The 288,358-nt window shown below is 39.6% G+C and overlaps 12 protein-coding genes and 1 long non-coding RNA gene across 20 annotated transcripts; 9 read left to right on the top strand and 4 right to left on the bottom strand.

Annotated features, from left to right (window-relative positions):
- Positions 1 to 23,819: 23,819 nt before the first annotated feature.
- On the bottom strand, positions 23,820 to 52,983 carry myom2b (myomesin 2b). Its single transcript, XM_060871841.1, has 36 exons — positions 52,894 to 52,983; positions 51,831 to 51,940; positions 51,312 to 51,369; positions 50,979 to 51,133; positions 50,607 to 50,693; positions 49,143 to 49,231; positions 48,145 to 48,195; positions 47,761 to 47,925; positions 47,179 to 47,340; positions 46,075 to 46,216; positions 45,330 to 45,529; positions 45,182 to 45,235; positions 43,769 to 43,896; positions 43,117 to 43,300; positions 41,981 to 42,155; positions 41,201 to 41,322; positions 39,206 to 39,393; positions 38,976 to 39,102; positions 38,223 to 38,401; positions 37,458 to 37,572; positions 36,735 to 36,897; positions 36,510 to 36,616; positions 35,088 to 35,132; positions 34,706 to 34,842; positions 34,302 to 34,446; positions 34,158 to 34,220; positions 33,568 to 33,635; positions 32,239 to 32,352; positions 30,710 to 30,797; positions 30,572 to 30,610; positions 29,277 to 29,382; positions 28,493 to 28,656; positions 27,184 to 27,220; positions 27,003 to 27,025; positions 26,846 to 26,901; positions 23,820 to 24,376 (listed from the first exon to the last, which is right to left on the bottom strand). Exons 2-36 carry the CDS (start codon positions 51,914 to 51,916, stop codon positions 23,951 to 23,953), a joined length of 4,248 nt encoding a protein of 1,415 aa, XP_060727824.1. The 5' UTR covers positions 51,917 to 51,940; positions 52,894 to 52,983; the 3' UTR covers positions 23,820 to 23,950.
- A 5,557-nt stretch (positions 52,984 to 58,540) lies between these two features.
- Positions 58,541 to 63,306, top strand: rnaset2 (ribonuclease T2). The gene is made up of 10 exons (XM_060871840.1): positions 58,541 to 58,776; positions 59,932 to 60,027; positions 60,145 to 60,199; positions 60,739 to 60,788; positions 60,884 to 60,941; positions 61,297 to 61,361; positions 61,451 to 61,564; positions 61,679 to 61,724; positions 62,168 to 62,242; positions 62,330 to 63,306. Exons 2-10 carry the CDS (start codon positions 59,960 to 59,962, stop codon positions 62,546 to 62,548), a joined length of 750 nt encoding a protein of 249 aa, XP_060727823.1. The 5' UTR covers positions 58,541 to 58,776; positions 59,932 to 59,959; the 3' UTR covers positions 62,549 to 63,306.
- Positions 63,307 to 67,489: 4,183 nt separating this feature from the next.
- On the top strand, positions 67,490 to 95,480 carry rps6ka2 (ribosomal protein S6 kinase, polypeptide 2). 4 transcript variants are annotated; one of them, XR_009648581.1, is made up of 22 exons: positions 67,490 to 68,015; positions 71,646 to 71,762; positions 72,067 to 72,148; positions 74,806 to 74,886; positions 75,096 to 75,175; positions 78,422 to 78,528; positions 80,166 to 80,203; positions 80,889 to 81,031; positions 82,614 to 82,684; positions 83,061 to 83,149; positions 85,743 to 85,807; positions 86,495 to 86,597; positions 87,017 to 87,147; positions 88,309 to 88,434; positions 88,654 to 88,743; positions 88,997 to 89,155; positions 89,298 to 89,459; positions 91,293 to 91,369; positions 92,439 to 92,556; positions 92,935 to 93,072; positions 93,154 to 93,231; positions 93,314 to 93,408. XR_009648581.1 is itself a non-coding variant. In XM_060871838.1 (21 exons), the coding sequence occupies exons 1-21, from the start codon at positions 67,917 to 67,919 to the stop codon at positions 93,172 to 93,174; spliced, it is 2,097 nt and encodes a 698-aa protein (XP_060727821.1). In that variant the 5' UTR covers positions 67,490 to 67,916; the 3' UTR covers positions 93,175 to 95,480. The 4 variants fall into 4 exon arrangements, 2 of the variants coding, with proteins under 2 accessions (XP_060727821.1, XP_060727820.1); XR_009648580.1 differs by having other exon boundaries at positions 92,935 to 93,231; XM_060871838.1 differs by having other exon boundaries at positions 93,154 to 95,480.
- On the bottom strand, positions 91,620 to 98,112 carry LOC132846991 (uncharacterized). The gene is made up of 3 exons (XR_009648582.1): positions 97,996 to 98,112; positions 92,874 to 93,005; positions 91,620 to 92,088 (listed from the first exon to the last, which is right to left on the bottom strand). It is a non-coding gene; the product is annotated as an uncharacterized LOC132846991 (long non-coding RNA).
- A 99-nt stretch (positions 98,113 to 98,211) lies between these two features.
- Positions 98,212 to 110,395, top strand: sft2d1 (SFT2 domain containing 1). The gene is made up of 8 exons (XM_060871836.1): positions 98,212 to 98,382; positions 100,178 to 100,264; positions 101,683 to 101,765; positions 104,310 to 104,391; positions 105,106 to 105,141; positions 105,276 to 105,334; positions 107,480 to 107,509; positions 109,904 to 110,395. The coding sequence occupies exons 1-8, from the start codon at positions 98,317 to 98,319 to the stop codon at positions 109,941 to 109,943; spliced, it is 483 nt and encodes a 160-aa protein (XP_060727819.1). The 5' UTR covers positions 98,212 to 98,316; the 3' UTR covers positions 109,944 to 110,395.
- A 1,239-nt stretch (positions 110,396 to 111,634) lies between these two features.
- On the top strand, positions 111,635 to 113,299 carry prr18 (proline rich 18). The gene has a single exon (XM_060871327.1). It carries the CDS (start codon positions 111,919 to 111,921, stop codon positions 112,714 to 112,716), a length of 798 nt encoding a protein of 265 aa, XP_060727310.1. The 5' UTR covers positions 111,635 to 111,918; the 3' UTR covers positions 112,717 to 113,299.
- A 450-nt stretch (positions 113,300 to 113,749) lies between these two features.
- On the top strand, positions 113,750 to 126,764 carry si:ch211-130h14.4 (uncharacterized). The gene is made up of 14 exons (XM_060871486.1): positions 113,750 to 114,407; positions 114,697 to 114,794; positions 117,554 to 117,664; positions 118,949 to 119,104; positions 121,190 to 121,285; positions 121,463 to 121,589; positions 121,944 to 122,059; positions 123,965 to 124,069; positions 125,679 to 125,765; positions 125,921 to 126,024; positions 126,133 to 126,193; positions 126,313 to 126,461; positions 126,540 to 126,639; positions 126,723 to 126,764. Exons 2-14 carry the CDS (start codon positions 114,708 to 114,710, stop codon positions 126,762 to 126,764), a joined length of 1,341 nt encoding a protein of 446 aa, XP_060727469.1. The 5' UTR covers positions 113,750 to 114,407; positions 114,697 to 114,707.
- A 658-nt stretch (positions 126,765 to 127,422) lies between these two features.
- tbxtb (T-box transcription factor Tb) lies at positions 127,423 to 131,192 on the top strand. The gene is made up of 8 exons (XM_060871326.1): positions 127,423 to 127,755; positions 128,408 to 128,672; positions 129,099 to 129,233; positions 129,335 to 129,396; positions 129,521 to 129,582; positions 129,787 to 129,963; positions 130,254 to 130,386; positions 130,918 to 131,192. The coding sequence occupies exons 1-8, from the start codon at positions 127,550 to 127,552 to the stop codon at positions 131,186 to 131,188; spliced, it is 1,311 nt and encodes a 436-aa protein (XP_060727309.1). The 5' UTR covers positions 127,423 to 127,549; the 3' UTR covers positions 131,189 to 131,192.
- Positions 131,193 to 159,109: 27,917 nt separating this feature from the next.
- On the top strand, positions 159,110 to 212,392 carry pde10a (phosphodiesterase 10A). Of its 3 annotated transcripts, none has more exons than XM_060871835.1 (22): positions 159,110 to 159,968; positions 182,481 to 182,612; positions 192,305 to 192,333; positions 193,004 to 193,127; positions 194,793 to 194,842; positions 195,456 to 195,596; positions 197,075 to 197,230; positions 198,033 to 198,083; positions 198,477 to 198,535; positions 198,979 to 199,030; positions 200,398 to 200,540; positions 200,930 to 201,022; positions 201,341 to 201,527; positions 202,658 to 202,800; positions 203,472 to 203,555; positions 203,908 to 204,058; positions 204,155 to 204,311; positions 205,252 to 205,420; positions 205,527 to 205,638; positions 205,762 to 205,842; positions 205,994 to 206,082; positions 209,722 to 212,392. In XM_060871835.1, exons 1-22 carry the CDS (start codon positions 159,905 to 159,907, stop codon positions 209,840 to 209,842), a joined length of 2,388 nt encoding a protein of 795 aa, XP_060727818.1. In that variant the 5' UTR covers positions 159,110 to 159,904; the 3' UTR covers positions 209,843 to 212,392. The 3 variants fall into 3 exon arrangements, with proteins under 3 accessions (XP_060727818.1, XP_060727817.1, XP_060727816.1); XM_060871834.1 differs by having other exon boundaries at positions 159,112 to 159,968; positions 193,007 to 193,127; positions 204,155 to 204,310; positions 205,248 to 205,420; XM_060871833.1 differs by having other exon boundaries at positions 159,112 to 159,968; positions 204,155 to 204,310; positions 205,248 to 205,420.
- A 6,284-nt stretch (positions 212,393 to 218,676) lies between these two features.
- On the top strand, positions 218,677 to 222,816 carry LOC132846632 (uncharacterized protein C6orf118-like). 2 transcript variants are annotated; one of them, XM_060871324.1, is made up of 9 exons: positions 218,677 to 218,696; positions 218,811 to 219,421; positions 220,166 to 220,288; positions 220,543 to 220,602; positions 221,085 to 221,197; positions 221,300 to 221,346; positions 221,671 to 221,879; positions 221,966 to 222,019; positions 222,131 to 222,816. In XM_060871324.1, the coding sequence occupies exons 2-9, from the start codon at positions 218,819 to 218,821 to the stop codon at positions 222,338 to 222,340; spliced, it is 1,419 nt and encodes a 472-aa protein (XP_060727307.1). In that variant the 5' UTR covers positions 218,677 to 218,696; positions 218,811 to 218,818; the 3' UTR covers positions 222,341 to 222,816. The 2 variants fall into 2 exon arrangements, with proteins under 2 accessions (XP_060727307.1, XP_060727308.1); XM_060871325.1 differs by having other exon boundaries at positions 218,683 to 219,421; positions 222,131 to 222,192; positions 222,295 to 222,816.
- Positions 222,817 to 223,845: 1,029 nt separating this feature from the next.
- Positions 223,846 to 226,746, top strand: pla2g12b (phospholipase A2, group XIIB). 2 transcript variants are annotated; one of them, XM_060871830.1, is made up of 4 exons: positions 223,846 to 224,248; positions 224,893 to 224,969; positions 225,775 to 225,940; positions 226,245 to 226,746. In XM_060871830.1, the coding sequence occupies exons 1-4, from the start codon at positions 223,861 to 223,863 to the stop codon at positions 226,361 to 226,363; spliced, it is 750 nt and encodes a 249-aa protein (XP_060727813.1). In that variant the 5' UTR covers positions 223,846 to 223,860; the 3' UTR covers positions 226,364 to 226,746. The 2 variants fall into 2 exon arrangements, with proteins under 2 accessions (XP_060727813.1, XP_060727812.1); XM_060871829.1 differs by having other exon boundaries at positions 224,893 to 224,981.
- An 826-nt stretch (positions 226,747 to 227,572) lies between these two features.
- oit3 (oncoprotein induced transcript 3) lies at positions 227,573 to 234,558 on the bottom strand. Its single transcript, XM_060871825.1, has 9 exons — positions 234,402 to 234,558; positions 232,469 to 232,843; positions 232,255 to 232,368; positions 231,547 to 231,669; positions 231,344 to 231,466; positions 230,819 to 230,979; positions 229,963 to 230,375; positions 229,241 to 229,340; positions 227,573 to 228,276 (listed from the first exon to the last, which is right to left on the bottom strand). Exons 1-9 carry the CDS (start codon positions 234,475 to 234,477, stop codon positions 228,118 to 228,120), a joined length of 1,644 nt encoding a protein of 547 aa, XP_060727808.1. The 5' UTR covers positions 234,478 to 234,558; the 3' UTR covers positions 227,573 to 228,117.
- A 784-nt stretch (positions 234,559 to 235,342) lies between these two features.
- Positions 235,343 to 280,588, bottom strand: mcu (mitochondrial calcium uniporter). The gene is made up of 9 exons (XM_060871824.1): positions 280,384 to 280,588; positions 260,257 to 260,394; positions 244,881 to 244,944; positions 241,437 to 241,607; positions 240,731 to 240,835; positions 240,489 to 240,649; positions 240,002 to 240,205; positions 239,089 to 239,205; positions 235,343 to 238,920 (listed from the first exon to the last, which is right to left on the bottom strand). The coding sequence occupies exons 1-9, from the start codon at positions 280,492 to 280,494 to the stop codon at positions 238,840 to 238,842; spliced, it is 1,152 nt and encodes a 383-aa protein (XP_060727807.1). The 5' UTR covers positions 280,495 to 280,588; the 3' UTR covers positions 235,343 to 238,839.
- Positions 280,589 to 288,358: the final 7,770 nt, after the last annotated feature.

Here is a 288,358-nt window from a genome sequence, read left to right as displayed (position 1 = left end):
GCATAATTTTAAAATAGCACCAACGAAAATCATTATTCCCCACACAACCAGACAACCACACATCAAGCAATAAAATTAAGTGGGATTGCCATAGGGAAAATGCTTAGCTGCATGCTGCCACACTGGGTGTTTAAATCCTTCAGAGTTATTAATAGATGCTGCGCTCACTGTCGAGTTATGTCGAGAACTGATCTTTATATGGAATTCCAGGTGACACCATCGTCGCCTGGAAATCATCAGGATTCTGAAATCGCTGTTTGAAATCGTTTTACGAAAACGATTACATTCATAAGTAGTCAGACATTTAATTCCAGCTAATGAGATAACTAGAGTGAAGCTAGGCCCACGCATGCTGCCACTCTGAAAATCTGTAAAATTAATTTGTCACTAATTTGATACATTTAAAGCCTAATTCACTGTCAAATACAGTGAACTCAGAAGTGCTGCAGAGGCCAATTTGTCTGAAGAGTGTGGAATCTGATGTAAGGACACCAGTGGCTTTTCTGCCTGGACCATAATTCTCCCAGTTCATTTGATATTGATATTTAGATATTTATTAATATATATTAATTTGGTGATGAGCTTCTTCCTGACAGATGCATTGATTTACTTGCTCTCGTCTTTTTTAACCTCTTAGTAGAAAGCGGCTATTTATCCAAAGCTTGTCACTAGGGACACAGGGAAGTAATTGATAGCTTAAACGGCTTGACAGACTGGTTATGTCGAGTTTTGTGTGCATTCCTCCTCTTGGTCAATCCACTTGACTCACGGTGAGGCCTAATTTTCGGTACATGCCTTCCAGACTCTAAAACAATGACCCAAAGAATATCAAATAATCCGAGCACTTGCATGAACCTAGCATCTACATCTTGAATGCTTCTTGTTTGGCTTCATTAAACTTGATGTTTTCCAGGCACTGAGCTGACATTGAACATTGATCCCTATTTTTTTTTTTTACCCCTAGTTTTTATTGAAATGTCATTTGTATATAGACTTTTCATTAACTTAACTCTGGCTAAAAAGGTTAGTACTGAAATGCGTCTTGACAAGTGTTGAGTTTAAAAGGTCTAATTAAAGGTTGATGTTTTGAGGTGCTTAGTTAAATCCAGAATTTGCCTGCTCCTTCCACCAGTGTTAGGCTAGTTATGACTAGCAAAATTCTTGGCTGCCCACGTTGTAATTATATTCTGCTGAAGAGGTCTTTGTGAGCAAAAAAGCACAGGGAAACATTTTGGCAAGTATACCACAGCAGTGAGAAAGGACTCCCTATTGCTTCCTATCTACAGTACCTCTGAGGCATTCACTGTTTTTTTTTTAAATTGGAGTGTTTGAGAAGAAGTGCTCTGAATTTAAGTAAGTGGAAACTGAGACTGCCTTCTCTGTCCAGGTGAGCCATCATGATCTTTCTTTAAGAACAGCAAAAGGCACGGCACGAAGCCCTCTGAGAAAAGCACTGCTGTATACTATTGGACCACTGGAAGAGATAAACACAGCAGAAACAGAATGCACTTTCCTTGTTTGCAGGGGCTCAAGTCAGTGAGACAGAGAAAAAATAAATAAAAGGGTTGTCGGGACCCCTGTGGGCTAAAGTGGACATTAGTCAAGAAAAAGCTTTTATTTTGTATCCATGTATAATGTATACATTACAGCAGAGTGAAATTCTTTCTTTGCATATCCCATGTTTTTTGGAGATTTGTGTCAGAGCAGAGTTTAAGTAATAATGCAGTGCCCTTGCATGTTCTCCCTGTGCCTCCGGGGTTTCCTCCGGGTACTCCGGTTTCCTCGCCTAGTCCAAAGACATGCATGGTAGGTTGATTGGCATATCTGGAAAAATTGTCCGTAGTGTGTGATTGCGTGAGTGAATGAGAGTGTGTGTGTGCCCTGCGATGGGTTGGCACTCCGTCCAGGGTGTATCCTGTATATCCAGATGACCTGTATTCTCAAAGACAGTTTGCGGATTCGGTGTGTTATACAACCTGCTGTCATGAAATTAGAAAACATCACTTCTTCTTTCAGGCAACAGTTTTTCTTTAAACAAAAAGAAAAAAAAACCTTAAAACAAAATCGAACAAATTATGTAGGTCATTATTCAAAATCTGATCTAGGGTCCAGGATCGTCTGTGAATAATAAAGTCATGATTAGTGCAGCTTGCACAGCGTTTGTATAGTAATGACACTTATAATAATGAGAATAAACTCAAATAAACTTTTTATGTGATGTGAACTAGGTTGTTTATGCAGCTGGTCCAGCACTGACTGTGCTTCTGTTTCAGTATTAGTATTAAGAAATGAGCAGCAAACTATATTTGGCCCACAGGCTTTGTGTTTCACAGCTGTGATCTAGCACATTCACAAGGAGAAATGTAGGCTATTGGGCCAGACTAACTGAATAAAGTCCAGGTTAACAGAATGAGCCAAATGGGTTAGTACTAACAATATGACCTGGGGTTCTTACCTCGTTAGCTCATGCATCAGAGTCAGTGGTGCTGAGCTTGAGAAGTCCACACAGTGGAATCAGTGGCTGTTTCCTCAAAAGTACAGGCTTCAAAAGTACATTCCCCATCATGGCTACTGAGCTTATTAACAGGATATCCAGATGCATAGCCAAGCTAATCAGAGGGTTCTAAGATCAAACTGTCCATCCTACACACCATCTGTCTGGGACTACCCCGGACTGCCCACACCAGAGAGCTGGTACTGATACTGGCAAGAATATATTGTATATGTGGGAGCTATAAGAGAGTCGATGCAGCTCGTCCAAAATGCAGTCCCCATCCAACTATCTGAACAATCAATAAAAAGGGTTTCAAACATCTGTAAATCAATCTCTTTTATAAATAGCCAGCATTCATGTTTATGATGCTGTTTTGTATATAACAGGACACTAAAAACACAAAATTAAAAACAGTGATAAACACAACAGTAAAACCAAAAACGTGTTAACCAGAACATAACAGTATTAAAGGTGGGGTCTCCGTTGTTTGAAAGCCAATGTTGACATTTGAAATCACAAACACGCCCCTAACCCAAATGGGTCCCACCCCTGTTTTGATAGCTTCGCCCCACACATACACCAGACAAGTAAAACCCAAGTATAACCCAGACAAGTATTATGGCGGAACCTGTTGGGGAAGCTGACCAAGGGTATATTTTTATCAATAAATGAACTCAATGAGTAATACTATGGTAATACAAATGTGTTTTTGTAGTACTGTGTGTTGTACCGTGAAAGGTTTAAGACTTGCAGTAATGCAAGTAAGTGTATTGATTGATTTAATATTCTGAACTTTAATTGATAGAAAGCCGTATTCTGTTAGTCCTACTTCTTGCCTTATCGTGAGCCTTTCTTTGCTTTTCTTTCTTTGTTTTTTTATGTCAGTGTTAAAACCGCTTTCTGCTAATGTCATACATGCGCACTGAACACTCTCTCCGCCCATATTGACAAGACACGCCCCTTTCTGCTCAGTGGCTACACGTTTGTTTTGTTTTTGTTTTGTTTGGTGGCCCAACGCAGTTTTCTAAAGCATTTCTCAAACAACGGAGACCCCACCTTTAACTGCATAAATACATAAACAAAGTGAAGGTTAAGTGGTTAAAGCCTGCTGCTGATTGGCTACAGAGTCTGCCAGTCTGAGAGACTGTAGAGAATGAAAAGCATTCTTATGATGTTGTATTAGATTTGTCGTCAACTTGGAAAATTAAGCCGGGTTGTTCAGTAGAAAGAACTTTGCGTGAAATTGTTTTTGTTAGGCTTATTATTAACTTGATAATATACCAAAAATACAGTGTTTTTTTTTTCTTGTGACAGTCATACTCTGCATCCAACAAGCATGTAATGTTTAGTATGTTCCATTTAAGGTCAAGCTTTTGGGTTTGCTGTTATATTTCTGAATTTGCTGTTGTGTTTTTAGTTTGTTTAACTGTTTTGCCCTTTCAGGCCTAAGTACAAACGTGGTCTCTGGATATGTACACCACAGCACAGTGGCTGGTCTGTATGCAGCTGTTGCACAAATCAGATTTGTACGATTAACAATACTGTATTCCGTGAGGGCTGGTGGATTTGGTTGATTTGACATTGAGTCTGACATTAGAAGCCGAGTGAAATGCCCCCTACTAGATGAAACTCTTGGCAGAATCCTATGTTTTCTAATTTTTGAGGCATCATTTGGGACCATCCCCTCATGCTGGGAAAATTTATACGAGCGTGTAGTAAAAGGTCTTGCACTAATCTGATTTTCTTTTATATTCGTTCTGTGATTCGGGCTTTCATGGTGACCAAAATGGCAGAAAGACTATAAGGAGTTGCCATAACAACTGGCTTTGCTGGGCTAGGTGGGAAAGAGACTGTTGGAGCAGTCATCATTAGAACATAAAATACCTCCTCAGGTACCAAACTAAGGACTACAAGCTGTTGACGCTGTTTTCTCGGCCTGATAATGACCACTTTCAAATCTGCCCACCAATTTCAAGGCCAATTCACTGTCAACCATACAGCCCTCTATCCATCCATCCATCCATCCATCCATCCATCACAGATATGGATTCATTTTCTATTTTTAAGGCCACACCAACTATGTAAGATTTGCAATTGCAGCACAAAAGATGTGTATGGTATTTACAATGATTAGGCCATTCAATTATAATAATTCTACTGTTATATAGAATTTATAATAGTAGGCTATAATAGTAGGCTGTAAATATATAAATAAATATAATATTTGTTCGGTGCCATGATATTCTGACATTAGACCTGGCCAAACTTTGACTGACCATGTAGTGTATCTGGTAAAATAGGAGTAGTCTGGTGTATTAGAGTTTTAATATCCAAATTCCATGTAAAAATTTGGTAATTCAGTCATGTATTTGCAATTGCATTTCCCCATTGGCTGTGCATTATATCACTTTCAAATCCATATTGCGATATTCATATTTGCTTTTTGTGCATTCTGTGTGCTCATCATTCTACAAATGCAAATGCAATATTGATTTTACATTTCCCTTTTAATAACTAGAAGGTTCTACCATCTTGGAAAAGTAACAATAAATTCATCCATTTGCTATTGCACATTCTTTTCCTCATGTTCAATCTCAGCCAATAATGAACCAGCTTTCCTATCTGCATTTTATCTGTCAACCATTTGATCCAGTGGGTTTGTGAGACTGTAGGTGAGATCTCTTAGATATATCACTTTACAGTTAAATTTACTATTTCAGAATGTAAAACACGCTATCATAGCTATCATCTAAGTAAATGAACGTGTGTCTATTCATTAATATCTCTTCCTGTATAAGTAGTAGTAGACTTTAATCTATGACACAAAGCACTATAACTTAGGTTATATGCTAGCTAGCTATGTTAACATTGCTAAAATGATTTTGAACAATATAGCTACAAACCGAGAGACAGACATCTTCTTTCTTCCTTCCTTCCTTCCTTCCTTCCTTCTTTGTCTGTAATAGCTGTCTTATAGTGTGTTTTATTGTCTATGTCTTTTGTCTTGAACTGTTTGCACAAGGTTGCACACATGTACTTTATGTGGATAGGTAAATTTGACATTTTAGTCCTTAGTTCTGTGTTGTAACTCTGTGTCTTAAGATAACCCCAAGGTCCAAGAGGATTATTGTTTCATTTTGCTATGTACTACATCAGCTACATATTGACAGACTGCTCCATTTTTGACAACACCCACCACCCTCCGCACAGCATATTCACCGGGCAAAAGAGTGTGTTCACTGGTAGACTGCTGTCTTTATCATGCTCCACTACAAGACTGAGGAACTCCTTTTTACCCCTGGCTATTAGACTGTATAATATCTCTCAGGTATGGCAGGATGGGAACATACAAACTCAGGATGACTTAGTACAGTTTTTCATCTGTATTTACTTTATTTGGCTGAGAATTCTGGTACTGGACATTTCTTTTTTAAATATGTAATATAAAAATGTACAGTGAGTGAGTGAGTGAGTATGTATGTATGTATGTATGTGTGTACAGTATGTATCGATCTACAGTCAAAATAACAACAAAAGCTTCTTGAATTGACTTTACTTGAACACACACCAATAATGTAGGCTGGCAAATGCCTCTATTTCGTAGGATATCTGAGCAAGGCCTGCATGTGAACCACAATTCTGAAGAGATTTTATAGGTTGCATCATAGAAGCAACAATCACACGGTGTATGGCATCCTGGTACTAGATGTTCACAAAACACAGGAGCATAAAGCACAGCAGAAATGGTAAAAATGCCTGTGAGGATCATAGGCACTCAGTTCCCAGCTGTGCAGGCCTTTTAGACCACACGCTGCTTTACAAAGGCAGGATGCATCATGCAGGACTTCAGTCAACCCGCACACACCTCCCTTTTGGTAAGCAGCTTAGGTCCATCAGCAGACACACACACACACACACACACACACACACACACACACATCCAGGTTCAGGGACAGCTTCTGTCACTAAGACTCTTAGGGCTAACTGCACTCTGACTGTCACACTCTGGCAATGCTGCAGACTCTGACACTTAATGACTTAACCCTCTTCATTTACATACTGTGGCTGTACAAACTGCATAAATTAGAATATGGACATTATATATACAACCTACATGCTATTAACTATTACATAATGTACTGTGCACACTATACCGAAAGGATTTACTATATCATTTTTGACACTGAGCACTTTGTAGCTTTCCATGCAGCTGCACTTCAGTACACTCTCTACACTTTAAACCACTTGAATGAATGATACCATCCAACACCCAGATATAACCTGTAGCTGGTCAATTTGTCTCACTACTGTGCCACTCACCACATGTGTACAGCCTATCTTAAATCTGTCTGTGCAATTCATCTAATACTGTAGCATAATCATGATGTATGTTGCATCTTTTGGTGTGATGTTTTTGTGGCAAAAAAGGAAAGTAAGAATTTCGATGCATCTCTTACACTAGACTGGAAGTCTTTTTCATTTCAACCCCAATCTAGAGTTCTTCCTATGTAGAAGGAACTGATTTAAAATTTTTAATTGTGTAAAATTCCCTGCATCGCTGTCTTTTAATTCCTGCTGTCTTCTTGCATTAACGTGTGCCGTTGATCTGTTTGGGTAATCCACGTGCTTTGACATGTCTCTCTAACTGGTTCTGTAGAAGAAACACTGATAAACTTACTGCACCTCCTGTTGTTGGCAGTGTATCAAATAGTATGGAAAAATTTAGCACTGCCGTAAAGTTCATCTAAGATCGCTACAACATGTAATATCACTTGTCTGACATTCACATGATAGAACTAAGCTTGAAAGTTGTGTTTGTTGTGTTAACTTTAGCTGCATTACATTGCATTATATTATATACAGTATAACAGGCAATACTTAGTGCATTATAATGCATGCAGGAAGAAAAATGACAGGGCATAAATAACTAATTGAAGTAAAAAGAACAGAACAGGTGAACACAAAGATAGTCAACAGCAATAAATCAAAACAAACATGGCAAATCAAGGAGAATGCTGATGCTTACCTACAAAGGCAAAAAAACCTGAAGGGTTGACTGGACCCATCATCCTCAAAGGTAAAAGGAAGGTATGCATCATATAAGTCTACTCCATGCTGACACCAAGGTGATCTAACAGACCTCCCCTGTCTGTCCAAACAGCTATCACTTGCTCCCTTTTAACGAAGACACAAGACACCTCTTTACCAAGTACCTGAATTAGCGCTAATTAAATTTATTTTCAAAAATCCATTGACTTGTGTGAGGCTTTTCTTTCAAACTGTACTAGTTTCTCTCTAACAATGTTTAATCTCAATTATATTTTTTTCTTCTAGTCCCTGACCTCACGCTCAAGCTTTTTTTGCTAAAAAGTATAACGCACTTACTTACATCGCTCTTGATAAACGAGTCTGCTAAATTCTGTAAATGTAAACGAGTCCAGATGTATCAGTGTACTGGCCAGAGCATTGAAAGGCAGCTGAAATTTGAAAAAACAAACCATTCAACCATAAAACAGGGGGTAATGAATGTGTTGAGCCTGCCAGCCATAAGGCTCCAGGGTTGCATGAGTGGATAATGCAGTTATTAACCTGCCGACATTGATGAATATTAACAATGCCAATGCCGGAAATTAGTAAAACTCTTTCCATAAGTAAGCCTGTGTTTTACACTAAAGGAAGTAGCACTCTGATGTGTGTGTTACTCACGGAGAACAACAAAACACATGTTAGACGCCAGGATAGGGACAGTCAACGTCCCAAGGAATTGCAGCTCAAGCCGACGGTGGCGTCTCCATGTCAAAATCATCCGACGGATGCTCAGTACCGCAAAACCAAGTGCTCCAGAGGTTAATGTAGTTTCTAAGCTGGTGTTGTTTTTGTTTTTCACCTCGCCGTCACAATCCAGCCGGGACATATCAGTGAAGAGGAAGATAATGATGTTCAGTCATAACAGCTCAAATAGAAATTACAGTGCAGACACTGAACTCTCACAAGGCAATGTTTCACTGATCTAAAACATTGGAAGCGTTTGCTCCCTTGTTGTTTTCAATTAAGTACGGACTATCTGCCACGCTTGGAGTATATCATAATAATGAGGACATGTTAGAGCGGGAGCAGCGGATGTGTTTAAGAAAGTAGTTAGAAGTCAACAAATGTCAACAGTTGTTTTCACCTTGGCTGCAAATGTGCGTGATGCTAAATTAAAAAAATAAAAAAAAAGGCAGACCGTGTCATGCATTTTTCTCGTTGAAGCAATGGAGGAAAGTTGGAATACAAATGACAGGAAAAGCCACCAGAGATGGCCAGACTCTCAGAGGGTCAGACATACAAAGAGGTATGTGCCTGTTTATATGCATAATTAGGCAGCATTTTACATGAAGAAACAACATTCAAATGCAGCATTTGTGTGCACATGGCGACAAGCGCTTCTCCAACTCACTCATATATTTTTGAGGGATAAATCATGATTTTTGTATTGATGACATATTTCATCAAATATACTAAACTTTGCATGATTTGCACCTCTTTTTTTTTGCATTATTTTGTCCAAACATGTTACTGAGTCTTGTCAGGTGTAGGGAGTTTTTCAATGCATTTGAACTGCCAATGCAAGCTGACAGTTGTTGTCATTCAGATGCTTGTGCCTTCACAAGCTATTTGCTCAAAAGAAATCACACAAAAACATTTAGAGAAAATAAATGCTGAACCTAGTTAAATGGTCACTGGTTGGACATTAATATGCATGAAAAGACAGGGACAAATTTAGGTAGAAACTGTTGATACATTCTTAACTAGAAACCTTAAGCTAAATCTTCATTAAACATAAAAATAGATGAAAATGTTCAGCGCTTATCCTACAATGTGTGGAACCTATAGTATAATTAATGGGAAACAGGATTACAATACAATACAACACAGAAGACATTCTGGATAGGGTGCAGGATACAATCCCACATACACATTATGGACAATAGGCTGGTTGGAGATGCCAACCAGCCTACAGCGCATGTTTTTGGACTAGATTAAGTAAACCTAGAGGAATACCTTAAGGAAACCCCTGAAGCACATGGAGGACATGCAAATTTCACACACACGGCAAAGGAAGCAATTGAACCATGACCCTGGAGGTGTGAGTCAAACATGACTGATCAATATTCTGGTCATGAGAGTGAACTAAATAACATTTGGTGTCATTCGTCAGCTTGCGAATGAGTGGAAATCCAGTTAGTTTCAGTAATAATGGCTTGTTTTCATACCATTCAGGATGGAGACCTCTAAAACGTTTGTTTGTTGGGGTTTTTTTGCCTCAACTGCAGGAGTTTTGACTCAGTCGGTCTGCATTTTGGCTGCAGAGCTAAAAAGAGAACAATTAACGATGTCTTCCATGAATGGCATTTTAAATAAATGTGGCTTGTTACCTGAAAGCCTGCTGCTCGTGATCCTCAGTGCAAATCAATAACTTTCAGTGCTGTCTTCCAATAATGTGCTTTCAAGGAAACTATTTAACCTCTGTTTACTCCTGGGATCCAGCTGTAGGACAAACGTTGAGCACTAATCTTCGTCTCTGTCAATATGTAGAAGGTGAGACTCTAAATTCCCATAAGACATTAAGCTTAAAGAATTAGCCTAAACATACCGGCACAGAATGACATTGTTCAACCTACTAATCCGAGGGCCGGCTAGTGTTTATTTTAAAGTTAATTATGTCATTTAACATAGTAGATGTAATAAAGAGAGAAAGCCTCAGCACCACAGGGAGAATAAATACAGTACATCATTATAGTCATGGTTTACTATAAATAATTCAAATGATAACATTTACTCTGCTACATTCTGCACACTGTTTTGAGATCCTAACATCTGATTCAATTATTTATATAATAATTACCTTCATATATGATCACTAGCTCACTTCCAAATGAAAGGAATGTCTCGATGTCTCCTGATGTCTCAACTCAATATCCTATGGGGAAGTGAGTGGGAGAATAGAGTGTTTTTTTTTAAATCTTTTTTAGAACACAGGATCTGTTCATTGTGAATAACATGGCTGTATTTTGTATTGTTTTTTAAGCACTAATAAGTACACTGGCTATTACTACAGATCTACAGTATATTCCTTCCTGTTTGTCATTCATCTGATACAAATCTGCCGGTTCAGTTTTCCAGCTAAATAGGTATAGCGCTGCTGGTTGCAAACAATCCAACACCACAGTGACACAATGACACAGTTTGTCTGCTAGACTAGGTTTTTCTCGTGCTCAGTGCCGAGCCTGTGAGCCGCTGTTACTGAATTAGGCACCCTGTCAGCTGGAAGCATGTCAGTCAGTTTGACAGGCAAAAATCAATGATCAACTTCAGATAAAATGGTTTTCTCACCAGCAGCTTGGTCTGATGCCAAACTGAAGATTCAGATTCACATTTCAGAGAAGTGCTTTGACGTGGATCAAGCGCTTCGTATTGCCGCAGTCTGACTGACACTGGAAACACAAACGTGTAAAGTGCGTTAGCTGCACTGTTTAAACACAGATTATTAAAGCTTAATAAATATTCACAAATGACTGATTGCAGATGACATGACTTAAGATTTTTTTTCTTTTCCCTCAACTTTCTGCAATAACATTACACAGATTGTTTAAGCTATAATTTAATAAGCTAGTATCATTCCTACCTTCCTAGGACAAGAAGACAGACTGTTCATTAGCTGTAACACATGGCCAGAGGTGGCTGTTTGGAGTGGAATTTGGAGTCATAGGATCATGTTTTTTTTTACCTCCAGAAGACAAGATGCAAAGTAATTTTCTCTAGGAGCAGGATCTCTTCTGTTCTTCTTGTAGATTACTTTTTCACTTGTATATACAAAAAATAACTCAAATCTGTAATGCTGATACATCTAAAATTGTATGTGAATGCTCAAAGATTGGAAAGTATGCATTTGTGGCCAAAGTGAAAACATTCATTCACCATTTCCTCATCGACGATTTTACGTGTTAGGTGTCTTTCTCTTCGCAACAACACAGGTAAAAGTCATAAACCCGATGATAATTGGTAGTGTTACCCAGAGATTAAACAGGCAGGTCCTTGAGTAGAAGGATTGTCTATGTTGAACTGCTTTTAGATTAAATAATGAAACATAGCGCTCACTTTGCAGACATAATACCATTAGTTCTGCGAGCTGAAGCCACTTTGTTTTACGCCAGCGCTATCATGTGAGATGAAATCTGCACTTGCAGCTTAACCACCATTAGTTCTTCTGGGGATTTTAATTTTGCTGCACTGAAATACAGCAGAGCTGAACAGCGCAGATGGTAGCATGAGCACCTCGACTAGTCGATTAGTAAAAAAATAATTTGCAGTCGTGCTCCGCAACCCCTACTCCGGACCAGAATTAAAGGGGTTATTCATTACACTGTAATTTTAAGTGGGTGCATACTTATTTTTCACATTAACAAAGCAAATCCTTGAACTAATAGAATGGATTTGAGTGATTTTTTTTTGTTCGAGAGCAAAATAAATCTGTTCGAGCAGAAGGAATCCTGCTCGTGGATTAAACTGCGTTCTCGACTTTTGGCAGTAAAATAAGAGCAGATTACAGTGCCAGAAAAGACTGAAACTCCCTTGAAGGCACTGATGATTTGTTTGTTCCTAGTTGTGGACGATTCTATTTACCCCAGCACCCGGAAGCCAAAGCAACAGAGGCACAGTGATAAACATGGATTAAAACTCATTCACTTTTCTCTTGCTGCAATCAAGTATGGTTCTGCAGACTCTGCATTGTCACAGCCAAGGAATAATGGTGGTGTCATGTGGTTGGCCTAGTGGACTAGATTAAAAAGTAAAATTAAAAAGCTTATCGATTATAGCTTTATACATGCCCATTATACCACTCGGTTAATGCTGCATCAACAACTCATTACCCAGTCGCTTCACTGTATACGAAGTGATGTCAAAACGACATGGCCACCCACATTGTATGCGTTTGCAAGATTTCTACACTAGAAATGAGTCTATAGTACTATTTGTTTTAGATCACCTAACATGCTTGGCTAAATCTACAATGTTGGTCATGATAATTGATGGAGCTACGCTAATTCCTCTTCACTTGCTACTATTTTTGCTAGCTCCAGTTGTGTTCTGTTTTCTGAATTTTTCAGACCTTCGGTGAGAAGAGGCCAACCATTTGAGGATTCTGAGGCATCTAGAGACGCACCATCTCCATTCAAAGAGGATATGGCAACTCCATGTGGTCTTAAAGACAGCAACCTCCTAATTATTACACAATTGTCAGACTGTATCTGACTGTAGAAAGGACATTATTCATAATAACACTCTCCTGTGTTTATAACAGTTTATAATCACACCCTCCAGTGTCCCCCAAATGAGGATGAGGTTTTTTCCTCTTCCATCTAAGGGAATTTTTCCTCACCACAGTCACCTTAGTCACCTCAGACTTGTTCGAGATAAATACAAACACATTTAAATAGAAGTCTACTATTGAACTTTTGTATAATATTCAATTTTGTGTTATAAACCATTTGTATTATATTTCTTATGTTGTGCAAATTATCAATTGTTAAAAGCGCTATACAAATAAAATTGAATTGAATTGAATTAAATAATAATCGCTTAATAATCACATTTCTTGCTGCAATTTTTGTCCGAAATGCGACATGAATGTTTGCAGTTCGCTATAGTAAAACACAAGCAATAACCAGTCCAGCTTAACTGTAAAAGTCTGATTAAAGTAGCTTTTCATGAGATTTGTGTCCTTACATACAACTTACCACTTCAAAACACACCACAAATGCAGCATTAAGCAGAACACACTGTACAGTAGTTACGGTACTTGGCTGATTATGTATATTCTACATGACAGACATTATCACTTAGACTCATAATGGTGTCATTTGCTGAAGCTTATAAAATGATTTGGCACGATACACACACAACATCTTGGTCGCATACTGAATGCAGATGTTGAAATGTAAAAAGTTATTACAACAGGACGGAAAAATGTTCTCGCTATATACGCTGAAAGCATATGGCCAATTAACTACAAATGCAAATCTGTTTTACAGTCCGAATCCAGCTTTATTTTTATGGGCCTTCTGATTGTTCAGATGAGAACAATACTGCTAGATTTACACAAATCTCTAGAAATATAAAGCATATTATGCTCTCAATGAGCCCTCCCTGATGAATAAACAGATTAGAATCTCAGCTGTAAACCTGAAAGATTGGGTCCACTGGATGGCCCCAAATGGGTGTGTAGTTCTAAATGACGATCTAGCATCCTCTGACTGATATTAGGCGTTTTCTACAAGCTAAACAGTATATTAAAATGCTTACTTATTACACTGCATTCAGTAACATAATAAAAACATTCAAAAAACAAAATTCGACTGGGTGATAATAAGAACTAACATTTCTTGTGGAGAAATCCATCCATCCATCCATCCATCCATTTTCTGTAGCGCTTATCCAACATTGGGTCAATTGGAACCTTGGGAATTCCCAGAGGACTCTGGGCACAACCTGGCTCTCACATACACACTCCAGGCAATTTAGTGATGCCAGTAAGCCTATCACACATGTCTTTGGACTGAAAGACAAAACCCAGAGGAAACCTCTAAAGCACAGGGAGAACATGCCAGTGAGAAGACAGGAGTCAAAACCCCAACCCCGGAGGAGGCGAAGCAAATGTGCTATCCACTAAACCACAGTAGAGTTTCTACAAAATGGCATGTATCTATAAACCGCAAAAAATACACAAAGATATCATTCACTAATAAATGAAAAGGATTTTGTACATATTTGTTCCCCTATCAGCATAAGAATTTGTATGATATGATACCAGGTTGGATTATTTACAAAGTGCTGTATTCCTCTTATTACACAGTGATGTGCTATATGTTGTGGAAGTTAGTTCATGTTACTTGTCATTATGTTACAGCAGCTGGTTATTATGAATCAGATCCTGAACCAGAAAGCTGTAAGTCCTCTGTCTCGATGCCTTTCCTGATTTGGAGAAAGTATTCTTCTTTACATAGCACTGACACTTAAATTTTAAGTGCATGAGTCCATAAATTTAACTTAACTTAAATGTTCTTAAATATCTACAGGTTTTTTAAATCTATTTTTCTTAGACTAAGATTATGTGTAGCACCTGCTGTCCGAGTCCCGAGGAATTAACTGTTGCTTGAGAAAATAATTACAGAAGAAGTGCATTATGATAACAGTATTATTTAAATAAGAGCAGACTACGATCTGCTGTTCTAGAAAAATGAATCCACATCTTCAGCTTCAAGAGTTCAGCATCACATCCAATGTTGTAATACAGCCAAGATGAAACAGCATGTAGTGCATGCAGAACACTTCAGCAGACAAATTAGTGCACAAACAACAATAATGTTTAACACTGCAACAAAAACACTGGATGGGGTCAAATATTTTTTGAAATAAGGCAGAACTGCTCATGATTTTACCAGTGTGTCACCCGTAAGCCAAAATGAGTAAACACATCACTCGCTGTGAAGAAATACAAAATGTGCACGTCGGTGTTTTATGTATGAACCTCGAGATTCTGGAGTAATTTAAACTGCAGCATGTTTTACTCTAAGTGTATCACAAATCCATGGAGTAGCAACTATGCCACTTAAAGCACCGAGTGTCAGTATTCTTTCCTTCTTTATGGTCATGTTTTATGTAGACAATAAGAATCATATACATAAATACAGTGCTCAAAAATGTCACAGAACAACTACAGACTACGAACCGTTGTAGAAAGGACATTATTTACTCACTCATTCACTCATTTTCTACCGCTTATCCGAACTATCTCGGGTCACGGGGAGCCTATGCCCATCTCAGGCGTCATCGGGCATCAAGGCAGGATACACCCTTGACGGAGTACCAACCCATTGCAGGGCACACACACACTCTCATTCACTCACGCAATCACACACTACGGACAATTTTCCAGAGATGCCAATCAACCTACCATGCATGTCTTTGGACCGGGGGAGGAAACCGGAGCACCCGGAGGAAACCCCCGAGGCACGGGGAGAACATGCACACTCCACACATACAACACACCGACATTATTTACTGTACTTTTAGATTATTTATCCAGTGTCACCCAAATGAGGATGGGTTCCAGTCTGTTCCTGGTTCCTCTCAAGGTTCTCAAGTTTTTCCTTTCCACATCACCTCAGGCTTGCTCAGTGGAATAAATGTTAGAGATGAATAGTAATTTATTACTATTAATGTACTTCTTTTAAGCTGCTTTGAGACCATGCACATTGTTAAAGAGCTATACAAATAAATGTCAATAAAACTTTCAGGGATTCAGTTTGTCCAGTTAAACTAGAGAGGTAACATCAAGGCAACAACCCCCAAAAAGGAATGGTTTGCAGGTTGTGGCCACAGACAATTGCTCTCTCCTTATCCTTTCTGAATGATTTGTTTCTAGTTTTGTGTTTTGTTAGGGTCCTGTTCCTCCAGAATGTCACATCTGGAAGTGCCATCACAAGGAGGTTTGCTGTGTCTCCCAGCACAGTTTAAAAAGCAGATGTGAGATGCAGGAGATTGGCAGCAACCTGGCAGCAGGACCAGTATCTGTTCCTTTGTACAAAGAGGAACAGGAAGAAAATTGCAATAGAACTACTGTACAAAATGACCCGTTGGCTACTGGTGTGTAGGTTTCTGAAAAAACTAGGACCTGTGCTCACAGCCCAGCAACGTTCAGCTTGACTGGCATTTGCCAGAGAACACCTGAATTGTCAGGGTCGCCACAGGCACCCCATCCACTTATTCACAGATAAGGGCAGGTTCACACTGAGCATATGTTACAGACCTGAAAGAGTCTGGAGATGCCATGGGAAATGCTCTGCTGCCTGCAACATCATCCAGCATGATTGGTTTGGAGTTGGGTCAGTAATGTTCTGTAGAGTAATATCTACTGGAGAGATGCACTGACCTCCATGCTCTAGCCAACAATTCTTTTATTGCTGTTAGGTACTGGGATAAAATCAGAGTCATCGTAAGACCTTACACTGGTGCAGTGTGTCCTGGGTTCCTCCTGGTGCTTGAAAATGCTCGACCTCATGTGACCAGATGGTGCGGGCAGTTTCTGTATGACGACAAAGGCATTGATGCCAATGACCGCCCCTCACATTTCCCAGACCTGAATCCAATTGAGAAATTCTGGGATGTTATGTATCTGAACCCGCCAAGTAGCACCACAGAGCTCACTGATGCCCTGATCCAGGTCTGGGAAGAAATCCACCAGGAGACCCTATGCCATCTCATCAGACAAATGCCCAGACACTGCTATAATACAGTAATGTTTAGGCCATACACACTACTGACTTAAATTTAGAGTTGCCATACTGAAATTCATGCAAGTTAGATAAGCCTGTAATTGAAATATTTTCCTTTGATTTTTAAGCCAGCTCTCAGTGGGTTGACGATTTTGGTTTCCATTGACCAGTGTCAAAAAGATTTGTTCACAAAAGGTTATACACTATGTGATTTAAGTGTTTCCTAATTTTTTCTGAGCAGAGTATGTATTTAATAATTAAAGCCTTATTAGCATTTACATTTATACACAAGAAAATTATGTAATTGCACCCACATTAAAAATACATTTGCACCTGAGTTGTTAAAGAGAGGCAGTTTTCAGACATTTCTGCCTTTCTTTACTTATTTAAAACCTCCATGATGGCGTTTAGTGACAAAAAACACTTTGTGTGTACTGAGTGGTTCTTTTTTTGTCCATACAAATTGGCAATTAGCCGAGACAAAATAAAATAAACAGCTGATAAGTAACTGTGCACCGTGCTGCAAATGTAGAAATGCACTAAAGCTAAAACATGGTTTCCTAAAACAGAAATGTACATTTTTACCTGATTTTACCTGATAATAAAAAAATGTTACATTTATTTTCATAGCATGGTTTCAGCGGTTGTTAAAACCATCATATTCAATGAAATAACTCATAAATCATGTTTGTTCTACACTTTGTTTCTCCCTCATAAATTTTCTGCCCTACTTAATGTTGCATGTAGTTGCTGAGTAACAACCTTAGCGTCAAATGTATTTTTTGATCAAGTCTAATATACGGTTCCCATCTTATCTGGATGATTGTATACACTTTCTGTCTGCAGTGCAGCACAGTGAGAGATTCAAGATGAGTATCAGACGAACTGCAGTTAAATAAAATAAAATGGCAGAATGTCTGACTGGTGTGGATTACCACAGTGTCCACCCATTGTTATTCCGGCTGAAATCGTTCTCTGAAACAGCAATTCAATTTGCACCATAGCTTTCAGGACAGTCAGAGCCGTGCCACTGGCACTTGATTTCTGGCATATTTTCAGTTTCATTCATGGATGAAATCTGTTGGAATGCATCAGGTGTGTGTGTGTGTGTGTGTGTGTGTGTGTGTGTGTGTGGTACCATTGGACCACTGTTGATTCATTTAAATTGGTTCGAAATTCATTTAAATTGGTTTGAAAGCTACTTGTGCTGCAAACCCAGAATAAATTCATAGGTAGGACATAAACAGAGAGAATGTGTAAGAGACTCTAACACGGCCCGTGGTGAGTTTATTGTAGTCGAGGTGTGACTGCATATCTGTACGACTCTGTTAAGGAAATCTAAAGGGGAAAAAAGCACAGTGGTGAAAAGTGTACAAAACATACTGACTTAATTTAAATGAGTGCTTTCTGTTGTAATTATTCACAAAGTGATCAAGAAAATTCCTAAGGTAAGTCCATACAATATTTACATTATAAACTACTTTTTAATATGTCAACAATTGACCAGAAAATTTTCTATTTTCTCAAGTTAACTTAACAATTGGAGCTCAGCTGAAGTGCAAACCACTAGTATATTAAAAAAGGTAACTTTTTCCTGCTTAAGCAAACTTAGCTTAATGCTGTTAGCAGCTTGCTAGATTTGTTAGCGCATGTAAATTCATAGGTTTTTATGCTACATAATTAGCTTTCTAGCAAAGTCTCCTCGTACACGTTATCCTGACAGGAGCAGGCTATAACAGACAATCGCTACAGAACGTCATACTGACATTTTAGATTTTAATACAGAGGGTTCATACTGTAAAACAGCAAACGATTTGGCTAGCTAGTCTAGCTCTCTCAGCTAGCTTATGACTTACTTGTAATGCATGATGTTAAGCTGTGTGTTGAAGTGCATATATGTCCATTATTTGCAGAGAATTATCATGCTGTATCTTCTGAAGCATGTAAAACAAAAGATAAGTGATAAATTGGATCAGAGATAAAATGCTAAACGATCATTTGTTAATAAACAACGCCACAAAACGAATACAAAAAACATGACAGTATTTATGAGAATAAAGGCTTGACGTTTTAATAATTCATTACATATTAACAATAGGTTACATGCAGAGATTATTAAAAAATTAAGTCGTTATCATGACGAAACAAGAAAGAAAAAATATAATAATGCATGGCCTCTTAGGACTTCCGTAAATAATTAATGTAACAATAATAGGTAAATATAATAAATAATAGCATTACAGTGAAATGTACTCGAGTGCTGGAATGAGAATATATGTAGTTTGTTATACAGTTTAAACACTGAGGTCACTCAAAAAAGCATTATTCAAGGTGCAGAGTTTTAAGACAGGTTAAATTGCTTTTTAAAGAACAAACCCATTAGAGGCAGATGAAAAATGAAATTGTATTTCTACACCATTTTTGGTGATGCAAAGCAGTGTTATTTTTCTTTTAACGTCGTCGTCTTCAGCTGTAAGATTTTTCATTATGCTCCAGCCCTAATTTCTGCCAAGTTAGTGTCTTTGCAACAGTACAAGTTTGCAAGTCTCTTTACTATAATTGTCTATGAGCTTAACATACCCATAGGGCTAGCGTACTTTAGTCTGCCACATCATATTGATGAAAATATTTCTACATTATCCACGCTTCCATATTCTAATCATGTTCTCCTCATTTCCTAATTTTCCTCAATGGCAGAAATAGCTTGGAGCAAGGTTGGCTTTTGAAAGTGCTCCTCTTTATGCAGTTCAGAAGAAAAAGCCTATAATTCCGGGACTCCAGACAAAGTTCATAGTAATAAGCATAGTGTGAGAGTCAAATGAATGATGTGACTATTATATGTCGCAGAATTATACTGGATGCTACATAAAGGATCTTTAGTATGTATTATGTTTTGTTTTTATTTGATTAGTGCATTGGTGTATATGAACATGTACATGTAACGTACACATCATTTGTATGGAATTATTTTATTTTAATTTATTTATTTATTTATTTATTTATATTTTGTTGGCTAATGTCCAGAGTTATTCAGATAATCATACTTTTATATCCAACACCATTCTAGAAAAGGATTGTGAGTGTTTTGGAAGAGCCCCACTATGGCCAAAGATTTCTGCCTTGAAGTGTGATGGGTTTTCATCTCACAGCTTCTCTGATTCCACAACTTTGATGATGCCTGTATTGCAGCACTCTGACCAGCCCTGCCAGGAAAGTTCTTGATGTACTTTCAAAGTTCCTCCTCTCTTTGTAGATGTGGGGAAGTAAACCGGCAGAGCAGGGATAATATCAGGTTTTATCACAATTAATAATTTTTACCAAATATTGGGTTGCATGGTGGTGTAACAGGTAACATTGCCACCTCACAGCACCAGGATCAGTGGGTTCCTGCCAGCGTCCAAATATCCAGCACACCTCTGACAAGGATAAAGCTGTTAGCAGCTAGCTTTTTTTAATTCTTTGTTTTGTAACACACACACAAACACAGACACACACATTCAGTTGACTGTGATTCTTTTTAGCATCTTCATACATTAAGGAGTCTTTCTGTAGAGAGCTAAAACAAATCTGTATTGTATCAGCAATAAAACGTTCCCTTCTTATGGATGAAAACGTGAAGATCCTGTTTAACTTAAACACTGTTTTAACCAGTAGCCAAAAACCTGCCATTCTTCATCTGTTTCAGTGGCTATCAGCTCATGCAAGCTTGTCATGATTACACACTGATGAATTATCTGGCATGTGCCAAATCCTTGAAAAAATGTGTTAAATACGAGCAAAAATTATACAGTGTCCTATAATGGAAACATCATTGTAGCTAGGATTCTGACATGCTGCTGAAACAACAGTGTAAGGAATGGATTACTGGATAACATTCTGTAAATGTACATACTCTATACGTGACATTTGTAGATGACCAGAAGTGTTTTTAATCTATGTGAATATGAAATGTCTAGTTACTTCAGGAAATGTGTTGAGTAAACACGTTATATATTATAACTTACTGACTGTCACAAAGCACTGACTCTGGAGACTCCTTCCATTAAAAAAAAAAAATCTTCCCCTATCAGTAACCATAACTTTTTCTGTATTAAGCAATAGTACGCTTCATCAATCCATATTTTAGTAGCCTTAGATTGTGTAGAGCATTTGCCATAGATGTTGCTGTGTATGAGCTGTTACTATAGCAACAGTAATGTATTAGAATGAGTGCATTAATATAAACCATATCAATCATTTCTGTTACAGCTGGAACCACTGGGTGCACTTTCTAATTAGAGAATTTAAGAGCGTTGTAATGTCACACTAACATAAATATATCTTTAATTTTTCTGACTGACAGAAATATCCAGAAGTTTTCAATTCTTCATAAAAAGATATATTTATAAATGCATAGCTCAGTAAAAAAAAAAACTCATAAAATATTTGGAGCTCAGAGATAATATAGTGAATCATAGCCATGATTAAGTTTAGAAGAAAGACAGCAGGCAATCCAGAGGCATAAGCTGGCTCTGCATGGTTCATTCAAAACCAACACGGCTTCAGATGCACAAATTGCTCAGGCTGTCTGAACAAGCAGATGGGACAAGGAATGGTTGTTAAACTGCTCTTGACTATACACAAGTACTATAATACACTTTGTGCTTCTGGATGTTTCTGTTCTGTACTTTGTGGTGAAAACTGGCAGATCCTCAAAGCACTTATGGCCATTGAGGGATTAACTGCGAGTGGAAATGTCTGGTGCACTCAGCAGTGGGACCATTAGTGGACGTTTTGGCCCACCCCATCAAATGCCAAGCAGTCACTCTGCTGTTCCTTTCAGGTTGGCTCTAATACTCTAATGAATTTCCCCCATTTGCTCATGATTTCTGGTTACTGTCTGCACAGAGCTGTTCCAATTCTTTCCATGTCTTCTTGGGTTTCATCCTAATGCCAGTAGGTGAGATTCAGTGCCAAATTGAAGACAGTTACAACCTGTTTGATCACGGTGCACAGAGACGGTCGAACGTCACATCCTGGCTGTATGTCCACCTCACGCCCACTTTATAGACACAAGATCCACCACTACCCTGACCAAGCTTAAGCAGTTACTGTGGATGAATGAATGAAATGAATGAATGAATGAATGAATGAATGAGTTAGCACATATGAAATTATTCTGTGACCAAGAGCAGTGTTGAGCCAATCATAATTAACCATTCAGAATGGTCTGAAACTGTTGATGTATTTAGTCAGTTTTAGCAACCACTTTGTCTTGATTAGGGTCTTCATGGATTCAGAGCTTCTCTAAGGAACAGGTGTGAAAACAGTCCATTGTTATTTGTTTTGTATGTTTTAAGTTAAAACTACTTATTGTACATCATGAGCATAAACACGGATACCAATTTTAAGGATTAGCCTTTATTAAAATACACACTATCATACACACACTTTAGTTTGTCCAAAGTTTTGACTAGTGGTTTATTTTCCTAAGAATACATTTTTTATTTTTTTTTAAACTTTCATAGAATTTGTGTGGAAAAAGCCGAGGCTGTGTAGGTTATATTTCATGCTGTCACGCTTGCTGGAACACTTGGACAGAGCATGGTTTCGACAGAAGATTTTTTTTGACTCATCAGGTGACTTAGTGTATTTGGTGTGGTATTTTGCCCACATCTCCCAGTTCTGTGATTCACCTTCCCACAGCAAATCAATGTGTAAAAATTGAGCCCCATAATTTGGTGTCAGAGTGGTTTCTCCCAATGGTGACGCATGTGATGCACCACTGCCACCATGTGGTAGCCTATTTTTCAGGGTTCTACTACGCTGTTTCACAGTCCTACAAGCAACAATAGTTTTGAGTGCTGCAATCTGTTACAGACCGTAGGATCTCGCCCAAGTACGTGTGCAAACACAATCAATATTTTTCCATAGGGTGAAATGATACATCATGAGGTGACATCTTGTAAACATGCTGTTTAGGGGGGGTTAAAGTAAAGTGTAGGATTTATGGATTGCCTGAGTTTCCATAGAAACATGACTTCCAAGCGAATAATTCCCAGTGATTAAATATGCACAATTTAATTAAAAGTCAAATTCAAAATCTAAACAACCTCAATTTTCACTACATTTTAATTATTTTAATCAAATCCCCATTGAATGCAATGACTGCATGAGCAGTTTAATCATCAAAAGGAGAAGGTTAGAGAAGACACTATTTTTACTGCATGTCCTATCTGAAATGGTTAATCATCCTATGGAGGCAGAGAAGAAGGATAATGAAAAGCAAAATGTGAGCAAGACATAAACCAAAGTGCTCCCTGCTAAAGAGATCCATGACAGTAAGACTCCGCTAACCTTATTCTACTTTCCTAAAAATATGAACCTGGAACGAGGCTCTGGTTCACGCAAGACATGCCATACACATGAAGTGTGTGGAACATCTTGTGAGTGGGGACACAGACGTGATGAAAGATGCTGATGGAATTCATAAAGGCTTGAATGAGTTTATCACTTTTGTGCATTCATGGAGTGAACGTGTGTGTGTGTGTGTGTCTGTGTGGGTGTCATAAGTAACTCAAGCACAACACCGTGAAAATGATTACTACATCTTGTTTAATAACAAACGCAGGCAGAAGGTCATGAAGAGGAAGAAAGGAGAGGACATGAGAAGAGAAGAGGTTTATCTGAAGTGCTGTAGCAGAAGCCCAGCACTCTGTGGACTATCTATCCAAATGCCTCAAGATTCCACCACCTGACTGAAAGTGCAGCTTTTAAAAAATAGAGATAAATAGAATAAACATCAAAACACTGGCCATTTTTCACCAAGGGACCTCCAGGCAGAGGCAGCCAAATCCATTAGAAACCCACACCGCCGAAGTAAGCCATATGCCAAACACTTTAGCACTTCATTTTGTAGGCGGTGGGAAAGGAATCTAATATAACTTGACACTCCCAAAACCCCCCCCCCCCCCCCCCCCCAAAAAAAAAAAAAACACAATCCCATACCCCTACCCCTCCCACCCACTGTGCATTTTAGTTCTCTATTTACTTTACTCAATTCAATAGATCCCATAAATCCAAACAATGTCAATGATGAAAAATGGCATCTTTTTAATGTTACTTTTCTGCTGCTTCTTTTTGTCCAAAATAGGACAGCTTACTTCCTCCGAGAAGGAGTAGGAGACTTCATGCCAGCTGATTTGGCACTTGAGGATGGAGCTGTGGTCTTGGCAGGGGCAGGAGCAGGGGTGGGGCTAGTTGCCTTGGGGGTAGGGAGTACAATGGGTTGAGTCGGAGGCAGTATTTTCTTGGGTGCAGGTGAAGGCTTGATGTCTGGCATTTTGTCACCATGCTTGTAGACACTGACAATGACATCCACTGACTCTCCACCATATCTGTTCTGCACGCACATGGTAAACTTGCCTGAGTCATCTAGGGTCACACCCTTGATGGTGAGGCTGGCAAACTTGCCCGAGTCCAGCGAGATCACATACTGGTCACCTGGCTCCACCTCCTGGTCATTCTTGAACCAGGTGATCTGTGGTTTAGGGTCACCACACACTGTGCAGGTCAGACTCAGGGTCTGCAGAGAACCAAGCACACACAGGAGATGATAAATGATTCATAAACAAAGGGAATTCTTCCATCTAAAATGATCTAGAGTGCATAGAAAAGCATTTCCATGGGGATCTTGTGGAAATGTAGAGTTCTTAGCATACTAAAGAGGATGTTTTAAACCATCTACGACAGGGAAACACTCAGGGTTGTTGTCTACAATTTTCATTATTCTAATCTAATTCCCACTATGGTACATTAATTGTAGGTTGAGAGGGGTTTAATAAGAAAAAGTGAAATCTTAAGAGCTGCATTTCTAATGTTTGGAGCACTATTTAGAGACGATTCAACAAAAAAAAAGCTGCAATCCTTGGATGGGCTATACTGTTTCAGGAGATCAGCGAAATACACAGGAACTAAACAATTTTGTGCTTTATTCAGCATAAATCAGAACTTCAATATGGAACTTGCTTAAATAATGTGTATAATGTGGCCTGTCACATTTCAGCTAGTTCAGACTGAGACTCAGAAAGCTCTTTCTGGTTCAGTCACAGTCTACTGTGAACTAAGTGAAATTTGATTAAAGTGCCAGCAGGGCAGCGAGCCAGCACTGCCATAGACACAAAGCATGCTCTAATACCAAACCCAGTGTACCTATAAATCTAGGGGCAGTTTGACTCTGTATAATCACCAGTCTGGCACTGAGAGTCTGCTTGGATCCACAGTCTGGGATAGAAAGAAATCAGCCCCAGCATTATTTTTTCGTGTCATTCTGTCTGTTTGTAAATAATAGTAAATAATCTGACGTGAATGTCACATTTTCCCAAAGCTGTACTTTTAGCACGTTTATGGTAAATAGGCTCTTTAAGAAATTTTCCAGAAACATTTTCTAGTAAACATTCTGCTACAAAATATAACTAATACTCAACTTGTGCTCACACTAACAGGTATAAACAAGGGTGCTTGTTTGGACTCATAATGCTCCTGTGGCTATAATAATGGCCCTGCTTCAGCAAGACCTTGGGATCTCTTTAACAATGAGCATCTTACCCACTCTCTAGCTTTAAGGAAGCTCTCATTAGAGCACTGTCCATTATAGGAGACCTGCTAATGTCCTACATGGTACTTGCTTGCCTTTTAATGGGATGTAACAGCTAAGGACCTAGTATTTGCTCGCTGTTAAAGAAATAGAAAGAAAGGGAGAGAGAAAGAGACAGTGAGAGAGAGGGTGCTTGACATTTCCACTGTTGTCTATTCAGATGGATCCAATGAATAGACAACATTCCTTGAAGCTTCCTCAACAGTGGATTACAAGTCCGGAGACAATGAAGGAGTATCATCCACCCCCCCAAGCACATGCTATCCGTAATGAAGAGAGCAGATGATCCTCTGGCTTGTTCACACACCACCACACACCATTCGAGATCACTACAAAACTGCCCTGTGGTGCCTAGGATCACTAATGCAATTGCATCATTACCACAGGGGCCAAATTAATGGTCTGCAAAATGCAGAACAAAATTCACCATAACCCATTGTGAGCCGTGCTGATTCTTTCAGTGCTGTTTTCCTCCAAATTGAAACCATTTTAACACCCAAACAAATGTGTGTATGTCTTTTAGTAATGCACAGAGGCAGGTAGGACACAGTGGATAGCTGATATTTAACAAACATTAATCTTCATAAAGTTCACAACTCAATGCCTTTTAAATGACATCAGAAATATTAATAACCTCTTTTTGAGGACCATCAATGTAAATAAAATGCTAATGGACAGATAGAAACTAATGTTCTGTTCCTGGCCTTTCTAGATGTTGTGTAACTGCTCTGATTGCCGCATTTACACGTTTTTTTTTCCACCAATGGACAAAATGGAATGTGCAGCAAGAGCTAAAAGAGGTCCACTGGGTAAAGAATCTGGTGCTCTGTGAACACTTTCAGTGCAGGAGGGACAAAGGACAGGACTCTTAATGACAGGGTTGCCAGGGTTGTGATATTTATGTGAAATTGAAGTGCTTTAGAATTTTGTAACACATTTCTGCAAAGCAAGACAGTGTATGTGCGGACAGTGTGTCTGTGCTGTACAGAACAATTTCTGTAGTATGATATGCTGCAAATTTTGGATTAGAAAAAAAGGGATTATGGAGTGAGTAATATACTGTATATGAGAAATACATACGCAGAACATTGACTTGCTAGTTTTAGGTCTTCTGGGTGGTTTTTGTAATTAAGCAGCAAATCGTGCTCCAACCTGGCAACCCTGGTTAATGACATTACCTCTCCTTGACACTTGTGATTATAGGAAGCACACCTGCTAGACCAAACCCAGCTGTGAGCTCTCATTTAAGGGATTACTCTAAAAAGTGTGATAGCCTCTCAACTTTTTGGGGCACAATGTCTGTAGTCCTGCCTATGGCCACAATTCTATGGCCACAAACCCCAGCTGATGTCTTTAGTGTTTATATTATGGTACACCAATGCTGAAATGATGCCAAACCTTCTTTTCCATAATGGTTGCAACATCAGGCAGACCGCCAACGACTTTGCCTCGATCTGAAAATATAAACGCCGCACAGCCAGTCAGACTGAAGTATGCAATTATATCAATAAAAGAAGCTGTGACAAGCGCAGAGGACTTGAATGAGTGTACTCACTCTTTTCAGCATATGCTTCCGCTCTGAAAAGCAACAGAAGAATGGCGTTGTTAGCAGGCTCATTAGCACACGCGCTAATATTTTATCCACACACTGACATGCGCCACACATGCTCTGCATTTCTAAACATTGAAGGGACGACAAGAGAAGCAAGCAGCCTCCCAAGCGGTGATTATCTTACTTGAGTCTCTGGAACTCTGCATACGCATTATCATAGACTGGAGGGGTGGATAAAAGACAGAAAGAAAAGCACAGCCCAAATGATACAATAGAAAGAGAAAAACGATTTAACATTAGAACCCTCTAGGGGACAGCATAGGAAAACAAAATGATATCATCTCATTATTTTAATGGCCATGTTTTGGTGCATTGTAGAGTTCTGCTTTTTTTTTTTCTTAATTAATTACTGTCTTTGCTCGACTGATTGGAAGTGCTCTCGGGCAGCACACTCGACAGTTTGCGGACTAACGGCTGCCAAAGCCAGAATCTGCACCTTTGATATATTGTTACTAGTACCTCACGACTGGAATTACCCAGTTAGATCACAGGTGTTTACTGCCCTGGCACTGGCCTTTTGGACACCGTTTTGTAGAAACCGGGCAAGGAATTTAGGAGATTTTTGGCTATTGAGTTTAGAAGTGCTGCCAGATCCTCGGGCAAACTTCTCCTGAACACCAGTTCACTCTAAACTGGCCAATTTCCATTAATGTTGTGTCTGGTACCCCATTTGTGGGGTTAACCATTCGTTAAAACTTCAAGACTCTCTAAGGACCTTTTTACACCTGGTCACTTCATGTGTTTTCTCTGATCCAATAGCTATCTGATTTGTTAAAACTGTTCCATTTACATTAGGCCACATAAATGCGTCTTGGCGAATCGGATATGAATCCGATCTTTTTACTCCCACCTAAAATGCAAATATATTTTACCTCATTTCCGGGGTAATTGAAATGGAACACGCTTTGGTGTATGCGGTTGCTACAAAAAACAGCATTTACTGTTTGCTGCATTTTCGCTGGCGGCAGCAGTGCATTTTAAGACCAAACGACACACCTGGGTGAAAGATCGGAGCCAGCACTGGTGGGAAAACATATTTGTTTCTGGCACGATGCACGATTCGCGAGTCACCTGCGAGTGACGTACTTCCGTTTGGGAGGAGTAAAGCGCTGACGTATGTGGCTTGAACAACCACATTCATTTACACCTGTCCAGTTTCATCTGAAATGCGTCCCAGACCACTTCCTGAAGTGGTTTGAACGATCGGATTTATATCCGTCTTGAAAACGTTTCGGAGAGCATTTAGACCTGGTCTTTGTACGATCAGATAGCTATCGGGTCACAGAAAACGCATGAAGTGACCAGGTGTAAAAACCCCCTAAAGACCTTTGCCTTTGCTTACAAGACCACCACTGAACTGAACAGAGAATGCTATAAAAAAAATATGAAACGTTTATTTTTTAAGGATGAAGGAGTCAGTCAACTTTTCTTACCTTGTCCAGACAATTCAAGAATGCGTGTGTACGTCTTCTCACTGTCTGTCAGCACAAAGGAATATACTCCTTTGTCCTTATCAATGGGTTCAACTATCTCCAGACTGGCCATAGCTGAAGTGCCACCAACACGCATCCTTTCAGAGGCAGTGATTTTAGATTCCCTGTTAAATACAAATATTAAAATAAATATAAAATAATGCATTACATTCTACACAGAGTGTATTGGTGAGCAGTTTGCATTTCCAATTGTTTCCTAACAGAAATCTGTTATCATTTTAGATATTCCGTGATCTGTGGGAAGGTAAATCTTTATGGTACTGCAAGAAATGCTCTCAGTGCCGTCTCAGTACACCTCGTTCCAGAAATGATGAGAAACTTTCGCAGTAGTTTAGAACATTTAGTCAAATTGGTCATACAGGTACAAGAATGGCCATGTTTACAAGAAGAGCTCAGGATGTGTTAGTATGCCACATGCTTCCAGTTTGTACCTCAGGGCTAAAGCTTTAGGTAACTGTTAATCTAATAGATTTGATTTGTATTGACAGACACACAGGTTTCTTGTCACTTGGCCCTGCTATTTTTTCAATAATCATTTTCTCACGCCGAAGACTAAAGCAATACAATTATAGACAAAAATCTCTAAATGGTGTTTACATGCAGGGCCGACCGTCATGCTCGGAGGTCTGAGCGAGCACGCAGATCACATTTCCATGGTCATTTCCATCACTCTATTCAGAAACTTCCCTTCTCGAGAGGGAACGGAAGGAGAGAATAACCGTACTTGTGCAGCCAGTGGATCTTCATTTCCTCTGTGTAATATTTCATGTGGCACTGCAGCATGATGCCCTCAGCAGTGCACTGGATCACCAACTCGGATGCGCTGGACCCTGTTCACGTCAAAAAGAAAGAAGAGACACCTTCTCAAACAAAAGTTAGACTGTGGGGTTTTTCTATTACGGAACACATGAGTTTCGAGTTGAGGCGCTCTGTGGGGTTTTGGAGGAGAGTAACTGCTGATTGGTTTGGGAAAAGGGGATTAGTGCAGGGGTGTGCAAAGACAGGCACTACACCTACAAGGCAGAAATATGGCTAATAAGTGGCTCAAGGTGATTCAGCCAAAATGCTAGCCCACTATTTCTAACAAATTAGTTCAAATCGATAACGCATAATACATATATGTGGTTTCTGTTTATTTTACAGTCTATTCTGTGTATTCTGTTCTCCAGCTTGTCAACACACCTGATTGAAATACAAAAACACAGTGTGACACCACAACACCTTGCACTAGACACTTTTTGGCTGACAAGGTAAATAAAAGTATAGTCTGAATTTCTTTCTTTTGATTCTTATCAGCATAAAGTAAACATATCACCTGTTTGTTTTTGTCATGCCTTTTGGTTTTTTCCTTTGTATCTTTTTTAACACTCTCACACCTTTACACTTTCTCTCCTCCAATTGGTTTCCGCCTTTGGCCACATAGTTAAACTTCTTTTTTTGTACCTGACGTGAGGGAACTATGGCTTGTGACGCATCTGATCTGCCAAATGATGTATTCATGCTAATCTTCCACTGATTCTAAACCCAGACCCCTGACAAAACACTGAATGCCAATTACAATTACAGGACAATCATCAGCATGACTCACAGACGCTCAGGAACATCATTTATTCCCAAACTTGGTTTAAATAATCATGTTTTTCTTTTAACTTTCAGCAAAAAAAAAGAAAACAATTGGTTGGGAACATAGAGACAATGTCATCTACTGTATGTATATTTCTGTCATTGTGAACAGTGTGATAGTACAGACTGAAAGCATCATCCTTTACACATGTACTCCTGTTCTGAGGCTTGACATTTAGCTGGACTGTGTAAGCAGAAAGGGTTTCTGTATATCCGGCTGCTCTTCATTATGACTCAGCAGTCATCCTACATCCATGCTAAAGAAAGCTTCATTGTAGCTCTGTTTATTTTAAGACCTCAGTATCTCCTGAGTGATCTATCTTTGGTTACGTACTGACTAGATACTGACTAGATTCCCAGACCACAGATATGCTGTAATGCTAATGTGATACATACCAGCAATACGTGAGAGCTCGCTGATGATGTTGTCAAAGGCTGCAGATAAAAAAAAATAGGTAAGTAAGAAAGGAGATGGGCTTTTTAGTGGAGAAATGTTTGTTAAACTGCAACAATCTGAGGTGAGTACACTATTACCTTTCCCAGAAATATCAACCTGAGACTCGTCTTGTCCTCGGTCATCGCTAATAGTTGCTTTGTACACAGCCACGTCCTTCTTGGAGAACTGAGGGCAGAAATTCAAACAGTGTTTGCTGAGACAGGCCACTCGAGCATGTTTTCTGTGGGCTGCTCATTCGACGCAGCTCGCTTATGTACTATTATACGCTCCCATTCCTGGGACTTCCAAATGAAATGTTAGGTAGCGGTAGCTGGGTGTGCCAAGGTTAAAAACACCCACTGCTGGTACACTACAAAAAGCCTTTTAATTATTGCTTAAACACAAACCTCCTTTGAATGTCTGCTCTGAGCCCATGGCTTTGTACAGGAAGTCATCATAATTAGCTTTGAATACTGTGTCCTACTCCCTGTTGTTGTATAATTATGTAATTGACCACAATGTCTATGATCTAGTTTAAGTTCCCATAAGGACATTTAGGTTTGATTACTCGTCAAGTCACTTGTTTTAAATGCCTTAATTAACATTTTGCTGTATTTTACAGTGTTAAGAAAAATCATGATAACTATGTCAGTCTGTGCATGTTGTTGGATCTTCTAGTAACTGGAGACAAGTAGGGAATTTTTAAATGTCATATGAGAAAAGTGAACCTTTACAGTGATGCCAGTGGCACAAAATCTAAATAATCTGTGGTTAAGAACAAGATGACAATATAGTTTGGTACATTGATGCACCAATGGTGGGATGAAATAATGGATACTTAGAACAAACAGGTGATATGTTCTGTACAAATACTACTACAGTTATAAATAGGAGGCACGGCTTCATGTTTTTTAGGGACAAAGACCTCAAAACAAAAAAGTTACACAAGTGGGAAGTTTTCGCTGTGAAGGCTGAGTGTGAACAAGCTGTGAGATATAAAGCTTGCAAGACAAAGAAAGAGCATATTTATTATTAAGAAGGTGAGGTGCTGCAAAATGCACTTCCAGGCACTTTCATTCGTTCTTAGTTCATGTATTAGGTTCATTTAGGCCACACCCACTTCAGGTTTAAATCTCATAGCTACTCATCTAAGCTAAACATTATTTCTTCAGCATGAAATCCTATGTGCTTGGCTCACCAGCTCTTTTTATGTTCAATTTAAATTCTCATGTTCATCCTAATTTCTCCTGAGAGTAAAAAAAAAAAAAGAGTTTAATCATGAAATTAGAAAGAGCGTTATTACTACAATCATCTGAAACTTTGTCTTTCCCATTAACCGACATCAGAGCTTTGAATGTGATCTGCTGAGAAACAATCGACATGTTCATTATTAGAAAAACAAAAGACTGCAAAAAATTTGATTAACCTCTGCAAACAATGGGAACATAAAACTTATAAAGGAAAATAATAATTCAGCAGGAATAAATAAATCGTGCAATTATTCCATAAAGATAACAATGTTGTGCACTTGAACGACATCTGTTGCTGCTCCATCAGATTTGTTTGGTTTTATTGGCTAAGCTCAGTAACTGCATTGCTATTTTCTTTCAGGAATCCAAGCTCTCACCAGATACAGTGGGAGTTTGCAGACTCCAGAACTCAGGTCAGCAGGCACATCAGGTATCACCTCCACATCGTTTTTATACCAGTGGAATGCAGACTCTTTCTTCAGATTTGCTACCTGAGGAGAGCAGAGGAGAGGAGAGGAGAGGAGAGGAGAGGAAGGGAGGGGAGAGGAGAGGAGAGGAGAGGAGAGGAGAGGAGAGGAGAGGAGAGGAGAGGAGAGGAGGGGAGAGGAGAGGAGAGGAGAGGAGAGGAGAGAAGAGGGGAGAGGAGGGGAGAGGAGAGAGGAGAGGAGAGGAGAGAGGAGGGGAGGGGAGGGGAGAGGAGAGAGGAGGGGAGGGGAGGGGAGAGGAGAGAGGAGGGGAGGGGAGGGGACAGGAGAGGAGGGGAGAGGAGGGGAGGGGAGGGGAGAGGAGAGGAGAGGAGAGAAGAGGGGAGGGGAGGGAAGGAGAGGAGGGGGATAGGAGGAGAGGAGAGGAGGGGTAGGAGGGGATGAAAAGACAGGATAGGAGGGGAGGAGGAGAGGAGAGGAGGGGGTAGGAGGAGAGGAGAATTAGAGAAGGGGAATGGGGTAGGAGTAGAGGAGAGGAGGGGGGTAGGAGGACAGTAGATCAGGGGAGCGGAGATCAAAGCAGAGCAAAGAGGAGTGGAGGGGAGAAGAGAGGAGGGGAGAGGAGGGGAGAGGAGAGAAGGAGGAGAGGAGAGGCGAGGAGAGGAGAGAAGGAGGGGAGGGGGATAGGAGGAGAGGAGAGGAGGGGGTAGGAGGGGATGAAAAGACAGGAGAGGAGGGGAGGAGGAGAGGAGAATTAGAGAAGGGGAAGGGGTAGGAGGAGAGGAGAGGAGGGGGTAGGAGGAGAGGAGAATTAGAGAAGGGGAATGGGGTAGGAGAGGAGAGGAGGGGGTAGGAGGTGAGGAGAGGAGAGGAGAGGAGGGGGGTAGGAGGAGAGGAGGTGGGTAGGAGGAGAGGAGAGGAGGGGGGTAGGAGGAGAGGAGAGGAGGGGGGTAGGAGGAGAGGAGAGGAGGGGAGGAGAGGAGAGGAGAGGAGGGGAGGGGAGGAGAGGAGAGGAGAGGAGGGGAGGGGAGGGGGGTAGGAGGAGAGGAGAGGAGGGGGGTAGGAGGAGAGGAGAGGACACACATTAGGCATCAGACAGTGATGATCAAGCCAGCCTGAAATATGGTTGTTCACTGCGCCTCTAAACAACAAACCACCACAATGATATCTTTATAAATGAGACGAACAAAGCCTGACACATTAGTCATTCTGACTGGCACTGACAATAAACGCAGGCCATTTGTCTGAGGTGTGTTGAGGCACAAATGTGGGTTCACTCGCCTTACAGATGAGGCTGACGCTGGCATCTTCCCCAACATGAACAGACAGGAACTGGCTAAAATGAGGTCCTAGCAAAAGGGAGATTATTGGCAGCTGATGAAGCAATTCACAGCAGCAATGAAAAGTGTGCAGATTTACGTCTGAAGGATGATAAGTGTATCCACCTTGCTTTTGCATTTTGGCTTGTATTATATCCTTATAAGTATTACTATATTTTCTTCTTTCTTTATCACGACATAACAAAAGTTGTTTACTTGTTTTTTATCCATGTCTACAAATACTTCCTGTACTTGAGACCCAATAACTATAATTCACACCATTTCAGCTTCATTGCTTTACTATTACTTACGACTACTGCGAGAAATGGTAGGCTTACATTTGTTATAGAAGAGTAACAAATAGAAATACATTAAAAATAAGAAGTGTTCTAAACAAATACAAAACACAGATACGAATATGAGGCACACTATTCTTTTTCCCTTAAACAAAAAACCCTTAGTCACTTAGTAACTACTTGGCCAAGGGTCTGTATTAATAGTAGAGGATGTGTATTAATACGGCACAGATTAATATTTCTCTGTGATTTATACCCTCTTTCACACGGATATACTCCCTCCTCTGATATTCTGCCTCAGCCAGAGCTGCCTTGAAAGCTAGAGGGGAAAAAAAGGAAGCTAGGGTTAAGGATCCGTCAAATTATAATGGGATATATATGATTTTATATATCTCCTCACCATTTCCGATTAGCACCAGAGAGGACTGTGCCTTTCCTGTTCCGTCCTGAATCTGCACGGCGAATGTCCCCTCGTTGTCCTCAGTGAAATGATCCAGCACCATCTCAATAACGCCCGTGGCTACATCATGTGTCATTTTAGTTTGCTGGAGCAAAAAACAGGATGAAAGTAATACAAAGATGGAAGCAAATTGTTCTCATTGGTGCCTCTACTAGCTTTGTAAGCAATTTATTCGGATCTTTTATTACGTTTTCTTGGAGGCATTCTGGGTGAGACGGTGCACGGTGCAGTGCATGCTAGGGTCAACTTAATATAAAACCTAAAGCAGTTCTCACCAAGCACTCGAAGATTTACGCAAGTGTCACAAGCTGTCTGTGTCGCTTTGCATGAGGCTCGTTGCTTACCTCGCAGTTGACAAGCTCTTTGTTATTGGCAAAGAATTTGTAGGTCACAGCAGAGGAGATGTTCTCAGCTTGCAGCCAAAAGCGCACACGACCTCTCTCCAAAATCTTGTACGCAAGCTCGGTCTTCAGAGGAATAACTGTGATGAACACAGAAGTGGCAGAAGTGAAATTTGTGTGCTCTCATGCTTTACATATGTGACCTTGAAAATGGCATAGATACACAAATCCTCATAGGCTCTGAGAACCATAGTAGAACATTGGTCAAGAAGGTACTGGTCAAAGCTCAAAGCAAACATTCTCAGTCTTAACTCAGCTCCTCCGATAGTCATGGAATGAGTCAGCTTGGAAATAGCAGGACAGAAATAGTTCCTTGGTTACTTACTTGGATGGCGGATGTCATGGCTGAGTGCCAGCATTTTCGTAAGCTCTGAAATAAAGAGAAATACATCAAATTCCACCAAATATCTGTGAGCACTGTGCAAGAAAAATCATCCTATGAAATGATGCATATGGTGCACATGGTGCATGGCTCTAGACAACCTGAGATTGCTTTCCAAATGAAAGTGATTTTAAGACATGATTAGATTCCAGTGGACAAAGCCGGAAAAATCCATAATGAAGCTTTTGTGCTTTTCATGTGACATCACGTCGTATAATTGCTGCTCTTTTGAGAATCGAATAAAGCACAAGCTGCATCAATGTTATTGTCAGGGCTTCATCAAGAAGATTCATTTTCGTTTATACTAAGAATCGACTGTCCTAATACACTTGACAATATGCAATACATCTTCAACAAGCAGCAATGCAGCGGATCTGCCTACAGACTCAATGAAACTGAGCAGCTAATGATTGGAAATAGTTTACATTTTTTTTTTGCAGACTGTTTGTGTCATATCTTTCTGTTCATGGCTGAAAACACTGGAACTTTTCTGGTTGTAGTTTGGCATGTGTTCTGAGATGCTTTTCTGCTCACCACGGTTGTAAAGTGTGGATATTACTATAGAGTTATGAAGAAGAAGGAAAAGAAGAAGAAGTCTTTATTTTGTCACATATACTTTACAGCGCAGTGAATTTCTTACTTTACATATCCCAACTTTTGGAGGTTGGCGTCAGAGCACATGGTCAGCCATGATACAGCACCCCTAGAGCAGTGAGGGTTAAGGGCCTTGATCAGTATCCCAACAGTGGCAGCTTGGCAGTGCTTAAACCCTGATCCTCCAATCAACAACCCAGAGCCTTAACTGCTTCAGGCACCACTGCCCCTGTACGCATGCCCTTCCTGTCAGTTTGAACCTGTCTGGCCACTCTGCTCTGACCTCTCTGGTCAACATGGTGTTTCCTTCCATAGACCTACCGCACACTGGATGTTTTTCACAATGAGCAGATGTGTACACATGTTTTCTACTAAAGGAATCCACAGTTCAGGGGGCAGCACATAAGGCTCACAGTCAATTTCACCGGCTTTGTTGAAGTGTCGTTTATTCTTTTCTGAAGTAAGGTGAGTAATCTTTTGCCTTTAGGTGTGTTTGTATTGTGCAGCAAAGCTAAAGATTTAGTCCCCAATAAGAAAATCACAACAGAAACAATCACATGACTGAAGCACTAGGATATAAAATGACAGGTTTGCCATATCTTTGGCTATTTAGATTATAATTTTAATAATGCAACATCTAAACATCTATGCATATTAATTCGGTTACTGATATTCAAACTACATTTATATTTAAGGAATAATACATGACATCAGAATAAAAAAATCTGATGCATAATTCATTATCCTTCCTCCATAATTAGCATCTCGCACCTTCTGATGAGATCGAGTAACTGGCTGAAGCTCCATCAGTGTTGGTGACAGAAACGGAGTAAGTGCCTACATCCTCTTTGTCTGGGTTCTTGAACAACAAAGTCGAGCTTTGACAAGCACAGACACACGGGGTTAGCATACAGATGAGGTTTAAATATGTACAAAATGTTTTAATATACTTATACGTGATTCTTTAATTAACAGTGAGCCGTGTATGCTGTTTACCGACTTCCTGACGTTTTAATTGCAATTCCTTTGGAGAAGTCCGTGATTTCTTGATAGGACTTTTTCCACAAAAACTGGGATTTCTCTGTTATTTGACAGCTCTCGAAAGACAGGTAAATATCTCCGGTCTCTTTGTCCACGCCACACTTGATTTCCTGAGCGCCTTCGAAAAAACACATAAGAAAACGAGCGTGTAGATATAAATCATCCTAATTCAGAAATGTGTAAGGGATATGGGGTAGCCATGTTGGATTTATGGTATGGATACAGTGGGATTATGGGGCACAATCACCTCCAACTCATCTGTCCTTCATTGTCCTGTGGTGTTCTATCCTCCCATTATCACACATACACAAAGACACACACACAGACACACACACACACAGACACAAAAGTCCACAGTGCACTCTGCTGGTCGAAGCAAGTGCCTTCTTTTCTCAAGTATGAATTTTTTAAGGCAATTCAAGATGAATCATTTCGACTGCTTTTTTTTCTTATCTGCAGCCGGGCAGACATCTGCCTCCTGCACCACTTTGCAGTGCAGTCTCCCTCTCTCTTTCGATTTCTCTCCCTTTCTTTAACCTGACCTCTCACACTGCAAGCTGTTTACCTTGTTTCTGCTTCTTCAGCCTGATGCATCCTGATATAGCTGAGATGGTTGGCAGTCCCCAGTAGTAGTGGGTGTGTGGGTTGCTTATATCTGCGTGTTCATGTGTGTGTTACCTGGAAGTGCCTTGGCACACACTGGGTCAGAGGATATCGCAGCATTTCCGATGCCATGGGCGTTCTCTGCACGCACACGGAACACATAGGAAGAGCCCATCTCCAAGTCTTTCACCTAAGCATAACACGTTACGTTATTATTATTTTTGTATTATTAAGACCAGCTCATTTATTTATGCAGATTAGGCAGCAGCATGCAGGTACATGCAGATAGAGGTCAAGAGCTTCAGTTAATGTTCACATCAAACTTGGGTGGAAAAGCTTCGTTGCTAAGAAAGATCATAGGAAAATAAGCCAGATTGGATCGAGCTACCAGGAAGGACATAGTACTTCAATTTTTCACTTTTTACGATGTTACTGAGCACAAAAACCATCTCAAAATTCACAAAAAATCAAACCCAACGTAGTCTTCTGCTGTTGTAGCTCATCCAAGGTTTGATGGTGTGTGAATGCTGAGTTACTATATCCTTCCAGCACCAAAAACCAAGATCAGTCACTGAGATAAAATTTTTTTCTTCATTCTGAAGTCTAATGGGAACATTAGCCAAAGCTCTTGACCTGTAACTGCTTAATTTTATGCTTTGTGCTGCTGCCACGTGATTGGCTGATTGGATACATGCCTAAATTAGTAGTTTACAGGTGTTCCTATTAAAGTGGAAGGTGAGAGTAGATTATATGTGTTTTATATATGCACTACATATGTGTCTTACATACAGCCTGGTAAAATACATTTACAAATTTATACACTGTTATCAGAGACCATACCTTCAGGTAGCAGTGGCTCACAGCACTGGCATTAGTGGTGGTCCAGATATTAGTCCCTGTCTTGCACATGTCCACATAGTAACCGGTGATGGCACTGGCACCGCTATAAACAGGAGCCTTCCACTCCACCACCAGAGAGTCGTCTCTGATTTCAGTGACGCTCAGGTCATAGGCTGGACCTGGGCGAAAAAAGTCAAAAGTCTGAGTCGACTATCAAGCATTGTTTTCAGTTTAAACTAATATTGTTCTGGGTATTTTTCTGGACATGGGTTTCATAGTGTTTATAGTGCTTCTAGTAACTTTCCATTTAGGCCACATCCACATTGGGTTTAAAACCATATTCAGATATTAGCAAACTAAACAAACAAATAGTGGTATTGTATTACACTGCTGGTCCACATTATAACACTAGATAGAACTTACGCCTTCACCTGATGGTGTCTGAGGTTTGCATTTGTGTAAAGATAATGTAGCTAATTGATGGACTGATGGAGGCCTAGGTTCCATAAAAACTGTATATACTGTATAAAAACCTTTTTTTTTAATCTCATTTTTCATTTATATCAGACAAAAGGCCTAGTCCACAGGGTCATCATAAAAATATATTATCACTGGTATCACTTCAAGCTTTCTGGTACAAATATGAGGAATTCCAAATACACTACCGTGCTTCTATTATTACACCAAAAATGAATCGCCTTGCCTGAGAACGTGATTCTTTAAAATGTACTCCACATGTGTGGTGTTTGTTACCTGGCTCAGGCATGTTCCATGCCTCACATGCGAATGGAGCACTAACAGCAGATGCATCACCCAAACCGATTAGATTAGCACCATAAACCCTGAACTGATACATTGAACCAGGAGTCAAGTTTGGAACCTGCAGACAAAGAGAAAATCACACTCATACTACAAACTCTTCTCATGTGGAACTGTAACATAAAGCGTGGCAAACGGAACGTAGGAGGTAAATTTGTAGAAACCTTGTATAGCCTCTCCTTAATGGGTGAGACGTTGACCTCGTGCCACTGTTGCTTGGCCAGGTTGAACTTGTCGATGTAATAGTCGGTGACCTCAGCACCCCCGCAGTGGACAGGACGCTTCCAGTTGAGCACCATGGATTGGCCATCGCAATGGAGGAGCGCAATGTCATAGGGAGCCGAGGGGAGCTCTGCACACAAGATAAATGACTCATGTTTTACGTGCCTATTACTCAATGTCCATGGCAGCACGCTGTACTCCAGCTATCTCTGGCTTTTAATAAAGTCGATTCGAGGCCATTTATTGTCTGCTGTGACTTATAATGCAGGAATGATTTATGGCGGATGCGACGCATTACGACTGGTGTTTGTTGCAAATTATGAATACGAGTCTGACCTAAAAGTGGTTGTTTAAATCAACATTCAGAAAGTTTTCCATGCGAAGATACAGAATAGCCGCTGTTCAGTAAATCCTGCAGTAATAATGCCACATACTGATTTATGAAGCAATTCTATTTACATCAGCATTATTGTGGATGTAACGGATATGATTGAGAGAGGACAAAATACTGATTGTTCGGTATATTTTATCTGAAAAGAACATTTGAAACGTTGCGTAATGTTTATTTGCTCAGTCACCATATTTGAGTAACTAATTTATCCTGGTTACTTTGTTCTTATTCATTTCTATTTCAATGTTTCTCATTAGTTTCAGTACACCGAATAAAACAGAGTGTTCCAGAGTGTTGATTAGGTGTGAGACTAGATTAACACCAGCTCTTAATTCTTAAAGACTTTTGTTTAAACCAAAAAAGATGTCTGCTGTCAGGTGCGGTCTTTCACACCCGGTAGCTCTGGAAATATGCAGCAGTTGTTGTTTTAAGGTCACGGTCAGAGCTGCTGAAAAAGTTACATGAATATATAAGTAGTGAAAGTTATGTGTATTCAGAGACAGATCATGAATGTTTGGCTTTCTGTGCTTTCCCTTCATATTATGCACCTGCCTTTAGTGTAGGTTGCCAGATTGTGCTAGAGTGTCTGTAATTTCAAAAGCAGCCTGACCACCATCTTTTTTAAGCACCAAATAAATGGTGGGATAGAAACTACAGACATTTTTTGTTGTTTAATGTGATCTAAGGTATATTATAATAATGAGATCATTTAAAAAAAATACAAATAGAAATGACTTATGACTGACATGATGAAGAGGACGACAAGCATTGAAATACACATCTAAAAGGAGTCTATTGCTGCATAAAATTTGTTAGTTGTGATCATATTATTCAGTGCAAATTAGGATGAATTTTAGAATCTGGTTTCTAACCTGATTCTGAAATTTACAAAATAGCACTTGTTTTGTTTTGTTGAATTGTGAAAATTGTTGAGTGTTTTTTAGTCTCTTTGTAACACTGTATTTAAAATGTAGTATGCTCAAAAAAAAAGTCTCTCTTTTTTATATTGTAAAGATAATTAAAATAATGCCAATTCATGCGGGAAAGTGTACCCACAGATTAAAGGATAAGCTGGCCAAGTTCTCGCTTTTGTGAGTTCATTTACAAAAGCATGAATTTCAGTGCAAAATTAAAAGACACGACTATCCAGCTAGCGGTTAAACCTGTTGTAATATCGGAGTATTTCTTCACTTCTGTACAAAGACTTTTGGGATCAGGGTTTTTTTTTTTTTTTGGTGCTTGCTATTATACTTTTTAGTCCCTTCCTGTCAGAGAAATGGCAAAGTGGACACATTAATTCTACCCTTTTTTCATTAATTCTGCATGGACTCACCTCTGCTGCACATGCACTCTGTTATTATTCGTTTGACATGCTGCGGTATACATAAAGTCAGAGTATTTCCACCACTTTTTTAGGTTAGTGAAACTTTGTGCTGGCAAAGACAAATATTCTCATTAGAAACAGTGAAAAATAGGACTTTGTGTCCAAGCTTGATAGAGAAGTGGGTTCGGATCTGCGGCGTGTCTGAAAGCTGGTCATACGTACTGAGGGCAGCTCTGACAGACAGCGGTGCTGATTCCTGTGACTCCTCACTGAGGCCCAGCTCGTTGATGGCCTGCACACGAAACACGTACGATTCACCAGTTTTAAGGCCATGAACGACAAACCTGAAACACAAGCAGAACGGGTTGCGGTGCGAAAAGTTTCCAACATGTATGTCCTACATTTAAAAACTTTCAATCTGCTACAGTTCCAAACACTACATCACTACAGTTCCCTGTAATCATATACAAGTCATAAGTCATAAGGTTACAATTGTGCATCAAGCCACTAATAAGCTAACAAATCGTAATTTTATCAAAAGTAACAGCAAAAACAAGACCTGATACCTTGAGATCCGTTTAATCACACTGTTGCTACTTAGACGTTACATATTGTATCAAAGAAGTTTGTGACCGCTAGTTATTAGCATGTCAATTTCATGCTAGCTAAAAGAGAATTAGATACCTGGTTAGATATTTTAGCTAATGTTTTCTACATTCTTTGAATCTGAATTTTGAGTAAAATCAGTGTGTGATGAGAAACGGGTGTCTTTCTGTTTTGTGAATATTTCTTCTCCTTTTTTTTTTTCGTATTTCTTTGAGAGTACACATTTCGACTTTACCTGTTTATCTTAGCGATTCGTGACATCCAAACAAAGAAGTCTACCATGTGCTATGCATTTCAAAATGCTGTACAGTTAGTACAACTGTATACCAGTAAAGTATTACACTAAGACCAAAAATCCTCAGCAAAATGCACTCCACTGCTTAAATTAGAACATACTCTGTCTTCTTGTGTGGCTTGTGGTTGGCAGAGGTCCAGTCCTTTGATCCTTTAACACACAGGTCAATATAATAGCCAATAAGGTTATTGGGTTCCTTTGGAGGAGCCCACTGGATCAGAACAGATGTATCGGTTTCTCTTGTGGCCACAACCTGTCCAGGAGCCGAAGGAACACCTGGAGAAACAGAAAACCTCATTACAATGATCATCCGCTGCTGATTAAACTTCCAGATGACTTTCAGAGCATGCGTTCGTTACGGTTTATAGCACCACTGGCAATTTAATTACTGTTCTCCTGATCTCGCCTTGAATCAACCTGCACTTCAGGCAGAGGCGTATCTGTCTGGGAAAGTGTTTCAGGTTAGTTCCTGATGCTTATTTGTTGCTTATTAGCATACAAATATACCACACGACATTGTTTTGACCTACATATCAAAAGATTGCGTGCTTATATTTGTTTATTCGCATTTTATTGGTTGCATTTGTGAGAAACAGGATTAACCAATCAGAATCATACATTCTTCCTGTTTTTGTTTGTTCTGGCAACATTCTGAGCACAGGGATACTGTGTGGATGAATTGCTGGAGGGTTTTCCATTGACACCACCACACTTTTCCTGCTATTTTATTGCAATCATTTTCTCCGAAACTCAGAGAAAGCCATTTTATGGCAGCATTATTAATATAGAACGATTGGGTATGTTTAATGATTAAATAAAATATATTTGTGCTCATAATGCATGATCACATCACACTTAGCAATATAATTTTTTACAGCTCACAGGGTGGCTTTATTTTGTACATAATCTTAAAATGTATTCTTGGCTTGCTGACTTAGATTTTAGATTTTAATGCAAATGTAAAATAGATTAATTTTATATAGATATCCTCCTAATTATTGGCAATATAATGACAAAAAAACACCACATGCATACATGACCATCCTCTTGGTGGCAGGTATGAGGATTGTAACAACATTTGAAAGACATTTAAGAGAAAAAACAATTGTAATAGGACCATTGACCATTGCTTGATATTCAATAGAACAATAATTTAATGTTATTTTGGTCTGAACATAACATTACAGTGAAGTAAATATATTCTGAATTGGAAAATAAACCATTTTTAAGTTCTCACCACGCAGTTCTTGGGTTTTGATGGGTGCGGTGGGCTTGGAGGGCTCACTGGTGCCGTACAGGTTGGCTGAGATTATGCGGAACAGATACTCCTTCCCTTCAGCCAGGTTGAAGACGGCGTAGCGCGGTGAACGCACTGGCACTTGAGTGTTCACCCTCTGCCAGGAGTTACTGCCAGCCAGAGTCTAAGCCGTTGAAAAGCACTCCATTACTTCACCCAGCTGTGTCAGCTGACAATCAAACAACTTTTACAGTAATTCGAGTTTCTCAATTCACAAATTTAAAAAGCACGGTTAATTACAACTGTCCTTAAAGCGTTAACATCAGCAGTGAAAGTGATTTGAAAGTGAGGGAAGGAAGGAAGAAAGGGGGGGTTTCTGAGCTTCATAGAGTAGAGAGTGCGATTAAAATTGAGTATGTGTTTTTATCGCTCTTTGCCAGCAACATCTTCCATCCAGAGATTAAAGCAATCCATCAAAAAGCACTCCATGACTTCACATAGTAATGCCAGCTAGCAATCGAGAAATGCTTACACTAAACCAAGCCTCTTTGTTTATGTGTATAAACGGATGCTTAATTATAAATAAGAGTAAAGCGATATGGAGGAAGTGAGCTTCAAACAGGTGATCTGTTAGACGCTGAGGTGTACCAACCTTCTCTATGTAGTACCACATAGGGGCTTTGTCGTGGTACTCCGGGGGGGTCCAGCTGAGCACGATATATGTTCGATCAGTCTCAGAGGCGTAGACTTTGGATGGAGCTCCAGGAGCTACTCCCTCAGCTACAGGCAAATCACATCAAACAGAATTACTGTGTGCGCCAAAACAGCATGATTCACATTCAATCCTTTTCTCACACCCAGACACACACACGCATAAACACCTCTCAGGAAACATCACCGTGTCATCGGTTTTGCATTCAAAAGATAGGATTGCACCATTAAAATGAGCTCAGTGTCTGCAATATTGGTGGAAACACCCACGCGAACACACACATGCTCCTGACACCAGTTGATGAGTTAATTCCAGTTTGAAAAAGCACCACAGATGGTCAGACACTCCTTTCATGATAGAATTCTCATCAAAAAGTAATCAGCACCTCTCGAACGGGAGCCAATTTTGACCCGCGTAATTAGTGTAATTTGCAACAACAACAAAAAAACAACATAAAACCAGAAGAGAACTAGCGAAAATGAAGAAAAAGGTGACCGAGCAAAAAGTTTAATTGTACATGCAGTTTAATTGGAATCCAAAACAAAGAAAATAAGATGAAAGACATGTAGATTTATGAAACATTCGAATATTTGTAACTCTGTTTTTTCTGTATTTTAAACATTGCTACAATATTTAAATAACTAAATTAAATGACTCGGTTACTGACCTGTATTCATTATAGGTTATTATTGCTTCCTTTAACGTATATTATTGAACATTTGTTGACTTGTTTAAATAAAACATGGAGTAAACAATGTCAGGATATAAAATTTGTATCTATATTCTTTCGCCACTTCATTAGGAACAGCTGCTCATTCATGTAAGATTGGTAAAACATAAAGTTTGTGAGTTCATGAGTTTGTGCCCACTGTGACATCAGGGTCTTGTTTTTGATTGACATCAGTAGAATATGATGTCATCCACTTCAACATTTATATTGTGCATCCTACCCATCAGTGCAAACCAGTCTGCTCATCCTCCTCTGCTCTCGCTAAATAATGTGTTTCTTGTTTTTTTCTTCTTTTCTGCACAATTCTTTATAAACTATAAACACTGTTGTGTGTGAAAGTCCCAGGATATCAGTTTCTGAAATATTCAACCCAACTCATCGGGTATTAACGACCATGTTAAGGTAAGTCACAATGTCAGTGCAAAGATTCTCCTCATTCTGTGAACGTTAACTGAAGGTCACTTCCTGTATCTGCATGATTTCATGCAATGTGCTAATGTCATGTAATTAGTTGGTAAGAGAACTGCATAGAAGTGCAGCTGGTACAGCTGTTCCTAATAAAGAGGTCAGTCCGTGTAGAGCTGTATATCAAAGAATTGAAGGAATATGTGAATCCAGACTACCTTCAAGGTCATCATGATAGGTAACAACGGCAAGTTTTCCACCGAGCCTTGTAGCTGTTCAAACACAAAATGAGAATAAATACAAACTGAGACACGACGATGAATGATATTATTTATAATTAATGGACGTAGCTGATTTTTTTTTTACCATGAAGTCTCTCAAACTCAGTCGGATCCACTGCAGCGATGGGTTCGGACATTCTAGAAGGTCTGCTGATGCCACGTGCATTAACAGCACGCACACGGAAGTAATAGGAGTGACTCTCGAACAGCCCAGACACGGGGTATTTACAGATCTTAATGGGAGATTCATTACACTGTACCCAGTCCTCCGTGCCGACCTCACATCTGTCACGGAGTTCAAGCAGAGACAAGAAATGATTTTTCTAAAAGCATCTATTATCTCGCCATACAATTAAAAAATCTAATACTTACAGCCTATTATTAAAATGTGTAAGTGCTTAAGACAAATAGAGCTTGTTCCCTTTACTGCCTTCAGAAAAAAGAATCCATTATGATATTATACTTCCGATTTTACGATCACGATGACTGTATAAAATCAAGATTTCTAGCCAAACAAAGTATATACTAAGGAAAACTCTAAATGTTTCTATGTCTAGGCCTCATTCTGATAGATAGATAGATAGATAGATAGATAGATAGATAGATAGATAGATAGATAGATAGATAGATAGATAGATAGATATGGCAAATAATAGCTACAAGCAATGTGTAGGACATTTTAAGGGCATTGAAAAACTTAGGAATCCCCAATCAACTAATATCATTTTATATGTGAATAATGAGATCTCCTCAATGCCCTCCTACACAACAGCGTTTAGTTCAGTTAGTTAGTCCTGAGAGTAATCGGACATGTCAGCCCGTTCAGTCACCTATCAACGAAGTATCCAATGATGGGGCCCTCAGTGGTCGTATTGGGTGGCTTCCAGGACACAATGACGTAATCTCTGTTTGCATCATGGATCTTAATGTCCATGGGGGCTCCAGGGGCCTGAGGAACTGGAGGGGGACCATCTGTAAAAGAATCACGACTTTATGGAATGCTCTATAACACCAGCTCTTGTTACTGTGTTTCCATTAATATAGCCAGCTGAATAATCATGTCACTATTTAACATAGCATTAAAACACTCCAGAACAGGGCATTTTTGACAAAAAAGTCTATTAGATAAGTTAAGATTACAGATGCAAATAAGATTGACAACCCCTGATTATGCAGAACATCAGCTTTTCCCGTTATGGGTCACCACAGCAAATCGACTGTTTCCACATTTAACTCTATCATCGGCATCCTCTAATCTTGCACCAATTACCTTCATGTCCTCTTTTAACACATCCATACTGTATATCTCCTCTTTGGCTTTCCTCTTGACCTCTTACCTGGTAGCTCCATCTCCCACATCCTTCTACCAATATAACCATCTCCCTTCTCTGTACATGTCCAAACCATCTCAATCTCTTCTCTCTGACCTTGTCCCCATAAATAGTCAACCTGAGCTGTCCCTCTGATGTGCTCGTTCCTAATCCTGCCCGTCCTGGTCACTCCTAAAGAGAACCTCAACATCCTCATCTCTGCTACCTCCATCTCCAAAGTATGGTACAAAGCATGCATCATTGATGATAGCACCTGTATTGATAAGTAAAAAGTACAGCTTGGTATATACCTCAGAGGATGGATGTAATTTCAGGCCCAAATTTTAAAAGTGTATTTTTTATTGTTGTTTATCACAGTGATTACTCAGATTCTCAGAAATGCTTCCTTTCATCCTTTTTATCTCATTCATTCATCCTTTTATCAAGGCATCTTCGCTTCACAGAATTTCTTCAAGACCTTTTCAGAGTGCTGTGTATAAATACTAATGAATAGCAAGACCTTTGTGTCAGCTTTAAGGTTAAAAAGGTTTACTTTCCTACTAACGAAAGATTGAAGGAATTAATTGTCCCCTTTTGTTGAGTTCAGAGATTTTATTTTTTTACCTTTCACATAGACGTAAGCCCTGTGCACTGCATCACCTCCTTTGGTCACCATGCGCAGGGTATAAAGACCCTCATCATCTTTGGCAAGGTGAGTCAGAGTGAGCTTAGCGACGCCTCCGCCAGACTCCATTTTCACCCACTTCGACTCCTTCAGGCGGTCCTCTGTACGTTGTAAAAGACACAGTTCAGAATGGTAGCTGTTGTGTTCGCTCCAGTGTAAATGAAAAAGTCTTCCTATAGAATATGCATGCAATGTGCAGCGAAAATGTAATTGAATCATGTTTTTGAGAACAAGCAGGTGAGGAAGTGATACTGTGGGTCACAAAATGGAGAAATATCTCAAGGTCTGTGCCACATATGTGTCATTAAAAAGAACTACACATTAATATACGCATGTTAAAGATTGTAGACACCTTTAACCTCTTAAATGTACATCATATTAGTCACCTATTTATCTCAAAGCATATTATTAAGCAGATACAGTAAGTTGAATGTATTTAAGGAGTTAATGATATTCTACATTTCTAAATGTGTGTGAACTGTGTGGAAAGCAGTATGTTGTATGATTTATGTCTCATGTACCATCTCTGTACCACTGGGCTTCAGGCTGTAAGTTGGCAAGATAGGGGCTTATAGTCATCTTACAGGACAGAGTCACACAGTCTTCCTCTTTACCGAACACCACATCAAACGTCTCCAAAAAGGTGATGTTGATCTTTGTATATTTAATCTCAGGTAAAATTGCATCTGAAGGAAAACAAGAGAAAGCTTTTTTACATGAATCACAATAATAATGTAGAATAAGAATAGTGGTAATATTCCAGGATCATATAAAAGTGCCCATACTGGGACAATACTGGTTGAACAACGTTAGTATATCTATAAAAAAGAATACGGACAATAAATGCTTACTGTGGATCGACAAAATCATAAAATGTTATTTAAAAAAAAAGCTTTTACACTTACATTCATAAGGCATCCAAGAAAAAGGGCAGATTTTCTCTTCATCTTTGCTCCCTATACAATGTGCACAACAAAGTATTCCCAATTACTGAGATAATGTAAATCAGAATTAATACAGAAATTGTATTTAAATTAAACAACTGATTATATCAGTACAGTATGTGCACTAATCAGTTTCATCTAATCAGATTTGGCTACCACTGTTTTGCCATTTAATAAACACTCTAATATAGAGTTTGTACATGATCTATCCAGGACCTCTCCTCTCCAGACCACCAGAGGGCGCCATCCACCAAATAATAACCCCATTTCCTTTCTGTGATTTCTTATTTCCTGTTGTCTTCCAGTTTAGAATAATTAGTGAGGAATAACTCTGTCTTTAGCCTTGCTTTGTCTTCTCTTGTTTCGTCTAAATTTTGTCTTGTTCTTTTACCTTTTGATCATTTTGCTGTTTTCTGAACCCCTGACTTTAAACTTTGTGCCCCTGTCCCAATCCTTTCTCTCCTTACGTCTGGCATAAACTCCTACAACTAGCTGGATGACCTGGGTACTGACCATTCGCTGCTTCATTCATGAGCATTTAAAATGTAGTTTGAGAACAAATTGAGAAGTGCATAGAATCTACAAAAAACAAAAGCCCTCAAAAACAGCTACGGATGTATAACACAGCCCTTCAATTACACCTCCATGTTAGCAAAGGTCCCCCTGAATACCAAGGACTATTTTTTTTCTTAAACTATTCTGTGTTCTCCAAACTCTCTTTTTGCGAAGTCTTGCCAATTCCCCATGAGCCCTGTTATTTCTCTAACTGCTTTGACCTTTTGGATTATTCTTTAAATTATTCTTTAGTGTGTTTTTATTTTATCCTTAACAGTTTTAACTGAACTGAAGTAGTTGTACATGTTTGATGGAGGTGAAGCAGCTGTGGGAATAAAAGACTTGATTGTTCCTACTGTATTGGCTCTATGTTATTCTGATAGCTTGTTTAAGGACGTACTCACTCTTGACAATCACTGCAGCCTGAGATGAGGCCTGGCCGTGAGTGTTAACGGCGACGGCCGTGTACTGAGCAGTGTCGTCAATCGAACACCTGCACAAATAACACACACACACACACACGCATTCACTGCTGAATACTGTCCATCTTCCTGAAGGAATCACCCCAAACTCAGATCAATATACAGAATCAATACTATCTTCAATCTCATTCGACTTGTTAATCAAACAATAAAAGCTGCCAGTGCTGCACAATGTCTGCTTTCATCAGATTTCCACCATGGTAATTTCCTAATTGACAATTGGACAAAGTGGAAAATTCTCTCTAGTCTATAATAAACACAGTATGCTTCCTCTGATCTAGAAGGAAATCAGCACGTTAAGCTTCATGCTATGAAGTGCTGCTTACGAGCAAGATTAAGAACAGATAACATTTTTACATGCTGCTTAAGTATTTAATATAGATCTATAGATACAATCAGCCAGGACAAAAGAGAAAATAACAGAAACAGAATGATCTGAATGGCAGGGACCTGGTCAGCAGTGTGGCATAAATGGTACTAAGGAACGATTCACGGTAATGTGACCTTCACCTCAATGCTGCTATTTTAATGTCCTCTCATCTTCCTTGCAGCAGCAATACGAATGCTTCTCTTAATGGAACATGAAAAGGTTTTTGGAAAAATGTGGACTGCTGATGTCGTTAATAAGGAATGTTACTCCTTATATATAGTACCTGTGTAAGAACAGGGCTTTGAGATAGCAGTAACCTTGTCCTCATTTTTGATTGGCCGATATTTTGGGGAAAATAAACAAATAAATAAATAAATAAATAGATAGATAAAATAAAATAAAATCTAAGCAAAAAGTGATTTTGAAGTAAGGACCTGTGTAGACGTTATAGTGATACTGATTAGGGACAGAGAACGTGATCCTGAACACTTTAAGGTGCTGGAAGGTCGCATGACGCTGAGCTCAGCACTTGGGTATGAACAGCTGAGGGGAGCTCAAGACATGTTAGGGCTAAATTGGGATAAACGTTCTCTCTCTCACACACACACACACACACACACACACACACCACCACCACCACCAGCACCACCATCTTCCTTTTGTGGAGCAGGGGGGAGCAGTGTGCAATCAAAATGGCTCATATTCGCTATAATATGATGAAAAACTGATCAACTGGTCCTACTACTTTAACCTGATAAAGAATTCTCTGAGGATCTGATCCTTAAAAAAAATCTTAATCTGAGGCATCTGAGACTTTTGAGAAATGTAATTCCTGGATAATGTTAAACTATAGAATGTAATGTGATGTAATGTGAGTCAAAGAGACTGATTAAGGAGTAAATCTCTTACTAGAGATATCAGAAACACTGCTCATTATTCAAGGAATATCTATAACACCGCTTCTTTACGATTTAACATTGAATCTGTGACAAAATCAACACTAATGCCTTAATTACTTGATGATGTTCAGGCAGTGAATTCCAGCGCTGGTTTCCACAAAGTATTTTCCGGAAGAAATGTCGATCAGGGCATCATCCTTGAACCTGATAAAACCAGAACAAAGATTAAAAAAACAAGATGATTGATGACTTTAATGGAGTCGTTCTAGATGCTTTCATGCTAATTTCAGCCTAATTGTGCTAATTGTGACTGCTTTTCACTTGAAGTTGGTCATTCTGAGGTCGCTATAAAACACCATGTCAGGTGCACCATTGATTTCTGGTATCTTGCTGAAAATTCAATCCAGGTTAAAAGATTATTATTATTTTTCAATTTTAGTAAATGATTACAAAGAATAAAATGTGTTTGAATCTTTAAAAGGGACTAACCATTTAACCTGTGGGCTGGGGTAGCCTTCCACGGTGCAGAACAGCTTCACGGGAGTGTTTTCAAACACGGTGTGTGATCTGAGCCTCACCAGGAACTTTGGGCCCCTGATCATGGATGATTCACGGATGTACTTTTCTGGAATCTTCCTCTGCACCTGTCAGAAAGACAAAAGACTGTTTCATGAGCTTGTTGCACACACACCTCATTTCAAGCCTAAGATTATGGTTTCATTACACATTCCACAAGATCTTGGGAAATAAATACTTCCAAGCCAACGTTAACCTGTTAAACTCAGATTAATTTTTTGCTGTTTAATGATAAATGGACCTCACCACATTTTGGATATTCTTCCCCGTTTTGTATTCATATCTCACTTCTTCGACTTCAGAGCTGAAACATACAGACGTTCATATCCTTTACAAATGACACACACTCGTACACACTTACATCCATCTGCTAATGAATATACAAAGAGAAATATATTCTATTGTGAACTGTAAGATTGAAATACACTTGTTTTCTATTGATTCAAAGCCTTCACTGTCTGATGCTGTCTGATGTCTATGCTAACGCTTCAGTTAATGACTAAGCCATGCCTTTCAGCCCAGAAGTGAACTTAATTCTAATTTTCTGCCCATAACTTTCTGCCACTCACTTGAGAAAATCAGCTGAAAATGAAAACCAGAATGATAAATATAACTCCTAGATGGTAAAACTGTATTACGTGCATGTGAGTGTGTTTCCAATAACTTATTAGATCCGTCTGAAGTTTTGGCGGCTGACAGGTACGATGAGGGTGGAGACCTGTTGTTGTGAAGTTTATACAAAGTCCACGATGCACAGAATCTTACCTGGAGTATTCCTTGACCACATATCTGGACTGCTTACTGTGATAGTCATGAGTGAAGTGCTTGTGTCTGGCGATGGCTGTAGCCATGTTCAACTATACCGGAAAAGGGACCTATGTAGTAATGAAGAAATACAAAAACACAAACACAGTAGATTGAGTAATTTAGTCGTCCACTAGATGTGAACAAAACTAACTGAAAATCAATGTGGGATATTACAGAGAGTGAGAAAAGGACTCCCATGTTCATTAAAGCCTTTTTAAAGGTTGCTGTGTGTTGAAAACACATGAAGTTATTTTTATGGCTTATGATATTACTGATGCTAATTGTGTGTTTAACTTATACACATATTTGGTAAACAGCTTCAGGGAACCATTCAGAGACAGTAGACACCGTTTCATATGTATGATATTAGAATAATCAGAATCAGAGCCTGTCAAATGTGTAATATAATTCCAAGCCTCAAAAATGATAAAATTATTGCCATTCCTCTTGAGCCTGAAATATTAAGCATGCCGTTTTCATTTGTAGAATATTTTATATATGCAGCAGGAAAGCACTCGTCAAAGTGACACACCCAATGTGAATGTCAAATCCTTCACACTTGACCTGCTTACATGCTTGAGGAACCGAATCTCGAACAGAGACTTTAAAACTGCACGAAACACAGGATAGGTTTATACACAGAAAGATTATACAATTCTGCAAATTCCTTGTACTTCTTGCACTTCCTAAGCTGCCAGCTCATGCACCGCTTCCCTTTTTTACATGACACGTATGAATAATAATTGTATCGTGATCCATCAGCTGCAAAGCTAAAAATATAAAACCAGCTTAATAGGTCCAATCAGGCTATCCTATTCCATCACCATCATCATCATTATTATAATGATCAACATCATTATAATAATGATCATCAGTGTCATTAACGTTCATTTAGGCACCCAAGCACAGAAAGCATTTCCAAGATGCAGTTTCAGAACACAGCCTCGTGCATTAATCAAGTGTTTTCTAGTGTAAATAAAATGTAGAAACGTTCAGTGAAGGGCACACTTTACACACTTACCCAGGCAGAGTGCAGAGCAGCGCTTAACACACACACACACATCAGACTCAACTCGCCTGGGAGTCAGTGGCTGATGAAAACAAAACTCATCATGCCCCCACATGGAGCTCGCAACCTTCCTGTACACCATTTATGGACACGCAACAAGATTATATATAGCATTTAAACTCACATCCCACCATCATTTCTGAAAGAGAGAGGCTTATGTCTTAAAGGACAGTGTATTGTAATGTTAAGTGTTTCCCAGTGTGTAAGGATGGATGTGGATTAGTAATGTGTTGTTCGATGGAGTTTAGGCCTGGACTGAGCATTCAGGAATCTGACTAGATATAGAACAATTCAATAATAATTAAAGGATCTAATATTTGTTGTTTAATATTTATTATAGCTTATTTTACCTCCAGTTTTTTTTGTTTTTTTTTTAAATAGTTCCTTTAACATTGCAGTCTTACACTGGTTTCTGAGACGTCTGAGACGGCCATGTAAAGACCGTGATACAGCCGAGCTCTATTTTTAACAGCAGATTAAGTTTACAGTCAGGACAACACAGTTTACAGTGAGGATGATGGATCTGGAGGGAAACACTGTACTACAGAAACACTGTACTACACAGTTTAGCTGGAAGATCAGGAGCTTAAGGCTTAAGGCCATACAGTCAGTTCCAGGTTCATGGGCATCCATGGTAAATATGATAGTAAATGATTCTGTGGTTGTGGAACCACTTTGGGTGGATTTGGATGTGTTTTGGATGCGTTTCATTCTCATACTGGAAGAAACCCTACATGCCAGATTTCTTTTATTATTTTAAATCTCCTGGTACTACATGGAGTACCAGTATCCTAATGGCTCCACATCATAGATCATATTCATACTGTACAAGAGGGATTAGATTCTCTCTGTGTGTGTGTGTGTGTGTGTGTGAGAGAGAGAGAGAGAGTGTGTGAGTGAGAGAGAGAGAGAGAGAGTGTGTGTGTGTGTGTGTGTGAGAGAGAGAGAGAGAGAGTGAGTGAGTGAGTGAGAGTGAGAGAGAGAGAGAGAGAGAGAGAGAGAGAGAGAGAGAGAGAGGGAGAGTGTGTGTGAGTGTGAGAGAGAGAGAGAGAGAGAGTTCTTCTTCTTATTACTTTTTATGGCGGATGGCAAACCAACTTTAGGTGCATTTACCGCCACCAACTGGACTGGAGTGTGAAGCACTAGTAGGCATATGACACGCAGCAAAAAAAAAAATAAATTTAAGGGAAATTAAATTCTATCAAATATTCCGATTTCTTTAATGGATTCTATTATAGAACCATAGATGATACTTTGCTTTTCTTGTTCTTTCAACCAATTTCAATTGTTTCACTTTCAATCATATCACACTGAATGATTCAACACCTAAATTTTTAACTTCATCAATTAGTTTTAACCTTTCTCTTTCATATTTTTTACATTTTATTAAAACATGTTCTATGGTTTCTGGCTGATTACAATAAACACATTATCCCGATTCATGTTTTCCTATTTTAAACAGAGAATGATTTAATCCAGTATGTCCTATTCGTATACGTGAAATAATACGTGAAATCTTCTTTTCTGTCCCTGACAACATATCTTCCATTTCCTACTTGCTGTTGAATATTATACATAAACCTGCCCTTGCTATCACCATTCCATGCCTCTTGCCATTTGTTATTTATGAATTCTTTAATTTTCCCTTTAACTTCATTTTTGCTTAGAGACACTTGAATATCTGAGTGTTTAAGAGCTTCCTTAGCTAGTTTATCTACCACTTCGTTTGCCTCCACTCCCACATGAGCAGGAACCCACAAAAAAGTTACCAAGCTTACTTTGCTGACTCTTAATAAACTTGCAAGTATCTCATATATAATGTCTTGTCTTGATGATTTTAGTCCACTTGCAAGACTCGATAATGCTGCGTAAGAATCAGAACAGATTACAACTAAGCTTGGTTTTACTTCCTCTATCCCAGGGGTCGGCAAACTTAAACACTCAAAGAGCCATTTGGCCCCGTTTCCCACAGAAAAACAAACACAGGGAGCCACAAAACCCTTTTGACATCTAAAATGAAGAGAACACTGCATATATCGTTTTTTATCTTTATGGAAAGTATAGAAAAAACTGTAGTGTGTTGCATTTATGAAATCAATGACCTGCTACCGAGTAAACGAAATTTTATTTCTGCAAGCAAACAAAAATATTTTGAACAGTTTGAACTAATCTTAACAAAAAGACGCTGGGTTGAAGGTTACTTTTAAATACACTGTTCAATGTCTAATTGAGTCCTCTTCGTATTCATGACATCAAAATTTTAACACTTAAGTAAAGTTGGCCACATATTCACAGATTGGAGTTTCCCGAGTCAATAACTCCTGAGCTAAACGCTGTTATTACACAAATAACACCTCTTTTCTATCGTAGTAATGTAGAGACGCAGCTACAACCGTGTTTTCCTCAAAATCATCTTTCCTCCTTGGTGGACAAAATACACAAGTCTCTATGTGCAAACGTCTGAGAGACAGATTCAGTACAGTGTATTACAGTGAAGCTATTGATTTTTTAATATTATAAAAAATAAACAAAAACACTTTTCTCCCAAATAAATGTTGTAGTACATCTATCAGGACATCAGTAATGTGTGTTATGAGTTTGGTGACAGTACAGTGTATTACAGTGAAGCTATTGACTGTTTTTTGTTTTCGCTTTTCGGGTTTTGCACTTTGCAGACGGTCCCTTGGAATCTGTCTCTTAGGTGTTCGCACATAGAGAATTATGTATTTTGTCCAACGCGGAGGAAAGCTGATATTGAGGAAACTTGGGTTGAAGCTGTGTTGTAGCTGCCTCTCTACATTACTACGATAAAAAAGAGGTGTTATTTGTGTAATAAGAGTGTTTAGGTCAGGAGCTATTGGCTCGGGAAATTCGAATCTGTGAATATGGAGCCAACTTTACTTAAGTTTCCAAGGGACCATCTGCAAAGTGCAAAAACTAAAAAAACAGTCAATAACTTCACTGTAATACACTGTACTGTGAAGTTATTATTTTTTTATTATGAAAAATCATAAAAATTAAACAAAAAGACATTTCCCCCAAATAACTGTTGTAGTATAACTATCAGGACATTAGTGATGTGTGAGCTGGTGACAGTACAGTGTATTACAGCTGTCTCTCTACATCTCTATAAAAAAAAAAAAAAAAGATGTGTTATTTGTGTAGTAACAGCGTTTAGCTCAGGAGATACTGACTCGGGAAACTCCAATCTGTGAATATGAGGCCAACTTTACTTAAATAATTTTAACTTGCCCGCTGCAGCAAACCAAAAATGCGTCTGCTTCAGTGTGTCGGATTTCACAAGTCGGCAGTTATGACGCATATTTTGAGCGACAAAAAAAAAAATAAACATGGTTTATTTTAATGTTACAAGAGCATCATAATCTTAGAATTTTTTTTTTTAAACTAACTAACTAAAATAAGATCAATTTAAATTAAATATTTATTTTCCAAATCTACAGGGAGCCGCAGCAGAGGGATGAAAGAGCCACTTGCGGCTCCGGAGCCGCGGGTTGCCGACCCCTACTCTATCCACTGGAGAGCTACCACCATAGCAATTAATTCTGTTGCGTAGACAGATACATGATCAGTTATTCTTTTTTTAATACTAGTTTGAAATTGTGGAATATATACTGCAGCAGCAGTCCTACCAGAGATGTGTATATATGCAACCATGATGAATAACTCTGGTCTACATACTGTTGCGCAATGGGGGGTATCTTAGGGGTATCTTCCTCATTCTTCATTTTAACTAGTATTTGAAAATCTGCATTAGGCATTGGAAAAAAAACATGGTGGGATTTTGGATACTATCACAGTTGGACTTACATCGCAGTCAGCAATACCTACTACTTCTGCTTCTCTTTTTGCAATCCATCCAAAGCTTTTCATATTTTTATTTCCATGCTCCCAGCATTCTTCAGTCACCCCCTTTACTGGATGAGACTCTTTATGTCCTTTCAAATTCACCCAATAGTTCATTCTCATTTTATACCTACGAAGATGTAAAGGAGCTTCCCCTACCTCTACCTGCATAGCTGCAATGGGAGATGTTTTAAAAGCCCCACAACATATCAGGGTTCTCGCTCTTTTTCAGAGATCATTTTCCAGGACTTTTCCAGGACATTTCAAATTTAGCAAAAAAAGACAAGGCTCACAGATTTACGGCCTAAAGTAATATGTTCTTCTCTCCAGAAGTCTTAAAAACAACGTACACTTTATGGCTATTACTTAACTATACTTTTAAAGACAATTTGTCATTTGAAATTTCAACCTTTATAAAATAAAAAGACCGCACATATTAATACCCTTTCCTTTCTCAGGCCAATGTCGTCATGCATGCTTTAGTTTGCTGTGCATTCCCCTTGCACATGATATTCAAGATTAACAAGGTTAATATAACCTGCTTACCCGTCACCATTTGCTGAAAACATTCGAGCACTTAAACCATTCCTAGCACCTGAAACCGCCGACACAAGACAGCGTCATCCGTCACAGCGAGATTAAACAGCATAACAAAAAACCCGTCAAAACTCGGCGTCCCTGAACAGAGCGCTTTCTGTTACTAACGTTAATTGTTTCGACCAGTTTTAAACTGTTCTTTAAATGATCAAGAACATTTAAAAATAATAATTTTCCAGGACAACAAGATTTTTTCCAGGACAATTTATGTTTTCTCTCATTTTCCATGTGTTTTCCAGGACTGGAACATTGGTCATTAATTTTTCAGGATTTCCAGGTTTTCCAGGACGCGTGGGAACCCTGAATATTCTTAAAGCTTGATTCTGCATTGTTTCAATCTTTTTCAGAATAGATTCAGATGCGAATCCAAAAATAATACTTCCATAATCTAAATTTGGTCTGATTAATGAACAGTAAATTCTTTTCAAGGATAAGAGAGAGAGAGAGAGAGAGAGAGAGTGTGTGTGTGTGTCCTTAAATTTGTACCCTAGTGAATCATGACGTCAACAGTGACTGTTTAATGGTTCCTGAACCCTCAGGGGAACTTAGATACAAAAGTTACACTATAAACAGAAACACGCACAAGATCACAAAACAAATGTAAAAAACCGTAAAACTGCAGTTGCACTTGCTTGTGAGTCATTCTTACCCCCGCTAATAGCGACTAACACGGTGGTTATAAATGTGACGATTCAGCATATCACGTGGTCGGCGGTACACTACAATGTTGCCAGATTGGGGTATAACCTGTCATTTAAATTAAAATAATTCAGCTAATTTGTTACTGTTTTATAGACATCCTTACATACACACACACATATATATATATATATATATATATATATATATATATATATATATATATATATATATATATATATATATATATATATATATATATTACCATCTTAGCATATTACTCTAATATATTGTTTAAAAAAGGAATAAAAGACACATTTTTAAGAAATCTTTAATAACCGTATTTCATAATACCTTTTAAATCTCATAGCCTAAATGTATAAAAATTGTATTAATAAAGTTCTGGTATATATAGTAAGAAAATATAAAGTAACCCGGTTTTTAGTCGACCTGGCAGTATGTCTTGATTACATAGTTTATTTCCATCTGGCAACCCAAACGCTGTACACCACTCGACGTAAACATGTTTCGAATCGAAGCTTATCTACAAACATGACCCATTATTGCGTTTGGAGAGGTTAAGTAGTGTTTACTCGCTATTTTTTGGTTGTTTGTTTGTTTGTTTTATGTTTATTGCTCGCTTATTAAAAGCTGTCGAGGAAGCACTTTTACAAACGCGACATTTACCTCAGAACAAAGTCACACCGGTTATCTCGTTATTACACGGAGAAACGGGTAAGTTTGTCTTTGTTCTCACTTCCTTTAGGCGTTTATTTCTATTAATCGTTATTATTTTCACTATTTTTCATTTCGTTTAGTTTTATATGATCACTTGTGTCGTATTGACAGCTAGGCTCCAACAAGAAGCGATTGGTAAAAGAATCGGTTCTTTTTTAACTATCCGTTTTATGGGATTTAAGAGATTCGATCCTTAATCAATAACAGCTAGGTGTTCAGGTTACTACCCCAAAGTTTACTTTCCTGTACTAGCACATTTAAGCCACAATTAACCACTAATTATTTTTTTTTTGTTGCTTCTTGTCATTATGGACCATGTCATGTTTTTTATCTGTTTATAATTACATTTAATGTTGTATCCCAACAATTATTCCTTTTGTTTCTTTATCTCTTCCTTTGGGTTTTAAGAAAAAATATATGATGTTATCGTCTTTGGATTTAAGTCTAACTACAAGTCAAAAAAGCAGGTTTTATTCTTATTGTGTTTACACACATGCACTGTTTTATCACTTGACATGAAGCCATTTGTCATTTCAGTCATGTAACATTTGTTCTTGGACCAAGATCAACTGTAAAAGTCTTCTGTGCCGAATAATGATGGATAAATGAACACACATAGCACGATAAATCATCCTCGGTACAAACCCCAGCTATAAAATGCAGTCAGATATACTGAAGTATACTTAAAACGTACAATTTGGTCAATACAGATGACAAAACTTTAGGTTCTGGTTGACAGTGCAGCTTGCTTGATGTCAAGAACCAACCAGAAAGTTAACAAAGGAATCAAATGAATCATGTGATTCATAATGACTCGTCTATGTTGTCACTATTTGGTTTAAGTCTCTGGGGAAATATTAATATTTGTAAGGCATTATTACATCCACAGCCTGTTTGCTTGTTCGAGAAGCATTTGAAAAGAAAGAAAGAAAAAACACTTCAGAGAGGGGTGATAACTTATTGTTTATTACTTTGTGTGTATTTTCCTACTTTTATCAAAAGAAAAAGAAAAAAAGGAGGAAAAAACGTTCAGTTTGAGGAACCTCAGCAACAAGAGCCTCGTTCTTTTAACTGTAGCTCCTTGTGGAAGCTCCGCAATCATCACTTTAACTCGTTAAAGACTGCGTCCTTGTCTTTGTCTTTGTCTTTCAGACCAGCCTGGGCTAATCGCTGAAGAAGGATGAAGTCACATGTCATCATCCTGTGTCTTGGATTTGTCTTCATGACATCAGTCCATAGCACTCCTAGGTAAGCTTATACCTCATAATCAAGCTTAAAAAGTAGTTTTTTTTTTTTTTTTTTTAAAGACTTCATCAAGTGAATCAATGTTTAGTAAAGTTTTTAATTGGTTTGTGCTTATTTTAGGAAAGAATGGACCAAACTCATCCTGACTCAACACTGGCCAAAAACATTTTGCATCGTAAGAAACTGAATCAGTTCTACATCTGTATGTTTACTCATTCTGTTCTACTGTTTATGATGAAGATGATCATCATTAATATTAGACTCTCACTTCATCTAACTCTCTTATAAATGCCACATACTCTCTCCATCCATATCTCTCTCTCACTCTCACTATTTCTTCCTATCAATCTTCCTCTCACTCATTCTGACTTTCTACTTGTGTTGCTCTATTTCTCATCCATCTATCTCCCATCTGTTTGTCCATCCTACATCAGTTTGTCACGCTCTGTCCGGTATATGTGCCGAGATCCTCTCTTATAACACTGCTCATAATCATTTAATATCACAGCTAGTCTTCTGAGCTTCTGTGTCATTTAATTCAGACCTGTCCTGAGATGCACAGCCTTGTGTATTTCATCCATTATGTGGAAGCTCGTACAAGACAAGTTAGTGTTCCTGCTGTTGTTGGCATTGTAGCTGCTGTAAACAGTCATTCTCGTTAGTTTAGTTTCTTTTCATATATCATGCTGTAATAGAATGCGTCTGTGTTTATAGATGGAAAAATGCACTGCCAATTTTAGTTACTGGACCCTGCATGGATTATGGTACGTTCAGCATCCTGCCATTAAAATGCCCAGATTTTATTTTATTTTTTTAAGATATCCGAACTGTTCAGATGAATAAAATGTCTTGTGCACAGGCCTAACACCGGCGCTGAATGTAACGCATCCTGGCATTTTAATGCAAGCTTGATTGAGGTAAGGATGTGGAAAAGTGTGTGTCAGGGTGAATGTATATATAAATATATTTGTGTGTGTGTATGTGAGGTGAATCACAGAATTTAATTGCATAGTGCATACTTATAGCTTTGGGTGGAAATGTGATATTGGAAATAGAAAATTGATGTATATGATTTGGTGCATAACTAGAGTTATGTAATCTGGGCCGTTGCTGACGGGATCTGTATATCATTATAAATCTGGCACAGAAATTATATTTACAGCACCTGTTCACTGTGGAGGCTTTTCAACTTAGTTGTAGGCCATTTTTGCCGTTTATATACTTGTTCACCTTCATACAGCCCAGCACTGCTTACCTACATTTGCTTTTCAGGACCTGCTACCAGAAATGAAGACATATTGGCCAGATCTTCTTAAACCTCAATCTACAACATTCTGGTACAATCTGTGCCCTTTTATATATATATAAATGAAATTATTTGACTGTTCTGCCTTTACTTTAATGGACTTTCTGTCTGGTCTTTTAGGAAGCATGAATGGACAAAGCATGGGACGTGTGCTGCACAAGAGGAAGCCATGGACTCTCAGCACAAATACTTCAACAAAGCCCTGGAACTTTACCACAAGCTGGACCTTGATGGGTGAGAGAAAGTTTGTAGACTTCAAATACATGGATTTATTAATTAGTTTAAGTGATTGTGTGCATACATGCATATATTGCTTAATTCATCATTTCCTTTTCTTTTTTGCTTTAGTGTTTTAAAGAAGAGCAATATTGTTCCCTCTGAAAACTACTACAAGGTAAATTGCCATGACTTGTGTTAATAAAGTGAATGTTGAAGTGTTATTTATTTTATGATATAGCTGCTTTGACTGTAGAAATTGACTAAGTTTATTAAATTCATTAATGTTTTGTCAGATGAGCTGAAGACTCCATTCATAGCTCAGTGATCTGCTTAGATAAATGACTTGGGTGCATTTTAATTATACAACAGCAGCCTATAATTCAGTTCCTAGAATTCAACGAGTAAGTGCCGTGACCGCAGTACATTTCCCTTCCAGTGTTTTGTTCTTTGTATGAATTTTAATGTGCATACTGCGTAAAAAAAGTCTCGCACATGAGGAACTGCTGACTCGTTGGTCTCGGTAGTCAGATGACCATGTCATGCCATTGTAATGATCAGCTGTGGTTTTTAATCACGCGTGACACCGTATAACACTTACTTTTCTGACCTTTTAATTAGTTCACAGATGTGGAAGGAAGCATCAACAGTGCATTTGGAGTACACACAAAAATTCAGTGCGTTTCCCACGAAAAGGTAGGAATCAGAATGGATTTAATCTGGGATTACTCTGTATTCTTTACTGATCCGTACAGTACTGTATAAATTATTTATTTATTTAAGGAAAGCGAGTTCCAGATCCTGGGCCAGATAGAGATCTGTTTTGACAAGCAGTTTCAGCTTGTCGACTGTGAAAAGAGCACGGAGGAGCTTCAGAGCAGAGACGAAGGCGAGATCATCTTTAACAACAACAACAACACAGGATACATTGTGTGCGACGCCTCCTTGCCGGTCTACTATCCTCCTCTCGGAAGCACGCTGCAGACGCCACGCTTTCTTTAAGTTGTTGAGGTTTGCAGAAGTCGATGTGGTGCAATCAGATATGCTGTAATCTTTATTCACGCTTGTACTGTTTGTGCCTGTTGAATTTGATCCTTTTGAAAGAACAGGTTGTACTTGACATCCTTTTTAAATGTTTTCATATAAGACCGACCTCACAATATACTTGTGACCACTTGTGTCCTCGAGACACAGCCTATTGAGGTAATTCCTGTGCATTCACCTTTAGGCCACTGGAGGGCACCACCTGCACTGTCCATAACTCAAACTAGCAGAAACGTGATTATGATTCTATGTAATCATTATGTAAAAAATTTGATATGTACTCATTTCACTGAGGTACTATGAAGGTGTGGGGCTTTGAATGAGTGGGTCATACTGATTATTTTTCTTTCCAGATTAAGGACTGTATACATGAATGATTTATAGCTGCATCGTTATATCCAATGTTAACAACGACAAACACTTTAAAAACCAGTCCATTGAACGCATATGAAGTGGTTCATTTTATACAAGAACACAATCTTTAAGGGAACATTAACATATCAGCTACAGTGATTTCCTTTATCTGGTAAAGCTGTTGAGCCTTACAGGCAATCATTAAGCTCAGAACGTAAAACCCTTAACCCACTGAAGTTTAATATGATCCGCCTTATTGTGGATAATTGATTGGAATATTATGTTTGTTTGTTTTTTGGATGTTTATGCGCTCAATTTTATCCAGGGTAGTGGACTTTACTTCAAATAAATAAAAAAAGATGAACATGTCGAGTGAGTCATTATTTCTGTTTATCAGGTCGTGTTATTACATTATTTTTGTGTGAAGAGGGTTGTTTAACAGCCGTGCTGAGCAGAGAAACATAATATCAGGGCAGCAGGGGAACAAAAACAGGACTTGTAAGTGGGGAGAGAAAAAAGATTCCTTTCTTTGAAATAAGTAATAAATCATCCTGCTCAAAGTGTCCGATAGATCACTGTTCACATGGCAGCACTCTAATCTTAAGGGGAAAAAAATGGGTTCTGGCTTTTCTTTCTCTCTGTCTGTCTTTCTTTCCCTCCGGCTCTTCTCTCTGCTCTCTCCCTCCCCCCTTTCCTTCCTTGGCTTTACACACAGGTTTAAGTTTTAGTAACATGTAACATGCTTTGAGGGAACTGATCAGCCATGTTGTGTTTTTAGAGAATATATTTCTAAGATCTTTGAAAGATTTAGATGTTTCATGACTAACTGTTTTACTTTGAAAACCATAAAACCTGCAATATACTGCAAATCCTGGTAACTTTGACTAAATCCCCTGCCATTAACCCAGTAACAATAAGACAATCCTTTGCGGATTTTCTGACTAATCTTTTAGTGAACTAGAAAATAGTATAAAAGCATCCAAACATCCCTGCATGTAAGGAAACGGACTATCAGTCCATCCTGGATGCCCCCTGCTTTCTTTACTGAATAGCAATTATCAGGAAATTGCTAGCCTAAAAAATATGAACGTCTTTTACTTGAAGATGAGCAATTTGAATCTGACCATGTCATTAGACATAATTTGTCCTTGATTATACCTGCATGCAGTCAGAGCTGCTTTTGAGTGTCTGTTGTCCAAGTGTCTCTGTGTGACAGAAAGTGCTAGTGACAGAGAGAAGGGAGTAAAAGGAGAGAAAAAAAAGATCCATAGTCTGCGGCAGACAGATTGAATTAAGCAGCAGGATTCCTGACACTTCCTGAAATGTCTGATGGATTACTGTCAATATGGCCAGAAGCAGAGCTGCGACTATGTAGAGGAACAGTTCATATAGTCTACGGAGTGACGGAGAACCCTGTGTCGTCCATATCACCTCTGCCACGCACTTAGAATTTACTCAACTTACATAAAAGCTAATATTAGTAAATATACTAACATTATAAGAAAGGAATCAGGCAAGACTCTTCTCTGTTCTGTCACTGAAGTGGTGGAATGAACTTCCCCCAAATGTCCAAAAGCTACGTCACTAGCTGTCTTCAAACTGCTACCATTTTCCCTGTTTGTAACAGAGATTTTAGGTTGATGGTATCTTAAGTCTGTAACCTGGTGGACTCAGTGTTAATGTATTAATATTACATGATCTGATATTGCACCATTTTATCAAGGTTTCATAGCATGACCAGGCCAGTCCGAATATCTGGATAGCATGGGGCTGTTTCTTTGTGTTCTTTATCAAAGAAAATGGCACCGTGTTCCTATTGTTTCTGTAAAAAACTAAAATTTTATACAGTCTCAAAACGGTGGGTTATTTTTACAACTCAGTTGTTGGGTTTAGCTGTTGTTGGGTCAGGTATGAGGGTTAATGTGACCTAAATTGGGTTGATAATAGGCAACTCGACATGCTGGAAACAGGCACGTATTGTCAAGATTAATTTTCTGGAATATTCCACTGTTGAGTGGGAAGCAGAAAAAGTCTGAGCTAAAAGAAATCAACTTCAGCTGCAAGTATCAAAGGTTTATGTAGACATTTGACATTTTATTCTTTTAAAAATAGATTCTGTAGACGTTATGAAGGCTGTAACATGTAGTTTGGCTTGATCTTGATATCCAGGGTTGGTCTGTTGACAAAAAAGTATGCTAACTAGCATCATTTGAAAGAAAATGTTAGCTTCCTGAAATCAATACAAACAACAGTTAATAGACTGGATTCAATCGGTACATAATTATTTCGCACTATCTATTAACATCACTTCTAGTCTGTTGCTAAACTGTATTTCTTTGGAGATATGTTTCTGTACCTGATTCTTTTCTACAACTAAAATCCACGTGTTCATCCATGTTAAGATGATGTGTTAAGTGTATTTCGTAGCTCACACTGACATATCAGGACTCAGAGTCTGACATGACACTTCCTCATCAGTTTTCTTGTACTTACTGCCATTAAACCCAAAAAGTGTGTGAAATGAAGTTGCAGCCTAGCACTTGCTGCTAACGCTTTGTCATCAGTCTCGGCAGTAGCATTTCCTTAACACGCTACTTTTAATTCACACTTTGTATGGTGTTAGATGGCTGAGTGGTGCATCCTGCAAAAAAAGTCTCTCTTCATGTATATCATGTTCTTTGAAACGGTTACATTTAAAACTAAGATAATGTTTTGGGACACAATTCCTTAATAATAGGTTTCTTCTTAAGCAGTAGCACATTAACGCTAACATGTTAGAAGGCCCCGGATACTTATTCAGTGTCAAGTGTTAAGTTCAATTTGATTCGATTCAAATTTATTTTTGTAGCTCTTTTAACAAAGGACATTGTGTCATCTTTACAGAACATAAGAAACATAATACAAAAGGTTATTATTAATATTAAAAATCATCTTCTTTGTTTTTGAATGAAGTTAGTTTTTTTTATGTTTGTGAAAAACACACCCCAGTTCTGAGCCGGTGTTTCTGTTCCTGTAGGTAGTCTCTGGTTCCGATGAAACAGATGCCTGTCACCTCTAACATCACCCCCACAATATTTCAGTACATTAAATATTGTCACTTTTATCCAAAAATGTAATCTCTACATATGTGTTTTTTCTCATACAATTGAAGATTTTTTTTTTAGCTTTTTGCAACATTTTAAAAGTATTTTATTTCACAACAGCATTCTTGATTAAAGTGACTTCACTAACATCGCTCTGCACTGACCTACTTAAAACCCTAAACCAGTTTGATAGAAGAAGCAGGTTCCCAGTGCCGGTACTGGAGAATCTGTCTTGGACATGTTGCTGTTTACCTGACTCATGCTAAATTGTCTACACCACCTGGACTTTTGTTTGGAATCCACCCAGGTGGAAGGGGCTGGAATAACTCTGACCCCTGGAATTATGAATCAAGTCTGCACAGGCAGATGAGCTAGATCAGGTCCTGCATTTAGTCTGACTCCAACCCCTGGATTTTTAGTTTGATTAAACGTTGATGTAGGTCAAAGGAGCTAAATCAGGTACCTGCTCTATTTTTGATCTTCGGTCATTAGTTCACCTGGTGATTTGATTAGACTCTGTCCAGAAAGAGCAGCTGGATCAGGTCCAATTCCATGCCTTGGGTTTTTATTATTTTTTTATTTGAGTCTACTCATTTAGATTTGGCTGGATCAGGTATGATGCCGGGGGCACAGTGGCTTACTGGTTAGCACGTTTGCCTCACACCTCCAGGGTTGGGGGTTCGATTCCTGCCTCCGCCTTGTGTGTGTGGCGTTTGCATGTTCTCCCCGTGCCTTGGGAGTTTCCTCCGGGTACTCCGGTTTCCTCCTCCGGTCCAAAGACATGCATGGTAGGTTGATTGGCATCTCTGGAAAATTGTCCCTAGTGTGTGATTGCGTGAGTGAATGAGTGTGTGTGCCCTGCGATGGGTTGGCACTCCGTCCAGGGTGTATCCTGCCTTGATGCCCGATGACGCCTGAGATAGGCACAGGCTCCCCGTGACCAGAGGTAGTTTGGATAAGCGGTAGAAAATGAATGAATGAATGAAAAGTATGATGCCACCTTCTGACCTTTAGCTTCAAGTCCCAGATACGAGGAGTTGACATAGACCAGACACCACCCTCTTGACTTCTGGTTCTTGTTTGTCCAGTTAAGACCAGATCAGATCTGACTTCTCTGAACTTTTGGTCCTGCAGTTAGAGCTACATTTTTGATGAGCAAGACTAATGCATACATTTTTAATGTTTTCATAATACAGATATTACAAAACCATTCCTGTCCTGAGTGCCATAAGTCCTAAATGAATTCAATTCCTTCTATCACAGTTTATTTTTGTTGTTTATTTATTTATTTATTGTTCTCCCAGTGCACTACCCGAGGTATCACTGCTGTCCCCATTCCCGAGGAGCTCTGTTCCTACCGCAAGGTGAGCAGCTGTTTGGACGCACAGCACAGATTTCCCACGCGTTTTCCGACCAACTTGGCGTCCTGCGCTATGATTGGTTAGTTGTTAATCAATCAGAAACAGTCCTCCAATTAGACACTGGCTGATGCGTGTAAATCTGATGCACGGAGGCGGGTCTCATCAGAAAACGGGTAGGACCCAGTGCAGCTTTGCTCAGTACTGAAGCGCCCCGGGACTTGGAGGAGGAAGAGCTCTGGCATTGGCTGCATAAAGGGAGTGAGCCGAAGGTAGAGAGCTGCACAGGTCACACTGACGCCACACAGGAGAAAAGAAGAAGAAGAAGAAGAAGAAGAAGGATGCTGCTATAAGACACAGAGCTGTGTCACATCCCCATGCAGTAAACCGGGGCGTTGCGCCGTCTCTCGTCCAGTTTAAAGCAATCTCCACGTTATGGATTAGAGAGAAAGGTCGAGAAGAGAAGTCAGAGTAAATCCCCACTGTGTGTTATCCGGATTTACAGCGCAGGATAAGGTGAAATTGGCGAACATGGAAGCGAACATGCGGAAATTCACAGTACGGAGATGGTTCTCGATTTACCTGCGCAAAAAGTCGCGGTCCAAAAGCGCCAGCTTGTGCAAACTCGAGGTGAGTCTCTCTCTCTCTCTCTCTCTCTCTCTCTCTCTCTCTCTCTCGTCTAAAGTTGTGAGGTTTGCTGCTGTAATCACTGCTCTGTTGCTATGTGAAAGTTATCCTGCTGCAGATTCCGGCATGGACGCGTCCTCCCCAAAGCGCATTGCGTGTGTTGAACTGAAACATCACCTCCACACTGACACAGCGGCGTCCTGAGCCATGATTTCACCATGACAACATAGGAAGTGACCAATAATAAATGGCATAATAGGCTGCAAAAATAAAACCACAACTGGCATTTAGCATGACGTCGTTCTCCAGAAATGTCTTATAGTGTCTTCCTTAAAAAAAAACACCCTAAGGTTAGATCAGGGTGCAAAGGAAGGACACTATCATGAGTAATGAGTATTTCGGAGATGTTACTGAGCACACAGGGTGAGACAGAAGTCCAGTAATGTCCAAGTTTATATTATTTACAGGATTGCTTGAGATGTGATGTAAAACTCATTCAGAACATGTGACCATTAAAAACTTCAGTCTATACAGTAGATATAAAACTTTTAATCAATATTACTTTTAAGAACATCTGGTCTACACAGCTGTTTTCTTATTACGGCACCAAAACACACAGTATTTACTTTCCTTTTCATAGGCTATATCAAAATAAATTCTGGAGTTAAATTCTAGAAACAATTAAGAAAAATGAATGTTGTAATTATCATATTTATTTGTTGTTTATGCTGTTTGTTTGTTTGTTTAGTCCCACTGAATTTTATACAAATGTTTTTGTGTATGAAATTCCATTGAGCTGCTTTCCAGTGCTCCAACAAAAATGTTGAACTGCCTGGACAACACTGTCTCACACTATTATAAGTTAAGCTGTCAAAGTGTCTGTGTACCTGTGATTAATATAGTTAGCTGATGACACATTAAATGTGGCATTTATGTTACGCAGCAAAAATGGTGTTGAGCAAAGAATAGCCAGAGTAGGATGAGCCTTTGTTCATTTGTGTATAGATGGATTTAAATAAAACCAGCAGATGTCAATTAACTTCACTTTTAAACTTAATTAAAGGCTTAACTTTCTTTTTTACTTGGATTTTTTTTTTTTATGTAGAACCTTCTGAGCCCTGTTGTTTCCTGGCACGCATATATTTAGGCGCTTTTTTACATTTACTCATTTGCATGGTGCATTTATCTAAAACAACAGGATACAACTGGGCAGTTGAAGGTTAAGGGCCGTGCTCCATGACTCACAATTGTGTATTTTATTAGTTGTGCTCAAACCAGAGTGGATTCACGATGTATATATAAAAAAAAGCCTGTTTTTAATATGACGCTTATTGTCTGATTGAACAAATAGTTTCCCTGAAAATGAAATGCAAAGGCCTGAATAATGCGTTTTGCTCCGAGGGAAATTGCATTTAGTCCATCTTTCAATTACTACATTGTCCCTCATCTGTATTCCTTTGCTCCGTACGAATGGAGAACGGATATAATGTAATCAGGTTACTATGTGAATAGCTAATATTACTCAGGAGTAAAGAACACTAATGTAAGATTGTGATGGCTTTTGAAATTATGCTTCTTATTAATCCCAATATTAAGAGCATTAGAAGTATGTTATTAACCACACTTTTGTTTGCATGTATTTCAACGTTTTCTAAAAATCCTCAAGTTTTCAATTTGTAATGATCATCACTACCTTAATGTACATTTCATACAGATTGCTGATGAAATGCATGAAGATTCATTCCTAGTATGAGCATTCATGGTGGTTGTTAGTTCAGAGCAAGCCTTTAGGCCCAAAGACGTGAATCTCATTCACTCTTTGTTACACTACCAACGATAGAACGTCTTGCATGGGCGCTTTTCTCAATTTGCCTGCTGCCTCCTGGTTATTTCTGCACGTACACATAGTACACATAAAGATTCTGAAGCTAGCTGAAGAAGAGAAGCACATGAAAAACAAGTCTATACATTTTAATAATAAGAGATTGTAATTGGTTTACAGCTGTCGGCAGTTCTAAATTGAATTATTTTTAATTTTGCGGATCTAGCTCATGTTAAGATGAAAATTTTATAATTAACTTAAAGTGAAGGCTTACATACGCAGCTGTTTATTTATTTATCAATTTATAGATTTATCCAGGAAGTTGAGTATACAACCAATTAAACAATATAAACAATTTGAATCATCAGGTTATGATTCCGAAACGATTCAGTTTAATTGATATATAAATGAAAATCAGATAGAAAAAAGGGCTAATTAGTTAATTGTGTTTATTTATTATGCGGGACACAATGTAGTATATCCAGTGTGGACAGCACGCTACAGCATTAGAGCCTTGTGTCCTTATTATGTTGTAAGGACACCATGGATTTAATACGCCATATTATATTGGCACCGGGTAGCAGGTCCTGGAGCAGAAACAGTGTCTAGCAGTGCAGGTCTGTGCCAGTTAAAGAAAAATGCCTGAAACGTATTTAAGAGGTTGGTGTATTTTATGTCATATGCGTAAAAACAAAAATACAAAGGAGAACGGAAAGAGGAGAGGAGGTGGACGTGTGCTTTTTGAGAACAACAGATGGTGCAACCCGGGACACATAACTGTTAAAGCTGAAGTTTTTGGCTGTCAGACCGTGTCCATATTACATGCTGCAGGAATTTTACGTCTAATTGTTTAGTGCAAACATGACAATCTGGCCAAACCTCGGGGTAGAGTCGCAGCACCCTATAAAAAGATCACTTATTTTTGGACGCACCTAGAGCTTCTTTTTAGAGCTGTATCAAAAACACGGCCTGCCGGATGGAGACCACACCGGTCATTGTCACCTTGCAGTTTTTCCTAAAAGTTTGATGATGTGTGAAAGCTGTTTTTCAAGCCCAGGAGAACTCCTAAGTACTGGAACCAATCAATTTTATATTTATGGTATTAAAATTAAGAATATCTTTATTTTTCATCAATAAAATGATGAATTAGGAGCCACTCACATAAATTTGCTGTTTAGTTATTCAATCCAAGTTTGAAAATGCTCGTTATCTCACTTTTGGCTTGGGAACATCTGGAGAGCCTCCAGGAACAGCTGGAATCTGTGGCTGGGAGAATAGAGAGCCTGGTACCATCATGAATCAATGAATCAATGATGGATGAATGAATGAACATTTTTCACCATTAGATATGTTAAATTGACATGGGATTATATAATGATGTGGCATAAATAAAAGTACAGAAGTTATTTTTCAGGAATTAGGAAAAATCAGGCCGCCCAATCACTTCTCTTTATTCATCACAAAGCCTGGATATAGATTAGAGTGTAGGGTGACAAATGATGGTTCATAATTTAGACTACTATTTCTATTTTATGTAGAGAAAAATCTGTCCATCATCACAAACACTGCACTGCTACTTCACACAGCTAATATTTATCACATCTCTATCAGGTGTATTTTTAAATATGATTCAGCTGTGATTCACACGGAGCACGGAGTCTGTTTACGACAGCTCCACTAGTCGCAATGAAAGCTGGCGAAACCTCTCGCTCGTACACATGCAGGTTAATGGCGAGAGTGTTTGTTTGTCTCTGACAAGCTCTCACAGGCTCTCTCTCTCTCTCTCTCTCTCTCTCTCTCTTCCGTTGCAGGATGACGGCATCCTGAAAGAGATCGATATAAGCAGCCATGTGAAGGAAGGCTTCGAGAAAGCTGACCCATCACAGTTTGAGCTTCTTAAAGTGTTGGGACAGGGATCATACGGCAAGGTGAGCTCAGAAACACATCCTATACGTTAGTCGATAGCATGCAAATTCACCTTACCTTGAAGAAACATCTGGTGCTGTAATGCTTTAGGGTTCGATTCCTGCCTCCACCCTGTGTTTGTAGAGCTTGCATGTTCTCATGTTGTAGGGGTTTTCTCTGGGTACTTCGGTTTCCTCTATGACTGTCTAAATTGTACCCCACTTCATCCCCTTGGAAAAGACCCCTGGTTTCCAGCAACCCTGTGCAGGATAAACAGTACAGGAAATGGATGAATAGCACATTTTGTGTATTTATACTTTTTTGCAGGTATTTCTTGTGAGAAAAATTAAAGGCTCAGACACTGGGCAGCTCTACGCCATGAAGGTGTTAAAAAAGGCCACACTGAAAGGTAAAGTCTTTACTTCACTTCTAACATTTAGAAATATTACTAATGAAACTAATATTATCCTTCTAGACCATGTTTACGTAGTATTTGTCGATCTTCACTGTAATAAATCAGTCCTCTGCAATTTTAGCGAAGCCTGCAGTTCGCGCTTAATTATATGAAAAGATAAAGGCGCTGAAACGCTCTGGGGCAACAGTTTAAAGAGCTTTTTATTTAGCAGCAGAGAGTCAGTGTTCGAGGACCTACACAGTGCTGCAGGGTTGACAGTGTTCAACAAATCTGCAATGTCTCTCAATAAAGCCAGTAAGAAGGGAAAGAGTGCCTTAAAGGTGCAATCTGAGTGTCACTTGTACACTCACCATCCACTTTATTAGGAATCCCTGTACATCTGTGTTCGTTATCAGTAAATATCCGTTCGGTCATGCGGCGACGCAATGCATTTGACCTAAAATCATGTTACTGGTAAAGAGATTTAGGTGAGTTTCATTGTGGAAAAGTCTCTCCAGTTAGTGTGTAGATGAGAAGAGAACTGTCCCTACAATGGGGGACATCATCTTCTACAATGGGGGTCATCTTTTTCCAGTACATGATTATTTCTATTATCCTAATAAAAAAAAAGTAATGATTTATCTTTACGTCATCCAGTTTTCACCATTAAGAAAACAAAATCCAATATCATTTCTCCCCCTGTTTCATATTCATTTTATTTGAGTCACACCATAATTACAATAATCAGTTTGTCATCATGGTAGTTTATGATGGCTGTTTCTGAGGCATCCTTTTCTACAACCTGCGCACAACCCACGTAAGTCTTTGCATGTAACTATGGTTACTTACAAGACTCTTTTTAACAGTGGAGTTCAGCATTTACTAAATCATCTTTGTGCCCCTGTGAGTGAAAAATAACACCTCCAGCAAGAGAGACACCTTAGCAACAACCAGCTCTTCTTCACTCACATAAACCAAAAATACTCAGCTGGGCAGCATGCGCTTCTCTTCTCTTCTCTTCTCTTCTCTTCTCTTCTCTTCTCTTCTCTTCTCTTCTCTTCTCTTCTCTTCTCTTCGCTTCTCTTCTCTTCTCTTCTCTTCTCTTCTCTTCTCTTCTCTTCTCTTCTTCTCTTTTCCTCTTCTCTTCTCTTCTCTTCTCTTCTCTTCTCTTCTCTTCTCTTCTCTTCTCTTCTCTTCTTCTCTTTTCCTCTTCTCTTCTCTTCTCTTCTCTTCTCTTCTCTTCTCTTCTCTTCTTCTCTTTTCTTCTTCTCTTCTCTTCTCTTCTCTTCTCTTCTCTTCTCTTTTCCTCTTCTCTTCTCTTCTCTTCTCTTCTCTTCTCTTCTCTTCTCTTCTCTTCTCTTCTCTTCTCTTCTCTTCTCTTCTCTTCTCTTCTCTTCTCTTCTTCTCTTTTCTTCTTCTCTTCTCTTCTCTTCTCTTCTCTTCTCTTCTCTTCTTCTCTTTTCCTCTTCTCTTCTCTTCTCTTCTCTTCTCTTCTCTTCTCTTCTCTTCTCTTCTCCTCTCCTCTCCTCTCTTCTCTTCTCTTCTCTTCTCTTCTCTTCTCTTCTCCTCTCTTCTCTTCTCTTCTCTTCTCTTTTCTTTTCTAATCTTCTCTTTTCTTTTCTTCTCTTCTCTCTCCTCTTCTGTTCTTTTCTAATCTTCTCTTCTCTTTTCTTTTCTTCTCTTCTCTCTCCTCTTCTGTTCTTTTCTAATCTTCTCTTCTCTTCTTTTCTTCTCCTCTTCTATTTTCTTCTCCTCTTCTATTTTCTTCTCCTCTTCTCTTCTCTTCTCCTCTCCTCTGTTCTGTATTCTCCTCTGTTCTCCTCTTTCTCTCCTCTCTTTTCCTCTCATCTGTTCTCCTCTCTTCTCTTCTCTTCTCTTCTCTTCTCCTCTCTTCTCCTCTCTTCTTTTCTCCTCTCCTCTGTTCTGTATTCTCCTCTGTTCTCTTCTCTTCTCTTTCTCTCCTCTCTTTTCCTCTCCTCTGTTCTCCTCTCTTCTCTTCTCTTCTCCTCTATTCTCCTCTCCTCTGTTCTCTTCTCCTCTGTTCTCCTCTGTTCTCCTCTCCGCTCCTCTCCTCTGTTCTCTTCTCCTCTGTTCTCCTCTCCTCTTGCCTATTCTCTTCTCTTCTCTTATCCTCTTTTCTGTCTTCTCCTCTCTTCTCTTCTCTTTCTCTCATCTGTTGTCTTCTCTTCTCCTCTCTTCTCTTCTCTTCTTCTCAGTAGTCTTGGAGATGTTAGAAGGGTTAAAATGGGGGATAAACCCTATCATTTGGTTTGCATATATGCTACCAGGACTGTGTTTAAACCAGTGATATCATGCAAAATAGAAGCAGCTTTCACAGAATACATTAGAAGTGTGTTTGTAATGATGATCCACTGAGCAAGAGGGATGTAAATGCTACTCAGACAGGAAGACGATCTGATTGACACTTCTATGCAATTATGAGCCATTACACTTCCATAACTGCATATATGATCATGTTAAACAGTGATAAAGTGCTGAAAGAATGTTCAGGATGTTCAGCCTTAGAGGTTTACAGCAGCAGTTCTTATTCTTAGTGCAATTATCCGCTGAAGAAAGGGTGAGACTTGGTGATAATGTTGTTTTTTGGGGGGGAATTCCTGTCAATGAATTTGCATTTGTCCTTTTGTTCTTCTTGTCTGTTGTCCATCAAGTGCGTGACAGGGTGCGATCCAAAATGGAGAGAGACATTCTTGCTGAAGTGAATCATCCCTTCATAGTGAAACTTCACTATGGTGAGCAGCCAATGCTTCACTCCCTGATTACTAAAATAATTATTACCCACTGATTTGACATCAGTTCTCGCTCAGTATCGCTTACGTTATAGCAGCTGTATCGACACTACAGTGCACATATGATCCATTTCTCCTATGAGACTTTTTCAGTGCTGCTTAAAATATATAGAACGTTCCAGCAAACTGAGATGCCGTGTTATTTAATGCAGCTTTTCAGACTGAAGGAAAACTGTACCTCATCCTGGACTTTCTACGAGGAGGAGATCTCTTCACACGGCTCTCCAAAGAGGTTAGTTGCTGCTCGTCAAAGGTGACTCAGGTTTTTATCTACACTCACAAAAGGTGCAGTTTTATATAGAGCCTAAATTAGCTTTATTGCTTGCTTCATATATGGAACCCCACGTTACCTGTCACACTTTTTAAACATTTGTAGTTACATACTGTACATATTAGGGATGCAACAATACAGTTAGCCCACGGTTCAATACATACCTCGGTTTTTTACCACGGTTTTCGGTTCGGTTCGGTTCTGATGGCTTAACAAATTAAAAGTGTTTTTTGTTATTCTATGCTTAGGCAATAGGAACAGTAAGAGGTTAAGAAGAAACAAATAAAAACGATTTATTGCAATACTCCTTTATTTTACTTAAAAGCAAAGAAAAGTCCACTGGTTCCTAGTGTTTTGTATAATATAAACATTTTTTATTTTAAAATTAACACTGACATCTCACAGCTGCTGGTAGCCCATGTACAAACTGGGGAACACATAAATTACTAAATTTTGAAAATAAACATTTTTAAGCGTTATCTGTGGTGACTGGGAGTAACATATTTGGCCTCCTCAACTTCCATGTATTCACTGCGTTTGTCAACTCTTCTGCCAAATGAGCGCTTGTGATGACTTTCATACAGGGGACGGGTTTGGAGTACAGCGCTTTTCATTTCCCGATCTGACATGTAGTGAACAGTTACAGTGAGGTAACTCACGGTTGTCCGCAAGGTCCAACCATCTGTGGTCAGAGCAAGGCTCTGTGCTTGAGCCAATTCGTACACAATACTGTTGCATGTCTTTTCATAGAGGTTGGGAATTATCTCGGTGCTGAAAAAAGTGCGAGACGGTAGTCTGTAACGCGGATCGAGTGTTTTTATAAGATGACAAAAGCCCGCATCTCCAATCACCGAAAACGGCTGCAAATCTTTGGCAATGAACACCCCCACTGCCTTTGTTATTTTCATGTGTCTCTCGGAACCAGTTGGGTATGTATGTTGGAAGGATTCAGAGAGGGACTGTTGTTTTTTGGAGCACTTTATTACCTGCTCTGCTATCCTGCCTTCAGACATTGATAGTGCTGTGTGATGGCACCGCAGATGTGCAATCATATTGGAAGTGTTTCCGTTTGAGTAGGCTACACGTGTAAAACAATGCTTGCAGACAGTCATTTTTTTGTTTACCGTTTTTTCTTCCTCAGCATTATACTCAACAGCAAAACCGAAATGTCTCCACACCACAGATTTAAAAGACGCCAGCGCCTCCACGTACTGTAGCCTATAGTGATTGAACATTTACTCGCGGGGAGGAGTTTCCTCATCTCAGCTCGTAGACTTACAGGCACACACAAACAGTCAATTTGGAGAGAAATAAAAAGCACATAAATTATTTAAACGTAAAACCGAAAAAAACGCAATTCACAAGTGCGTATTGAACCGTGGATGTCGTACCGAACGGTTCAATATTATATTGAGAATTGTGGCATCCCTAGTACATATGACTCTGACGGCATGTTAGTTCCTGTTGTCAGTTACGCCATAGCATTATATAAACACGTGGAGTTTATGAAAGTCCTAAAGTCATTCCTGTTGCGGAAACGTCCGGCCTCTATTATGACGTTAGATCTTTTAGTAGCCTTATAAGCATCATAGCTGTGTGAAGGCTCCTTAATGGAGATTTATTCCGACAATGCTGGGTAATTAAAGGCATGTCTGCCAGCTATTCGCCGACGAATCGTCCCCCCATAGTGCAATTAGCATTGCCAGTGCTTTGCTATAACACTCCCTAATGGACTCTTTCATTCTCCTGATTGCACAACAAATCTTTTCTATCTGCAGATAAAAAAACACACCGTTCTGAGAATGTTTTCACTTCTGTTTTTAGAAATCAAGCAGAAATAGATTATTGATCACTACATCCTCACAGGATGAGGACGACATTGGTTTGGTCACCACTGGTGACTTTTTTTTTTTATGTGAAATCCCAAGAGGTATCATTTCTGATATTTATAAATGGGCCATGTTGATGGCATCGATACTTTAAGATCACTTAATCTAGAACATAGATCGAGATGGCGAAGAATCATTTGTTGCCGTGGTGACAGGACAGGAGGTGTTATAAGTTATTTTTGAATCTCATCACACTAAGAGCTTCAAGGTTGCTCATCTTAGACAGCACATTTCTATTCTTGTCTGCAGGCTTGTTTTTTGTTGGGTTTTTTCCCTAAAGAGGTCCAAGTCCAAAAATTATATAAAGCAACCGATAATAAACTACATTTCTTAATAGTAGGCGATCATCAAATAGGTACATGGTTATCAAGATTTAATATAAAATAGTAATTAGAGTTCTCAAATTAATACTTGCTTTATCTTGATTGTCAGACTGGAATGATGGGAAATGGAAAAGTTATAGCTTAATTACTGATACTACTAAATACATAAGTATTACACATATTTCATTTTAATACATTCCATTTATTATTATTATTATTTTTAATAGTGCTCTGAGACCAGACCGATCTTGTTGTTTAGATTCTCAGTGCCTTTTTTCTGACGGTGATTAATGAGAGTCCCTTCCTATGCTAAGCATCCAGTCCCACCTAGTGTGAGCATCATCACCTTCAGACAGGACAATCGCCGGTCAGATTAATAACACTTGAACATATGGTCTCTGATGGTGCGTAAACACGGCTCTTTATTAGGTCAATAAACCGTATGTGACTACGCATGAATCATTTTTGCCCTTTACCCTGTAGTGAGCTAAAACACTGTAATCCATTATACACTCCAGAGTCTCAGTGAGTAAGAAACCCAACACGCCTCAGACGTGCAGGTCTTACCTTCTTTAGCTTCACTTCTGTTTTTTTTTTTAAAAGAGCACCAGGCGATTGGAGAGACTCTTTACGCTCTCATTGATGCCATGCGTGAGACTTGATTTAATCGTGATCCTGAGCGCAGGGGCTGGTGAAACGGGAGATGTGAATTAATTAACGCCGGTGCTAGAATCAGTCATCTGCCAGCAGCAGCTGCTGCACTCCTACCTGGAACTTGTTACAGCTTATGTGTGCTAATTTACTTCCATCAGAATGCCGGTGTCAGTCTCCCAGCGCCATCCTGTGCAGAACCGAAATGAATTCCTAAGCAATTATAACATAACCGCAGCAAAGTGAACATAGAGCGTAGGTGGTTACTTGGTTAGATTTAGTCTCCTATTTTAAATACTCCTTGAAGCATTTTAAAGATTGATCATTATTTTCTTGCTGTGCAGGTCATGTTCACTGAGGAGGATGTGAAGTTCTATCTGGCTGAGCTGGCGTTAGCTCTGGACCATCTTCACAGCCTGGGAATTATCTACCGTGACCTCAAGCCAGAAAAGTAAGTCTATGTACCCTTCTAAATATATAGACTTAGTCCAAACTTTATACTGCATGTCGTAGAGTGAATGTGATCCATCTTCTACAACCATTTAATGCAGTCAGCTTCAGACTTATTTTTGTCCTTGGTAAAGAAGAAAAAAAAAACGATCCGAAAAAATCTTCGTGGTTAATTAAAATCGAACCTTTAATTTAAGCGAATTTATTCAAAGAAAATGTCCATGTCCACTGTTTGGGTAATCATTAAGAAGTTTAAAAGAACCAGAGCTTTAATGAACCTGTCAAGAATCAGAGGCGAATGTAGCTTTAAAATTTCTCCAATCATCTCAGTTGGAGATTTGTAAAAGATGGCAGCTTTCACATTTCTCCAATCATCTCAGTTGGAGATTTGTAAAAGGGATGGCTAAGTTTCCAAATGTACAATTAGATGGCAAGCTTATGCCAACAAACTACTTGGAAAGACACGAGAAAGCATTTTCTTTCATTTAACCACAAACACAACAGCCTGGAGTTCAGCGAACGCTACTGGATCTTTGCCTAGAGCCGTGTTCCGTGTTCAGATGAGACACAAATAAACCCTCAGGTGGGTTTGGTGTAAAAAGAAGGATTGTTATACAGAACAGAACCTAATCCACATTGTTATGTAGGCTGGTGGATCTGAGATGTGATGCTGTGGGAACCTTGTTAGGCTATGACAGATCATGGACTCATTGAAGTACAAGGATATTTTAAATGAAAATCTGGCAGCATCTGCCAAGAGGTTACAACTACATCATGGCTGGATAATGATACAAAACATTACATTTATAGAAAAATGGTTATAATGTCCAGAGAATCAAGCTCGATGACGTCACAACCCCCTGACTTAAACACCATCCACAGGAAAGGATCTAGGACCGAGGAGGATCTGGATTGGTCTCAGATTAATGCCGTATGATCCATTGACGTTTTTTTTACACCTGCCTTTATGGAAGCACCGCTCAGCTTAAATTACATCGAATAAAAACCTCAGCATCATTTCTCTGGCAAGAAATGCACTTCGGTTGAGGTGATATAACCACTCGCTTTGATCCAAAAAAATCCATCCAGGTGCTCAGGTGTGATTAACACAGCAGCTGTGCTCGGGCCAGATTTAGAGACACAGTCGACGCTTTTTCCCCTGTTAGACAGCTGAAATCTACACCAGTGTTCTGCTTGTGCAAACAACAACACGTTTTTTTTGAGGGCGGTTAACGTTTGCTGAGTGTTGAACATCACACTGACTTGTAATCTAAACTGACTCTTGAGAGACAGATAAGCAGAAAGCTTCTCCTATTCATGTTCACTTTTATTTAGGGGAATGAAGATTGTAGAAATAAAAGCAAACTCAAACAAACTCTATTATATTCTGAGGAGCTTGCAGTTTTTCACAATGAAAGCAGATTTTCCACCGATTTGATTCACACTTATAGGAAGTCATTACATATGTTTTCACTGGCAGGAGTTTAAAAGAAATATTTTGACAAAAGCCACAAAATCGATCAAATCTGACCGCAATAATTACAAAAGAACGGACAGGCTGATTAGACACATTAGTATTTTAATTGAACGTGTTTAAAAGCATTCAGTTAATGTTTACTTAATGTTGTCTTTTTACAGTATTCTTCTTGATGAAGAGGGGCACATAAAGATCACTGGTAAGATATATTCTGTCCTTTTCACCACTTTAATTAGCTGAGCAAAGAGCTTTATGTTGAAAAAATCTCTCACTCTCTCTCTCATACACACACTCTTTCTCTCTCTCAATGTCTCTCTCATACTCTATCACTCTCACTATCTCCCTCTCTCTTTCTCTGTCTGTCTCTCTCTCTCTCTCTCTCTCTCTCTCTCTCTCACACACACACACACACACACACACACACTCTTTCACTATCTCTCTCATACTTTCACTCTCACAATCTCTCTCTCTCTCTCTCTCTCTCTCTCTCTCTCTCACACACACACACACACACACACACACACTCTTTCACTATCTCTCTCATACTTTCACTCTCACAATCTCTCTCTCTCTCTCTCTCTCTCTCTCTCTCTCTCTCTCCCTCTCTCTCTCACACACACACACCCACACTCTTTCTCTCATTATCTTTCTCATACTCTCTCTCTCTCTCTCTCTCCCCCTCTCTCTCTCTCACACACACACACACTCCCACACTCTTTCTCTCATTATCTTTCTCATACTCTCTCTCTCTCTCTCTCTCTCTCTCTCTCTCTCTCTCACACACACACACTCCCACACTCTTTCTCTCATTATCTTTCTCATACTCTCTCTCTCTCTCTCTCTCTCTCTCTCTCTCTCTCTCTCTCTCTCTCACACTGTTTCAGATTTCGGTCTGAGTAAAGAAGCGATAGATAATGACAAGAGAGCATACTCGTTCTGTGGGACCATCGAGTACATGGCCCCAGAGGTAGTCAACAGGAGAGGACACACACAAAGCGCAGACTGGTGGTCATTTGGCGTGTTGATGGTGAGTGTGTTTAAGGCCGAAGGCGAGCAGGTTGGATACAAGACTATCTAATTCTAGAAGCTTTTATCTTCAGCAAACAGAAGAAGAGCTGTAGGCATATCAGGTGTGTGTGTGTGTGTGTGTGTGTGTGCTCATTGTAATGCAGTAAGTGAAACTCTAACCTGAGACATGCATTTGAAATTTAACCACAGGCGCATTAAATGTAGCACAGAGAAAGACACGTCTCTTTATATGGAAGACACAGCTATAAAGGAGAGTAAAGAAAGGGAAGAGACAGACTTCCCGAGACACACTGTTTATAACAGGAAAGGATTGTGCACACTACAGGGCTTTAATTACTTGTTGTTTTGAGGACGTATCTGAGAATATTGTGAGCTGTTTTCTTGATCTTTCACCCAGACAGATCCCCGAACAAAGCATGCCTGATTCCTGTATTCCGCTTTCTCACGACAATACAGCGCTGTCTATGGTGTCTGTCTGTGTTATTTATTACAGAAGAGATATAAAAGGAAAAATAAAGAAGTAGAGGAATGATAGGTCAGGGGAGATGCAGTGAGCAAGGACTGTCTGTTCTGCAAAGAGAACTGGAGGGTTAGTGAAAAAATCCTGTCATGTTAGTTTGTATTTGTGTTGTTCCTATTGTAACCCTGATAGTGGATTCAAGGATCTGCTGCACATGACAGACCACAGAACTGAGATAATAATTATTCATACATATTAATAACATGTTTAATAATAATTATTCCTTCTTTTTTATTTTAACATTAATGATCAATATGGTGAAAGGATTCGAATCATCTTTATAAGTCTAAATGCTCGCTTCTGTTTAACCGGATCACACTTACAGGCAGGATCAGACATTGACAAGTCATATTGACAGCATATTCATTTTTAAAAAGCATGCACATCACTATTATAATTATTTTTATTTGCTAGTAAAAACAAAAGGATTTGCAGGCAGTATGGCTCGAGTTGATACGTCCTTTATGTATTCTGTTTCTGTTTAAGGTTAATTGACTTGATGACTCATTGTTGAGTTAAACGGCACTTTGTGCAGTGCTCAGCCCAGCCATAAATAAATAAATAAATAAATAAGATCTCAAATTTATGGACAGCCATTTTTAAAGAATTAAAGTAAATATTAGGAAGTTAATAGATTGTATTTGATGCTCAAACAAAACACGAATACACTTTTAGGCTTTTCATGCTTCTCTAAAAATAAATCCAGTGATAATAATAATATTAATAGACCTTATTTGTATTAGATAAGACATTAGACAGTATTTCTTTAGTAAATATTTTGCACATACAGAGTTTATGTATCGACATCTAAAATGCCTTGTGTTATTCTCTGGCCTGCTTTTTGAAGATGGCATCAGCAAGCAAATGTATAAATTTAGAAATAGCTCCAGCAGACTGGGCGCTGGCTCGTGTCCTAATATCTCAGGGATGATTCGGTTACACACCTCCCAAACACATGTAGAAGGCACCACTTGTAAGAGCTGATGCTCTGATGTATCTGTTGTTGTCAGAACGTCTAGCTGACGCCCAAGCCTGACATTTATATTTTATTGTCTCCCAGTTTGAAATGCTGACCGGATCTCTGCCGTTTCAAGGCAAAGACCGCAAGGAGACCATGGCACTTATTCTCAAGTAAGATTTGACCCTTCTGTTTAATAATGTATAACATGAACATTCAGTAACATAATATAACATTCAGTTGAGGAATTACTAGCATGTATGCATGAGCAATATCTCATCCAGAATTGATAAATGGGAGGAACCGTCCCTTGTGTGCATTTGCTCTATTTGACTGCAATGATCTTTGCAGTGTTCATCACCTGTGTTTGATAAATCGGTTTAAATCTGGGGAAAATTAGCTGATCTGCTAACATATCATCACTGAACATCGTAAAGAAAGATTCCATGTTTATATCACTCAAGCCTTGATTTAGTTTTATTTTAACCAAGATTATATGAAGTCTAACTTTTTTTCCTCTTGGGTTTATGTTTGTTTTTTTTTTTTTAGGGCAAAGCTTGGCATGCCACAATTCCTAAGCCCAGAGGTTCAGAGCTTACTGCGGTCACTTTTTAAAAGGAATCCGACCAACAGATTAGGTAATATATCTGAACAACTCTGAACCACATTCACACCTTCAATCACATGGATGTACAGCATGATGAAACTTGAGATATAAAGGATTTCTAAGTCTTTCTTTAAGGTATCCATAAGTCTGGGTGAATTAAAGTTTTGAAAATGCTACATCCGTTAACTTAACTAGTTATGTTAAACTGGCTAACTGAAACAATTAGCAAAGAATAAAACTCACATCTGGTCAGTGAGTGTTTATATCACCTGAAGTGTATTTTATGGACTATTTGGTATTTTGTTCTTGACACGAACATGAGGCACAAACCAGCTAGTGTTAGCATGCTAGTTAAAACATAGCAAGATATATTTGTGGCATTTGTCTAAAGAGACTCGGTTAGATCAATCACTCACTCACCCAATATAACCAAAAGGATCATATCTTTCACTAGAAACTTAACTATACTTAGGGTTCACTGGGATCTTGAGCTCTCTAGCTATCATTTTAACAAAATACCAGAAGGTATAGAGTTTGACTAGCATTCACAAGCTTGACACCACTACAGAGAACAAATTCGTTCCTGTTGAGCAAAAAATTCAGACTCATTCACTTTGTGTCTCCTTTTCAGCCCTGATTATATGTCCGCTCTTGCCTGTCCTAATGTAGTTGGACCTACTTCGTGCCTAAAGTTTGGACATGATGATGTTTTTTAACAACTGAATTAAAATCCCCTGACTATCTGGGTGATTCACTGCAGCTAAGAATAATTTTGGCTGCTTGATTCTGTAAAGGGGGCACGGTGGCTTAGTGGTTAGCACGTTCGCCTCACACCTCCAGGGTTGGGGGTTCGATTCCCGCCTCCGCTTTGTGTGTGTGGAGTTTGCATGTTCTCCCCGTGCCTCGGGGGTTTCCTCCGGGTACTCCGGTTTCCTCCCCTGGTCCAAAGACATGCATGGTAGGTTGATTGGCATCTCTGGAAAATTGTCCGTAGTGTGTGATTGCGTGAGTGATTGAGAGTGTCTGTGTGCCCTGTGATGGGTTGGCACTCCGTCCAGGGTGTATCCTGCCTCGTTGCCCGATGACGCCTGAGATAGGCACAGGCTCCCCGTGACCCGAGGTAGTTCGGGTAAGTGGTAGAAAACGAGTGAGTGAGTGAGTGATTCTGTAAAAAGAAAAAACAAAACAATCCTTCAGCCTGTAGCTTTAAAATAATTTACATGGTGTTAGATTATTATACGCATTTAGGGTATTCTTAAAGGTCTCAGCATTCCCATCTGTGCGGCAATCACACATCGCTTGGAGCGTCCATGTGCAGAGAATGCCATATGTATTGCACAGCAAGCAAATCTCCACACGGCGTCCGTTTGCTCCGCAATTACATCATATTGTTTGTGCAGCCGAACCTCGCCTCTGCACTGAGCATGCCGAGACCATAAGCTCGTGCTGATTTTCTTCTCCTATCATTGAGCCAGTTTTCAAAATATTTGCCCTGGAATTCTTTACGCTATATAATAATGGATAAAGATCGAGATGAGTAAACGATGCTGACGGACTGAACCTGAGCTCACGCGTCTGCTCCGTAATTAACAACGAGCTTCGGCTGAGATTTTTCATGACAGATGTTGTCTGAATCCTCCAGAGCTTGGCACACATTGTATCAGATTTGCATAAAGCATAAAGAAAACAATTGTTTTTATAGACAACATGGCCTGAGCTGATCCTGCTTAAGAGATAAACACTGCAACTGTTCTGAAAGAAATTATCGTATTACAGATTTTGCAGAGGTGGTAAGAGTGTGTGTTCATGTTACTATGATCTGAATGTTTTTTACATATAGTTTTATTAATGAGGACGTGACAAGAAAACCAAAAAGATTGATACTATGTGAAGTTTCGGACAATTTCAGTGCTCATACTTCAATGCTATGAGGCTTTAGACAAATGTTCCTTATTTGCTAAGTCAATTTTTTATACGTCATCGCTGCCAATTGTGCCCTTGAATTAGGTTAAATTTAGCTTTTGTAGTTAGAAGTCAATCCGGTAGGACGCCCTGTTTCTTGTGTCAAGGACGTCCACTACAGATGTGGTAGAAGTGGATCTTATTTAAGCCTGAGTAGAGCCACGTCAATGCTCAGATGCAGGCCGTTTTTTTTTTTTGCGGGTCGTGATTGAATGCGACTGTAAGAATCACACTCTCCATTATTCATGGAAAACGCAGTCGAGGTATCGTGCTGAGCACAGCGAGACAGGGCTAAGCCTTGCATTAGCTATTTACACAGGCAACTTCTCAACTCCTCCATGTAATAGATGGCCTACCGGGAGGCAACCGATGCATCATTCAGAACGTTCTTGTAGGAGGGAACAGAGAAGAGTCAACAGGACAGGGATGAAATAATAATTGAATGTTTCCCGTTAATGACTTAATGTGATGAGTTAGATCATGAAGTCTTTGAGCCAGAGTTTTGAAATGGATTATCAATAGATCTGCTTTTCATATGAATTTAGATTCAGATACAAATGAAAAGGTCTGCTGTTTGTTTCATAGGCATTATAGGAAATTATTATATTTTAATAATGTTATATATTTATACTTTGATCTTTGATTCTCTGGTGACTCCATAGGAGCTGGACCTGATGGAGTGGAAGAAATCAAAAGGCACCATTTCTTCGCAAACATAGACTGGAATGTAAGTGGACTCTCTTGACAACCTGCTGGTCAACCTCATGAATAAAACAGGGATACAATGGCTCCTGACTGGATAGCAGAAAAGCATCACCAGGATTGGAACTCTTGATCTCCATGTCTTGAAGCCAGGCTAGCAAAGTAATCCGTGCTGACGTTATACTGCCTGTCAATCACAGTGTTACTAGCTAATTGTGGGCATCCGTGAGGTCATGTATGAGAAAGAGGGTTGTGAATGTGAGCAGCAGCTCAAAAGGATGCGGTTGGCTGCAGCTTCACGTGCCTCGTTGGAAGCACATGTTAGCTTTCACCCTTCCCTGTTGGTAGCTGTTGTATGACCTGATGGATGGAACCCTCATTGAGGATTAAAAAAACAGGATGCAGAGCAAAACAATATATATCAGATATTCTTATCATTGTGGCAAAACTTGCACTCTCTCACATCTCTTACACAGGTAAGTCACAGGTCTTACATAAGGCTCTTAGATGTTCCACTTTGAAAGAACGTGAAGCTGAATTGTGGAATTGAACTGAGGATTGTTAGCTAGGTGTTTTGTCTTTGCAGGTTGTTAGTGTGTAAGCAATGCAACCGTACAGTCCTCCCTAGATATACAGTAAGAGACGTCTTTGTGATACATAACTGATTTTTATAATACTGATCAGAATTTGTTTACTGATTGTGTCTCAACAGAAATTATACAGGAAGGAGATTAAACCTCCGTTCAAACCAGCAGTTGGTAGACCAGAAGACACTTTCCATTTCGACCCTGAATTCACTTCCCGCACGCCAACAGGTACAAATCGATGCAAATCCTTCCTCAATTTTCATAAACAGAAGCTTTAAACAAACAGCTCAAACGGTTAAGCAGCAGTGAGGAAGTAGTAGAACCTTTTTTTTTTTAAGGCAAAATGACAATATAAATGGATATTGTATACATAGAGAAGGTGAGAAATGCACACAATGCAGTGATCACTGGGCTCAGCTTTCTGTAACACAGCTTTCAGCCAGACATTTGTTCTCATGTTGGGATTTAGTGTGATGAAACCATCTGCACCCTATCAACGTGACCCTGATAGCATGAACTGTAGATCTGTGCCGATTGTGACCACCTTGTGAAATGTCACTTCATACCACATACATCAGATCAATTATGACTTTCCCTCTGGGTTTGTGTGTGTGTGTGTGTGTGTGTGTGTGTGTGTGTGTACTCAGACTCGCCCGGTGTTCCTCCCAGTGCTAATGCCCATCAGCTTTTCCGCGGTTTCAGCTTTGTGGCCTCCAATCTAGGACAGGAGCAGTGTATAGCAGAGACCAGGCCAAACTCCATTAACCCTATAGTGCAGGTAAGCAAAAGTGCATCAGTCTGCATCATTGCTCCTTTATCCATTGCAGAAGGATTACAGGATAAAGAACATTTATTTTTGCAGTTGATGGCCCATAAAATGCTGGTGTTTTTGCCATTTATGCACTTATTGGCAACACAGAAGAATTTATGTCCTGTAGGTGATAAGATCAATGGTGAGATCGGTGGTGCACTTTACAGTGTAATAAAAAAAAATACAGGCTCAACTACATCAACTGGCAGAGTGCATTTCAAAACTATTGGCACCCCTCATGAGAACACTTCTGAAAAATATAGCACAGTGTATGATATTTACTCGATGTTTATATTATCTAGAAGGTTATTGCCAAACCTGAAACACAGAGAATCTGAAATCCTTGTTATTACTCATGTGAAAACACAACCACACAAAGTGTTTTTAAAACAAAAGAAACAGATGGATGATGAATCATTGTGGTTAAAAATGCCACAATACACAATAAAATCTACAGCAAGGTTGATAGTGACGAAGGCAAAGATTAGGTCATAGATGTCAGAAATGTACAGTTTAATTGACTTTTCAGGTTGCCAAATCTCAGGAAATAGACTCCCCTTAATAAAACATTGTGATAATATTTTACCCCCAAGCTATCACAAATTCGTCACATTTACGATGGGTGCCACTAGTTTTGCTTATGTAGGTCTCAGAAAGCAAAGAGGGCCATGATCCCACATGTGTAAGCTGATTTGTTTGAGTCACATGGAGCCTGACTGACTGAGTGTATCTCACTGATGAGTCAAGGTGGAGTGAACTATTGACTTTAGAGAACACACAGATGTCAGGATGAGTGACAAGGCCAGTTGTTGGCACTGACATATTGTTCCCTGTGCTTCGATCTGACGTCACGCACTAAAAACATCTCTCACTTAGATTAAACCTACACAGCATGAGCTTTCTTGTGACCACTGTCAGGTAAACCTAATCCATGAACAGAGATTGATTCTGTAGACTTCTGTAGGATTAAAAAAATATCTGAAGCATTTTGATTTTCCACAGCATTGGGGGTGTAAAGTACAAAAAATTAAAGTGTGTCAAATTTTTATTTCATAAACGTCCTGCTGAGGAATTGGAAGAAAATTTGTTTAACGTCTATAATGTTCCATGTTTTGTTCTGCATTTCAGCAACTTCATAGCAACAACATCCATTTCGTTGACAGCTACGAAATTAAAGAGGACGTCGGCGTAGGCTCGTATTCGGTATGCAAGCGCTGCATACACAGAATCACCAGTGTGGAATACGCTGTTAAAGTAAGTTGAGCTGGTTAATAATAATAATAATAATGATGACAATCATAATCATAATGCGCGTTTGCGTAGCACGAGTATTGAGGATTTTCACAAGCAGGAGGTTCTGTATAAAAAATGGGTAGCATGTCTTTAGTGTTTTTATTTCCTACTTCACAAGTTCCTCTTTCCTGGAAAAGCCATGTCCTCAGGCTGTACAGTCACTAGACGCCTTCGTTTCAGATCATAGACAGAGCTAAGAAGGACCCATCTGAGGAGATTGAGATCCTGTTGCGTTATGGACAGCACCCAAACATCATCACTCTGAAAGACGTGAGTCAGTTTTCTACATTTAAATTCATGTAACATACCTGAATGTGTGCCCACCTTCTGTTATAAAGACAGCTGTGTCTCAGGTAAAAATGAGCCGAAGACAAAACGATGTATTTGAAAAACACACGGCTCTTGTGTGAATTAGGCAAAAAGGTTTCCGTTGGAAAAAATCATTCAGTATAATAAAAAAAAAGCAGAGAATGAAATAGCTAAGTATTAATTTAAAATATCAGCTGTGTGTTTCTGCTTGCAGGTTTACGATGATGGGAAGTTTGTGTATCTGGTGATGGAGCTCATGCGTGGAGGAGAGCTGCTCGACCGTATCCTGCACCACAACGGCTTCTCAGAGAGAGAGGCTTCTGCTGTGCTCTGCACCCTAACCAAGACTGTAGAGTATCTGCACTCGCAAGGGGTATGTTCTTGGTTTCTCACACACGCTCGCCATACATATGCATGCATGCACTCTACCCGAATGCCCTGGATTCGTTTGTAATGAGTTTGTTTTTGCGTATCATCCACTGCTTAGAGGTTGTTTCATAATCGTCCATTCCCAGGTTGTACATCGAGACCTGAAGCCTAGCAATATCCTGTACGTGGATGAGACGGGTGACCCAGAATCGATAAGGATCTGTGATTTCGGCTTTGCAAAACAACTCCGGGCTGAAAACGGCCTCCTTATGACCCCTTGCTATACTGCCAACTTTGTGGCTCCAGAGGTAATGAATCATCTTCTCTCCTTATTCCTGCTCCTATAAATTCAACGATGTATTGGGCTGGAACCAGTGACTGTATATATGAGCAGACAATGTGACACTGTTCACTCCTATTATGTGGATTTAAAGCCTTTTTTCCGAGTCTCCATCTTGCAAAAAAACGCAGATCTTAGACCCAGAGCACACACAGGTTGCTTATATGTCTGGATGGATACTGGTTCCACCTCTTGTTTGCCCAAATTAATGATGGACACGTACGTGCGCATGCATGCTGATAGAACTTAAAATGGCACATCATTTAACTGGCAAGTACAATATGATTTTTACAGATATATTTATTTTCTGTTTATTTTACTGAAAACATTTTAGAGCACTGAGTCACGAGTATTGATTGAACGAGCATTTGCTAGCTAGCTAACATTCTCCCAACATTGATTCGCTATCCTTACCAAACTACTACAAGTGTTCACCAAGGACATCCAGTCAATAGTAAATTATTATGAAATGTAACTAGTGAGGTGGGCACAGTGGCTTAGTGGTTAGCACGTTCGCCTCACACCTCCAGGGTTGGGGTTCGATTCCCGCCTCCACCTTGTGTGTGTGGAGTTTGCATGTTCTCCCCGTGCCTCGGGGGTTTCCTCCGGGTACTCCGGTTTCCTCCCCGGTCCAAAGACATGCATGGTAGGTTGATTGGCATCTCTGGAAAATTGTCCGTAGTGTGTGAGTGCGTGAGTGAATGAGAGTGTGTGTGCCCTGCGATGGGTTGGCACTCCGTCCAGGGTGTATCCTGCCTTGATGCCTGAGATAGGCACAGGCTCCCCGTGACCCGAGGTAGTTTGGATAAGTGGTAGAAAATGAATGAATGAATGTAACTAGTGTTAACCACTTTGGGTTATGTCATTATTTCACGTTTACATAAATTGGGTTGCCAGATATAATATCAATACAACAAACTAGCTTACAGCTCCAGAACTAGGTTAGAAGGATAAAACCTTCAGGTCTGTGTGACAAATTGAGAGTATATATATTCAAGAGACTTGACATGTCATGTCCAAAACTGTCAATCACACTATCAATCACGCCCTTTTATTTATTAGATTAGATTCAATTCAACTTTGTCATTGCACATGGATACAAGGCAACCATGTGCATAAAGTGTACAGATATATATAATAAATATATATAAGTGTTGTAGAGTTCAGTAAGTAGAAAAAGCTGTGGGGTAAAAGCTGTTCCTTAGTCTGCTGGTCTTGGACTGCAGGCATCTAAACCTCTTCCCAGAGGGTATGAGGGTAAACAGATTACAGGCTGGGGGAGAGATGATGCCTTGATGATGCTGCAAGCTTTACGAAGACACCGCTGCTTCTGAACGTCCCCGATAGAAGGAAGTAGGGTCCCACAATTTATCACCAGATAACTTTAAGGAAAACATTTTGGGAGAGATATCATGGATCTAACACGATGATATGAATCTGCCTCCCTCCCTTCTTTTTGAGTCTGATGCACACCTCTAGTCTCAACCTGTGAAGCTTTCTGGCAAGCTTTCTTAAACAAACAGTCTGCCTCCTACTTGGGTCTGTGGTTGTATCTGCTTAGAACACATATTCTGTTAGTTCTGAATAATATAATACAAAATAAATATTAAAATTCAGTCAGTCTGAATGTCACTGTGAAATGTTTAACGACGTCAGTAGTGAAGATCAGCGTCCTGTTGCTTGGTTCAGATAAAAACAAACTGATGGCTCACTGAAACATTATGGTAATGAATGTAGTAACTGTTATAGTTATGCCAACATCATGCTGTGAGATGACAGAGAAAGTCGGTCTGTGTGGCAGGTTCTGAAGAAGCAAGGATACGACGCAGCTTGCGACATCTGGAGTCTAGGAATCTTACTGTACACCATGCTCGCAGGGTGGGTAACTGACACACACACACACACTCACACACCCATTCTCTCTCTCCACACAACGATGTGCTCTTATAGAAAAATACAGAGGTATATTTATTTACACCCTGAAGGTTTAGACTCCATCCAGCAAAAGATCATGGCACATAGATAACCTTTATTTCCCATGTCGTTTATTTTATTTACTCATTGATGCCACAGTTAACTGTATAAACACATAGAAACAAGTTTAATTCCCAAAGCAGGTCAAGTCCGATTCATTTAGTCTCTGCGTTGAACCTTAAAAGTGTTCAAGAGATCAGATTTGTTACTTCAGCTTGTAGTTGCATGTGCTTGCATAGCCACTCTTGTTGCTATAGTAACAACAGCAACAGACATGGATTTTTCAGTGCGGATTATGTTTTACATAAGGACGATGTCAGGTCACGGTTTTGGAATGACTTCCAACACAATGAATTCCTTTTTTCTGTTCACATAACACATCTGATTTGGGCAAAATGTTTATTTCTAATATAGTTCCAGATCTTAAAGGAATACTTTTGAATGTAGATATTTTTGCATTTGATTGTAGGTTTTATTGTAATGAAAACGATCACTCCGTAGGCCTTCCGCAAGCAAACCACGGCTAGTTTTAAATCTGTTCAGCGAGCTTGACAGCTTGTCTTTGTGGGCGTGATTCGGTGCCGTCTGCCTGACACCTGTCGACAAATTTATCTGAAGTCTTCCTGCAATACAAGCAAACAGAAATCACTGTTCCGATCACGAATAAGAACACTGCTCACAAAAGCACTCATTTCTGGAGCAGCGTTGAAAGGATTACCGCATAAGCCCAGGTCAGTTCTGCAACTGCTGTAGAGAATCAAGCCGTGCTCGAACAATTTAATGTCCCTGTCTGTTTGTTGAGCTTTAAAGCTCCGTGTAATCAGGGCATCTGAAAAGGCGCACTTCAAGCACGTCTAACCTGGGAGCTAAAAATAGTGCTTAGAAATTGGGCTTCAACAAAAAAAAAAAAGAAAAAAAAAAAAAGCACATTCGTCATCTATTTTTCAGCCCAAAAATCTCTCGGTTCTAACAGGTTCACGCCCTTCGCCAGTGGACCTGACGATACCCCTGAGGAAATCTTGGCTCGAATCGGCAGTGGCAAATACACCCTCTCTGGGGGCAACTGGGACACTGTGTCTGATGCTGCTAAGGTTAGAACAGCTTTGCTCTTTGGTAATTACCTTCTGTTTACCTAGCACTGGATGATCTGTGTCTTTTAATTATATATTGTACATATGAATTTTTTAAAGAAGAATTAGAATAATTCATGAATTAGTTTAGAATACAAATATGGAGGAGACCCATTAAAGCTTTGGAATTCTCTTAGTTCTCAACATGTTCCTATTGTTTCTTTTAACACCTTTATTTAATCTTGTTGAAATCAAGATCAATCCTCTTAATATAAATCCAGTGGTAAAAAATAATGAAAGATGTTCATGCTTAGATGAACTTGTGTTACTGTAGTTACCTTGTCAGCATTATAGAGGTGTGTATTTGTTCCTCGGTTGTAAACGCTCTTGTGTTTGTAGGACATCGTGACTAAAATGCTGCATGTGGACCCTCACCAGCGGCTCACCGCCCCTCTGGTCCTCCGTCACCCCTGGATCGTAAACCAAGAGCAGTTATCTCTGAGTCAGCTCACGCGACAAGACGTGCAAATGGTCAAGGTAGAAAAAATCCTGTTTAACGTGTTCACATGGATTTACTGTATTTACCTAGATGTATTTCAATCTGTGTGCTATTGGTAGTGTGGATCTACCATATGCTAGAAGGAGCAACATTGCCACCACCTGGTTCTCTGACACACTGCGGAATATAGGACTGAGGTTTTCATTTCATCCATTTGAAATGTTACAACAGATAAGACCAACAAAATAACTTCTGCTCTATTTTTGTTGTTTATTAAAGGGAGCAATGGCCGCTACATACTCAGCCCTGAACCGAACGCCGCAGGCTCCAAAGCTTGAGCCTGTCCTTGCTTCTTGTCTGGCTCAGAGAAGAGGAATGAAGAGAGTGACGTCCACTTGCTTGTAGCACAGAATCAAATAGCACCACCTAGAGGACCTGAAAATATTCAAGCGTCAAGCCTGAGAAAAGGAACCTGGCAGTCCTCAATGCACACGGTAGGGCTAACTTCGAAGATGTGCAACATTTTAGCCAATCGGGAAAGCGTTAACTTAACTCCGCAGGCGCTGAGATTCGATCCAGAGCTTCTCTGCTCTAATCCTCAAATGAGGCACGGCAAAGGAATCGGAGTGATGTTAGTGAGTTAGATAATATCGCCAACCAAGAGCACAAATAACATAACCCACCAGCTCATGCCGTGAAGACTGTCATGTGCTGCGAGCCATGTCAAAATGTTTGGACCTGACTGCTGTCATATTGCTCCAGCTTGCTGTCATTCTCCGTATGGCTCTGGCTGGAATAAATGCACACTAAACGTGTCCACAACATTGACCTATTTAGTGGACAGCAAGATTGTAGCTCATGTTGAAACACTAACACTGAAGCTCTTAAAGGAATAGTTCAGCAGAGAACAAATGTAAAAACACAGAGTTCTCCCTTTGCTCACATGTGATAAGTCCTTTTAATGTTTACTTCTGGAGATATGCAGTGGACGTCTACCACTAATGCTACTAACAATGAAAGTGCAAAGCCACCGGTCTGGCATCACTACAAATTTGTCCTCTAGCTCCCTCAAATAGAAAAATAATCCTTCTGGGTTTGTTTTTTGTTGTTGTTTTTTTCATACCAGAACTCTTCCTTTAAACCTATTTAATGAATCGCTTGACATACACACAGGTGATCCCTATAAAATAAATGCTTCTTTGGCTAGCTCAGGTGTAACCACAGCAGAACAAGCAATATTATGTTCCGAACAACTTAAGGACAGGATTATAAAAGATGCCAGCATTATTGACATACATTTCTTTATCTGATTCCAACATGCATGCTAGTCTAAGTGGTTTTATGAATAAAAAAAAGGACATTAAAAACATGATTGCTGGTTTATAAATGAATTAAAATATTTTTGCTGGGTGAAAAAAATATGTATTTATTTTTTAGTCGTTTCATTTATTTCAAATTCTTTCATCCTTTGTATTTAATCATCTTATCATAATTTTTTTAACTATTTATTTATTTATTTATTTATTTCTCCTGCTTGTTTGGTTGGTTTATTTTTTATTTTTAGAATGCATTTGATAGGGTTTGGTTTGACGAGTGAAAATTGTAAATAAGTGCCCGAGTTTTGCACTAACCTTTGTTTGGAATTTGTATTAAAATATGAGATTAAATATATGCAGACGATTCTTTTTTTTTCTCTAATCATAGCCATGATAAAGCTTGTTTGTTTATTCATATTTGCTTCAGATTTTAGATTCATTATAACTTCGTTGTACAGAATATCTTTGTTCATTTAATATACTACGTAGCCTACGCCGTACCCATTGACCTCAAAAACTAGCCTTATGCTTGAAGTCAAAACAGAGACACAATTACACAATGACTTTTATATATCCTTAACATAGGAAACGGTTATCTTTTTTCTTTTTCTTTCTTTCTTTCTTTCTTTTTACACCACCGTAAATTTCCTTTCTTTTTTAACGAAGTTTGACGAAAGAGCGCTGACTGTGTGTTTGCTATCTCGCCATATCTTAGAGCCTGATTTATTTATATTTTTTTGGCAATATTTGTTTCCTTTGAATGTGTAATGGTGTTAAATCTAAGAAATTCATCTCACAGTGCAAATGATGACAATGATGGAAAACTATGCACTGTCAGAAAGAAAGGTACCACACAGAACTTTTCCTTGTTGCTGGAGTCATCGTCATCAAGACTGCATCGTTTGTACCCGTAATGAATGATCTTTTATAGCAAAGCTTTAAATCAGTGGTGCTTTATATCCAGTTATGTATAAAGATATATATGGTATAAATGTACATAGTAATGGTGCCACAGCAGGCACAAGGGAAAGTGCAGTTAGGTGCCTTTATTTCTGAGAGTGTGGATCAGGTGAAGAGTAAAATCATATTGGCTTGCATGCCAGCGATTTCTAAATAAATTGTATTGAAAATGTGCTGTCTCATTTTCTTATAAAGTGATTCCCGTCCTCAGGAAATGCTGATTTCCATTGAAACTGATCTGTTTCTCAAAGTACAACTTGTCAGTAAAACAGCCAGCATCTGTATGCTTTGAATAAGGATTTTTTTTTTTTTTTTTACCATATCATGAATTTTCATAACATTTGAATCATTTTTCAGGCTGAAAACATTTTTAAAGCGGTTAGGACATGCTGCCTGGCTACGATTTGTCTACAAATTCTCCACGTGCTATATGGAAGGCTTCTATAGAGGATTTATATCACATTTTTACATATACAGCCAGAGAAAAAAGCATAATGTTTTTTCCCTCAAAAAGTAACCCGGCATTTAGAGAAAAGGTGGGAGCAATTAAATCATAAAATTCTCTTGAATTATATAAAACGAAAAAAAATTTGCAATAAAAAGTTATTGTTGTTAATGGCAGTGCGCCATGTTACTGAATTATATGGTGTATGTATGTTTCTCCCACCTGGTTTCCGAATGAAAAAAGACTATGTATTTAAATCTGTGGGGTTTTTTTTTGCCTCCTTTTCCCCACTAAATTGTACATGTTTTAAAGATCATAAACATACATTCATCTGTACATTTGTTATAATGCTGACTAACAGACTACTCTGTGTTAAGAAAGCTTTCATTTTGCAAAGCTTATTTAACAAGGATGTTAATGCCATTTTGTAGTCAGAAGGAGATTTTATCTAGAAAACAAAGTGTGTGTGTGTGTGTGTGTGTGTTTAAAGATCATAAACAAACATTCATCTGTACATTTGTTATAATGCTGACTAACAGTCTACTCTGTGTTAAGAAAGCTTTCACTTTGCAAAGCTTATTTAACAAGGATGTTAATGCCATTTTGTAGTCAGAAGGAGATTTTATCTAGAAAACAGTGTGTGTGTGTGTGTGTGTGTGTGTGTGTGTGTGAGAGAGAGAGAGAGAGAGAGAGAGAGAGAATCCCAGGTCCACCAGGCTACCACTGCTGGGCCCCTGAGCAAGGCCCTTAACCCTGAATCGCTCAGATGTATATAATAAGTTCTTCTGGATAAAGGCGCATGCTGTAAAAGTTTACTCACACACTTCTTTGTTCATTTTAAATTCTCTTCTTGGGTATATTTAGTCATAAAGTCATAAAAATTAAATGATTCCAATCTTCTTGTCTGCATATGACTTTAAGGCCAAATGTATTTGGACACAATTGAACGGTCCAAAAGCACGTATAAGGTGTCTTTAAACTAACTTCTGAACACTGGCATTATTGGTGATGATGAATGGGGAACTGAGATGTTTGTGGTATTGAGGAGTCACACTCTTGGTTTCACTAACAGGATGTCTCTGAGTATAAACGCACTTTGCATGACCGCAACTTCTTTCCTAAATACCGTACACCTAAAACCACATCAATAGAAGCCACTTTACTATGCATAACTACTGTATCTGAGAAACACGTAACCAGACGTGAATTACAGCGCTCGTGCAAACACGTGAACAGAATAACACGCTGCTCACGCGCACAGAATGCAACGTCATTGGTCACGAGTTTATGACCGAATAAAATATAATTCTTTGAAAATATCTTTTTTTGTCACTTCTTAAACAGTATTTACTGATTTCTTTTACCTATATGTCGAATCTGCGGGACACATTTAGAAGTCAGAAGGGTCTTTATTGCCAAGTATGTTTTCACATACGAGGAGTCAGAATTGAGGCTGAATTTATAACGACTCCGTGCCCTATACGTACAGTGCACTAGATAGGGTGCAGGCGCTTCTGTTTACACCTAGATGTCGCCTTGGCTACGGGAGTTCATTGGAATGAATGCGTCAATAGAGCCGCCATCTTGGAACAGGGGACCCCCTACTCTTTAATGCATTAGCGTCAATGTAGGTAAAGGTCTAACGGAAATAAAATCACCATAAATCGTCATGAATACGATTTTCTAGGTTTTTTTGGTTCGTTCCAAAGGTCAGACATGTATTTATCATTGAGTCCAGAGAAAATGTAAGGTTTTCATATTAAGATAATCTACTTTTTCAAAATATAATGCATAGTGCTAGTAGGTCTAAGTTTATTAGTTACATTCTTCCACTTGAGTAAACTTCAAATGAACACAAATATCATATAAATACAATAAAATCAAAACAATTATAAACAGTAAGTCATATTATAAAAACCTTTTCATGCATAATCTGATTAAATATGTCCTTAAGTGAAGTAACTTGATAAAAGAGCATTCTGCTTGTGTTAAGTCCAGGACAATCTAATAAAATATGTTTGACACATAAAGTTGGGTCTTCACCTTTAAGCAAAAAAGCATGGGTCAATTTTTAATGTCCTTATTAAGAGCTGCAGAATCTACAAACATTGTCACAACTGTCACAAACTAATGGGTAACTAGCATGGATTAGCTGCGGTCGTTAACCAAGGACTAAAACAAACCAAACGTAACCAGAAATATAATTCCGTAACATTCAATATCATAAAACACATTCTCACTTGTGAAATGTAATCCCTTGCTGTCTGGTTTTTAGATTTCGTTCATTTGTACATCTAAACGCAGCACAGAAGTCCGGCATCGTCCATGAATTCGAAGTACAACACCCCTGTTCCAAGATGGCGGCGGTCAGAAGGCGAAGGCGAAAGAAGGCGAAATCTAGGCGTAGATATCTATGGTGTTTCCATAACAACGTAGAGGGCCTACGTAGGGCTCGATGTGGCATTTGAGACGCGGCCTTTGACACGCCTCGGTGTCATTATCTCAACGTCTGAGGTTTGAGGAAGTGTCAAATAATATTTCGAACGTGAAAAGCGTCAATCATGGACAAGCTTCGACGGGTTTTAAATGGCCGAGACGATAATGAGGAACTTGGGCTGACGGCGCAGGTAAACCGTCTGTTTATTTACAGCAGATTCGTCCCTCAGAGGACGTTTTGTTTGTTGCGTCTCCTTTAAAAGAACCAGTTAGTGGTGGTTAAACCAGTTAGTATGCACCCTGCAGACGACTTTTATCTAGCTGTTAAGATATTTATTGAGTTATTTTGTAGCATGTCTTCGTACGAAGGACTGTTTTTATCCAAACGAAAAATGTATATGTTGGTAATTCCGCTAGTTAATTCGTGGCCGTGTCTCAAATGACTATCTCTTGAAAATATTGTACACTGCGTAATGTGCACATGTCTGTCCTTTATACACTGTGAAGTGTGCTTATGTAGGAAGTAGGGAGTTGTTTGGGATACAGCTGTGAGCTTTACAGTCTAGCTATAATATTGCGTACAAAAAGTTTGTGTGTGTGTGTGTGTGTGTGTGTGTGTGTGTGTGTGTGTGTGTGTGTGTGTGTGTTTGTTTTTCTGTGTTTGTTTGTTTGTGTGTGTGTGTGTGTGTGTGTGTTTGTTTTTCTGTGTTTGTGTGTGTGTGTGTTTGTTTGTGTTTGTGTGTGTGTGTGTGTGTGTGTGTGTGTGTGTGTGTTGTTTATAGTATATGTTCTGTGTTCTGCAAGTTTTACTATGAACTTTCTAGCTTATTTTATATTAACTCCGTATTTGTTCCACCAAATGCTGCATGCTCTCAGAGGATGGATGTTGTAAGGTAAGGTCATGGTCTTTGGATTAAATGGGTTTAAAAATGCATGAATACATAAACACACGAGCTTTCCAGTGAAATCTTAAAATCAGCAAAGGAACATGATGTAATGTATTGACTAACACATTTGTATAAACACTGGAGATGTTATAAAAGCACTGCTTTATAAAAAGATTCCTTCAATATAATTAGAAAGCCCTTTAGGATATTAACACGCATCCATGATGGGTGCAGAGATCTTTTTTTTAACTTAAACCCTGTAACAAAATTCCCCCAGAACAACACAACAGCTCCACCGTCTTCCTGTAAAATTGTCACCCATGTCTATGTGATGCATTTACAGTAAATTATCAGAATCCAGTGTCTGATAATAGACCCACACAAACCTGCTACTCCTGCTCTGCATGTGCCTTTATTTATTATGGTGTTTATAGGGTTGGCTTTGAATGGTGTGTTTGTTCCTGTTGTTTTCATTTGTTTGTGTTAATGCTATATAATATAACTTTATTAGCCCTGTATTTTCGCAGTTATGCTCATAATGTGTTCTCTCACTGACATCCTCTCACTTTTTTTTTCAGAGACTGATATTTTATTAGAAATGATAGGATTAGTGTAGTTGTATCCCTTCAGTAGTCATATGACCTAATGCTTAAACCACAGAAATAAAGCTTATGTTAATATAGTTTAATGTAAAGACACACTAGGCATTTTCAGTCTGTTTTTGAATATTAAGTAGGTTTAAAATTAAAAAAAGTGAAGCATAAATATTGTGTTGTGTTTATGGTGTCAGAGGAAATGGCTGGTAATACAGCTTTACTGCTGGTGTGATGAAATACTTGGCTGTTTGGGTAAAGTTGTTGGTTTCTTGTGTTATACTGTGCCTGTTACATGCCTGGTCAGCTATACAGCTGCCTGTGAACCTCTGGGCTTTCAGTTTCAGAGTACATACTAAAATCGAAAGAGCATTGTACTGACTCATTTGTTTGTAATAATGTTCTAGAAAGTACAAGAAGTACATGCGCTAGTCTTGATTTAGCCGTATTCAGCATGTTTTCTAATGAAAGGAACCATGTGATATCCTTCCATTCTTTCCCCTCAGGTCCTGGATGCCTCCACACTCAGTTACAGCACGAGGATCAAATGGTTCATCATATGCTTCGCCGCTGGGATCCTGTGCTCTATACTGGTGAGGAGTTTCCTAGTTTCTAGAAAAAATCTGGATTCAGATGTAACCTGCAGTTTAACCAAGCCAAATGTGACACAGTGCAAACAGAATGTTTTCTCTCAAGGCTGTGAACAGAAACACAACCAGTTTAGTGATCTTTCATTCAGGAAGTAACTTGGTAATGCTGGTAATTTACCAACCTCATGTCTCGGCTCAGTGTTCGCATTCTTCCGTGCAAATTCAGACCTGATAGCCTTTACACTGTCTGCATAGGAGCTCTGCGTGTTAACCTCGTCATACACGATTGTGGCTTATCATTCACAAATACATCAAATGAGACTCTTTTTTTTTTTTTTTCTGAGTCGGTTGAAATAAATCTGAAATAAGTGTCAGTTGAGTAGTTGCTTTGAATGACGCCCCTCTCGTTTCACTGACACTCTGGAAGCCCCACCACATCTGCCTTATTTCCACCTTCCCGCATTAGTAACATGAGAATGTTGTGTTTTTTGATGTATGTACTAACATTAGACAAGTATATAATCAGCATCATAACTATACAGTTAACTGTATTCATTAGGGATGAGAACAACATTTTTGGACCTGAAGACCTTTGACAAATCATTTTATCACGTCCAAGTTTTGTCACTGTTATGTTCGTACCTACTGGGTTTTAATGTAAAAACACGGTGCTTGGGCGAAGAATCTATAGTTAAACTTACTTTCTTCCTATTCTAGCAACAACAACAAAAAAGACCTTATGTACATTGATTCAGGGACAGCCCCATACATGTAATAATGTACACTCCAGTTAAAACTAAGAATGATTTTTGACATTTTAATATTTGACACCACAACCCAGCCCCCACCCGACCCACACTTGGTAACTGGTAACTGATAACTGATAACGGCTAGCTGATAGTTCACACAATGATAACCACCCTGCTGTGTGTGCTCTCACAAGAACACACTAGACTGTTCACATTATTCAGGATTTTTTAATTACAGTGACGCTGTTGTAGAATGATCAAATCTTACTGGTCGGAAGATGTTGACAAATTTTCTAAAAGCGCTTAACACTGACATAATTGAATCGATAGATTCGTAATGATGAAACACTCATTTTATTCTAAGAGTTTCTATAATAACTGTTTGATCGGATTTCTGATTAAAGAAAACATTATTGAACAAAGAAACGTGTATAAAGATTGATATGGTTTATAGAAGGAGCCTAAAGTAAGGAGTTAAAATAAAGCTAAAAATCCACTAGGTGGCAGGACGTAACCAATATCAGTGTCAAACCATCAGTTCTGGAATTACTAACAGTTAAAGTAAATAATGAGTTTGAATTGAAGTTTTTATACTTGGATAGTTATACATTGATGTGTATTTGTTTTCAGTGTTTAATGGATAACACCATTTTGTTTTTCTGGACTAAACAGGGCACTGCGCTACTTTTCCTACCTAAAGGAATGCAGTTGTTTGCGGTATTTTACACCATAGGAAACCTTGCAGCTCTAGCTAGGTAAGATACCTTACAAGCATTGTATTCAGTCTTTCTGACCTTGGCCTTCTTTCCCAAGTTGAGCTCATGCATAACTTCTCACTTCTAACCAACCCATTAATGTTTCAACAGAGACTTTTGAATATCAACACCACCACCATCACAAAACAGTGCTTTATAGCACCGGCAGATTTCACCACATTCTTTGTTTGAAGACGTAAAACTTTCCCAATAGTGACTTAGAGGCTCTAATCATTAATGCACAGCCTTCACATGGCTTCTGTAAAGTAAGCCAAGCTCCTCTCCATGGAAACACTGTCATTTAATGCAGGACATCTCTGTAGTATATGATTTCTGCCCTTAAACACGTGCGTTTCTTTACAGGGCCCGCAGTAGCCTCTATTCAAATTCTTTCCCATGTGTTTCTGAGATTTAGGCCGGCTAAATAAATGGGCCAGCACTGTTTACACAAGTCTACTGTTTGGTCGCTTCGTCTTTAGTAATTCTATGTGGACAGACCATACTACTTCCTCTGTATCCTTATACCGCAGAGTTACGCAATATATTAAATTCATGCGGTGTTAAAATGTCCTTTCACAAGAAACCAGGCAAGAAGAAACACACACCCACACGTATGCAGACCGAGACACTGTCCCCTTGGTTGTGTGAAAATTAAGACACAGGCTTTCAGTTGAGAGCTTGCACTTTTTTCGGGAGTTGCTATGAGATCTGGGAGTTTAGTTCTTTTCAGCATCGCACAATCATTTCTGTCTGTTTTATTCATGTCACCACAGGATCATAGCTCTAGCACTGATCATCCTACTATTGCAGCTAGATTCTCCTCTGTAAGGGAGCCTGTTTGAATCCAGTGTCTTGTGTCGCCTTGCTCTTTAACAGCAGTCATAAAAAGAGACCTTAAACAAAGCCTGACCACCCACTCGTTAGCATTTGAAACGGATACGATCCCAATCGACTTTGTTAGTCCCTCGACTCATCTGAATTCTTTTTAAGGCATGAGCGCTAACAGCCGAGAGTTCAAACAGCCGGCCTCATCTGTCATATTCCCATGAGCACTGTGTATGTGACCCAGGCTGGAAAGCAGCACCAGCCTGTTGTGACAGCACTTTGAATCAGTTATGTAGGAACCAGGAAGAGGCCTAATTATTAACTGCAGTCAGAATGCATGAAAATGCCCCAGAATTCCCCTTCCATCTATGCTTGCTGCACCTTGGTTATTGTCAGCACTTTCTAGACATTTCTTCTTAACTATATTTATCCACAGTGCTTAGATGCACTATTCGTATCTACAATATTTTTCTTCCAGGTGATTAGTGTAGGTTGGAAATTTTTAAGCTACATAATTAGACCTTAATTTTCACATTTATACTTTTTTCAATTTATAGAGCAAAGAAATAAAGGTAGGTTGTATGAAGCCTTTATCCAAAGTGACTAATAATCAAGGCAGTATATAATCTGTGTATTCAACCAACCTCCAACCCACCCAGTGGATGTTTTCACTGAACAGAAATTAAAATATTTTTCTCCGTTCATCAGCATAATGGCACAGAATTATATTCTGTGCTGTCCTGCCATTTATATTTCTGCCTTTCCATTTCACGTGAGCAGATTTTTCTTAATCTTGTCTTCTCAGAGGTCAAAGACATCTCGGGTCTGGTGGTTGTAGACGTTTGCTCCTTCAGTGCTATGCATGGGACATGCCTGCTGCTCATGCATTAGACCTTTACTAATCTAATATATGCCTCAGTTAGCCTGCTTGAGTAACACACTTTGGAGATCCTCAGCCCTCAGGGGACCATAGTCATTCTGGTTCTGGTCACATCAGGAGAGCGAAGAGGAGAAGACGAAATCTCCGTGATGCTATTTAATCTGATTTTTTTTTTTTGTCTAATATTGAATTACAAATCTCAGCGTATTTTACCTCCATCACCCATAAAGCCCAAATGGATTGTGAGCTAGGAGGTTAGAAACCCCTGTTTGAAACATTTCTATCCTGAATGGATTTGTCTCTTCCTGGATGACTCTGCCCCAGTAACACAGCACAAAGTCACAGGGTGAAAAAACCACATGTAAATAATATGCTATGACCTTGCCATTGAGCAGATTTTAACCCAGTTGAACACCTGTGGGAGTTTTTGGACTGACGACTGACGACTAATGCTATCATCAAACCAGTTAGATGAACATGAATCAGTAGCCTAGTGGTTAAGTTGTTGGACTACTCATCAGAAGGTTCTGAGTTTAAATCCCAGAACCATCAAGCTGCCACACTGAGCAAGGCTCTTAACCCTTAATTTGCTAAGTTGTATACATGAGACAAATGGTAGTCGCTCTAGATACGGGTGTCTGCCAAATGCTAGAAATGTTAATATCTTTTGGTAGAATAGACTTAGACTTCTCATCCCTCCAGTACAGAGACTTTCCAGGATGCAACGATGCTGTTGTGGTGGTCATATGTCTGTCTGTAATATATATATATATATAAAGCATCTGCTCTTTTTTCTGCATTTAATATAAGGATATTTACCATTTATCTGCTCCATCCAGTACCTGTTTCCTCATGGGCCCACTGAAACAGCTGAAGCGCATGTTTGAGCCGACCAGACTCATAGCCACCTGCGTCATGCTGGTAAGGCTGAAGCTATTGTCTGCCTCGGGTTTGTGTCTAACTGCACTGCTGAAGTGTTTCTCTAGCTCACACTTCTTGATTGTGTTTGGAAAGATGCATTACATCTGTAACGCTTTAACCCAGACTACAGTTTCACACCACTGTTAACCTGGGAGAGTTGAGAAGGCCTGAAGTCATTACAGGAGCTTGAACCAAACTGACACCAAAGATCTAGTCATTTAATCCTTATTAAAGCCTAGAATTCAGTATAATTAGCTTGAGCTTAGACAGATCTTCTATATCTTCGCTTTACACACAATCATACATTTCAGGAGCTGACAAAAACTAATGAAGGAAGAAAAATATTAACTGTAATGCTCACCCTTTTGTGGTTTTAATACACCACATAAAAACAAAGCCGTCTTGTTTATTAATAACGTTAGCCAAGTTAACTAGTTGGCTTATGAGTAAAAAAAATTTCCTTGTACTGGTGCATAGTATATTCTGGGACATGTCTGAGCCATGGCCATGGAGCTTATTCAGTAACAAAATAAAGTGAGGGCACACACAACAGTCTCAAGGGTTGTTTTTTTTTTTTGGGTAAACACCATTTATACAATCAGAATCTGTCAATCGAAAAGTATGAAGCTTTTACATTATTGAGTTGGATGAAGAGATGTTGGCTGTTTTGTTCTCTTCCATAAAGCATTACATGATTTATCTTTTTCTCTGCAGTTGTGCCTTGTCCTGACCTTATGTGCAGTCTTTTGGGTAAGCAGCTTTATATAATATATTAGTCTAACATCCGTGTTGACTCAATAAGGCTATATTAGAACCCACAATTTTGTAATTAACACTGTGCAACTGTTAAGTGTTTTTTTTTTTTTTTGTTTTTTTTTTAATAGTGGCATAAAAAGGGGCTGGCTATCATCTTCTGCATCTTACAGTTCTTAGCTATGACATGGTAAGTATCCAGGCATCCAGTTATTGTTGGTTATCTAGATCTCTGACTTGTATATATTTTATCTAATAACTAATGAAAGGTTTTTACAGAAATTAGCAGAAATTGCATCCTGAAAACTATTCAACACTGCAGAGCTATGGACTATCCAGTTAGGGAGTAAAGTCACATTCAGCCACAGCGTGCCCTAAAGCTCGAAATCAACCTGGCACTGACTTCCTTTTCTGTCTGGACCACTGCCATCTGGAAGCTCCTGTGGCTAACTGTGCCTGATTCAGCTTTAATTAAGCCAGGCAGGTTGCTATTAACTGCATGCTGCTCATATAGGCAGCAGGAAATCAACTAAATGGAACTAAAAATATCCAAGGTGAGGGATAGTCTAGGCCAAAACAGCATAAAAATATGTAAAAAAAACAAAAAACAAAAAACAGAACGGATTAGAAAGCCATCATATATAGCAAAAAAGCACTTCATTTTGCGTCAGCAGTGGTGGAATTCTGCAGTCATCCCCAGAATTATTGGTACCCTGGGTAAAGATGGGATTTAGGGGAAAAAAAAGAAAGGTTATGAAAAATGCTGTTGTGTTTTAATTTGCTTAGTCCTATGCTTAAAATGAAAACAGTTAGATAAATCCAAGCTTTTACTCTAAATTGATTCTAAAAAAAATAGAACATTTGACTCCCTGTCCACTGTTTAGGATATAATTAAAAAGTTTAAAAGAACCGAGGCTGTGATGAACCTGCAGTGAAGAGTGTGGTTAATGAGGCTGGCAATTTTGTGGTCACCAAATGTATAGTTAGACAGGTTACCCATGGGTGCCAATAATTTAATAAAACAAAGCAGAAATAAATGTCTGAATGTGTGTGTACATTGGCTAGCTGCGCTGATTCACTGTAGGTGTGAGGGTTTTTGCCCAGTAAACATGACTAAGGATTGTCCTCAATGTCCTCTAACCTTTGGCCATTAATTATTTGGGAGTTAAAAAAAAGAGACAGAAAGGACAAATAGTGTCTCTAGCTAAGCTCGGCTTCTGTTAGGCAGGGAAATTTAGCTAATCTCTCTTGGCATTTCCTGATCCTTTCTGCTGGCTCCAGTCACACCACAGACTGCTGGAGCATGAGAGACAAATGACTAACTTTATTTGCATTCCTCACCCTCAGCATGCATGTGTGTGGGATTTTACACACGTCACTGGTCCAGACTTTATTGCCAGTGTTATTGTCATCATCACTGAAGATACGTTCTCTTCTTCCACATCCTTAGTCATATCAGGATAACAGACAAGTGCCGTCACCCTGGCAACTGCTTGCTCTGCACTCACACTCACACACACACACACGTTTGCCAACATGAGCCTCACACTGGCACAGTGATGTGCCATTTCTTATACGGAGTATTCCTTAGCAGAGAGAGAAGGGCACAAGCCCTGAGCCAGCTTGTGTGTGGCAGTGAAATTCCATACATGCCTGGACAGCACAATCTGTTAATATACTATCTAACATGCACTGCGTTCGATGTCACTTGAACAATTCTTTGTGAATATTTAACCAGTTCATAATGTCTCTTTCTTAAGTGCCTCTATGTTGAAAGACCGTATGCTTTTTTTTTTTTTAAAGAAATTTTATTTTGTGTTATAAATTAAGTAATCACAGTTGTAACATTTCAAAGAATAATATATGAAACTTTAAAAAAGAACACCAGTATGAATAATGTTAAATTTATTATGACTGGTTTTAGGAATGTACTGGTTTGAATAAATGAATTTTTTTTGTTCATTATAGTTCAATTGTTTGTTTAATTTTTGTGTTATTGTCCTTGCTGTGACCATAAATGGCTTGTATGAGAAGCCCTCATTAGGCTTATTGTGTTTGGCTTTTATACTGTTATTTTCGGGTAGATTTGATTTAATTCCTGTTACCTTCAGAAGTCTCATTCGTGTGAAAGCCTTCGATAGGTTATGAAACATTTAACACCGTGTTATCTTATTATGATATTAATGTTAATGGAATGTTAATGTCTTATTAATGATAATGGAAGTGATTGTTTATCTTATCAGTTATCTCCATCTCAATTTATGGAGATTTATAGTGATATAAAATAGAAACTTACATCTCTTCTTCTTTTCTTCTTTTTTTTTTTTCTTTTTAGGTACAGCATCTCATACATTCCATTTGCTCGGTAAGCAGAATTTCATTTATATGTATATGCGTTTCTGTCTAGGTATATTTTGACTTAAAACAAAATGAATTAATTATACAAACACTTGGCTTCTGTTGTCAGTCAATCATTTTCAAAAATTCGGGTAAGTAGCAGCTCAGGCTTAAAGTTACCTTTACAGTGTTTATATTTTAATTCTACACACGTTAGCTTTTGTTCAGCATTTGCCAGGTAGGTCTGTAATATGTAACACTTGGAAGGTGAGATTAGATATCGGTACTTAACTCCAACCAAGACTAAAGGATTCCTCCAAATGCCAGTGTGTTACTCTCCTAGTCAAGCTGGGTGGTTTGTTTTGCCTGGGTATCTGAATGAAAACATGTTATTTACCCACGGATGTGCTGCTGTCCCTGACCATATGGCACTAATCCTCTCCTGGAGCATGATTGGGTGTCTGCACCATACAAATGGCTCTGGGTTTATTTTTGTTGTAGTTGTTTTGGTTTGGGTTTTCCTTCCTTTCTCTTGACCCCCATAATGCTATGTGTTTAGTTCCTTAATACAGAAGTCAAAAAGCCATCTTTGGCCATTCTGTGAGCTTGTCCAGCTGAGGACATTCCCTACATGTCCGGTTTAAACTCTTCCTATGACTGTAAAGTTGCATTAGATTACAAAATATTCCTTTAGGATTAGCCTTTATTTCAGAATAATGAAGCTTGTTGTAAGCTCTAATGTAAAGTGCCCTGAATTTCTTCGTATGTGTGTTCAGATTTAACCCCAAATTGGGTGTGGCTTAAACCAGAAGGGGTTTGTTTATGATTTGCTTTTTGAAATCGAGACAGATTTAGTTTAGTACCGCTGGTATCTTTTCTAAGAAATCGAAAAGCTAATTGATGCATTTCTCTAGGCTTAAGATGCTATCAGAACCTTTCTGCCAAGCTACTTAAAACATACTGTGTATATATATATTATTCTGTGTGCCCTATGTATGTGTTAACTGTGAGCTAAAACATAGGTCAGGAAACACATCTAGCCATTACGCAAACAGATTGAAAAAAATATTAAAAGCAAATCAAAGTGCAGAGACAAGGCAGTAAATGTGCTGTTTAATGTGTTAGCGGACGGCTCCTTGTGACAGGGTTTATCTAACCTGATTCTACTGTGTGAAGTTTCTAAAGTTTTCTAAGGTGTGTGGTTGTTGAGAGTCTGCGTCCTCTTTATTTTTCAAGCGCTTGCACTGGAAGTGTGATGGCCATGCTATGATATATTCTTAGCAGCATAGGCCTAGATCTAAAATGCACTCCTTCTATTAGTAGCTCAGTATGTGTGAGCCAGACATCTATGAAACCAAGTGGCAGAATATGAAGCAGAATATGAATGAGTGTCTGGAAAATACAGCGGTTGGATTGTGGTGGTGGTGGTGTTGATGATTGTTTAGTTTTCTTGTGCTGCTGTATTGGTTAGAAATAAAACCTAAACCGTGCGCAGCTGATCGCCAAAGCCTTCCAGTTAAGACCTTTATCATTGGCTTGTTATTGGATTAACAGACAATGGAGCTGCATCATGGCTTAGTGAGCTGATGCTGTGATTGGAGCTGGTTTCTTAATGAGTATGGTGTTTCTGTCATCCCCATCCTCTTGTGAATGCAGCAGTAGCATCAGTGCTTGCTCCATGGCATGCCATTTTTTGAATCCTTATATTACATATGACTGGAATGAAATTTTTACATCCTCATCACTCTGTTCAAGAATGAAACTAGTTCCTAACCAGACGGTTGACTGCAGAGTAGTGAGGTGTAGGTTTTGATGTGTTGGGGGTGCAGGATGAGTCTTTGAACATGCCTTTCAAAGGTATGAGGGGACGGCGTTACCCAGAGCCCTTCCTCCTTCCTCCTCCCCTTTTTCCTTTTAACCTTGACAGCTCTTCACACCTCCTACTGGATGTAGAACTGTGATATAGTCTGCATAGCAACACGTTAATAACGAGAGAGAGAAAGAGAGAGAGAGAGACTGGAAGAGGGGGTGGGGGAAGATGAGGATAAGGAGGCGCCATGACCTCGTTCTGCAGTTGCCATAGTGACCGTGTGGGTTACATCATACCGCAGCCATGTACCTGATGTCAGGGGAGGTGCGTTGGTCCTTTCTCACCAAAACAGGATAAAACGAGCAACAGATCCACCCATCCAAAGCCCAAGAATAAAGCTAGTTTAGCACAACAGCTGTGTGATTCAAGTGAATAAGCAACACAAACAGCATTTTTTTCCTCCGGTTCCTACATTTTTCACTGATAAATTTGTCATATTGTGATAATCTGTCTCTGTTTAACCTTCTTGAATTGTTTCTTAAATATTACACCATACTGAAATTGAAATTTTACAATAACGCTAATTTTTTTTACTGTGTTTTCTTCCTACAGGGACGCAGTCCTAAAGTGCTTCACTTCCTGTTTGAGCTAAAGCTGCTTTTCTCAGCAACATTATATTGTCCAAGCCAAAATATTCAAAATATACATAGTAGATATGTAAAATATTATATTGCAAAGATTTTCATTTAATTTTTTCTAATATAAGCCAGCATATTGTTATACTTTCAAATATTTCTGTCATCCTGCGGATTACATATTTAGCATTAAAATAAACATTCACCAGAAGTTGCTTTTTTTTTTTTTTATGTTTACAGCATTATAATGTGTCTGTTCTGAACATTAAACATTATGTCCCCAAAATGAACAAATATTTAAGTATTTTTGGTGTCAGGCTGCTGTTGAAAGTGCCAAAACTGTGCCTTATTACTTATGTCTTAATTTGTACATTAAATATCATTTGTGTACTTTACACAAAATATTTTGTAAGCACAGTAAATTGTCTGATAACACTGCTCTTCTTGTAATAAACACAATTATTCTGTCTTTTTAATGTCAGTCAATTGTTTTCCTCTTGTGTGTGCATGCGTGTGTGTGTGACTCAAGCCAGGATACATTAGTCACTGGAGATGATTAATAAATGTTTCCTAATGTGTTAACTTGTTAACAAATTTTCTATGTCTTTGTTCAGATTATAGAATGTATGTGAATGAGGCAGACTACTCCATGTCATGTATGGCAAGATTCACACTACGTCAGCTGCCACTCACACGTCACCATTCCAAACACAAAGGAGTTTAGCTAATATACTTTCATGCAGTATTTGCTTCCTTATACTCTGTTACAGCATTGACCTTCACTATACTGTCAGAATACTGACCTAATGGTTTTTGTTTTTGACTTAGGCTGATGTGCTAAGACTGCACAGCTGTGGTTGCTATAGTGACTATGTGTAGCGCGCTCCATATCGAGCAACCCTCCTCCACCAGCACATCCTCTACAACACCGTATATGAACATGGGATGCAGCATTCAACTGTTGGGTGGGATGTCTTTTTTCTTCTTGTGCTGGTCTGCACATGTATGCAGTCTAATACCGGCTTTTGGCTTTCATTGCATCAATATTTCTTAGGACATATTTTATTGAAAATGACATACTAACAAACAAACAATAGATTATTTACATCACAGTTCAGATATGTAATATTCATGAATAACACAAAAGAGACCGTGCTTTTTAACCCTATCCATATCTGCATGACTCTTATTTTGTCAGTTTATGTCTATGGTGTGTATGCTGTCTATATTAATATCTGATTAACAAATAGTAGGTGTATTTTTACCCTATGTTTGTGGTAAAACAACACCCTGCATGTCTAATGCTTCACAGTTTAACAATTCTCAGTTGCTTACTAATAGGGTAAAGTCTTTTACAACTAGAGAAAATGATTATGGAGTACAAACAGTGCTTTGTTATGGGGAAAATAACGGATGATATGAATTCCTTGTGGATATGCAGTAAGTGCTACTTCTAAAGGTATAAAAACTTATTGATTTTTACTTAGTTCTTCGTGGCGTTGGGGACTGGAAGATGTTCCTTTGGAGGAGAATCAGTGAAAGATAAGAACATCACATCAGTAGGTCTGCTTTAGTTAAGCGCATGTCACTGATGGACAAAATGCTTAATGGACAAATTCTGAAGCCTGAAGTTTAAATGTACTTATTCATTAGCATATTATGATGTAATATCAATGTTGAACTACTAAAGTAGGAAAATAAATTAGGCCATGTTCTACTTTAAAATAAGGTGTATAACGTTTGGTGGGATAAATAATGTAGCTTATAAAGCATGATGATGGAATCTAAGACACGTGCCTTGTCTTTGCGCTGTGGCCACGCCCCCTGTCCCTGGATCTATAAAAGCCAAATGACACCTTCTTGTGCCGGCAGTGAAGCTTAAAGCTGCTGAGGAGCTGCGTGTCACTGCAAGCGAATGGCTCGGTCCAGTTCTCTGGCTAACTGAACGCTGCGCTTTTATTTCTCCACAAATACCGTAACGCAGCCGATAAGATGCCTTTTCCACCTATAAACCTCCATTCGCGGATATCGTCGCCAGGGAAAGATCTGTTCAGGAAGAAGAAACCCGGCACGACTGTTGTTCTTCCTCAGTCTTTGCTCAGTCCGAAGCCGCGCGAGGAGAAGGAAACGGAGAAGGACAAACTGTCCACGTCTTGGCCTAGTGCCAATCTGAGACAACTGGGACGTAAACCACCACAGCAGCAGCAACAACAATATTCTACCAAATTTCCCACAGACTGTTCAGTACCAAATCTTGACGTCGTGGACGTGAAAAGCGCGTGGCTAAACGCGTGCAAACCGCTGGGTGGCTCGTGTGAAAGCGTGCCGCGCTCCAGCTCCGGGGAATCCGGGGCTCGGCGCGCAGTCGCCTATGGCAAAGAAGAGCTGGAGCAGGAGGTACAGTTCTCCCTCAGCCTCACCCCAGAAGCCATCCTCGTCATTCAGAAACGCAACCTCGAAAAACAGATGCTGGCCAAGCAGCAGAAGTGCTGCGGGTCGACGGACGCCAGACACCGCCGGGCTGCACCGTCCAAAAGGGCGCAGGGCGCGTCGAAGAGCACGGGCCCCGCCGTCAAACTGGATAGCTCGAATGACATCAGCGCGATCGTGAAGATTTCACTGCTCAACGACCAGCACAAGTACGACGACGTTGAGTACGAAGAGGAGGACGGAGACGTGGACGAGACGGTGATGCGGAAATGTAAAGAGTGGCTGAAAGGTGTCGAGAGCGCAGCCGCCTTCAGCAAAGTGGACAAACTCTCTGCTCTGCCGCATCTCAAGAGCTGCTGATGGAAGCCACTGTGAAAACCACATCGGAATGGTTCCTCCAAAAAATATCAATTCAATGCACTGAAATCTAATTTCCTCTTGCTGTAGCCTGTTGATATGGATGGCACTGTGCGTCTGTGTCTGTCATGCGGCCCTTTGGTCCTTTATTTCCACTCAGGTTGCGTTCTAAATGTAGCGCCATTCAATCACACTCGGATAAACCAATGTCCATGTTCTGAAGCTTCGGTACCTGTGCTCATCATGCACAGTCAAAGCCACAGGTGTCGTGCTGGGGTTTTTTTTTGGCATGGATAGGCTTTGTAGTGCGGATGTGATGCTACCGTTTGGGACACAGCTTCCCACTAGCGCGACGCTTTCCTTTGTGCCAGAAATCAAAGACAGTGGGACAAACTTTACAATGCAGAATTCACAAATGTGTGTGTGTGTGTAAAAAGCCTATACACGGAGAAAATGGGTTTGATAAAACCAGCTTTGTACAGTATTTATTTAATAACGTTATGTTGTGTTTGTGTTTTAGCTCAGATATTGTCATTTTTATGATTTTTTTTTATTAAATAAAGTGTATTACATCCAGTTCTGCATCTACAGTGACTTTTTAATTTTATTAATAAGGACATTCTGACTTTGATTTTAGGTATCAAATCAAAGATAGTGCTATTTAAGATCTGAATAATGACATCCATAAGCATGGCGTTTTCTATACATTCTGAATACTTCTATTGTAAAGGTTTGAAACCTGCAAACATCATGCATACATTCTTACAGTCCATAGTCAGAAGTATGTCATTTTATTTTAATAAGTATATGTAATATCTCACGGCAGTATTTGTTGTAGTACTTTTTGTCTCTTTGATTTTTTTCCTTTATTATTATTATTATTATTATTATTGTTAAAATTTACTAGCAGACTTGTTTTCTGGAGAAATTCTCCATCTGCACTACCAGAAACAAGTAAAACAATAGCGTGTAATCATCTCAGTAATTGAGCAAGACAGAACATTTCTTTTGTGTTTGTTCCCTTGGACGACATCCAATCACTAAGCCTGTTATTATCACGTTTCTGGATCTCATGTTTCTGGTTGTTCGTCCCGAACAGAGGCTGCAATGTAATATTTTTGTTAATCTGAACGATTTCACACATAGTTTAGTTACAAATAGGCTACAAATGCTGTTAATAGTGAGAGTTTAATAGTAAGTGTGTGAGTATGAATTCTTAAATACCAAGCAGTGCTTCACCTAAAACTAATATTTTAGTACAATACTCATTATGAATTCTTAATATTTATTTAAAAACAATCCAACAATATTTAAATGCACCCAATATTATATTGTCTTTTGATTGGAGTCCTAAAACATTTTATTCCTGAACTTTCCACCAACAATACATAAAGCCCAAGTTGGCATTATGTACTTATTTGTTGTTGTTTTTTTTTTTCCAGAGAAATGAACTTAAACTGTAAAGCACGTGCTAGTACAATCACCTTAATTCATTAATAATATATTATTAACAGGGAAAATTCAATAGAAGCTTTAAGTTTTGTGGGTTTGACTTAGAAAACCCTTCATTTGTAATCTGGTCTCTCTATAGCAACACATTCTCAAACAAACACACACACACACACACACACACACACAGAAAGTGAGTAACTCTGAGCAGAAAATTCAGGCTTCTAATTCACTGAGTTAAACAGGTACAATTATATATATATATATATCAGTTCATGCTGTATGTTGTTATCGTTCTAATAAGCTGTGTATAATATATTGTTTATTCATTTTATGTAATATCACAATGTAATATTGCTGTACAATGTATTGTTTGGGAATCCTTGCATTCGGCATACTGTTATATTGAAGTATTATAAAGCTAGTAATAATTGATTTACTTTTATTTTTTTTTTTTCCTGAAAATGATTTTTGAATGATAATTCTGTGATTCTGAGATAACAGCTAGTAATTTATCGTCACGGTACAACACAGACAAACACACGATGACACTGAAGACCCAAGATATTCATCACACTAGCTCTTTTCCATCCATTCTGGATTCCTACCTGTTTTCTGAAGACTTGGGAAAGGTATGTAGAGTTCTGTTAATAAAAAAACAAAACACAACTACTTTAGGAGTACATTGTTATAGTATAGTGTACTGGAGTCCAATCAATTTACCGTGATTTCATAACTGTTATGTTTTGTGAGTTCTGAAATGTATAATTTGTTTATAGTGTGTATCAATGAAATTTCCAGCTTTCTGTGTAGTAAGATGAGAATGTGGACAGAAAAAAACGGCAGTGATTAATTTCAGTCTGTGTTTAGCATCAAGTTGTTTTTTCTAATCACAATCATTAAGCATGTCAGATCTGGTGTAAATCTTCAGTCCTCCCACCATCACTTTGATTCTAATAACTTCTTATTGGTTCGATAGGGCGAACATTTTCTTTCATTTTAGAAAATTTGTTGACAATATGCTAGAGAAACTCAGACTAAAAAACACTGATGAATGTTTATATCTCTCATTGTGTGTGTGTGTGTGTGAGAGAGAGAGAGAGAGAGAGAGAGAGAGAGAGAGATCCTCTGGTACAGACTGACTTCCTGTCTTGGTTGTATTCCTGCCTTATGTTCAGTGTTTCCACCATGGCTACAGATCCACCATGACCCTAATCAGGATAATCACTGAAGATAAATGAATTATCTGTAAACATGTACTGTGTAGTCGCACAACCAGATCAGAAGAATAACATTAACACATAAGTAGAATAATGTGCATATTCTATTCAAGTTTCACATCTGTGAGATCCACAAACAGAAGAACAGGGGTAAGAACACAGGTTTGTAATGGAATTGGGGATTAAGGAAACTTTCAGTCATTCAACGTGGAAAAGAAGGGGAAGGAGAGTTGATGCATAAATAGATGATGACATCACTCAATAATAGTAAATGCCTATATTCTAAAAAACCTTCATTTAAGAATCTAAGATCGTCATCTACCATCTACTTTATTAGGCACACCTGTACGCCTGCACCTTCATGCAGTTACCCAGTCATGTGGCATCGACACAGTGTATAAGCTCTTGACTCGCATGTGAATGCTTTTGTGCATTGTATTAATGCCAATTGACAAAAATAAAATGACCATTCTTGACTCTGATCATTTTTATAAATCATCTTGAAATATTCTAGAATAAAGACAATGGATACAGTTCAAATCAATGAGTTAATTTTGCTTTGTTTTGAGTACAGTCTAGTTGCTGATTAGCCATATTAAAGTCAGTGATCCCACAGAAATGTGAACAGTCTGATGGTATGACATAAGAGATGCACCGGTGCTTAACTCCTCCCAATGTTTGGGACACCGTGTACACTTGAGGAATTGTTGTATAACGGTTCCTGTGTCTGCCTTCACAATTGATGTATTGTTCCTGACTGTGTCTGCACTATCGGTCCGCACATTCAGCAATTCATTGTACGCTCGAGCCTTTCACAGGGCTTCTGTGTGTGTCGGTGGCTGCAGAATGCAAAGGGGCTGTTCATTCAGCTTTCTGTTCATCATCACTGAGCTTTCCAAACTCTGATCCTTTTGTTGCCAGAACTAGAAGGAAGAAAGTACAAAAACTGCTATGATGGTCGCCCAGGTTACAGCTGTCAACACTGCCTTCTTTTCTGCCCTTCGAACTCCCTGACCTTTATCTTTTCACACTTCCCACAGCTCCATTCTGTGCTATTATTGTGCTAATCCTCCAAAGTATTCTTCTGTCTCGTGTACCTTTTTTATTGCTCCTGTTTCATGTTCTGTTTCTGCATAATATGCTGGGTTTGTTTAGGATGCGTATAGGATCAATGGGTTTGGAAAGCTTCCATTCCTAGTAGGAGTAGATTCATGTTAGACATGGCCAGGCAGATAGACGGTACCACCACATTTCTCTCCTTTATCTTGTCTGATATCTGCAAGCTCCCTTAAGCCCTTTTTTCTTCTGTACATTGCTGTGGCAACTGAACTGATAAATTTCTCTTCCCAGTAACGGCATTTGTAAAGACTAGACTTCCGAAACAGTCAGATCCTGTAAAATGTGGGGACAGGGGTATTACCAGGCTGCCAGACAGTTTTCTGGCCTTTTCCAGAAAGGATCTGAGAAGGGTCTGATGACGTCTTTGTGTAAAGACGTACTGCTTCTCTTTAGCGTTATACCCAGAACACTTATTAAACACATAACCTCTGACCACTGGCTCCATACCTACTGAGTTTTATGGTTAGCTCAAGAAAAAGCCACTCCAATTGTTTTGTATTTCTCATAAAATGTAGTTTAATTTTAAATCCACCAAGAGGCTATAGCAGAAGCAGTCACTAACATGGGTCATGGGATCATTACAATACAAATACAAAGTCTCTCTATGTGCAAAATAACACTGAAAACCTTGGAAACCTTAGACGGGAAATCAGGATGCACTTGAATAGCATTAAAAGTGCTTTCTGTTGTGCCCCAGCAGTCGGTACAAACATGTAACCTACTTACTTCGGCAAATGTGATGAACTATTCAGAAACGTGTAAAGAGTGAATCTGAAAATGGCCTCAACTAAATAAGAGTTGCTGTGAGAACCACTAAATCCCCCACACTAAATAAACAATTAGTAACATAGTCCTCTGTGTTTGCTCTTGGCAAATAGAATGAACTGGGAGTTAAATGAAATATTTTCCTTGGGAAGCTGGAGAGGAATAGTCGAGAAGAGAATGACATGAAGCAGATCAAAGTCTGTCTCAAGCTTGTCTAATGTATAATGGTAGAATGAGGGAAAGTCAGATGGTCTTTAACAAGCTTGTGTGTTTCCCTCACCAAAAAGGCAGTCTCTGTGGCCAAAGTTGTGACACAGGTGAAGAAGCTGAAGGAGAGACGAGTTCAGCGTCCTGTATCTGCTGCTGAGCTCCAAAAAAGGAAAGTCCTCCTTGAGCAGGTATCTTTCAAGTCACTTCTCTTTTCTCCTGGACTTCTAAAAGTTAGTATTGTTTCACTGAGATCACATTGAAACATAATTATACATCTGTTAACTACAAAGTGATCCTCTGATGGATAGCAAAATCATTCTCAGCAACTATGTAGACCTTACAATGCTTTAGAAATGTGTTTAATTTTTTAGGTAGCATAGTAGAATTTTGTACAATAAAGATTTATCAGAAGTAGGATGGTTATGAAGGAAACCATGTCATGTGGAAGTGTACCTTTCCTCATATCTGGAACAAGAACACAATGTCCAGGCTATTTAAGTGCGATTACATTACACACAGGTGTTATTTGGAGATTACTGAAATAGCCACAAAATGAATGCACACATTCTTGTGACTGTGACTCATTAATGTGACACAATAATGTTAGAGAGTTAAAGAAGCAAATGAATCGATTCTCCTAGAGAAAGTAAATATATCTGCATATATATGAAGCATATAAAACATATAGTAACTGTCCTTATACATTATATACACATATTGAGGCTAAATAACACATAAAAAGGATTATGATTCGGTGTTAGAACTGGCGTTGATAATTATGCAGTTTGATGGACAAATCATAAAGAAAAACGCTACAAGAAGAAATTTCATTTACAGCATTTAGCAGACTCCCTTTTCCAGAGAGACTTACATATCATTCTATACAACTGAGCAGTTGAGGGTTAAGGGCCTTGCTCAGGGGCCCAACAGTGGCAGCTTGGTGGACCTGGGATTCAAACTCACAACCATTCGATTGGCAGCCCAATACCTTAACCACAGAGCTACCACATCCCCACAATAATAAATGACCATTTTGTCGACATCAAATTTTACACTTTTAGAACCTCTCTTTAGACTTTAAAACTGTAGTAATAAAAAAATGTGTTTAAAAATCAGCAGTAAAAAATTGCACTGATTTTATTTAGTTATTTTGCAGTTGTATTTTAACTGATAAAGAATAGAAATCAAGCAGTTTTACTTTTATTGTTGCATCTCTATTATTTACAGCGATGTATAGAGCGGATCAAGAGCGCCATCTACTGACGCCTGGTTGTAACTGCTGTCTAAAATGAATGGATTTATTCTAACAAAGAAACGAATTCCTTAAAGCCTTATAATTTGAACCATTTCGAGATAAATCTCTAAAATATATGTCGAGATAGATGAAACTAGATTTAATTACACCTACAGTCTGATTTACTGCAGCCTGAAATTCATTCTCTGGACTGAGTTTGTGTTTAATTGTCCTCCAGCGCCATCTAGAGGCGTACCGTCGGCTTCACAGCCTGAAGGACAGATTGTCCCAAAAATACGCCAAGTTGCTCTCGGAAAAAGTCCAAAGACAGCGACAGGAGATGAAACAGCACACCTCTGTTCATTTAAACACCACAGAAAAACACAATGGACAGGTAACTATTTTCACACACTGCATTATAACTTTATTATTTCCACAGGGAGCGTTCCAGAATCACCACTAGGGGGTAGCAAATGCTATTCAAGATTCAAGCCTCAAGATTCTTTTATTGTAACTATACAGAGGACAATGAAATTAAAACAGTCCTTACATTGCAATTTGGTGCAAGCTACAATTTTAAGAATTTAAAAGGAAAAAAAAAAAAACAATTGCAGTCAAGGCGATAGTAATAAATAAGTCAGTTATTGTAAACAATGTATCGGTATAAATAAGTACGTAAATATTTATATAGATAGAAATATATAGATAGAATTAAGTTATTGTAAAATAGTCAAGCATAGGGATTGTATATAATAAAAGGGTATTAAAGTGTATGTAAACATGACAATAATATATAATATATAGTGCAATAATATAGTACACTTGGGCGAAAGATTCATTTTATGATTGAGTTCTGAGTAGACTAATTTCTATGGTGTAGTTTAGTTTCATCTGAAGTTATTTAGCATAATAAGAGTTGATGTTCACTCTGGAATGGTGAGTCCAATGTTTGCTGTGTCCTTTTCTTTTCCAGTGGATTCTTTATTAATAGAACACTGAACTTCACTGGGTAATTCACTACCAGTTAAATCTGCCGGTCATCCCTTGTATTTGATATAGTGGAAATTGTATCTCCTAAACCCCATTATAATTGTGCTAGTAGTGTCCTTCTGTGACATCAAAGCAGAAAATAACCTGTAATTTCTCGTAGAAATTCTCAGTAATGAAAAAAACACCACCACCCAACACATCAGCACCAGAATCTTTAATCACATCTTCAGACCTCAAGTGCACTGTTGTGTATGGTAATGATATTCTTACATGATTGACCCTTCCTCCTGTGAGTCTGAGCTCTAATACACAACTGTTAGAATCAAAGCCACTCACCCATCTACCCTAACACCCCCACCCCCCCCCACCCCCACCCGCCTCCACCCCACACACACACACACACAGACACACACGCACACAGCACCTACACAACCTAACAATACACAAATACAAACAGCATCTCAAGTATCCATTCAATTTCCATTCAAAGTAAACTCTTTCCACTTAAACCTGGGACATGCTACATTTATTAAGATACACAAATCTGAGGAAGTTTGAGGAAGTTGTTCTTAAATAAATTGAAATTATACAAAAAAAAAATTATGAAATGGATCCATATAGTTCTGATAAGCTACTCGAGGCTGATAATAAATGCACAAAATAGGTGAACTTTATAATCAATTCACACTGAATAAATATCACAAGCTACTTCTATAGTCAATCTGATAGAATCTAGTAGTGTAAATTTAATCCCAGGGTAGATCACAGCCTACAGAAAAAAAAACAATGCAAGCCTGTAGCTACGTTCATCTTTGAAGTGCAGGTATAATGCCATTTAGGCTGAGAGGATTGAGGAAGCTTCTCATTTTAATATGGGAACTGGGGGCTATTGGTGCAGACTTGTGATTGACTTTGATTTTGGCCGTCTGGCCTGAGGACAATGAGGGTGAGAGAGAGAGAGTGGTGGTGGAGGGTGTTTAAGGTAAACTGTCGGGGGTTGGCAGCCTTAGACGGATCCTGTCTTATCAATCTCCTCCTATAAAAGTGGGCCTTCTTCAGTGGGCTGTAATTGTCTCTTCTAATGACCTGCACTGGAGAGGAGGACAAAGGCAGTGCTATAAAGGGCTTTATGAGCCTGCTGGTAGGAAACCTTTGGTGAAAAAAAGTAACTGCTGAGCAAATGAAACTGCCCCGTTGTTTCCTTGGGCCAGGCCGAGAGCCCCCCAGTTGGGACGCCACAACGGGGCAGGACCAAAGCAGGCAGGGTTGAGGCCACCTGCTGGGGCCTAATTGGTCCCTGCTGCAGTTAATGGCTTCCTGTGGCTGTGTGTTTACTTCTCATTTGCTTTGGGTGCTGGGATTCCCAGCCCTGCTGCAAGCCGAGGTTCCTCATCAAGACTTCCCTGTTCTCACCTCGCTATTCTTTTTATTTCTCTTTTGATGCCCTTCTCATTATTATGTCCTTGTGTCTGTCTTTTTTTTCTTATAGAGCTCAAGAGCCTTGTCCTTCCAGGAGCTTGTTGGCTCAAGCCTTAAAGATAATGCTGCATTCCTGAAGTCTTTACCAAAGACACATTATTACCTGGTAAATCTCTAATGGTAGAGATACCACTTCCTCTCAGTAAAGTAATACATTATGTATTAGTCAGTTATAATATGATATAAAGGTTACAATTTCTATGTATCATATGGGGATGGCTCTTCTAAGCTCTGTTTCCTTCATTGTCAATGTCATTGCCATGTCATGTTTCTCCTTTGAGAGATCTTGGAGCTCCAGAGGCAACTGGGTCAGCGTGAGTGTCTGCAGCGTATCAGGGAGCAAGAGGTGTTCAGGTCCTGGATGGACCACAGCAACACCAAACAGCTAGAGAAACAACTACAGCAAATAAGTGAGAAGAGACCGGCATCGTTATCAATCAGAAGTCAATCAGAGTCAAATGTCCTTCAAATGTTGTACATCTCTGTTAGGATCATTATTCATGCAAAAAACAAACAAATAAATGTCATATTTGATCTGATGTAAAGTAGCAACTATGACATTTTTGTGTCATTTGTGAGTAATTTTAGAATCGTAAATCAGTTTGTTTTTCAGGATTTGACTAGTTTAAATGTTGATAACAGTTTATCACTACTGCTTCTACTACTACTACTACTACTACTACTACTACTACTAATAATAATAATAATAATAATAATAATGATGATGATGATGATGATGATGATGATGACTCTCCTATTGGCAGAGTTTTCCAACAAGTCAGATCCAGGGCTGAAGTTAGATGATTTGCTAAAGAAGAAGTTAAATGTTCTACCAAAGATACAGATTTCTCTTGCAGAAAATGCAGATCAACAAAAACACGTAAGTTGAGCTCACTCACTTTCATTTAGAAACCGTAGTCACTTTAACATGTTCGTATGGTGATTGTCGATATGTCACAGAAAAGTGTTTTTCATCGGTCAACTCTGTCAGCTTGGCTCAGTCCTTTTGGACATGCATAAACACCCTCTCTTCTGAAAGCTTGTTTAGCCTGGACTTTATCTGAAGTGCTGGTCAACCAGTCACACAGCAGTGAGACGAACAAACAGAAGCCCTACTTTAGCAGAGAAGATCTCTGTGCTCACCACAGCACAGAAAAAACATCACCCAGGGGTGAATGTCTAATTCATTTCACATACAAAGGAGATGGCCCAATTTGGCCTGAGATGTCACATCATGCCAGAGCGCAGGGCCTTTGTAGGATTTGTTTAGAAAAGTGTTCAACAAAGATGTTAAGCCCTTTTGTTAAAAACTTTCTTTTGGAAGTGTCCAGAATGCAGACTGGCTTAATGTAAACAAAAAAAAGGATCGGATTGTCTCTCGAGAGTAAAGATGAAGTTTTTCCTCTTTCATTAAGCTTCAGAAAGCATATAGTCTGTTCTCTGATCCTCTGATCTGGTGACTTTCATTCACAATACTGAGCCGGTTAGAATTTTTGGAGCGCATAAATGAATCATCAATTAAACCACTGATTTAATGAAACTGATCCACAATTTCTGTTTTATATTACGTTTTTATTTTACGTCTTCTTCACAAAGTGTAAGCATGTCTCTGCTGTGTGCTGACTGGTCTGGATTGTTTTGTGGCATGTCGTCTACACTGGCATAGAGACGCGAAGCGCACATCATCTTGGTGGCCACTAAGCAGTTAAAATGTGTTGCCAAAATGGGGTAGTGATGTTTGTGAGAACACGTTACTCTGCTTTTTGGCGGCTTTGAATGCTTAAAGTCTTCAGCCTCATGAGACAGAGTTGACAAGTTGAATGTCTGTGTGAATTCTCCCCACGACCTGGACAAACACGGCCAAGGCTTGCCCTCCACATCGTCCTCTTCTATATAACATTCCGCATTGCAATGTGAAAAAATAATGCTACTTGTGTCATTAAACCTGAACACCGACAAGGCTAAACAAGGATCCATAAGTTATATCTATGAACGAATGTCCCGAATTTGTCTCTGTTTATTTCTATTTATTTATGCTGTGCTTAGTTTCCATGAAAGGCACTGAGTCATAAGGTCTCCTCAGCATGTTGAATTTCACACATATTTATTTTCAGGATCGTTGGGCAAATATGGCGGCTCATAGCATTGCTCAGTCTGTTGCTGGGTTGACTGGAAAAATAATAAGACGCAGGTCAAATCGTCCTGATCGGCTTCCAGTAAAAAAAAAAAAACAGACTGAAAATGCTCAGGTGTAACCCTGGTCAATTCAATACTTTCAGTTTAAGACATTATTGGTGTTTTACATCCCAGGTATCCGTATCTCTGCTCTTTCTCTCACTGTCTGTGAATGGGCTTGATACAGGGCCGCTAGTCGCTACATGTTGATGTGAGTAAACTGCGCCCTGCTCCAGTGTGCTTCAGAAGGATAGTTTGCACCCAGCAGACAAAGTGTGTCCTCACCCGGGTGCGCAGTGTTATCGGGCGTGAGCCGGGCTGCTCAGAGGCTACACTTGAGAAGTAGCACATCATTAGGAATATATTAGCAACTCCACGCTCCTTCCAGCATCGAGACACTCACACACTGCACCAGCTCGAGAAAGCATTGAGGGGAAACGGATAGGAATCAGACGTTTCCAGTGAGACCTGAAGTGGGAAGACATGTACAAAATCACTGTATAAAAAAACTATTTAAATGTTGACACAATAAAACTCCACAATAACCCACACCATGGAGCTCTATTTTTTTTTATTTCCTAATATTTTTTGTGTCCTCTGTGTCTTTCAGCATGATACATTCTCAGAGAGTGGAGGAGGAGTACAGGTCAGCTCTCCAGTTTTCCATGGCAAACAAATCCAGGAACAGGATGAATCTGAGCTAACGTTTCCCAGTGTATGTGTCAGACCACTGGAGATGTGATCATGCTGAGCGGGCAGACAAACACACCTGCTGTGGTCACGTCCTACTCACTGCTGTCTCCCACATACCCACTCCCACTCATTATTTTACCTACCACACAATCATGTGTGTTAATTAGCATTTCTGGAGTCATACAGAGATTTCAGTGGGTTTTAGTGTCTCCTCATGTCTCTTTTTTTACAGGATGCACTATTCATTGGGTGAAAGCAGTGATTTTGTTTAACATGAAAATGTCTTTGATTTTGATTGATTGATTCGATCTGAAACAACAGGAACAGCTCAGAACTCTAGAACAACTTTATCAGTAATGGACAAACGTATTCCAAATTAACTGTGTGCAGGTGAAATGACTTCAAAATCCATGAAAGTAGACAAGTTTTTTTTTTTCAGATAAAGAAAGAAATATAACATTACACTAAAGTAGACAAACATTTTGTAGCCAGAGAGCACTTACGCCCTCAGCACAGGTTTGTATAGGCTGAGAATACATATAATAAATATGATTATGGTGGGTTGTGACTTCCACCACTGAAGTGAAATGTATAAAACCAAGGACCCCTTGGGGAGCCTTGGATCCCACTGCACTAAAGCAGACTCGCAGGAGTTATATGTACTCATGTTTCCCATTTTTACAGCAAAGCCTAGCGGGCAGATCCAGAACTCTTATTTTCTTGGAGAATATACATGAAACTCTAGTTAAAATACATTCTCTATTAGTATCTAGCAAAACATCTTCAATACACCCATAACAGAGTGAAAGGAAAGGCGAGAGGAGAGGAGTGGAGTAGAAGCGGGCTAAAAAAAATGTTAAAAAAGGAGGGGGGGGGTGCTCAGACAGCCGTGCAGGTTTCATTTTTCTCACACCATTTCGTCGAAGTGGATGTGGGCAAACAGAGCACGGTTTGGCTGAACGATAGAAGAAGGGAAGGCAAACAATGGGGAGACAGAGCTGGGGTAGACAAGGGTAAGGGGGTATTACTCAGCCCTGCTGCCCACTCATGCCATCACAACTCAGGCACAGAGGCTCCCAACCTCATGTCCACCCCAGACATCAGGCTACTGATTTACTGGCTACTGACTGGAAATATCATGATAGAAAAGGCTTCACATTTTATTAGGGCAATTTGAAAAGGACCAGAAATCAATTGCATGAAATTGTTTTAAAAGCCAGTCAAGCCAGATGTTAGTGCAAGGCAATACAGCTGTGGCCCTGAATACAGAATGAGCGTAGTTCTTGTGTGTGTATATGGACTAAGAGGTGTGTGAGTAGTCACTTCTATCAACAGCTCTCTTCCTACGTCCTCAATCCCCCCACACACACCCACCCTACCCCACCCCCGACTTCTCACCCTTTGCTGTATGTATGTGCCCTGTGTGGGGTGAGAAAGTCAGGTGCTGAGGCTGACACCCAAACTGTGAGATATGACATGCTCCTTGTCACCTCCAACCCCTGCGCTAATGTCATCCCCTGCCACCGTGACAGTCTCACTTCACTATGGTGCATTTCCATGCAATGCCGAGGTGTTGAAGTAAAAAAATAGGTATTTACGGCTCATTTTTTGATGATCCATTGTCTCAACAGGTGTTCTTGCAGAAGTTACAGGTACCCAGGTTTTCCACTTTGCAGCCCAGTTTCTTGGAAGCATTCAGGACCAACATTGCTCCTTTGGTAGTTTTCAAGTCTTTTTCCCAAGACCTTTAGTATTTATCTATACGCAAATTGAAATTTACAAGAAAGATCTCAAATTTTTTTAAACACCAAATAGTATAACACATACAATGAATGATGATAGATTTTTTTTTCTGATTTCTTGAATTAAACAGAAAGCTAACGAGCCACTTCACCAATCAAAAACTGCATCTGTAACTCAGCGTAAATTACATCTCATGCACAGCCTGTCTCTTTTCAACATGGCTCAGGCTCAGAGGTCAGTCTTTAGCACAAACACTACAACAACCCACAGCACCAGACAAATAATAAGCACATTTAACAAATTAACAAATACAGTTGTCTCATTCTTTGGTTGCATGAACAGTTTACTAAATAAAAATGGACTGATGATGCAGTACGATAAAGCAAACAGCATCCAAGACATGGTTAGTTCACAGAATACGTAATAATTCACTCTGAGATATTATACAAGAAGCCTTTACAAGTTTATACAAGTTTCTATTGGCCTAACTTCCACTTACATTTATCCCTCCATATTAAACAGATGGAGTACGTATATCCAAACATAGCTAAAGAACTGAGATGTCGCAGTGATCCTCCACTTCCAGACCAGTCCCTGAGAGATCACACAACACCTGAATCCTCTGAATGCATTAAAGAGGAAATTAATACACAAGCCGACCAGATTGCCAGGTTAAAATATATACTTATTGCAAATACACAGAATTATCTTAATGTACATTGTGATTTTAATGTTACTGATTTGTACAGCTCTGAACTATCTGAAGAAGTGCAGGATTCCTGCAACAGCACCCGCACTGACAAGGTTCCCCTGTCCATGGAGGATATTTATTCTCCTTGCATTTTACTGGTAAACAGTTATACCTTTTCTTTGGTTGCCCCATTTTTCTAAGTGTTGTTTATCTAACTGGCACGATATGTGTTTTGTTTCAGGGTAAACCATTTAATAAGAAGATGTGGAGCAATTATGCATAGTGAAATAATTCAATTTTTTCAAAACTGCAGCTTTTAAAGCATACCTATATTTTTTTTCCAGTATAGCAATTCATTGTAGTTATGCATTTCATTTTTTGCACAATAGTTTTGCCATTTTCCGAGAACCTTTGATAATGTTGCACGAATGTTGTTCCATTTCTTTAATAAAGATTTGAAAATTTCATTTATTTGTTATATGTTGAAGGGACCTGGTTCACTGATCACATTTCACCTAGTGTAAAATTAATTAAGTGTAAATAAGTATATGTGCATGTAATCTATTTGATGATCTTAATCATTTGAAACAATTGAGAAATCTGATCTTTATCTCTGTGAGCATAGAATTATTAAAGGAAAACAACTGACCCATCACAACTTAGACTTCAATTTGAGTTAATATTAAAATAATAATAATAATAATAATAATAATAATAATAATAATAATAATAATAATAATGCAACTATTTTCTTTCTTTTTCATAACCAGACTTTAAATAGCTGTGTAGCTGAAATCAATAACTGTAGATACGTCCAAAATTATACAAAAAGACTACAAAATACTTTCGTGTCTAACCAATCAGAGGCTTGTCGGCGCATATCAAAGGATCAGTTTAGCCAATCAGGTTGGTTCACAGCTGCGCGCGGACAGTCGGAACTATTTATGAGGACCCGAAGCCGCTCCAGACGCACAGTAACCTTTAACTCCTTGTGCATGGGGCTGATTATCTGACACACAAACGCGAGCACAGTTTGGACATCATCTAGACCTTCTTGGATAAATAACTATGGCTTCGAGTGGCAGTGAGTGCTCGGGAAAAGCCGCCCAGTACCGGGTGGACCATCTGCTGAGCGCCGTGGAGAACGAGCTGCAGGCTGGGAGCGAGAAAGGAGACCCAACCGAGAGGGAGCTGAAAGTGAACCTGGAGGAGGTCGAGCTGTGGCAGAAGTTTCGAGAGCTCACCAATGAGATGATTGTAACTAAGAACGGCAGGTATGGCGTTCAGTGTGAACTATTTTCATCAGTAGAACTGAAAATGTTATTTCTGACGTCATAATGCAGTATGATGTCATTTATGTCAACAGCAATAATAATAATAATAATAATAATAATAATCGGAAACATATTGTAAGGAAAGTCTTAAGTGTATATAATGAAGTGAAACAATTCTTGAGATCAGACTGAAGTATAATTCTATATCTCTACATTTATATAATATATAATATACTGATATCATTTCATTTCTATCTAATATGTGTGATGATAAAGTTGTCAACATTTCTGCATGCTGCTTTTTTTTTGTATGGGCCGCTTATTTCTTCATATCTATCTTTATTTTATCTTATCTTTTGCTATGGATCTAGATATAACTTCTAAGAGCTGAGATAATTCCTTATATTTACTTCTTAACGTTCTTTATTTTAGACTGAAAACTGTTCATCACAATGGTAATAACCCGACATTGGATGCAACACCAGTTTTTGGGGATTTTGGCACATTGATTCGTTTGTTAATATTTAGTTTGAGATTTATTTGTCATATTTTAATCCATCTATTTGCACCACGTTGTCACTTCTACATAAGAAGTTTGGGAAGTTTGGCTTTAAAGCGCGCGCGCATTTCTTCTATTTGTCGGTGCGTACAGGCGCATGTTCCCCGTGCTGAAAGTGAGTGTGTCTGGTCTGGACCCGAGTGCCATGTACTCGTTCCTGCTGGATTTCTCGGCGGCGGACTCGCACCGATGGAAGTACGTGAACGGGGAGTGGGTGGCGGGTGGCAGGCCCGAGCCTCGCACCTCCAGCTGTGTGTACATGCACCCAGACTCTCCAAACTTCGGAGCGCACTGGATGAAAGCTCCAGTCTCTTTCAGCAGAGTCAAACTCACCAACAAACTCAACGGGGGAGGACAGGTTAGTGCTGCACATTTTCTACACTGAACAACTATGAGAGATACGTAATATCTATCAAATATATCCGATGTAGGAAGTATATCATCATCATTCTCTATTTTTTGGTTGAATTGAAAACCAAATTAAATATAATTACACCAGGTCTATTTACAATGCTTTTCCTATAATCATATGTATCATACATTTTATTATACATTTTCAAAATCTATTAGAATATTTTATGTTCTCATGAAGTTTCCTCATTTGACAATTCCCAATATTGCTCAAAATTTGTAATATTTTTTTTAAAGATGTCAACATTATAGCAATATATATATATTAGTCATAAGGGTTTATCAGAATGACTCATTACCCATTAAACTTAAACCATGATCTTCAGTTACTTACAGTTACTTATTTTTCATGGTTTTTTTCTTTGCTCTTCAGATCATGCTGAACTCTTTACACAAATACGAACCACGCATCCACATAGTGCGGGTCGGAGGGCCACACAGAATGATCACCAGCCACGCATTCCCCGAAACTCAGTTCATAGCCGTTACTGCATACCAGAACGAGGAGGCGAGTTACATCATAACTAGCATTGTACTATCTTGGTTGTGTCTGTAATAGTCAAGTGTCTTTGAGGATTGTGTGTTAATGTAGTTAATGTCTTCCTTCAGATCACTGCACTCAAAATCAAATACAACCCCTTCGCCAAAGCTTTCCTAGATGCCAAAGAAAGGTATATCAATACATCATTAAAAATAAATGTGTTTTATTTACATTGATGATATTAAACAAAATTGAGATGGATGTTGGAAAGGAAAAAGCATGAGCTTTTTGTTTATATTGCATTTGGTTTGTAGAAGTGATCATAAGGAAATAATGGACGAAGTCGGCGAGAACCAACAGTCTGGCTATACACAATGTAAGTCTGAATTTAAATTGTATGTTTTTATGTCTCTGTCTATGTCTTTGCATGTCCTTAAATGTTATTTGCACAAATGGCACTGAACATGTTTTGAACGTGTTAAAATGAAATGTTTGAATTGTCTGATAAGGAATTTGCTACTATGTGTGTATTTGCTGCAAATCTACAAGTTTTAACCCAATGTGTCTTTCCTGTGTGTAGTGAGTGGCTGGTTTCTGCCCGGAAACGGATCCCTCTGTCCTCCTGCAAACTCTCACCCTCAGTTTGGTGGCGCTTTGCCTCTGCCGTCCTCTCACGGTTGTGAACGTTACTCCACATTAAGAAGTCATCGCTCCTCACCTTACCCCAGCCCCTATCCTCACAGAACAACCTCCCCCAGTAAGAACACACACACACACTTTTACTTTCCTCTCACTGGCACACATGACCTATGACTCCATGCCATTAATGAGAAACTCAAACAAATGGCACTAACTGGAGAATGTCTTGCATTCCTGAAGTCTTTGTGCACATCAGAGCTCATGGTCGTAAACATGCATCCCTCAGTCGTGAAATGTTTGGTGTTGTGGCCTCACCCATATAAAAATGCACATATATATGTATATATATGCTCTGCATGTGTCTAAGTTTATACCGGAAGTAAGTTTTTTTTTTTGATTGTTTTGCAGCTGGTTACTCAGAAAACCCTTCAGCTTGTTTGTCCATGTTGCCCACTCATGAGAATTGGTCCAGTCAACAGATGTCTTCTCACTCCAGCATGATCTCAATGGGCCAACACTCTCCCCCTAACTCAAACTCCAGGTCAGCACTTTTCTCATTACAAAAATGTCTCTCCACGATGACGTAGATTATAGCTCATGTTATGGCTTATATATTAATATGTATATTGCCTCTGAATTGTAGCTATTCAAAATGAACAAGGTATCTAAGATATCTTTGATACTATAGTCAACATATATTACTTTTTATGTACATATTATTTATTCCACCCATGCAGTTATTTTTATTTGTATCTGTCTGTGATATTCTTTAACCTATTTTTGTGGTTCAATTTCCTAAAATGTTAACAAACAACTAGCATAATTTAAAGCACTGTAACCCTGATCAGGCAGTCACTAAGGAACAGTAACTCAATTGTGAAAGCAGAAACCTGATAGATATATAAACATTGCATGGCTATATATTAAAATCTTATATATTGACTATTTTTTAAATTTTAAATACTTGTCTTAAGTCTGTAGTATGTGACAGTAGAATCTATTTAATCACTCTGTATTTTTATATCCCACACTGTTATAGCTAATATCTCTCTCACACCCTGCTTTCTTGCAGTCAGTACACCAGTTTGTGGAGTGTGGGAAACACTCCGCTGACTCCGGTGTCTCAGACAGGTGGAATGGCGAGCAGCTTAGGCACCCAGTACCTCCGTGGTTCTGCCCCTCATTATGCCAGCATGCCACACTCGGCTTCAGTACCCAATCCTGGATCTCCACTATATGATGGCACACCTTCCACAGAGGTACACCAAGCATCTCCATACGACAGCACCACCCACATGCGACTGGCTACAGCCTGGACACCCATCACACCTCCTTCCTTATAGAGCACTGTGCACCCGCTTCCCAATGATCACAGGTTTCTGAACTAGCACTCAGTCTATGCAACAGCACAAAGATTTGAAGCCTGGATCCTTATGTTCCAATGCATTGAACTGAGCAAGTTTATTATGCAGCAGAATGTTGGAGTGATTATAGGCCTTGTCTGGAGTGTATATATTACTGCTGCTTCCATCAGTGCCTTGAGAATTGTTTAATATGAGCAACAGTTTATAATATTCCATTTGGGATTATTTATAGTTTTCTAATAACATGGTGAATGTGTTCTGTACAGACAATCATTTGTACAAAGTGTAAATGGATTTATTATCACCTCAGGATTTTGTTTTCAGCATAAATCTTTCTTATAATTTTTATTTGTGAAATCCATTCATCTGGAGCTGCACAATTGCATCGGCGGTACTGAATCTTAATTAAGAAATAAAAAATTATTAACTGATTAAAACTGGTTACAAAAGACTTGGGAAAATATGTAGTCAAATGGACTTTGCATTTTATTTATTTTATGCAAGATAACCATTTTGCACACAATCAAAAAAACCTAAAATAAAAATGAGAAAATTAATTTTCAACCACTGAACCTGACACAAAAAGGTCCTACAAGGATGAGAGAATACAAAAAAAAATGGATTCTTTGGAATTTGTTAGCAAATAAGTAAAACCTACCTCAACATATTTTTGTTAAGAGACGTTCAGCCTTGAGAAGCAATGGGGAAACATGAAATACTGAATACTGAAAATGGAGTCAAATCCCACACTGCAGTTCAGTAGCTTGTCCATCTTCAAATGCAGATATTTCTAATGCTGACTTAAACTGTGTAGCAAGATCACTGTAATTGGGAATAAGGCACATATTTCAGGTGTCTAATACAGTCAAGGACTGTGTTTGGGCTTTAAATAGAAATTTAAGAAGTAAAAATGATGTTTTTCCTCGAAACAGTTGGAGTTATTCAATGTCAATATCTCAATTAAACAATACTTAGAAATAAAGTAGAATTACAGCAACAAACACAAACATGAAGAGGGAATAAAATGCACAGATTACTGTCTGGATACTAAAAAAAGAAGAATACTGTGCAAATTTAAAATTACCACCTGCTTCTGTTCAGATTAGCTTTTGTCAGATCAAAACACATCGCGAGCCTTCGGTGGTATTTTAACTACCAGCAGGTCACAGACCAGAAGACCTAATCATGTGCCCTCAAGCTTCAATCACAACAAGTTTCAGATATTACTACAGACAAAAAAAAACATCAGTTAAAACGTGTGGTTATACTTATAAGTGTAGATTATGATAATAAAGGTAAAGACACAGAAAAGAAAATTAGACATCAGATAAAATCAGACAAAATGCAAAATAATAATAATAATAATAATAATAATAATAATAGTAACAATGCCTAGATATTATTCAGGCTTAATATAAACTAATAAGGTAACCTTGTATCATACTTCATCATACTGTTGAGAGAAAAATATTTCATTATGTCTTCCAATTTGTCATTTGGAGGAATGGGGTAAGTAATTAAATTAAACATCTTGTTGTGCAGATTTTGAGCAGCACCACAGCATGGAAATGATAGGGAAGTAAAACAAAGCTTTTAAAGTAAATACAAACAGGGCAATATCATGCCAGGTTGAAAACAACAACAACAACAACAATGCTCTGAGACTTTAGGTGATTTACTTTAGCATTATATTATCAGGATGCTGGCTATAGGGACATTTCATCATGAAATAAATAGCCATAGTCATATTTACCCATGTCCTGGCCTAACTATTCTATCAAATACTGCTTGACGTATGATTTCAGGGAAACCCATGAGTCAGTTTGAAGTCATAACACTAGCCTTCTTTCCACACTTTTATGGCTTACTCTGCCCAAGCCATTCAACTCTGTTTACTCTTCTCTTATGAGCAAATTCTACTCACTTAAGTGAGGAATTGCATTTATCTGGAGGTGTTTAGGAGAGTCAGATCTTAGCAGTGCAGCTATGAACAGACCAAAGGAATGTCAATGCTAACACCGACTGTGGCCCTGATTTTAATTTACACCTTTATGAGAGGGATATAACTCTAATTAGGTGTTTTTTTTCAATTTTCTTCACCCTAATGAGTCCAGAAATCGAAAATAATAATAATAATAATAATAATAATAATAATAATAATAATAATAATAATAATAATAATATTAATAATTCAAGTGTCATATAATTTCTGCATCATGGCTGATCCTGATAATGTCTATATACTTTAAAGGGGATGTTTACATGTAGAGGTAGTAATTTTGCAGGGTAATACATAAAGTTTGCAGACAAACAGGATGTTTTTTGCAACAGTCCTTTATCAGCTGTGCAAGCAAAGTTGTAGGAGTTAAATCCCATCATATATATTTTATATTAAATTATATTTTTTATTTAGTAGCATTGTGTTTATAATAGGGGGGCACGGTGGCTTAGTGGTTAGCACGTTCGCCTTACACCTCCAGGGTTGGGGGTTCGATTCCCGCCTCCGCCTTGTGTGTGTGGAGTTTGCATGTTCTCCCCGTGCCTCAGGGGTTTCCTCCGGGTACTTCAGTTTCCTCCCCCGGTCCAAAGACATGCATGGTAGGTTGATTGGCATCTCTGGAAAAATTGTCCGTACTGTGTGAGTAAATGAGAGTGTGTGTGCCCTGTGATGGGTCCAGGGTGTATCCTGCCTTGATGCCTGATGACGCCTGAGATAGGCACAGGCTCCCCGTGACCCGAGGTAGTTCGGATAAGCGGTAGAAGATGAGTGAGTGAGTGTTTATAATAGAATAGTTGTGTTTGTAATATAAAATAGTATTTACAGCTTAGAAGCTCAAACTTCATAGAATGCCACTAGGTGGCACTGCAACCAATGAAAAAAATCTTTTCAGTACTCAAACTGAAACTGACATCTTTTAGGGTTAGATCAGCTGTTGATGTGGTGGATAAGATGTATTAAACCACTGATACAACTTATTACTGATGTTGCAGTAATTACGCAGTCATTTATAAATGTACTCTCTTGAGGATTGTAATGCACCATGTGTACAGTCTATTATCGAAACTAGACTCACTCAACTGTTGATACTGACCATAGTTGAGGACATGATGGGAATAACTAATTAATAGTGTTTAACAGAGGATTGCTCTTGGTTAGATACTGACTGCAGACTGCACTCCTACAGCATCAGGGGAGATTGCTGAATAGGCAGCAGTTCTTCCATAGTCTGCAAAATGTGCTTCCTGCATTATGCTGCAGTTAGAGCAAGGCTATAAGTGCTTGTTGAAGATAATCCAATCCCAAGCAGTTAAAGCGTCAGTCCTGCTAGTGTGGCTTTGTGTCACACATCTCGTCATTGTACCCTGGAATTACAAGAGATTAAGAAAACACTTTTGTTTCACAAATGCAAACTTAGTCCACAAATACATTTGGGATGCACAAAATCAGATGCCTATAATGAACAGCATTTCCTTGTGGATCTCTTCATGTGCATGGCAATATACAGTGGTGTGAAAAAAGTGTTGGACCAACCCCCCCCCCCCTTTTTTTTCTTTTTTTTGCATGTTTGTCACATTTAATTTTTTTGCATGTTTGTCACACTTTGCATGGCGTGTTTACTTGTGTTATCTTTGACATATTTAAATTTGTTTGATGATCTGAAACATTAAAGTGTGACAAACGTGCAAAAAAAAAAAAAATTAGATAGATATCTATCTATCTATGTATATGTGTGTGTGTGTGTGTGTGTGTGTGTGTGTGTGTGTGAGCTGTCTGAGATCATTTCTGGATTTCAGAAACATTTCTTCAGTCGACTCGTTAAAATCAATCCACAAGTGTGTGGTTTTCATAGTGAACTATAAGTGGGCATCTAACAAAGTAGGTTTTATTATTAAATAAAGTTCGAACGTAACTTTAAGCCTATAAGAATGGCAGGGGAGGGTATTAAAAATTCTCATCGTTTAATTGGCTGATTGCCCCTTTGTTTTAATTGCTATTGGATAACAAGCAATATCACGTGTCATCCTACAAAACTAAACTAAATTTGTTTAGCAAGGCTAATACTGATATACAAAAACACGTCGTTTGGACATGAGGAAGGTCCAACTCTATAAACTCACTGTTTATTTCTGGATCTGGCGCTGTTCATTATCTGGCGAGGTCATTATTGCACCTACAGTACTTTTGCTCTAGCTTGCAAATATTTTACTGAATGAATGAATTAATCAGTTGAAATTGATCATTTTTCTTTCGGTGTTATTGCATGTCACGCGCGGCTGCCAAGCCATTTGTGACGCGCTTCAGACGCGCGCGTCATCCAGGCGCGAGACGCAGCGACGCAGGACCGATTAACTTAGTACCATCGGGACACGTGTGCTGCGTGGGGGAGGCTGGAACACGGGCCTGAGGTGTTCATCTCGATGCATTCTACAAAGAGGTGCATGCATTTGCAAAACTGAATTCCTGCCTCACACACTACACATCCTTAATGACTATCCCAGAGAGGTGACGATTTTATAATGCCAAGAAGAGGAAATTAAAGATGCTGTAGGTTAAAACCCTACTTTTCATCTCACGTTGCATATAAACAATCAAACGGTGCTTTTCGGGGTTTTTTTGTTCCTAATCTCATTAGGTTCATATGAGGGGGAAAAAATCTCCTTCTGTCAAAGAGAGCGCATTGACGCAAGCAGCTTTGACGTCAGTAGCTGCAGTGAACGGGGGGAGAGCAGAGCGCCAAGAGCCTGTTGGATTGGAGCGTTCGTCTATGGCATTAGTGAAGAATTCTACATTTGCACGAAAGGCGAGCATTTGCACGAAACCTTCCTACGAAATGATAAACAGCAGAAGTGATTTTAAAAGATAATTCTCAAAGCAGGATTTAGAAGTAACACCATCTCATGTTTTGCGTATTTTTTCTTTTTAACATTCTTTTTAACATTTTCTTTTTAACAGCCTGCAATAGCTGCTGCTATTATTATTATTATTATTATTATTATTATTATTATTATTATTATTATTATTATTTCACGTGCATAAAACGTGCCCTCCTCTAACATGATCTACGTCCCTGATTGTCTGTTGCATATGTGTAAAAAGGGTGAAGACGCACAGCTTTATTCATTCCGGGCTTAAACTGCTTCTCTCTCACATCTCGTTCAACAGGTGCCACACAACTTTATCCAAAGAATCCAAAGAGGTTTTCACGGGTCATGATGTGTAAAAACACTAATGTATTTACTTCTGCAAAAGATCATTATCATATAGGCCACGTTTTTGTTGCGTTCGTGCGTTGTGCGTTTTCTTGCCAGTTTATGAGTTTGTCTTATTCGCACATGCGTCCTCCGGTCAGTGGCTCCTCCAATGCGCGTACACAGATGTAACGGTTTGCGTAAAGAAGTAAGTGAGGTTATCATTGAAGTCAATTTCAGCTGCAGCCTTGGTGCCGTTTGCGGAGGAGGCCTCTGACGTCATTGGATCGTGAACGGAAAAGCAACAACCACCCCCTTTCCCCCTACACACACACACACACACACACACACACACACACTGCAGCCCTTTATTTACAGAAAACTGGTCGCCTCGTGCCAAAAACCCAGTCTGACCACTGGAAGTCCCTGAGAGTTAGCCACTACAGGGAGATCACCGCTGTGCAAAGTTGAAGTACTTAAAGCGCCGGTTGCTGAAACCATGCCCGCTTGCTCGGTTCGCGTTTCCCTGGCAACTGGATCAGGCAGTTCGGCGGAGAGATTGATGAGGGCGCGCGCAACTCTTTTAATTCGTCGTTGGAAGAAGGATCTCTGCGCAAGAGCCAAAGGTGCGACGCGGTGCTCAGCCGTCTGTAGCTTAGCGATTTGGCGCGTATGTCCATCTCCACTGGCCACACTACAATATCAAACGCTTCTCCTTGACGGTACAGATGTTACTTCATCTGTTGCCTACTTGTGAGTAACTGGGAAGCTCTGACACTGATATAAAGTCGGTCCAAAAACACGCAAGATGTTTAGGGCATCCTTTTGGTATTTCAGTCCTATTCAGTCAAAAACATAGGGCAACATTTATCATATCTGTGCACTCTTTCTCTGAGTTGAAAGCTGACCATGCAAATGAACGCTATGGACATGTTTCAGTGGAGCAGCAGAATAAAAGAGCGACCCGCGTGGATACGTGTGCCACTACGGATAGGAGAGCGAGAGCTGAGCCGTGCGTTATCGTGGACGTGTACCTTTTTCCTGCTTCAGTATAATCCTTGGCACACGTGACTGAGCAAGTCACTTCGTTTAGGTATTCCATCTTTTGCCAAGGAAAGCTTGTTTCCGAGCAATAGGAAAACTAGATTATAATTCGTTTCCTGTAGTCGCGTTTCGTTTCTCTAACCTGCCAACTTTTCCCTGAGCGCGCGGATTTTTGGACGGGAAACCGCTGGAGTCTGAATGCACGAAATCTCGGCGCGCGGAGCTCCTGCTTTTCACCTTGCGGCCAAACGCATGTGCGTAACTGCACAGCGCAGAGAGCCTCGCTTTCACTCACGTCTCCCTTTCGAACATCAGAAGGCATTTCCAAAACATTGTGACCTATCTAGGACACCCAATGTCGAAGAAACGAAAAACTCCGGACGACGACGACGGAGGAGGAGGAGGAGGAGGAGAGCTCGCGAGAGCAGAGGATTTCCCGTGTTCAAGCTGCGCTGACCAAGGTATGAAAACTCGAACCTTAACTGGTGATTTGACACCAACGTTTGAGCGTGAGCCAGACAGTGCGGGTGATGTTTTACTACATGAAAATCTAATAAAGACTCTTGTGATGCCAAAATTTCCACCTGCATGTTGATGTAAACTGCGTATGGACAGGGTCATGAGATCAATGTAACCTTGGATTTCCCACTCAAATGTACTGAATAAGTCACATGGAGAACACTGAGAAAAAGAAATGATAGTATAAATAAAATTCTTGTATCATGTGTAGGCCTACACCGAGAGGAAGCCTTCTGAACCGCTCCTGTGTGCCAACATTTCAGCTGGAATGGGTTTTATTTTGCTCCATCACAACGCTGTTGTCCATGGAGTTATATAAGACGCATTCATCTGTACTTCTTCATATTAACAAAGCGTTTGAATGCAAATCGCAGTTCCAGGTTGATCCTGAGCTTGGTTTACTGTCTATGTGGAGTTTTGCTGTTGTGCCTTGGGTCTCCTCCAGGTTCACCGGGTCCCTCAGACCTCCCAATAACCTATTGATAGGCGAATTGGCAATGAAAATTTGTTCCTAGTTGTAAATGACTGTGTGTGTGTGTGCGCACGCATTGTGCCGTGCGATACTCGAGGTGTCTTCTTCCACCTTACACCCTATATAGCATGACCAAAGAAACTTTACACTGCTATTTTAAAATATCATGCGATTAAAGATGTATTTAATCTAGTAGCATCACTACTTATAGCTAGTGTTCTCCCACCACTCCGGACAGTAACGTTTGACATATAGGAGACAACAGAATAGTAGAAGTTAATCTCTTAATATGTGTTAACATTGTTTTAAGTTGACTTTTTAATAATGTTATGCCAGGCCTAGCATCCAGTGACCTTTCTGTCACATGGAATTTGTCTGCTATGTGGACGTAGTACAACGTCCAGGCCTGGCACAATCAGACCTTTGAATAGAAGGGAGTCTGGATGTGTTGTTTGCACACATTGTGTGACCCCACATGAATGTTCTTAAGAGGCCAAGCCAGATTGTGTGTCTCCCTTGGCTGGCATGGAGGGGGATGTGGGCACTTCCTTTAGCCTGTAGAGCGTGGCATCTGGGCATTTGCATCAAATATTGCACTTTCAGTACATACAAATTGTTTAGGAGGATTGTGCTCTTTACCTTTATATTTTAGCATTAAAAACAGCTTGTGGTGGTGAAACATGTCACACAAAGCAGTCTTGCGTTTTTTTTCTCATTGAACCCTTATTCTTCATGTTTTCTGTGGCCAAGAGAAGGAGTGGAGGCTTAGAAAGAGATCCATTGAGATTCATATCAGGAGCCACAAAAGCCTTTTTGTCTGTCTAACTGAAGCAAAGGCTCGACCTGTCCATGAGGGGAACTCTCTCCAGGTTGCAGACCAGATCAGCCTTGTTTCCCACGAATGGTGAGACACGGTAGCCATGTCTAATTCAACATTGATCACGTGATTCCTCACAGCCAAAAGAGGGTTGTGCCATTTTTCACAGCTACTAATAACCTTTACCTCAAAGTCTTGTTTACTGATTACAGTTTAGAGATGGTTCCAGGTGTCTGATTGCATTGCAATATGATGTTCATAAAGGTATTTGTTATAATAATAATAATAATAATAATAACCTTTATTTTCTATAGCGCCTTTAAAAGAACATCTCAAAGCGCTTTACAAAAGCAAAATAAAATCAACAAAATTACACACATAATATAATGATTAAAATTAAAGCAACAAAAATAGACAATAACATAAGCACTATGTAAAATTACAATTAGTCAAATTAAAAGCTACCCTAAAAAAATAAGTTTTAAGCAGAGATTTAAAAGTGCCAAGAGATGTTGCTTGCCTTATCTCACAGTTTTTATCTCACAGAATTCCACAGTTTTGGAGCTAGTGAAGAGAAGGCCCTATCTCCCATCGATTTTAAACGAGTTAAAGGAACAGTTAAAAGACCAGTTTCAGAAGAACGAAGATTGCGAGATGGAATATAAGGAATTAAAAGATCAGCCAAATATTGAGGAGCTAACCCGTGTAAGGCCTTGTAGATAAGCATCAGAATCTTAAAATCAACCCTAAACCTAACAGGGAGCCAGTGCAAGGACTCCAAAACGGGAGTAATGTGATCTTTTAACTTTGTTCTAGTAAGTATTCTTGCCGCCGAATTTTGCACTACCTGTAATTTATTTAAGGTAGCTTTAGACACCCCAGCCAACAAGGCATTGCAGTAATCGATTTGTTGAAGCAAATTGCAATTGTTTCCAATCTGCTGGTGGCACTATTGTTCCCAAACCTCTGTGCTCGTCTAAAACGATTAGTCAAGGCCTTTCAGAATAGCAGTTGTATCAATCAACACATCAATCATGCTTAAACAACTGCACACCAATTAGATCAAAATAATTGGTTTTGGCATGGCAATGTTGATGAGATGGTCACAGAATGACTACTCCACTGATGCTACGTTCATATTTTAAAACAGTCTGTTTTTTTAACCCGTATTAAAACTGATGTGTCTATCGCTTCCAAGTTGAGCTCAGTACATTAATGCTTCAGTAGTAACATTTTAAAATCTTTGTGGTCGTAATGTAAACCTGAGATATGGAATTATGGCTGCACATTAGAGATATTTGACCACGCAAAGTTAGAAATGATTTCTGTTTAGCGTGAGGAGGTTTTATAGCTTCTCAGAGTGTCTAGCAAGCACTAGTGTATTAGCATCAAACGTTTAATAAGGGTTAAGATTAAATAACACCGTACTGAGACACACGTATTAATTCTTCATTCATCTTCAGGGTTGTGGTTGATGGTGTGGTTGTCTGTAATGTGGATTATAAAGCTGCATGGAACAAAACATTACTTGACAGTAATTTTTATTAATTGAGCAGTGATTTGATAGCTTTATTATGATTAAATATTAAAGAACTTATATTATGAACTTATATGTGGTATAACTGGTATAACTGAACGTATTGCATTAGTTTTGTTTGTTTATGACTCCAAAATTAGATTTATTGGTTTAAAATAATAAGGTTTATTAAAATTCACAAGCATTCACTTTATATGCAGATGGAATTTTAATTTATGTAATAATTTTAATGATGATGTAAAGGATACTGGCTAAGTATGGTTTGTTAGTACCGATCATGTGTTGGTCATTGTGCAAGTAAAGTGCTACTGATTGTACAACCTTAATACTTAATAATTGCGGTGGAACAAAAGCAGTTTACGTAAATAGCTACATCATTGAAACAAGACTTGAGAACGTTCTACCCTTTCCAACTTGTAGAGCAGGAGTATAGTATTACAGAGCCATGGTTAATCCTACATCCTTTGCCGTCATTGTTTGGTCCATTTGTTTGACATCACAAATCCCATGACAGACGAATAATTATCTTGACACCAGATATTTTTCATAACAATCTTCTTCATTATTGTTTTGTTAAAACAGCAGTAACCTTTACAGATCCTAACATACATCTATACAACTTTGAACAGCTGTAGGTCTTATACAGTAAATAGTAAAAAACAAGAATATAATAATATATATATAAAAAAAAAACACTAGACAGCATTTACAGCATTTAGCAGACACCTTTATCCAGAGTGGCTTACATTTTTATTTCAGTTTATGCAATTGAGGGTTAAGCACAATGCTCAGGGGCCTAGCAGTGGCAACTTGGTGGACCTGGGGTTCAAACCCATGACCTTCTTATCAATAGTCCAATGCCTTAACTATTAAGCTACCATATCCTTGTCCGTTAAATTGTAGTTGTTGCTGAAAATTATTTTAGTAGGTGTTGCATAGTAGTGCTAGTGCAATGCATAGTAATATTATTTTGTTAATTTTAAAGTCGGACAATATTTCATTAAACTGTTGCAGCAATTGGGTGGTTTTGCACGTTTGCCTCACACCTACAGGGTTGGGGGTTCAATTCCCGCCTCCGCCTTGTGTGTGTGGAGTTTGCATGTTCTCCCCGTGCCTCGGGGGTTTCCTCCGGGTACTCCTGTTTCCTCCCCCGGTATAAAGACATGCATGCTAGGTTGAGTGGCATCTCTGGAAAAATTGTTCGTAGTGTGTGAATGCGTGAGTGAATGAGAGTGTGTGTGTGTGCCCTGCGATGGGTTGGCACTCCGTCCAGGGTGTATCCTGCCTTGATGCCCGATGACGCCTGAGATAGGCACAGGCTCCCCGTGACCCGAGGTAGTTCGGATAAGCTGTAGAAAATGAGTGAATGAGTGAGTGAGTGTTGCAGTAATTGCTAGGCAAAGAATAATATTCACTAGTTCGTTTCAGGGGAAAATGGCAGGGAGTCTTTTGGGAGCTCAGAGAGTCAACTCTGAGCCAGAATTCCAATCACTAGTGCAAAAAAGCCTGTGCACTGGTTCTCACGTTAATAAGGCATGTAAAATGAGAACGATGAGTATCGATGAGATGAGAACGATGGTGATTTTACAAATTAAATATAATATGGAAACAAATGAACAACAGATAAACCATTAACATTGAGCCTATAAAAAAGAGACAATATATTAATAGAAATGCTTTATTTTAAATATTAAAATCAATTATTTAATTTTTAAATGAATTATTATGCTTCAATATAGAAGTGTACGTGTGTAGCAGTTCTAAACAATAACCACTAGATGGCAGCAAAGTGACAGAAATAATGCATTCAGGAACAACCTAAAAAACCCTGTGTGCGTTTCTTGAGCTTAAAATACACTTCAATAAATAAATAAATTCCGTCATTATTTTAAATTGTTTTTATTTGAAATTATTTTAACATAATTGAATCATTATGGCCATTATTGAAATCTGTGCAAATATATAATATATAATTGTTGTTTATCAGAACAATCAAGTTATTATTTTTGTCTTAAATCTACAGTATTTGTATTTTTCAGTTTATTTTAGTTTCCAATTTCAGAACACATTTCTACCAAAAAAATGAAAAACTTGTTCTTAAATTCAGGGTGATATTATTTATAGTCCTAAGTTTTATTTTATTTAGTTTAAACCTGTTCACTTTATTGTCCAGGGAAACAGCAATAACTCTGACAATTCAGTAGAAATTATTTATTAGAATTATTAGAAGTTTAATTCTTTATTAGAAGAATTTAAAAAATATATAAAATAAAAATAAAAATAAGGGGAGAAATTTTATATATATATATATATATATATATATATATATATATATATATATATATATATATATATATATATATATATATATATATAAATAATAAAATAATATATATATATATATATATATTTTATTTGTGTGTGTGTGTGGAGCAGGAGGACCAAATGGATGACTGTGTTCAGGGTTGTATTGATACGTTTGATATGATAATGAACACAACGCTCCTCACATTTCTGCTTCTTCAGCATCACTTTGCTTGATGTGGTTTCTGTTCTCTGCCACACCTTTGCTTTTACTTAGAAGTCGCCATGCCGTGTATCACAAATCTGTCATCCTGCAGAATTCTGAAGTACCGCTGCCTTTTTTATAGTTTATAATGAACAGCGATCAAATTTCACACACACCTCGTTTTTGCAGCCTGCTAGAAGGAAGAGGGGAAAAGTCAGGTCCAGTTACTTTTACTTGTAAGGCCAGGAGTTTCTGGGTTTGTCTAAAACAACCACTAGGCAAAAAACACTAAACAAAAAACAAACAAAAAACAAAAACATCCCTTTTAAATATTTATAATGAAATCAAATCTCTAATGGTTCTTCACCCACATGATTACATGATGAACCACAATCGTCTTGTGTGAAAATTATTGCCGTGTGTGTGTGTGTTCTTTCTGTGCTTCAGGGGTTTCGGTTCTCTGGTTTGTAGCTTGACTGAAATCTCTATACTGTCCGAGTGTGTATGCAAGTGTGCGCGAGTGTGTGAGTGCAGGAGAGTTAGAAATTGTGCTTCGTATTGGGTTTTCACCCTGTCCAGGATGCCCCCTGACTTGTGTGGATAGATTCCAGTTTCCTTTCGACCTGCTATAGGATAAGTGCTACAGAAATCTGATGGTGAAGTTTTCACACACACACACACACACACACACACACACACACACACACACACACACACACACAGAAAAACCTGTGATGCCTTTGATCATATGTGTTTAATTTTGCGCATGTGTACTTTCAGATTAATGTATAATAAGCACAGCAATGACTTAATCACCTGTGTGATAAAGAGCAGTGTCTCTTTTATGAAGTTTATAGTCAGCTTGTGTTGACTTGCAGTGAGCTCTGATTTTTGATTGGCAGCAGCTGTAATATTTTCATATGACAAAAATTAGTTAGATCTTTATATATGCAAATTATTTCAGCAGGACATTATTTTTAAGGGCCAGAAAAAGACCATGCATTATGTTTTTTAGCAGATAGTAAGACCTCCTCTTTTTTTACCTGACTCTAAACCTGTCTGTGGGGGGAAAAGTGCACCTCTTGATGGTGTCTATTTATAACACACTACTTTCTTATTCAGAAAATGTATTTGTACACACACGTATATACGAATACAAAGCTAGCGAGGGATTTAATCCCCAGAAGGAAAGTAAACACGAGTATTTCTCAGTTAAACAGCTCTGTCCTTCACCCAAATCACCTTGTATAAGAGACTAAAAGGGGAGTTGTTGTGTTTGTTCTCCAGCAGCACATTAAGAATGGCACGTGCTCTCCGCGGTTGGCGGATAAGTACAGAGCGCGAGAGAGGTCGCCTTGCTTAACCGTGCCAGCCAGCAAAGACTCTGCTATCACTGTGCAGAGCTTTCTGACATCACAGGCGTGTAAACCAGCAGCTGGACCGCTGCCATAGACATGGGTGAAGGCGGGAGCACGTAACACCTCACTAAATATCGCAACTAAATATCAGTGAAGCAAGACACACCGTGCTAACGGCAGACTGTCCGGAGTCTGATTTCTTCTGCTGAGGATTTGTTGCACCGGAGCCATCTGATTAACGTCAACTGCCGTAGTTTACTCAGTGTGGCATTTTAAACTGAAATACAAAATGCACTTGGTGAGCAAGAGAAGGCAGGAGGGAGCAAGGGAGCGAGAAACAAAATGACTACAGGGCAGGGAAAAAGGTAAAGAGACAGACAGGTGGTCTTTCCCGGCCTTCTAAAGAGAGCTAAGGTTTTGAAAACGAAGTCGATTCCAACAAACTTTGACTTCGAGTGCTTTCGTTTTGCTCATCAGTTTCAAAGAGTTAAATGTTTAACTCAGATTTTACTGCATGACATGTCTTTAGCATTTACAAGTTCATTGACCGAAGAGTTTTGATTTACTAAATATATGATGCCTTGTATATTGAATGATGGTGATGATAAATGTCTGATCTGTACCATCGACATGTTCAGACTGAATCGGATTTCTTGGAGCTAGTTTTACATACAATTTGAACCCATCTTTAAGATCATACTAATCTACTGTACTTATAGATCTAGTAACTGTAGTTGCACATAAGTACACAGTGTACTGTAGCATGTTCAGTACATGTAGTTTGATTAGCACGGCAATGAATCACAGCCCAGTCTGTAAAAGGCTTTCAAGTTTAAAAAAATGATTGAATTTAAAATAACAATAATTATAATAATAATAATAATAATAATAATAATAATAATAATAATAATAATAATAATAATAATAATGTAAGCCTGGAGTTGAGATGATGTTTATGAATCAAAGTCTGTGTGCTTTTTTAGATAAATGCATAAATCAAGACAGGGAGTGTGTGTGTAAGCGTATGAGTGTGTGTGTGTGCGCATGGACAAGAGTCATGCGTAAAGGCCTGAGCATGTGCTTGGCACTAATATCGAGGGCTTTGATGTGATTGCACACACTGAGTCCATTTAGACGTCTCTTCTACAGACGTAAGCAGACAGCAGTGGGAAACACATTCAAGCCTAAATCTGCTGTTTGTTTTCCTCTCTCTCTTTTTCTTTCGTACTCTCTCCCTCTCTCTCACACGTTCCCTTTCCCATGCACTCTCTACCGTCTGGGAGGTGCTGACGCGTGTCATACACCATCATCATCATCATCATCTTTCAAAGTTAATGAGGGCAGAGACTGAGGTTTGAGATCAGCCTCTGTGAAACAATTCCAGGTCACTGGTCTCGGTAGATGGTGTGTGACATTCTTCAAACTCTAGCCTTACTTTGATGTGTGTTCACAGAATTACACTGGATATACATTACATATAAAATCAGAGACACTACTTCTTTGTGTGTGTGTGTGTGTGTGTGTGTGTGTGTGAGAGAGAGAGAGAGAGAGAGAGAGAGAGAACAAGAGAAAGAGACAGACAGTGAACACCCTCACATTGTAGTCATCAAACTCATACTTTCCTGCTGACTGTATTTGTGAATTTCTTTCTTTCTTTCTTTCTTTCTTTCTTTCTTTCTTTCTTTCTTTCATTTAGAAAATGAATCACAGGTGTTCCTGCAGTCTTCCAAAACGATCAGTCCTTCAATGGAGTGCATTATGACTATGATTATGATTGCATTATATAAAGAGCGTTATAAGGACAAGTGGAACAGTTCAGCTTTTAACTCTTCTGCTTTGACCAGTTTGACATACAGTACGGTTTAAGTTGACTTTTCAATGCAGAATTTCTCCAGGGTTTATAAACACAACCCGGGAGCGACAGTAACAACACTAACAAAGCCAGCTATAGAGTACAAAGAGAACAACACACCTGTCCTTGAGAAAGAGGAAAAAAAACCTTTTTATTATATTGACAAGCATGTTTGTACGAATCAGCTTAGCTTTCTCTAAAGATGCTAAAATGGAGGGATTGTACTTCAGAATTAGTGATTACTATATAATAAAATAAAATTTATATAATTAAAATGATCATTTTTGCACAAAATATATGGTGTGGTTGTTCCTTGTTTTGCTCGTAAAGCTTGTTATTAAGATTTTCTTTAAATCATGGGTAAGACAGCATTATTTTTCCAATTGCATATTTTTATTTCTATTTTTTTTTTCTTTTTGGAGCTTCTTTTGTGGTTCTAGCTGTAGCGCTGTGGCTTTATTTATTTATTTATTTATTTATTTATTAATTATTTAGTTAGAAAGTTTGTCTATATTATAATTTTTATTATAATTCTAGTTTTAGGTTTTTGAGTTTTAAGCCAGGCTCCAACTGTGTGATTTTGGCCACTGTTTGTTCGTCTGAGACAAATTTTGAAAATCCTCTGAAAATTCGTCTGAAAAAAGATTTTGAGATGGTTTGACATGGCCATCTCCTACGATGAGCGTCAAAACAAGAACCAATAGGAGCGCCGAACCTACGTTATTGTCATAAACAAAATTAACGCTACGGATTGTTTTTGTTTGTTGCTTCCTGCCATTTTAGCGATAGAATGCTGGGCTGAACGTGTCACGGATCGATGACGTAATACCCCGGACAGGTCTTCTTGTGTGCGTCTTGACTGTCGTACAGTCTGACATGATGACATCTGAGATCCTGCAGTGTGACATGGGGATCATGTTCGTACAGTCTGACAAGCATCAATCGCCAAGGATTATAAAAAAAATAGCAAAGTCTGAGCGCGGTTTTAGTCTGAGTCAATTACACTTCATGCTATTAACCTTAAATACTCTCGGGGGAGGAGGAAAACGTCTTAATGTTCATTTCACAACATATATAGAGGCTGACACAAAATGAAACAGGTTAAACATAAGGCTACGCTTAAGCTAATCTCATTTAAAGTATATATTAGTAATACATTTCATGGACATGCGAGTCTTCAGTTTTGCTAGTGTTTTAGGAGTGTGTACTGTAGGCACACAGCACACAATGACTGAATGTAACCTCCCAGTCAGGGCAGTGGATCACAGTTTCACTGATGAGGGCATAGATGCTTGTGTGACAGCTATGTATCATCTGTGAGCCATTCGTTCCTTCGGACTGGTGAGAGGAGCGTTGCAGGCTCAAGGACATCAGGCGCAGATTTAGCAGGTCGGAGCTTCTATGCACAGCGTTAACACTACAGAGTCGTATCCTAAATGACTCACCTGGGCTGTGAGTCATTTAGGATATGACTTCATGCCCATGTTTTGAGTATACACAAAATACAGACTTCACCTGTAATGTATTCGGTGACCACTCTTGCATCTATCTATCTATCTATCTATCTATCTATCTATCTATTAAGCATCCTTATATAGTGCAAATGAAAGAATACATTACAAATGCATACATTAGAAATATAAATAAAACCATTGGCAAATTAAAAGGATGTTTATTCATTGCAGGCGATATCAGATATTCTCCCAGTCTTAAGTGACAATTAAAATATGTGCTCCTCCATGGTGAAGGTTGGAGGCTAAATACCTATTAAGTGTTTGCAGCAAATTGCTAGCACACCAAAGCCTGTGCAGTAATTACAAAAGTATTACCCAAGATGATCGGATCCAAATATGTATTCAAATTGAAATAAAATAACGAAATTAACTAAATAATAAAGAAGTGCGTGCATAAGGTGTGGCTGCCTGTCTTGTGTTCACCTACATTCTTTCGTTCATTCATTTTCTACCGCTTATCCGAACTACCTCGGGTCACGGGGAGCCTGTGCCTATCTCAGGCGTCATCGGGCATCAAGGCAGGATACACCCTGGATGGAGTGCCAACCCATCACAGGGCACACACACACACTCTCATTCACTCACGCAATCACACACTAGGGACAATTTTCCAGAAATGCCAATCAACCTACCATGCATGTCTTTGGACCGGAGGAGGAAACCGGAGTACCCGGAGGAAACCCCCGAGGCACGGGGAGAACATGCAAACTCCACACACACAAGGCGGAGGTGGGAATCGAACCCTGGAGGTGTGAGGCGAACGTGCTAAAGCCACTAAGCCACCGTGCCCCCCGTGTTCACCTACATTATCAAGTTAAACCTGAAATCACACTTGACTTACCAAGACCTGTGTAAAAAACAGTGTGTGGTGACACCATCGCCATGGGCCGTGTTTCCTACAACAGAAAGACCGTGTTTGAAGAAAGGCAACAGAAAGGACTTGCTTTTCATCAGTGTGTCTACGACAGTTCAGGATTTCATTTTGCTTTACCACTTCACGATGTAAAGAAGACTCCGTGCCGAGCTGGAGACAATGTACTCTATTTTGTGGTGAGATCTTGTGGTAAAGATGTTTTTAGCCCATTATACAGTGGTCTTTCTATATTTTTGCCTCATTCTTACGATCATCCCTACAACAGTAGGCCTACATAGAGTAACCTGTTATTAAGTTATGTGGATGAGGTTTGTAGGGCTTTCGCTTACATTAGGGGTTTGCAAACGTTTCAGAAGGTACTGACGGATCTACTGCTACTTTTTTAGACAAATCTTGTCTGTCTGCACCATGAATGGAGTGTGTTTCGATTTTGATGCCCAACATGGTGGTAATTCTAATTCTAAAGGTATTTAACTTCTTACTATTGTCACCATGGCTTGCAGACTTGTGGCCTGTTGTTTGTTTCATCATGTAGCAGTGTTGGAGCGGCGCTCGAGGAGTAACTCATTTCATATTGTATTTCATGATGCGTGTCATGAAGTTTTTTGGTCTGTTTTATGTTCATCCAAACTCCAACAATGCTGGATTCTGGATTGTGGTTATTCATCAATTCCAAGCAATGTTTGGAGTTGTAGTTGGGTAAGAAAGTTCTGGAAGGAGATGTTTGGATGATGTTTGGAAACTACGGAAAAAGTGCTGCCTTCCAGTTGCACTGACAAAACCGATGATGTCTTGCGGCAATCCTGTGCTTTAAGTAGTGGTACACCTACAGAAGATGGATAGAAGCTTACTGCACTGATGTGTAGTAGATGATGGACCAGGACGAGTTAGCACATGTACATTTGGGTCAGTGTGAGTGCTAAGGTGTGGAATGTCTTCAACTTTCACACAAAATAATGGCCGAAATGGTTTATCGGCATTTTACCTACAACCCAGCTCTCCCACGGTAAGTGTAGTATCTCTTGCGAACCTTTCTCCATGAAGCGACGTGTAGAGTACCATTGCAGCCCATGTTCTCTGTGATGAGCTGAGCGATGTGATTCTGTCAGAGACTAGTTTCAGATTCTTGAACACTTCTTATCATCAATGGGGAGCAATAGCAGAACTGTCAGAAATTCTTCTCAATATCAACACTTCGGATGCTTCTCGTTTTCAGTAAGGTACGGCATCATCACTATGGACAACTCCTTATGACTGTGGTGCAGAAAAACATCTCAGAATGAAAAAGACTAGGCGATGTGAATACACGGGTATCAGTGTTCCTATTGAAGTGGTCAGTGTGAATATTCATTCATTCATTCATTCATCTTCTACCGCTTATCCGAACTACCTCGGGTCACGGGGAGCCTGTGCCTATCCCAGGCGTCATTGGGCATCAAGGCAGGATACACCCTGGACGGAGTGCCAACCCATCACAGGGCACACACACACTCTCATTCACTCACGCACTCACACACTAGGGACAATTTTCCAGAGATGCCAATCAACCTACCATGCATGTCTTTGGACCGGGGGAGGAAACCGGAGTACCCGGAGGAAACCCCCGAGGCACGGGGAGAACATGCAAACTCCACACACACAAGGTGGAGGCGGGAATCAAACCCCGACCCTGGAGGTGTGAGGCGAATGTGCTAACCACTAAGCCACCGTGCCCCCCCAGTGTGAATATATTTGTAAAATTTGGTTAGTAATTGTAATAGATTTGAGAACACAATCGAAGTCTTGGGATTTGACTTCTGGCAAACCGTAACACATAACTTAAACCACTCAGGACATATTTTCGACCTCGTGTTTAACTGATCTCGGTCGTGGAAATAAACACTGGATGACTAACAGCTGTTACTGTAGATTTATTGGTTCATTTAGGAGCTAGATTAAAAGCTTTGAACTACTTTTGAGGTAGATAAAAGCATGTTATTCTGCTCAGCTGCTGAAGTGCTGCATCCTACACAACATGACAACTGTCAGGGTTTAGCATTTAATAACGATGTCTAATAACGTTGCATGTAAACACCATAATGTTGTAGAGGAACACTGTAACTTCTGTAAAGCAACAAACAAACAGACTACTGATATTATTCCAAATAAAAAAAAGCCATCTGTTTATTATTATTATTATTATTATTATTATTATTATTATTATTATTATTATTATTAAATATAAAGCACTTTGCATATGGCTCGTATCTTGCTATATTTACTGTGGTCATTTGACTGAACAAATGCCTTATCGTGAATGGGAAGTGCCTAATCAGCCGAGCCATTGTAACAAACGATAGAGACCTCCTCAGCTTACATACGACTTTGAGCTGTAACTTCTTGTCTCAGATTAATATTTCCTTCCTTTTTTTTTTTCTCTTCACTTTGGTTGGAATTGTGGAGTTAAGCAGAGTTACTGCCTTTTGTCTCCAGAGCGGTGATACATAATACGACAGACCGGATTGTGCCTACGTCAGCTGTGGTGCTATGAATTGCTTAAGCAAATATAAATTAAAGTGTGTCTGTGTGTCTGTGCACTTATATACCAGCCAGGATTGTGTGCGCGCGTGTGTGTGTGTGTGTGTGTGTGTGTGTGAGTGTGTATGTTCCAGTAGAAGAAGCTGCAGCAACGCGTGCCATTTCCCTGTCGTTGGGGGGTACACAAGGTCCTGGAAGGCAACGTGAGTGGCAGTAACAGCATCTCTCTCCGTTCCAGCCTGGCCCATCTCTCACTGCATTGGCTGCAGCTCTGACGCAGATAGACCCCCCTCCCTCCACTCCTCCCCTCCCTCCCTCTCCTTTTTTTTTCATCTTTTTTTTTTTTTTTTTCTCTGGCTGGCTTAGATGGGTTTTTGATTCATGTGCTTTCTGCACTTCCTCCCACTGCAACGTTCACCTCTGCTTGAGAGCAGCGCTTGTTTTTGTGCCTTTCCGTTTCTCTTTCATTTATTCTATTTATTTCTCCTTCAAACACTCAACCCTCTTTCTTCCTACAGTCCCGGCCAAATCTTTCTCTTCTGTCCGTGTTTTCTGTACTCCTCATTTGCTTAGGGTTCAAATAAAATTCAGAATAAATCATGCAAGACATTTTCTGGTCAAAATAACATCATTGCAACAAGCGCATGGATAATTGTTATTATATAACTATGTTAATTATTTGTTAATTTTTTTTTTTTCGTAAGGGGGAACCACAGAATAGCAGAAAGCAGAGCCTAACATACAGAGTTTCATTATGGCACCTTCTTCTCACATGCTTTTTACAACACACACACATACATAAACACAAACAGTGTTTTAACATTGACTCAATGCCACTCTCATGTCCATATGCATCGCTAATATGTCATCCATTTACCCACTCCATTTATTAGCACCTTTCGAAAGGCTTTTTTTTTTTTTTTTAAATATTAAAAACTATTTTCTTCACTGTTAAAAACATGTGGCTTGTTCACCACTACTGCAGTTCCCCAAAAGCGATAGATCAACAATTTTAAAATTGTGAAAAGGATGAAAGCACTGCGCTAAACTCATAAGGCAACATGTGCATGGAGAACTCTTCATAAAATTTGGCCATTTTATTTTTATGGCACAATGGTCGAATTTCCCATGTGAAAAGCAGATGCTAAGCGAATGGCTTCTAACAGGCAGCACCGTTGCTGAAATAGTTGCAAGCAGAGCTGTGAGCACAAGCATAACTTTGCCGAGCCCCAAGGGACCAGTTTTTTCATACGCCTGTCTCTGACGTCAATGCTCTGGCTGTCCTGTGGATCGTCACAGCAGACGTTGAGAGAAAAAGAGCGAGCGAGAGAGAGAGAGAGAGAGAATGTGAGTATCTGTGTGTGTGCGCGTGCCTGCGAGTGTGCAAAGACTGCAGTCTGCACTCAAGACTGTAGCTTGCTGCAAAATCATACTGTATTGAAAAGATGCATTTTGTTACAGAGCAATAATAGGTGTGTTTTATTTGGGTGTGTGTTCGTGCCTTTTGTGTTGGGATGGGACAAAGCATTCGGGTGGCACATAAAACTAGGTGCTCGATGCCGAGGCCTCTCAGCATTCGACATTCGTAGAAAAACACACCGTGATGAAGCGTGGAAAGAAAGATGGATCACAGCAGCTGAATAGGATCAAACGCAGATACGTCATTATTTATTAGAATCGTTTTCGGGTTTGTTGTCTGTTCTGTAAGCTTTAGAATCCCCTCCCCCCTCCCCCCAATATCATCACTGCATGATAGAAATGACTTATAAAAATTGAAATAAACTGTTTCACCACCATCAGAGCATTTGCACGTGAACGTCTGAGATGCGAGTCATTCGAAGGGGCTACGAAACGATTCATCGACATCGTAACTCTGTATTGTACTATAACTGTACCGATTATTCGTTATATAGAGAACACCAGTAATCAGCAGTAACTTTGTATCTGTAGCGTCAGAAAAATGACTTTCAAATCAAATCCACTGGTGTATTTTGATCACTGTTTCGTAATGGTGTTAATCTCCGTTAATACGATTATTCTGGAAAGTCACAACACAATTGTTTCCTTGTGAACAGAATGTGCCACTTGGAAGTAAGTAAGCTTTAAACAAATGCTGGTGGAATTCTTCCTCAGTTGTATATGTATATGTATCTGTTTGTAGCTTCAATATCTGTATCTTTATATATATATGTATATATGTATATATGTGTATATATGTATATATGTATATATGTATTGTATATATGTATATATGTATATATAGGTGTGGCATAAATAAAATACTGACCTCTATCATCATGTCCTCAGACATTGTGAGGTAGAAATGGCAGCCCTGTCAGCATGGGCTGTAAAATGTGACTCATGGCAGATTCTCAATTTGGTTCAAATGGAACTGAGCGCAGGATTGTGGATTTTTGTTTGTTTTCTATATCGCTCAGTTATTCTTATTTGTTTGTTTCTACCCATTTATATTTATTTCCACAACAAACTCATAACCTAATTTAATCCACCATGACCCTGACCAGGCAGTCACTAATGATTTAATGGTCTTGGTTTTCTCTCAAACTTCATATCTGACCAGTCACTGAAGACAAAATCAAGGATGACCATCACAACTCTAGTCTCGACCTGATTCCCTGCAAAGCTTTCTTTTTGTAACATGTCTTGTCCACTGAAGTGTCGTCAGCCATCTTGAAAATGTTTTCTCATCCAGCATCAGCACCCTGTAGAACTGCTAGTTTTTCTGTTTATTTATTTATTTATTTATTTATTTGCTTTATCATGTCAACCCTATGAGAGCTTTACAAGCAAGGTTAATGTCAGGAAACATCACAAGACTCTCAGCTCTGGTTCAGCAAAGGTAAATAACAGTATTAAAGTTAAACAGGATCGAAATCATAATAATCATCCAGGTTATGAGCATACAGTAAATTTAAATCTGTAACTACTTCAGTGGGAAGTGATCCAAAATCTGAGGCCTCCTGAGATGCATTTTAGCTTGAAGACCAACTCTGTGAAGATGTTAAGAAAATGATGAAAACAAGACTGAACAAAACTGCATTGTGTCTCTGAAAATCTAGCTTGGTGTAGTTTATCAGAGAATTTTTTGCTTTGTTTTGTGACGAAAGAACTCGTGACACAGGAGACGGGAACATCATAATGCAGGAGACATTATATGTGGAAGAGAAACAGCCCATGGATAGGTTTTTCCAGTAAAAAAGTCTGTTGGCACTGGCACCATCAAAGATCATGTCTTATACTGTATATTAATAGTTTATAGACTTTCCATTAAATTGTGCTCTCTTGAAGTGATGAGAATGAGTGCTTTCAGACTTCAGACTGATGGCAGAACTCCATAGCAGCCTTTATTGATCAAGGACCGCCTAAGAGTATGTGACATGTCAAGCAACCAATCACAGTTTGTGTTGTTCAGTGTCATGATCAAGGACATAAAAAATGTAAAGTCCATGTCCCTACACAAACAGACCGGCGTGCAACCATAGACCATCACAAGGAAGTTGTGCAAATGAATGAGTCTATACCGTGAACTTCAGATCATTTGGAAAATCCAGTGTTTAGCTGATCTTCAAACGCACTCAGTGTCACACTTGTAAACACGGCAGCTTCCTTCTTCCATGTGGGGAGTAGAGCGTCACGACGGCTTTGTTTCCGAGCAGACCGTTAAATATACACAACACGTACGTCTACCGGAAATATTGTAGAAACCAAACGATCATTTCGAAAGCCCTGAAGTTTTTGTGTACCGTATGCTTCAGACATTTATCCAACGGTTTGTGGACATGACGCCTGAGGCAGCGACTAAATAAATATAAAATCCTTCCTTTTTTTTGTTTGAACGATAAAGCAGCACTCCACAGAGTTTTTTTTTCCTGGTCCTGAGTGACTCCGGCACACTCCGGCAAATTGTGGTGTCGGTCTGTCGGTTTTATCAGCCAGGCAAAAACTACTATACACTTTAAAGAGCACTTTATTACATTTAAATAAATGACGTGATGCAGACCTTCTGGGAGCTAATTTCTTGTGCAGGATTGGGCTGCTAACTGAAAAGACCTTGCTCCAGCATGCAGTAGACTTTGCTTCAAAGTGTTCATACCAAAAAGCATTGGAACGGCATTGGAGCTGCAGTCTCGGGCTCACGGTCTTGTCACAAATACTTACTTCATTGCTAACGCAGACACATAGGCACAGCAATAGTTATTGGATTATAAATGACTTCCATATGTTCTAACGTCCCATCCCCCATCATGCACTCATCCCTAATCTACTTCAAACTCCGGCTCCCTCTTCGTTCATCTAGCCACGACCTCCAGGAGCGTCTCGATGTTACACAGTGTGTTTGGATTATGATGGCATCTATAGTGACCTAGATTATGTCCATACACACTTGACACTTGACAAAGCAAGCAGTGCGCCTAGACATTATTTGAAGTAGGTCGACAGAAATAAAGCTGTTTGGGATGTACGGAAGTCAATAAACTAAAACGGATTACTGATATTTTCTCATCGACACCTGATGACATCATAAAGCCATGTATTGTTAAACAGGATGTAACTGTGTAAATGATCTGGCTTATTGTATTGTATCCTTTGATACAGGCTCTCAATTTGATATAAAATACTGCTCATATTGTGTGAAATGGAATAAACATTTATACTCACTAACTCCTCTTCCTGTTTAGCTTGGATCAGGGTAGGCTACAGGGTTGGGAGGAAGAAAAAGAAAAAAAAACACACCAACTAGCTGCAGATATTTACTTTAATAGAGGAATATGCAGAATATGAATAACACATTTAGAGCTACTGTGTTTTAATGGAGGAAAAAAACCTGACTCTAACGTTTAATTAGCCATATTTCATTTTATGCGTCATAACGTACAGCTTTTCTTTTCATATATTTATTTTTTTATTTTGTTTTATTTCCCTCAATTGAAAATTTACACCTAAGGCACTTACACAGACAATGCTTATTTTAGCCGCAGTGAAAATATATAAAATATAACGGATTAAATAATTCCCTGTTATATGCTCGTTTTTGTTGTTCACAATTCTTGATTCTTGAAGTTATTTGTCTGTGCACTTGGTTTGCATAGTTTTCAGTGACCTCATTTTACCACAGATGATTCTCCTCGGCATTGCATGGGGTACTAATTAAAATTTGCCCCCCCCCAAATCATTAGAATCACACATCATATTCCTATTTGTTTGCTCCTTGTAACATGCTTTAATTTCATGCACTGTGACTGAATTCACTGTGAAGTCATAGTATCCATGATTAGCCCTTTAACACCCAGATCACATCTGTTGCTGTTTTGTTGACGTTCAGAAATGAAGGGTAATGTCGGTCATAACGGACACGTGGCTTGGTGAAGCCTAAACAGAGGAAGATGACATCATAACCGCGGTCTCACAGACGAATCTTCATTATGAGGCTCAGCACAGGGGGTGTGATAACAGTAGAAGGCTAGATGTGACATAAAAGAGGGAAAATGGCCTAAAATGCCTCTTTTAAGTACATTTGACAAAAGCCCTGGCTGACATTTTCTGCTTTAGGTCTTCTTAATGCATTGGCTTTGAACACTGGTGTGTTCCCTCCCACATGTGGTGGCACAGTTTGTAATAGAAAAGAAGCTTCCTCCACACATGATTATTACCTTGTCCTTCTCTTTTTTAGCAAAACTGCAGCCGACAGTGGTGTTATATTCACAAAGGCAACAAGATGCTGAATTAGAAATTTAAGCAGCTTGATTTTTTTTATTCCACACATTCCTTGCTTAATAATTCTCCATATATATTTCAACCAATGACAAATTGATGTATATAATGATGGATTAGATCCCAGAAATTGGTCGGATTATTTAGACCTTTCCGTGCAACATGAAACCGTGTAAAAATACTTGAAAAACGCTTCCATGTTTTCTGCAAATTTTAATTGTCAATCATGTGAGCTCACTGTGAGCTGTTGGGAAAGCAAATAGATGATAGTTTCAACAGAGAGAGAGAGAGAGAGAGAGAGAGTCGTTCAACATAGTCCCAACGCATATGAAATGTAACTAATATGCCTGGGGCAGAGTTTTGCAGTCGTAGCATTTGTAGGAATTCCAGTACAAATGTATTAGGTTTCTTCTGACTTTTGTAAGAACAGTTTGCCATGTTAGTACGCAGACATGCAACATTTACTTGTAATGTGGAAGAAAAGTGCTTTCAAACAAGATATTTAGGTTACGTTTAGTTCAAAGTTTTAGTTTTGGAAATCTAAGCTAATATGAGGCACAGATTTAAATTGATATGATGCGTAACGTTAATAATAAACTTGTGATATACGTTTTAAGTTGTCGTCAGGCATCTCCAATTCCTTTCTTCCTCCTTTATGTAAAAAAGGTAACTGACTAAACATTGAAAAGTTTGTTTAAACCTTTTCATGAAATTCTTGCATTTTTTGTTTGTATGCTATAATATATATAATCTCAGAGCTCATTTTACTTTCATCATGATGATACCAGTGCACATGCACAATACACATCACATGTTGTGCCCAGTCACCTTACCCTGTGAAACTTGGTTTCAGGTCTGTAATACGTTATATACACGCAATAAAAGCTTTAAATTTGGTTCAGGTGGTTTGCAGTCTCTTGAAGTGTCCTTGCAGCCAACTTTACAGATGTTTTACAATTTCTGGGTCGCTTGCAGTGTCGATTAGCTGACAAAACACCTTTTTGCACTAGAAGAGTTTTTCCAGCGAGACTGAATTGCTCAGATTTGAAGAAACATCTTAACGTTTTGTGAGCTGTGTGCGGGCCTGAAAGACGTCAGCAGGACGTCAAAAAAATGACACAGGAAATCCTTTGAGTAAACCTCAAAGTTTAAAAAAACACAACTTGTGGAACAGAAACCAAACGTGTGTGATAATTACAAAGGACGGGATGGCAAACGTCTGTGAGTTTTAAATAACCAAGTACAGTTTCTCATGCAAGCAAAGCCAGATTGATAACACTTAGTGTTCTAGTTCTGGTTTATGATCACAGTGTAAAAATAAGTAAAGGATAACTGAACACCACAAGTTGGGAGTTCACTTTTAGGTTATTGACTAGAAGTTAGACTTTCAGTGATAAAAATGTGTTCTGAGTTTACAAATAAATACACCTCCATTTCTGATTTATGTAGCATACTGTGTAAGGGGAAATGTTATAATTACACCTGTTTTCTTTCAATATTTGCAATTTCTTCCCTCTAGCATAGCTGCAATAACAACGTTGCTGCAGAATCATTTATATGCAGTGTGCAGTGTTGAACCTGGGTGAATGCAACATAAGCTTTTAATAGAAACCCGTGCATGACTTTTATTTAATGAACAATCATCAGTGCGTAATGGATTTTTCCCTGTTTAGTGCGTTGCCTCAATATAGGTGTCCCCTGTGCACTTAAGTTATTTACTGACATAATGTCCTTTCTGTTCATTTGTAAGTCAAAGCACGTTTAATACAGTGTTAATAATCCTTCCGATAGCAAAACGTTTAATGTTGCATGGTAAAAAAAATATGAAAATTCATTTTAGAAAATGAACTCAAACTCACTCTCTCTCTCTTTTACACACACACACACACACACACACACACACACTGACGCGTGCTGACGTAAGGAGCGCATCAGACCGCCTGCCGCAGCACTAGCAAACAGTTTGACTTGTACTTATGGCTCCGTTTAATCGCTCATATGGGTGTGGCGAGCAGGAATGTGCTTTTATGGCCACCTTGTGTTCATTCATTCTCCGGAACGGTGTCGGTCACTAAAATGCCTCCATTAGAATGCCTGTATATCGGCTTGATCGTGCTGTGGGTGGTTTCCGTGTAGCAGAGAGCGGTGCAAACCGGCAGCACAACACGGGGAAGAAAACGCAGGGAATTCGGAGACATCGGGTTGTGTTTTTGCGCAAAGCATGAAAATGTGCTCGCTCTGTTATTGCGTTCATTCTGAGCTCCTTTAAAAAAAAAAAAAAAGTACAACCCAGAAATTACTCTCATCACGCCCCCAATAGCCCCCCGACTCCTGGGAAACACACACACACGCACACACACAACTTTTGCGTCTACGTCGCCAGTCTGTCCGCTCACGGCGCGCCACCGTTTGGCTCCTTTTTAACGCGTTGTTTTGTTTTTCCTCCGCGGACACCCAGGACACGAGGAGCAGTGTGAACGTCGCTGTTTTTACATCTGCAGGAGTTTTGCGGTGCGGCTCGTGCGAGGAACCGGAGGACGCGGAGACACGAGGTACCGTCCGCGCGCTCTCGCCGTTTCCGGCATCCCCCCTTTCACCAGCAGCCGGTTTGGACTGCGTTACCCAGATTGTCCGCTTCCTTCTCCGTTTGGCTTGATGAGCCGCCGGAGTCCATCATCAAGACTTTTCATTACAGCGTTTTTATCCTCCTCCTCCTCCTCCTCATCCTCTCCCGTTCTATCGCGTTTTTCCAGTCCGACATGGAAGATGGGCCGCCTTCGACCAGCTGCTTCAGAAGGCTCGCGGACTGTTTTCTTGGCTCAAGTAGGTACATTTGTGTTGTTTCCCTCCTCACCGGCAAGCTCGTGCCGTTTGGTGCTATAAAATTCAGCTGTACTGACCTTTTACTTTTGTTTACAAACTTTTGCCCGATTTGCGCAAAGTTAACAGGCGCGAGCGGTTTTTGTTTGTTTGTTTGCTTGCTCGTTTGTTTGTGTATTTTGGAAAGTTTCCGATGCAAGTTCTTGGAAATAGCCCGCGGCACATGGCTGTCATACAGCTATCACTAGACATCATTTAACACGATTTGTAATTTGTAACGTTTAGTGTTTATAGAAGAGCTGCAATGAGACAAGTGATTTAAGTCCAAACAAGACGAGCATGTTTTATGTTTTGTTTGATTTACAGCCAGGAACATGACAAGAACAAATAAACTTCAATGTTAAGTCTTCCAGCAAATACAAGTACAATCACTGATTAACCTTCACGCCTTATATATATTTTGCTTTTAACTAAAATTCCCCACTGAAGCACTCAATTTTAGATCCATATGTTACACTAATCAGTTTTGTTTGTTTGTATCAATACACCTAATAACGCCTAATAACACCTAATAACTCTAGTTTTCACAGTTGTAAATCTGTCCTGTGATTGTCTTACTAATCCATAGCATAAACCTCCTCTCCTGCGCCTTCAGCACTATTGTGAACGCTGTATGTCTGTCAGAAAGCTTCACATCCTCATGCACCACCTGCTTTGTTTATGTATTTGCCAGAAGGCCCATCTTTGGTTTTGCTGCCTGCTGCTACATAATTCTTCTAAAACATGCACAAGTTGTAGATTTTCAGACTCCGTCTTTGCACTATGTGATAAAAGGTTTGCTTTCCTCCTCCTTTTTTTTATTTTAGCCATCTGCAAATTGTTATATTTTCTTTTTCCACAGAAAAGGCCTGTTTGCTCCCTTTGCCATACACAAAAACCTGGTAAATCCTTCGAATAATTACCACACATGAAAAGACCTTATGTGTAAAACGGAACAGTAAAGTATCTGCTCCGCTTTAGCTTTTTAGTTCTTACAGATATTTTACATCATTTTATTGTAAAAACAAACGGAATAAATAAGTTATATTTTTTCCTTTCTTCAGTGATGTGTTCGTAACGTTGCAGTACAACAGGTGTGGTTTGTGTGTGACCAGTATTCTAGCTAGATGGTATCATATCATGTTATCTCCAATACAGTGTTTTTTTTTCTGAGCCTAGCATGTCGGCGTGTTTAAACTGAACACGGCCTGTTCGGTATCTCTCGACAAGTCGATGCTTTATTCATACGAGCTGCTTTGATAATCAGTGATTGTGGTGCTGTGTACTGGCAGTCGTACATTTTTAAGCTCTACAGTTTAATCACTGTGGTTTCCAGATCAAACAATATAATGCCAAACAACAATATTAATAAAATAAATCTACATATTTGTGGATCTTGTTAACTGAGCTGTTAAAATGAGTGCTTTGTCAACATCAGGTACAATGTGCTTAGTATAAAGTAAATGACTCCACAGATACATATTGTGTTACAGGTGCAGGATTAAAGCGGTCAGGGTTTGATTAGATTAGATTAGATTTCCAGTAGAATCCGTTCACTGAACATGGGTAATTGTCATTTCTTGATTGACTTTAATTTCCTCTTTAGAAAAGCAGCTCGAATGGAGCAACTGTACAGGTATCAGACTGATCAACTGAGTTTTCCCAGACTTCATTTTATATTTGCACAATCGGGTCCGATTAAGTGAAGGGAAGACACGGTTTGTTAAATGATATAAGGTAACTTTTGACAAGCGGTGTATATTCTAATAAAAGTTTATTTTGTGGTTATAGTGACTGGTGATCGTCAGCACTCTTCATGCTATTAGGCTCTTGCTGCACATTTGTGGCTTACCACAGTAGGATTTGCGTCACAGCACTTTGAAGTCTCAAAGGTGTAACTGTTTTGTAAGGTTTGCTTTGTGTATAATGATCAGATAGTGAGCACAGAAACAAAACCACATTTAAATTGTCAACGTAAATATTTTTTTTTTTTTCGACTTGTAACTAAGCTGATCGAGTTGCAAGGGAAGCGTGTTTGCTTGAATATGTAAACAAGTACTGTGTCTATGAGTCGTATCTTTCTAATTGTATCACAAGACTGCATCATAGATAGCTTTTATCTCTGAAGATAATTTGGCTCCTTTCAGTAGTTTTAGTTTTCATAGATTAATGACTTTCAGGTGTGGTAGAATATAAACGATCTTGTTTTGGTTGTAGTGAATAAAAAAAAGACCTGCATGTCCTGAATTTGAGTTAAACTTGATCAGGGTTGGAATCCTGACATGACAATAACGATAGCTTTTCCTTTCACGTCTTCAGATTAACATACTTCTGGGCATTAAATACTGGTTTGTCACACACAATAAGCTACCCAGCTTGCTATTGTATCATTTAAAACCTGTTAGCAGCATGTTGACATTAAATGAAAGGAAGACGCTTGATGAGGTCACATGATCAAAGCTGTGACTGACGTCCCTGCGTCATGTTCGTTAGACGAGACAATTATTAGGAAATTTAAAAATGCGTCACCACATGTGAATGCCTATGAAATGAAAAAACACAGGCCAGCTTTCATGCATATCACAATGGTAAATGTTTTTAAGTCAAAGAAAATATTTTTCATGGATATTTACACATGTGGTGACGCATTTTTAAATTTCCTAATAATTGTCTCGTCTAACGAACATGACGCAGGGACGTCAGTCACAGCTTTGATCATGTGACCTCATCAAGCGTCTTCCTTTCATTTAATGTCAACATGCTGCTAACAGGTTTTAAATGATACTTTCATGCATATCACAATGGTAAATGTTTTTAAGTCAAAGAAAATATTTTTCATGGATATTTACACACGAACTACACTCACGCTGAGGTGGAAAGTGAATTCGCTGCTACTTGGCTACTGCTACTCATCAAGATGGATAAAATTTTTGTGTCGGAGATGAAAATACATAAAAATTGTGTGCTTGAATCAATGAAGAATAAACACATGTAATGCACTCGTGTGTGTGTGTGTGTGTGTGTGTGTGTGTGTGTGTGTCTGTCTGTGTCCCGGCTGTACTGGAGAGGTGGCCTTTGTGTTTATTTTACTTTACTTTAGGTTCTAGTGGAACATGTCCACACCAGACACTAACAAGCTGCCTCTTAAAGCCCTTGAGGAAAAAAAATGTCAAGACTCTTTAAAAGTTAAAGTGACGCACCCTGAAACAGGGAGATATTTACGTTTAAAGTCGTTGTTTAAACATCTTTCCGTTACTTTGATAAAAGATTATTGTGAATAATTCATTTCGGAGGGAAACAGTTAATCTTGAATAATGAGTGAATAATTTGATTTGACATCTGTTTGGTGGCCAGCATTGAAAAAGAATTAAATCGATAGAATAAAATTCTGTTTTGTGATTTTCAATAGTATAGAATTTATGTTTGCAAAAATTTCAGTAATATGTTAATGTTTGAGACATACAGATCTGTAACCGGTGCGACAATCAACTAGAACACGAAGCTGCTGCTAAATAAGAAATAAATAAATACATTTAATGCTAGATTGCCATTAGATTGAAGGTATTTTGGGTGTCATTTGAAATGTTCTAGTTTTTACTAGTTAAAAAAAAATACCAAAAAGGTTTGTTTTATTTTTTTATTTTTTTTTTTATTTTTTAATAAAGTCAATTCATGTCATCTAATTAAATGTGAAAACAAAATCTAAAAATATTAAAAGGACCACATAAAGCCATGGCTGAATCATAGTATGGTATCCGGGATGTAGTCGACTACATAAGGTGTGGTGTTTGGTGGTGTTTTACCAATGTAGTTGGTTTACGTTCAATTTCTTTTATGGAACTATATTTTGTATAGTACTTTTTTAAAAAATGGAAGTTGTTTCAAAGCAGCTTTACAAATTACAGAAACTTAGAAAAGTTTTAAAATGAAGTTACTATTCATTTACTGTCTAACATTTATATCACTGAACAAGCCTGAGGAAAGAAAAACCTTACCGAGATGATATGAGGAAGAAAACCTTAGAGGAACCAGCCTCAGAAAGGAACCTCATCCTCATCTGGGTGACATTGGACAGGAAATAATGTCCTTTCTAAAACAGTTTGTAGTCCAGCGGAAATGTAGGGCTGTATTCAGAGTAAGCAACTGACGTTCAAATGATGAATCAGCATTAATGCGAGAACATTTTTTTTCTGAGAATAATTAACCAAAATTTTACTTTAGCCTCTTAAACATGTAGATGATTTAGTTTATCTTTGCTGCACATACGACGTATCATAAAAAGCAAATAAAATAAAAAACAAAACAATGAATAGAAAGAATAATACAACGATATAAAAGTAGACAATCTTTTGAATCGCCTTGAACGTTTAAAAGAAGTCTTAATATCAATAAATAGCATTAGAAATTGTAGTTGTATTTATTACATTATTGCACATTTGTAATCTTACTTTATGGCTTCTACCGTCATTATTAAGCTAAAAATAGCACTTGATCCAGCGCAACCTTTTTTTTCCCCCCTTGATGACCTAGAAATACAATGAAAAGTATAAAGTATCAAGTTAAAGCAATGGTGAAAAATGCAGTGTTTATTGATTTAGAAGAAATCAGTAAGTCTAAGTTTAAGTCATGAATCACAATCATATTAATACACACACATGTATGCATATACACCATAGCCTTGACCACACAAACACTACCATCCACTATGAGCCTAACATGCAAGTCTGTAGTTATTCTTGAGGCCTGAATTTGTGAATCTGAATTAGCACGTTTTGCTATTAACTGCTCACTAAGCACACATGAAGCAACTTTATATTACACCTACAGTGAACAGGGAGATATTTTGGGATTATTTGTGTGAATTACTTGCTAAGTCAGAGATGGTCATATTCAAAATGACCCCAGAAAATCAGATTTATGTCTGGTTCTGTATTGCACCGTTATCATCTATTATTTATCTGTCATGGGTGGTTTTTTTGTTTTTTTTTTTTGTGTATTTTATTTTATTTTATTTTTTTACACCACCGATGATGCAAGAGCAGTGAGCAGTGTTTCAGTTCATGTTTAGGAAAGCTCTGAAAATGGAAACTACCAGAATCAAACTGAATCAGTCAGCATTTTGAAACTCCAGCCAGCTTTCACAATGAGTCCTAAACCGCACCCTGAACACATGGACACAACTACATCTCCACATTTGCCCCCCATTGTTGAAGCTTCCATACTTTTTTTTTTTTTCATATAAGCAAAAAAATAAAATAAGCATTTTATCAAGGGAAAAAAATATGCATATGTAAAATTCTCCTGTTTATTTTATTATTTTTTTAAATCCTTTTCCTCAGCAGAAATGTTTTATTAACAAACTGAAATGAATTTCTCTTATTTTTAAACATGTGCATTTGAATAATAATGAGGGGAAATCCGTCACTTCTGTTCCTTGTTTCTCTTATATTCTATCACTTTGCATTATTCTTCACTACTATTCCAACTCATCTGTTCCTCTTTATCTCTTTGCAAACAATTGCAACGCTCATACGCTTGTCATACGCTAACACGTCAAAAATGATGGGAAATCAGAAATACTACAGTCTAGAGGTGTCACCGAGACAGCTTGAATTTTATTGCGATCTACACATCACAATGCAAAGTTTGAAAGTGAGGGGGAAAAAATTATTCTGTATTTGTGGTTAAAGCGAGTCATATATATATATACTGTAGTAGCTTGATGGTATAAGCCGAGACACGTTATGGCTGCTTGTTTTATGTATTTTTTTTGCTCTGCTAGTGAAAACCTACTCACATCTCTAACTAGCTAGTAGAATTAAAGTGGTTAACAAGGTCGATGGGAGAGATACAGTAAAATGTCCCAGTACTAAATATAAGCGCTCTTGGAAGCTCTGAATAGACTCAAGTGGACGCTTGACAAAATGGTATGAGCAAAATGGGTAGAGATGGTTATTTTCTCCTTGGACTATGGTGATAAGGGAATTTGCCAGTGCCTCTGGGTTATATGCGTGTTTGAAAAAAATTAAGTGTGACTTTGAACTGTTCTTGCCAGATGTCAGGTATTTTTGCGGTAGAGGTTGTGGCTAATACAATGACTTTATCTGTCAATGCAAAATGTCTCAGTTAAAGTAATCTGGGACTTGTGGTCCTTGGTTAGCAGGATGGCTTCAGCCAGTGTACCGGTTTCCAGCACCTTTTATTTAATGGCATTTAATATCTGCTGGTTTGGGTGAACCTTATCCAATGAATGCAGAGGTGAAGGTCACTGATGTTCTTATTTTTGCTTGCTTTAAAATTCTAATGGTCTGATACAAAAGGTTCTGTGTTTTATGCTGTGTAACACAGCTAGATCTAAATACCAGGAAATATACTCCTGTCTCATATCGATCTTTTGGCTTTAAATGTTTAGCACAAACAAATGAATTGGCCTTGAACACTTCTAAAAAGTGTTAGACACCCCACCCAAAAAAACAAACAAACAAAAACATAACCGTGGTTTCACACCTGAATTCAGTTTCTCTAGCCACACCCAGGCCTGATTACTGCCACAACTGTTCACAATCAAGAAATCACTTAAATAAGACCTGACTGACAAAGTGAAGTAGACCAAAAGAGCCTCAAAAGCTACACAACATGCAGAGATCCAAAGAAATTCAGGAACAAATGAGAGAGAAAGTAATTGAGTTCTATCACTCTGGAAAAGGTTATAAAGCCATTTCTAAAGCTTTGGGACTCCAGCAAATCACAGTGAGAGCCATTATCCAGCGAAAACACGCCATTATATAGCGAAAACACGGAACAGTGGTGAACCTTCCCTAGAGTGGCCGGCCGACCAAAATTACCCCAAGAGCGCAGCGACGACTCATGACTTATTGCGATGTCACAAAAGACCCCACAACAACTTCCAAAGAACTGCAGGCCTTACTTGCTTCAGTTAAGGTCAGTGTTCATGACTCCACCATAATAAAGGGACTGGGCAAAAATGGCCTGCATGGCAGAGTTCCAAGACAAAAACCATTGCTGAGCAAAAAGAACATAAAGTCTCGTCTCAGATTTGCCAGAAAACATCTTGATGATCCCCAAGACTTTTGGGAAAATACACTGTGGACTAAAGAGACAAAAGTTGAACAGTTTTGGAAGGTGTGTGTCCCATTACATCGGTCGTAAAAGTAACACTGCATTTCAGAAAAAGACCATCATACCAGCAGTAAAATATGGTGGTGGTAGTGTGATGGTCTGGGGCTGTTTTGCTGCTTCAGGACCTGGAAGACCTGGAAGTCTACCAAAAATTCCTGAAGGACAAGGTGCGGCTATCTGTTCGTGACCTCAGGCTGAAGTGAACTTGGGTTCTGTAGCAGGACAATGATCCAAAACACACCAGCAAGTCCACCTCTGAATGGCTGAAGAAAAACAAAATGAAGACTATGGAGTGGCCTAGTCAAAGTCCTGACCTTAATCCTATTGAGATGCTGTGGCATGACTTTGAAAGGCGGTTCATGCTCAAAAACCCTCCAATGTGGCTGAATTACATCAATTCTGCAAAGATGAGTGGACCAAAATTCCTCCAGACTCAACAGACTCATTGCAAGTTATCGCAAACACCTGATTGCAGTTCTTGCTGCTAAGGGCGACCCAATCAGTTATTAGGTTTTGGGGGCAAGCACTTTTTCACACAGGGCCATGTGGGTTTGGGTTTTGTTTTCTCTTAATAATATAAACCTTCATTTAAAAACTGCACGTTGTGTGTACTGTACTTGTTATCTTTAACTAATATTTAAATGTGTTTGATAATCTGAAACATTAAAGTGTGACAAACGTGCAAACAAAAATTAAGAAAAAAAAAATCAGGAAGAGGGCCAACACTTTTTCACACTACTGTATCTGTCTTTGCCACAAATTTGGCAGCAAAATGTCTTTGGATGCATTAGCAGTAAGACTTTCCCCACACTCTAATTAAGCAGCAAAATAATACATTATTTATTAATCTGTCCATCCATCTATCGATCTTCACAAACCACCTTATCCTTTTCAGGATTATAGTGAATACAGAGGTCATACAAAGAAGACTTTTGAGGGTTATTGAGGGTTTGGGAGAAAATTTCAGATGCTCAGATATAATCTACGTGACACAGTGTGATGTAATATTGTAAGCACTGGTCTGTTGGAATACATATAGCCAGTAGCAATCTCTTTTAAACCTTCTTCTGAAAGACCAATCCATACTGTTCATACATGAAGTGTATCTGAAGGCTTGCATTTAAATTACTGCTTTCAAACGCGACTGTAGACTACGTCCAGGCCATGCAGTAGTTTCTGCTGGGCTACAGACGTATTTTGGGTCTAGGTTTGGCTCTGGCTCCAACCTGTATGACCTCAGTGCATTGATTTCCATTTCCGTTCTAATTTCACTTTACTTCTGCAAATACATTCCAAATACAAATGCAATACATTCCAAATACTTTGCAAATGAGCTTTCCATCATTATGTTTTTTTTACCTGTAGGAACCTGAAGGAAACCCACATGGACACCAAGAGCCCTGGACAGGCAGTAACCTGAGCACAGGATTGACTTGTAGAGCTCTGAGACAGCAATGTTACTCAGTATATATTTTTAAATATCACTGCATTATGTAATTCTAAATTGTTTTATTATTAGAATAAAAAAGTAAAGCCAATCCTGTAGTTTATAAATGTTTAAAAAAAAAAAAAAAAAAGTTTCTCAGAATTGTCAGGAGAAAAACAATACATACATAAACGATTTATTATTTTTTTTAAATATTTGTTCGGATGTTAGCGTATTACTAGGATATTTTATAAATAATAGTAATAATAACAATAAAAATAAGTAGAATAATTCTTAACGGCAGGTCTGTTTGAAGCTGAACTTTAATGTCACTTGTATCTCTAATCCTCTCAGCCTGAAAAGAAAATGTTCATGCAGGAGTTTTAGGCATCTAAAGACTGGTGCAGTTTATATGCAAAATTCTAAAAGGGAAAAAAAATAAAAGGAAACACTTAAAAATACCTACTAACTTTTGCATGGCGCAGTGAAGTCTACTCACTTAGCCTACAGCAGGTGAATATGATTACCGAGCACGACGCTGCTGGAAAAAAGTCACAGGTCAGCACCATTTGCACACTGTTTTTCATGCAAACTAGGCTACAGTAAGGCTTCTATGCAAATCTTATTGCGCCACTGCTCACGCTACTCAACGTCTGCTTCAATATTTTGTCAAACGCGGGAAGACATTTCCTCCCCCGGTCCCCACTGTAATTTGTGCCACTGTCTACAACTGCTAAAAGACCGGCAGACTATCAGTTCCTCCTCTTCAATTACTTTACAGTAGCGGTTTACATGATGGTGTTGTGTAAACTATCAAAGCGTGTAGATTCTGTCTTAGTGTATTAATGTATAGCCCTAGCTCGATAGTAAAACTATGTACATTATTGAAATTATTAAATGATCTTTTAAGAGTTTTTAACATCAGAAACTGTTGCTAAAGGCTTGTTTTTGTCTAAGTGTGTCTGAGTTTTATTTCTGCAAAACCTTAAGCTTGTCTAAATTTTATGCTGCTGTTATATAGTTCTAGGTCACTGCCCTTTGGCCAAGAATAATAAATGAAATTCGGTGAAGATGAATGTAATGTTGGATCATACACTTTATGCAGTCTGGGTCATTGACTACGTTCTCTAAACATGTGGAAACATATAATACTGGAATCTAATGGCTAATAATGGACATCTGAAACCATCACAGACGAGCCAAATAAATGAGGCGGACCCGTTTTTGTCTACTTATTGAGCAAGGGGCACAGATTGGTGAGTGAGGGAGAGTTTCTGTAGCACATTTTTTAAGGAATTTACTGAGGAAGAGGAGTGTAGCCAAAATGAGTCATGCTATAGAATTGACTTTCTTTTAGGCCAGCGAGTCCTGTTCCTGCTCTAAAACGTCGGCTGGTGCGTCATTTATGTTATTGCATAATGCTATTGCTGCCAAGAAAGCCAAACACTGTAAGGATAAAGGGGAATTCCATCATCAGCTACATTGTGCCTTCAAAAGTGCTGTTTTTATTTCTTAATGTGTGGCCCCCATGGCTCTGTTTAATTTTCATTGAATCACAGAGGCTTTAAAGCATTCACATTTTTCCATATAATCATGTAGTCTTTCTAACAGCCAGTGAGTCCAGCAGCATACCTCTGACTTACTGAGATTTCACCTGTTTTAACTTGCGAGTCAGTCGTTGGAATCTGAACAGCAAACGTTTTTGTCTGTAAAAGTCCGTGAGCTCGGGCTGAAACAAATCTCGGATCGTTCTTCACCTTCCCCAAGCTGCTTTTTGTTCACATTACCCACTTTGCATCTCGACCAACGTAAATAGACCTAATTGCGCCCTCATTAATTACATATGAGTCATAATTACGATGAGTCATGTATTATTCTCTCCCAAGAAAATAAATATAATCTAAGTGACAAAATTTGACGTAATCGTGTAAGCGCTGGTCTGGATCTTTTTCTGAATGTACCGTTTATACATAAAGCGCTGTTTGAAAGCTTGTATATAAATGTTGTAGCCATTTAAATGTATTGTAGTTAACATTCCTTTAGCACAGCACTTACTGTACATTACCTACTTATTTAGTGAAGGTTCTGCAAACCACGTCCAGCAGAAACTACTGCATGGCCTCAAAAGTATTTCGGTTCTTGGTTTGACGCCGGTTCAAACATGTGTGACCTCAGCGTGTTGACTTCCATTGCAGTTATTTTTAATTTAGTTATTAGCTACAAATCATACTTTGTACAAAACTTGCTCCCACACCACCAACACCATCACCACCTCCACCCACTGAGGTAACAAATGATCATTAGCATGTGGTGAATTTGGTCACTTAAATTTGTAGAGAATAAAACTGGTGATCACCATCGAAATTATTTTTGACCCCATCAAAAATATACATCGGATATTTTCCATAATTGGCGTAGAATCTGATCATTTCCATACTGACGTAGTACTTAATCCAGATGTTAGGATCTTTGCACTGGTTGTTTATCAGACCAGACAGTCTTTTCCATGCTTATTTTAATGTGTGTGTGTTTTTGTACATGCTCCTTTGTGGAGGTCATTGTTTTAAGGCTTCTCTAGGTCAACACTAATATAATCTGACAGGCATTCTCATCCCCAATTGGACCAACAGCTCCAGAGCAAAACAAACAATGCGGCTGTATTGTCATGCGGGAAACACTCTTCAGAGAAGGAATCGCGCTTCCTGTCTCAGCTGGATGTCGTTTAATCGTTGTGGTGATTTCCTTTCCCCAAGCGGCCTCTCTTTTTCCGCAGAGAAGTCAATAAAGATGATGCACATTTTGTCTTGAAATGCAGCCCCTCCAGAGCTTAATGTTACAGTGTGCTTCACAAGGATTGTTACGGGGTGAAAATCCACTCGGTCAGCAGTAACATTAAAGCTTCCATCAAACATCTTTCAACATGACAAGACATGACGCTTTCTAGTTTCTCATGACACATGGTGTTGCGTTGTATTGTTTGTTTTATTTACTTTGAGGTAAATTATGAGACGGACAAAAGATGCTGCTGCAATGTAAATGATAACAGGAACAAACTTGTCTCATTGTAAACAGTTTTAATAATGTTCAATAATGGGACAGTGATATATTAGAGAAAAGAGAGCATGAGATGAGCACGGTATGAGAAATGTGGTGATAAGTTTACTGTAACTTTATACCTATTTTATGCCTTACTTATGTCGTTTTTCCCAAAAGCAACTATGGCTTATTAGAACTTATATAATTCAGGGAATGAATTAAATGATCAGATCCTTCAGTTATCAGTGTAAATCTGTACCAGTGAGACTGTGCTCCTATAGAATATGTGCATCCTGTAGATCGCTGTTTTATCTGCTGTGTATAATTTAATTTAATATAATATAATATGTCCTTGGCTTATCCAGAGACAAAACCAATGCAGCGCAGCTACACAGCTGTAGTAAATGTGAACGCGGTCTAGATTAAGTTCAGGGCAACGGCTCGGACGTGGGAGTGCAAGCCTGTCAGCGTGACCATGTGTTCTAGCCACTTACTGATCAGCGGGACATGCTTTTAGTTTAAATCCCTTTTACGTCATCGAGCTGTTTGGTGTTCCTAACATTCAAGGCTCTGTAAAGGCAGCGAAAGACTCTGCAGTTCTCATCAGTGGTATCCTAGTCTCACTGGCCGAGCGAGCTCTAGTATTCAGCAGAAGTTTATGAATGAACGTTATTCATCTTATGTTTTTTTTAGATCTCGTGACGTACGTGTGTGTGGAATGAAACAGCTGATTTGAATGCTAAAACTATATGGCTGAGTTTTAAGCCTGATTGATTCAGCTTACAGCATATAAATATTAATAATAACAGCAGTCTTTAATGTGGTCAGCTGCTCATCCTCGGTTTTTAAATGAATAGCACATTTTGTGAATAGCCAGAGTTGCCCATTGCAGCAGATTAGAGGTAGATTTATCAATTTCTACAAGCTACTGGATGTTAAAAGAGCATAAAAAAAAAGTATGTATGATCACAGCCTTGGCAGCAAAGACTCCAGAGAAAGAGGAACATGGTCTCGTGCACCTCCATGCCTTATCTCCATATGAACCTGTATTTTATAGCCTGCACACCTTCTGCCTAATGAGCATAGCCACGAGAGTGGAAATAATGCAGATTACCTTTCCATGGAAATCTGTATGTGTGCATGTTTCAGTGCAAGATCACACATTGGGCTTGCACATTAGTTCACATATGTGTTGGAGCGTGTGTAAGGAATCAAATCAGTAGTATCATCACCTCAAGGTTGTTACTGTTTACTTTTTGGTGCTTGTGGTGATGACTAGCGAGATGGGCTGATTCTTTGAAATTAAGGTGTGTGTGTGCGCCATATAGGCTTGAGCAAGTACTGTCAAGACCGTTGCCTTTATTATAAATGATGACATAATGTATTTTAAGCAAACTTCGGTCTATAGCGTTCACCATTTTATCAACATAATATAATTCTTCCGTGTAATAATCGCAAACGTTTTTGTTCACATCTCAGAAACTCCATGCAGCCTTGAAAATTACGCTACTAATTTACAGCCTCTTCTCCCTGTCAGTGACTTCTGACTGACATTTTTCTTCACCTTATCGGCAGAAAACCTGTAAATGAAGTGCCGGGGGAGAAACTGTACACGGCTGAGATCCCAGCAGGTTTGCATTTAGGGTGCAGAGGTAACTGCCCTCCACCCTTCCCCTCCTGCTCCTTCCTTTTTTCATTTGCACGGGCAGGCAGTGTCCCTGCAGCCCTCCCGTAGATAAGATAAGAAACACATGCTCTTCCCACCTCCTGGCGAGGGAGTCCCAGCTGGACCTGCTGACGCACGCAGCCTCTTACACACCCACCCGAGCCTGCTTCGCTCTCATGGCAGGCAAGTGAAAAAGTACTACCTTGGCAGAGTGCCTTTGACACGGTGCCAGAAAGAGGACCGTTCAAAAAAAGCCGGACTTTTTATTTTCATTTTATTTATTTATTTTTCCCTCCTCACTCTGTTGCGCTTCGCTGTATCGGAACCCCTACACCTCCGCTGGCTTTATTTATTACTGTAAAGCTTTAGAGCTACACACTTCATGGACATAAGAGGCGTGAAGCTGACCGCACACAGAGCTCTTAGTCTCAGAGCTCAGCTCATCAAATAAACTCTGTAAAAGGCAAGGCTGTGATGAAGGAGCCCTGTTATCGTACTCCCCATCAGCACAGACAAATCCAATTGACGGCGGAAACCACTTTTATTGGCTTGGTATAATTTATGCAGGGGATTCAGAGGGATATATATTTGCTTTCAGGACTGGAGTTTCAGTTACCTTGTCAGAGCGTAATTGTTTCAAACTGGCATTTATAGCTTGACGTATACAATACTGTGCAACAATTGAAGGCCTTTATTATTTATTTATTTATGATTTTAAAAAAAAAAAAAAAGGTTCAGGCGAAACTGAAAACCAACCTACGGCATTTTAGGATGTTTTTCTGCAAACATACAAGTGATCAAAGAGTTTATGTAGAAACTCTGATCGCTCAAACTAAGGTTCTAGGTAATAATAATAAAAAATTGTATCTCTTGCTGGAGTTTGCATGCTCTCCCAGTGCCTCGGGGGTTTCCTCCGGGTACTCCGGTTTCCTCCCCCGGTCCAAAGACATGCATGGTAGGTTGATTGGCATCTCTGGAAAATTGTCCGTAGTGTGTGATTGCGTGAGTGAATGAGAGTGTGTGTGTGTGTGCCCTGCGATGGGTTGGCACTCCATCCAGGGTGTATCCTGCCTTGATGCCCAATGACACCTGAGATAGGCACAGGCTCCCAGTGACCCGAGGTAGTTCGGATAAGCGGTAGAAGATGAATGAATGAATGAATGTATCTCTTGCTTTAAAATCTAACTGCTACATGGTTTAGTTTGCTGTCCTGTCAACTCTGATCTTATCAAGCGAAATATTTTAAACTCAGGCAAATTCACCTAATATTTATAAACAAATGTAAGATTTTTAAGCTTCTTTTCGTAGATTTTTGAATTTGCTATTTTTTATTTATTTATTTTTTAACCGGTTTTTCGCTTTGCTTATTTCAAACCTCGATATCTAGAAAGGAACAAAATGATTTTAAGCTTGATATTGTTAAAAAATAGGATTAATGGTCTTGTATTTGTTTTATCGGAACCTCATAATGACACATTTTGTTGTTGTTGTTGTTGTTGTTGTTGTTACTCAGCATTCTTAGATATAAGAACACAGCTGTTAACACAGCTGAAGGTCTGCTTTTCTCTATTGGCGGTTAAAAACTTGAAAAACTTCCACTTGATTGACTTCCACTTGATTCTTCTAAAGATCTTCTCCTGGTTGTGTAAGATCTTTAGAAGAATCAGCAGTTATTCACAATCGCACTATTAATTGTTCGGGAACATGTAAATAATCTACTGTAAGTATCTTAGTGCTGCACCTCTGCAGTTCGAGTGATTGACCACAACCTGTTAAACAGCTGAGTGCAGCGCCGGTTCTTCTCAGATGTCGAGCGCATCGTCTCCGAAGGCCATGTGTCACAGCGGATCACTGACGTCCGAGCCCTCCCTCTCGAGAACCGCTGCTCTTTTACTCGAAGCAGAATTAAAATAAAAACCCCTCGGTGACGCAATCCAAACGTCTGGGGGGATCTTCGACTCTGCTGAACTGATCTAAAAAAGACAAAGAGGATCAGAGTCGTGGAATAAGGACAGTCGTCAGGAAGGAAGGAAATGAGGCCTGCTTTAATTTGGGACGGAACAGGAGGTCATAGTCGTACAGTTCAGCACAGTTATTAGGACCTGGTGTTTTATGAATCCTCTGTTTGGCATAATGAGGGCATGGGTTTGCCCACTCGCAGGATAACTTGCTGGATCCTGGGTAATTTAACAGGATCTGGTTTTTACCGCTGTAGTCTGTGGGGCTCAGAAACATTCTGTAACAGGACCAACACGCTGAATTAGAGATGAAGGGTGCAACTGCATAAAGTCATTTGTTTGACTCATTTGTTTCTTGGCCATCTGTGCCATGTATCATTTGTTTGTGTACTCCGTTACTCTTGTCTTTCAGCAAGAGGATCAATGTCAGTGCCTGTAAATCATGCGATCATGAAATCACGTAATGAATCAGAAACTTAAACAAAAATGTTAGATGCAGCAAAAAAAAAACCCCAACTATTTTCAGTTCTGTACTTCTACAGGATATTGTTTTCTGTCACTTTTCCTACCACTGGGAAACAGTCATGTTTAAGGTTGCCAGATTAGATTCTTTACCACGGACACCAACTAATTATTATGATGATTATTAATGGTGATTGCAAAGCAACATTCTTACTATCCTGCATACTCTTCCGGACAAAACTTCGGCGCGTAACTTGTCCCGCAGCTTTTGTCCTAGACCCGTGAATGACATGTCAAATCGACCGGCTCATTGAGGAGAGGTGTGCTATTACTTTTATAAGCGATCCGAGTACCGGTACTTCCGGTACCGGGTCTCAAAATGGCCTTTTTTCCCATAGACTCCCATTATAAACTTTGGAGGTTTATAACTCGGCAAGCTTCTGAACTATCTACACCAAACTCGGCCAGCTCCTTTAGGGTGATACTCTGAACAAACTTTTCAATTGGTGTACCGACTGTCCTTCCGGTTGTGCCGCAGCCCCGCCCCCAATATATGCAAAAATCAAAAACTTTTTACAACATGGACATGTGACATATCAAAACACTCAGAACAATGAGGGGAACTTGCCATGTGCAAGCACCATTCACATTTTCTTCAGGAAATGTACATTCTAGTTATTATTGTTGTTGTTTTATTAATGTTGGTAACATTTTTTTTATCAGTGTTTCTTTATTATTACTACTACAACTCCTACTGTCATTCCTCCTGCTGCTTTTCGTTGTTCTTATCGATGTTTTTTTTTATTGTTGTTCCTACTAATTGTACCGCCAAATTTGTAGCATTGCCGCATTTTATACAAAGCTGCTCTAACGGGTTGCTATATTGTTATCTTTAGTGTAGTGCATGCTCCTCTTTGACATTCAGTACAACTGCACAGAGCTGATAACCACATACCATTATCATGCCCCAAAACCCTCCCAGAAAGTTCTTTTAATTGAAACCTGTGATGTCTTACCCTGTGTCAGTGTGATGGAATGAGGAAACTGGAATAAACTCCTGTTGTCTCACCCCATAGGTGACACGGAGTAGATGACTCTGTACGACTGCCAGGGAAACCGGATCTTTTCTCTTTAATCATGAAGGGACTTTTTTATGGCGGCGTTCTCACCCATAAAGTTCAAACACACAAAACCTTTCACTTGAGACTTACAGAACAGAAACTGTTGACTTTTATTATTGACTTATATACTATCTGTTTGTAAGGTTTGGACAATATCCCTGGGCAGAAAATCTGTTGGATTGTTATTTTTTTTACTGAAAACAAATAACATAACAATTACATACAAGTTGGCATTTCTAAATTTTAAACTAAACTAAAATACTAATCCACGTGTTGGAACAATAGTGTTGTGTCGAAATCACATGAGCTTTTCAGAAAACTGGCTTCAAATCCTTTCAGTTCTTTGAAACTTGACCTTGACCTGACTTCTGAGTCTTCTGAAGCCGACGCTTAACTCCGTCTGTGACCCCAGGACCAAATACAAATCAAAAACTTTTCCAAAAGAAACAATGTTCTATACGCTGCTGGTCTTATCTGGCTCCTGTACAGCTAGCTGTTCTGTAAGCGTGAGATATGGTCAGTATGCAGGTCATTTATGCAGCGTTTTATCAATGATGCTGATAACGCTCACTCCAGCTGACCTGGACTGCGTACGCGCGGCAGATGAACTCGCGAATCTTGGAGGACTCTCCTGGTGCAAGAGCAGCCAAACGGTTTTGGCCAAACAAGCCAATGTTTCAAGAGCAATTATTGTTGTAAAGTGTCTATCCTAAAGATTCACTACTGTAATTTGGTGTGTTGACAGACATCTGGAAGGGTAGAAGTGCTGCAGAGATCAGTTTTATGAAAAGTGCATATCTAGACTATGAATCACTGACTTGGAAGGTTGGGTTCAACTGTTCAGATATTAATCTGGGCTCCATAGTGTAAATATGGTAGCATGATGGAAGTGTTTTGGTTAGTTATGATCAGACAATATGGGGAATGATGGGGAGATTCTGTAAGGATGTAAAAAAAAATAAGAATAAGAGAAATAGAAATCAGATTAATCAAATTCACATTCAATGTTTTATTAATATTAATACACACACACAAAAAATTCATTCAGATTGTTTTCAAAGCTCTACAGGAATGTTTCATTCATCCTGCTGAAGTTGTCAGATTTTGGTGTAAGTTGACTGAGCATCAGCTTATAATATCCATATAAGTATTTCAATCATGGGACATTTTACAGGGACAATGATTTTATTTATCTTATTAATTAAACATGGCATATTTCCCTCCTTTTGGATAGAGTTCCTTCAAATGGCATTGCACAGTTCTTTTTTATGCCTTTTTACAGGCCAAACCATCCATTTAGCAGGACACATTACAGATATATCAAACTGACACACAGTGGCACTGGCATTAATACTGATCCTGACTCGAGGTTAACTGGTCTCCTGTGCCACACTGCTCCAGCCTCTGCCCTGTGTCAGAAGGGGTTTGCTGAGGGCCAGTGGTCTGTGCCCCTTGAGCTGTCCAGCAGCGATCATGCCAGCGGGGTCAGTGTGGGATTACGGACATCTGCACTAAGCCCCTGAGATCCTGACGTCCTCCTGAATCACATGCTCTCATTCTATGTGCAAAAAAGGGAAGAACTGCGATCAGTGCAGACCTCGGACATGTGACGTAAAATAGGAATGTTAGTAATGTTAGTATGCAGGAATGCATGGGGCTTTATTTAGCCACGATTCCTTTATTTATTGGAATTGAAAGTGTCGATGCCTTTTTTCTTTTTTTTTTGTCGTTCTGCTACCATTAGAGATGACTGAATGGTCTTTAGAAAAAAAAAAAAAACACACCAACTAAAATATCATGAGAAGAAATGAATGTGTCACTGGTGAATAAATTTCAGATCTAACTTTCTTTCCAATGCACAAGATCATACTTTTAGGACATTTCTTGTGTTCTTTTATTGTGAGGCGTAACAGATATGCACTCAGTTCCCAGGATTTTTTTTTTTTTTTTATTAAAAAAAAACAACCCTCTTCTGAACAAGACGTGCTTGTGTAGCTCCAGGTTGAGCTTTTAATGAGGACGCTACAATTGTAAGGGGCCAGTGTCTTCTCAAAAAGCACAGCTTGCAGGCTGTTGTGCAACCAGGATTTCCCATGAACACTCGCTTTACTTTTCCCTCCTATTCAAATCTGACAGGAGGACTCCACAATAGGCAGTGGGGAAAAAACGGCCAGTCTTTTTAATCGATCTTAAAGGGCGTCATTTTGACTACATTCTGCGATCATGTCCATTTGTGAATGAAAGATTTTTTTTTTTTTCCGGTAGCTGTGGCAGGTTTTTTTTTGTTGTTGTTGTTTGATTTTTTTTAATTTAATTTTATTTTATTTTATTAAATTTATTTATTTATTGCATAAGTGTTGTGGTAGGCTTTATGTTTAACACTTAAACAAAGTTTCTGGTCTAAGCCACACCCACTTCCTGTTTAGATACAGATTACTCCCAGCTACAAAACCTAACACTAACAGTGTTAGAAAGAGTTGAACCCAAACCTGGATCTCCTACAAAAAAATTGTATTGGAGAATATGAACATGGACATTGACTGGTGTAGCAAATAGCTGAGATCATTACATTGATAATGTCTTAGATAGCGTTCTCAGCAAAAGTAAAAAAAAATAAAATAAAAAAATCATGTTACCAGAACGGTTAAGGCAGGGGAAGGTTGGACGCTTTGGTGCCTTAGGGTTTTTTTTTTATTGTGTGGCTTTAAAAGGACAGATGCTTGTATTGTTTTAAGAAGAGAAGGATTGAGGAGGATGTTAAATAAAAAAAACCTAGCTAAAGCCCTAAAAAAAAATGAAAGAAAGAGCCGTCCTCTTGGCTTAAACGTGTGCTTGCTGTCAGTGTGTGGCTTTGACCGAGTGCTCGGCCGGGACGGTTTGACGTAAACCAATTAATAGAGACAGTTTTATTTTGGCACCATTTTTTAGCAGCCTAAAACAGAGTGCACTTCATAAATTCAAAGGTTCAGGAAGTCTTTTTCGTTTTCCAGCGAAATGAAGACAGACGAGGCGAGACGTCCCTTGCCCTGCCTCTTGCTTTAGCTGTTGTGCGTCTCTGCATCCCCTCCAGTTGTCGATTTATTAAGCAGTGCACTCTGTCCACGTGCGTCAGCACCGACTCGAGGAGTCTCGTGAGGCTGTACGCAGCTCAAGAGCACTGTCTCGTGTCTGGACAACGTCAGTCGACCCCCCCTAACTCCTTTCCTACACACACACACGGTTCTGTGCGAAGACCTGGGCGTCTGTGAAAGAGCCTAAAGAACAGTGTCTCTGCAAGGACCAAAAAGAAGACACACACACACACACACACAGATCATAGCTGGCTGTGGGCTATCAAAATGACACTGCTTTGCTTATTTTTCCAAGATCTGCTGTTAAGGCTGTGAGGCTGGATGACTTGTGCATCTGGTTCGACTTTAGTGTTCAAAGTGTAGAGCCTCTGCCTTCCTTGTCTGTTAGGCTTTTGTTGTTGTGCACCAAAACAGTCTGTAGCCATTTGCTACCCCACTGGAGGTTCTATTGAAGTCCAGACAAAAGATGAGGCTTGGGTTTGCGATCCCTCATAGTTTCTGTGTTGTGTGAGTGTGTGTGTCCATGCACTACACATGCCTCCCAGCTGCGATCCCCTTCAAGCTTACACACTCGGTGATGAAACACAAATAATACAAGAAAATAAATTTCAACTTTTTCATTCATTCATTCATCTTCTACCGCTTATCTGAACTACCTCAGGTCACGGGGAGCCTGTGCCTATCTCAGGCGTCATCGGGCATCAAGGCAGGATACACCCTGGACGGAGTGCCAACCCATCACAGGGCACACACACACACTCTCATTCACTCACGCACTCACACACTACAGACAATTTTCCAGAGATGCCAATCAACCTACCATGCATGTCTTTGGACTAGGGGAGGAAACCGGAGTACCCGGAGGAAACCCCCGAGGCATGGGGAGAACATGCAAACTCCACACACACAAGGCGGAGGCGGGAATCGAACCCCCAACCCTAGAGGTGTGAGGCAAACGTGCTAACCACTAAGCCACCGTGCCCAATTTCAACTTTTGTGTTTTGGAAAACACAATATTTTTGATCTCATGAAGTCCTAATTCAGCAGTGGGTAAGAACTCCTACCTTGACTGTATTACATGTCAAACCACAGCACTGTTAGATTCTCAGTTCTTTCCGGTCAGACACTGTTGATTAATTTTCTGTAACAGCAGCCGTTCTGGCTACATGACAACTCACAGGTTTATATCAACATGCCACTTGTAATGCTTTATGGTTTCTATAGCAACAGCAGGGCTTGTAAAGAGTATACCAGTTTAACGTTCGAGAACTTGACATTTCTAGAAGGAGTCTCCAGTGTCTGTTCTTTTGTTAAGGAGGTTAAGCCTTATAGCACAGGAAAGATTTCAATACTTCAGGCTTTACGAGTTCACGATGATGCGACAAGCATCACTTTTTTTTTTTTTTTATTTCTTATCAGCTTCAGGGGGATGAAGGGGCTGGGAAAATGACTGCGTATAGCTTATTGCAACCATAAGCAAGGAACTACATTTATCTCAGTAACGTTACCTGTAACTAGAAATGGATAAAAAATACGATGTGGTGTTCTTTAACTGACTAATCGCTAAGGTGTAAGAGGAATAAATCTATTCATTTTACCTGTTTTAATCTCTACTTTTATCTGACATGACACTCTGAGGCAGAGTTGCAACTAACGAGAGCGTAAATGTAACAGCTCCTCGTATTTAGAGACTAATATTACAGGCATCTGAGCGTGATCTAAAATTGTGACAGTAATAAAAGTATTAAGCCATAATCTAATACCCTTACACTTCCTTCACCTTTCATATGACCTGCTTTGTTGGTTCTTTATTTTAATCGTTCCACAGTTCACTCCGGTATTTTGGTTTCGTTTTTCATGCCTATAACCAATATGCCGAGACGACTTGTTTAGCCTGACTAAAAGATTCCTAATAAAAAGACACTGAGAAATACAATCCAGACATTATAGTCCAATACTTGCCCTACATTACGACGTTAACGTTAAAGGATGGCTTCTCCAGAGGCTAGGCCACATCCGAGCACGTACGTCAGCGCTGGCTCTCAGACGCCACGGAGTGCATTAAAACCCCACGCTAGCTCGACAAATGGCTGCCTGCGCTGACAACAAAGACAATAAACAGCAGCACTTAGCAAACACACAAGGACTTAATTGCATATTAAACACAATCAAGTTGGGCGTCTTCTTCCCTCAGCTCCGTCAGGACCGCCTGCCTTTCCCTGGAGATGCAGCAATACAATAAACACAGAATCCCATGCAGCAGTTTAAGAACGTACCGTTTGGTCGTAGTGGTTTTGTGTCTACACACAATTGGGATTAGATTGAAAATATGAAAAATTGTTCCTGATTGAACTTTTACGTATTAAGGATTGCAAAGATCTTTATGCTTCTCTGGAGTCATGATATTTTTGTGTGTGTGTCTCTGAAATCTGAAGCTTATATTTTATACAAATGCATAGACTGCTAGTTAAGTCGACTGTTGACGAGCCAGTTAGCAAAGCCTTATGCTAACGGGTGAGTTTCTTTTACACTTGATAAATACTCTTAATCAAAAGTGACAGTTTTTGCCTGACCGATGGCGATGGCTGTTTTGCAGGTCTGACGGATGAGAAAGTGAAGGCGTACCTTTCCCTGCACCCGCAGATGCTGGACGAGTTTGTGCTGGAGAGCGTGAGCGCGGAGACGGTGGACAGATGGCTGAAGCGCAAGAGCAGCGGCCCACCTACAGGTATGCTGTCCTGCAAAAGCAACATGAGCTCTGCGGTTATCAACAGTCTCCTCCCGTGTCCACTTGCTTTCTGTGCCATGATCTGAGCTGGAGGAAAGTGTGCAGTCTTTTTTTTTTTTTTTTTTTTTTTTTTTTTTTAAATTTACAAGAGTACTTGTAAATTTAAGCATAGCTTCTAGGGGAGTAGTGGTTGTTGTTTTTTTTGTTTTTTTTAAGACTTGTATCTTCCTTGGCTTTCACATAAAATTTTATTACACTCTATTCATTGTGAAGCTACAAAAATGTGTTCTGTCATTTTCTTCATGGTGCAGCTTGTGGTGTTTGGCGTATTGAATGGAATCAGACTGGCAGAGAAACGCTCCAGGCAGGGAGAAAGAGTGACCTCACCACATCCGCTGAACTTGGAACATATACACTTGCGTGGTTCATTAAAATGAAATGCCAAAGTCGTAGTTGAATTATACTGTACATCTTCTTCCCCACATAAACATAACCTCCTAGAAAGAGCACAGAAAGCTTCCAGATTTGTAACCATTCCATTAAACACCTCGCATTTCTTTTCTCGTACTAATCTGTTCGTTCGAGTGTGTGAATAACCGGAGCTGAGGAGCAAACGTGAGAGGTGGCTTGAGGCTACAGAGAAATAGAGAGCGCTAGTAAAGGCCTAGGTAAAATAGTCTTCTGAGTGCGTACGGGTCATCGCAAGGCCTGGCATTGCCTCGTGCTACCTGCACTGTGCCCACTGTACCAGACGTACCACGAGCATGGAGGGCCCACAGTGCTGGCGTTCAGCCTAAGCTCAGCCTCTGACGTCATAGCCAACCTCCAGGGAATACAACGTGTCGCATTTTGGAAATGTTTTCTGTATGAGCTCAGCAGCAGACCTGGAGGATTTATTTTGAGTGGCTTCAGTGATTTTCTACGTTGTGTTTGATTTTAAGAGCACAAGAGACTACATCAGAGCTGAATTTATTTAGTGACACTTTTATATATGCCAGCTTGTTGCCCTTGATGCAAACGTTGAGTCTGCAGTCTGAATGCTTTGCCCTGGTTCAGAGACTGACTCTTCAGCTGTGTTAATAATACAACAGTCAGACAAGATGTCAGGTCTAAAACGTCATCTCATCTCCATGTGTTTACACTTAGCATAGGGACAAATCTGCTGCCATTAAAATGGGATTATTCCACACTGTTTTTGAACTCTCTAACTCGAAGCCGTGGATGTATTTCCTGTAGCAACAGAAGGTCCAGACCTAATCCAAATTCCAGCTTCAACAGCTCATTGATGATACACTGTTAAGATTTCTGTCTAATGTACCTTATATTATTTTCACAGATTGCAGATGCTCCGCTCCCTGCCTCATGACTAGTCACACAAACCTGACCAAATATGTAATGATGTAATAGTTATAGGCAGATTTTTTTATTTAAATTTTTTATTTATTTGTTCTCATGGGCCAGTATTCAAATTTCTTACGTATCTGCACATTTTACATACCAAAAGAACTGGACGATTAATTTTTTTTTTTTTTTTTTTTTTTTTTTTTTTTATATTTATATTAAACGTTTTCTTCTAAACAGTGTGACCCTTTTACCTTTCCATAGTCACACCCTTGCGTACGCTAAGTTGCGACTGACGACACAACCGATCCGAAAGTCTGTGTCCGAGCTGAACCGCTCCATAATCATGCTCTCCAGCATTAGACGGAACTAAACTGGTAAAAAGTATCATTTGTTATTCACTAATAAAAGAACAGCTGTAACTCCGAGGAGAAAAGCCCTAGGTTAGTATTGCTACCAGAAGATAATCCACCGTTGTTGGGTGTGCTGTGATATTTACTCTTTTCTTAGAGCACAAGGAAGCATCTCTAAGGACTGTTGTTTGTTAAACAAACATGGAGTCCGATCCTCAAATCTGGAGACGTGGACTATTTACACAAATGTCCAACAAAATGTGTGCACGTGGGAGTAAAAAAAGATGGAAGCACACCAAGTGCAGGAAAAATAAATGTAAACAGAAATCATTTGTCACCAAATGTTTAAGCAGCTTGCTCTCCTCTAAGAATTCGATCGAGGATCTGATACTGAAGCTGATCAATGCCTACAAACCAGAGGAGACTATACAAAGTGCTTCAAGCTCACAATTTCCACTGTCATAAAGTCATGGCATGTAAAGGAACTTAAGGAAGTCAAGGAACGATCTGGAAACAACAGGAGTGTTGGTGCATTGTTCTGCTCTGTAGTGCTATGTGCACAAACATGATCTGCACGGAGGAGTAGTCAGAAGGAAACCTTACCTGCAACCTCGTTTCAATAGTGAACATCTAAACTGAACTGAATTGATTGGACAAATGGCATTCCAAGAGTTTTGTGTGATCAGGACATAAAATTAAAATTCTGGTTTGATAGAACATTAAAAATGCTTTATTCTGCTGTGGCATTTTTTGGAAATTGGGGGGGAGAGATAATTGGGTCATAATTGGGCCATTAATTGGGCCATCAGTATTAATTTCTCATTTATAGAATTGATGATGATGATGATGATGATGATGTTCACTACAGCAGCACTCTTTAACCAAAATAGTTTATTAATGATGTCTAGCATTTTATTCCCGCCTCCGCCTTGTGTGTGTGGAGTTTGCATGTTCTCCCCGTGCCTCGGGGGTTTCCTCCGGGTACTCCGGTTTCCTCCCCCGGTCCAAAGACATGCATGGTAGGTTGATTGGAATCTCTGGAAAAACTCTGTGTGTGTGCCCTGCGATGGGTTGCCAGGGTGTATCCTGCCTTGATGCCCGATGACGCCTGAGATAGGCACAGGCTCCCCGTGACCAGAGGTAGTTCGGATAAGTGGTAGAAAATGAATGAGTGAGTGAATGATGATGTTCACTACAGCAGCACTCTTTAACCAAAATAGTTTATTAATGATATCTAGCATTTTATTTAAGATACAGGCATTTTATCACATTGTATCAGCTTTAAGTTTATGCCATGTTGGGCAGTGAGGGGAAATGACAAGTCCTGACTGACATTCCATACTCGGGCAGTAAGAAAATGAGAGTAGGACAAACGATGACCTGTGGTGGATTGTAGTTGTTCAGGAAGCAGTGCCATGGGCAACAGGCTCTCCTTAGTTTGAGCTGTGTGGCTCATCACATGACCTCGGTTGTAACATCGATATGCCTGAGTATGTACAGGTCCCCACACGTCTCTCCTAGCCCTCCAAACAAGGAGGAAAAAACACTCCTCCTTTATTCAGACTACTCTAAAGGCAGTCCTGGTGCTCTCAAATCATGTGATGCAGACTGTGTTTCTGTATGTCATGTTATTTTTGCTTATACGTCGTTGACAATCGAACGGCTTAGAGTAATGTGACCGTTGCTGTTACTCAGCAGCTTGTGGTCGGCTGAACGGCACAGATTTGGTTGAGGAGGGAAAAAAAATGCTGTTATCAGATACAACATAGCTGCTAGAACGCTTTTTCAGGAACCAATCAGGTTGCGCGTAGAGCGCTAACTGTTGTATAATTAAGGTTTAATGCAAACGGTAAAGTCTGAGGAGAACCTCCTGGTCTGGAGTGTAAACAAAGGTGAACAGTGTGTGAGCAGCTGGAATCCTGCATCCTGCAAAATGTGAACAGTCATGTTTTGTATCTTGTGACTGCGTTTAGCCTCGAAGCACACATTCCTTACACATTGCCCCTCTAACGGTGTGTAGCCTCTAGATTGCTGTACAATGGTCAATTTAAGTAAGTGCTTGTGTGTGTGTGTTCATGTCTGTTCCTTAATTCTAAATGAATTTTCTCCCCTCGGTTTGTTTTTGGATGTAAAATCCATACAGAATTAGCATGTGTCAAAGTCTGTGTATGAGTACTGGCAGTCAACAAAACAGCAAAGGTGCAAGTACAAGAAGACTGGAGACATGTTGAAAGTGTGTGCATGTGTGTGACTGACTACTGAGGTGTGTGAAACTGGTGAGGTGTTATCCTGCCTGTCTGCGTGTGTGTAGTTTGGCTGTGACTAATGAGCACCCTCAGGCCCTACTGACGTCAGTGGCCCCCTACCCACTCCCCCCTGGCTACACACACGCACACACGCAAGGGCTAGGTACTTAATAAACTCCCAAATGTTCAGGGCACCATTTTTAGAGGACCAACACAGCTGGGATATACAGTCTGTGTTCTCCACTGCACACATTTACTGTTGCTTTCTTTATTTCTCTTTATTTCTCTTTATTTCTCTTTCTTTCTTTCTTTCTTTCTTTCTTTCTTTCTCTCTTTCTCTATTTCTCTCTTTCTCTCTCTCACTGACTTGCACATATGCATACACACACGGTGATTTACGACCCAGTCAGGCTGTCTGCGGCTGTGTGGCTCTAATCACTTTGGCACTAAAGTAAAGCGCTATGGATGACGTGCTCAGGAAAAATGGCTGAAATGTGCCATAATTTAGTTACAGCAGGAAAGAAGCCGCTCGGCCTCGACGTGCAACTTGTTTCCAGCTTTTCCAGTTTTATTTTTTATTATTATTGTTATTTTATTTAATTTTTTTTTATATTTTATTTATATTTATATTTATACCTGCTTCCTCCCAGGATTGCTAGCCTCTTTATTAACACAGCTATTTGATACCTTCGTACAATTGATTATTTTATTTATTTATTTTTGCTTCCTGTATTTCTCACTGCAGTCATTAATTGCAGCTCCACTCAGCTGCACCACTTTAATCCATTTCCCCCATGGAAAATGAAAGAGACTTTATAAGATTTGTTCAGGATGCCTAGTTATAGACTACGATACAGACGTACAGACTGTTGCACAGACTGCACAGGTTCGCGTGCAGGAGTGTGAATAGTGAGAAACCTCCAAGTTTTGTCCATAGCAACCTTTTGAGGACAGAATGATTATCAGGACTTTAGCAGTATTTTAATACAGTTATTTTGTGTAATTAAGACAATAAATAAGACTCCTGATCGACTTCAGTGTAAATCATACTCGTTTAAGCAGATGACGTCTTTTAAGGGTGAGTGAAAAGACTCGTCTTTTATCTCGCTATTTGTTTGGGAATCTCAGGTGTGTCTTCTCTCGTAGCCTGTTGTGCGGCTCTCACTGTGATCCTGGCTTACCCGGGACCTTCCCACCGAGCTCAGGGCCAAACACACAGATGGAATAGTAGCGCCCTCCGCCTGAGCACGTGGTCTCCGGGCTTCCACCGCTCAGCAGTAAGGATGAGGCAGAAAGACAGCAGCAGGAGGATTGGGTGGTGCGTCGGGCTTCGTGACACTGGCCTCAAGCGCAACAAAGACCGGCATGTGCCGTGGCGCCTTGGGAAGATCAGGCCAGTGTAGTTTACCTGTAAGAACAAAGATAGATGTTTCTCCCATTCAGCCGTACTGACACCACGAGCCAGACATCTGCATTGTACAGCCACATTCACACTGTACTTTTTATACGCTCATGAGGACTGTGCAGAAAGCACAAAAATTTAAATAATGAAATGAAGTGTTAAGAAAAAAAAAAAAAAAATATATATATATATATATATATATATCTCTCTCTCTCTCTCTCACCCTCACCCTCACCTGTGCAGTCTGTGCAACAGTATATATATATATATATATATATATATATATATATATATATATATATATATATATATATATATATATATATATATAAAAAGCAATAAAGAATTTTTGTTGTGGTGTTTTTAACTTCACAATGGATTCTGATTATGCAGATCACAGACAGCTGCCTTTTTTTTCTCTCCTTTAGAATTGATTTATTAAAAATTCTAAACGTGTTTAAAATTCTTCAGACATCTGCAGTTATGTCAAGTTGTTCCTTCTGCCCGTTTTGAGTGATCAGAGGTGGACAGGATGGTGAGTTAGCCATGTGTTTATAGCTACCATAATATCAGTGAGAACACAAAGCACGAAGTTTCATGGATGTTCCATTACATGAAATATAACTGTTAAAAATATTCCAAGAAAAAAAAGATTGCACTTGGATTTGAAGAATATTTATTAGACTGTATTATATTTGTAATGCAAATGATTTATTTTTATTTTGTGTGTGTAAGTGCTTCAATAAAAATGATTTTAAAGCGGATTTTAAAGGAAATCCGTCAAAGGAGTATCGAGATGAGCTGATGCTCAAGGACTCTTTTTGAAAAAGAGAAGTGGTATCACACCATCTCTGTGTAAGAGCAGAGGTTTCGTGAGACCGCAGATATTAGACGTGTCATACGGTTGGTCAGAAAGAATACGGCCGAGTTAGTCGTTTGCATATAACAGAAATGGAACTTGAAATGTCGCTCTGCTGCAGTCATCAGAATCACAGATTATTATAGTCTTTAACAGAAATCTGGACTAGACTTTTTTTTTGCGTATGCTATTCAGTGCCTGTTTGTGATTATTTCAGTATTGTGAAACTAATTATTCCTCTCGACGCGTTCTCTGTCCATTGTACTTCCTCTTTGGTAAGAGTGCTTTGTGTCCCTGAAAGGACTCGTCATATGTCGGGTCACATGTTGCTATGACGCAGTGAGTGAGATGCGTCTGCCATGGCAGCCACTAATGTACACTAAATCACATTACCTCAGAGAAGAGAGGAGCCTTATGCGTCTTGTTTTCAGGCCCACATCTGTGCACCTTGTGCAAAGAACAGCGCTTTCTTCCTCTCTGTCCTTGACTCGGTAGCTGTCTTTGACTGAGAAGGTTCTGCTAAAGCCTCTGTCTGTTGATGGGCTGACAAACTAAAACACTGAGCAACAAAGTCACAAATTCCCTCATTGTGTGTGTGTGTGTGTGTGTGTGTGTTCCGAGCTTTGTGTTCTCTGTCTATGAGACACAATTCCACTATTCTGTATCTGTATAATGCTTAAAATATTTGTCTCTTTATTATTATTTTTAAACCCCAGGTTGACATGACGTAAGGCTTTTTTATTATTAAATATACCCTTTTTTACTATGCTTTGAAAACCCCAGTAACAACCCCAGGAAGTTCACCACCTGACTTGTGTAGGGTTTTTTTTTTTTTTTTTTTTTTTTTTTTAAATTTTGGACCAAAATTACCACAACTGAATAGTATTTTATTTAAAATATATATATAGAAAACCTGAAAACCTGGCCAGCAGGAGCGACCTCTGCTCTTCAGGACTGCTTTGAGTGCCCTGACTGGAACATCTTCATGGAGACTGCAACCAACGGTGACACCATTAACTTGGAGGAGAACACGGCATTAGTGACCAGCTACATCAGCAAGTGCATTGATGAGGTGATTGTCTCCACGACCATCACTACACGCTCCAACCGGAAGCCGTGGATGACTGCTAAAGTGCATGCGCTGCTGAAGACTAGAGACCTAGCCTTCAGAACAGGGGACAGGGCGGCCCTAAGAACAGCAAGGGCCAAACTGTCCCGAGCCGTCAGTGAGGCAAAGCGCGCACATGCCCAGACAATCCACAGCCACTTCCAGAACAGCGGAGACACCCAGTGCATGTGGCAGGGCATTCAGGTGATCACGAACTACAAGACAGCGTCACCTGCCTGTGATCGTGATGCCTCCCTCCCAGATGCGCTGAATGACTTTTAGGTGCAGTTTGAGGTGCAGAACACCGTAACGGCAAGGAAGACCATCCCTCCCCCTGATGACCCTCCCACCATCCCTCCCCCAGGTACTCTATCCACGGCCGACGTGAGGAATTCTCTATGCAGAGTTAACCCACGGAAGGCTGCTGGACCAAACGATGCCATTGTCACGGCCCTTCATTTAGCCCTCACCCCCCTGGAAAATAGACACGTATGTACGAATGCTGTTCATAGACTTTAGTTCAGCATTCAACACAATCATCCCTCAGCACCTGATTGGGAAGCTGAGTCTGCTGGGACTAAACACCTCCCTCTGCAACTGGATCCTAGACTTCCTGACTGGGAGACCTCAGTCAGTCCGGATCGGGAACAGCATCTCCGGCACCACCACACTGAGCACTGGAGCCCCCCAGGGCTGCGTGCTGAGTCCACTGCTGTTCACCCTGCACAGATCGAACCATATTATTAAGTTCACTGATGACACGACCGTGGCGGGTCTCATCAGCAAGAATGACGAGTCAGCATACAGAGAGGAGGTGCAAAAACTAACTGCCTGGTGTAGAGCCAACAACCTTTCTCTGAATGTTGATTAAACCAAAGAGATGGTTGTTGACTTCAGGAGGTCACAGAGCGACCACTCTCCGCTGAACTTCAACAAATCATCTGTAGAGATCGTCAGGAGCACCAAATTTTGAGTTTGAGAAAGGCACCTCTCCCTCCCCCCGTCCTGACTACTTTTTACAGAGGGACCATTGAGAGCATTCTGAGCAGCTCCATCACTTTCTGGTTTGGGAACTGCACCATCTTGGATCGCAAGACTCTGCAGCGGATTGTTGAGAAAATCATTGGAGTCTCTCTTTGGACACTTACACCACACACTGCAAAGCCAACAGCATTGTGGATGACCCCACACACCCCTCACACACACACTCTTCACCCTACTGCCCTCTGGAAAAAGGTACCGAAGCATTCGGGCCCTCACGACCAGACTGTGTAACAGTTTCTTCCCACAAGCCATGGATTCCTGATGACTGTATGGAGTACAACACACACGCACATCAATGGATGTATGGACTGCACAGACCTACACTGAATACACACACTTCCAATATATATCCATCAATCGGTTTACATGCTGTTTTTTTGCACACTTTTTGATATTTGCACATTCTGTCTGAAATTTCAGTTGATTGTTGTTTTGCACAAAACTTTACAATATCTCAGGTAACTGCTGCTATAAAACTGTGTTCATTCAAGTATTTCTGCACATGTAATATTGTCTGAACATACAGTATTTACACTGGTCGCTGCTGTTTATTGTCTTCTGTTTATTGTCTTGTAATTATTTGTTTGCACTGTCTTTTGTCCCGCACTGTCTTGTCTCGTCCTGCACTGTCTTGTCTGTCTCGTCCTGCACTGTTTGCACAGATGCACTTTATGTATCTAGGACTACTTACTAAGTCCTTATAGCTCTGTCTTTGTTTTATGTAGCACCATGGTCCTGGAGAAACGTTGTCTCATTTCACTGTGTACTGCATCAGCTATATATGGTTGAAATGACAATAAAAGCTTCTTGACTTGACTTGACAATAAAATAAATCTACCTATCTACTCTGTTGTGACCAGTCAGTTACTAAGGATGACACTTATGTCCATGTTGATGTACCTTTTTTGGCAGGAGAGATTCATATCCAGTCTCTTACTTATACCTGAACGAAATGATCTTTTTACTTATGCACCTTCTTTGCTGCAGCCCACAGGATCCTGGACCTGATGCACTTCTGAGGAACTTTTTTTTTTTTTTTAAATCCTGTATATACAGTATTATCAGTATTTGTATCTGTTTAGACAATCATTATCTGTTCATTCTAAGTAATGTATTCATATTCTGTCACTTCCCTACTGTAGAGACACCAAAAGGTCTGCCAAGACTAAACCGCTCTGTACTCGCACTATGTAACTGTGATTTATCTCCTGAATAGTCAACAGTGTTTGCGAAGGTTGGCTTTAGAGAAGCGACACCAGTGAAAGTACAACACGCAATCCTTTAACACGCCACCTTTTATTTATTCCATTGGACATGTTTTTGTTTTGTCTCCGCACAGATGAACCTTCGACTAAAGAAGTAAGCAGGGTAAGTGAGGAGACTTCTTTTTGAATAGTTTTGCTGTGTGTTTCTTCTCACTCCTTTATTGCTTGACTTTACTTTTGATTACATGTTGGAGTGTGTGTGTTTGTGAGCTTGTGTGTGTCTAGAGGTGTCTTTAGAAGATACATGTAATTTACTTGACATTTGTAATTTATTTTTTTTTTTTTTTTTAAGTTTAAAAAAGTTCTGACGAGAAGGTTCATTATTTATTTAGGTTTCATTCATGATGTCACAAATGTGTCTAATGGTCACAGGCACAGAGATGGTTCACGTACTCTTGTTGTTTAAGGCAGGACAGACAAAACATGCTACCGATTTAGTGCTTCAGATCATCCTGCAAATCGGCCGCGGTTATAAATCCACCTGTGACGAGAAAGCAAGAAGCATCAAATCTTTGAGACGCCGGAGTGAGATGGGATGAGTTTTGTGGGTGTGGTTAGAGGGCTAAAACCTTCACAGGAGTAAACTGTGCCTGCTGTTGCATCACACACACACACACACACACACACACACACCTACTCTCTCAGTGGTTGTGGGATGATTGAATGTTTCCACTCACCTGTTTCACTGCCCGAGAGTCCTAACACGTATTTGTATGCAGTACATGTTGTTTGTGTTTGTCTAGTTGCATACTGTGTGTGTCTCTTGTGTCCAGCAGTACCAGGACACTAATATGCAGGGCGTGGTTTACGAGCTGAACAGCTACATGGAGCAGCGGCTGGACACGGGCGGAGATAACAAACTCCTGTTGTACGAATTGTGCAACATTATCAAAACAGGTCAGGCTTCACACACATCCGCATCACACACACAAGCATTTCTTACATTAACTGGAAATTTTCTCATCCTTAAAAATGAGACACTTACAGTATGCCCTCTTGTTTGTTGGATATTAACACGTCTCGTCGTCGTCCATCACAAAGAGCTTTGAACAGAAACAGACAGATGTTTGTTGCAGTGCACAGGCCATTCTAATAACAAGCAAACCAAAAAGTCCAGAAGCATAAGCAACTAATATAATTACAGGAAACAAATGAATGTTTGCCAACATGACTCGAGTCTCTCGAAGTCAGGCCCGTGTACTGAATTGAAAAAGAAAATCCACATGAGCAAACGTAACAGTATTAAAGTGCTGGAAATATCCTGCATGAAAGTGTCCGGGATTCCTTCGACAGGTGTCTGCAGGCTTGCTGAGGAGAAGACGAGAATCAGTGCCGTTATTGTGTCAAGAAGAGAAGCGTGGCAATCACTTTGAAAACTAGTCTTTACGTTACGCTAGCTGCTATTGTCTCAAAAATAAAAAGTAAATCTTGATGCTCAAAATAAATAAATAAATAAATAAATAGCAGTCAATGCTTTCAACATATTTCCACAAAGGGTTTAAATCAATCTGAAGTTGTGGCATTGTATTATATAGCTGCCACTCCTGAGAGCATGCCCTGTATTAGACAACTCTGATCTTTTGGCACTGTACGCTGTGTGTTCAGTGGTGAAGCCTGGCCTTACAAATCCTGTCTGCAGCACGTCCTCGGTCTTCCTGCACAAGCAGACAGTTCAGTCAATTTATGGGTTAATGGTGAAACACAGAGAGGGTGCTGGTGGGATTGACCCTGGTTAGCAGGCCTTGCCCTAGTGCATGTTCATGTTTCTTTCTCTCTCTCTCTCTCTCTCTCTCTCTCTCTCTCCTTGTGAGTAGTGCACAGGCTGTCACATTTAATCCACCCACGCCTCCTCAGCACACTGCAGCACTGCGGAGCTCAGGGATTCATCCCTTCCCTCTGTACACATGACGTCTCTTAACACGTGTGCACTCGCATGCATTCACGTAAACCTAAACACCACAAACAAACTGCAAGCGTGTCACTCTTGCACACAAATGACTCGAGGTTCTTCGTGAGCCATGAGCACAGATCATTCATTCATTCATCTTCTACCGCTTATCCGAACTACCTCGGGTGACGGGGAGCCTGTGCCTATCTCAGGCGTCATCGGGCATCAAGGCAGGATACACCCTGGACGGAGTGCCAACCCATCGCAGGGCACACACACACTCTCATTCACTCACGCACTCACACACTAGGGACAATTTTCCAGAGATGCCAATCAACCTACCATGCATGTCTTTGGACCAGGGGAGGAAACCGGAGTACCCGGAGGAAACCCCCGAGGCACGGGGAGAACATGCAAACTCCACACACACAAGGCGGAGGCGGGAATCGAACCCCCAACCCTGGAGGTGTGAGGCGAACGTGCTAACCACTAAGCCACCGTGCCCCCCGAGCACAGATCAGTCTTGTATAATTTGACCTGTAGCTTACAAATATTAACCCCCTGTTAGAGTTAAAGTTTATACACGATCGAAGAAGTTGTGCTGTTAGGATAAAGAATCTCATTCGATTCTAAAATTGACGCCTAAAAAGTGTTGTTTTTTTTCCCCCTCATAGCTACAAAAGCTGATGGTTTTGCACTATACTTCCTTGGAGAATGCAACAATGTAAGTGGTTCTCTATGACCGTATACTTCCTTTTACTATCATTATTTTTTTTTTCCTGATATTCTTATAGTAATAGAAATGAGGTGGTGGCGATGCATTTGATGATGGTTTATTGATGTCAGGAATTAAAGGAAGGACTGGGTCTTTCTTTAACCTTAGGCGTCTTTAATCTGTAATCTGTAGGAACATCAAGTGCAAACAAATGCATGAATCTGCAAACAGCGATTTGTCTCTTTTACATCATTACCAGAGTAGCCGTGTCATCATTATGACCCTATCTGCAACAGATAAGCATGTTTGGATAGCTATTTCCGTACACTTATTACGTTTACACGTTTGAACGGTCGCTAGAACGATTAGCGCTTATACGAGGGTGAGTCAAATAAAATCCTTCTTTTTTTTTTATGTCGCACTAATGGGCATTAATGAAGTCTATCACTTCTATTTCTTAAGTGTTCCAGCACTTAACATGGTCAAATTCTTCCAGAAATCCATTCGGTTAAATTCTAATTTGTAACAATTTTTAAAGGTTTTAATTTGACTCACCACCATAGGGTTTGCTGAAGGATACTGATGCATCATAAACCATATCCTGTCCTTTTCTCTGGTCCAGACCCTGTGTTTATTCACGCCAACCGGGGCAAAGGAGGGGCTTCCCGGGCTCATCCCCTCCGGTCCCATTGTGTTCGGTACCACCATAGCTGCTCACGTTGCCAAGACACGCAAGACACTACTTGTAGAAGACATCATGGGGGTGAGTCACGGTGCAAAACGCTGACTAGAAAGCTGTGATGTATTTTAATAATCCTTATGAAGATCATTGGTTACATATAAATGTGCATGATTGGTCGTTTTAACAGTTTATTCGTTCACAATGTAAATGGTGCTTAGCAGAAGTAATATACAGTAGGAACTCCCTTATTACATACAGCTGTTTATTGTTGTTCCTATTAACACCAACAGGGGAAAACACCCCATAGGGCAACAGAATAAGTACATAAAATGTTAGTTCACACCTTTTTTTCAGATAATATTGAATTCTGCTAAGCACTAGGTTATTCAGCCCAAAACCTGGTTGCCTCTGCCAAGAGGTTCAGACTCGGCTATAGATAAAGCTTTCAGTAAGAGGATGAGCCAAAATGGTTAAAGCAAAACAAACAGAGTTTGTCAATGTAATTCTCCATCTCTGGACTTAAACTCTGCGGTCAGAATTAAAGACAGACGTCTACATGAACAAACCTAAGAATATAAATTAGCTTAAACTGTTCAGGGTGAAGGAATGGACTGTTAGAGATTACAGGAAGAGTGTGAGTATTCTCCTCAGGGCAGATGGTACAAAGTGGGTTTTTTGGTTGGGGAAGTAGAAAACGTTGTATCTTCTGTTGACAGGATGGCAGAAATGACCGAACAAATCATTAAATTAGTATTTCATTGTTTATTTTGTGTACCGTATTTTGGACACCATCGAATGTGGTGAAGAACTTGAAGTTTTCCGTGCATTGTTTTATTGTGCAGCTCACTGAACGAATGATTTACTGTAAGAAACAACTGTGAGTCCTCAAATTATTGCTTCAGATTAATATGACATCTCCTCAGAGCTCCCACATATGCACTAATTAAAACATAATTGTGAGATGGTCCCTACACATCCCTATACAACGAAGTAATTAGCAATAATTTCACACGTATAGGATTAATAGGGTCGTTGAAGGGTGTGGAGTAAATATTTTGAGTCTGTTTCCAGCCCATAACATGTTTCAGGATTAAATATTGTGGTCAAACCATAAGTCAGTCAGTCAGTGGTAGTGCACACTGTTGATGCTGTTCAGCAATCGACTTGCGTTCACGGTTAAGAACCTCACAGAACTGACACCGTCCCCCCGTCCCCAGCATGGCACATGCTCCTGTCCGAGTAGCATGCAAGTCTGTAGCTACATCTCAGATCTGAATGAGCAGTTGTGGTATTAACTCATTATGCCTGTTTAACTCAACTCCGATTACAGGTAATTAAGGTAATTAAGCATTGACGCAGATCAGTTGTTTAGAGCAGGTACAATACACAGCTGCACAATGAAGGGGAATGTCAGAGCCGGAATGTAGACACACTAGTTAAGCAGAAACGCATTGTTGAAACCTGTGTGTGTGTGTGTGTGTGTGTGTGTGTGTGTGTGTGTGTGTGTGTGTGTGTGTGTGTGTGTGTGTGTGTGTGTGTGTGTGTGTGTGTACGTACAGGATGAGCGGTTTCCCCACGGCACAGGGCAGGACTCAGGGATCCATGTTCACTCTGTTCTGTGTCTCCCCATCCTCACGGCCATCGGAGACCTGATCGCCGTGCTGGAGCTGCACCGCAACCTCGGCCGAGAGCCCTTCAACCTCAGCCACCAGGAGGTGCGCAGACGTTACACTACCCGCTATAGCTGCTTGCAAATAGTATTAATTAAAGCAGGGTGAACTCGGAACTAGTTGTTTTCTGTTTCTTGTCCAGAGTCAAGAGTTTCTCCGTCAATTCGAAATAATATTGCCTTAAGCATGTGATGTCATGGGTGGGGTGGGGTGTGGTGTGGTTGGGGGGGGAGTAACAGAAGTAAGGAGAATGACTTAATCCTGCATTAGTTTAATCACGGTCAGTCAGATTGGTTACTATAGAAACATAACATAGAACAAACGCATTAATCTAAACCTGTCATTCATGTAGACGTGCGCAAAGATGTTTATTTAATATTTATGGACGATGTCTCCAGTGTCAACACTTAACATCAGGACATGAGTTTCATGAAGGACTTCCGTGTCGGTTTCTCCGTAACATGACAAGCCGAGAAAGGAAAAATAAAAGCACCCGGTGATGGAACAACCGTGATAAAGTGCTAGCAGGAAATTACATGTAACCATTTCTGGTTAATAAGCATAAGGTGCTGTTGATTAATACATAAATGATCATTTCTGGCATATTGCAGAGGTATAAAAGGAATAATAATTACACTTGGATTCTTTTCTTGACAACATTTTTCTGTTTTTATTATTATTATTATTACTTATATTATTGACACTGAACCAGTAGTAAGAAACGAACATAGTGCAGAGTGTCAGAAGATAAAATAACGTGAGCGGATCTTCATCTTTGGTAAAAGCAACCAACCTAAAAATAAAGTAAATATCTATTTTTAATTGTCTCCATTTTTTTTTTTTCTAGGTTGCCACTGCAAATTTAGCATGGGCTTCTGTAGCTATTCACCAAGTGCAGGTGAGTTCAGACACTCTTCCTTTTGCACAAGCTGTGCAGTGTTTTTCTGTTTACACACACACACACAAACACACACACTCACACCCAAAGCCCCTGGGTATATGCACTGAACAGCCTCAGAGGCCCAGTGTTTGCAACCCGGTCATTGAATATACGCACACACGTACCTCTGGGAGACAATTATGAAGTCGCAACCTTTTTAACCATAAGCAGTAACACACTGAGTGATGGCGTCCCACAGTGGCTCTGGGTCTGAGCAGTACAGTATATATAAGTGCCTGTCAGTGTGAAGAAGACTCATCGGTATCGTTTGGTATTCTTTATCGAAGGTGAGACTACAAAACCGCCTGGCGTCTTTAATACATTTCTGCTTTTCTTTTCTGTTCATTCCAGGTCTGCAGAGGTTTAGCAAAGCAGACGGAGCTCAACGACTTCCTCCTAGATGTGTCAAAGTGAGTGACCGCATTGAGAGATGTAGAGAATCTTTAATAAAATATAGAATATTTTAACTATAATAAACTTAAAGACAATATGGTGCCACGACTCTCCGAATGATTCCGGCACATTGATTCGGTGTGACGGAGACACACTTGGCTAGCAAAGTTTTGACTTCTTTAGAGGAGACTGATTGGTTGACGATCACGCAGAAAGCCTAGGTACTAATATGAAGGAAATAAAACAGGTCCACGTTATTTTTTGACAAACAACTGTAATTTATAGCTCTTAGTGTTGCAGTGACATCTGATGGGTTTTCCCAGACTACTACACACACACACACACACACACACACACACAATGTCATCAAACTTCATTTTAATAGTAATGTTATACAGGTTTTTTTTACCGTTCTACACATTGTTTTATTAGTTTAAACCTTTCTCGCTCTCCTCCTCAGAACGTACTTCGACAATATCGTGGCAATAGATTCTCTACTTGAACATATCATGGTGAGTATGTTTCTGCTTTTCTCAGCAGGGTCACACGCCTTGTCATGAGGAGAAAACCTGCTGTGCTTTTGTCGCTCATGTGCGTTGACATCACTAGTAAAGAAACATGAGCGATGAAAGAACTCCTCTTATGTTTGCTGGGTTCAGTGAAAGTCCCTTCCTAGAACCTCCTCGTGCCATTCCCCTTGGGCTCCCCTTACCCCCCCTCCCCCCTCCCCCTCCCCCCTCCCTAGTGCTCATATCATTCTCTTGAATTTTTTTGCTTTCCTGATCTAAGCTTGGAGCTAATAAGAGACTAATTCAGGATTTTCCCTTTCTGTTGACAACCGGTGTTAGAAAAGGGTCCAATATAATGGTAAAAAGTTATCATAAAGAAACGAATAGTTTCCCCACTGGCGATTCTCTCTCTCTCTCTCTGTCACTCTCTCTCTCTCACACACACACACTGTCTCTCTCTCTCTTGCACTCACACACACAATCTCTGTCACACTCTCTCTCACACAGTGTCTCTCTGTCACACTCACATACTCTCTCTCTTGCACTCACACTCTGTCGGTCACGTGCGCACACAGTCACACACTCTCACTCACACACAGTCACACTCTCTCTATCCTGTCACACTCTCTCTCTTTCACTCACTCACACACACTCTCTCTCTCTCTGTCACACTCTTACTTACACATACTCACATCTCGTTACACTCTCTTTCACACACACAGTCACACTCTCACTCATACTCTGTCACACTTTCTCACACACAGTCACACTCTCTTTATCTGTCACACTCTCTCTCAAATACACACTCTCTCTCTCTCTCTCTCCATCTGTCAGACACTCTCTCTAACACACACACACACTCTCTCTCTCTATCACACACACTCACTCTCTCTCACACTCTCTTACACTCACATACACATTCACACTCTCTCACTCACCCTCTCTGAATCTGTCACTCTCTCACCCTCTCGGTCACACACACAGTCACACTCTCTCACTCACCCTCTCTCTATCTCTCACACACACAGTCACTCTATCTCTCTCTCACACACAGTTACACCCTCTCACTTACCCTCTCTATATCTCTCTCACACACACAGTCACACACACACACACACTCACACTCTCTCTAGCTCTCTGTCACACTCTCTCTCTCACTCACACTCACTCTTACACAGGGGGGAAATGCTTCCCATTTGCTCATCAGAGATCCCTGCCCAGATATTAACACAAATGTTAATGTATTTCTAATGACTGGGATTGTAGCGAATTCTCAGTACGCATCAGTCATACTCTTGTACTTTGTTGGACATTTTAAACTGTGAAACAGGAAGTCGCAGAGATGACCGCTGCACTAATTTGTGTTCCAGATATATGCAAAAAACCTGGTGAATGCAGACAGATGCGCCCTCTTCCAGGTCGATCACAATAACAAAGAGCTGTACTCTGACCTTTTTGATATCGGGGAGGAGAATGAAGGGAGGCCGGTATTTAAGAAAACCAAAGAAATTAGGTGAGTACCAGTAAACCTTTGGTATTAAATGTTCTGAACAGAACTAGTATGATGCTTGATACTGAAATAAGTAACTTGCTTAGTATTATAACAGTTAACATGTACAGTACTTATTACAACACTGAAGCTCTGTTTATTTGTGCTGCTTGTAATGAGCATACGCTGACTTGTTTGAAGCACGTGTCTCAGTCCTCGCAGAAGTGAAGTGAAGATATCACTGCGTGTGAAATCTCACTCCACTATGACCTCATTTTTAATGCCCACACTCGCTGCACTGCAAGCTCAAGTCCAGTATCAGAGTTCAGTGCATTTTTGCTTTATACTATATTTTTTGTGTGTTTGTCGTATTTTGTAATCTAACACTCCCTGTAATCTCTGTCTCCACTTAGGTTTTCTATAGAGAAGGGCATAGCGGGTCAAGTGGCACGAACAGGAGAGGTCTTGAATATTCCAGATGCCTATGCAGACCCACGGTTCAACAGGTAGCGTATAAACATACAGTAACACTTCTCATGACCACCTGACTTTCATTCTGTCGTCCACCTCCTAACTTCATGCTGGTACGAGATACGGGGGGGGGACAACACTAATCATTTGATTCTCTCTTTATGGATATTATTTCATTGTATATGAAACAGTTTAGAGAAATTCATTAAAAATATCATCACATGGTTAAAAGAGAGTTTATTTACACGTGTCAGCAAGTCGGTCTGAAATTCATGAAGTATATAGAACACAAATGGTTTATGTACCTGATTAAATGTGATTTTCTGTTTGTTTGTGCGTCTTGTTCTTCACAGAGAAGTGGACTTGTATACCGGCTACACGACGCGGAACATCCTGTGCATGCCCATCGTCAGTCGAGGAACCGTAATAGGCGTCGTACAGATGGTGAACAAGTTGAACGGAAGTGCCTTCACTAAAACCGACGAGAACAACTTCAAGATGTTCGCCGTCTTTTGTGCTCTGGCCTTACACTGTGCAAACGTGAGTGACAGACCAGTCGTGTGTGTTAATGGAAAGCTCTCTGGGAGGCGGAACGAGTCACACTCGAGTGAAATTCTTGCAGATGAACAAGTTTAATGAGCACAAAAACACACAACAGCTTCAACCGCCACTGACCGATTTCTACAATGTGTGCATTTCTGTGCACGTCTAAGGTGCTGTGGAATTAAATTACCACCACCGCTAAGACATTTATCATTAAAGCGCATTGTTTCCCAACTGTTAAAGTCAAACTCCCTAAGCTGTGCAAGACTTTTTTTAAACCCTTAAAGCCTCTTCTTACTTATAACTGATAAACAGAGTCAGAAGACAAACAGAGGCTGCCATGGCGTGTGTGTGTATAAAGAGAAGTGGTATTTAGTCTTGTGTGTACAGAGTAGCAATTGTTCCTTGGGTTTGGCGAAAATGTGGTTTAGTTTTGGAAATTTGGCTTCAGGGTTAGTCTTTTTCCTTTGACCGGCATCAGGTTTAGTAGCTAAACAGTTGCAGAGGAACAACAATAAATAATGCCCTCCACACCCGCTGCTGAAACTGTTAGACGTGACACGGCTGTGCTGGGCTTTTTGGGTGTGAATTTTACATGTGCGTGTTTATTTGGCAGACACCGAACCCCAGTTGTTGGGTTTAAATTCGGTTTTATTTGTATAACACATTTAACAATAGAGTTTTCACAAAGTGTATGTTTCTGTGAATATCTGTGGAGAAACCGTCACCCAAAGGAATGTGTGTGCTTGTGTGTGTGTCAGAGAGAGTGTCTTACAGGTCTAACGCAATTTCACAGTCTAATTTGTGCTTTAAAGTTTCCTATATATATCTGTATTCAGATGTAAAGCATCCTTTAAACCAGGAGGGTGTTTGTAAAAACCCCCCTTATGTAGTTAATAGTTTTGTTTGTACGTATGCTGATATTTTTAGTTGTCTCTGCTTCCTGTAGGTCAGTGTGGCCTTTGTCATTTAAGTTTCAAGCTCCGAATGCTCACCCACATCAATGCAAAAAAACTCTTGCTCGTTTGCCTTCTTGTTGATATTCAATTACGCACCTTGTGTCTGTAAAGGAAAAGACGCTGAACAGACTAATGTCCTCAACGTGGCCTGTGTGTGTGTGTGTGTAGATGTATCATCGGATCAGACATTCAGAGTGCATCTACAGGGTGACTATGGAGAAACTTTCATACCACAGCATCTGCACATCTGAGGAGTGGAAAACCCTCACACAGCTTTCCCTTCCTACACCCATATACAAAGAGATTGAACTGTGAGTATACACTAAAGCATGTGGAACTGCAATAATTGGCCCATTTATTGGGTACATGTAGCTCATAAACACTTGATTCTTACTAGACATTTACCTTGTTAGTCCAGCCGTTTATGTAATGTTAGGTTAGACTAACTTTCTTGAAAATTCATAATTATTATTGCTCTTTGTGTTAAACTGCATTGCAACTGATACAATATAATGGTGTACTAAGAAAATGACCTATATGGTACAGTAGGTTTACCTGAGAAATTGAAGACTAAAACACTACATACTGCTAAAAAGTACAGGACGATGTTATGGAACGTACACAAAAGTTAATCAATTCTCTTATATTTGTTGTAGCATTCTCTGTGTATTAGCAGTTAGACAATAAAATAAAACATTAAAAACCGCTAAAACTTTACAAAAATGTGGCAACTAGAAACAACAGTGAAATCTTTTTCCATTTGATTTGAGGTGTGAGCAACAGTATAACCAAAATGTCAACTATTTTATTCTGGTTAATTGTTACAGTGGGAGTATGGGTCCATGTACACTATGCTAACACGGGATTAACACCGATATAAAATTAGGAAATTATTCTATTGCTCAAAAAAAAAAAAAAACCCAACAGTTTTTCCCAAATGACGTTCATATGCAGTTCATTTACTCTCTTCTTATCTTATTAGGTTCCACTTTGATATTAGCCCTTATGAGGAGCTCTGGCCTGCAGTCTTTGTGTACATGGTTCACAGTTCATGTGGGAAAAACAGGTGAGAACACGTTTTAAATGACACTTAGGGTTTAAAATTCCTGATGCACAGGAAATGATGAGAGAGAAATGGAATTCATGTTTCTAAACACTGGAGTTTCTCTGCGCTTAAGCCACGGTGTTGTTGTGATTCACTTCTGTACTGTAGCAGTAATCAATCAGGATGTACATTTTCTCCAGTTTACACAGTATTCACACTGGAGTCTTTATTTTATTTAAGTGTAATTGTGAATATTTCTGTTTAACTGTTTGTGTGTGTACTATGCTCTTACCAAAATGACACTGACTCCTAATCTGCCTTATTAATCTGCATTGTGAACATTTTTATTGATGTGGCTGTTTTGTGTGTAAAGCTTTGAGCTGGAGAAGTTGTGTCGCTTCACCATGTCAGTGCGAAAGAATTACAGACGGGTTCCCTACCACAACTGGAAGCATGCTGTGACGGTGGCCCACTGCATGTACGTCATTCTCCAGAAAACCTCCGGAATCTTCACTGAACTGGAGGTCAGTGCATATCCCAAACTTATTTCGATTTTTTTCTCCACCAAAAAAACATTTCCTTACATGCCGCCTCATGTTTTCATGTCTCCATTCAACCAGAGGAAAGGTCTGCTTATAGCCTGCTTATGTCATGACCTGGACCACCGAGGCTACAGCAATAGCTACCTGCAGAAGTTTGACCACCCTCTGGCGGCGCTGTACTCCACGTCCACCATGGAACAGCATCATTTCTCCCAGACGGTGTCTATCCTGCAGGTAGAGCTCTCACACACTGCATCTACACACACTTGGCTTGGTGAGATGTGGCCCTTTCCTGACTTCACTGCCTCTGTATTAGCATTTTTCCACCGAACAGCACTTTGCCACTCCCCAAACTCTGTGTGTATCCTGGCCAAAGGTGCGTCACATTCAAAAACCCTGCAAACTCTATTACTGAGATTTAGAATTCTCCTTGGAAGTTATCAGGTAGCGACTTGATAGGTGCAAGTGGTAAAATACACCTTAAAATTTTATTTATTCATTTCAGTTCATTCTGACCCAAGTGTAGAGCACAAGGTGATTAGGAAACTTTTACTTGCAATAGAAGAAGAAATCTAATATTAAGCTAACAGCAATAAATTTAAATGGTACTATAAATAAAATTAATGAATACTAAATTGCTTTTTTTTTTTTTACTTTGTGTTAGCAGAAACTTACTGTATGTTGACCAGTTGATAGTCTGTGCTATTTTTAGCCCCACCCATAGGTCCTGGATTGGCTTTTATATTAGCACACTAAGATTGGAAGACTTAGATTCAACCCAGCAAAGAAAATGATCCCTCTTTGATCGTTTCATTAATGGTACAGTTTTTAGGTGAGATACTTAGCAAAACACCTAAGGGTGTAGGAACAAGGTTTTCATATTTGAATGAAGGGGAAAAGGTGAAATGATCGAGAGGCTCTTCTCTTCTCACACCAGTGGAGGGTTAAGAACAGTTTCTCTGTACGTGTAGATTTAGTTGAAAGTACAGATTGTGAAGTGAAACACACACACCCCCCACTTCCCCCGCCTTTAGATTCTTTTATGTTAACCCCTGTCTCACCTGCTCCGTCTTGGGAACCTTTCTTCCAGGCTTTGCTGCTGCCCCCAGCAAAGCCGTTTGCCTCCTAAGTGGAGCTTTTGCTTTTTTATTGATCTCTTTGTTTCCCATAGCTGGAAGGGCACAATATTTTCTCCAACCTGACTTCCAGCGAGTACGAGCAGGTGCTAGAGATCATCCGCAAAGCCATCATCGCCACCGACCTGGCACTCTACTTTAGCAACCGCAAGCAGCTTGCTGATCTGCTGAGCACAGGCGCACTGGACCTAAACAACCACGCCCACAGGTCAGAGGTCATGCACTTTCACAGCTAATCATATGTCAAAAGAGTGTCATGACATTCATGAGTCTAGCATGGAGATAATCAGTGTCCTAATTGCTCGGCTTACCAGGGACCGCGTAATCGGCCTGATGATGACAGCGTGTGATCTCTGCTCTGTTACAAAACTGTGGCCTATCACTCGCCTCACAGCCAATGACATCTATGCAGAGTTCTGGGCTGAGGTAAGCTTTATAACAGTTTCATGTTAAAATGCAATGCACACTTCTAAATATTCCGGCAGTTTTAACTTGGTAAAACAAGGAATGAAATGGAGCCTGAAACATGTATCGTCTCTTTTTCCCCAGGGGGATGAGATGAAGAAGATAGGAATGCAGCCCATTCCCATGATGGACAGGGATAAGAAGGATGAGGTTCCACAAGGACAGGTACAGCCAGACCTGAAAAAGGGACACTGATTCAGAAGTTTCTGAACTTTAAATGAATGTACAGTATATAAAATGAAATTAGTTCATTGTTACTCTAGTAAGCGGTCAGTAGTTACTTTTGTGTTCACAGTTATGTTGTGTGTGCTCATAGGTGGGGTTTTACAATGCAGTGGCCGTACCCTGTTACACCACGCTGTCTGAGATGTTCCCTCCATCGTCTCCACTACTTCGAGCCTGCAGGTCAGTTATTCAGGCAGCAGCTGAATCGGATTTAAATCATAAGTCATATCAGAGATATGGAAACACTTAAGTGTGGTAAGGTAAGCTGATTGCAACAGTAGTTCAACAGATATGACAACCTGTCCAGTATATTAGAGCTCTGCCTAAACACATACACTCTTCATTTACTTTAATATAGAAACACCTGTCCACAATGCAGTTATTCACTCCGTGTAATGGGAAAAAAAATCATCAAATACAGGTCAAGAGCTTCAGTTAATATTCACATCAATCATTAGAATGGGGGAAAAGTGTGACTTGAACCATGGCATGGTTGTTGCTGACAGATGGACTGGTTTGAGTATTTCAAAAACACAAAACAATAGTCTCTGGAGTTTACACAGACGATTCTGTGTATGGAGGTTCTGTAGGCTGAAACACCTTGTTCTCGAGGGTGATCAGAGGAGAATAAGCAGACTGGTATGAGAAGACAGCACACTTTACAACCGTGGTGAGCAGAAAAGCATCTCAGAACGCACATCACATCACTTGAGGTGGATGAGCCACAACATCAGACCACCACATCGGGCTCCTCTCTTGTCTGCCAAGGAATCTGAGGCACGTCGTGGGCGCGGACTCACTGACTGAAACTAGACCGTGCATGCTGAGACGCTTTTCTTAATTAACGCTTATTTAAATTACTATCGGGGGGCACGGTGGCTTAGTGTTTAGCACGTTCGCCTCACACCTCCAGGTTCGGGGTTCGATTCTCGCCTCCGCCCTGTGTGTGAAGTTTGCATGTTCTCCCCGTGCCACGGGGGTTTCCTCCGGGTACTCCGGTTTCCTCCCCCGGTCCAAAGACATGCATGGTAGGTTAATTGGCATCTCTGGAAAATTGTCCGTAGTGTGTGAGTGTATGAGAGTGTGTGTGCCCTGTGATGGGTTGGCACTCCGTCCAGGGTGTATCCTGCCTTAATGCCCGATGATGCCTGAGATAGGCACAGGCTCCCTGTGACCCGAGGAAGGTTCGGATAAGCGGTAGAAAATGAATGAATGAATAAATTACTATCGTCTTCTGGCAGCTTGAACCAGACTCTTCAGACATTTATCAACAACATGCTTCCACCAGCAGAACTGTTGTCCACAGGATGTGTTTTGTTTTTCCTACTTGTCTTCTGTGTAAACTCTAGAGACTGTGTGTGAAAATCCCAGGAAATCAGCTGTTTCTGAAATACTCAAACTAGCTCATCTGGTACCAGCATCCAAGCCACAGTTAGTCACAGATATCACACCTTTCCCCATTCTAATGTTTGATGTAAACATTAACTGAAACTCTTTAACCTGTATCTGAGTTTTTTTTTGCATTGCACCGCTGCCACATGATTGGTTGAGTGGATTACTGTGTGAATGTGCAGGTGGATGGTTTAGTACGTGCTTAAAACATAGCTCTAATTTACTGGATGGGTGGCTATATGTGTAGAACTCGATTACAGCAAAAGTGGGAGGACCGTCCTTTACTGAGCGCATTGCTGGAGAGTCACCAAACGTGTGGAAATGCACCAGTACATTTGCAGTTCAGCCTGGTCCTGCTAGCAGCCAACTTACTAGCTTTATGCCATGTAACTGTCAATTTAATCCTTCCATTAGGGTACATCAAAGTTACATGATGAGCGAGAGTTACTGGTTGGATCAGGGTGTCTGACCCTATTTGTGCCAGCTCTATGTAAGGGTGAATGTCACCTGACAACTGGTGTGAGCTGACTGATAACCCACAGGAGGACTTGGGCAGTAAAACTCCACTGAAGGACATGAGCCATTTTGTGTGACTGCAGCTTTAAAATGAGTCATTGTGTTCATTATTTTATAATCATTACTGAACCTGCAGAAACAGTAAGTATTTAGAAGATTCTGTATTCACTGTGTATGCATACTTAATTATTAACAAATTCAATTATCCTTCGTCTTAATCTTAGGAAATGGTTCATGGTTTTGAGCAGTAATTTAGTGACACAATAGTGAAATATTTTTCAAAAATTTTACTTGCTGCTGTCATCGACTAATGTCAGAGACATTTCAGTCATGTCAGCAAATCAGGTGACTAACAGCTAACAATCAATCCAGGAAACACATCAACTGGCCTATAAACGGATTTGGTATTCACCCTGAGTGTGTAGCTAGATTGACATAGCACAGAAAAACGTTTAGGGTCCACCGAGCAATACTAAAAAAGGCCTCAGTCCAATCAATAACCCAGACTGGAGTGTACAACCCTCACTATGTTATGTAAGGCATCATGGTACAGTAAGATACCTGCATTTGACAATTTGTGCCACTGCTTAGCTTCTATAAATAAATATTTCACTACTGTGTCAGTAACTTAGCACTCATTAAAAATATCTGCCATACTCTAAACAGTTAATATGGTGAAAATAATCTGAAAAAGGATAATTTACTCATCTTCAGTTTATGGTCATGGTCCCAGGAACACTGGGAGCTAGGTGGGAATATTTCTAGCTAATAAGTAAGTATTCATACACAGTGAATACACAATATTCTGACTACTTACTGTTTCAAAAATGATGAACCCATTGACTCATGTCCTTCAGTGGAGCTTTACTGTCCAAGTTCTTCTCTTGGTCCTCAATCAGCTTATATCAGTTGACTGGGACATTCACTCTTAGAGCTGGCACGATGCCCTGATATGATTCGACCAGATGTGCGCTCCAGCTCTCTCTCTCCATGCAACTTTGATGTATCCTAATAGAAGGATTACATTGACAGTTAGTTAGCATGGATTTCAGTGAACATCAGCAAATGCTTAGGTACTGTGGCATAAAGCTAGTATGTCAGGTGCTAGCAGCAGCCTGAACTTCAGATGTGTGATCCAGCAGAAAGATACATACAAGCTCAAAAATGCTCTCCACTGACCTCATATCAGCTCACTGAGAACAACACAAAAGTTCCGGTCAGCATAATGAAGCACTGGACAAGCCTATGTCCAGGTGAGATCATGCAGAACGATCAGGCTCGGCTTCCTCTCACTTGGAAATATTGGCCGAGTATCTATCTGGGATAGGTTCTCGGAGTAGGTTCTAGAAGCCATAGTAAAGATGCATTAGGTACGTGCATTATTGTATTTAAAAAAAAAAAACTACAACACCTCTGGATCTTTATCAGGTGTAATTTTTTTGCAGCACAAAACCATGCAAGCCAGATCTTTTTCAACCTTGGATGAAATCTGGAAACTGAAAAACAAGATTTCTGTATTTTGTTGGTTGCTATGTCTTATTAAAAAGTGGAACAAAGTAAAACATCATTTTTTAAATCACAGCAATCCTAACAGGCTTGTGATATCCACTATACAGCCATTTTAATCCCCAGTTACATTTGTACTGTACCTAGCAGTTTAGTGATGCGAGACATCAGAGCCTTTACATGTCCAGCCATTCTACACAGTCCTGCATAATAATATGCACCATATACAGTGTGTTACCAACAAGATCTAATCATACTTGGCTAGATATCATTGGTTGAAGACGTTTTTCAGACTCATAGCTCATCTGTAGCTATTCTATCATATGTCTCAGTCATGGCTAAAGTCAGTAATTATATACCAGTTCTTGTAAATGTTTTCTAAAGTGTAGCATTGTGTGCATGCAGGGAAAACCTGAGCCAGTGGGAGCGCATCGTTCGAGGGGAAGAGCCATGTGCGTGGACTCCATGTGAGGAACCAGAGCAGAGTGAGCTGCTAGAGACTGGACCAGTCAAAGTGGACAACTGACTTTGCCTGAGACCTTCAGCCTTGAACAGGACAACATCCACACCCTGCCAGAGACACTGCACTTCCTTTAGAACAATCCCACTTCTCTGAAGATGGGAGGGAGCAGAGAGGCCAGGCAGGAGAGGTGATATTCACCAAGCAACTAAAGGAAGAATGAAAAAAAAAAAAAAAAGAAGACAAAGAAAAACAAGCGTTACCTCAGTGGGTGACGGAGGTAGAGACTAATTATAATGGCTCTTTAGAAAGCAGGAATCGTTTGCCTCAAATCTGCTGTGTGGCACCACCTTTGGTCTGAATGGACTTCTTTAGCTTCGAGTGTTCCTCGGATGGTAGCTTTTTTTAATGTTTAGTTTTGAGGTGAAATCTAATTCTTTGTTTTTCAAAATGGTTTCTTTTGTGGTCTTATATTTGAAGAGGCCTTAAATCTGAACCTGCGGTTCCTACTAAATAACTGGAGAGGGTTCAGGTTGTCTGAAACGGTACTTTAATTCCTGCTGTGATCAAAACATCTAACGCAAAACCTACTTGGGAGATTTGAGAGAGACTGTAGGGAGCGTAAAGGTGCACGAGGCGAGGCCAAGCACGGTGGCTGACTCGTGGATGTATTCTGATCGTTTGTGCAAAGATGTTTTGCAGTACTTGAATGAAGAAATACAGCCTATTCTATGTGGGAAGGCGATTTGGATGCAGAGGGAGAAAAACAAACCCTGCAGTGTATCTGTCTGAAGTAACAGAGCTGTTGTGACGAAAGAAGCCGGATCATTCTGAACCTTACTGTAGTCACACGAGAGTCACAATGTTCCGCTCTAAAAATCTATGACCATTCAACCTGATGTACAAATCAGCCTTTGATCCTCTTGTCCTAAAAGTGCTGGACCTTGGGCAATCAATTCATTTCTAAGGCAAACAGTAATAAATGTTCTACACAGTGCATTGTGACTCTATAATGACAGACACACAAACGTAAACTAGAAATCCTCATTAAACGGTAATATTTAATTTGTATTTATAGACTTCCGAAATGTTCACTGCACTCTCAGATAGTCTCAGATAGATACTCTTCATTTTTATATCACTGTCGTACGTATGCACAAGACGAGTTCAGACATACACACGTCTCATTAGTGCTTAGCGTAATACTACTGTATATGTAGGACAGGAAAGTAAACAACCACTATGACAAATGCAGTCCGGCTTGCTACCATTTGTGCCCAGTTGTTTGTTAGGTTTTTCCCCCCCACTAAAAGTAAGACGTAGCATTAATAATAACTGTTTCAAATCATCAACCCTGACCTTAATATTACAAGTTTCTATTTGGGTTACGAATAAATGATAGGTGGAAGCTTCTAATACTATTACGAGTAACAGAATGATTGCGACATGAAAGACTATTAGAACATCGTAAAGCAATAAGTAAAGGTTTCATTAGATCATTACGAAACACTGATTAAAAGTATGGAAGGACAAACTTGGTGTGAGGAGTAATAAAATGGAGTAGTAATAATCAAGACAAGTCCCGAAGATTTTCAAACCATTATGTGTATAAAGATGAAACACTGTGTTAAAATACACACTGTGCTCTTAATTTTTAAAAACTACATTCAAGTGAGATGGTAAGACACACAATTGGGCTACACTTAAACACGGCCAAGGATCAATTAGAATGAGGAATCGCCTGTAATATGGCGACAGCGCGTTCTCTGATTAAATGGTTTGTTCTGAAAATAGAGCGGTGTCATGCATGGTTTGCATTTCTATTTTGCAGCCTGTAATACGTTGAGACATGGCCAGAGCTGTGAGCGAATTCGTGTGAATGTAACCAACACTGACAAACTGCTTAACCATGCCTGTAGGGGGTGGGGTGGGAGTTTACCAAAGGAGTACAATGTCTGATATGGTCATGTGTGTGTTCAGTAAGTACAGCTTCCATTGCAGTGTGTGTGTGTGTGTGTGTGTGTGGTGTGTGTGATTTTTCTCCCCGTTAATACTTTTGGCACATGTGCAATGCGTGTGTGAAATGTGTTTGTATTCACAGACGTAAGCTACACTCTTATGGTGCTACCTTAGGTCTTAGGCAGCCATGCACTTTCAGATCGTGTGTGTGTGTGTTTATGCATGTGCGCCCACCATAACTGCTTAAAAACAAGAATCTGAGTTAAGAGGAAGTTCACAGCATTATCCACCTCAGTGACTGAGCTCAGCCACCGCTTCTTTTTCTCCCCTCACATGCACTATGTTTAGAGACTATTATTATTAATACTATTATGTTGTCCTTAATTTTATTATGGCTTCTATTATATTGCTATCATTAATGCAACCGTCAATGATTATTAGCATTGTTATTTTCTTAATTAGAATTACATTTTAAATTAACTTATATTTTTTTATACAAAAAAAAAAAGTTAGCATTTTTGTTTTGTACAGAGCAAAGTTGTGCATTATTAAGTGAATGGTCATGTAGACCCACTGTTGCCCAAGATTAATAAGGAATGTCTTGACTGTAAATATAAGAGCAGTAATTTTATTAAATATTTCTGGAAAAAAAAAGTGTGTAATATTTCCTGTCTAGTTTTTTCTGTTATTCAAATGTTTTTGCACCCTGAACGGTGCACCAGATCGTGTCGACTACTTATCGGATATTTTCAGAAACTCGGATTTAAAACAAAAAAACACTCTTCAGAGATTATATATTAAAAAAGTACTGCTAAATTGCTAGTTTCATAGTTTCATAGCTGTGGGTCTAGGAGCACATTTTAAGCTATAAAATTTAATGCAGGGCCACCAAGCAAGTGTGAAGCTTAAGGTCACAAAATTACAGAGGCAAGACTCAGCATGGCCATGCCCTGCTGCTACACACCAAATATAACCTTTGCTGCTCTTGGGAATACAAACAGATTAAAAAAGAAAACTGGAATCTGGACTTCATCCAAACAATGTATTTGTCCAGGGATTTAAAAATGACAGCACCGAAAAAAGAAAAACAGCCTTAAAGGTCAGTGTACTAGAATCAATAATCATACAATACTTACATACTTCTTCAGGATATTAAAACAGGAAAATAAAGACTTAGCCTCGACTTCACTTAGCATAATGAACTGTATCACACACGTGGAAACTCTATACAAGTCAGTCAGTTCTTTCATTAGAGATATAAAAAAAACAAGCACGAGAGACAAATTAACAGGAATACCTGAAAAGCTACAGTGACAGCCTGAAATATCTTGTCAAACTTTTTATGCAACACAAACTAAAGCTTCTAAGCTGAGGCAGTTATTCAGTACGAGATTCCACAGCGTGCGTCCACAGCATTCTCTGAGCCAGACCACAAAATTGACCCAGACCCATCATCCCACATATGGAACGAAAGGAAATGGCCTCAGTGACCAGTTCCACTGCAAACAGATGAATGGCAAGATGTACTGTATCCCCTGTTCAATCTGTTCAAGCAATGTTGGAATTGTTTCACTGATAGAAATACTACATGAACTACACACAGGTCCAACAATGAGAATCAGCATGGAACATGGGATATAAGATACAAACCTGTAGCTTTACTATCTTACCCCTCATCCCTTCCTAATTGTTTTGAAATTACTGAACATTTATACTACTATAGATTTTCCCCACCATGTGCACATTAACATTTCAATCAGCTGGCCACATAAGAGCACTAGTAGATATGCAACCATTAATAAAAACAATGAAACCATCAGCTCTGAATGAACTTAGCATTTCAATCTAAACTATTATACATCATTAATAATCTGTCTAATCAGCAAATCCTACATTTCACTTGACATATATGACTCAAATTCCTGTCATCACACATTTCATCAACAGGGATTTAAACACAAATAAGACTGATCTTCAACACCACCTAAGACAGTGGCACTCATCAGATGAAGCTTTATATGAGCAACTTCCGACGAGAAAATTCGTCCACATTTTCCTCTCATCAGTTCACCAATCCTTGAAAGCAAAACCAACGATTTCCTAAAAATCTCACCCACTTGTCTCTGGGAAAACAGCAAAAGCAGTAGCGAGAGAACAATTCTCTCATACTCCACACACAAGAAGAAGAAAAAGAAGTTCCACAGACCCAACCAAAACCTCCCAATTGGTTCAAAAACTCCATTTCAGAACATATATAACATATAATACCCAAAAAATTAACTTAACCAAGATCAACGTTTTTTTTTTCCTTAAAATATTATAGTATTATTATTGATAATTAAAGATGCAAATTGAAACCTTATCCTTGACCCAATAGCTATACATACACGTCAGATTATGGACACAAATATAGATTAAAAAAAAGGATTGAATACCAGATCATTTCCCATATTAAACACTGAGCAAAGAAATATATAAAGTACACTTAAAAGACTGTCTAAGTACAAATTACTGGACACAAATCAGACAATTTCACTAATCTATCAGAACTAATGTAGCACAACAAATAATTTAAAAAAAAGCAGCATCTATCCCATCACATGTGAATACTGTCTTAACCAGTTTTTCCAAACTCTTTGTACAAGTCTCTACCCAATTTTAGGACTCAACACCGATAGCAAAGCATTAACGTCCATAATAAAGACTGTCATCTCTACTTACCCAGATCAATCTGGCTTTATTACAGGAAGACACGATCTATAGCATAAATGATACAGCATCATACAATTCCATCAGTTATTGTTATTATAGCTGTCTACCATAGCACACTGGTGTTTTATATGAAATAATTAATGTATTTTAAACATCTTGTATTTTTACATCCAATTCAGATAAACAGTGCAGGAATTAGAGCCCTTTTTTGCATGCTCTCTGACACTTAAGAAAAAAAATTAATTAGACAACTGACTGCTAAGCCGTTCCATTGCCAGATGGTCAAGTGTGGCGTTTACATTTGGAAAATGTTGCTGTTAACTCTCAGTATGAAGTCATCATTAGGCTGAAAAATTAAAATAAGCCAATCAGCTATTTGGTACGTTCTTAAACAGCAAGACAGCAGTGCCAAAAAAGGCCCAGGAGACTAGGGAAAACAAGAGTAGATAGATGTCTTTCCCTGGCAAATAATAACCTCTTCCCAACAGTTGATCATCTCAAGAACATCTTCCATGAAGTAAACATATCTGTGTCAAAGTCAACAAAACAACATGGAATCCACCAGAGCAAATACAGATGGATTAAGATCTAAACCATTTTCAAGCCTGAATACCAAGATGGACAAGTTACAGTTTCTTCTCTTCATTTCTGCTAGTCAGGAAATCTGGTTTCAAGGAATACATTTCTTTGCAGGATGAGAGTACTAGATCATAATCCCATGGTCACAGTCATTACTAATGGAATAACCTTACAAAGCATGACGGAGGTTGCCTAGTTTCAACAAAACATCAGATTTTCAACATTATGGTTAGCAGAATTACAAAAGATATGACACTGTTCCAGCTACACCCAACCAACCTGCTTGCCTTGCTCAAGTCACTAAGGTTATGATCACTTGCAACAATATCAGATTACTCTATCAACAGGAACAAAAGAAAAATAAAACCACTATATGGGGATAAGTGGAATTCTGCATCCTAGAAGCCAAATTCTTCCAACGTGCAATAGCCTTAAACACTGTTACACAATTTTTGTTGCTTTCTAATTGCTTACGCCTCAAAATGATCGAAAATGGCTATTAACATTTGACACAACAAATAAATCCCAACAAATAAATTTAAACAACAAATACTGCATGACTTGTGGGTTGCTAAATGTTGCTTTGCCCAATTACTTTCTCTAATAAACACTGTCTTACTGTACAGTACCTAACCGAACCTAACCAGGCAGCCTCTACACAGTCTCAGTTTGCTCAAGATGTCAGTGCTGGTTGTATTTTAAGACATGGGAAGCCCCTTTACTGAAGACAGCCAAGAATTGAAAGCACTTGACACAAACCAAGTCATAACAATAGAGGCAGTGACGTCCGTCTAGACTATCAAGAGCATTGACCAAGGCCAATACAAGACTTTGGGATTTGTGAAGTGTTCAACACAAGTCACTGACATAATCCCCAAGAATAACATGTCTTTGTTCCAGAAGTCCTTAAGCAAGAGGTCATCTAGAAATTCATACCAAATTTCATCCCTGAAGAGCACTCTCTTCTCCACAATGTACACGTCAAGGAACGGGGACGAATTTTTCAGACATGAAAACCAGATTGTTCCAACTGCTCTGCTCATGAGAGAACTTAGATTTTGCACAAAGCCTCATCTTTTATCGTCATCCGCCTTGACAAATGACCTCAACCTCTTTAAGAAACCATATCTTTTAAAGCTAAAATCCTTCGTGGATCAATAATTTCTTTCAATCTGGTACTTTCAATTGACTCATTTCACTTAATAATGCGAATCACCAAAAACATTGTCACAGAATTACTGATGTCTAATTTAATGGCACCATATAAATGTCCAGCAACTCTTTGGAAAAATGACTGTAGATCACACTTGTCCTCTTTTTTTTTTCTTCTTCTAATAGAGCAGAGAATAAAAACACTTACTGTAACCCCATTTTCAAACTAAACTCCTACCTGTCTATTATTCGACTCCGTTTGGGACACAGCAAGTGTTTTTGCACTTCAAAGTAGGGCCAGACTCTTGGGCTTGAACTATTAAACTAACAGGCAACAACTAGTAACCACAAACCTGATACAACTGTCCATAAAACACAGTCATATTTTATAGACGAGGTGCACACTATTGTAAAACTAGTTTTAGAGCATTACAAATTATACAAATGTTAAGTAGGTGTTTTTTTTTCTGCTTTGCTTCTTGTTGCACAACTGGTTTTTGAAACATATGCATTTCATTGCTCATATGAACCTACAGAAATGTCAAACTTTTGAGGCTATAGAGGAGTCAGTAAGGGACCGTAAAAAAAAAAACGCCACAGGCAACTTACGTAAAATTCGGGACTGTAGTACCTTGTAGGTTACTGTATATGACCTACTGTTGAATAAGTATGAAAACGTGCAATATCACAGAAACAGAGTACAAATTAAACTAAAAATACAAATATTTTAAGACACTGATCATCCTAATGGTTAACATTTTTTTAAGTATTAAAAAGATATATTTTGAAAATAATAATTTAACATCAAGCAAATCATTTCATTCAATATGCAATCTAGCAGTTTGACCATAATTTTTTTTTGTATTTGGTTTTTATCACACATCTCTTTACTTCTTTAACTTCTGCAATCTTTACTTGAAAGACATTTTAACTTATGCATACACACAAAATATAATATTGTACTATAATTAGTTCACAAACATAACTATTCTAATACTACAAGTACTAATGATTGAGGGTAGGACTACAGACTCTTTAAGTAGATGTCTACGTTTTGCACTTTTTAGACGGCCCCTTACTGGCACTATTCGTATAAATGGAGACCCAATATAAAAAAAATGTAGCTCAGAAATACCTGAATGGTTGAAAATTAGATTTTACCGCTTTGAAAGAGACGCACTGTTGATTAAAACAAACATATGACATCAACTGTAAACAAACATCAGCCTGGCCCATTAAACTACATGCCACAACAAAGCTAATATTAAAGGAAAAACCCTAATATAAAATACAAAATAAACTCCTTACCTTTTAGAAGTTTCATCTTTAAATCACTTAAAGTTCCACCACAGAAACGCTAGGTCAACGATATATTATTATTATTATTATTATTATTATTATTATTATTATTATTTTACGATACACTATTAAGACTCAAATGACTCAATTAACGCACACCTGCTGCTATCAAAGCCCACGTGACTGCACCTGTGCGCGAGCCTATACAACCAATCAACACAAGAATAATATAACTGACGTACAATTAAGCTCTAACGACAAATCATTTTAAATAACGAGATTCTAAATGTAGTATATAAATCATTGAAATAATAATAATAATAATAATAATAAAAAAATTAGTAAATAAATATAAACATTTCAACAAATAAATAATTTCGTTTCTGACTTTCACCACGTGATTCAAAGGTAACCAATAAGAGCTCGGAACGCGCTGTCATAGCAACCTGTGTTAGAAACAACCAGGTAGTGCATGTGATGGACGCATAGCTGGAGGCAAGGCGAGTAAACAAGCTGTATCTTTACTACATTATACATGTTTTTTGATTGTTTTTAAGACATAAAACACTGGTTAAATACTGTACCGTAAAAACAAAAAAGTTTTGAGACTGCAAAGTTATTACAGAGGTTTCCTTATATGAAGACTATTGTATACACAAATTCTCATTTGGTTTATTAGGAAGTTTTAAATGGAAAAAAAAAACGATTTTAATTGAAGTTAAATATTAATAAATTCTAGGTTATAGGGACACGATCGGGATTGGATGCAGATCCATCACAGGACAGGTCATTCGACACTATGCTCTTCTAATCACATCCAATTTGGACAGTAGAGGAAATACAAAGACGCATGGTTTGTCCCTTGAATGAAATACAATAAGATTTATAGACAGACAGATCAATTCACCCACCTCCACCTTCATAGGTCAGTTTATCAGCAAAATCTATATGGTGTACAAATACTGTGTGATCTGTCTGCTCTCCATCCTGCAGAAAGAAAGCACCAATTAACCACCACAGACCAGATATTATTTGCTTGTTGGATCATTCAGAACATCAGTGACGGCGTATCTGCATTGTTGCTAGTGTTTTGACCACCTTTTTATGCTTTTATCCATCTAGTTAACAGCCTATGGTCCTGTGATCAGAACCAGAAAATGGATTAAATGATTATTAACACACAATGTGTGTAGAAAAAGCTACAAGCTGAATTAAAGAGGTAGGTACATCTGATAAAAACCATCAATTATTTACTCTTACCATTGCAATACAGACTGTTGTGTCAGAGCTGTGTTGAAGATGATCCAGTGAAATGATGAATTCTCTTTGTCAGCTTTAGCCATGTCTGTATCAGGCAGCCAAACTCTGAGGCGCTCAGACATGCAGCGGCAGTTGAAGGAAGTTCTTCATAGTGTGGAAAAAGCACACAAAGCCGACATCCAGACCTACTGCTCAGGTCACCTGGGTCCTAACAAACTCGTTCATAGATCCCTTAACTGCAGGCCACGCAAGGCAATATTGAGCAAACCCAAATGTAAAGACGTGGGCCTGTCTCGCGTTCGGGAAAGGAGCCAAATGGAAGCTAATGTGGAAGAAACATCTGATGCCCTGCACAGTCTCACCATAGGCACCATGCTACATATCCCTAGAATCCAGGAAAGACCAGAATGTCCCAGTGAAGAATCGTTGACAGGAGTTCAGGACATGACAGAGTTAGCTAAGCTGAGAAAAGCAATCCAGGAAAACAGTTGTACAGTGTCTGACATGATGGAACAGGACAGCCTCAGGTTCACACACTCACACAAAGCTGGGCTTGCACGGCGCGATCAACAGCATCGGAGGCTGCACACTGACATGCGGGTTTTAAGGATAAAAGCTGTGACCACCAGGAAGTGTCTGAGTGGTATAGAAGCAGCAAAGCGACATGAGCGCAGGCTTCAACAGGTCAGAATTCTAGCTAAAGAGTACATTACTTTACTTTTGACATGTTGTTAATGCAAGTTATATAACAGGACCAACGATCAGATGCTTATATAAATTGGAATGTTGGAATGGATGGATTGTTCCTCTTGCCTCTAAGGACTTTTCTCCAACTCTCCTGATGATTGTAATGGATTTTTTTCAAATCTCTCTGGCAGTTTTTTTTAGTTATTGGTCTTTATTTCCTTGGAAGTATCCACGGTTCTTCTTTTCTGAATTCCTTAAACAGGGATATCTTTTAATCCCTTTCACCAGCTCTTTGAAAGGCCAATATTTTCCTTAGTTTAAGCCTTGTGAAATGCTTTCCTGGCCCATTTGACTCATGAACATGACCTCTCACAGTAAACTGACTTGAGAGTCTGTTTAAGTCTTATTTCGTTTATTGGACCGTTCCAAGTAAACAGTGAAATAAATTAACTTCATTTAGTAATTTTAAGCAAGTTATTGAAAAATAACCGAGGTCCAACTTCAATGCAGAAACCTTTCATACATAAAAATGTATGAAATTGTTTTTAACTCTGAAGCCATATTAGGGCCATTGTGAATCTCATGAGCTTGACTGATGTGTTCCAGGCACGGCGAATGTCTGTGCTTCAGAACGCAGACAAATTACAGTCTACTTAGTCATCTCAGAGGACAGCAAGAGACTAATACACATTTCCGACACAGGAAATTGTTAATGTGTGTGTGTGTGTGTGTGTGTGTTAGGTACTGAGGAAACTTCCTGCCAGCGGAGGTCCCTGCAGAAAGCGCCTCGCAGTATTTAGTGATGTCTTTAATGATGTGTGTGACGGCTCACCTGCATTCGGCAGTCTCCTCCGAGAAATCAAGGTGAGACTCTATAATGCCTTGTTAATACACACACAGACACAGACACGCGTCATACACGCGTCATACACACATCATACACCCACATCTTTGACTAATGAGTAAATCTCACTGGATTTATTTTCCAGTGATTTACACACGTATTAGTTACGTAAATGTTATAGAAATTATCCATCTGTCATTAGATTCATAACCTTAATTAATTTAAGATGACTTTTATTAAGTATTAACTGCTGTTTGTGACCTGTTGTATACAGACAGAGTATGATTTGTACTTGAAGTCACTCCTTTTCTCCCAGTCACTGCTCTGGGATAAGGTGAGAGCTTTACACTTCAAATCTCGGGTAGAAAAAAACAACAGTTTGTAAAAGGCCAAACAGCAAAATGTATAAATAACAATCTGCTAGTAAAGGATCATGACACCATTTTCTTGGTTAGATTTGATTAAATATTGAGATTATTTCTATAAAATACATTTATATGTCAAGGATGTAATTTAGATTTCCACCTGCTTAGTAATTTAAGGTCATTTGGCACAACGCTGATGATTAAGACAGATGTCAAATCAGCCCTCATTCATCAATCATCAGATGACGTGTGTGTGTGTGTGAGTCAAGTGTTTATATCTTGGCGTGGACTAAATGTTCTCATAAGAATAAGAACAATTGACAGTTTTGGCATCAGGCTGGTCCCCATGAAGAACCTGGCTTCATCTTGCTTTAGGTTACTGAAGTTACAGTTAGGTTTAGGCTTACACACAAATCTAATCCTAAGTGTAACTTCACGACCTTGTGTTTAGTCTGCGTCTACCTCATTCGGAGTCTCCACAGAAGCAACAGAGTTAAAGAAAGTAGCAAGCCAAGTGTTATCACTGGAACAGGAAGCCAGGAGAGCTCTAGAGGAAAACGACAGGTATTATTGTAAATTCCTTTTGATTTCATTTTACATGTTGCTCAAAACAAGTAATAAATGTTATATATATATATATATATATTTTTTTTTTTTCTCCTTCAGAGTCCAAATAGAGTGTGAAGACGCTCTGGTAGACCAGAAGGGAAATGGTACAAAGCACAATTACAGATTTTTACCCATAACCCCGAGCACATCATTCAGCATTCACCACACTCACCATATTTTAATGTCACACAGACTGTGTGTATGGCAAGCAGTTACAACTGAGCATCGCACACAGCTAGCTACGACATAGTCACTAGGATTTTCTCAGATGTTTCTATTTTCCAGTACATCAACCATAATCATAAAATTTACTATATGTACAGCACATTAATATTTATTAACACATCACATAAAAACAAGTTAATGTGCGTTTCTAAAATTGTACATTTAATGTCTGTGGATTGTTGTTTTTTTTTTTTTTTTTTTAGAAAGCTACGAGCCGGTGGGTCAGTGTGATGAGGTTGTGTTCTCGGGTGTGAACCCGTGTGCACTTTCCTCCGTCAGTCAGGTGGAGGCTAAAAGACAGCAGGTGTGGAAAGTGTGGGCTGAGGTGCAGATGCTTCAGAAAGACATCAGAGAGACCATGGTGTCCACTGTTACCACCAGCGCTCTTGAGAACTGCATCAGAGACTCAGAAGTACTGTCCGTTTTACACTCAGTTAAGAGTATCACATTGGGAGCTTTTACGTTCTCAACTGTACGTTTGTCTTTTTCTGTCTCTAGGATGAAATCCTGAACCTTGCTGCTTCAAATGTGCTTCTTCAGAGAACCATTAAGGTAACCACAAACATGCTTATGTAAATAAACGCATATAAACACGCATATAAAAATCCAACACCCTGTTTAACGTGTCGTCAGAAGGAATAAAGTCTTTTCCTTCCTTTAAAGGATCTCGAACAAAACATTTCAGCGATCCTGAGAAAAGCAAAAGTCAGCGAGGAGACAACAGTGTATGTACTGTTTAACAGTCAACATTTCACAGCATTAGAATCAATATTTATAGCACCATTCATGCTCCAGCAGGACAACACTTTGATTTGTCTCTTTTACAGGCAGGTTTGGGAGGAGATATGGACCACACTGAATGGACATGATTAGGACACTCAAGAATGAGCTGCCTTGTAAAAATATTTGAGCCCTTTAATGATGGTCATCTAAACAGAGAGGTCTTGCTTTGAGTTTCACAGTTTCACAGGACAGGAAGTGGCTGGTCATTACCGATGTGTGAGAAACTATTGTCCTCTTTCCTGCTATCCTAATTTGAAGCATAATTCAAATAAAATATCTGGATTTAGGATCCTTCATACATCTGTCCTTACTATGAAATAACATTTTATAATCTTCTTCCAATCGTTTAGTTCATAACACCATATAAAGTCTTCATAGATGGACGATTCTCAAATAAAGGTCACTTTCAGACCAGTAAAATGTTCCGTCGTGTTTGTCCATTCATGATTCTGATGTTGTTTAAATTTACATCACTGATGTTTATTCATTGTCACTGGTGTTAAATGCACAAGCCAGAGTCAACATCACCAGCCTCTTAAAACACACAGCATTAAACACACCAGCATCAATATGATGTAATTGAAGAGGACACGGGCGTCACCCCGCATCGTTACTGATCAGTAAGGAAAATAACGATGCGGGGTGACGCCGGCGTCCTTGTGCACATTAACATATTTCAGAGTCCTCATTCTTATATTTTTTATATTACTCATATAATATATTGTGATCTCTTTTTTTTTTATTGTCTGCTACAAAAGCCAATTAGAAAAAAACTGGATGAAGATACTTTTCCTCAATAAATAAATTAAAATAAGTAAATAAGACCAAGAAGAATTTTTTTGTCTCCTTCTGCTTAATTGAGAACTTAAGGTCCTATGAGGAAAATACAAAAAAATAATTCATGCCATAGTTTTTACCTAAGGACATTTAAAATTATACAGGGTTGAATCTAGGTCATGAGGATATGTCGTCTTCTGAGGAACAGGGTTTGTCACCATATTGTGTGATTGACTCAGACTCTGCTAAGCTGAAGGGGAGTAAAAGACTGAAGCAAATAACTTTTGGACTAACGAGAGAGTGTATAAATCTGTCAGTAGACGACAAAGTCTATGGTTTATCAGTCAGACACAAAGCATACTGCATGTACTTTTGGAATCAGCTACTGATGCCAGTTCCATACAGGCTGCCCATTGGCTGTGTGCTGACTTGCAGTGATTGTATGTTTATGCTGTTCATCTGTTTAACCACTAGATGTACCCAGAACCTTGCCAATGGCTTACAATAAATCGCCCAACCCAATGACTGAAACTATATTTCAGAATGCAACCTACAAACATTTGCAGTTTAAATTGTTTTGATATGTGGTAGTATTTACTGTGGTTTACAAAAAGTACAAATAAACGTTTTCTGCTTAAAGTTATTGAGTCTATGACTACTTTATTCACAGCTAAAAAAAAAAAAAAAGACAGATGAAAGTAATATAGATTACAGGGAGTTTGTGGCTTGAAACATGCTCTCTCGCCTAGCATGATACTACTGTGCCCTTTGACCTTAGCACGAGTCAGTGCCTCGCTGTCTGCTTGATCTAATCAGGGCTCAAAGTCCTGTCCATGAAGCACTATCAGTGGCAGGCTGTTTCACTCTTTCACACCACAGACACTTATTCCATACAAGGCTTCACCATGGTCTCTCACTGTGCCCTCGTTCTCCTGCTCTGCCTCTCCACAGGCCTGGCTGCCACCCTCATCCCTTCTGCTTCTGCCGAGGAGCTTCCGTCAGCTCCCGAGGCCGCAGCAGCTGAAGAGTTAAACGTGAACACAGTCCCCGAGGCTGAAACAGCTCAAGCTGCCGCCAGCTCTACCCAGGACGCCGACGACGAATCCGAATGGGGCTTGGGCTCCATCAGAGGCAGCTTTCAAGCCGTCAATGGGTATTTTGACTCGCTGCTGGAGCTTATGGGAGGCCGTGATGGAGTGTGCCAGTACCGCTGTAGATTTGGTAAGCAAGCCAAGCTAAATGTTGATGTTGACAGAGCTGTGACGTGATTCTAGAGAGTGCCTCGGCTTTACTTTGTACCGAACACATAACTCTTGGCCATGGACACCATCGAAAGTTATTCTGAAGAGAAGTAAGTGGCCAAAGCCTGGTTTTGCTGTTCAGATTGACTTGATCAATGCTGGTGTGTTGGTTCATTAAAACTAACACTGGAGAGCCATTTAGCATTTAACTGGAAATGTTTGCTAAGTCTTACAAAACTATTGCTTCATAGTATTATCTTTATCAGAATGAGAGCAGCACTGTTATATAACAAAGCAGATAATATCAGATTTATGCAGACAATGCTCAAGATCATCGCTCAAGTCTTTATTAATTACTGAAGTACTGAAACTTTTGTCCTTCTTTGGGAATACACGCTTTAGCAGTGATAGACAGAGTTTGTTAGTAATGCTTAAGAAAAGTTCCTCCTAGCTTTATAAATGAAACCCTTTGATTGATAGACTATATATATATATATATATATATATATATATATATATATATATATATATATATAGTCCATGAAAGAGCAACGTTATGGACAGTATCACTCTGCTTTCTCTTGCATGTGAGATAACAACACAGGCATATTTGTTGATTGACAGGTAAAGCTCCGCAAGCTCGTCCAGGTTTCCAGATGCCTGAACCCAATGGCTGCACCTCGTCTTTGCTTGGTTTCCAGGTACCGGATAGTGTATGTGTCTTCTGAAACATAACTAACAAACTAACACCCACGTGTTAACATTTTCACTACATACTGTAGCTCTGAATACATGTGGTGGTTGTTTCAACCAGGTAGAAAAGGGTTTTGTTTAGGGTTTGGTGGATAAATAAAGAAAGGGAAACACATTTAGTTTTAGGGTTCGAAAGAGCATAGGTCAACACAATTACACTGAAAAATAACAATACCAAACTACACTTTTTCTTGCTGCTGGGGTGATACCATCAACAGGACTTTTAGTATGTATATTTTATCTGGAAATCCTCTAATTAATCATATGTAATTAGATCTTACTTAATACTCCAAACACTAATAAAAGCTACAACACACACACTTTCCTAGGGAAAAGATACTAAAGGTATAAATCATGCTCCCCTGATGGTACCACCCATGATACAGTACAGCCAAGTATCTTAAGTTATGAAGAGAAATTTACACCTGGGATAGGAAGCAATTGGTAAATGGGGTCTTCTTGGTTTCATCCAATTCAGCCATTTCTTTGGTTCTTCCTATGGAAGAAGAACCAAAGAAATGGCTGAATTCTGAGGTCGTCATTGTAAATGAGAACTGGTTCTCAACTGACTCACCTGGTTAAATAAAGAAAGAGAGAACCTCTGTTTCTTACCAAAAAAGTAAAACCTCGCTAGAAAGCTATGACACTCAAATATCCACACCACCAAGGAGCTCCTTTTTCAAGAACATATCATCAATATACCTGATACTTCCCAGTATGCACTAATTCTACATAATGCTCTACCACACACAGCTCGACATGGGCATCCCAGCCATGACCAAGTGCTGTAACCAACTGGACATGTGCTACGACACGTGCGGTTCCAACAAGTACCGTTGCGACACCAAGTTCCGCTGGTGCCTCCACAGCATCTGCGGGGATCTAAAGAAGAGCTTGGGCTTTGTGTCAAAGGTTGAAGGTGAGAAGTGCTTCTAATCACATATCCATTACTCTTACATTCACATTTGTGCTTGCCTGAAGTAAACAAGATAGGAGTCTCACAGGAGCAAACTGTAGAGCGTCCGATATGGACGCTGTTACAGATAAGGAAACGGTTCCTTTGCATGCTGACATTCTATTGCACTTTGTACACTCTGACGTCTTATCTTGCTCTCTGACTTCTCATAGCTTTTTTGTGTACTTGAGAATTATTAATGACAGTATAAATTGCCACTCCCCTCTCCCTCTCTCTCTCTCTCTCTCTCTCTCTCTCTCTCTCTCAGCTTGCGAGGCATTTGCAGACACCATGTACAACACGGTATGGACTCTGGGCTGCAGGCCGTTCATGAACAGCCAGAGGGCAGCATGTATCTGTGAGGGAGAGGAGAAAGACGAGCTGTAAGAACTACCACTTCTCCTGCCAAGCAAAATGACTCAACATTGCAAGTGCCTTCAACCTCAACAAAAAGAGCTCAGCCGACTCCAAAGAGAGGCCGGTGGTGCGAAAGACTCATGTAGAGCGAATAACAATGAAATGCTTGAATCCCAGAGCTCTCACAATGCCTTTTTAATAATATACAAATAAATGTAAAAGGTCTGGGATTACACGTTTACCTAAATGGTAAACTCCTACGGTTCTGTGGGAGGAAAGCATTTCTTTAACATTTCTTTAGGGCAATGTTTTAAGACAGGTCTGGTTAAGTTGTTCTAAATGAGACAATTTATTATTCGTAATTTATTAAAGTGTAGCTGCTACTCAAATTAAACTTTCAGCCCTTAATTCAATCCAGACTAAACACATTGTAAGACACAAGAACATCATGAACATTATGACTTCTGCATCATCTTAACATTCCTAAGTTATTTTAAGGTTTATTCTGAATAAATTGCAAACTTACTTTGTGTCTCTTTACATATTGTAAATCTTTTTCTCCATGCATGTCTGAAATGGCGTTTCGGTAGAGAATCATTCTGGTAAGGTTGGAAGAATGGTATAAAGCTGTGTGTGTGCATTTATTTGGACTGTGATATTCGTATTAAAAAGATGTGTTATAAACAGATACAAATGTGTGCATCAGGACTTGGACACAATAAAAAAAAAAAAAACTCTCATACATGTTGAAGCAAGTGGTCAGATATGAAGCTTGACAGTGTTCATTTGTTGATCATTTGTAATGATCACACTGGTATAAATCAGACTACTTTAGTTTCCATTTTGGGGAATCAGAATGCATCTTGTTATGAACTAGAGTGATGTAGCTGAGGTTGAGGAAGTAAGTGTTACAGCCAGAATTCACACACTATGCTAACAGCGCTTACGTTGTTAATACACACCATGCTAACAGTGCTTAAATTTTCCCCAATGACTTCCTGTGCTTCGAGGGGCATAGTGTAAGCGTTAATATATTTTTATTATTTATTTCTTTAAAAGGATACATTTTTTATGGATATTTGGAGAATGATCAGATACAGATCTAGAAAATGGCATTGCATTATACCCTTATTATAGATATTCGGTGTGTCAAAACATATGCCGGTCAGCTGTGACATAAGCATTGAATTCATTAACACAGAATTTTAATACAGTAATACTTTTGCATGTTAACATGCGTATTTTTAAATGTTAAATGTGTTTATTTTGAGCAAAATAGTATAAATCCATGTCAAAACTGACATAGCCTCGGTCTGTTAACTGTTACAAAATATATAGAATTTATTGTGCTTATGAGAGATCTTATGCCAAATCACATTCATAGTAAAACTGATGTCGTAATAATTATAATAGTTATAAATGCACAAATATGTATTATATAAATATTCAGTAAGGACTAGCTGAGTGAATAGATGTGTTCATGGTTCAGTGCTTCTATTAACCCGGAGGAAAGATTATGTTATGATGACATAAGAGAGTGAGTCATTGGCTCATATATACAGGAGTGTGATGTCAGTGTATTTGTGAGCGATGTGAATAAATTGACGCTGAGATGCATGTGCACAGTAATGCAGTTTCCAGTTGGCTGATGAAATTATGGGGTTAATGGGGTCTATGTACAAGACATTGTATGGTAGTGTTGGATTGATCACAGAATCAAGGTTACAGATAAAGAGGTGGATGGCAGAGTTGTGTATGTGTGTGTAGGTGTGTGTGTGTGTGTGTTACAGATCTGGCAGAATGAGAATGGGTCCTCCAGTCAGCGTGCGTTTCTCCTGATGTTGTTCAGTCCAGAGGTCTCGCCTCAGACGTCTATGACAGCCCTGCGTACAGCGTGACTCTCCCTCACCACACACTAGCACTCGACAGTGCAGGTACACCTCCTACAAACAAAAAGCATTGTGTCACTGTCAGAAGCTGCAACCATAAAACCACACTGACACATTAGTTTTACTATATATGTGGAGTATTTTTATTATTGACTTCAGTATTGTTGTAAGTAGGTTTATTGACTTCTATATTATCGATCGATTACCTCAGGACTCAAAAGAATATACCTTATTCTCAGAAAAGGTTTTTTTGTACATGAACGATTTTTTGAGGGCCAACCTAATGTCCTTACAATATCTGAAATGATGCGTTATAAAAACCTGGCCACCCACACACAACAGTAAAGATTTATTTCACAACTTCTCTCTCTCTCGCTCTCTGTCCATAATAGCAAACTTCTTGTCTGATTCCCATTTGTGTGTGTGCCAGCAATTGTATTGCTGCATTTGTTGTATTTGGGATTTGTAAGGCCATTTCTCATTTTAGACTTCAAAATGACGCTTGGAAGCACCATCAATAAGTCCTCTGGCAAAGTCTACATCAATGTAGACTCAATAGTGTTCGCTTAAATAAATACCCATTGCAACTGTTAGTTTCTTAGAGCAGAAAGATATATTCATTTGTTTATTTTGTCTTTGTTTTTTTGCATGATCAGGTTTGCAAAACTATAAAACATCTGACTGAAAACAGTACGACTTATCGTCTAGTTCCATCTATAGTCTTCATTATGTGATTTACAACTAAGTGCAAATTATGTGCATTATCTCCATCGCATTATGAGAGCTGGATAAAAGCACAAAAAAGATTAGTTCATTAAAGAATACTCTGAAATGTGGAGTTTGGATCTAAAATGACTTTGGGAGAAAGTTTCATCGGACATCACGGACATCGGCACATAATTTTGGGACTGTTTTCCTCCTTTGCAAGACAGCAAGACTTAGAGTAAAATATTGAAAACGGCTTCTCAATTTCAAACAGTTGACTACCGGATGCCTGTCTGTGTGAACATTCACTCACCCTGTTGTCACTGCCAATGAACTTGAAGACAGGAACCTGGTAGTGTTTGGAGAGCTGATTTTTTGCTGAGAGCTGGCGAACTGTGTCATCCGAAATACAGCTGACAAAAAGAAAACAGGCTAAACATCTTTTGTTCTAGTGGAAAATTGTGACATTGAACATCACATGTGTAGCCAGACCTCCATTTAACTCCATAATTACTGATGTTCTTCAGCTCAGTGGCCATAATCAAGCACCAACTACAAACAGCTGAAATATAGATCAACTATGGAAGAATTATTGAGGCCCTTGGAGGACTAATCACCAATCAGATTACCAATTGGGCAGACTAGTAGGTTCTTCATGGATTTGTAGACCATCATATGGATTTGAAGTGAATTATTTATTATACCCCAGCCAGTGACCGTAAAGTCACAGAATGTGAAATAAACTTTATTGGTGAAAAAATTATTGGTGTGTGGGTCTGAATTTATAACCAATAAATGGTCAGTTAGGTCGTATCTTTTTTAACTGGACCTACAGCAGAACTGTGTCAGTGATTAGAAAATTTGAAAAAGGAAGAGAAGAGTGCAAGTCCAAAACTAAAATTGGCCCAAGAAGACTCAACATGCTGTCACTGTTGGCCAGTAAGTCAGAGCTGGGACTTAAAGTGTGTCCTTTTCTGAAACCAACTGTTTAACCATTCTTAAGTACAAGGCCTTTGATTTACCCAACTCACTCACCCATCTTTAATGAGGTAATATTTGAGGACTTGTTCAGATTTAGGGCCAGGTGTGGCAAAGCAGGTCTCCACAAGTGCAGCAAGGCCCTCCACACGCTCCCGTGGCTCTATGCCAAAGTACAATGCATCACGTAAACGCAGCTGAGGAGGACTGTTGTACGGCTCGGAAAACTCTGCGCTCTTAAACAGCTCCAGTGTGAATGGGAAGACGCCCTCACTGTGTCCTGACAGCTCCAGTGCAGAGCTGCGTAAGCTGGGGAGGTAACCATCTGATACGTCATAATGACCTGGGAACTCGCACGTTATGGGCAGCAAAAGCTTGCTGGTGCGTACAATTAGATCTCCACTGCTGGTTGGACTTGACTTTGGCAGCCCGGTGACCAGGTTTGTGCCAATTATTTTGTCATCAATTACCTAGAGAGACAGAAAAATTGTATCTAGTGTTCCAGAGGTACTTGTCACACTAAATCAACACAGATATGATTCAAGAAACACATCTTTGTCTCTGGAATAGAACCTTATTGAAAACCAATCTGCACAATCCTATAAAGAAGATTGTAAAGTGGTTTGAGTCTCCAAATAGTGTCTAGCCGTTTCACACACCTCTAAGAAATTAGAACAAGCTATTAACAACAGTTATGTGACTGTTTCAAGCTGAGCTGAACACTGCGGTCACAATCTTAATACCATTCTTTACTCTTTTACATTGTAACAGACATAACAACTGAAGGCCTTCTGGGACCAAATCAAGGTCCTCTATTGTCTTATGAAAGTTTTACTCAGGTCAGTTCCTGAGTCAGACTAAAACACCTCCAATAACAAATGAAGATTTTTAGTTCTCCTTAGTTTCTCCTCACCTTGACCACGGTGCCGCAGGTCTTCAGGCTGAAATGAAGGTTGATGTGAGTGCCATTAGAGACACCGCGGCATGAGGAATTTGACAAAAAGAGCTCCAGGCCACCCACAAGGTCTTTGGGAACAGACACATCAATAGAGCTGGGATCGCACTGCACAGGCACTGGACAGGAATAGACACACCATTTTAATATCAGTAATCCGGTGGAAGTATCCTATTTATTTCTAAGTAAAAGCTGTTAGACCCTGCCCAATTTCTACACATCCCAGCTGTACACCCAAACCAATCATAAACCCCTAACCCTCACCCAAACCTAAACCAAGATCAATCCCAAACAAACAATAAATCTTGCCAAACTCTAAACCTTAAGACTAACCCAACACTAAAGTCAAATCTAAACCTAAACAAAAGATCTTTAAATTTCTATTTGGAAAAAAAAAAAAAAAAGGTCTTTAGTTATTTTAGGTATTTAGTTCCCACAGAGTAGACACACAAACTAAAGATAAACGAGTGTAGTCTAGCTGACCCTGGCAGCTTCGCTTGTCCTCTCCCAGCGTCAGGCCTCTTGGACAGTGACAGTAATAGGAGTCATTCTCTGATGAGCAGCCATGGCTACAACCTCCATTCACATTGTGGCAGCCTGCGATCTCTGCATGGAGCCAAAAACACAGTTGATCAACGTTCTTATGCGTGTTAAGTGTGTTCAAGCTAAATCTGGGTGAGTCTTACCATTGCAGGTCCAGCCATTGGCATCCAGGACTCTGCCTGGACCACACTCACACCGCCGTGAGCCCTTGGTGTTCAGACACATTTCAGCACATCCACCATTGCTATTCTCACACTCATTTATATCTTGTGTGAAAAACAAGAGCGAGAAAAGTGTTAAGAGATAGAAAGACTATTGAGAGTAAATGACAGCGGGGGGGGGTAAATAACTAAACAATGGTTTACAATGCGACAGAATGGAGCTGGTAGTTACTTAATATTGAATGATTTACAAGAAATCGAATACAAAACTTTCTTTTTTTTTCTCTTCCATTCAAAGAGAGACTGATAACAAAGGAGATGAAAAAAAAAATGCATTCAAGTTGATAAGACAGTAATTACACAATGACAAGGATTCTGCAAAATGGCTGTCACCCCAAATTAAACAACACTTATATCTACCCTGTGTTTTTTCCTTGTTTGATTTTGCCCTGTTGTCTGTATTAATCTCTACTATTATCACTCAGAGGACAAGTATCCTTTTACTTCTGTCTGCACGATTTAGAAAAATGTAAATGACCCTAATCTAGATTTCCCAGTAAGATTGGAAAAATTAAACCTATTCCCCTGACTGTATTAATACTCAACATTTCAAAAATGACATGTCTGGCGGAACAACCTCCGGATAAGACATTTTCCCCATTACCCATCCCTCATGGTCTCTAGGCTCACCCAGACAAGTTTGGGAGTCTGGCCCCAGAACAGTGCCTGAAGGACAACGGCACTCTATTTGCAGTGGACAGTCTGGACCAGTGCACTCCACCTCATCGCAGATGTCATAGAAATCTGCCACACACACACACACAAGATCCTTGTTAAAATTCTCAGCAATTAAATCAAAGTAGTAAGCCAAAATGTAAAAGAAATGTCAGGCAGACAGACTTACGGCCACAGTACACGTGGAAGCATACTGAGGGACGCGGCAGGCGGTATACATAGTAACCCCTGGGGCATGCTTTTACATCCACCATCCCACGCCAGTGGCAACAGTCATCGTTGAAGCTTGCACATGTAGGCAACGTGATGATGCCATCGGAAGGCAGTGGGTGGGTGCCATTGAGCCAGATGGGTGCGTGGGTTCCACAATGGTTCTCCTCGATGCAAAAGGTGGGCATGGCATCACCGGCCATACCAGTGAAGCGATACCACTCACCGTCTACATGCCGGTCACACAAGGGCACACCAGCCGAGTTGTTGACATGGTACTCTGTATTTCTCCAGGGTTCATTCAGGCTGATGTAGGCCAAGCAGGGATCTGGAGCTGGCCATGGATGAAGGCATGAAAATAGTAGAAAAAGTTCCAATCATACATTCACTTAATATTCTGCAGAGTCTGGATCAAATTCAAGTTTGTACATCATTTTTTTTTCCCTAATCACTGACCAAATAAATCCATCCTAACCCTCAGGCAGGGAATAAACCATATATGCTTAATGGAAGGTAATACATGCACTAAATAAACACAGGAAAATTGACTGAATAATCAATATATTTCTCTCTACAAACTCATTAAGATGGTAAGAAGCTAGTTCATGCCTCCTGCTGTAAATGGCAGATGAAGTGGCGTGAACCAAGTGATATCTAGAATAACCTACAGCGCAGAGGTTGAGTGGGTTTTGAGAACCGCGATGCTGTTGATTTTGGTAAAACGTGACCTTTTACTACAGCTCCAGCTGTGGATATTAGAGAGAAACTTCCACAACTGAATTTCCCCAGCGCTTAAGGAAACTGGTCTCATTAACGCACCATTTCCTTGGACCGTTTCAATTTATTTGACTTGCAATGTGTTAAGAGACGAATTATATTACAAAGCTGATACAAAGACAAGGTTTTGCAAATACTTGACCTTTAGAGATTTAAACTGCTCAACTCCTCAGAGTCCAAATACAAATCCAATATTATAGACACGCCCAGTGAAAAGAATATATCCTCATCCCTTCATTTCCTTTTCACCATCGAAAGCAGTCACTGCAGTAGAGTGCAAACTAGTGACGGCAATGCAGACTGCAAAGAAGTCTATCTCTTTAGGATGTTCTGTTAATACGGGAAGAATCGAAGGCCAAGGATCAGGTCAAAGTGACAGCAAAACACAAGATTCCTGTACACTGCCAAAATAAATCATTTCTACTCCCTCCATTCCATTTTTCAACTTTTTATCCTTTCAACCGAGAACAACATACATTGATTTTTTTTTTTTTTTGATGGCTAAAGTAAACCAAAGTAAACAAAAGTCTGTGTGGATGAGGTTTTATATGATGTGGATTATTTTGGGTCAAAATACAAAACACAAATTGAACCTTAGGATGTTTTTTTTACCATACAGCATCTTAAATGAATAATCACTCCCTTGTTTTTTGACACTTTGTATGTGGAAATGAAATAGACATACAGTAATTGGGATGTCAAATTTTTAGCTTGCTAATGAAAACGTACATATTATGTGTACAGTAGCTGGGATGGGACACTAGATTTTCATTTCAATTAAGGCCAAAAGATGATTTTAATTTAAAACACACATTGTATTTTTATTTAAGAGGGTTGTTTACTGCGCCAGTCCCTAACCCACAGGTTGTATCTTTGACATTCTTGGTCTAGAACTTGAGTCCCCACCCAATCTACTGCATTTGAAATTCAGCAAATCAGTATCAATGTTTCATCACTGGCTACCTAGACATCAATTACCTTTCAGAAATGTACAGGATATTGTAGACCAATAATGACAAACCCCAAGATAACAAGCTTTCAAAGTGACAATCTGAAACTTCTATATGAAAAGCATTTAAGAAACATTAAACAAGTTAAAAATGCACTGCACTCACCTGCAATCTTATCAGTGGCCACAATCTGGAGGACAGACAAAGCTAAGAGGACATCGATCAGCCAAATCAACAACATGGTGACTTCTGTCTAACACACGCTTGCAAGTAGGTCTGTTGTGAGAATTGTGGAAAAGGGCAGGGTCTTTAAAGCTGTACAATGTATAATGGATCCGTGTCAAGTGTTGTGTACTGTGCAGAAGATAGGACATCTGTCTCACCTTGACCTTCAGTCCTATCCTCCAGCCCCATACAACACACACACCTCCGGTCAGTGACAGGATCATCCTTTCATTGTTCCCAAACCAATCAGTCCTCCATTGAGCTCATACATAATCCACATACCGATCCTGGCAGCTTCCCAGAGCTCCCTTAATCATAGACACTGCAATTTCTATCAGTTCTGGCAGCAAAGACGTGACCGACGAAAAAATTGCCAGTGTTTAATTAAACAAATTGCTCCTTTAATCAAGTGGGGCCATTAAGATACAAGAGCTGGAATGTGTCATGGGTCGTATGAGATTAGTGCACATGGTTCAATAGGATCATCTTCTTTAAATCTTTCCACTATTCACTGGGTGCTAAAGTAGAGTATATATGCTGTTAGACCTGATTGAGGAGCATTACATCACAGTATTTGTTCTAGACATTGGAGGAGCAAATTCCATTCTTATTGAATAGGAAGCAAGACTACAGGAAGAACAAAAGCAAAGGATGCAGATTTGAAAAGGTCAAGGCTCAGTTGTTCGGCCCTGATGTAAACATGTAAAATCAAGTTAAAGCCCAAACCAGGTTTCTCAACAACGTTGACCGCTCCACTGCTCTTTCCTCACGGCCTAAGCAACCTTGGAATTTTACACAGCATTACAAAGAACAACAATTGCATCACGGATAATTACTATGATTATTAAACCATACTGTATACAAAAAAATATGACTCCAACTTCCAAAACTGGATAAGTATTTATTGATAAGTGAATTACATTTCTCTTTTATACACATTTCATAAATGATACAGGAGTTTACATTTTTATTTTTATAGTCTTTCAATATCACAGCATCTGATGCCACTGATAAAAAACATGAAATGAAGGAAATGCATTAACGTGAAAACAATGAGTTCCTGCTTAACTCATACTGATATATTTCAATTTTATCTTTATTTTAAGTGCATGTAGTAAAAATGTAAAATGACACACTCCTCTACAACTTAATTCATGTGCTATGGAAAAATTTTCGGCTTATGAAGAGGTATTTAAAAGATATAAATGGGGAGAGAGAGAGAGAGAGATTGAGAGAGAGATAGAGTGATTAAAAAATGAAAACGAGGTGCATGGCTGGACATTGGCTGCCTATCTATCTTTCAGGGCAGTCTCAGAGTACATGGAAGGAATTAAAACGGCACAAAATCCTCAACAAAACCTGTAAAATCTGTAATCTTTGCAGCTTTTTTTTTTTCCTCGGTCATTTGTATATAATTTCCCCATGTAAACATTACATTCATGCAACACCCGCTTTAGAATAAGTTCCATATATTACATATACTCTTGTAAAAAATAAAAGGCAAAGCAAATAAAAAGGCAAACCCTTCTAGTGTACATGAACAAAAAAAAGTCAAAATGCTCAATGATGATAACGACTGAGGCATTGAACAGTGAATGATTTTGGTATCAGCTTTGCAGGTCATTTCAGAAAGTGTTTTTTAGACACCGTCCCTGCCCCCGATTTCCTCTGTGCGTGCAACAGCATACAAGGATTTATGATTATTGACAGTTTGAGGACAAGAGGCCAAAGGGCCACAGGAGGGGATTGATTTGCTCATATTGATTAAGACCAATATGGATGGGAATTACTCAGACGCTTTCATGGAGTTGTACAAAAAAAAACAAAAAAAAAAACAGTTACGCTGACAATCATCCTGTCCGTATCGACGTAGCTGAACATCGACGATACCTTCTTACTGACAGCATTTCTAAACTTTGCCTAATGACAGCTGAGAGCAGCAAAACCTGTTCCTCATGAAATACAGAAGCAGTTATTGAGCCTCCTGTGACAGCTTCAGCTTGATCATCATACACAAATCCACTGCAGTCTCTTATACACCGATACAAATTCAAAGATCCACGCTAGCCGTCTCCACAACTCGATTTCAGCTTACTTATTCAGATCTGGCCTTTCTAGGATTGATATGATTGTGCTTTACCTTCCAAATAAATGTCAAATTTTGTGAGACACATTCCTTTGGATCACGGTGAGATATTTCCAGGCTTGCAGTCATGCACAGTGTATGACATTTTTCTGATTAAATAAGTAAGCCATGTATTACATCAAACAGCGCCGCTCTGCACCAGGTCTCTGAAACATGACAGTCTCGTAGCTCACTTTGCCATGTCGAGCCACTGGACTTTAGTGCTGTGTCTGCCTGGAGCCCTGGTCTGATGGTAAACTGCATGAGGAGAAGGTAATATTTAAGAGAAAAATAAAAAATTTGGAGCAAACATGCAGAGATAAGCTTTGAAATATTACTCCGAGAGAGAGATGGCAAGGCTGTTAGATATCTAAAAGCTGTTCCTACTCAACTTGAACAGAGCACCATGTCCAGAAGAAATGCCTTAATGTCTCGTTGTAAAACTATTTAAAAAAAAAAATAAATAAAAAAAAATGTGCGTATTCAAGCGGCCCCAAATTCCATCCACAGATTTTACTATTTCATTCTGATTTAACTATTTCCGAATAGGTCTGCTCTAATGCCTGTCCCCTAAAGACACCATGATCTAGATGAAAGGATGCAAAAGTCACGCGCTACAGCATGCCATAAAATAGTGCGAGAAACCAGCTTAATCTAGGATCTAATATATTACATGGTCTCTTCACACTTCAGTATATTCTTGGCATACAGAAGAGCTGTGCAGCTGTACAGCTAAGATTTTGTCACTTTTTTATTTTTTGACACACAATCGTATGATACAGTAAACAGCCCAGGAAAATATCTTGAAGGATGTGTCTGGCTCGTAGAGGGGCTGAGGCTGAGAGACCAGAACATGGCTGCACAGGGGAATAGGAGCGCCCTGATCAGCATGCTGCACGGGGAGCTGTGAGGCACTGTGGGTAACAGTTTTCTGGCACAGAAAAGAAGAGGAAACCTTCTGAATCTGTCACTTCTGTAATCCTCTGTTAATCTCCACAGGTTTCAAAGGATAAGCTGCATATGTGGACTCATTCACTGTCACTGTTCATAGGCTGCATTTCTATTGAACCATTATGTGCACAGGAAGCGTGCTAATTTTGTAATTTGATATCCAGAGCTGCATGTATGAGGAAAATGGCCTGATCCGGTTGGTGTACTGAAGTGCGATGCTGACAACATGATAAGAAAAAGAAAAAGAAAAAGAAAAAAACTCCTCCACCAATATTAAAGAAACAGGTTATTTAATTTCCTCACCCATCATAACAAATATAATAATACAATATAATATAATATGGCTTTCAAAATAAAAGTGCCAAAAAATGTTTTTTTTTTTTGTTGTTGTTTTTCTTTTTTTTTTCTTTTTTTAATAATTGAACACACAGTGATGTTTAGCCGGTAGATCTCTGGTCTGCAGCTTGCAACAGGTCTGTACAGGAAATGATGCTCATCACGTGACCCCTTTTCCCTTGTACACGCTTAGCAGCAGTGTGGTTGAACTCTTGTTACGGCTCTGTCGTTTGCACAGCAGAGCGTGTCAGTCATGCTAAGAATGCAACTGGAGACACAGGGAGATGTGGCAGCAGTCCAGAGTCCCAGCCACTAAAGGACAGGAGAGGACAGAGGGGAGACAGAGGACAGCTCTGCTCCACGCAGGGACGTTGGGTCAAAAATAGAAAAGCCCAAAGGCCCAAGATCTTTCCTGTGCCAGATATAGAACTCCACTGTAAAAAATAGGTCTTTAGAGGTTTTTATTTGAAAAGTACGTTTCAGAGGTGCTGAACCACAGAGCATGTGTCCGCATGTGTTGTTTTCAGCATCGTGTCTGTACCCAGAGGTCACTTCCTGTAGGCTGCTGCTGTTCTCTCGATGATCCTGTAGCATTACCAGAGCGCACAGGTCTGCAGGCACAACCAGCAAATTTGCCCTCCAGCAAAGGGGCTTCAGGTGTCATTCTTTCTTTCTGTGGATTTCATTCCATCCCCTCCTCCTTTACATTGACTCACCATGTTGAAGCAGTTTTCAAAACCAAATTATAGAACATAAAAACAGTAGTAATTAAAACAAATGCCATTTCATTTTAGAAAGAAAAAAAACTTGAAAGTGGTGGCAGGGGAAACAAACAAACAAAAAAGGAAATGAAAGAATGGTGGGCTTAATGAGATAAAGGGAAAAGGAGAAAGAGAGTAAGGAGGGAAGGAAAGAGAAGGGAGAAGGAAAGAGGGAAGGAGGAAGGGAGGCTTTCACTTCCTCACATCAATCCTTGCTGGTGCTAATCTGCTGAATGGGGAGGTGCAACTGGAGAGGATCTCGCAGGCGCTTCAGGTCCAACTCGGCCTGAGAAAGAGGGAGATTAAGGAGGAATATAGGGTTGAGGGAGGAGTTTGGGAAGGAGAGAGTCAGGGTCATTCAGGCAGAGGAGTGTTATTTTTAAGTGAAGGGATAATTGGGTGTGGGGAGTGTGTGTGTGTGTGTGTGTGTGAGAGAGAGTGAGAAAGCACACACCTCAGCAATAGCGTTCTTCAGTTTGTTGTACTTTTCGACGTCAAAGCGTGTCCTCTTTACTCCCTTATGAAAGAATAGCAGATATTGCCTGTCTCTGGCATCAGGGTAGATGTACTCCTGTGATTGAGTGAGTGAGAGAGAGTGTGAGTGAGTGAGTGAGTGAGTGAGTGAGTGAGAAAGACAGAGAGAGTGAGAGAGTGAGAGAGAGAGAGAGAGGGAGGCTTGTAAGGGAACAGCTGTTTATTGCAGTTATAACAAAGGTGAGAACAGAAACTTGTCTCACAGATGTTGCACAAAAATAAATGTAACTCTGAACCGTTAAAAAGCGCACAGTGTTATTATAATAAACTAATCATTACAAACTTTGTCAAATGCCTGTGGTATATAAGAGGACTAACTACTTTACTACTCTGCCTGCGTGTTGTGTCACGTCACACACCACCCAGCGTGCATTCATTTCTGCAGAACATCACAGTCTTTCGGCTATGAATCCTTACAATAGCGATTTCCAAAGTGATTGAGTCATAGTTTTTTCTTGCTGAACATTCATTTGTTCTCTAATTTGGTGGGAAGCGACGATTTGTTCTTGCTGTAGAGTTTGTATCATAACTCATTTGAGAATTGTTTGTCTTATTTGTTTCAAGCTATGGATTTGTTTTAGATTGCTTTCTTTCAAGTTATTAATATGAATGACAACATTCTCATTAGATTTGTGTGTAGTTGAAGAAATAAGCTATTTAAACTTGACAGTGTAATCTGTGTAGAGAAGCACAGTAACTCCTGCCAGCTGTATGATTTAGAGCCAGCTGAGGTTAACATTATAGGTCTACACCAGAGTACGATTCGAGTAGGATACATGGTTTAGATAGGTTTTAGGTTATACTAGGTTTTTGGTGGCTTGTTGGCATTTTACCTGGCGTGTGAGCACGAAGTAAGCATACATGGCCATGGCTGTGCCATAGGTGATGAAATAGGTGACGGGCTCCATGATATCCCACGAGTACTCCCACCAGGTTAGCCGTGCCAGCACGCCAAACTGGGTGGCCATATACGCCATGCCTCCCCACAGCACCCAGGTGGTCCGACGCTCTGCTTTCCTGCTCAGCTCGTCCTTCACCTGAGACACACAGCAAAGAACTGTGAGGTGCAGGTTTACATGCCAAGTCAAGGGGAGAAAAAACTAGTAGTATGTGGTTGTTTTTAACACTGCTTTATTTCCCTTCCTTTTTTGTGACAATATTTTTGAATAGAAAGGAATAAACACATACATTCCCTGATTAAACATAAGTATTATTCTAATAGACTTATAAAGAATTATCAACCTATACAAAGCTTCATTATGCTGTAGTGATCTTTCAAAATGCTGTCTGTTTACAGCAGTCTTCACAAATCCAAGGCACCTTTTCCAGTGGGCGGAGCTGTGAGTTTAGATCCTCCAGTCGGCCAATCAGCTCTCTCTCTTTGTTCAGCTGATGGTCCTCTATGCGGAGAGTAGTGTAGAGCTGCTGCACCAGAAGCTTTACGTCGTTCAGCCGCTCTGCCTCCTCATGTGCCAACATTTCTGTCACACACACACACACATTAGCTACATGTAATATTATAAAAAAATTAAGAATGTTGAATGAATGCCCTCAACAATCACCTCTTTTGGGTGGCCGCACAAGGTGCGTGGTGTCATTAATGACCAGCTTGAAGTCATCCAGCAGCAAAAGGTCAATCCCTGTAGAGGATGCTATCCTTGCACCATCTACTTCTAGTAGAGAAAGAGGGTGAGGAAAATAATTAACTGCTTTTTTCCCCCACCTTGGCTTTGAGAAAGTAAATACATTTTCATGCACCACTGTTAATGACAAAAAAGGAACACAAAGGTTTCTAAGAGCTTTAAGCAACTGATCTTTAATCTCATATGAAAAGTTGTACTTGAACACAGTTAGCGAGTGAGCTTTACTCACTTCTGTTTCTCTTGTCTTGCAAATACTTTGCTAGGAGGAACAGAGAGTAAGAGAACTCCCTCTCATCGCTAGCCTGCAATGCTCAATCAGTGCTGACAGGCGCTAATAAAAGCAGACTACTGCCAACACTATGGGCATCGAATCAGCCGCAGGCGCACAATAACGGCTCGACGGCCAACAGTCAGCTCGATGTGCCAGAACTAAAGGGTGCTTATGAAACAGAGCGTTTTTTATTATTTAGTTGGGGCAGCGCTGACTTCAGTGATTAAAACAGTAAAGTTGTGGCTGTCATAGTCGATATATAAACATGGCCAGGACCAGAACCTAATGTATTGTGAATCCAGATTCCATAGTATACCAGTAGAACATGTGTATTAGGTGTGTCTGTGGTCATACCTGTGGAATAGATAGCGACCCGGTCGATACCCCGGTCCTCGGCTTGCAGCTGCTGGAGGAAGATGCCCACGCTGTCGCTGAGGGGCTTTAAAGTGAACTGACAGCGCTCCCTCCGAGACGGCAGCCTCACTGAGATCACCGGCAGGCTGTTCTGATACACCACCGTCACCTCTGACAAGACAAACATAAACAGTATCGTTACAGCTCTCGCTGAATGGCTGCCCAAGCAGCAGTTTTTTAGCCATTGCTGTCATTTAACGATGGACCACAAGACAGTCTGTGTCGTCTAAATGATATGGCTTCCACTTTCGTGTCAGTGGATTTGCAGCAGACACTGCTAGTGTGCTCTATCTTGCATTCTGTCTATTATCATTGTAAGTGTGGTGTCATGTGGCATACTGGGATACAAAGAGACAAACCTATGGCTAGCTGTAGAGGGCAGTGTTGCAGTACATGGAAAGTGTTGTTGAGAGAGGAGGTGTGCTGCAGGAAGAGCGACATCCGAGTGCATGCACCCTTCCTAAACACCTTTTGCAGGATGGCGAGAGAGATTTAGGATTTTTATCATGTAGCTAGAGAATGCAAAGTTCTCTATCCAAGATTTTAATTGTGTCTTTTTGCCAATTCAGTGACGGGCATTAAACTTTATTACCTTCATCAACAGATACGGCTACATTTTTTTCCTCACTGAGCAATAACTCTATAATCTGTCATGGTTGTTGCTTGATTAGAAAAAGCTTTTTGGTCTGAATAACTTTTCCGGCATTATAATTCACGGCCTTTTATTTATAAGGCATAAATAAACATGGACATCTAATTGAAAAGTTAGACTAATTATACGGAATGGTCACGTTCAGATCCTAGCCAGCTGCTCGTAGTGTGCTTGAGCTCTGCTTTGTATTACAGCTGTTGCTCTTCTGGTAGTTTCACTACTTCGACACTGCAGGCAGAGAGCTTGAGTGTGAGAGAAAAGTGAAGAACAATGACTAAATGATCATATTTATAAGGAATTATTTAGTGCCAATAAAACTCCTAAACTCATTACAAAGCGATTCTATTTCATTACATTCCAAATTATGCGCAGAAATAAATCGAGCTCCATGGAAGTCGCTGTCCCTGGGAGGCATCATCTACAGGGTCTCAGTGTGCAACATGTTTATGACTGAAGCAGTGTGTTTGCCAGCTGTCAAGTTTAAATCATTACACTTGGTTACCTCCTTAAATGCTCAGAGCAATGTGCTTTTTTCTGTGTGGAACAATTAGAGCCTGTCTTAGGCTTAATGAGGAGTCATTTTAGGAGAATGTCTTTAAGTGCAGATGTCTGAGCATATCACTGCCTCAAAGGTCTCTTCAAAGCAGAGGACCATTTAGTACGAGCATCATCAAAAATATGTGAAGGATATCACGCGAGCCTCATCGACCTACTCCCTCTTCTTCTGAATCAGTGTCATTCTTTATTTTTTAACCCTTTACTAACAAGGGCCTTTTTTCCCTCCTCACGTTCTTTGTGATTGACACCGCAAGAGGCCAATCTTTGTCTTAATATCACTGCTAGTAAAATGTAACTCTTTTAGTAAAATACTAAAATAAATAAAGCCGACTCTGCAGCACGGCTGTGCTTTCAGCGAGGTCCATCTGCTGGAATCTGGTCAGCATTTCCCTCCTTACAGTCTCCTTGCACAATATCTAGAGTGCATTCTGACTCTGACTCATCACGCCTCCAGTGTGCACTTTAAGATGTTGCATCGTTCAATGCGATCGAGTCGAATTTGTATTAGTCTTCTAAACAGAGCAGAACTACGACTACATGCCTGCTATTCGCCACGGACGGTGTTTCATGTAACTGTAGTTTCTAGTCTGCTTTGGAATCCTAAGGAGGACAGTTAGATTGAATCATTCTCTCAAGTGCAACTCTCTTATATTAAACATCGTGCTTGTATAAATTATTTAGAGGACTTTTGAATTTTATTGCTGCCTTATATAAGTGCACAGGTGAAAGTTCGCCCTGTTATTGATAAATACTGCAACACGTTTAAAGTAAATGTGTAAATATTCTCATGCATACAGTCAATGTCATCGTGCCCTGTGGGTGTAAACCTCTTTCAATCAGAACATGCCACTTCTATTCACTTCCCTGCTAATGTGATAATAGGACAACTATGTGCTCGCCAAAAAGAGGTGCAATTAAGCTCCCGAGTGGGCGAATGTTCAACTCCAGACTATTACTGTTTGTTGTTTTTAATGTAAACGGTGGTTCAAACTACTATTGAATGATTAGCTAAATTAAAAAATGCAGTAGGCACCAAAATGAAATTTTCAGTGCTTATTGTTTAGGTAAGTGGAGTGCATTTTCCTGTCTGTCACTATCGTTAGCTCGGGTTGTGGCTTAGTGGCTGGGAAATACACAGCAGTTTGATTTACACACTGTTAAAACCAACAAAGTTTGGTTCTTGCTCTGTGGTGGATGATAAATGGACAGGACTAAATGCAGGTCTAAACAGGGTTAGACGAGTCTTCTGAAAGCTCAGAACACTTGTTGGGGTGAAACTTGTAGGGACGTGTTTATAGATTAACTCCAAAAAACAATATTTATTAATTATTAACAATATTATTAACTAAAAAAAGACGTCACCAGGGTTGCCAGGTTTAAGTTCTTCCTATTCTTCCTATAGAATCAAGTGAGTTGCTAGCTATTCTGTTGATACAATTTTGTCCACTGCTTGTTTGTTTCTTATAATAATTATATTTCTATATTACAGTGTGCATACTGACTGGGCAAAATGCCCGCTCATACATACCCTTTTCTAATATTTTCTTATAACACCATGCCTCAAAATGTTTAATTCCTCTTAAACACAGTGATTTGCCAACAGCTCCAGTTTTTATTTATGCATTCATGCCAAAAAGAGTCATCTTGCTTTTTACTCTTTTTCAGTCACACTTGTCGAATGTCCGTTATTTAAATCCATAAACATGTAGAATGCAGTGTCTGAATTTATGTACACACACTCTCCTTTCATACTTGCTTGTGTTTATTCACAAGGACATGGACTGAGCAAAAGCAGCCTGAAATTGCACGCAGCCTGAGAAAAGTTTGAGCAGGCCACAGTGTTTATAAATGAATCAGAGTGTTCCGTGAGTCAAATAAGAACTGACATCCAACAGCTAAATATAAACAACACATCGTTTATAAGTGCTCCGGTTGGTGTTGACTAGTTATATGGCTCTGGTTTAGGAAGGAGGTTAGGTTATTACTGTTTGGTGTTAGAAACCCTGCTACGGACAAATCCAGATCACTCGAGTGGTCAATGCAGTAGGGGCATTAAAATATAACAGGTGTGAATAGTTATGTGTGTCAGCTGGTGGCTGGATCACAGAGAAAGATCTTAATACCAGATCTGAACAGGTTACACACACACACAAACACACACACTGTCCTCTCACCTTCTGAAGCAGCAGGTGAGCACAGCAGCCTCTGAAACTGCCATGTCGGAGTTCTCATCGAGCCCTGCAGAGACACAAACACAAGCAGCTGATTAATCAGTGAAACACACATTAAACACTTCAAGTTGGTGTAGCAGATATGCTGGTCTATCTTAAATAAGCCCAAGATGCTCATTTCATGACTATAAAGAGTGTTTTTAAGTCCTGACGGGGACCAAACATCTTCACTGATGTACTCATATTCTAATTCATAGCAATTACATAATTACATATTGGGCAATTTAATCGATTATTTAACTAATAAATCATCAATTAGGTTGTCATTAATATAATAAAACAGAAATATAGAATTGTTTACAGAAATGTGTTCATCGATCACTTCAGAGAGAATAGACCATTTGATGCAGGAAAACACACTTTAAATTAGTGTCAGTGCCGGACTGAGGATGAAAAAACAAGGATGAAGAAGAGTTAAGAGGAATGAGTGAGTGTGTGAGAGTGTGTGTGAGAGTGAGTGTGTGTGTGGGTGGGGGGTGGGGGTTAAATCTCTAGTAAGGGAATGGCTGAGTTGTGTGGTATGAGAAACTGCTCAACTTTAACCCTCATTCTTCTTTCTATTTTGGTACATGTTACCAAACAGATGGGAACTTCAGAGTAGTGGGGAAGAGCATCATGTTTTCCACTGAGCTGTTTTCCAGCTGAGCACAGACACTTGGAGATGGGGATATGAGAGAGAGAGAGAGAGAGGGAGAGAGAGAGAGAGAGAGAGAGAGAGAGAGGGAGAGAGAGAGAGAGAGAGAGAGAGAGAGAGAGAGAGAGAGAGAGAGAGGGAGAGGGGAGTGGCAATTTATACTGTCATTAATAATTCTCAAGTACACAAAAAAGCTATGAGACGTCAGAGAGCAAGATAAGACGTCAGAGTGTACAAAGTGCAATAGAATGTCAGCATGCAAAGGAACCGTTTCCTTATCTGTAACAGCGTCCATATCAGACGCTCTACAGTTTGCTCCTGTGAGACTCCTATCTTGTTTACTTCAGGCAAGCACAAATGTGAATGTAAGAGTAATGGATATGTGATTAGAAGCACTTCTCACCTTCAACCTTTGACACAAAGCCTAAGCTCTTCTTTAGATCCCCGCAGATGCTGTGGAGGCACCAGCGGAACTTGGTGTCGCAACGGTACTTGTTGGAACCGCACGTGTCGTAGCACATGTCTAGTTGGTTACAGCACTTGGTCATGACCAGGAAGGTCGTCCAGTGAGTTTTCACTCGCCACACAGACGTTTGCGTATTAAGAGCTTTTCTAACCTATTAAACAATATTGGTGTGCCTTTAATTTAGTTAACTTGCTATTTACTTTGTATTCCTTTAATTCTGCATATATCAAAAGCAAAAAAAAATGCTGTTGTAATAGGTGGGGCTGCAAAAATAGTTTTAGTAGTTGGTCGAGACCAGCTGTCTCTTCCACGCTTCCACAAAACCCAACCAACATTGAGCTGGTGGTCAAGTAATTCAATAAAACAATGCAATTCAAGTAATTCAATAAACAACTAGCTTTGTAGACTGCATCCAGTATAATCTGCATTCCATCCCAGAAACACAGAGATACGATCAGGGCTTGTTTGGCATGGTATGTTTGGTTCATTTCTTGCAGTTCGATCAAGTCAGGGTTGCATCACTTTCTGGCTGCTGGAGTCCACTTGGTCATGGACTGAGAACACCTCGCTCAGCCTGTCTCTGTTGTTCAGGAGTGTGGATTGCTGTGCTGTCATCCACACAAACAAACAGGACCAAGTGGGTAAACACACCAGGGCTTGATTTAAAAAGGGATTTGTGAATGAATGAGAAAGTATCCTAAAACAACACACAACTGATCTACAGTGATCACAGCTAAACATTTATATCACTAAAAGGTTAATTTGTTCCATTGATCAGAACCTAAAGAAGGATTTTTTTTGTTCTGTGAGGCAAACCACTGAACACCAGTGTTTCCCTTTCCTCCAAATGACCCTAGAGCTACACTGCAACTATATATGGTTCATTTTCCAAAGAGCTTAAAATAACGCTTTGTATAGCAATACTAATTTCTTAAAAAATAATCATTAGAGTTCCAGAACCGCTCCAGAAAAAGCTCTGTCAACATGCCTCACATTAATTACACCCTGCACAACAACTACAATTATATCTTCAGTGCCACTAAGGAAACTGCAACTCTACAGTGATCTTTTGTTCATTATTTTAGGTATGTTACCCTGGTATCGAATTAAACCAACGGTGCAGCTGAACGTAGCTGTTCATCAGATCCTGAGGAGAAACAAACTGCCGTTTGCAGCCGAGCTCTATGACAGACACATTTGCTTCAAGGAGACCACTAACCACCCTCTCACCCTCACACCCAACCCCACTCCACACTTTAAACAAACCAATCAAAGCACATACCAGTCTAAATATAGCTTCCATAAAGGTGACAGGATGGTTTACTGCAGCACACAGCCACCAGGCAGCTGCTTAAATTAACTGACTATCAGTCTTCTATTTAGATCCTAAAACAGGAGATGTGCCCCAGGGGCGCTCCATAACGTCCTGCCAGCATTTCTCTCTCTCTCTCTCTCTCTCACACTTAACACACCAGTTTTTCCCTGCAGTCACAGGACAGAGTGAGGAAGGGCTGCACATTCCTTTACGACGGCATTTAATTACTTCAAACATTTACTGCTCGTGTGCATTGAAATATTAATGATGTAATAATATTAAACTGCCACAGACAGAGCAGTGATTTTACAGTGTGTTCATGTTGCATAAACCAAATCAATGGACATCGTGGGACTTGATTTATAAGCAAAACCTAAAGAATTTGTCACATTCTATTAAAACCCACATTAATGCTCCATGTTGCTGATATTTAGGACTGGACTGAACTGCTGCTCAATACAAGGATAGAGGCTGTTCTAAAGGCGAACCATGAGCATATGTTAGATTAAGTTCGAAAATCTGCTCTAATCCATGTCTGGAACTTGATGTAAACAGACTACGCTACATGGCGGAACAATAGCTTATTCTTCTAAACGCAATACGACATGAGGGGGTGTGCAGGAACAGTTCTTAGTCACGGCACAAAGTGGAGATATGACATTATATTGACAGAAGCACTGTGGTTAAAGGGGAACGGTGTTATTGGTTGAATAGCTGATTTAGAGAATTCAGTTCTTGTCACGTGGTCACAGAGGTACAGCTTTTGCTTGATAATAGAACTGAAACTATCCATTTTTTTTCTAAGCTATTAGAGAATACTTTTCTCGCGTTCAGAAACAAAAATGTGAGAGAGCATCTATGACTCGTCATCAGGGAAATGAATATGTTCGTGCTACTAAAATCCATTGCACTTGACTTTATGGTACATACATAACTATCTAAACCCTGCAGATGCCCAATAGCAGGCTGTTTCAAATTCAGATCTATCAGAATTGTTATTTCAAACAATAAAATTTATTCAGACAGCAGTGATGCAGTCATATGTGTGTGTGTGTGTGTGTGTGTGTGTGTGTGTGTGTTCCCCCTGCAGGAGTTGCAGTGGCAGGCTGTTGACTGCAGATCTTGACTTAGGACTGGCATTAATTAGTGGTGAGGAGTTAACAAGCCGATCTCTCAGCAGAGAGCCATGTCAGCTATCACTCTCACACTCCCCCCAGCACACGTACACACACGGACGCACACACACACACACACCTTTCTTATCTAAAGTAGCACTTTTGTGTATCATAACAGTAATCATGCAGCCTGCTATACAATATCTCAAGGAAAGGTTGATTTCATCATGAATAAATATCATGAATCCTGAAAATGAACTAAATTGGTCTTTTGCGGTCTTGGAGCTGTCTGTGTGTGTGTGTGTGTGTGTGTGAGTAACTGATAGGGAAAAGGGCATGTACAGATATAGTTACACTGTGTTATTGTAAATTGTACTGTGTGTTGTAGTGTATGTATTGGTGAAGAGTTCTGAGCGAGATTTAAAGCTCTGTTTAGAAAAACGGCGCTCTTGCAGGTTCTGCTTGTGCACAAGCTGAAATATTAAACAGCAGAGCAGGCAACAGTACACCAACCAGCAACCAACGAGAGAGAGAGAGAGAGAGAGAGAGAGAGAGAGAGAGAGAGAGAGAGAGAGAGAGAGAGAGAGAGAGAGAGAGAGAGAGAGAGAGAGAGAGAGAGAGAGAGAGAGAGAGAGAGAGAGAGAGAGAGAGAGAGAGAGAGAGAGAGAGAGAGAGAAAAGGATGCAGGAATGAGAGAGAGACAGAGAGAGAACAGGATGCAGGAATGTGAGGGAGCAACAGAGAGGATGGTGTGTGTGTGTGTGTGTGTGTGTGTACTCTGCAGCACAGAGGTGGGAGGGAGAGTGACTGCATGAAATGCTGAGCACTGCAGCAGTGGAATCCCTTGCCTTGAGAGGGGGGTTACCCCTCACTTCTCTTTATGTTGGCATCTTCTCCTCTCTCTGCTTCTCTCTCTCTCTCTCTCTCTCTCTTTATCCTTGTCCTGCAGCTGTCTGAAAGCCGGTGTTTCCCTGTTTGCTCTGCGACAAGACCCTTTGTGCCACTTCACTGCATTTTTTTGGAAGACTCAGTATGGCACATTAGTGTATTAGATGCGAGTGTTCCCTCTTTATCTGTCAGCAACGCAATCTTCCCCCCACTATCCCAGCGTTACGACTAAATCATATGATTACAACAAGGACTAATCAGGCATAGATACCAAATCATACTGTATACTGGCAAATATAGTAGGCACTTGACTCTCTTACAATCTTCATTGTATCAGTCTTTTATTATTCATTCTTACTCTTGCTTTTATGTTATATTGAACATCGTACGTTTCCTTCTGCAGTCTGCATTTTCTATCCCTGATTTTTTTTTCACCTTTAAAGGAAAGCGCTTGTGTTCTTGATCAGAGGTTCCCAGCACTTTGACGTGGAGATGTTAAGCAGGTTAAAATTAATTCTAACAACATTGTACATTGTTATGTTGTAGTTGTCACTGACATGTTCATCACAGTCTCACACTTCGATGCTAACCCAAATCTCTAGGGCTCCACAAATCTGGTCTAAACGCTTCTCTTTAAGACATAATCACTGAGGCGTGAACTGCACTAATGTAATCTATATGCAGATCTCAGAAAACAGATTGAAGCACCTGCACAGATGTGAATCGCTCTTTCTCTGTGTAAAAATTGATATTTCTTTCATTAAAAGGTTTGGATGAAAATCAACATGTCTAGAAAACAATGAGAAATCATCCTGCATGCGTTTGTTAGCACTCATTTCAAATATATAATACTTCTATATTATTTTAAATCAGCACACGTGTGGATAAGTGCGTTTTTTTAAGTGGTTATACTCATTTGCAGAATATTTTTCTCTCTCCCACACTTGTCATTCATCGGGTGGACTGGTCCAATTAAGATATTATCTCCGCTTCGAACTCTTGCAGCATCTCATATTCTTTTAGTCCAATAAAGTTCTACATGGTGCTGGTTTTCACTGCTAATTTATAAGAGAGAGAATGAGGAGTAGGAGCTTTTATTCTCAATGTCATTCTAACGCTGAGCTACGACCTGCTATTCATCTCCTGAATGGACTCATTCATTTTTCTGACCGAGATCACTGGCATACACACTCGTCCACACCCGTGCACTCCACAAACGATCCTGCCCCGAGCCTGATGGCCATCATCATCCTAATCACCTTAAATCACTGGAGTCTGCTGTCCCTCTCTGAAATAACTCCTGCATTTTACTCAGAAAGCCATTTACAGCCAGAGATGGATTCCCCCCTTTATATGTAGGTGCTCTAAAGAGTCGAGAGCGGGTGAGTGAAATTCTCAACACCACACACACACGCACACACACACACGCACCTTTATTGACTCTGTCGGATCAATAGTCCAGGAATCCCTGGAGCTCAAGATGTGGTGCAAAATCTTTCTCAGGTGTAAAATAGAATAGAATCCTGTAGTAGAGATGCCTCCATCCACATAAGTGGGTGCGTACTGTGTATATAATATGTGTATTTCTATTAAATATGGTCAAACCCTAAGCTAGGGACAGCTGAGAGTAGATTTGTTCTGTCAAAGTAGAACAGCAAGCCTTTAGCTGTGTATTATTTATACACAGACTGGGAAACAGTTCTTAAGAAAATGAAGGATGTGACAAATTTACAGGCTGTTAGCATCCCCAATGAATTTCATAAGTGGTGTTGTGTGTGTGTGTGTGTGTGTGTGTGTGTGAGAGAGAGAGAGAGATGTGAGTGTGAGAGAGATTTTGAGTGAGTGTGTGTGTTTGTGAGAGAGAGAGAGAGAGAGAGAGAGAGAGAGAGAGATGTGAGTGAGAGAGTGAGTGTGTGTGTGTAAGAGTGAGTGTGTAAGTAAGAGTGTGTGTGTGTGTGTGTGTATATGTGTGTGTGTGTGTGAGAGAGAGAGAGAGAGAGAGAGAGATTGTGTGTGTGTGTGTGTGTGTGTGTGTGTGCGTGTGTGTGCGCAGCTGAAAGGATTTCCTTATACTCCTGTGCTTCATGACTAGTTCTGTATTTTAAAGACACAATAATGACCATACTAAAAAAATAAATAAATAAAAAAGCACAGACTGAAAGTGTATGTTTTCTGCACCAGAGTTTACTCCTGTTTATGTTAAAGTCTATCTCTCCGTCTGTCTCTTTTCTGTGAGATGCACAGAATACCAGCATTAAACATTCTGAATCCATCATGTGATGGAGTTGCTAATGGACTTGTGTGTGATAGCTGAGGGCTACACACCTTAAAAATAAATAAATAAATAAATAAATAAATAAATAAATAAATAAATAAGCAGACTAAGAATAAGCCCAGAGGGAGGGCATGACGACAGAGAAGTTCTGGTGGAAAGAAGTAATGTCTCTTGCTATGGAGATGTAATTAGAAATCTGGAGGAGAAAAAAAAACATTTGCTTAGATTTTTTATTGCCTTTTCGGTTTAGATTTTCAGACATTAAGACTGAATTATTTTTTAAATCATTTCACCGTTTTGGAGCTGAGGCTAAAGGACAGCTGGAAATTACAGCACACATTATTTTGGAAAGCTCTTTTACTCTCCAACAAAATAACGTTTAAAAAACGTCTCAATACTTTTCATCCAAAGAAAATATACTTTTAATAATAAAGTTTGCTTCAGCAGGAACTGTGTGCTGCTTTAGAGAGAAATGAGTGTTGTGGTTTTTTTTTAGTGGAAGCAGCTCTTCTGTTTCCTCTTGCCACACCGACACATCTGGAGTCTGATTGATGCTTCTCTAGTCAGCACGGATGGACCATTTTCATTTGCATATATTACTAAGTGGAAATCTTCATCATCTATGTTCTAGCCTTTCAAGCATGTTTCAATGTTCTGGGCAGATCATTCATTAGTCAGCTGCAGTTTCAGTTCTTATTATGATGTCACTGTATCATCCATAATGATAATAAAATTGAGATTCAACCACATCCAAGAATTAATATTGTTTGATAGGAGTTAACTCTCAGTACCAGTCCAAAGTCCGGATTAAAGGGTTATATCAGGAAGGGCATCTGGTGTAAAACCTGTGCCAAATCTAGTATGTGGACCACGTGATCTGCTGTGGTGACCCCCGAACAGGGAGAAGAAGAGGGTGATTACGGTAATCCAATCTTTTTTTGTTGTTTTATAAGAAGCGCTTCTCAACTACTCGACTTTCTTAATCTAGGAGATCAAAAGACTAAACAAACCCAATTAATGGGGCTTCTTTTCACCCATTGTTCAGCCTGACACCAGTAAGCTAAAGACCCTTCACATGGCCACAGCACCGCTTGCTTTATTGATTCAACCGTGACACTGATACACCCCTTAACTTGACGTAAAGGAAATGTGCAACTTTACACAACTGGAGTCTGGTTCTTCTCCTTTGCTGATGATGAAATATTGTTTGTACCGAGGACAAAAAGCCGTTGTTTGTGCCTTTATGTTAAATTTCACTCAGTAAACTGGATTTTGACTAAGACCTATTTACACTTATAGTGCTGCACCGTTTCTACACCCTGATTATGGAAATATGATTAACACAGATTCATATTATTAGATCATCAGCATACTGAACCTGAGAGCAAGATATGTCCTGCTTTTTTCTTTTTTGTGTGCGAGCAAGGTCGCCTGCGGATTGCTCGGTTTGACGCGCTGTGTTTGCGTATACAGACATATGGTGTTGAACCTCAACTTGTGTTCATTTGCGTACACACACACACAATATCTGTTTTATAGTGACCAGCAGCTGACTGATGATGCTGGACATTAATTAAAGCAATGACTGCACTTTTGTTTTCCCCTCTGCAAAAAAAAGTCTTATCACACTAAAACTGCCCTCTCCTTCCTCCTACATACTACTCCAACCACAACACCACAGGGTATGGTTTATAATCAGCTGGAGCTGTGGACAAGACGGAAATGCCGCTGAGCACTAAATCACTGTGAACACACGCTACAGATTTCTAAGAGGGATTCTAAATACTGTACTATGCTTTAACATAATACAATCTCTGGTGTTTAATTACGCAGCCTGGAAAAATGTCCTTACAGATAAAAGTTCAATTCTGAAAAGCTTTCTTTCGTCGTGTGCATTCCCAAAGCCCCATACATTCAACAAGATTATTCATCAGCAAATATACTCATGATATAAATACAGACGGGTTCAGCAGCTTTGAACCGTAACCGTGACACAATAAACACGAACCGTTTTCTCTCCGTATGGTTTGCTGAATTCACCAAGGCTTAACTGTATTGCTGTTCGTTTTATTCAGAAACTCAGCAATTGACTGGAAATAAAATCATTTTAAATTCTTCACAATGTAGATTCCTGCTTAGTAATGCATAGAGGATACAGCCTTAGAGCCTTAGAACACAAAAACTGATGCCGATAAATAATACGCCCCGGCACGAAACCGTGTGTAGGCCTTTCCATGCTTACACAACAAATTCATCCTCAGAGTGATCGCTCAGCCTCGCAACATTAATTAAGAAAGATGTAGTCACAGCTTTAGCAACCGAAATAAATGCTAGGGGTGGAGAGAACATTTCAGAGGGCGAGGATTAATTAAAAAAAACCCACAGCAACAGGGCGTTCATGAAACACAACATTGTGCTTTATTAAGAGCAGAGTAATGACTGGACTTTCACATTCTTATTCACCCTACAAAAGAGACTCGAGAGTGAATCGATACTTTAAGTATGCTTCATGGTTCATACATTTTGATGAGGAATGTGACCGGTCAGGTCCACAACATGCACAACATATATATATGTGTGTGTGTGTGTGTGTGTGTGTGTGTGTGTGTGTAAAAACACACACACTATGGGAATATGACCATAATTAATGCACGTCCATCGACTGTAATGCACTTGAATTTAATCAGCGGTGTAAAGCCTCTGAACATGCCAGACACTCTCATTGAGCAAAGGCAAGCTTTAAATACGTTTATCTGTGGAAATCAAGGATGAGTTTTATTTCCCCATCCCAAAAGCCTGAGCTTAGAGCTCATTTGAAGGCACAGATAAAAGACACAACCAAGTCAACAGAGACAGGCTCACTTTGCTTCAAGCCTCTTCCAATAGCAGCAAACGAGCTGCGTTTAATCAGCTGCGCCCTCCGTTCATCCCTTCGTCGAAACAGCCGTGGAGATTGTCCATCATCTGTGCACTGCACATACACAGATACATCACACGTCAACACACATCCACACACACACACACACAATCTCCTCCATTGCATTTTCTTTTGTATTATAAAACCATTCACTCGGTATCAGTGTGTGGAGACGTTTAACCTTCTTCCGGACACAGCACGAGCATCCATAAAAACATGACCACACCTTTGAATCAGACATGCTTCTGCTGCAGGGATCACAAGCACCATCACAAAAAACGTTACTCTATCAAAAAAAAAAAAAAAATCAGCTTCTACTCAACCCACCTGTTCGTATCACTGTCGCCAAGAGCAACAGCAGCGACTGTGTGTATTCAGGCGAAGGCGGGAGGGAGAATGAAGTTGGTGATGCACTTCATATTTGTGGAATCAATTCATACAAAGGTGGAGAGATCTTAGGGACACAGAGAAGCGTCCAGAACAACCACCCGAAAAATCAAAGTGTGAATCGTCGGTATAGATGGGGGAAGGTGCAATGACGCTTGTAATGTGAAACATAGCCATAGATAACTTAGGAGGAAGTATCTCAACAAAGTGCTAGACAAAGTAAAGAAAGGTTAAAGCCTGGATACTAGAAGAGGAGGAGCTTGTAAGCGCTTTCAGTCAAGAGCTCATTAAAACAAGCTGAGAGATAGATGGACAGTTCACTCTGGCTAATCTGGTAGCCTTTATCCTTCTCTCCTCACACTTGATTCATCATCTCTCTCCTGCCGACATATTCACATACCCGTTTTAAACTCGCAGTCGATCTGCTGTAATGCATTTTGTGAGTGTAGAGTGCAGGGTATTCATCAGGAACAGAACACAACAGAGTCCTGCTGGTCTAGGAAAATAATCCACGGGGTGGTGCGATGTGGCCTGTCGTGAAGTAAGAAGAGTTTGTGCTGGCTTTGATTTCTATACACAGAAGCACAATGAAACGATACTCGTAATACAAGTTCTGCTGGTACCTGAGTCATCCTTTTATCTCCTCGAAGAGCGAGCTGTCGGCTGAGTGAGAGAGAGTGTGAGTGAGAGAGAGAGAGAGAGAGAGAGAGATGAACAAAAAAAAAAAAAAAACCTTTGGTCAATAACCTGTCAATCTTTATAAAGACCGTGAGCTGAGAATGATGGTGAATATTAGCTTGGCAGATAAAAAAAAATAAAACTTTTGACTATTATTGATTTTGCAGCATCTTCAATGAACAGGAGAATGTTTGGGTGTATACACTGCAATGTTTCTGTAATCGCTCTTATATTTGCACTGTCATGGGCACACACACACACACACTTACACACACACTTATTTTCCCACACCCAAGGCATCCTACTCTTGGATATCATCCATTAATTGAGTAAAACAGCATATCGAGTAGCAGCCTAGGCAGCTGCACATAGTGCAATTACGCTTGTGATGTGGCAAGTCTTGTATTAAACAGATACAGAAAACACCACGTGGAATTTCATCGTTATTCCTATTTTAACTCATTTATACTGTAACAGTAACTGGAATCCTTTCAAAATGAGAAAGGTAGGTAGGTACAGCCTCACATGCTGCTGTTGCCATTTTAGTTCCAGTAGTTATTTCCATTGAAAAGTATTCCAGTATGCTTTAAAGCAGACATGTCTTGACTAAATGAATGCAAACTAATTAAGCAGCAACACCACAAATACAGCAATACCATAACTACAGCAATACTGTAACTATAGGTACTCCATTACAACTGTAATGCAATTGAAGCACTGATTTGAAACAAGACGGCTAATAATAATAATAATAATAATAATAATAATAATAATAATAATAGTTCCTCATTTAAACAGACAGAAGATATATAGTACATAATGACATCATTTCCGGTGGAGGATGAAATAGAGCAGGGGAAACCCTGAACAAAGAACGTGATAAGCATACACTAGAGAACCTAATGTTACTCTGCATTACTGTAGCGAACACACACACACACACACACACACACACACAGTCTCTCCCTCTGTCTCTTTTCCCCTCACTTAGAGGATTAGGATACAGCTAAGTAGCAGCTTCTGCCAAGGACAAAGTGGAAGTGATGAAGTCTCCCTGAAACTCGGCTCAAATAAGGAAGTGGAATGTACTAAGCTGCCAGAGATGATTCAGGATCCCTCCATAAATGGTGCCCGAGTGTCGTGGGGTTTACTTATAGAATAACAGACACACCTAACGACACGTGTGGATGTGTACGTGTTCTTCAGTTTTCAGTCTTTTGAAAACTCTGTGCTGTAGTGACATTTATGGCAACATGAATTAGTGAAAAGGAAGGAGACCAAAAATGTAAAAAGGTAGAAGAATACCGCTTCCATGTTATTCCGTAATGCAAACCCTTTGCCTTGGAGTATGATACGGTAATCCTGTAAGAGCACTGCTCAGCAGACCAATGACAGGAGTGATGGCCTGTCAGCACAGCACAGGCTAAGAGCTGTAGACCCTGACGATCGATGCCACATCTGGGCCCTTCACTACAGCAATGCGGGTAGAGAGAAGGAATGTGAGTGCAGGAGAGAGAGAGAGAGAGAGAGAGAGAGAGAGAGAGAGAGAGAGAGAGATGGATGGAAGCAAAGATAAAGCTGAGACACAATCTTAATAAACGTGTAGAGAAATGGAGATCCACATTCATTTGGAACCTCAGCGGTATGGAATAAGATCCTGAAATCGTGTCGGCGCAGAACTCTCACAAGACGTTAACTACAGAACGAGACGCTTGTCCTGAGTAATGCTATCTGATGTGTGGCAATACAGATCTGAAAACAGAATCGAATGAACACGGGAGAATAGCAGAGAACAAAGTGTTATTAAACGAAGAACTCGAGGCTCAGAAGCTCAATGTTGAGTCCCAGAGCTAAAGCATGGTCTCAGCTGTTGTGCTGAGAGAGCAATTAAAGTTGAAACAGCACAAGTTAAATAATAACTGTTTTCTCTCAACTGGTTTATCTGAGAGAGTCTGTAACTGAATGTACCTTTCGTTGTGCTGGATCTTGTTTTTCATGTCGATTAATCAGGAATTAATCAGGGTGTTAATGGACACTTCATGGGATGAAGGTGTTTTCTAATTTTTTTATCATCTGGGTCATTTTTATTAGAAGAAAATATACTAACGGCTAACAATGAGCCAGTATTACTGAGTTAAAATACTAAATACCATTCATTTAAAGTGGATAATGGAAAAAGATAGTGAGTCATGGAAGAAAAATACTTTGGAAAAACGGTTAGCGCCATGTCACATAGGGTTGGATCAGCATTAGAGGGAATACTCATGCCATAAGCTGACTCAGATAAAAACGTCATCGTGCTTCAAAATGAAAGAGGTCTTACTACCCTGTGTTTGCAGGAGAAAGGGGGGGGGGGGGAGTGTAAACAAAGCAAATGGAAGTGAGAGAGTGAACGGGTGTGAGAGTGAGTCCCTCAATGCTCGAAGAGGAAAAAGGTTTCAGGACTGATCGAGTTTGCTGGACAGTTGGGAGATTAATGCACAGCGTTAAAAATGTTTTTTTGCCAAGTAGCTTGCAAAAGGGCAAAATTCCAAACTCGTACATCTTGCAGCTTTAAGGTCAATAACAATTTCTGCACTCATTTCTGAAGCCATTTCCAGTGCTCAGATGATTTTGTATTTTGTTATTTGTTTGCTTTAAATACCATCCAATACAATTTCCTACATCAGCTATATCTTTCCTTGTCACATTAATCAGCATGCTTCATTTCCCACCGAGTATGTTTTGAGATGAGGTTTAAATCCTACACACTCCTCCTAAAAGCATAAACACAAACCCGGCAAAACATCAGCAACAATAAATTCTGCTTTTTTTGTGATCAGTAATGTGAATATTAATCAGGTGTGATTATAATTCATGCCAAAACATTAGGCTAAAGTAAAAATTATACCCTAAAATATATTAGAAATCATGAGGTGCGCAGAGATTCCCTCACCTACACAGCCCTAAATAAATGCACATGAGCAATGATATCAAATATTAGGCATATGGATGGACTGTATGAAAACTAGACAAAGTACAAAAGCAAAAAAAACTTCTGTCACGTCACCACCTTTTCCCCTGCGCCACACCTCATCTCCTCCCTCTGCTCTCTCAGCTATCTAACAGTCAGTCCTTATGTGTGGTGAATATGGAAGCCGCTTTAGCACATGCGTACGCTCACTAATGTGCTGCTCAGCAACAGAGGTGGCACAGGATCAAATAGGCTATTCTGTAGAAAGAAATTTATAGCCCATATGCCTGTTGAAACTCAAGACAGCAGAGAGGAAAAAAAAATTGCAGTATTAAAAATGCAGACACTTAACCTTGAGCTCATCTCCTGAACGTACTGCATCTGCAACACCGAGCTTCATCAGCCAAACAATCTGCACCGAGACGGAAATCAAATTCGCTTCATTCAGGTCAAGAAACGCTGTTACCATGGCCACTGGCCTAGAAAAAGAAAACGCTGAAGTTTTATAAATAAACAGACAGTCCGACTCCAATAATGAAAGTGAGGTGAAATTGAGTTTCCTTTTGAGTTGCTGTAAATCTCACACGTTTCCTCAGACTTTTATCTTTACTGTTCATTTATCGCTGGAAAAAAGCTCCTTCAGTCGTTCATAAGTCTGAAGTGTGTGTGGATTGTATAGAGCAGGATGGATTATGACCATGGCACATTCACATACAAACTTAACAGCATTAAAAACATCATGCTTATTCGTGTTTACTATGTTCAGCTACGTGTACTCAAGCTCTCTCGGTCATGCAAATATTTGAGAAGCACCTGAGAGCACGTTGCTTCGGCGAGCACTGAGCACTGTGGCGCTTCCTCCCCCTCACACTGAGGACGCTTAGCTCATGGGTCAAGGTGCATATTTATAATGCCTCCCGCTCACTGATATTGCTCTGCACACTCAGTCCAGCCAGCTTAGAAGAGGTTTACACAGGATAACAGCTTAATAGATATCACCATTAAGAGCTCATTGCTAGCAGCACATGACTGGTACTAATATAGGTTATAAAGGTTAAAAAAAACATTTTCCATGACACCCTAAATTGCGTTAATAATGAGCAGGTTCCTCATTATAGTATTTATATCATTATCTGTTTTAACAGTTACTAAAAAACTGAAAAGCGGGAAATGAACAAATGAACATTTACTTGGCTGAAAGTCAACAAATTGATCAAACAGAATGTAGCTTTAAAACTGTGCTAGACTGAGATGACCACATACAGACATTGAGACATGTCGAAAAGTCAAACAACTTGCTGCTGTTTAGTTTGATTGCGGATATAAACATGACAGCTTATATTGATCACTTACAAGGTCACTCCAGAATGTGATTTTTTCAATGCTGAGTTTTCCATTAAATCTATCAAAATGACTGGCTATAATAAACAAGGTGTTAATGGGATTATAATTGCCTCATTAACCAAATCAGAGTTTACTGGGGGGGGTTTTTCTTATCAAAAGGAAACAAAAACATTTGTAGTGACACGGAGTAAACAATATCTAGCTCAATCAGAAAGGCCTTGGTATTAAATAAAGCTTAGGTAGCTTACACATGATATCTTTAAAAACCCTGTAGAGCTCAGGAAAAAATGTAAGTTCTGTTTTTGACATCCAGCTCTTCAAATTCATTGTAATCCTGCTGCACTAACCTGGGGAGTTAAGAAGGCCCTGTACTGGCTGGAGAATTGTGCTCTTCTCACACTCTGGTGGACAAAGGGTCCATATAGCGTCTCCAGCAGAAGAGAAGTCCTCTGTTTATTGTACCATGTTCCAGCATGACAATGCACCTATGCCAAAAAAAAAAAAAATAGGAAGCAACAATTAACAGTACTATCTTTTAAATATCTTGAGAACAAATCCATTGGAGAATTGTTGATGCATTTAACAAATCTTTTGTGCTTCTCTTTTCATGATGATCTAAATTTCAACATCTACAACCAGTTAATTGAGGTTGAAATTGTTACCATATGTTCCGCATTTTCATAGCAATGAAAGGTTTAAATGGAATATTTGCCAACATATTTAGCACGTTTGCACTTTATTGCTCATATTAGGCGCTTGAATTAAGCTAGTGTTATGTAGTGTTGGAACCAGGGCCGGCCCTGGCCAATTTGCTGCCCTAGGCAAGATTTCACCTGGTGCCCCTGGAATCACAGACAATTGTGTTCCGATCATTTTGTTCATAAACTTACACAGAAACAAACTGCACAGCTTTGTCCTGTTTTTCTTTATTTTGAAAATATTTTGGAAACACACACAAACTATATAAAAAAAAACTATATTACGGAGACCTTGCTTTCCTTGCCTTTCTTACAGCAATAAAATACTTCTCAGGTAATAAAATATTTATACATATATATTAATATAAAATATATATATATATTAATAAAAATAATAATTTGGGCGCACGGTCGCCCCTAGTGGTGGGCGGCGCCCTTAGCATTTGTCAGAAACATAAGGCGGAGTTAGTTTTTCACTGCTGTAAGTGAAGCTGCAGCAAAAAATACATAAATACATAATAAAAAAAAATCAGCTCTAAGCTCCTTAGGCTCTGCTGGTTCTCTGTGTGCAGAAGGGAAAAACTACTCCTCCTTTTCCTCCAACTTTAGCAATCACTCCAGCTGTGCTCCATCATTCTTTTTCGACCGCCAAAGCACCGGCTCTGAACCAGGAAAAGTGGTTCTTAAGTAGCACCAAAACTTTGCTGGTCTAGACTTAAGAACCGCTTGTGTTAGGGGCTGTGGGCGGGGCTACTGTTAGGGCATTTGATAATGTACCTTAAGTATACTAATGTTTAATACACTTTTACTTTACCGCGATATGATACATTATCAGCACACATGATAGTAGGTAGCTACATGCTAAAGCTAACTTTTTTTTTTCCTGTGTTAATGATAAAATAACGTTATGTACTTTCTCGACCTCCGTTATGTACTTACAACCTCCGTTTATACAAATTACATGGAGCTTCACGTACACGTTGGCTTCGCCGCGTTTGCATGCTCATGGAGGTCATGAAGGGTCGCAAAACCATGAAGAATAAAGCAACACCCGACATGGTTGATGTGTTACCCGCTGCTGCGTTAAAGTTGCTGTGTAATATGACGCGTTACAGTGACGTCACACTCGGCTCTGTGATGGCTCTCTAACCGATGGAAAGGCAAACAGGTTCTTAGAAGGATCGCCAGTGGAACCAACTTTGAACCAGCACCAGCGCTAGCTCTGAACCAGCCCCCGGTTCTTTTTGGTGGAAAAGAGGCAGAGAATCAGATTAATCATATGAGGAAATACTGACATTACTGAGGGCACCAACTCACATACCAAGGAGGTCAAACACCAAAAACATAAAGCTGTCATCTCATTATTTTTTCAACTTATGTCTACTGCTCAAAGTTAAATCGGGCCAAGAAACATATTCAGGGTTGGTCAAATCACCCTAAAGTCAGATTCCCTCTACAAATCCGCATAATGAACTAACTAGCTGATCGTATGTTATTAGATTACATCAGCTGCTCATTGTTATCCAAGTCATTTTAATTTCCAGGTAAGCAAATGTATGGGACTGGACATGTAAACATGCATCTAATTATGTATCTACAGCAGCAAGTCTGTCTGAATGCCAATGACAAGGTCCTTTAATAATCAATAAACAATCATTTTAAAGTTGCTTAAACATTTCTGACTTGTAATATTGCCATGCAAGATATTAGGCTACTCGGTTTCCCTAAATGGCTAGTGGTTGGGGTCATAACAGAGAGCTACTTCAAACGCTTGCGAACACAAAACTTTTATATTTTTCTGTCAAGACACATAAATTGAAAAACTGCTTGTTCTCTTCCAATACTTTTAGGTCTAAATACAGAAGGCATCTGTTATAGCTCAAAGATAAACCAGCATATGCTCTAATGTATACCCATACACCCACAAGGTCCTTTACATGCGTGTTGAGGCAAAGGGGTAATGGAGCATAAAAGGTAGACCTGTGTGGGTAGCAAGGCCTCAGATAGCAGCCTCCAATTAACCCAGTATTGAAGTAGTTATTGCTTGTCATGGCTTGAGGTGTGCTGAACATGCTTTGTGATGATGCTTAAGCTATGAGTCGTGTGACAAAGATTCTAATGAGCGCCGCCGGCAGCAGCAAATGTGTAAAGTTGCTGGCTCTTCGCACATTTATCACAGTTACCATACATAGGCTGCTGTCCTTTAATACATTTCCGTTTCAAGTCTTTCACACAAGATGTACCGATCATAAGCTTCTGAATACCACTGCTAAATGCATCCGTGTAGAAGCAAAAGATCCTTCTGTAAGGCTGAAGTGTTGGACTATTGATGATTATCGATATTTCAGCTGCACTTGAGCAGCGCAAGTGTCATTAAAGGCAAAGGAAGGATTCCTTTTAATCCTGCACTTCTCCCAAGAGGGACAGCCCAGCCTATAGCCCATGATTAGCTTGTCACGGTGAATATAGTGCCTGCTCGCCACAAATTAAAATGACAAACCAAAGAGCACTGTTTCTTTTTGCTGCTTTAAGTAACTGACATCTTCCCATCGGTGTTCGCCTTGAGCTCTACGTGATGTCCATCCACATATGTAGCTTCTGTTTCAAGCTCCAAAACAGGGGTGAACCTGAACATCAGAGGACTTTCAAAACAGATCACACTCATTTTATAAACATTTCATCACCTCAGATTGATAATTTGTTCTAGATACAATATCTCCGTATAGTCTTTTATTTTTGTTATGGACAAACATTTCTGTCTATAACTCTGCATAACACTCTGATTGCCACAGAGTCATTCAGTACATTTTAATTCCACAACTTTTATTAACTGCCACAATGGAGTGACTGCCATCTTGAATTGCCTGAAGCCTAAATCAGGTGATCATAAGACTGCCCCATCAGAAGCTACCAAACAGGAATGGACACCAAACAGGAAGTGTTCTTGTATTTCAGGAAGGCTTTTTTGTAGTGCCATCAAACTTGGTATGTAGGTTTAAAGTCACACAAAGGTAATTAATTAACTGCTGGGTCATTTCACCATTAGGTGTGCTAGAATTAAAAAATGACATACAGTGTTCATGAGGAAAATCTCCCTCACAATATAAAAACTTTAACATCACCATAGACCATAGTGCTTGGACCCGTTAATCGCTGCGTGTGGCTAAGCAGCTAAAAGCAAGTGTGACACAACTATCACAACTTTTTATGACAATGAGGAGACAAAAAGATGTAAATGCCCCCCAAACCACACACACACACTGTGCATTTCAGTACTATTTAATTAGTATTCAGTGCTGTATGCACTGTATGCAGCTTTTCCTTGATGAATGGTCAATACAACAGCAATTCCCACAGACACACGCTCCTGTGAACTGGCATAACAAAAGCTGAGCACAGTTTAGAGAGCTGTGAAACAGAGAAGTTAATATGTGATCTTTCTCATGCTAAACTGCTGGTAATAAGATGCCCTTTGTCACAAAGTTCTGAGCTAATGTGCTGCATTGCTAAATATAGTTGCAACTAAAACAAGATGCAGGCTGGTTCAGGGCCTGTGTGTGTGTGTGTGTACCCATTCATGACAAACACACTGTGCATTACTTAGAGGAACACACACTGCACTGTGACATCACACGCATACACTTAACAGCTTTTTTGTGTTTTTGCAGCAAATAATTAAAAAGACAAAATGATAGTTAGGTTTGCAGTCACTTATATATAAGCCCAACTACAGAAACTAAAAGGTTAACTCACTGCCATACAACTGAAACCAGAACAAATTGGAGGAAGACGCTTCCCCCCCCCCCCCACCCCACACACACACACACACACACACTCTGTGGTTGGGAGAATACAATAACAAATGAACCCATGAGAAAATTATTTGACCCGCTGTCCTATAGGCACTTCCACTTTTTTTCTGTTCTGCTACACTTGTCTTTACGTTCCCTCCACTACTTTCTCCAATCCTTCATACTGCACTGATGCAGAAGCAGAAAGGGTTCTGAAATATTCTGTACACAAAAGTTAGCTCCTTATTCCCAAAGTTAAAAGAGGAGTAAAAAAAAAAAACAATGTGTAAATAAGGAGAACCTTTTGATCTGATCTCGACTGGTCATGCACAATAAACAGGAGACAGGCTTTCCAAATCATTAAGCAATCTCTTACACAATATGAGCAAACAACAGAGTGGCAGTTAGACGATGAAGGGGTGGGTGTGTGTGTGGTGTGTGTGTGTGTTCAGATACTGCGGACCTGTACGCTGTAGATCTGGAAAGGGAAAATCCCTGCACTTGTGTCATAATGAATCCCTCCTGAGCTCTCAGCTGCATGTCAATCAGATCCTTTCTAACAATATCTGAAGTCCTTCCAAATCATTAATTGTCATTCACTACATAGACTCAATACATAACAGTAGTGTTGTATGTAAACAGTACACTATATGGCCAAACGGTTTCTTACAAATACTTTTTACATGAACTTTCCTTGTCCAGTACAGTTACTATCCTGAATCCCTGTACCCTGACCTTGCATTACATTAGCTTGTAAAGCTTTCTGAAGGCTAGAAAGGTTTTCTTTTGTATTCAGTGAGAATAATAGAGTTTACTGAAAATGCCAAATAGGGTCATTTCAAAATGGCAGTCGTCTGACCTGACTGATGTGGATTGTTTGAAAATCAATGATCTGTACTCTTCCCAGCTCCATTCTTTCAGTGCCTCCAGTTACCATGATACCAAGGGTATTTACTGCTAAGTGCAGTATGTCTCAAATGAGCAACAAATAATTTGCTGCTCAGTGATATTTTGTTGAAAACACCATCGTTCTGGATGAAAATCCTCATAATTTAAATGTCTAGCTTTGAAATGGCTCACATGGAATAGTCAGAGGTTTCCTACTGATTGCTCTAATACACATTTTTTTTAATATTGTATGTGATTCACCTACACTGCCATTCAACATCTGGCATTTTCTTTAAATGGCTTCATTTTAAAATCAATTTTAAATTCAAATTTAGAACAGGATTCACATTCGTGTCAATCAAGAAAAAATAATTAAATGTTCTGTGAACCGAGCCAGGAACAATCTAGGTCTAATCAAATCTGGAAAATCTTTATCACGTTAAATCAGGCCCTTGTCTCACATCACATATTTATGTTTCGGAGTTAACACTGTCTATGGGTCTATTAAACAGAGCATTAATTGCTTTCCTTTCCAAGAGCACCAGCATTTAATTCGTCACTAGGATCTGAGAGGAGCCGATGAATTATTTCCACACAATGTAACTTTTCCTTATGTCCTGATTTAAGGATGTCGGAGCTTGCTGGAGGAATTGCAGAGGATGAGTTTCATTGTATTGTGTTTCCTAGGTTTATGACAAAAAATGTAGAATGTTGAGCTTCTGTATTATTTTGATTGGTCCAGATGTTGGAAAACTTGACTGGCATTGTGTGTCAAGGACACAGTGTGGTATGAGAGGTCTAGCATTGGCTTGCTAATGTGTGGTGATCCATCAGTGACACTTCAGAGCTGCCTGAGCTCAGCTGGATGAGACACACACACACAGACACAGAGAGAGACACAGAGAGAGAGAGAGAGAGAGAGAGAGAGAGAGAGAGAGAGAGGGGCTAGACACGATCTAAACTTTAAAAAGACATTCGGTCGTGTCGGTGCAGGAGCTCATCTGTCATCCGGGGCACATTTGAAGCAGCAAGGATGAATGACTGAGTCGCAACGCTTCTCCATTCATAATACAAGAGCTGTATGAGAGACACACAGAGATAGCGAGACAGAGTAGACTGACACATAGCTAGACTTAAAGAGAGTTACAGACAGACATACAGAAAGAGAAAGATACAGCTGGGATCCCACTTCACTCAGTGCAGTTTAATTAGAGCCTCTGCTAACAAAGACACAGTGAGTCCTATCGTCATGCTGCACCATCATAAGCCTGTCTTCATGCCCTTTGTGTCAGTCGGTGACCCTTACAGCGGTGTTATGTTAACGGATCCTACTCACAAACATCTGTGAGTTTTTCAATTCGGAATGTATCCCTTGACAAGTAAAGGTCCGGCCATGGAAGGAGTCAGTCGCAGTTGCAGTCGCAGCCCAGACATCAGTGGCGTAATTAGTGTTGTATGAATGAGAGCTCTAATTACATGACACGGTCATTAGCAGTACTGCATCAGCGTGGAGAATCCTGTGACCAGCCTTGCACATTTCAAATTAAAATACAAGCTGTTATGCAAGACAGATTTTATGCAACACATGCTGCTTTTAAGACGTGTGAGCAAGCCAAGGACAAAGGCAAAGAGTTTATACAGAACACATGCTCTTTAAGGGTCTATTTTCACTTTGCTTAACATGACTACTTAAGCAGAGGGATGCACAAACTGGTCAGTTTCCACAAGGTCTAACTTCATGCTAATTCTGCCATCAACGCCAGAGCTGCACTGCATTCTTTGACATAATATGACATTGAACATGTTCAGTAAATGGTGAGTGATAAAAAGAAGCTGTTCTGTTTATTTTTAGGTGCAAACCACATTGCACCTTTGCTAGCAGGCTGAGGTGAAGTAAACAAATTAGCACCTACGACGCTAAACAGATATTACAAATAGTTCAATATGGAGCTATTTAATGCTTTTCGAGGTTTAATGCTGCATGACTCATGCTTGTAACTTGTAATTCTCAATGTCCAGCATGAAAAAGTAAAAGAAAATGTAAAATATTTTGAGAGAGACTAGCGTCAGATACTCTGACTAACAGCACAGAGCGTGGAGCTGTTGGCTTTCCATTTGCGAAACGGGGCGTAGAGAGGTGAGGATTTCCTCAGACAAAAGCATGGGTTTGGTTGGTAGTGATGATAAAGCTATCACTCACTGGCTTTATCGGGATGGAGCGTCATCAGAGATTAATCATTAGCCACAGACGACTCGGAGATCTTGTAGCACGATACAGCAGCAATGAAAGGAATAAATCCCAGGGCTAGCTGAGAGACATTAATCCAAACAAGCAGAACATGATGAGCAGGAATGCTATAGGAGGATATTTGCTCCTATAGCAGAACATGATGAGCAGGAATGCTATAGGAGGATATTTCCTCCTTCTAATATTTTCCCTAAGCACAGTTTGCAGTCTGCAGTTTGCTGGTCCTTATTACTTCATTACAGCAATGACACACACAAAGCTTACATGACATTTTTTCAGATGTTGCTGTCGGAGCATTTTCATGAGTATAATTAACACGGTAGCGGGCCGGTACTCGGATTGGAAATAAGTGCCCAATTACGGCGTGATCAGAGTGAGAAATCTCTTTTGCACGGAGCCGGCCACACATCGGGCTGCGCAGAGACTTCCTCTGTGTCGCAGTGTTTCCACAGCAACTCCATGGCGACTGAGAGGAGGCGTGAGGTCAGAGCTGTACTGTAAAAGCTTTCTCTCACACAAGCACCTTGGATAAAAGACAACAAGCTGGCCTGTCACACTCCTTACTAAGTAGTATTGCTGGATTGCTAGGAATTAGGTTGCTGTGAATTTAAAACCAGGTCCACCGTTTTCCAGTTTATAAATGTTATTTTCTTGTTTGCTTGTATGCTGTGCTCTAGAAGTCTGTCCCACTCGTTAGTTGTTTCTCGCTCTCTCTCGGAGGAGAGGGAAATCCCTCAGGACTGCCTGATGAAATGGAGTTTTAGACATGCAGGCTTTGCTGTCAGCGGCACTGATCCGTTCTACAGATTTACCTCTCGACACTACTTCAACTTCTTATTTCTCTCTCGGTCTGTCTCTCCAACTCTCCATCTCTCCTTCATTTGCATTGAGTCTCGCAGCCCATCCTGACACACAGGCAAGTCATGGTCAGCTGTCATGGATAAGATAAGTCCTAAAAAACACTGCTCCACACAGCAGCATCATTTTATTGAGAAAAAGTTTACAGCTTTAATTTCCTTTGTGAGAGAGTCGTTCCTTTCATAGTAGCTGCAGTAACGGTGCACAAGGAGAATGATCAGAATACAAATACAAAGAAACCACCACTGCCGCCGGCAACGCCGACTACCGTCACAGCTAAACTCGATTAATTACGTTTAAGGGGACTTGACACACAGAGCAGACGTCGACAAACTAGAAAACTAGCTCCAAACATGGCTGAATAATTGTTTCTTGTGCACTTAAAAGCACTGCAAAGATTACAGATGAGAGGCAACGTGCACACACACATTCTGTGCCGAGTGACAGGAAGTACCATTCCACATCAGATGTCGGGGTATACGGTGTATGACGGCAACCACCAGGCACTCGGAGGGGGGCAAAGGCCGCACTTCTGTTTTTTTGTAAATGTGAACATCTTACAAGTGGAAATGTTTGTTCTCACCCCAAGTGGTTCCTTTGTGGTTCCTTTCACCATGAGGAACAGAGAGGCCATATCTAAATGTGTGCTTCCAAGAAATGATCGACAGGTTTAAACTCTCAGATGTTAAACAGGTTGCTTAAACCTCTCATTTATTCCAGATGAACTTTTTAACAGACTATTTAGAAGAGTACTCAGAGAATTTTGCACCACAGTAAATGAGGCTGTGTTCCAAATTGGCTACAAATAATTTATGATGTATTAGCGTGGCTTACTTCTCTGTATTTCTGCTCTATGCTCTACATAAGGGCAGTAATGCATGGTTTGGAGCAAAGCCAGACAAACTAGCCTGGCTACTGTTTCAACAATCTGATGAAAGTCTCAGCTCAGCGATTTGGTTGCAAAATGGTAAGCTGTCCGCAGCAAACGAGCAGAAGTTGAAGCGAGACATGAGACAGAACGGCCTATCAGAAAAAAGCTCACGTTCTGCTGGATTCAACAGCCTTAAAATAAAAAATACACGCTACAGCTGAAAGCCAGTTTGGTGAGTCCTGACATTCTTTCTCACAGAATGGAGTTAAGGTTGAACAGACGTACCACCTCCGGTCAACTGCGGTGGTAATGCATGTGATGTACCACAATTATGCCGTTAGGCTTCATTCTAGCAATTCTTGTTCAGGACCGTTGTTAGAGAAAGTAGGCTACTCAGTGTTAAGGACTAAAAGCAGCGCGGTTTCTTGGGGATAGTTGACCCGGTCACATGACCTCTTAAGAACACTGCAGCTTGGTACTCTGTGTTTCAAGGTTGTGCTCTCAGCTGAAAATGCAAGCTGAATACGGTGCAGGATCACCTTCACTTTTCCGCCGGTATGCTGTGGAGAATGAATTAGGCTCTGGAGCATGATACAGAGAGTAGAGTTAGGAATGCAATATTATTGTTTTTTTAGAAATAAAGGTCAAGGCATAAAGGTCAGTCCAAGTGCAAGTCCATGTCAGTCCAAATCCACCCTGAACGACATGTCTAGGAAACTTTTTAACTAAAATGTGACATTCAAAGTAATCCAGCATTTCTCTTTTATCTCTTGTAGCTCAGTTAAAACTTCATTCACAAACAGATTTTCAGGTTTCTGACATTACCCACAATGCCATTTGACTACATCCTGATAATGGCAGCGATGGGAATTCAAATCTTTACTAAAGAGAGCAATTCAGTGGCACTTTAGTCCTTTAGTCTGTCCAGAACTCGCACCTCGCACTCATACTCACAAACGAATAGTGTGCTTGTCAACTCATAGAGCACTAACTAGCCGTACATCAGCGAACTGCGTTGTGTGGCTGCTTTGTGCTTTGTACTTCAAGTGGAGTGTTTGGTGCCTCCACAACTAACACTAGCCTTTTGTCTTCTCAAAGGAATAACAAAAATACACTATCAGACAACTAAGGACATCAAAAATATTTGAATATAATTATATTTAATGTGTTTCAGGTTTTCCTGTATCCCATGTATGGTGGAATTCAATGCATCACTCCCTACTTCCATCCCTATAGCATCAATGACAGTCTGCCAAGCTGAGGCACAAAGTATTTGAAAGTGAAAGGTCTGTGAGAGTGTGTGTGTGTGTGTGTGTGTGTATATGTGATGCTGAACTTGTGTCTCCCTGACAGCTCACAGAAGGAGCCAGGCAGCATACTTCCTGTTCAGCTGACATTCTGACACAACAACGTGGTGCAAACATCTCTCATGGAATAGCCTCCTTCCCCCACAAGACCCACCCAGAAAAACAACAAACCGTTGCTTGTTAACCCTGCAGCCACCCAGGCGCCATAAAGCCCAGAACGAGCTGCTGTCACCGCAAGCCCCGCCCTGAAGTAACCTCTCCAAGCACACACACACACACACACACACACACACACACACACACACACACACACTCCGTTTTATTTTTTCTCTGGGTTACTGCAGTGACGTTGCCTCTCTTTCGACAGCTAAGAGTGGTTTGGCAGCTGAGAGGGTGAACAGAGGGACTGAACACTGCAGCAGACTGAAGGCCGCATGTGCTGACTGAAATCTGATCCTCATAGTAATTACAGAAATGGAGAGCCGTGGTGTGGAATGAGGAAGGAGGAGGCGTGTGTTCTGGGCTAGAGAGCTGAACGAGGTGTCACCAGCTCATTCGGAAATGAACAGGAAAAGATAGACGCCAAGCGTCATGCACTACAGAACAGAAAATAGTTGGGTAGAACTTCCAAAATTGTGAATTTTGCACTTCTTCCATTCCTAATGCCGTTCCTAATGAAGTTACACTTCACTTTGTGTAATTAATGTGTCATGAAGAACTCTGGGAGGTTTAGGTACCCTTGTCCTACACTGTGAATCAAATCTGCTTCCAGGAAGTGTTCTATAACTTAACAGAAGCAAGCTGCCACTGATGGCAATCCCACCTTCAATCTCAGCACTTCAGTACTTTCTCATCAGCAAGGAATGTCAGCATGCTCGCATTTCGGTTTAAAAATAACGTAAGCAGGGTGGGGGATTAAATTTCGGAATCTTTTTCAGTGCATGTCACACCCTATTAAATAAAAACATTACAAAGTGAAAACATAATTCTGTCCTGTTCAAGGATTTACAGTATTACTGGTTAACGGCTTCACTGAGCTGAAATCTGGCCATCGTAAATCTACATTCCAAAAGAACTACCGAACACCGAGATGCACCGAGACACTAAAAAAGACCCGGCCAAAAGTTGTTCCACTTCTGTACCAGTAAAACAATCAACTTATTCAGCTAACTGTGTGGAAAATAACTGCGGTGAAACTGGGTGGAGTCCAGCGAGCTGGGTGCTGACGTAGATTTCACGTATAATGAAGGCCGTGATTATTCATTTATTTATTATTCAATAAGACAACCTTTCTGTGTAACGTCTTGCAAGAGAATTGTAGACAGTAGAAAGGATGTGTTTGTGTAGGTGTGTTTTAGTGCTCGGTGTTTGTAGCACGGTCTTGCTTGACTCTTACGAATACCTTTGTGTGAATGGGTACATTTCACTACGCCTTGCTCTCATTGCGCTTGCTCATACTTGTCTCAGATCAGCTGCTCTAACACAACTGAATATTAAAAAATACTTTCAACACAGCTGCACAGTCCTTATGCACTTCTTGTGGTTCCTGTCAACAGACACAGATCTACTCAGAAGTTCTTTTTTAAATCCTGGACCTGAAGAGTATTTGCTCAGTTGTAATAAACAATTCCTGGTTCAGTCAAACGTTTCTCTCTGTGTCTCTGTGTTTGCACCAGTAACAACCCCTCAGGAACCTCTAGAACTTTCTCCATCACACTCACTCTCCCTTTTTTCTTATCTCTTAATATCTCTTCCTGTGCCTGAAACAGAATCAGACCGCAGACTTGCACACCCACACCCACACCCACACCCACACACAAATCCACACCACAGGGCAGATTTCAGCAGAGCTGTGATGCTGGGTTGGCCTTTTCTTGGCATGGAGCACAAGGCGAGCGACAGATCATGCTAATCATGTCCTGTCGATGCTGATAGAGCCTATTAACATTCTGCTACACCAGTGTCGTGTGTAGATGAGTCCAGATAACAGTGTACGCTAATCTGAGCTTTCGTCCATGACACTCGGCCTCAATCAAAGTTTAGTTTAGGACAGCCACGAGAAAACAGGAAGGGCTGCACTCTTATCAACTGAGAGACTGTAAATAATAAGAAGAATAATGTTCACAAATATTACTCTGTTTAAAAAATATTTGTAGAAATATTTGGTCATTATTACTATTATTATTATTATAATTTTTATCCACTTGTACCATTTGTCTTGATGTATATCCTGTTTAAATTGTCTGTGGTTGCTGGAGGAATGTTGTCACAACAACAAACGCTTGGATCTTGAATCAATTTTTGTATGGTGTTGTGGACAAACACCAAGAAAAAGACGTGCATGTATGTGGCAAATAAAAAGATTTACTACTAAAAGGTGCACATTAACATTCTGGCTTTTCCCCCCCTAAACATTCCGCATACAAAACCCATTAGTGGTTTAAGCTGACATTATTTATAGGCTTGTTGTTTTTTTTTTTTTTTTTTACAATTCAGGTGACGAGTCAAACAGGCAGAACTGCCTGGTTACACAACGGTGAGCATAAAAACATAAGAAAATGACGTAGGTGAGGTGCTTGTGTGAGTGCGGCCGATGTTCTGTTCTACGTCCGTTACTCACGTGATACATAAACATGTTGTTAAGGAGAACTGGGAGTGTTTGATAGTTTGGCACCACTGTAACTACAGAATAGTATAGCACTTTCTAGCCCTGTCTAGTCTGACAGAAAGCGTGCAAACCATGAAAAATAAATAAATAAATAAATAAAAATCCTCTTTCCCCATCAATTCCAGTACCTCTCCACTCCTGGTAGATGATGAGCGAGTAATTATATTGATTTGCTGCTGGGATACAGGCGTTAAGTGTGTGAGAGTATCCTCTCTTCCTGATTCTCTTTGTAGCTTCAGAAGGGGAGTGAATGTCTGGCTAAGCAGGGCAAATGGAACGAGACAGGCTGGCTGCGTCCTTGGGACTTTCAGGTCACCCACACACACCTCCACACAGAGACACACACACACCTCCATACACACAGTATAGTAGTAGTGGCAAAACCAGGGGGGGGGGGACACTGTACCATATGCGTGGTAGATATTTGCAGCTGGCAAGGCTTGAGCAGGTAATCGGGTTGACACAAAGCACAAGCGATGTTAGGCAGGTATCCATAGAGCCGGTTCGAATGCTCAAATACACGCCAGCCTTCTCTCATACAGTTGTTCTGGCAACTGATTCTAATGTAAACACAGATGACAATGACTAGATGCCAGTTTGGACTAGTTTTGCATGGGATGCCATGGTGATGTTTTTTCTGGCCAGTGTTTACTGTCTCCAAAACAAGACCAAGCTTATGATGCAGAACAACAATCTAAACAAAAGCACTCACTACTTAGTAAAGTAGTAGAGGTACATCCTACAGCCGTGCTACGCTCATGTGACATACCTCATCTCAAGAGCAATGTGCACTACAGGAAGTGTTCATAATAAAGCAGTGTGTTTGTATTAATATAACGTGTGTGTAGTGTGCATAGCATTTAAGACTGACAGCCTTGTGTACCTCACGAAGATACTTCCACCTCTGTGACCTAAAAACCAGATTCCCCAACAAACGTATCCCGTCTGAACAGTCCGCAGAACATGAGCATAAAAAAAGAAATAAGTCCAGCAGGAAGATACTCTGGATGGGACACACACATTCACACACTCATTCACACCTCACTTAGCCAATCCAGCTAGCAGCATGTTCCTGGGACATGAGAGGAAACAGGAGAATCCACTGACATGCAGAGAACATGTGAAACTCCACAGAGCTCAGTACTGAAACGATGACCCTTGAGCTGTGAGGTGGCTCTGGCCATGCTTAAATGTTTAAACCTGTTGTAGTGGAAATCCAGCTTGTGTAGCTAATATACAAGCATTATTGTGTTTGTGTGTGTGTGTGTGTGTGTGTGTGGTAATGTTATGGAATGGAACAACCCCGAAGTCAAAATACTCCGTAATGTATGGGGAAAATATAAGTCAATATCCCAAGAAGAATCAATTGCTCATCATAACAGATTCCCCATACAAGTGGTTAAAATGGTGATGATGTTTAAATTTAATTATGCCAAAGAGCCACTGAATTCTCAGATCTGAAGGTGTTGATTAATTTTCTAGAGCATCAGCTATGACAACTGTCACAGCTATAATTTGTTTATATTAATGCCCGTATATTAATGTGCTCGTTAATACATTAGCGTTTCTCAGCTCCGGCGTGGATGAATTTCCCTGAACAGCATGCGGCCCGTCGCGCTCTGTTCCTTACGTACAGCAGAGATCTTTCTGGTTCTTCAAACGCAAGGACAAGCCTGAAGCGATCGATCGCTGCAGTGTCACAGACACATGATCGCACTAGTGAACACACAACACTGAACACGGGGGCAAACAGACCGGCTTACAAGTATGCAATCATGCAACACCCTCACCCACATACTCAATCAGCAAGCCACAATTCCAGTCAGCTATCATCTCAAACTCATTTAACGCAGAGATGAGCTAGGTAACCTTCCTGTCAGGGACAAAATTAGAAAGCCTGTTTAGATCTTCAGTCGGTAAGGGAGAATGGTTGTTTTCTCATCAAGCACAATCCAGTGGCAGATCTAAACTGTGCGGCGTGACACCGTGCCGCTGGTCTCTATTCAAAGCCACGAGCTTCAGCGAGAGGCGCGGAGCCTGGAGCAATGAGCTTTCACTTAGCTCAATTACGCTGGAGGTGATCATCATAACCCCATCTGCTCTGTTCTTCAAAATGCTACACATCAATCAACTATACTGCTATTTAAATATTTTCTGGAAAAGAAAAAAAATGCATAGAATAAAAATGGTAGCATTAAATAATTCATTTATTATCCTGCACCAGGGTCAAGGTGGATACACCTGGAACACAGGGAGTGAGGCAGGAACACAGCCTTGATCGGAGGTCACCATGTGTGTGAGACCATGCGCACGCACACACACACACACACACACACACACACACACACACACACACACACACCTCATTTAAAAGCGTGGGCAGAGAGTATGATTCTTCTATACCGAACATAGTTCATAGACTACCAAGGATGAGTGGTAATATGTAGCTTGGGAACAATTCTCTCTTACATACTTTTTACATTACAGCTCACTTACATACACAATATGTCCAAATGTTTGTGGACACTTTATCATCACACCCATTTGTGCTTGCTGAATATCCCATTCCAGACTTCTTGTTATAATAAGCTCCACTCTTCTTGGAAGGTTTTCTACTCGATGTTGGAATGTGGCTGTGGGGATTTGTGTTCATTCAGCTACTTAGTGAGATCACACACTGATGTTGGGTGAGATGTTCAGTGGGGTTGAGCTCAGGGCTCTGTGCAGGACACCTGAGATATTTCACTACTTCAGCAAACCATGAGCTCATGGAGCTCATTTTGTGGATAGATTTACTGTCATGATGAAACAGGTTTGGGCCTCTTAGGGAAATTGTAATGTTTCAGCATCCAGAGACATTATAGACAATTGTGTGCTTCAAACATTGTGGCAACAGTTTGGGGAAGACCGGCATACGGGTGCGATGGTCAAGTGTCCACATACTTTTGACGACAGAATGTACATAAAAATACTGTTATTATACACGACAGAAATAAAAAAATCCTTACTGCACATTAAAGCAGACAGAGACACACACACAGACAGAGACACACACACACACACACACAGACAGACAGACCTTAAATGGAATTCAATCGGATAGCAACTTCTGATGAACAGCTAATTAATAAATTGCTTGCAGATGATTTCAACATTCAACAAAATTCCCCCATCCAAAGAGGCCAAGGTCCCAAACCTCTTATGCATTTCAAAATTGTACTGCCAAAAGGTTCAGCCGGCTTCAATATCTCAGCAAATCTTATTGCCAATCTAATTAAAGGTCATGGACAAATAATCATTTTATTAGCGTCATTAATATTCATGAATGAAAAGAACTTTAACAGCATGATGCTCAGAAATCCTGCTGAACCCATGAGACTGAGATTACAGTACGTTTTATTTTGAACACTTTCCTCAGTTAAGTTCCACACTGTTTTAGAGTTTACAATCCAGATGGTACACATCCACCCGGTAACGAGAAGTTAAAAATAAAACAAAATTAAAAAAAGCAGGCTACGTGGTTGTTATTATTTCTCTCACAGCATGAAATAAAACTAGTCAAATCACACATCATAATTAAATAATCATACTGTTCACTTCTCAATTCTGATTGGTCAGAAGGTGTACGCAATCACAGGTGATTGATAAGAACATGCTTGTTCTAATACATTACTGTTTCCATAGTAACAAGGACTTCTATAGCAGAAAAAAACTAAGTTAAATATAGAAAAGAAATTAGGAGTAGAACCTAATTAGAAAATAACAAGCTTCTGTTGCGTTTCAGATTTTTGTTCCAACTCCCAGTGCTAAACTGCCTGTAAGTGTTAATGTGTTTGCTTATGGTAATGAACTGGCGTCCCGATCCGGGTGTCTTTTCCTCACGCCCAGTGTCCCAGAGTTAAGCCCCTCAAGCCTGACCAGGATAAATAACAAAAAAGTTCTTACTGAAGACGTTTTGTTTATCCTACAGCCTGCTTCTGCATCGTCCAATCACTGCTGATATACATTGAAAAAGCATGCAAATATCACCCATAGTAAGAAGGCCATTATAATTAGTTTAGGAATTTTTGCGTGGGATCCTGTTCTAATGCCTTTATTTACAGGTGCTTCTCTGTGATATTATTTCCATCAAGGTCAGTCACGTCAGTGTTTTTCTCCCTCGTCCTCTGAGAACCTTTTCTATATAAAAGGTGGGGTCGATGATTTTTAAGCTTGGATATTAAAATTTATTCAGCCACCTGGGGCACCTCAGTTATTACCAATGTGGAGCATATAGCGGGTAAAAATATGGCACCAAAAATTGGAAAATAATAATAATAAAAGGCCTACAGAGGGGTATAAGCAAGGCAGATCGAATCTCCCATAAACGAGGACACTATGGGTTGATTGGAGCCTTCTGATAAAAACAGTGGGTGCAAACTGTACAGAAAGTTAAGGGATAATAAAAATCATATGGTAAACAACCACTGGAGTACTGGAGCACACACACAGGCCAGTTTAATAGGAACATATGCAAGCCTGCTCATTCATGCAATTATCTACTCAGGGAATCATGTGGCAGCAGTGCATAAGCAATGCATAAAATCATGCATATACAGAGCTTCAGTTAATGTTCACATACAGCGGGTGAATTACAACCATTAGCATGCTTGTAAGTGCCAAATGGGCAGGTTTAAGTAATTCAGAAATTAATGATCTGAGATTTTCACACACAGCAATATTTCAACAAAAATCATCCAAAGGCTTAAACACCTTGTTGATGACAGATCAGAGGGGAATGACCAGACAGGTTTTAGCTGACTGACAGACTAACGTGACTTAAATAGTTACCGTTTACAACTGTAATAAGCAGAAAAGCATCTAGGAACACAGGGTATGTAAAACATTGAGGCAGAACAGAAAAAGATCAGACTGGGTTAAAATCCTGTCAGCTAAGAACACGAATCGGAGGCTACAGTAGGCACTGGCTCACCTGAAGTTCACTAAATACAAAATATCAGTGAAGTTCACTAAATACAATATCAAATATCTTATCTGGATCACCGCAGCTTCCCAGTCAATCAAGAGTAGCAGGGGTTAATTCATTTATTCTAATCCTGATTGGATTAATGTGCCTTAAGGTTGTCGGGGATGAGCCTGCTTGTCTGGTTCTTTCACATTCATACATAGAAAACTTCAGGCTTGTTCTTAATCGATCAAGCTGAAAGGTGAAGAAGAGGAACCGAATGACATCAAGACGCCGCTCCAGTATAATGGATAGAACTGTGCCGAGCCCACACCCACATCATGATTTACGGCAGATTGCTTTCCTGAGTAAATCACTGGCCTTTCTCCCTCCCAAAATCGGGGCACCTTTATAGGGCAGCTGCATAAATACAGAGGTAGAGCAGGTTAAGTGTCTCTCTCTGAGGTCTAATATGAGTGTCAAGAGCAGGACCAGAGCCCTAAGTACAGCTTATAGATCTGGGGAATTTGAGTGCTCAGTCATATTTCCCCTGGTGCTTCTACAGATAAAGATGTTTGAATTAAAGCCCTGAATCTGTGCCTTCTGGATTGGATTAGCCCACCTGAGTGCACACAATTCAAGTGCCAGGTGACTACTACACCATCACAAGACATCTCTATAGACATCATTAACCTCTTCATTGAGCTTTTCTTTTGTCCTGCAAAAACAGCTTCACTTCAGCTCCACTTGAAACCCCTGCAAATGCGGAAAGGGCCAAAAATACCAAACGCATGACGTGAAATTAAAGCTTTGCTATACGAAGCTACAGATGGATTCACAGTCAAACTGGGGTTTGTTCCAAGAAGTGGAAAAATGAGGGACAATGTCAGCAAACACAACAAGGATATTTGCTTATAAATTGGCAGGAAAAGACAGGCAGACTTAAACAGATTGGGTCAGTTATTGCCTTACATTTTCGTGATCCGTGCTCCTTGTACTGGAGCACTGATCATGCAAAGCACAAGCTCAGGAACGGAAATCCACTCCAAACGGGAAAACCCGGGAAGTCATAAAGGGAAACCCGGAACAGAGAGTCAATCGTGTGTCAGTTCTGTAGGAGAATGAATACAAGTCGAGGGGGAGGGGAAGGGAAGGGAGGGGAAGGGAGGGCGCAATGAGTGTGTAAGAAAACATGAGAGAGAGAGAGAGAGAGAGAGAGAGAGAGAGATGGATTGCTTGAGGGTCACTGAAGAGTTCTGCGGCACTATCTCCATTCTCTCACCATTCACATTCTCTCTCTTCCTCTATCACACACACACACACTGCAGAGGCTCAGGAAACACACTGCTCACCTTACCCGATTAACAGGTTCAACAAAAACAGTGGCACTTATATGGTCACTACTACAATGCAGAAAACTCACTAAAGTAGAATGTCATGTCCATACAGGATACAAGGACCTCATGGAGTCATTTGCCTGGTCCTTATATGAAAAACTCTTGTTCTTTTTACATAAGTATCTAAAATAGCTAAAAGGCTTCATTTTAATTACGAATATTAAGGTTAGATTTTTAGGGGTAGACATTCATTTCAGTCATTTATTGCTAAATCAGTGGAAGGTCCTCACAATGTTAGTTGGACAGAAACGTGAGTGTTCGCGTGCGTGCGTGTGTGTGTGTGTGTATGTATATATATGTATGTGTGTGAATATGTGTGTGTGTATATGTGTGTGTGTGTGTATATATATGTATGTGTGTGTGTGTGTGTGTCCTTCGTCCATACAACAAATAAAGTTGAGACCTACTGACACTGTTGCACTGAAGGTTAAACGGACCTGTCGTGTGTTCACTATCACTGAGTTTACTGTAGTCTCCTTAACACGGAAACGTGACCAGAATGGAAATGTACTGCGTTAGCTTAAAAGCTCTTAGCTGTATGTACAGTACACGCCGATACACGCCGATACACGACCAAATATTGCAATGTCACAACTGAATACTGCGTAAAAAAAAAGCCGTCATCTATCTCTGTACTTAAAGAACCCGAAATAATCACAACAGCACCAGTGTACAGTCGGATAAGTGGTTAGTTAGCTCGTTACTTCCTTATCACCAGAACAGTGCAGGACCAGAACAAGCCGCCCCTCGTGTGTGTGTGTGTGTGTGTGTGTATCTGTATCTGTTCATCCTCACACTCTTACCGTTCCTGTGTGCTGGTGTTGTCGAGGTAAGGAGACACCAAGCACGGGGAAAGGAGACGCTCCGGCGACGCTGCTCCGGGACAGCAGGAGTCTGAACACTTTCACGGCCATGTCTGCTAGAGAAGCCTGGGAGCCGGACGGCAACTGCTGCGGGCTGAACGGAGGGAGACCGTAGAGGGTAGGGAAGACAGGGAGGGAGGGGGAATAAGGCGGGCTGCTTGGGCTGGGCTGCCACACACACACACACACACACACACACACACACACACACACACACACACACACACACACACACACACACACACACACACACACACACACACACACACACACACACAGAAATGCGGAATAAACTACAGCTTTCCTCCTTCGACCGAAAATACTTCAGTCATCTCCGAGCATTAAACCTGACTACGCGTTACCATGACAAAAAAAAACGGACATTTTTTTAAAAATTCATAACCGTTTTTTTTTTCCTTTAAAAAAACACGTTTAAAGTGAAGTACAAAAAGTAACGATTTGATTGGTCAGAGTAGTTAACTGCTGGCCCGGGCGCGGACACGAGCACGGTTTTTTATCCAATGAAATGAGCCTAGACGGCGCGTGCATTAGTTTGACAACTTCAAATAGGCGGTGCTTATCGGACGGCGCAGCCAATCAGTGCACGCGGGACGCTTGTCAAGTCTGTAAACAGAGGGAAGTCCTGCACAGTTCTCTGTCTGTCTTTTCCATCATATTATTATTCCTTTTCTACTATTAGATCATCCTTCACTCTGGTCTGTAGGGTGCTTGGTTTGATTGATCAGACCAACCACTTCCTTCATTCTTCTCACACATGCACACAACAGGCTAATGTAAAATATTGAGCCCATGCTTACAGTTTATCAATATGATGATTCATTAGTGTAACCAGACCAGATAATGAGTGCTTCTGTAGCATGACTAATGACTAAAGTGAAGAATAGGCTACCAAGGAATATCTTCTGTACCGTGCTCAAGGCAAACACTCATTAAAGAAATGGTTTCGGGGGAGATCTAATTTACACGAGTAGTTTTTATTTGTCTGTTTTGCGCTGGAGCTATGAGACTTGTATTACTTGCTAACCAAATTAGCCTCATCTTCCAAGAAACCTCCAAGGAACCGGTTTGGAACTGATCTTGAGCAATAATTTTTGGTATTAGATGTGATCTCCCATGTCAGCGGGTTTCCTTCAGGTTCTCTGGTTTCCTCCTAATTGGCAAAAACACACCTTTAGTCGGATTAGCTATGATAGATTGTTCCTAAGTATGAACGTATTTGTGTGTTCTTTCTCTTTCTACCCATCCCGAGGCATCCAGAAGTTGTACCAGCTCATATTGTCTTCCAGGCGATGAAGGTTTTGGACCTCCACTGAGATGAAGCCGAATGTGAGAATCCTGAGCCATCTAGAGATCTACCAGTTAGTCTCTGCTATACTAAAGAGGAGATGTGAACTCCATGTGATCTTTTTCATCAATACAACATTTATCAGACTGTATATTCATAATCACACCCTCCAGTGTCACCCATATGAGGATGAGGTTCCCCCTTTGAGTCTGGTTCCTCTCAAGGTTTCTTCCTTACCATCTAAGGGAGTTTTTCCTTGCCACTGCTGCCTGATTCACCTCAGACTTGCTCATTGGGGATAAATACAAACACATTTAAATATATCTAATATTAATCTTGAATTTTGTATTCTATTAATCTTTCTATTATTCTTTATATTAACCTTTTGTTCTATGTTTATGTTCTGTAAAGCTGCTTTGAGACAATGTCAATTGTAAAAAGCGCTATACAAATTAACTTGAATTGAATTGAATTCTTCCTTGGAATCTTGGACTAATGGACTAATATCCCATCCAGGGATTATTCCTGTCTCACACCTACTGTTAACTGCGTCTTTCATTGGGCACAGACCAGAAATGTTGTTCGTGGGCAATTGAAGATCCATTCCCCACTCAGCTTAAAAAAGGTTTTAGGTGGAAAATGACAAACCATCTGGGTGTAACTCAAGTGGCTTTCATTGTTTGTCTTGCGCCAGCTGTCCAGGTCTCATCCTCTCCAAGTTGCAATGTGCTGCAGTGCAGAGGTGATGCAATTTAAATGCAAATCAGCTGGAAGAGTCCTGGACCACGATGCAGGCCACTGTGGGACTGGTCATTCCCAGCGATATGGGTGTTGGATTTAGTTTCTAGTGCATTCAGTATTCAGTATTATGGGGGCAAACATGCTCTCATTGAGGCATGTTATTTAAACCTTCCATGTCATATATATAATGTTTCATATTCTCATTTTGAAAAACTTTACTACTGTATAGACTGATTTAGCAGTGTACCAGTCTTGTAACTAACAAGTCCCTTGTTCAATCTTTTATCACATTTCTCTCCCTATGGACTATAAGCCCACTAGAGATAACGTGTGGTGTTTGCAGCTACAGACTGCTATCTCACGCAGTCCAATTATGCTGTTAATAAAAACACATCAGAATTATACCATTTGTTCTTCTGTCTTCCATTTTTTGACTGTAAGAATCAGTAAATAGCGCACGTGAAAACTTTTGCCGTTGCAGATGGAACCATTTTATTTTCAGGTAATCAATAGACAATTCACAAAGAGCATAATGAGCAAATAAAATAAGCTGAGAATGGACTGTTCTGGATTTCTTCATTCTTGTGTTCAGCAGACCAATGCATGACTAATAAAGTCTTATGGATTTGAATCAGATTATTATCTTTTATTTATTTCTGAATCAACTATAAATCACATAGAGAAGTTTACTTGCTAACTTTAACTGAAGTTTCTTTGTTGTTAAAGAGGGTAATATCTTTTTTTTCAAACCTGTATGCATATATTTCCTCGCACACAGCTGATGAATGTGGAATCTATAAGTACATGTTACCATTAATGAGATGTATAGCTTTCATGGTGCTCTGAGGATTTACTATTACTAAAACAGTCACACTGTTTCTGCCTCAAACCTGTTGCTCAGCCCAGAAGGCCCCTGCCTACTAACAGAGAGCTACATACACGGATGACGCTTTGGCTACTTTGCATCCAGGTTATTGACATGGGCGAGTTTCACACACATCGAGATCAAAATAAGCCGGCATTATTTCCACTGCTGATTTGGAAAACGAGGAAGCGGTACAAGCCGACAAACATACAACGGTTAAAAAAAAATGAAACTCAGAAGGTTTTCATGATCGGGCATTGACACACTATGAGCAGCGATATTAACTGATAAGCTAAATGAAAGATTTAGAAAAGATAACCATTCTCATTGAACACCCTCCTTTCCCATTATGTCACGCCTTCATTTTTTTTTCACACAAGCTGAGGCCCATTACAGATGACAGACAGAAACGTACAACCCTGCATTGTTTCCTGAACTTTTTATAACGCTGCCCTTTTACAAGGCCACACCTTAAAGTCAAGATTCAGGAATGCACTACAACTAAAAGCAGCACCTGGCAGGCGTGGTTGCCCAACAGGGAAAGCAGACGACATACCTCACTTAGCCCACATGAAATATTCATCATGCTAAAGCGCAAACAAAGCAAGGCTTCATCTGTTATACAGGGTTGTTGCAATTAGACACTCCTCTGCACCTATTCTACACCTGACTACCTGGATCCCTTTAGTCGAGAAACATGTACGCTTATACAGGAAAGCTGAAAGATAAGGAAAAAAATATAAGTATAAAGTATAAGCTTTCAGTATAAATCAAGGGTGTGTGTTCAGTGTCAGAGTCCAAGTACGATAAGTGGCCACTCAAACCTGCACTTCTAGTTTACCTTTGCAAACACACACACCCACATACCCACATATCGCAGGTCGCGTGGAACATGTAACCTGAAGGTTGTTGTAGTTTTCCATGATTCACCCATGTGCGATGTTCCTGTTTTCATTGTACATTTTCCTGTGCATTAGTTACTGTGCAGTGAAGGCCTTCTTAAACAAGCCAGTCACTGGGTGTGTTAACAAGCCCTTGGGTTTGGTGATGCACACCATAGTTTTACACCTATTTGCAGCTAGCTAGAGTGATTTGCTGTCAGTGTAATGAGACAGACAGATTTGGTATAGTGCTATTCAGCTGTGCTTCGTTAGATAAGACTGTGAGACTCTTAGATCACGGCACAAAGTCGGGTTTTCTGCAGCTCTTCAAGGAGAAATAGAGTTGTTCATACTAGGGGTGTAACACAATGCCAATATATCTGTATCTGTATTCTGATTTAAACCTGAAGTTTTTTTTTAATAATTAAAATGAATGCAGTACTGTTAGCAGTGTGTGTGAATTCTGGCTTTGACAGTTCTTCAGCATCTACACGTCTGGTTTCAAACAGATCTCTTGTGAACCTTTCTGACAGGTTTTCTCCATTGGAACACCATGTCTGTTCATTCAGAATAACATATTTGTGTTATATCTTTGCTCCATACAGACTTTCTCCAAACCTGCCCAATTCATTCCAAAGTGAATTTATACCATATTTAGTCATATTTATGTTCAGATCAAATTCAAACATCTATAATTTTACTTCTTCAAGTCCACTGGGTCTCTTCAACTCAGAGCTTGTTGCGGATATGTTAAGGAAGTACAGCAAAAAAATGCTTCGGTGTAGGAGGATCTTGTTTCTACGCTTGGCTAATCGGCAAACAAATGTGCAGAGGAGACCCTAATTTTACTCAGCGTGTGTGGTAACACCACCCTATAAATTACATCTCAATGCAGAGCTAGATGCCTATTAAAAGACAAAGGGAAAGAGAACAGAGATAACGACTATTTTTTTCTCCCCAGTCTCACTTTTTATAATCTATGAATATGCACGGATGGCTCGAATCTGCATGCTCACAGTGCGCATTGTGATGATAAGGGTGTGATACATTTCTGAAGGTGTTTATTCATCCAGGTCAGCAAATTGTTCATAGATATAATAAAATAAACCATAGGCTTAAAGACTGCCATTCTGTCACTGGGGGGGATTTCAGTCGATGGCGCTCAATTAGCTTCAGCTGAGTGGTGAGAAATTACCCAGCAATTTGACTCCCACCAGTAGGTAATTCCCACCAGTGATGTTATACTGATTTTTGTCTGAGTCAGAATTACAGTTAGTGGTTATTCCCTTTCAGACAGGATTCAGAAGGTTTCAGACTGTTGTAAAAGGATACTCAGGAAAAGGACCTGTAGTTACTGGATAGTTTAAGGTCTGCTTGTCTGCTCAGGAAGACACTTTAATGCAAACTGAAACCATAATATCATGATCCAGAAATGGCAAGGTTAATGTGGTGAAGCGAGAGACTGTACCAAGGGAAACACTCAATCGCGCAACAACAACACTGTTTATGTTTTCACATGTTCAGGTACAGAATTAAATTCAGTTCTTTCTTGTTAGCCAGCTGAAGTCAGTTAAGAAACCTTGCCCCTGGAGTAGTTCACAGCTTTGGCCCAACAGATGTATCTCTGATGTTCTGGCATTAAAACAAGGATTTATTTGGGATGCATCTAACCAAGCCAACATTAGCAGTTAAAACTGTGAGTTTTTAGATTTATTGATTTATTGGCCAAGTGTGTTTACACACACAAGGAATTTGGTTCCAGCAGTTTGTGACTCTCAAAGGTACAGACATAAATAACACTATACTATACAAGAAAACAATGCAGACGATGAGATACAATATAGACAGAATTAGTATAAAATATGAATACAGAATGAATAAAATATATAAAATATGAATATAGAATATGAACGAGTGCAAATAACAATATTGTGCAATATTATGCTTTTTGTGCAATATACAGCAGTAAGACAGTTCTTCATAAAGGTTGTCCATGCTTTTATTGGGCTGGCCATAAGGCCTACATGTACAATTTTACATTTAGGCCTAATGTCCCAGGGCATGATATAAGTCAATAGAGTGACAAAAGTAATGCAAGATGCTTTGAGACAATATCCATTGATAAAAAATAAAGTGGTATACAAATAAAATTGAATTGAATTGAAAGCACCTGACTGTGTACACAGGACAGTTCAAAATGTCTACATTAAAAAGTCCAAACAAGCTACCCAGAATAGAATAAACTAAATGGTATAATTGTGGCAAGGAGAGTGTCGTTCATGTGAAAATAAAACACTGATTCTTGTCCAGTGAAATTTCCAGCGTTCTATAAGAGGCTGAGCCTAGATCTGATCAACTTTTTTTGTTTGTTACAATGTTAGATACACTAACGTGACTAGGTATTGAGTCAACACACATAAACACGATAAATGTAGAGAATGCTGTTGACATTTCAGTCCTGGTGAATAATTCATGATAATGGCTGTCAAAGATACTGAGAAACAAAGCTTGCGTATGAGAAGTGTTTGAAATGCAGAGAGAGACTTTCTGCCAATCCTGATACGAACCAGACACCTGTGGATTCACACAGATCACTTCAAGAGGAAAGTGTGTACGTGTGTGTATGTATATTCATCTTCCTATAATAGAATGTGGACAATAATGTTAACATTATAGAATCACAATCACATAATCGCGTGACTTTAATTGCATAATAAGATGGTCAACTGCACCCATCCAGATGGCATTATGATAATACAGTACATGTCAGTAGTCCAGCTGTGGTAGATATTACAGTTTTTGGGTTTTGACCATATGGCCGCAAGGATAGACGAATGCTACGAGAATCATTTTCAGTAGGTTTATGCATGTCCCACATTTTTTTATTTAATTTCATCATATTCGATATACGAATACACACACTACACCAAAAGGACCGGGCAATATCATGATGCAATATCAATATTGTGATCAATTATATTATATGAGATATCTGCCTCATAACAGTAGTTTTTGACAAATATGTTAGAATTTTTTAGTAATGACTAAATCTTTACATTTTTATTTACAGAATTTTAATTTGTGGTATTTTAATATAGCATAAAAAATTTTTAATTAAATGATTTTTATTTGTTGTGTTGTTTTTTTAGACATTGTTTATTGTTTTAGACATTAAATGAACGTGTTATGTACATGCACCACAGTCATATGTGATATTTATTGTGATATAACAGTCATATGTGATATTTATTGTGATATAACAGCCATATGTGCTATTTATTGTGATATATCAGACATATGTGATGTTTATTGTGATATAACAGTCATATGTGATGTTTATTGTGATATATCAGTCATATGTGATGTTTATTGTGATAAAGCAGTCATTTGTGATATTTATTGTGATATATCAGTCATACGTGCTATTTATTGTGATATAACAGTCATATGTGATATTTATTGTGATATATCAGTCATATGTGATGTTTATTGTGATATAACAGTCATATGTGATGTTTATTGTGATATAACAGTCATATGTGATATTTATTGTGATATATCAGTCATACGTGCTATTTATTGTGATATAACAGTCATGTGATATTTATTGTGATATAACAGTCATATGTGCTATCTATTGTGACATAACAGTCATATGTGCTATTTATTGTGATATGTCAGTCATATGTGATGTTTATTGTGATATAACAGTCATATGTGATGTTTATTGTGATATATCAGTCATATGTGATATTTATTGTGATATATCAGTCATACGTGCTATTTATTGTGATATAACAGTCATGTGATATTTATTGTGATATAACAGTCATATGTGCTATCTATTGTGACATAACAGTCATATGTGCTATTTATTGTGATATATCAGTCATATGTGATGTTTATTGTGATATAACAGTCATATGTGATGTTTATTGTGATATATCAGTCATATGTGATGTTTATTGTGATATATCAGTCATATGTGCTATTTATTGTGATATATCAGACATATGTGATGTTTATTGTGATATAACAGTCATATGTGATGTTTATTGTGATATATCAGTCATATGTGATGTTTATTGTGATAAAGCAGTCATTTGTGATATTTATTGTGAT

This window comes from Tachysurus vachellii, chromosome 6, assembly GCF_030014155.1.
Source record: "Tachysurus vachellii isolate PV-2020 chromosome 6, HZAU_Pvac_v1, whole genome shotgun sequence".
Lineage (NCBI taxonomy): Eukaryota > Metazoa > Chordata > Actinopteri > Siluriformes > Bagridae > Tachysurus > Tachysurus vachellii.
This window is presented reverse-complemented; position numbering and strand designations above follow the sequence as displayed.

What these genes read in the sequence shown, in the direction of transcription:
- myom2b (XM_060871841.1), bottom strand. Translation starts at nt 51,916, where the DNA reads ATGGCTACAGCCATCGCCAGACACAAGCACTTCACTCATGACTATCAC. An exon ending in GTGGTCAAGGAATACTCCAG is followed by an intron (nt 51,370 to 51,830) that starts GTAAGATTCTGT and finishes TGTATGTTTCAG; the next exon opens with CTCTGAAGTCGAAGAAGTGA. An exon ending in TGAGCCACTGCTACCTGAAG is followed by an intron (nt 37,573 to 38,222) that starts GTATGGTCTCTG and finishes TGTTATGCTTAG; the next exon opens with GTGAAAGACTTGGAGATGGG.
- rnaset2 (XM_060871840.1), top strand. Translation starts at nt 59,960, where the DNA reads ATGAAGTCACATGTCATCATCCTGTGTCTTGGATTTGTCTTCATGACA. An exon ending in TCAGTCCATAGCACTCCTAG is followed by an intron (nt 60,028 to 60,144) that starts GTAAGCTTATAC and finishes TGCTTATTTTAG; the next exon opens with GAAAGAATGGACCAAACTCA. An exon ending in CCTCTGAAAACTACTACAAG is followed by an intron (nt 61,725 to 62,167) that starts GTAAATTGCCAT and finishes CCTTTTAATTAG; the next exon opens with TTCACAGATGTGGAAGGAAG.
- rps6ka2 (XM_060871837.1), top strand. Translation starts at nt 67,917, where the DNA reads ATGGAAGCGAACATGCGGAAATTCACAGTACGGAGATGGTTCTCGATT. An exon ending in CATAGTGAAACTTCACTATG is followed by an intron (nt 74,887 to 75,095) that starts GTGAGCAGCCAA and finishes TATTTAATGCAG; the next exon opens with CTTTTCAGACTGAAGGAAAA. An exon ending in GTGTGGAATACGCTGTTAAA is followed by an intron (nt 88,435 to 88,653) that starts GTAAGTTGAGCT and finishes CCTTCGTTTCAG; the next exon opens with ATCATAGACAGAGCTAAGAA.
- sft2d1 (XM_060871836.1), top strand. Translation starts at nt 98,317, where the DNA reads ATGGACAAGCTTCGACGGGTTTTAAATGGCCGAGACGATAATGAGGAA. An exon ending in AACCTTGCAGCTCTAGCTAG is followed by an intron (nt 101,766 to 104,309) that starts GTAAGATACCTT and finishes TGCTCCATCCAG; the next exon opens with TACCTGTTTCCTCATGGGCC. An exon ending in CCTTATGTGCAGTCTTTTGG is followed by an intron (nt 105,142 to 105,275) that starts GTAAGCAGCTTT and finishes TTTTTTTAATAG; the next exon opens with TGGCATAAAAAGGGGCTGGC.
- prr18 (XM_060871327.1), top strand. Translation starts at nt 111,919, where the DNA reads ATGCCTTTTCCACCTATAAACCTCCATTCGCGGATATCGTCGCCAGGG.
- si:ch211-130h14.4 (XM_060871486.1), top strand. Translation starts at nt 114,708, where the DNA reads ATGACACTGAAGACCCAAGATATTCATCACACTAGCTCTTTTCCATCC. An exon ending in GAAACAACTACAGCAAATAA is followed by an intron (nt 121,590 to 121,943) that starts GTGAGAAGAGAC and finishes TCCTATTGGCAG; the next exon opens with AGTTTTCCAACAAGTCAGAT. An exon ending in AACATGGCTCAGGCTCAGAG is followed by an intron (nt 126,025 to 126,132) that starts GTCAGTCTTTAG and finishes TTGCATGAACAG; the next exon opens with TTTACTAAATAAAAATGGAC.
- tbxtb (XM_060871326.1), top strand. Translation starts at nt 127,550, where the DNA reads ATGGCTTCGAGTGGCAGTGAGTGCTCGGGAAAAGCCGCCCAGTACCGG. An exon ending in ACAGTCTGGCTATACACAAT is followed by an intron (nt 129,583 to 129,786) that starts GTAAGTCTGAAT and finishes TCCTGTGTGTAG; the next exon opens with TGAGTGGCTGGTTTCTGCCC. An exon ending in CCCCCTAACTCAAACTCCAG is followed by an intron (nt 130,387 to 130,917) that starts GTCAGCACTTTT and finishes GCTTTCTTGCAG; the next exon opens with TCAGTACACCAGTTTGTGGA.
- pde10a (XM_060871833.1), top strand. Translation starts at nt 159,905, where the DNA reads ATGGAAGATGGGCCGCCTTCGACCAGCTGCTTCAGAAGGCTCGCGGAC. An exon ending in TGGCCTTACACTGTGCAAAC is followed by an intron (nt 201,528 to 202,657) that starts GTGAGTGACAGA and finishes GTGTGTGTGTAG; the next exon opens with ATGTATCATCGGATCAGACA. An exon ending in CTAAACAACCACGCCCACAG is followed by an intron (nt 205,421 to 205,526) that starts GTCAGAGGTCAT and finishes TCGGCTTACCAG; the next exon opens with GGACCGCGTAATCGGCCTGA.
- LOC132846632 (XM_060871324.1), top strand. Translation starts at nt 218,819, where the DNA reads ATGTCTGTATCAGGCAGCCAAACTCTGAGGCGCTCAGACATGCAGCGG. An exon ending in GCTCTAGAGGAAAACGACAG is followed by an intron (nt 221,198 to 221,299) that starts GTATTATTGTAA and finishes TTTCTCCTTCAG; the next exon opens with AGTCCAAATAGAGTGTGAAG. An exon ending in TTCTTCAGAGAACCATTAAG is followed by an intron (nt 222,020 to 222,130) that starts GTAACCACAAAC and finishes CTTCCTTTAAAG; the next exon opens with GATCTCGAACAAAACATTTC.
- pla2g12b (XM_060871829.1), top strand. Translation starts at nt 223,861, where the DNA reads ATGAAGCACTATCAGTGGCAGGCTGTTTCACTCTTTCACACCACAGAC. An exon ending in CCAGTACCGCTGTAGATTTG is followed by an intron (nt 224,249 to 224,892) that starts GTAAGCAAGCCA and finishes GTTGATTGACAG; the next exon opens with GTAAAGCTCCGCAAGCTCGT. An exon ending in CTTTGTGTCAAAGGTTGAAG is followed by an intron (nt 225,941 to 226,244) that starts GTGAGAAGTGCT and finishes TCTCTCTCTCAG; the next exon opens with CTTGCGAGGCATTTGCAGAC.
- oit3 (XM_060871825.1), bottom strand. Translation starts at nt 234,477, where the DNA reads ATGTTGTTGATTTGGCTGATCGATGTCCTCTTAGCTTTGTCTGTCCTC. An exon ending in CAATGGCTGGACCTGCAATG is followed by an intron (nt 231,467 to 231,546) that starts GTAAGACTCACC and finishes GGCTCCATGCAG; the next exon opens with AGATCGCAGGCTGCCACAAT. An exon ending in TCATTGGCAGTGACAACAGG is followed by an intron (nt 228,277 to 229,240) that starts GTGAGTGAATGT and finishes TTTTGTTTGTAG; the next exon opens with GAGGTGTACCTGCACTGTCG.
- mcu (XM_060871824.1), bottom strand. Translation starts at nt 280,494, where the DNA reads ATGGCCGTGAAAGTGTTCAGACTCCTGCTGTCCCGGAGCAGCGTCGCC. An exon ending in ACTTCGTGCTCACACGCCAG is followed by an intron (nt 239,206 to 240,001) that starts GTAAAATGCCAA and finishes ACTCAATCACAG; the next exon opens with GAGTACATCTACCCTGATGC. An exon ending in TGAAGAACGCTATTGCTGAG is followed by an intron (nt 238,921 to 239,088) that starts GTGTGTGCTTTC and finishes CCTCTTTCTCAG; the next exon opens with GCCGAGTTGGACCTGAAGCG.